The sequence below is a fragment of the Diorhabda carinulata genome, chromosome 1 (genome assembly GCF_026250575.1).
Source record: "Diorhabda carinulata isolate Delta chromosome 1, icDioCari1.1, whole genome shotgun sequence".
Taxonomy (NCBI): domain Eukaryota; kingdom Metazoa; phylum Arthropoda; class Insecta; order Coleoptera; family Chrysomelidae; genus Diorhabda; species Diorhabda carinulata.
The window spans coordinates 34970585-35258942 of NC_079460.1; the positions used below are offsets into that span (position 1 = coordinate 34970585).

General features: G+C 31.3%; 7 protein-coding genes and 1 long non-coding RNA gene across 12 annotated transcripts; 4 read left to right on the top strand and 4 right to left on the bottom strand.

Moving 5' to 3' along the window:
* Positions 1-1038: 1038 nt before the first annotated feature.
* LOC130900928 (uncharacterized) lies at positions 1039-11922 on the bottom strand. Of its 2 annotated transcripts, none has more exons than XM_057811947.1 (5): positions 11881-11922; positions 7653-7947; positions 6431-6796; positions 4521-4782; positions 1039-2385 (listed from the first exon to the last, which is right to left on the bottom strand). In XM_057811947.1, the coding sequence occupies exons 1-5, from the start codon at positions 11898-11900 to the stop codon at positions 1109-1111; spliced, it is 2220 nt and encodes a 739-aa protein (XP_057667930.1). In that variant the 5' UTR covers positions 11901-11922; the 3' UTR covers positions 1039-1108. The 2 variants fall into 2 exon arrangements, with proteins under 2 accessions (XP_057667930.1, XP_057667923.1); XM_057811940.1 differs by lacking the exon at positions 11881-11922 and adding an exon at positions 11432-11713.
* Positions 11923-14603: 2681 nt separating this feature from the next.
* Positions 14604-20115, top strand: LOC130900949 (THO complex subunit 3). 2 transcript variants are annotated; one of them, XM_057811972.1, is made up of 5 exons: positions 14638-14916; positions 15244-15605; positions 15735-15896; positions 16544-16778; positions 19786-20115. In XM_057811972.1, exons 1-5 carry the CDS (start codon positions 14719-14721, stop codon positions 20011-20013), a joined length of 1185 nt encoding a protein of 394 aa, XP_057667955.1. In that variant the 5' UTR covers positions 14638-14718; the 3' UTR covers positions 20014-20115. The 2 variants fall into 2 exon arrangements, with proteins under 2 accessions (XP_057667964.1, XP_057667955.1); XM_057811981.1 differs by lacking the exon at positions 19786-20115 and having other exon boundaries at positions 14604-14916; positions 16544-16868.
* Positions 20116-24329: 4214 nt separating this feature from the next.
* On the top strand, positions 24330-87735 carry LOC130900940 (uncharacterized protein PF3D7_1120600-like). The gene is made up of 10 exons (XM_057811961.1): positions 24330-24673; positions 51674-51711; positions 72345-72434; positions 72598-72791; positions 72931-73144; positions 74741-74979; positions 75218-75529; positions 75930-76206; positions 77810-81418; positions 81518-87735. Exons 3-10 carry the CDS (start codon positions 72351-72353, stop codon positions 81761-81763), a joined length of 5175 nt encoding a protein of 1724 aa, XP_057667944.1. The 5' UTR covers positions 24330-24673; positions 51674-51711; positions 72345-72350; the 3' UTR covers positions 81764-87735.
* A 2927-nt stretch (positions 87736-90662) lies between these two features.
* On the top strand, positions 90663-110955 carry LOC130900962 (gamma-aminobutyric acid type B receptor subunit 2). Of its 2 annotated transcripts, XM_057811994.1 has the most exons (17): positions 90663-91105; positions 93706-93809; positions 97035-97172; positions 97380-97558; positions 99831-99946; positions 101029-101261; positions 101583-101808; positions 103098-103254; positions 105114-105370; positions 105548-105801; positions 105968-106078; positions 106746-106914; positions 107605-107843; positions 108382-108578; positions 108997-109245; positions 109459-109712; positions 109858-110955. In XM_057811994.1, the coding sequence occupies exons 1-17, from the start codon at positions 90961-90963 to the stop codon at positions 110241-110243; spliced, it is 3414 nt and encodes a 1137-aa protein (XP_057667977.1). In that variant the 5' UTR covers positions 90663-90960; the 3' UTR covers positions 110244-110955. The 2 variants fall into 2 exon arrangements, with proteins under 2 accessions (XP_057667977.1, XP_057667985.1); XM_057812002.1 differs by lacking the exons at positions 105968-106078; positions 106746-106914; positions 107605-107843 and having other exon boundaries at positions 90713-91105.
* On the bottom strand, positions 110953-111958 carry LOC130900977 (uncharacterized). The gene is made up of 2 exons (XR_009060234.1): positions 111349-111958; positions 110953-111296 (listed from the first exon to the last, which is right to left on the bottom strand). It is a non-coding gene; the product is annotated as an uncharacterized LOC130900977 (long non-coding RNA).
* A 222-nt stretch (positions 111959-112180) lies between these two features.
* Positions 112181-118538, top strand: LOC130900323 (UV excision repair protein RAD23 homolog A). The gene is made up of 6 exons (XM_057810855.1): positions 112181-112592; positions 112650-112728; positions 112786-112918; positions 113219-113492; positions 114693-114960; positions 117243-118538. Exons 1-6 carry the CDS (start codon positions 112527-112529, stop codon positions 117440-117442), a joined length of 1020 nt encoding a protein of 339 aa, XP_057666838.1. The 5' UTR covers positions 112181-112526; the 3' UTR covers positions 117443-118538.
* Positions 118539-121480: 2942 nt separating this feature from the next.
* On the bottom strand, positions 121481-169590 carry LOC130900309 (ATP-binding cassette sub-family A member 10-like). 2 transcript variants are annotated; one of them, XM_057810833.1, is made up of 28 exons: positions 169169-169590; positions 143243-143382; positions 139282-139455; positions 138094-138272; positions 136356-136569; positions 135869-136095; positions 135196-135382; positions 134302-134445; positions 134002-134152; positions 133601-133677; positions 132931-133065; positions 132651-132826; positions 131444-131708; positions 130888-131023; positions 130334-130618; positions 129851-130066; positions 128617-128826; positions 127765-128068; positions 127036-127216; positions 126653-126974; positions 125544-125818; positions 125219-125362; positions 124791-124997; positions 124387-124522; positions 123377-123609; positions 123141-123232; positions 122526-122773; positions 121481-121936 (listed from the first exon to the last, which is right to left on the bottom strand). In XM_057810833.1, exons 1-28 carry the CDS (start codon positions 169170-169172, stop codon positions 121839-121841), a joined length of 5160 nt encoding a protein of 1719 aa, XP_057666816.1. In that variant the 5' UTR covers positions 169173-169590; the 3' UTR covers positions 121481-121838. The 2 variants fall into 2 exon arrangements, with proteins under 2 accessions (XP_057666816.1, XP_057666825.1); XM_057810842.1 differs by lacking the exon at positions 169169-169590 and adding an exon at positions 150013-150157.
* Positions 159197-161471, bottom strand: LOC130900328 (uncharacterized). Its single transcript, XM_057810868.1, has 3 exons — positions 161236-161471; positions 160763-160991; positions 159197-160676 (listed from the first exon to the last, which is right to left on the bottom strand). Exons 1-3 carry the CDS (start codon positions 161296-161298, stop codon positions 160471-160473), a joined length of 498 nt encoding a protein of 165 aa, XP_057666851.1. The 5' UTR covers positions 161299-161471; the 3' UTR covers positions 159197-160470.
* Positions 169591-288358: the final 118768 nt, after the last annotated feature.

Genomic DNA, 288358 nt, shown 5'->3' on the forward strand with positions numbered 1-288358 from the left:
TTCCTATCAACAGGAAATTCTTTTGTTATTTCAACTTCAAGAGCAACAAGGTTTCACGACAACTCTTGAAATGCTGCAAGTTTCAAAAATATTGAAAGCAATACTGAAGTATCTTATGACTTCTGATATAATAAATAGTGACACTAAATTTGAGAATTGTTGCTTCAAAATAACAATTTAATAATTGTGAAAACACTACTCAAGTTTTGAGGTATGGCAACATTGATATGAAAATGTCAAATCTGACATTGCCATTATAAATTTTGACATTTTTAATGTTGAACGTACTCAGAACGTGTTGTAATACTGGCTTCAGCTTTTGTAACGAAACATCATCTCAAGCCACCGAGTTTCGTCACCGAATTTACTCATGGACGCATTTCACTACAGGATGAAGTTTGCGAAGATGTGTGCGCGCTGGATACCGCATAATCTTACAATCGCCCAAAAAAAGCTCGTGTCGATTAGTGCAAAAAATGCTGAAAAAATTTAATTACGGTATTGCGAAAGATTTCTATAAGACGAATCATGGATCTATGCATATTAACTCGAAGCTAAACAACAATCGACTGTATGGGTCTTTCAAATGAGCCAAAGCCATCAAAAGTTGTTCGCGCACGAAGCATTTCAAAGCAAATAGTCGCCGGTTTTTCTGAAATAAGTGGATATATCGGCACCGTTCCATTAGACCAACGAAGAACGTTCAAGTCTGAATGGTACATCAGCATTTGTTTGCCAGAAGTGTTCATCAGTAAATCAGGGAAACCGTTTGCCGAAGAATCATTTTGAGAACGCACTCTATTTACTATATGAGGCAAAGAACTTATGGACCACATTACGTATATACAAACAGGAAAAATATCAGTAAATTCTCAGGTTTGTGCCTTGAGATAAAATATAATATTTTTTCTTTGTATAATGAATAACTATTGAAATACCGTTCAAATGATACATAAGTTGAAAAAGACGACCTTCAAAGAAAATAAGTCAATTAAGTTACGAATGTCAAAAAGGTTGATGAAATAGTTAACTGTCTTATTTTTATATTTGTTGTATTATGATTTTAATACAAGTACATCTGATGCGTTTGGAAAATTAAGTGAACTTATCAGTTACAAATGTTCAAACTATTAGATGCTCCATTAGGTAGACTTTTCGATCTGCAACATTCGTCAATTGGGGAAATACAAAATCTCTCGAATTTCGAACTATTACATCGTCTCAATGGTGAGGAGGACGAACAAAATTCATCTTCATTATCTAATTTTCTCCACAAAGTTGGATGGTTTAAAGGTAATGGTGGCGGCTCATATGAATGAAATTCAGATACATTATAAACGACGTTGAAGGCTCCTTCAAAATCCCTCTCTGAAATCGTACTTAATTTTCTACTGCTTTTTCTCTTGGTTAAAACACGCTCATAATACTTCGGTGAAAGATATCCATCACTGATAGAATACATTGATGGAGCAGGGGATATATTATTTTCATAAACCGTTTTAGTAGCTCCTATTAATTTCGGATGTCGCTTTATAGTGCAGTACATAACGGTTGCAGTTACTGTTATTAATACCAGGAGAATTACTATGTAAAGTGCTATGATCAATACTTTATCTTTATTGACAATCCACGGTTTATCGTCCCATTGGTGGGATACTAACAAATCCGTACAATCAAATGGCGATACTGTAGTTTCATTTCGTTTTAACAAACATATTATATATGTTTTACCGAATTTCAATCGTCGTAGTTCAACGACTTCTTCAATATTATATTCACAACCAACGTCGTTGTGATCATTTGTATCAAACCAAATCATATAATCCGTTTCTACAGAATTTCGAAGTTTGATTTCATAATATGGGGTATCATCTATTTCATAAAAATCGTAGGTTATGGTACCATTTCTTACCGATACTGTATGACTATACAGTCTATCGTTTTTTGCCGTGAAAGAATTTCTTTTCGAACAATCATTACAGCTAATATTTATTAAATTATTGTTTATTGGTGGTAAAGTAATCTCTGTTGGACTTATAGTACTAGTTGTTGGAAGAAAACTAGTTCTAGGCGATTCTGTTGTTTTTGTAGTACTTGTGAACCGATTCGTTGTGGTTGAGTTAGATTCTGGTGTTATTGTAATTGTAGTAGTTATTGGTGTTGTAGTTGTATTATAATTTGATGTGGTTGTGATTATATCAAATTTTGATGTGGTTGATGAACAGAAATCAACGTCTGTGTAATTTTTTTCTCCTTCATTAGTTGAACAAATAAATGGTATGTTACCACCACCGAAATGTGTGTAATATTCTTTTTCGTAAAATTCTTTGAACCACAACAAATCACAATTGCACAACCACTTATTGCCTGATATGTTGATGAGCCCTAAAAATATATATTGCGGTTAGAATATGAGAATATGAGATTTGATTGAATCTATATATAAGCCCCGTCTTGTTTCAATTAATACACCTCTGAAAAAATTAGTGTAACATTGTTATGTTTTTCCTATTTTTCATTAGGCATTTTGTCAATAATAATATTCTAGCTTACAACTTGTTTTGAAAAAAAGATCAATGATTAAATATAAATAAACGTTAGGCCAACAACTTTTCACAAACATTAACGAAACGTTACCATGCATTGTATTTACAAGTTGTTTTTAATCCATGCGATGTTTCAATTTTCCCATTGATCTTGTAGGAAATCCTCCCACATCCCTTACATTTCATGCCATGGCGATTCTGTGGGCGAAAGATCAGGGCTATTTCAAACTCATTCCAACAATGGAAAATTGTTGCCCTTGAACCATTTTAATGCTGTTTTTGTCGTACCTATAGCACGAATTTCCGTCTCAAAGTTTCTTCTATCGTGGTTAACGAAAAATGACTTGTAGTGCTGCCGTGTCACATGATCGTGTCTAGGGTAGTTTCCTCAATTTTATTTTTTGTTCTTTGCCACCATATGAAAGCTGGATAACTTACGATAGGTCGCACAATGGATTTATATATCTAGTTTATCATTTCGGGTCTTAAGTCCCATGTTTCTCCGACCATTCTACAGCAGTTGTATAAAGCACTTCGTGCCTTATGACTTGCTCGTTGGAGATGTTGTCTTCATGTCAGTCTCTGATCGAAGGTCACCCCGAGATAGTTAATTTCTGACCCAAGGGTTAGCTGAACATTTTTGGAATGTATTGGAACATTGGAAGGTTTATGCTCAGAGCAGATATACGAGGCTGGTCAATAAGTACTTAGCCTACAAATGAAATAAGAAAGTTTTGGAGAAGTGCCGAATTTATTTTTCAATATAGTCTCATTTTAGTTCGATTCATTTGACCTAGCGGTGCTCCGGTGCTCCAGCTTCTATAACCCGTCTATAAAATATGTTTTCTCGAGGTTTGCAAAGTAGGCATCCTTGACGATGATAACCTTACCATTCGACTCAACTTCTACATGGCGAGTAGCTCTTTAAAGTTTTGAAACAAAAAGAAGTCGTATGGTACCAAATCTGGAGAATACGGTAAATGAGACAACAGTGCGTAACCTAATTCGACCAATTTGGTCGTGGCGAGGGTGGAAGTGTGAGCTGAAGCCCTTTTTCTTTGCCAAATGGATCCGTTTTTCAGTTCAATAATTTGGCATAGTACAGTGACCTTTGCCTTTTTTCAGATAGTTGATGTATATTATACGCTATGTGAATCTGAAAAAATGGTGGCCATCACATATCCGGCCGGATAGTCTTCGGTTCTTTTTTGGAGCACTTTCATTGAGTAAAATCCACTGTTTTAACTATTCGTCGGTCTATGATATGTACCAGTGGATCCATGTTTCGCCGACTGTCACGAAACGACACAGAAACTCCTTTGGATTGTACTTAAACGCCATACACTGCTCTGGAGTGATCTCATGGCACTCATCGTGCCGACAGCTTTCTCACGCCCAAAATTTCTTACGAAATATGATCCAAGCGATCTTCTGGAATGTCTATAGTATCTGTCATCTCTCTCAGTTTCAATCGGAAGTCTGTCAATACGATATCGTCGATTTTTGTCATATTATCCTCGGGCGTCGAACAAGAAGACTCACCATACACAGTATCCGAACGCTATTCCAAAAATAGCAATCGAATCATCGACCGATATTGGTCTTTTTCCATTTTTCTCAAATTTTCGGTCACGCCCGCTTCCACATCCGTCAAAGTCCAATAATTTTGGACATATTTACGAGAATGTACTATTCAATAGTAAATTTTTTTTTAGATAGTGACGACATCAGCCTGGGAAGGCTAAGTACTTGTTGGACTGCCCCCTCGTACATGGTATTTTCTTGAAAATAGAGTATATTTACATAGCGAATAGGTTAACGATAGACTCACTCAAAATATATAGTAGATGATTCAATGGCCAAATATGTGAATACTAAAAAGATCTTTAATAGCTAGGACATGAAATATTTTTTGAATTGCCCCTGTGATCTCAATTGACACGTTATGTATAATTAAGATATAAATATGATTACCAGTTGAAACATAATCAAAAATTCCTTCTGGTAATGATTCCAGTTTATTGTTATCTATCGATAAAGAGCTCAGAACAGCTCCTACACCTTCAAACACCTTCGCCTCCATTGCCATGATTTCACTACTAGATAGAAAAATTTGATAGACGTTTGGTATATCTACAAATGAATAGCTTTTCAAGTATAGGATGGAATTAAATCTCAAGTCCATTAATACTAGTGATTTTAGCGTTGAGTTTGTTCCAGTCAAGTTCACTAGACTCTAAAATATATAAGAAAACGATAAGCTATATCAATAAAATATGCCCAGCTTAAGTAATTATCTATTTTAAACAAGAGGTGTAAATGAAAATTAGATTTTCAATACTCTGATTGTCAATCTAACGATTTGCAATGTTCCGCGGGCATTAATTCCGATGACAAGCCTCACAATTTTGATGGATCAACTTGTAATCTTTGATAAATTATCACAAAAAAATTATAAATGCCTTATTTCGATATTATATGTATGCAATTTAGTGTAATGTGGAATTCTCACTACCAATTTTAACAAATACAGAAGTGTTGATCGTCTTCTAAGATAAAACAAACACAAACTAAAAATCTGTCTTTGATAAATGCAGTTTTTCCGTGGTCTGAATCGGCTATATACTTTTCTGTTCGACTCCACGAAGCAAGACAATCCTCATATGATAGATCTTGCAAAAAAATAACAAACAAGAGGTGGGAATGTATCTCCTGCATACTGTTATGGACGATTATAAGGTCGGAACATTAGAGCCTCAACTCCACTTACATTATCATAGAATGCTTATCCGTCTATTAGCAGGATGGTCTTAGGCACATGTAGCAAAATATCCTTTCTAGAGCTCCCATTTATCAAAAATAGGCAGTTTCGAAAGAAATTTATCAGTATTGCCGAATATCAAAAAGTTCTAAAAACTCAATTGAAATTTTTCCAAAATTCAATTAGCTAAGTTTCATTCGCTCATTGCATTGCAAGTTGCCATTACATTATGCCCCAAATATTTAGAAAGAGAGAGAGAGATGCTTTATTTTCAAAACATTGTTACAATTTGTGGACAAACATAAAAATAACTAAATAAACATAGGAATAGAATAAAATTTCAATATACAGAAGAAAACCACAATGACTAACAAAATTATATGTAACAGTAATAGGTAATAATTAGTATATAAGTCAATATCAAAATTAAACCAGTATGCAGTATGCCCGGAATTAAATATTATTATTAGAAGCCGTTTACAGAATAGAAGGCACTTTCCAGTAAATATGCCCTCAAATTATTGCGAAATGCGGGAAAAGATGATATCGATTTGTATTCAATTCGCAAGTGATTGTGCATTTTTTTACATTGTGAAATATTGAGCCCTTAACTAATTCTGAACTTGGAATAGGTAGGTACAGGTCGTGCTCCGCGTTCCTGAGTGGATAGCCGTGCAACGATCAAGAGTCAAAATTTTTAATCTTTTAAAGAAGTCCCTGCAGTGACCCCTTCTGTTTAGTCCGAGTAAATATCTAACAGCTCTCTTGTAGTTTGAAGATTCGCTCAAATTGATTCGCACCACACGTATCCCAGAAGGGAAGGTCATATCGGAGATGTGACTCAATAAGGACGTAATAAACTGTTAAGGATGTGGATAAGTTCAGTTCTTTGGAAACTGATCTCAGCGCAAAACAGGAGGAACTTAATTTTTTGGGTAGGCGGCAATTAGGTCACTAGGTATGGTCCTATGAAGTAGCGTGAGATTAGGGTCGCTCCAAGAGGTATTAGATTTTTATTGCATCATGGCTGCTACTAACTACAACTAACCCTTTTCTCTTTTGTGTGGTCGCTAACCCTCCAAACGTAAAAATTTCTATAGATGATGTTATAAAATACATTTACCTGAGGTTCTAGAATACACCTGTTCAACTGGAATGAACTCAGAGTGTTAGATAATGGTTGTAAAGCACCAAAGGCAAAATCAACCATTATCGGTATGTCTGATCGAAATTCAAAATCAGTTATTTTACTTCCTTGGAAAGTGTTTTTTCGAATATAACTTATATTAGTGTTCTCTAAAACCAATCTAGAGAGATCTTGGAAAGGACTTTCACTGAAAGAGCGATCACCAATGTAACTAATTGTAGATCCTTTTATTTCTAGGATTTTTATGTTGTGTGAAAATCCCTCTAGCCAGTTTGACTGAATTCCTTTGTCGTTATATTCAATATTTTCCAGGATGAGATGAACATAAGTAGATTCGCATATCTGGAATTAAATCGTATTAGGTATATTAAATCGTTTGTACAAAATTCTGTAAAAAAAGAGCAAAAATTATAATGACACACAACACGGAATTAATATTTTCTGCTGATTAATATGTTTAATTAATTAATTTGTTAAAATAGTATATTATTCATCACCCAGTGAATAATAACTCATTATACGCGAGTAGAAAACTATATTTTATCCACGATAACAAAATATTTTTTGTTGTAAAACTTTTTTTTCTTACTTTATTAAAAGTACTATTAACTTATTCTAACACATATTCCATACAATATATTATTTTTCATTCAAACATAGTTATCGTTAATTTATAAATTAATTTCATTCATCAAAACCTATGGTACATTAAGAAACAGATATACGACAATGACATTTATGTCGGTGACATATTAATGCTCTGTACGTCAAACTGGAGGTCATGGGTTCGAATCTGGTCTAGGAAGATTTACTGTTTTAAATTTTTCTATTTGTGCATAACTAAATTGAAAATATTTAGTAGTGTTTTACCAAAACAATATGATGTACCTAAATCAAGGAAGCATCTGACAGCAATGATTAATGAATTTATTAATCACTGTCATTAATGGGTATTATTGAGGTCGAGCAAGCAGACGTATAATGGATACATTATACAACAGTCGTGGATAAAAGGCTTCATTGGCTATAATAATTATGCAAAAAAAATAAAAATAAAACAAAATTGTCTCTTTAAGTTTTTCTGTATCGAACTCTAATATTTACTGACTCTTATCCAATTTATTGATGGAAAAGCCTTTATTTAAATTTATTTGTAAAATGTAGGTACTAACGTACTTTGAAATTGGTATTTACTTACACTAAAATTGTTGCTGTTGACGATTTCTTCCGCTTTTATCCTTGTACACGTAACTTGACAATAAGCCTGATTATTTTGAATAAGACACGATTGTTTTTGTCTTAATTGATTGGGCTTCATTCCGTTTTCAAGTTTTGTTAATGAAGATCGGCCAGAACAATTTGTGGTTCCATTTTCATCCAAATCAAATATTCCCATGGTGTTATCCAGTATTATCAAAGCAATGCAAATACAGAAGAACACGCAGGTGCCTGATATAATTAAAAATCTCCATTTGTCTTGTTGTTTATTTCTTCTGAAATATCAAACATCTTTTATGAAAAAGTCAATATCACTAAATTGAATTTAACTTGGTACTAACGACTTATCAATCGGCAATATAAATAAAACATACAATAGGAACTACTTAGGTACTAGTTATAAAAGAAACTAAATAAAAAGAAATCAAGTGTATGAGAGTTACTTCCATAGTAAGCAACGCTTTCGTCTAACGCCGTCAGCTGCACGTTGATCACGTATAGTTTGATGTCTACGTACCCGGCAACTTCGTCGACGTTCAGGCATTATAATGCTGCTCATTTTTACCAAATTTAGAAGCGAAGGTGAACTTGTCTAGATTTATCGGCAAGAATGTGAAGTGTACGGAAACAAAGTAATGGCCCAGAGCCCATTTTTGGTGTAGCCAAAAGTTACTATTACATCTCTCAATAGTCTGTTCGCAAAACGATCTCTCCGGAGATGGATGGAATCATCTAATATGAAATAAACTAAGGCACACATAGATGGACATTCTGCCTCTCTTGACTGGCCTTTTAACCAGAAATGGTCATCTAAAACGCCATCTCTATATTATGAGCATAATGGACGATCCGGAATGACGCTGGAGAGTGCCCAGAACTCACAATTACAAGGCTAAAACACTTGGGCAAGGTTGCCTTATTTGCTTTTCGAAGTACTTAGGTCTTTGGTAGTTTTAAGTGAGATATTACGGGCCTAACAGAAGGCCTATGCGAGTTACTTTCACTAACCGCCCACTACCCCATTTTAAACTAGGAACGTTCACGGAGCTAGATTTTTAAAAGACTTTGTGACTAGAAATTGTCACACAGAATTTATGCTATCATAAATGTTGAAAATTTGTCATTAAATTACTTAAAAACCAGCGAATGGCGGCAATTTTGACATTCTTGACACCTACACCAGACATGATTATTCATTATTGGATTGAATCGTAGCTAATTTAGAGACGTAATTACAGCCCATGAAGTGGGGGCACACTTTCCCTCCAAAAACCAAGGAAGTGTTTGCAAACTTTGTTACCAAGGAAGACCTATTTATAATGCAAAGTTGGCAATGTTATAATTTTTCGTATTTCCAATACGTCTTGAAAGAAAGATTTTTCAACTTGTTCAAAGTACTGATTTACCACACATATGACTTCATTATTTCAAAAAAATCGTTCACCGCGCGAATTTGGAAACAGTCTGTAATTGCTGAGCACTAAATCTGGAGAATATGGTGGACGTTCAACTAATTGAAAGCTTGATAGCATTATTTGGATTGTTATGGCTGGTTGCGTTATCCCGATGCCAGAGAACATCTTTGCTCACTCCTGGAGTTTTTTTTATCGCTTCACGTAAATTTCTGAGCAAATTGACATAGTAAACATGTGTAATGGTATTCCTTTTGCAGGTTATCTATTTAAATTATAACTTTAGTATGGTTACCAATCTTCCTTACATCTTGAATTTTTTTGGCGAGGGGGAACCTTTATGTTTCCACTCCCTACTCTACCATTTGGTCTCTACATCATCAAGATGGACTCATAACTCATACGCTGCTACTGCTCTTAGAGGAAAATTTTCTTTGTGTTGTCTGTACTTAGTTGAAAGAAGATATCTTTTCTAGTTTGCTTGTGTGTATAGTTCCCTCCATATTCAGTATATTATAGGTTTGTTCCAACTCATCAAAAAACCGTCCTTGGTAGTTTAGATTTTGTATACCAATATTTAATTAACGACTCTAGTCATTTGAAATATACAATTTTCTAACACTGCATACTTCACTCTATCTAAAACAGCTAAGTTCATATGATATTTCGTCCGACAGAAGCGCCATTCTGATCAAATTTTGAATTATAATTTACCGTCTACAAGCGGACAGTTTTTAAGCTAAGCCCCCATATGAGATGGTCCTCCTTACCTCTACCCTCCATAGCTCACGCATTAACTGACTATATGCGCCATATTCTTCGCGTTTTAAAATCCACTCTCGAACCCATACGGACATTTCATTCACAATGGCTGCACATTTCCTTTTTGATATTTCACAGCTTAAGAACCGAGGAAAATACACGTTATGTCAAATATTTGATACAAGTGTCAGATGTAAACGTAAACTCCTGAGTCTATAGTGTCTCAGGAGTAATGATGTCTATTATAATGGCAATTAGTGAAGCACAAGCACAAGAAACATTTCATTGTTTCTCTGCAAATGCCACGAATTTCACCAAATACCTACCATTGTTTCGGAATCCTCAAACGTAACGCTTGGCAAATAGTGGTTCATATATTTCTACCGTTATATAGGGACCACCCATTACATGGAAATTTTGCTGTAGATACTTCTATTTTGTTTAGGAACAAAAGAGTTTTGGGCACATAACGGATTTTGACCACTTCTTGATTTAGAACCATTCTAATGGAATAGATAATAGAAGTACACTCCATTTTGATATGTGTTTTCCGTCAAGAAAACAAAATTCTCAATTTTTATACTATTTAGAAACTACTTGCATTTAGTACAACTGTGAGAATTATTAATTTGAAGTGAAGATGAAGTTATATTACTATTGGTACTTGAATTGACAATATTTAACGAGTTCAAAGAACTAACATCGTCTATAGTTGTATTAGTACTTATTAGATTGTTGGTAGGATCGTGAACATTTACAATGTTGCTTGAAGTCGAACTAGTTGTTCCCGTTAAAATTTTCACTGTGGAATTCATTTTGTTTTTTATTGAGTCGTCTACGTAACCCTCCGCAACTGTGTTGGATTTCCACCCACCGTGCTTCTTTAGTTGAATTATATCACAACCGGAATCCACTAATAGAGACGCCGAAGAGCGTCGGAATGTATGTCCAGTGTAGTTTTTTGGATTAGGTAAATTCAAATATATTGCTATAAGCGAGGGAATATTTGAAAAGGTATTGATACCCACAACTTGTGTTTTGCATCTTCCATTTCTATACTGCAAAAAGAAATGATCTGTTGTGACATTTGTGGGTCTTTGGTTTTTATATTTTTTATAAATGTTTACCAAATTCAATCTGTTGTCAGTTTCACCAATAACAGTAAATCGACGTTGAACGTGAGTTTTTGTATCAAGTACTGTGATAATTGAAACATTTCCGGTATTATTAATATCATTACACTTCGTTTTATATAATTCCTTTCTCCGCAGTACTAAGCTTACATTAAAATTTATTGCTGTCACATCTTATTATTATCAAATGGTTTAGATTTTTTGGGTCTATAGTCAACTGATTTATTTTTCAAATATGCTACGAGTTTCGAGTATTTACTGATGTCTATGTCGTTATTTACCATTAGGGTGCCTTGCAGTTTTGAATAAGTCGACCAAAGTGTTGAAGACTTCCACATTTTGGATTTAGTTTTAAAATAAGCTAGTAGCACTTTTTCTGTGAAGCTGTGCAATGTGCATGCCTTTTTTAGTACGCCACTCTATAAAAGAATTATATTCCTTCGAATACCTACTGTGTGTTATTCATAGTCGCTGCAGTTGCCGATTCAACAACATCTTCTGGTGTGCAGTTTAAACTTTCTTCACTATTACTTTCCATCACTAATAATACTACACTCCTTTTAACTAGACACAAAACGGATTTTCTTGAACGAATATTAAGAAATAAAAATGGGACCGTTTCTCGGAGAAAAGAATTGACATGAGAAAGAAAGCGTTCATAGTCCACTCTTTTGATAAAACATCATAATTGCGTTAAAAAATGAACCGCTACCGTACTTTTTTCACGCTTTTTGACCGATCCAGAAATTACATTCTTTATGAATGCAAATGAATGAAAAAAAAAACGTGAATATTATAACAGACTTAGAAAAATTGTTAATTATTATCTTTATTAAATTACACTAAAAAATTGTCTTTCACCATACAAATTTTATGACTTAAAATACATAAAAAGACTTACTTTAGAATAAGATCATACATATTTGTGAAACTCACAATAATAACATGTGATATTATATCATGTTCAATCTGATAAATGTACACAATCCATAAAATTTAATAATGCAATACTGAAGTGGTATAAAATCTGGGAATAAATAAAGGAAAATCCACATTAATGTTATTGTTATGTTTTTTGCGATATTTTTATGTGATAAAAGGATCAATACGTTTCATAATTGAGTTAATAAATTATGGAATTAATCATGGCAAATTTTTGTAGCGAATATAGTGTTCGTTATTACGTGGTAAATTAAAAACTACGGATTTTGTTTCTCCGCTATGTACACACAGCGGTAGGTTTGTATTAACAGAAATATAAGAAAATATACACAAGTTAAGTGAAAAACATTCTAAAAAGTAAAACGCATAATGATTAATTACGTAAACAACTGTCAGCATTTGATTAGTGTAAATATAAAATTGTACATTGTAACAATACAGTTTTTTTTTTAAAAAGATTTTCAAAAGTAAAATCTTCAACTCACAAGAAATAGACACATGGACAAGTCGCATACTGGTAATAGCAAAATATTATTGGAAAATCTTAGAGGAAAAAGAAAACAATATAGATATAGCAAAATAGCACCAGTAACTGATGAAAATAATAACATTCGAAAAACTAAAACAAGCAAAAAAGAATGAAATAATGGGGGCAGAAAAGGCACAAGGAATGATAACATAGAAGTAAGACATAAAACAAAATACTTTGAAACTAAACCACTACAAGAAAAAGTAGAAAATATTAATTAAAAAAATTAAGTAAAAGAGAATTAAACTGAAAGCTGTGAAAAATTGATAACTCAATTTTAATGAATAGTAAGAAGTTGTGGATGCTAAGAAAAAGTTAATAGAAGGAAATTCCAAAAAAAAAAATGAATAGGAGAATCCAGTGGAGAAGATACAATACTTTAATAGGTATAACTCGTTAGTTGTTGCCCGATTACTTTGAACAAAATTCAAAAAGCATGTAGAAAACATGATGAAAGTAAATTGTGTGGGTTTTCCTCCCAACAAATCTTAAAAAATAAATAAAAATGCTTTGAAGAATTAAATATAATTAAAATAATAGAAAATACGAGCACATAAATACAAGTAAGAGGGAGAATATAATACAACATGATAAAAAATAGTATGAAAAATCAAAAGTGTGAATATCTACACATATTACAAGAATCATAATATAATGGGAAACCAGTTAGGGTAATACAAGTAAACCGGAACTGAGTTCAAAGCTCTGTTAAAATGTGAAGAAATAATGCTACTCATTAAATTTCTTATAATACTTAAATTACTTATGTCTGCAAGACGCCGATTGAGATGGTGATTTTTAATAATAACATTCTCACTCTCTTCCTTATCTATTGGCGAATATGGATTAAACTGGAAAAATCAAATATACTTTAAAGTTTGCAAGGAATTCTGTGAAATTTTGATTTTTTTTCAAGGCCAATAGCAGGCTTTTTTCGAGAGTTGTGGTAAAATTGTGATATATTTGATCACTCCAAATTGTTAAAGGTTTCTGTACTATTGAAAACAATGAGTTGAAGATATATTTTCAAAATAGTCAAAAATACCTCTATAATAAATTCAGTAGTTGATTGTCCGTATGTCATTATGATGGTAACAAAATTTTTTCAGCTCAGTTTCTTCGAAGATATCACTCCTACAAGAATTAGTTTTATAAAATAAGAATATTACTGAAAATTTCTATTTATTCAAATTCATTTCTCAATCTTAATGTTTTTTCCTGGAACAATGGATTAGGAAAAAATAAAATTACTAAATGATTTTTATCCTTTTTTGAATAATGAACTACATATTTACAGTGGAGAACAATAAAGATTTATTTTTACTATTGTCTATTGAATATATGAAAAAAACTATGAAATATGAAACTATGTGAAAAGTTTCTAAACAAACCGGCATTCTAATAAATAATTTTATTTTATGAAACTAAACTTTGTAGAGTGTTTCGGAATAGCACTCCAGCTCTCGGAAAATGATTCTAGAGATAAATATAAGGAAAAAAGTTGATATAACAAATCTTCCAAAAAATAATAGGAAGCCATATTGAAATTGTTATGCAAATTTGTTTGGTCTATACGTATTTTGACCTGAAAAATTGAATAAAATAGATCTTAGATCTGTAACTGTAATAGTCTTCACGTTAACTGACGTAAAATACAAAAAGCTTAACTCCAAAATACCCTTTTTTACATTTAGAATAAAATAACTTCGTTAAATGCCTAATAAATGCATTAAACTTTCAAATAAAACAAGCAAATTCAATCCTGAAGAGAATGATGTGTACAACCTTAATAAAAAGTAAACGCAAGTTGAAAATATCTTTATTTAACTGAATGAAAATAAAAGCAAAATTGAGCAAATTGTGTAAGTGTAAGTAACCTTACATTTAACGATGTTGTTCTATGTTATTCAATTTTTTAGATTAAAATACGTATAGACCAAACAAATTTGCATGACAATTTCAGACCCGAAACATTCAATATGTTTTCCTATTATTGGTGGATCAGGAATCCGGTTGAAATCTATCGCTCACTATAACTCGCTTACCAAGCGTTTTTGAAAGTTTTGTTATACCAACTTGTTTCCTTATATTTACCTATAGAATCATTTCCCGAGAGATTGGAGTGCTTTCCGAAGCACCCTGTATATTTTTAAATTTCAGATATCTCACAGCGTATGTTCTGTGGCAAAAGGTATTGTGAGGTTATGAAAAAATTACGCCTAACTTCAGTTGAGTTTACATTTTTATTGGTTATATTAATCTTTTATAATGGGATACACTTCAAAAAAGTATCAAGAAAAAATAACAGAAATTCAAAACCACTTTAAAACTCATAACAAATACAAAGAACATGTAGGACATTCTTCTAAAGTTCATTCAGTTGGATGGAGTTGTGATGGCAAAAGATTAGCGTCGGGTTCGTTTGATAAATCAGTTTGTGTGTATACTTTAGAGAGAGAAAGATTGGTAAGAAATATTTATTAGTTTTCTGTTTAATTATATTAGAATAATACCTATGCTTCCCTTGAACATTTCAAATTTATAAGCTATTATAATGTGTATCTGAAAATGTAGATTGTATTTGAAGTAGTTTCAAACAACTAAGTGATTATTAAATTGTATGTAACTTGATACAAATTGATGTGGTCTACACTACATCTTCTTCAATAAGCATTTAAAAGAATAATTGCTGTGTGGTATGAGAGATAAGTATAATAGGAAAGCAAAGAAAAATTTCATTCTAAATTTTTGAAGGAAGACATGGATCTAATTCCCATTAATAATATCTTTTAGAATAAAGAACATGTGTTCAAAGGCCATGGAGGTTCAGTGGACCAGTTGTGTTGGCATCAAAGTCATCCAGATTTACTTAGTACAGCAAGTGGAGACAAATCTGTCAGAATTTGGGATACAAGAATGCAAAAATGTGTTACAACAATTAATACAAAAGGTGAAAATATTAACATTACTTGGTCACCAAATGGTAATTCTATAGCAGTTGGAAACAAGGAGGATTTGATTACTTTTATAGATGCTAGGATGCACAAGATTGAAGCTGAAGAACAGTTTCATTTTGAAGTGAATGAAATTTCTTGGAATAATACAAGTGATTTGTTCTTCTTGACAAATGGCCAAGGTTGTGTTCATATATTAAGGTGAGGAGATTATTTATTATATTAAAATCATTTTTAAAAATTTTGGTAACTAATAACATTGAAGTCAAGTTCTTTGATATTGCCTTTAATTTTTATTAATGTTCTAACTAAAAGTTTTTGTTGTTGCAGTTATCCTGATTTAAAACGACAGCATATTTTGAAAGCACATCCAGGGACTTGTATTTGTATTGAATTTGATCCAACTGGAAAGTATTTTGCTACTGGTAGTGCTGATGCATTGGTGTCATTATGGGATATTAATGAATTAGCATGTAAAAGGGTTTTTACAAGGTAAATGCTATGACATTTAACATTTATTTTCATAAATCTAAAATAAAATCATTCAAAACAATGTAAATGGTCAGCATCATATAATGAGAAACAAATTATCAAATTCTGTGTCTTCCCATTGTCAGAACTCAAAATAAAGTTGTAAATTCGAAAATTAATATGTAAACATTATTATACTTGAATTTAGAATGGACAAATAAATCTCCATTCATTTTATTAGAAGCCTCACATAAAGTGTAGAAAGGCAACTCGTAACTAATCAGTCTCTGGGTGTAATATTCAAATAGTTCCTCAATCGTCTACATTTCTCAATTACAATTTCATCATTCATAAGTATAACATCAAAATCAGGTATAAGTATTTCTCTTTGTATGAAAATAATTTTGCAAAACATAATTTTACAATTTTACATGGAAAATTCAAAACATAACATACTAGATGTAGTCTGGTTGTGAGGAACAGGTATTTCCATCAGTGATAATAAAAAATGTGCATCTGGCTATATTAAAGTCACAAAATTTCATTATTAAATGACACAAACCATCAAATAAAATTCCATAATATTTATGAAAACTTTGAGTATAGTTCTTTATCAAATAATAAAATTTTACCATAGTAAACTCAACTTACATTTCTTTTTATTTTAGAATGGATTGGCCAGTGAGGACCATATCTTTTAGCTATGATGGACAGTTAATAGCTTCAGCATCTGAAGATTTATCAATAGATGTTGCTTTTGTAGAAACTGGTGATAAAGTTGCTGATATTTCTGTAGAAGCTGCCACATTTACAGTAGCTTGGCATCCATCTGCTTACTTATTAGCTTATGCTTGTGATGATAAGGATAGTTATGATAGGAAAAGAGATGCAGGAACTTTAAAAGTATGGGGATTCTCCAATGACTAATCAAGTTTTATTTTGTAATATGTAATTTGTAATAAAAAATCATATTTTTACAGTTAAGAACCGAAATTTTCTGAAGTTGAAGACTATATTGTCTGTGTATTATTCTTCTAATTATTTTTAAGTTGGTAAATGAAAATGTTGAGTACTTTATCAACATATGGGCCTAAAAAATTAGTAAATTCACTTTATTACAGGATCAGCTTGGTTTTACAAGAAATATTTATAAACTATCATTATTTTTCAACAGTCAAACTTATTATTTATTTAAGGTAACAAGAGACAATATCACAACCTTGGGTGCACAAGGTCGTGGCAGGGCTATTGAGCAGTCATGAAAATGTGTTGGCCATATTGTTGATGCATTCGAGGAGACAGGACATACTGGAGCATTGCTAGTGATTATTGTTTGATGAAGTTTGGCTTTTTTGAAGGAGTATAGTGAGAAATTGACTCATCAGGACGGTGAGTGCTATCAGAAGAAAGTTCAGAAGTATGGTTGTGAGCCATTTGGGCTGCTGTACAAAGATATGGAGGAAGGTAAGGACTGGTGGCCACGCGTGACCGAATTAGACACACTGGAGTACCTAGTTTTCTGCATGAACTTTACGACCAAAGAAGCTATAACGAATTACAAGAGTTTAGAAGCTCACAATTTCCTCACCTCTAACCTTGTATTTCCTTCTCATGCGAAAGTGCTGCTAGTAGAACGAGTGATAGTGCTTGGCAAGATTTGTATTCAACTTGTTGTGCATGCAGTACCATATTGTTCTTATTTCCTCTTGTTTGTCTGGAATCAGGATTTAACTCTTATCACATTTTGTCTCAATGTCCAAATAACTTTTCTTCTCACTTTAATTGCTTTCAATTAACCTAAATAATTTTATGTGTGTCCCTATATCTTTCCATTTGATGAAACAATATACAACTGAATATTGTTTCTTTCTACTTGATTTCAATTTCCCTGCTGAAATTTATGACGTCCCTAGAAGTAATTGATATTTTTATCAGATATTTATATATCAAACTAATAAATTCAGGTTGTCAGATCATCTTTGATATTTCTATAATTCCAGTATTTTACGGATTCTTGTTCAATCTCATTTCCTGGGCGTAAAACCCAAAATTTTCTCTATTATATTCATGTTTGATGTCAGAAAAGATGTATGGGTAATTAGTCCTTGGTATTATCCTTCACACTTTCCATCAATCTAGATTTTGAGAAGGTCGGGTTGTTGATAGAAATTTCACGCGCCTCTGACTCATTTTTTATTCTGACAAGGTATTTATCTGTCCTATGAATACTGTTCACTACTGCGCAGTCTATCATCTGTCAACAATTCTTCAAAAGAATGGAAAGACAAAGGTATGGTGCTATAATCACCCTGGTTTGTCTACGAAAAAAAGCATCAACAATATGGCCCAGTTGTCTTATCTGATTGCTAGATGGCGCTCGTCCCATAGGAGGCAAAAATGCAACCCGCATGACTCTTGAACCCCAAGAATCAGTTTTAGGTGTAATTTATTTGAACGGATACTTTCAAAAGTGAGATAAATTTGTTTTGATCAGTTTTTTTCTGGGAAAAAAATCTTAATAGTGTGGTGCAGTGAGTTTGAGTTTTCATGTATTATGAATAATAGAAACGGGTATTTCAATGAAAGTCTCCATCAACATCATCGACAGGTATCTAAAATGAGGCTAGACTATTATTCAAGAAACTAATACATATATGGGTAAAATTATCAATTCGGAAAAAATATGACTATCTCAGAACAACTGAAGTAGAAATTTAAAGTTTTTCTTTGTATTAAACAGTTTAAAACATTTTTTATAATTGAGATAAGATTACTCAATTAAACTTTTCAATTTATTTATGCGCCCCATAATACCTATTGACAGTAAGTAAGCAATACTTCTAAACCACTATGTATTTCATATAATAAATATAAAATTGATGGTTACAAAATAGTAGTACCTGTAAAATCTATTTTCAGGTTGATAAATTTTTTTTTCCATGAGTGTTAAAGGAATAAATGTGAATCAGAAATTTTATTTAGACCCTCATCATAATGAATATAAAAAATGTATATGATTTGCCAGGAGTAGGTGTGTTACTCTAAGGTTTATTTTGTCAAAATTTGACAAAATAAAAAGTTTTGACAGTCAAAGCACCAAGCTTAAGATCAGTAAGGCTATAGCTTCACATGTTTTTATTGTATTTTTCTATTATTAATGGAATTCACTTCGAAAAAGTATAAAAAACAAATAACAGAAATTCAGAACCACTTTAGAACCCATAAGGAACATATGAGACACTCGTCTAAAGTTCGTTATGTTGGATGGAGTTGTGATGGCAAGAGGTTAGCAAAAGAAACGACATAACGTTAATATTATAAGTTTATTTACATTAATGGCTGTTCGCATAGTCTGGTTGTGAGGAACAGGTATTTCCATAATTGATAATAAAAAATGTGCATCTGGCTATAATAAAGTCACAAAATTTCATTATTCAATGACACAAACCATCAAACAAAATTACATAATATTTATGAAAACTTTGAGTATAGTTCTTTATCAAATAATAAAATTGTACCATAGTAAACTCAACTTACATTTCTTTTTATTTTAGAATGGATTGGAGTGTTTACAATGTAAGTCCTGTGATACTTTTCATTTGAGTTACATAAATCTAAAATAGATTCAAGACTTGATAATTTACTGAGAACATTAATAAATATAGAAACATTGCAATTCTCAATACCAGACAGAGTTAACAAGAACTCTCTTAATGGAGTAACCCCTTAAAAGACTAATTAACCCTTCTTATAATCAGAAAAACACAGAATCACCTTATTCAAATTCATTCTTCGTCATCTATTTCCGCAAATTAGACTAAACTAAGTTGAAAAAAAGAGTTAGGAACAATTGAAATAATGAATAACTTTTGATATGTAAATGTATTTATTGAGAACTTTTTTGTTTTAGAATGAATCGGTAAGTGAAAATATCTCGATCAGTTATGATGGACAGTTAATAGCTTTTGTATCTGAAGATGTACTAATTGATGTTGCTTTCGTGGAATCGGTTCATAAAATTGCTGATATTTCTGTAAAACCTGTTGCGTTTGTAGTTGCTTGGCATCCATTAACTTACTTATTAGCTTATGCTTGTAATTATATAGATGTATCAACAACATGGATGAAGGAACCTTGAAAATACGGGGATTTTCTAATATTTAATGAATTTCTATTTTGTAAAATTCAATTTGTAATATAAAATCACGTTTTTACTTTAATAAATTTGAGGGTGTTTCCACTCTTCTACTTTCTTCCTGCCAATGCTCTTAATTCACAGAAGCTAAACATGAGCGCTTCCTTAGAATCATTTCATATGTGAAGGAATACAGTTATTTTTAGTTCGTCTCGTATTTAATTCATCTCACGTTGTAATAGATATTTTTAACTAAATTTGCTCCCCTTGAACAAATTTCAGCTGAATCTCTACATTTAAATACTCTTTCCTCCCCTGATGGGTCCTTTTAAAGAAGTTAAGCCGCATTTTTCAGGATCAATTATACCCACCGCTCCCATTATATTAAATTTTGTGTCAATAGAATAATTTTCAAAATCTATACATTATTCAGATATAGATACAGGTAAATTCTGATTTTTGGACAAAAAGAAAACGTTTGCCAGGTGTTGAAAATTGAAGGAAACATAAAAATAAATTGTTTCGGTATTAGAACAACGTCTATTAATAATAAATATATATTAATCTAACACGAATTTCCGTATAAGAATGGACTCCATTTTTAAACGATTTTTGATCATTTTCTGTAGTGGGCTGGTGCCCCCGAATAACAGTTTCATTTTGACAGCCAACTAGACGATGCGTTATCATAGAGATATTACCATATCTCTATGTGCGTTATTCGGTCTTGTGTGAAGGTGGTTTGAGGTTAATCAAATTTTAAGATATTACTTACAATAGATTTTAGAGTTTTTATACAAAGTGAGTGTAGTCATAAATTATGAACAAAACATACAGATTTACAGTGAAGAAGTTTCTTGGAAAGACCTAACCTTAAAATGAATGACTTAAACAAACTTTTAAATTCAAATATTTCCAAAGTCAACTGTCAAACATAAATCAGCTTTACCAACCGACTACCTATGTTACGGTGTAATTTCCCTAATGTATATTTTTCACAATTTTTCTATATAATTGAATAACGTGAATAATATAAAACACTCGTGACAGAAGGCCTTTCCAGCATTCTTTCCTTCGGTCAGTCGCGCTCGTGCCCGAACTTGGAAATTCTGCTGGAATGAAAAGCCTTCTGTTACTTGTATTTTGATATACTATAGAGATGAACCTGATATATCATGAAAAAATTAGCGAACAAAACTAAAGTGCGAAAATTTTTTTGGGTTGTGTTTTAAATTTGAAACTTCCATCGAGCGCGACGTTTGGAAACTGAAATGAAAATCTCGTTCTGTTAGGATTCGCACTCAGTTGATAGGTGATTTATCTGACTCAGGATCATTGTTTCCGAAAAGTTGTAAAGTAAAATATAATATGAAAGGTTTGATAATATGATATTTGACTATATCGGTTTAATGAAAAAAGTAGTCCGCTGATTTATCCGTTGAGGAAGAGTCATAAGTTAATTTATAAAAGAGTCTAAGTGCATTTTAGTTGCTAGATGTTGACTTTTACTTAGCGAAAAAAACAGTTTCTATTAGTAGGTGGGATGCTTTCGTACGCCATGAGGTAGATTCATTCGGGATAGTTGAAAAGCCAATTAAAGTTGTTGAATTTTTATTAATTATTACAAAAATATTTATTCATCAAAGAACTAACTAATATTATGTGACTTGACTCATAGTCGACAAATATTTCTTTAGAAAAATAACAAAAAATAAAATCGTTAGTAGGTAATTATACATTTGGCTGTTACTTTGGAACTTGTTGCACATTATAATTATTTAAATTAACTACAAAAGCAAAAAGTTTTACCATTCTAGCTGTACTGCCCCCCGTCCCGTTCGTGGTTGAGAATCAGGTTGGATTATGTCTTCTATATCAGTGAGAACTTTTCCGACGTGATAAACAACAGAAATCTTTTTTCCAAATTTCACGACACATAACAATTATCTTTAATATCCGCTGGTATTAATTTCTTCGGGTGTATATGTATACGTGTGTCCCACAACGAGTTAAAATTATCTGTATATGGCAAAATACTTATATTGAAATCATGAAAATTTGTAATTTTGGATTTTCGGGTACGATCTTTTTAACTAAAATATTTCCAAAGATGGCCGACTTCCAGTTCTAGGTACTTGAAGTCCATTATAACTTTGTTATTTTAAATAGAACACCATGTATATTAATACATATTTGAAATCTACGTAAAATTTGAGTATACTTTTGTCTAAAAACTTTTTTCGAAAAATGCATACTTCGAGAAACCATCCTCGTAAAAAAATAATTTATTAGGGTCTGCAACGGTCAAATTTTTTACAAAAAAATTAATAACTCAAAAAGTACGCATTTTTCGAAAAAAGTTTTTAGACAAAAGTATACTAAAATTTTACGTAGATTTCAAATATATATTAATATACAGAGTGTTCAATTTAACATAACGGTAGAACCGGAAGTCGGCTATCTTTGAAAATATTTTAGCTAAAAACATCGTATCCGAAAACACAAACGTAAAAATTTTCATGATTTTACTATAAATATTTTGCCATATACAGATAGTTTTAACTCGTCGTTGGACATGGGATTTACCCGGTTTTCTTCCTTTATTAGTTTTTGGATATTAACTATCAGGTTGACTTAATAAAAATATTTCATTTTGTTAGAAGTAGAATTCGTCATAAAAGAAGAAATATATGTTATAGTGCATTTAATTTTATAAAAAAATAGTTTTGATATACTGATATTAATAAGATCTAAGGGGGAACATTCGTACGCCCCTGTTTAACCGCCCGAATGCACCCCTTGCTTTTGCACAAAATTAAAATACAACTATATACAAATTCTAAATTAGTTTAAGAAATATAACAGTTAAAACTCAAAATAAACAAAGTTAATATTAAACAATCAATGGCTTGCTTGTGTACCGTTTTTTTTTAATAAGGTTACATTAGACTCTGAGGATTCCATTTTGAATTTCTTTGTGTCCTCTGTACACGATAAATAAAAATTCAAAAACCTTCTAGAATAGCGCTGTTCTAGACGAAGGGTGTGGTATGAATGTTGCAATTGTAGATAAAATGAAGTAAAATAATTATTATAAAATTAACCATGATGTTAATGTTGCGCTACCCTTGATTAACACATTTCGACGGACACTTTTCCATATAAATTTTGGCATGCTCTCGGTATAGGCTTTTTTCGCCGATGAGTAAACAAAGTAATTCGGGTCACTTAATATTATTTTCCACGCTAAATTTGGTACAGATTTTTTTATCTTCATTGGCAATGGTAAAAAACCGTCAGACGCACCAATCTTTCTGTAAAAAACCACCTATTAATACCAAATATGATAAAGGCATGTGTGCGAACAAGAAGTATGTACCTAGATACAAGAAGTCCGAACGTAATACGGAAAAAAAGTAGTTGTACGCGCAAGTTATTTATGTTTCTAACATATGCGTTAATATTTTTTTAATTAAAAATAAAGATAAAAAAAAGTAAATAAAGATTAAAAAAATCTTTGGCATCGGATGAAAACCGTTGTTGCATCCTGAATACTACGCGGCAAGTGGCAGAAAACAAAACTATAATTCAGGTATTATTGGTGTCCATATGGAGGGTAGATAAAAGGAGGAGTATCTCATATGGGAGGAAAGTTGAAAAAGTATCCAGCTGTATACGATAAATAATGTAGACAAAGTGTTTGGTATGACCGTTGTAATTTTATATGAATTGAATTGATAAATTGAATTATGCCGAGAAAATTCAATATTACAGATCATTACTAAGAATTTTAACAACTTGCACTGTATAAAAGTGTGATAAATTGTCCAGAGTATGAATAATCTTTGACGCTTCCTTTAAAATACATTTATTTAACTTATTTCGATATGGACATTTATATACATAGTATTGCGAAAAATCTTGGACTTCTACGAACATAAATAATTTTGAAATCAAATGTAGACAGTCCGTGAAATCATAAGTCTATTATTAGAACGTATGTATATGATACTAGTCATTTTTTTCTATAGCAATTAAGTTTTTAAATAAAACTTTTATTATACTTTTTTTGGTTAATTAAAAATACAATGTGAAAATTTTCTCGTATTCTTCGAAATCTATAAAACTTGTTCAAAGTAGACCAATTTGAAATATACCACTTGTGTTATTCAAGGAATCAAGAGCGCATTCTTTTTAGTTTTGTAGAGAAATTCATAAACCCAGTAAGTAAGTGTTTAATAGGTATGTCATAAAATTAACGTGAGATTTTATTATATTTATAAGAAAAATGTTATATTGCAACCGCGCGATATTAGTTTTTCCGTTGTCGTAGCATAATCAATCTGTTCCTGTTACTCAACTGACGGTTTTCATGCGAGTCAGATCGTTTCCCGAGTAGTAGTGGTAAAAATTTTGTTAAACGTGATGCGCTCCAGCTACCGTGTTCAGAACTGCCGACCGCTTCTGTTAGATTACAAGGGAATATCGGTCTTAAGTTTCGTTTGAATTACGCTGAGTGATACACCGTTTACCGCATGTGCGATTTCCGTGGCGCATGTCGTTTGTTTGTCACATGACAAGGTTTGTAAACACCGATTGAGTTTAATATTTGACGTTAATTTCCAACATGGCGTGTACTGTTATCAGTGATAAACACTAGAAGGTAAGTTTTTAATTTTCTTTATGTTTATAACGATATTTGAACGAATTAAATACTTCGACATGACTATGCTATACTTTTTCCTTTGTGTTAATGAGCTGTTGTTGGAATCTATCCCATATATTGTTTGAAACAGTCAATAAATCGATTGTTTTACCTGAAATTTGTGCTTAGTTGGCTAGGTAGGCAATTTTACGCATAAATACGTGTAGTTACTGCGAAAATTTATTGAGCTTATTTCTAGTTAGTAGTAGCAATGAAATTTTATAATAGTCATTGAGACAGACCTTGGCGCATATTGTTTAAATTGTCTTTAAATTTTCTGATAAGGCTGTTCTTGTCTGTGATTGTTTTATCAATAAGTAAGTCCCACTGTTTCAAAACAATTTAAGGTACCTTAGAAACAAAATATGTAATTTAAACGGTGTAAGCTAATTTTCCGTGTAGTGGTGACACGCTGGTTGCGCTGTATAAGTAGATTTTTTTTATTTTTTGTGTCGTTTGCAAAAAATATTTATGTTACCGTTTTAATAAATTATTTGTGTTAGCAGTTTTTAATCATACCTTCTTGAATGGTTGTTGGAATGTTTGTTTTATGTAAATATATTAAACAAAATGTTTATTTTTAAATTCATTATGTGTTTGTTTTGAATAGATGTTCTGTAAGGATTTTTTCAGAAAAAAACATTTCATCACTATTTTTACGATAACTTTTGAACATTATTCACCATTATTATGTTTATTATTTTTTCTTAATAGGTGAAGGTCATAAAATCAAATTTCAAGGTTGTTCGTTGATATACAATGAACTTTAACGTATATTCACAGAAAGGGTTTACAAATATATGTAGAATCCGAATAAAAAAAATTCATATTATTATTATAAACTGATTTTTGTTACAAATGAACAGCTTAAGAGAAAGCGCTATTTTGCCAAATTCGTAAAATTATACTTTTCATATAAATTGAAAAATGCACTTTATTATTTTATAAAAACGCATATGAATTAAAAATGCTTAACCAAATGATATCTCAAAAATGAATGTAAGATTTGATTTAAAAAAATATTGTTTTATTTAATCATTATTTTTATTATTGAATGTTAAAATGAATAGAATCTGGTTTGCATGTATAGCACGTACGACAAATGGTCTGCAGATTTTTTAACCCATCTTGTACCTAGATTTTTAGAACTGTTAACTTGCTACTTTTAACATTACACTATCAAAATTATATCACCTGATGCCCGTTTCCATAACCAAGTTATCGTCTTCAGTGATGGAGGGTACAGGTACACTTCCTCCGAAGTCGATAATTTGGTTATAACGCACATCAGGTAATAAAGTGTGTGTGTAATAAATTACTATATTTGATAGTAAACACACTCAGAAATTTTTGACTTGAGAGGATTATTTATCTTTACAATAAGTTTAAAATGTAATAAACTTCCAAAAATTATCGACTTATGATTTGTTTTTGATTCAACGCAATTCAATCTAACTTTTGGCGATTGGGCACTAGCCAAAGTTATGTCCAGCATTGTTAAACGTGACTAATCACGACTTTATAAATATGAGTCAGGAAATACGCAAACACCAATCGCTGATTTCTGTGTTTCAATGTGAGGAAAGAAAACAATAGTTTGTCGTTCTTGAAGTATTATAAACAAATGGTAGTTTGTTTCATCACGAAAACTGGTCATACGGCAACTGTATGTATGAATCACCAAAACATCAGTCGACGATTTTGGTGTTTCAGAGTCAAGAAAGGTCAACGGAGTTTGTAGTTCTCGCAGCATTAAGAAGCAAATGGTGGTGTGTTTCTTCTCGAAAACTGGTTATGCGGCAATTGTGTCTATCAAAAATCCGTTTGTTTACTGTTAATTGAGATGAATTTATAATGCGGGTACTATTAATTTCGCATTACAAAACAAGTAGTGTTTGGACATACAAAAAATCAAAATGGTGGGTCAAGTAATTGTAAGAACGTTTTCGTAGTGGGAAACTGGCGAATTAAACACCAAAGTGTACTAGCTCTAATATATTCCTAGCTTTCGAATACCTATGTATTCATCGTCTGGGAATATTAAGAATCAATAGGATTAATATTTCTATAAAGCGTCGATTCGAATATTGAATTTTGAAGTTAATGAATCTAATGTGTAGATATTATAAAATTGATCACACCGCAACTCCTAACTAATTGATTCTCAGATGATTAATACATAAGTATTCGAAAATTACGAATATATTAGTAGTTAGTACCCTTTGGTGTTTAATTTTACCACATTTCAACTACGAAAACGCTCATAATCTAGCTGGCAATTCTAATTTATATGTAAATGTATATATAAATATTTTTTTTCTCTTTTTATCTTAATACATAAATAACAAATTCAATATAATTATGTGGCCAAAATTCTGGATAATGTTGTTATTAGCCTAGAAATTAGCCGCATTCGATAAAGCCTAATGCCAGCGAATAGCTGAACTGTTACAATTCGTTTCTCAGCTAGCCATCATGATCATATTGGGTGAGCTTATTTACAAAATAGTAAACTGTAAATTCAGAAAGGGCGTGTTTCGATGAAAACTGGCTTCCAGACAGAATACTAGAAATATTGGAGATTCCTCCCCCACAAAATAATATCAATAAATATGAGTGTAACAAATGGAAGAGCTAAAGTCAAATTTCATCTTAATTCAATTGGAGGTTGAACAGAAAGATCCTGTTTTCTACTATATTTGATTTAGTGATGAAATGTATTCTGAAAACGACTAGAAACATGTAATGGTGAATTAGTCACAAGTTATAGGATATGCAGAAGATATGAATAAAATAGCAAAGACAAAAGAAAATTGAAAAGATAATTTTGATTATATATAAATAAAGGAAAAAGAAAATACGAGGATTATATTTATTACGGCGAACCTGTAACGTCTCTAGACCGTTCAAAAAAAATGTTTCTTCTTGCTGTGCAAACCAGACCTCCACAACTTTTATCACCTCGTTGAAAGAAAATTTACGACCTTTTAAACTTTTTTTCAGTTGAGCCAAATCTGGTGAATAAAGGTGGTGCTCTTGTCATTCAAACCCTAAATCACGATTTTTTTGCATGGCAACATGAGATTTGTGTAAAGGGGCGTTGTCCTGCAAAAACAAAACACCTTTGGATAGCTTTCCGCGTATTTTCTCTTTAATTTTTTTCTGTAGAGTGGTCAGTAATGTCGAATAGTAATCTCCAGTTATTGTTCTACCCTTATCCAAAAAATCAATCATGATTACTCCATGGCAATCCCTAAAAACTGAAGCAAGAACTTTTGGACAAGAAACTTCTTAGGCCATAGTAACAATTCGGTTTAAGAAGTCTACATCGTTTTCAAATTGAGCATAGATCGAACGCGATGCTTCTACCCTTGCACGCTTTTGGTCAACATTCAAATATTTGGGGATCCATTTTGCAGCAATTTTTCTCATGTCCAAATTGACGTGAATATATGATGAGCGCGTTCGTATGAAATAATCAGTGTTTCAGATATCCGTTTTAGCCCAATTTGACGGTCTGATAAAATCATGTCATGAACTGCATCGATATTTTCGGGGACTGACACAGCAACTGACCTTCCCGATCGGTCATCATCTTCAATGGAAAATTTACTTCTTTTGAAGCTTGCAGTTCCAATTTTTAACGGTCGCATACGAAGGACATTGATCACCAATGGTATTAAGCATATCTTCGTAAATCTGCTTACCTCTTAACCCTTTTAAATACAGGTTCTTGATGATGGCTCGATACTCCAATTTTTCGATTTTCACAATTTTGCACTGACACTTCTAATAAGTTATTGTTCGTTGCTATGGTAACCAAATATTTTGTTTATGCATGGAAGTGGTCTAGGCTAACTAGATATCAATACATCCTCGTATATGTATACAGGAAAACGATAACGCACACAATAATCTTGAAACACAACGTCAATTATTTAAGAATTATAAGAGGAAAATATAGGAAAGAGTGAATGGGATACAGGGAATTGAAGAACCTCCGATCTATCTGAATTGAGAATATTGATTTAGGAGTTGATATCAATTTGGACTAAACAAAGAGAAAGATTTGGTAAAAGACACAAATAAATCATTAAGAATAACTGGGAATAAATAATAATAATAAACAAAAATGTAAAAAGAGTATGGAGTGGCAATGATAAGATAAGAATAGTCAAGACCCCCAGTAAATTGTGAAAAAAAATGAGAAGAATGATCTACCTCAATAAATGGATCAAAATGCAAGGAATTAGTATCAGCCACAATCCCCATAAAAAAATAATTGATTGATTTTCGTTATTGTTGTCATACAGGTCAAGATACAGAGTGTTACCAAATTCATGCGATAAAGTTCAGGATGTGATTGCTCTTATGACATAAGATGGTTCTTTTCTGTAACAAAATTTCTTCAGCCACCCCTTTCCAAAATATCAACTTTATTAAGTAGTGTCTAAAATTGAGTTTTTATTTTTTTTCTAAAATTTCAGTAGAGCTAGAAACTCGGGTATTTTTTCAATATTCCTATTACGTCATACGCCGCTGTAATTAGCAACCCTTACTTCATTTCCTGTCAAAACTTTTTTACAACAAAATTATAACTTTAAATCCTTGTTTTATTTAAAAATATTCTTTATTCTTAATTTTTTTTCTGCTGCAAATAAAAAAAATAAACGCCCTAATTCATAATTTTTTCAATAAATTGAGTGGAAAATGTAATACACTGTAATAATATTCATGAAAAATGCTGGAAATGACCACCTCCATCTTGTTTTTAATTACAAATCTTCAGAATAGTAGGATGTTGTCTCTTCGACAATTCATTTACAGTGTTCATTAGATGTTTATTCAAATTATAAGGTGTGTTCGAACCCATCAAAAAACCTTCCTTGGTACTTGCCCCAACTGGGCAATTACCGTTATAAGAACAATTCTTATTTTGTGTTCCAACCGACTTAGATATCGTTTGTGAACCGTTTTCAAGACGGTGCTTTCAATACTTGGTTGATACTTGATTGAAGTATTGTTACAAGAAGCGTACATAGCCGGTGATTGCGCAGAAAATATCATTTAAACGCTTCCAATAACCGTTCCATGAACGGTCCAGAGTAGTAGGTTGGAACAAACCTATAGTAGGCTGATGTCAAACACTGTTGTCGATAGTTAACAATCGAAGTTTACTTGTAAGTTTGTAGATTGTTGTTTTGTTAACACATAAATTTTCACAATAATAACGTTTGGGAAGACGAGAATCCCCATGGGAGTACCATTTTCAAAATGTTTTTTCAGTGAACGTATGGATTGGTATTGTAGGAGATAACTTAATTGGGCCACATTTTCTGCCTCAGCCATTGAATGAAATTTCTTACACCAGTTTTCTCGAAAATGATCTTTCTGAGCTACTTGAAGACATCGCACTCTATATCAGGCAAAACATGTGGTTCCTGCACGATGGTGCTCCAGTACAATTCAAACGGACTGCTAGGCAACTTATTTTTAATATAAATGAGGACTCTCACTATCTTCTTTTTGAATATCATTTATTATTTTTTGGAAAATTCTGTATATATAGTACTAAATATGCAAATGAACGCTACGAAGTACTTGATTTATATCAGTTACTTTGTATGCATTATTCAGTTTTGGTATCCAGTATTTTTTTTTCATTTATTACATATACATGAGATTTTTGGTAGATATCGAGTAAAATTATAACGGATACATACAGGGCGAGTCATTAGTTATGAGCCATGGATATTTCAGTTGTAGGTTCAAAACAAAAGTATTTCACTTGATGCTGGATTTAAATAAGGTTTTTTACTCAATTGGCAAGTTATTTAACAACATAAAATATATCCGCCAGTTTTCATGGGAATCATTATGAAAGTTGGCTTAGTTCAATGAGAAGGAGATTTCGGTGAATATTGATAAATATCGAATTGATAGGTTATATTCGGGACGTCACTGTATATATATATTTTTAAAGATTTGATGGAAAAATATGAAAAAAGGCTTTTATACGTCATATAAGAAATAAGGATCAAACTAAGATGAACACAATTGAAATGAAAGACCTAAGAAGAGTAACGAGGAATACGAAGTGTTACAAATGTAGAAATGAAGATAAAAGGCAAATAACAAAAAAAAGCCAATAATAAACAAATAAATATGAAATAACTGAATTAGTATGGACTTATTCTCAGATTGGAGAAATATTTTTAAGAAAAGTTATTAAGAAAGTGAATAGACTTTATAAGAAAATAAGACATAAAAAAGATAGGAAAGAAAGGAAAGGATAGAAAGGAACTGGAATCCTCTATCATCACCTGCACTTTTTTTATTGTATTAAGTATTCTCATGAAATTATTAATAAGATAATTAACAAAAAGATATTAAAAATTTATATTTATAATATAGTTAACTACACTCAACGTCAAAAATATTGAATCCCCCTCGACTTATTAAAGAAACCATTCCTTAAAATACAAAAAAATACAATAAACGTATTTTGTTTATTGAATATGTGCGACTGAATCATCTGCAGTCTGGGCTGGGTTGAAACGATTGTGAAAGGCTCTAGTAATGAAATCCCAAATGTTTTTAGTTGGATTCACATCAGGAGAGTTGGGAATCCCAAAAACATGTAATTTACTTAAGTGAAATAATTAGGTTCGATCGAAACTTTTTATATACGGGGACTTCCAGACTTTTGACGTTGTGTGTATTTTATTTCATTTGTTATAATTTTGTCATACTGGAACTATATGAAGTTTAAACTTTCATAATTCTTGAAACCGATCTTCATTTTTGTTGTCAACACGAGGCGTAATAAAAAATACGTATTGTAGCAGCTACTTAGACTGCATCTATTCCAACACTAGAATGTCTCGGCCCCATGTGTTGAGACAAGTTTGTCCTTCAGGCTACAACAGTGGCTGTAGTGAGATCGTGTTTGCAGGGTGTCAAGAAACACGCATATTAAACAGTGCAATAACATTTTTTGGAATTTTGAAATCTCTATGGTGATAATATAGTAACTTCGAAGACGTAGACTTTGAAATCAGATGAAATAGTACAGAGTGATCAAACTTGTTCATTCAAATCGGCGGTTGACTATTCGAGGGCTCAGTACAGATCTTGAAAACTCCTACTTTGCAAATTAAACAATTGATGTCACATCTCAAATGAATTAGAAGAAAATCGCGGTTCAATTTACGCATGATTGAATGATCTATGCCGGGTTTCGTTTGCTATGACCCTGTGACAAAAATTGTAACTCAACTCGCACTCGTACCCTCATATTCGAATATTTCCTTCGATTATGAGACCATAGTGAGAAATCAGAGAGATTTTAAGGGAAATAACTGTGAACTCCGAATTTTATAAGGGGGTACTGGAACGTTTATGAGGAAAGAAATTTGGAAATGGACCAACGGCTTCATTATTCATCATGACAATGAGCCGTGCCACAATTCAGTTTTCCACGTTTATTCGCCAGCTTTTTGTCATAAGTTAAGACAGCTGCTAGTTTTATTTTCATACATAAGTCACAGTAGATTTTTTTATTACACCTCGTATTTATAGTATAATGTAACGGCAGCGTATGTTTATAAATAAAGATGGTGTAGAAGACATTAACTCACCTTAACACTTAAAAATATATACTGGACAAACAGAAAAACAGCAAGAAGCCTAAGTAAAAACTACATAAATAAAAAAGAACGAAGAGTGAAGTGTTTTGGTTTATTGGCATTTGTAGTTTAGTCGCGTTGAAAACCAGTCAACTAATTGAATTTAACAACGTTTCACGAGCCCAATGTTTGCTTTAAAACAAGATAAATAATATTTTCTCTTTAGCTTTAATGTTTTTAGTATAATCTATTATGGTTTCCAAAAAATTAATGTGATTCACATTAGTGATCTGATATAACGTTTTTTATCAAAACGAATGGAAACATTTTATTTGTTATTGAAAATGAGTAGTTATAAAAGTATTAATAGGAACTTTAGGTCACTATGAAGAAAAGAGCTAAGGCAGAGAAGAAGTAATAGGTGAATGATGACTTTATGAATATACCAATGATAAAATTTAATGTTAATGTTAGAGATGTTCAAATTTCACTGTATCCTTCCTGTCTTCGAAAACGGGCCAAAGAATCGGATTCTACCTCCTCGAAACCAAAATAGAAAATACACTTCAAATAGCTGCAGTAATACAGTGTAATGTTCATGCAAATACATTATTATTATTATACCGCTCCAGCTCAAAAAATGCTTGTTTATTCACAAAAACGGTCAACGGTAAATATTTTTACGTTCCTCAAACACCTCATTGGAGCGTTCTAATTGTTTGATTGATTTTAATACAATAATATACTTAAAAATATATAATTAGATTAAGAAGTGCGATAAATCAAAAAGGACAACATTCCTGCAATGCCGTGGACGACATAGGTGACTGCCCACAGATTATGGTCAAAAAAATTGAAGATTCATGAAGAAGCCAAAGGCACTCAACTATTCAAGATTTGGGGCGCATTAAACGCAATATTATTGTATTTGGAACTGAAACAAATATCGATGTGCGTTGTCCTATCGATGTTAGTTATGCAGATGGCACATTTGAATATTTGCTGAAATATTTCTTTTCACGCTGCACGGATATGTAAACCACTAAACTTGTTCCTTTAGTATTTTGTTTACTAAAAGATAAGTCACAAGGGGCATATACTAATTGTCTCAATGTTGTTTTCACCAAAGAAATTTTTCTTCATTTTGAAATTATCATTTACAATGCTGTTCAAACTATTTGGAATGCTATTGGCGTAATCTACCTGCAATCTGGTCGATTCTACGACCATCCTTTGCAATCTATTGGTATCAATTAATACGTACCTATTCATCTGCCCATCCTGATAATAATAATCGCACAATCGGTTTGCTTTTCTTCGTTTTGTCGCGATAATGCAATTTAAATGTGAACAAAAATTTTATTAATTTTGAAAATTAATATATGACTGTTTTAATATGTTACATAGTATTTTAAATTGTAAAGCATACTACTTATAACCATTGTTCATAACTAAAACATTAATAGTTTTATCTACTGAATTTAATTACCACTCACTAACTCAGTATAATTTTTTATCGGTGTTTAAATACGTAGCTGGACACAATGGAATAGAGATAACGAAAATGCATTAATAACAGTTTCGGATGTCTAATGTACAGTCAACACATAAAATAAAATTTTTGTAGTTTCTTTGGATTAGGAGGATTCCTTATTTCTGTTATTTAAGACATCTTGAATTTTTTATAAATTAGGGTCATGACAGGTCTACACGTTGTTTGTAATAGTAATAATTTTTCTCTCGTAAAACTTCCCATTTATTAACACCCTTATGTATATAACTGACTTTTTGGCCTCGATTTTGTCCTATTGTGAGCAATCGGATTTGATTAAAATTTTCCACAATTCTCAGAGACTGACGACAATGTAATAATTCGATCAAAATATCTGATTATCCTGATTAGATTCGTCATAAAGTTCTCTTTGTACCTTTTGCATGATGTAAGAAAGGTACAGCTTGTGGGTGTATAGTACTTCATAAGCGCGTCCCAGACTTACTTAATCGAGATGTAACCATAAACACATCTGTACATATTAAAGACAAGCTTAAAATAACAAATTGAAATAAAAACTTAACTAAACCATACACTTTTATAGCTTAACATCACTTATCTTGAAAGAGTTATTTTTTAACTTCTCCCTTTATCTGTGCCCATACTTTTTCAATCAAGTTTGGTTCGCAATGATATGGTGGAGATCTAACTACCATTATCCCACGATTTTCTGCAATTTCATCAATCTCATATTTTTTGAATTTTTTCTTATGAAAAAAATACAAAGAATATAGTTTTTATCTTGCAGAAACGTGATGGAACGAGTAGATTCAAAAGTCAATAAGTCACCTTTAAGAAAACCGTAAAAAACAGCCGATGTGTACTATTATCACCTGTCAATCTACGTCCCTTTCCTGTCTTCGACTTGTAACAGTTTCATCTTGTTTTTTGAGAAAGGTTAGCATACATATCTTCTGATAGAGAAGGTAAAACAAGCTTAACTCCAAATTTTTATACAAATCGATGTTGCTCGAAAAAAACGCGAGAAAATACCATACTTTTAGCAATAGTGACTGGACTATAGTTCGTTGAAATAATGATGAAATGCATAACTTACAATATATGGTATATTCCATGTACAGATAAATTCCAATACTGAAAACTATGCAGTTGGTTCAATTCAATTATAATATGAGCATTCAGTTAAACAAAAAAATCCACGTATTTTCAGAAATTCTCTTTATATATTGGTATTTCAAATTTTTACGCAATTTTGCACACGTTTAATATACAGTATTGGAGAAAAATACGGCATGTAGCAATGCCAATAAGATTTTTACCGTAGAAAACCTATCGGCTGATATTGCAGATCCTAACTCAGAATGAAAATTTTGAGAAACAAATAATTTTTAATGTTAAAAAACCAAAGACAAATGAAACATGGTAGAAAGTATCCTATCATATGACTACGACAGATTAACTCGATCAGTTTCCGAACAACTATTAATGTACTCTGGGATAGTTTCCGAACATTCGGAACATCGAGTTGACCCGATCACAATTTTCGAAAAGTCCTAATATTAACACTTTATAGAACGTCATGATAAACTACAAGGAAGTTAAATGTTCCTATGGATTCCCGCTCTATTCTAGGAAGAACATGAATCGAAATAGATCAATATTAAAACAACCGCGAGGAAATGTACGATGAGAATTGCTAGGTATATTTTGAAACGAACTTTTTACTTTTGATCAAATGTAGGGAATCCATTTTTTTATACATTGTAAACAAATATTAGTCTCAGGAAAATAATAACTGAGTACTTCTGTACGCAGTCTATATCGTCTGGACGAAAATACAAACATTCACTCGAACACGAACATTCCAAAAAATGAAATGTTCAAATCTAAGAGTTTAGCTTTAAATTTAAAATATGGTCACGTAATTTGAAACATAGATTCCGAAATTTTGTAGGCACTTGTCATAGCGTGGTCCAAGTTTTGTATACCTTCTTCATAGAAAGCTGCCGTCTGTGTATTCAACCATGTTCTTTCAGCTTGTCATCAGTGTTGGTCACTAAGATTTTAGGTACAAGAAGAGATGAAAGTCACTAGGAGCGAGGTTCGGACTCTGTGGATGATAATCAAACACCCACCAGCTAAATTCCTGCAGGATTTTTTTGTCAGGTTCGCACCGGACATTATGGTGGAAAAAAATAACATGTTTTGCGTGATGCAATTCCTTAATGGTCTCGCAGTAAAAATGTGCATTTATTGTTTGGCTTCGTGGTGAGAAATAATTCAGCAAAATACCTTTTCTGTCCTAAAAAACGAAGTATAGTTCTATTCCATTGATATTCAATTTTAGCGTGTCAAAAACTGAAGTGTACTACCCATTCGTCGTTTTTTGCGTTGTTCACTAGAATTTTGGGTACCCAACGTGAGAGAAGTTTTCTAAATTTCAGATTTTTAGTAATAATCCCATATCAATAGCACTAATTTACGATTTAGCTCAAGCTTCTCTTCAATTGTGAGAACTAGTTCATCAGTAGAAACAGGTGTCCACATCGTTCTTCATAGTCCATTTGATCACGTATTTAATTAAACTTTCTTATCATCTTCTAGTCATGCAATTTTTCGGTAAACCTACCAGTTTGCCGATCAATTTCACTTGGTTTAGATTTTTTCCTGAAAATGACTTACATTTCTTCTCTTTGAGTCATAATAACTGCCAAGTATACTCCAAACTGCGATACCAGCGCTGCCGCTGATAGAAATAGAAACGGAGCTTTCATTGTGGATATATCTTGTATTTTATATTCCAAAACATTACTAATAAAGTTATCTTCAAAAACAGTACAATTTACGTTTGACATGGTTAGATATGTTTCCACAAACATGAACTCTATATCTTTTTCTTTGCTGTCTGAAGCTTTCATCAGAAACTTGCCATTGTTTGCTAGACATGAAATTATATCTTTGTACAAGATTTCAAGATAAATAATATTTCCTGTACCTTGAATATGACTTACTGCACCATCATTATCTTCAATTCCGTCTATTATTTTTGTTTGTGTTCTTGTTTCTATAGTCTCATCGACATCATTTCTTGTATTCAATTGTTTCAATTAAATTAATTCAAATGAACATGCGCTCAGTTAAAATCATAGTAATAAGCAGCTACATCATTCCGACTCTTAGCCTCTAGCAGCAGAAAAACGTGCTAGACTGTGAAAGTATATGGAGATGTATCTTCTTCTAGACTCCACTTTAAAAAGTATCGAATACTCAAATTTTTGTAGACTCCACGTGTAAATCTTGCCGCAGTTTTAATACTCAAAGATGGGTGTAGGAATACAGATGGTATAGATTCTGAATCAGTTCGTAACCAGTGTGGGATCGCTGTAATACGAATGCTTGATTCCGAACGGATTCTGGATTTAATTTTTGTCATTTGTGTGTTAATTTAAAAAAACTTATATAATGAGAGACACTTTTAGGTATTGCGCATAAGTAATTGAACCTAACAAAAATCAAATAACTGCTATAGCCGATTATGAATCAATAACGATTTAAATCGATGTGACGTGCCAACACGAAGTAGTCAAACTACAGTAGCGCAAATTGCGCTGGGAACAAAAAAGATATGACAATGAAATGAGTTTATTTTCAGATTTCATTTTATGTTGACCGTGATAATTAACATTTATTTGATTTAAATTATAAAAATAGTTTCATAGTGGAAACAAAAATTTTATTATTAAAATAAGTTACGAATAAATTATGATTACATAAAGGTATGATTATTGTTCATACGTAATTGATAATGTCTTCCCATTTCTACAGATAGAGTCTAGTTTGGAATAAATTCATATTCTGCGTTTTTACATAACAATAATAATGTATTCATAATGATTTTATTAAATGGCAACAATGTCATATTGATGGCTTTTTCTATAGTGTCCGTAAAGTTGTACTTACGTTAGGTTACTGCTAATTAACACATTTTTATTTATTACCATTCAGCAAAAAATGAAAAGTGACAGATGTATAAGAAACAAGTAATTATTTGCTCATAATGTCGTTCATTGCATATATGATACATATCTTGAACGCTATCGAAATTCGTTTGGTCCTAAAAACTTCGCTTTTCAATTACCCCATGAAAAAGAAATACTTAGAAATAGATCTAGCGGTATAAGGAGGCTCACCACAGGGGCAGCTCGTGCTAAAAAAATTTTAGGTGTTCTGCGATGTTTCCAAAAAAGCTTATCTTGTACAAGATTCGTAAAATTTTCATAGATTTCATCGATTGTTGTAACACAAGAGAAATATGAATCACCAATCACTACTTTACGTTTTACTACTTTACTTATTGTTTCTAAAGAAACTTCCCAATGCTCAAAAATTCCCAAAAAAACAACTTAAACAGATTAACTTAACCATGTTGAGAAATTTAGCCGAAAATTAGAAAGTCGTCCAAGAAAAATATCGGCGACCTTAGAGTCCGTGCAACCTACTCTGTTGACTGTCGATTGAACTCCGGTGTGAAATGGTAGAGCCATGTCCCATCCATTGTCACATCGACGCAAAAATTCGTTTTTATTGTGACCGAAAATCTCCAAACAGAGCTCAGAATCATCAATTCGTTATTATTTTTGGTCGATTGTGAGCTTGCGCGGCACCCACTTTTAACAGAGATTTCGCACACCAAAATATTTATTCACGATATGTCCAACACGTTCTATTGATATTCTTAGGGAATCAACTATCTCAATTACAAAATATTTTATGGACTTTTTGGATGTATTTGTCGGTGATAGCTTCTTTAGGGCGTCCACTGCGTGATCATCCTCGGTGCTCATTTTGCTTCGTTTAAACTTGGCTAACCACATCTGGCTAGGCTAGGCTAGGCTTTAATATTGTTTTTTTTTGCCAAAAAGCAATGCTTTATCAACATAATAGATTCTCTTTTATCCCTTTTTTTTAAATTAACAAAAGTTGCTTCACTCATAATGCCATAACTCAAACTAATAGCTCGACAGCTGTCAAATTTATAAATTCAATGGGTAATATTCAATGCTTTACGTTCTCTTATGGCCACCATAAACTTTAGTATCGCTCAATAGAGTTGAAGAGCTTTGAAAAAAGATCCTGGATTTCAAAGAAATTGTTTTTCGAGAAATCCGTGTTTGCAAATCAGGTTAATATTGGTTGGTTATCGTTTTCCCTTTTTCTAAGGAATTGATGAAGATCACACTTCGAACTCCTACTGTCAAGCCATGACCTTACTGGCCTTGTGAGCAGTCTCTTCGGACGAAGTTCATTTTCAGACTGTGTGTCTGTTTATGGTGTATAATACTTTATCAAGTTCCTTCTATTGTGAGATATCGACGACAAAATTCTTCACTTGATTATACGGCACCCACCCTACAGATAGCTTTTCATGTGAAACCTTTCATACTTTTTTTCGAGGATCGCTAAGTAGCAGACCACGGATTTTATCAACCATTTCTGAAGTTTAAATTGAAATTGACGGTACCGAACGTTCAGCATTATCCGTGATCATGAGGTCATTTTTACAAACAGATTAATACTTACAAATCATTCCATAAGAAGCACTTTCAGGATGATAATTACATTTCCTCAATTGTTTTTCCAAGTAAAAGATAATTATTAATTAATAGACGAAATTCTATATTCTCAACAACAAAAACAGTTGATTTCATATGTATATTGAATCTAATCTATCTATCAATTTATGTGAAATTTGGACAGATGTCATCAGAAACATGGCAGAAACTAACAATATACCCTCTGAACAGGCGCTCGTCCGTGAAACCGCCCTCGTATTTGTTTACAAGTTAAAAAATGCTTATCGTGTAAGATAGATATATTAAAAGCAGTATTTATTCATTGTGTACAAAAGGATTGAAATAATATCTGAAATTCTACATCGTTGCGTGTAGATGTATATTTTAGATTGAGAATTTTAACTACAAGGTAATTTTGACTTCTAATTAATTATATCTGTTAAAATATCAAATAAAGTACACAAACGTTAATATCGTCATAAATTTCGTAAACTACGGTCGATTTTCTTAATTAAATGAAAATTTTGTTGTCATGGATCATTTATTCACCAACAAGTTCTCGCGAATACACTGCAACCTGCCGTTTCCACATTACTTCGTATTAAGGAAGCGATGGTTACACAATAGAATCAAAGGGAAATTATTAGATAAGTTCGTGGAAGACATCCTGTTCTGTTAGATTTCAAATTGTGCATTCCTGGTGCTAATAGAGCACATTCAGGATTAAAAATCCTTTGTTCGAGACGCACAAATTACTAATTCTGAACTTGTTCTGAATACGTCCAATGTATCTTCGGACCTGAGCAAGGATTTTTTAATCTGACGAACGTGTATTCTTTCTACTTGCCATGTTCCTCTGAGTTAAATGTTTTTCCACGAATTTGAAACTAACAGAAATTTTAGGTAGGCCGTAGAACATAAGAATGTCAAACTATAAATTCACAAATAATTCGTGGATGAATGCATGTTAAGAACATGCGCATTTCGAACGTTCAAAAGACATTTAGAATTTATGTGTGCTCAAATTTATTACCGTGACCACCGCCACTATACTTTATAGTTTCAAATGTCTTAATTTTGGGTATTACTTTGCATCGAGCAAAGAGAAGAAAACAATTAAGTGAATAACTTATTTGAAAAATTAGAATTAGAGGATCAGGAATGTTACAAGATTTTTCAGAGTATTCGTAGTAGATTTTTAGTATTCGCTTTATAAAATAGAGCTCCAATAAATGAAAAAAAAACCAGTCACTTAGTCACATTCCCTTCTATTCATTTAATTCAATTTCAAAAATAACCACTACTCAATTTCGCTGTTTGCTAATTACACCAAAATTCACTTGAAGAAAGATTAGCAAAACAATCTAACTTGAAGTTTTCTTAGAGTCAAATTTCTTGCCTTTCAAAAACAAATATTTTTCAATCTAATATCAGACAATACCAACAAAGTTCAGATTCAGATGTACTAAATCAAATGTGGCTTGCCGTACCGTTATTATCTCCATCATTTTCCAAAAATATATCTTGCCAATAACCTCATCCCATTGGATCTGGAGAAGGCATACTTCTTCTATTCTCCTTGATCTGCTAACCAATGACTTGCTATAGCTGACATGGGAAGCCCACTGTATATCCAAAATACGCAGACTCCTCGCAAAGGAGGCTTTTTTTCTGTTATGTGTCCCACTTCCCAAGGTGTTAGTACTACTCCTTCAAATGGGGAGGACATTTGCAGAGTCGATGCTCTGCTGTTTCCGTGGCCTGCTTGTAGAATCTACAGTTGTTGTCCTTTGTCATGCCTATCGTTTTAACGTGGTGTTTGATGGGACAGAGACCTGTCAGAAGACTGACCACCAGTTTGATGTCGTTTCTAGTCATTAGCTAATATGGTTATGAATCTTTTTAATTGTATTAAGCCTGGAGTATTTCTTCAGTGGAACTTCATTTGTTGAGTTTCTTTATTGATGTAGCATCTCATGAGCTCACAGTAGGGCTCTGGTCCTAAGAAGTGGTTAGCTAGTGCTTTAAGAGTTTATTTGCACTCTCACGTTAGTTTGGACCACCCAATAAGGGATGCGTATATGTTCATGGGTTTGAGGAATGTTTGGTATAACCAGTATACCATCTTGCCTGAATTCTCAAGTCTTGCCAACAAGTTTCTGAAAAGTCTATATAGTCGCAGTGGCTTTTGAGAGCTCTCTTCGCAGTCCAGAGAATTATAAACAATCTCCTGTAGCACCACATTTCAAATGAATTAATATATATATATATACGCTTTTGAGCCGCATAAGAAGATTGAGAGAGCCATGTTATGACCAGATTCATTTTAGAGTTTTTGTTTATGTATGAGCTTTCTCATATTTTAGTTATAGCATTACACTTATGGTCTTCTTTTAACTTCGTCCACGCATCCACCCATGCTGGTTATTATTGACCCCAGACATTTAAAGCTGTTTCCAGAGATCGTCAAGCAAATGGGTTCTGTTAGGCTTATCCAATATGCTTAGTTTTGTTTTGGTTTAATGTTATATCAAAGTTTCCACTCTTCCGCTCTATTCCGTTTAGAAGGACCGCCATTTCCTATTCACCTAGAGAATTTCTCATAATAGCTTCGCCATAAATTTTATACAGTGTAGGTGATAAAACACCCCCTTGTCTGACACCTCTTTATAGGTGGAAGTTTGATTAAGTCACCTTGAGTGCTTCCGATAACTTATTTCAGTTGACAAAGTTGAAAGCTTTGTTGTACTGTATAAAGCACATAACCATGGAAAGATGGGAGGTATTAACATTATAAAAATAATTTTTCAAACTGTGGAATAAAAATAGTGTAGGCCAGTGTTATTTAAGCACATATTTGTTAATAATTTTGAAAACGGTTGATCGGTAATTGATTTAAATGAAATTTTATGAGCAAAAGTTATTTTTAATTCATTAATACAGCTTAATACAAATAAATATGCTACTGATAAGATTCCGTAAGTTTCTCTACAGTGTTGCCTTCACAACTTCATGTGTGGTAGAAACGTTGCTAATGGTAGTTCGTTGAATTGATGATTGATAGTTCCTTTATCTAGAATCTTTTGTTGATATTTTTTTTTGTATACAATAAATACCGTTGGCATGAAGTCAATGTATTTAAATACCCGTTTTATGCACTTAGATTCTAATAAACAATTAAATGCTCATCAAGTACTTCATCGCACATTAAACAAATAATTAACCCGATAAAAATATTATCGTTTGAGAAGTGTCTTACAACTAAGAACATTTGAGACACATTAAAATAAAATTGAGAAGATTCAAATTTATTTCTTGCGCTCGAAAAACTCGATTCTCCTAAATTTATACAAAGTTCAACTTAATATAATCGACTTTTCATGGTTAGAGTATGTCATAATAAAAACAAAACTGTGTACGTTATAATTTAATGACGATTGTGGCACTATAAATTTCACAAGTCATTTTTGATAATTTTCTGATCTTTGATTCTAAATTTTATCAATATCAGTTTTTATCGAGATAAGACCTCTTTTTAATTATGCTGCAAAAACTGTGAACGACAAGTAAACGAAAAAAACATCGAGGATTTCAGAATAAGTACATTTACATTGTCTATCGCAAAGTGAAGCAAAATGCCAATTATTTAAGGCCTCGCGCGTATAAAAAATTCAAAAAACTCCATTTATCGTGAATTTCTTAGCGTACTAACTATGGTAACCAGCTAAGCGTAGGAAGTTGATATTGTGTAGAAGTTCGAATAAAAATATAAATGAAAAGGTCTGATAAGAGGTGAATATCGGAAGGCGAATGAGGGCCATTCTGTATATTTTGAAATGTCAAAATGTCAACAAGTGATGGATTATAACACCATTTGATGATATTCTTATCAACCAAATGCATTCACGGAGATTTACTAACACCAACAATGGCAAAAAAGGAAATATTTGCGAAGAGAGTGATGTACGTAATTTTATTTCGTAGTACACATTAGTGAAATGTAAGCAAGTAAGATGGAAGATACACGTGCAGTAACATCAAACTGGTACACCACAAGATGCTAGCTTGCATTATTCTTGAGTTAATTTTGTATTATAAATGAAAGATTGTTCTCATATGCCGAAAAACTCATTGGCGTGTACCAAACGGGATTTAGACCAAGTATATCTACAGACTAAATATTTAACGTCAAAGAAACCTTAAAAGGGGCGTTGGAATATGGCGTAGATATTCACTACACATTCGTGGACAGGTCTACGATTCCATCGACAGAGATAAACGTATAGGTATGTTATCATGAAAGAGTTCGGAATGTCAGAAAAGTGATAGACGCAATCAGGTGGCCAATCGATTCAAGATAACTTGAAGGGTCTTAAATGGGGTGATGGTCGAGCACTCATGTTATTCAATATACTATGGAATACATGAAAATCAATCTCCGAAACATCCTTAGTTATAGATCTGAGATATTAAGGAAAATATGTGGCTCGAAATGTGAGAACGGAACATACAGATCCATATATAATCATGGAATACAAAGACTGTTCTCATATGCAACAAAGGAATTTTTCAGATTGCAAAAAGATGAAAAGAGAGTGTCGAGACAAATATTCTAATAAAATTTTAAAGGGCGTAGATTAATTAGAAGACATCGGAAGAGGTGGCAGAGAGAACTCGCATAATTCAATCAGCTTTCAAAGGTAAGTAGCTGGAAAAGGACATCTTTGGCAATAGCAAATGTGACATATTCACATCAATGTTTCCATATCTCAAAACTTCAGTAGGAACCCTCGTATTATTGTTCCAAAACAGTATCCAATTTCATCTGTTAACTTTTCATTCTTCCACCACCTCAGTTTTTGTTTAAAACAACAAATCATTTTTGAAATGTTACAATATGGTTTCATTAATTTCTTTCTAAGCTCTTTTTGATTTTATAACACAGTTTATTCTCTGTCCAAAAACTGAATTTTACACCCTTATTAGGTTCCATAATTGTATTATAATTTGAGCGTACTCGCTTGTCAGATTAAGATCGATAAATCCAGCTCCGGAACCTTGCTAGACAGACTCTGCTAGATAGAGACAAGTGGCATGAGAAAGCTAAGGCACACATAAAATAAAGGGTTTGAACATTAGTGAGCATTAAAACTATATATTATGTCGTAGAAAACCTTAGCGTAAGTGTGTTTTTAAATAACATAAAATTTGCGTTCGGAGTTCGAACAAGCTTGCATTTACTAGTAGGGTATTTCAAAAATACTGTTTTAATCAGTTTCAATCCATCATTCATTATTTTTAGACTTTTATTAAACAATTATTATGAAATGAAAGTTCAAATTGAACATTAGTTTCACCTGAAAACCCAATGTATTACCTAACTAGCCACGTTCACTGTTCTTAGAAAATCGTGCACACAATTCCTTGTCTTATCTTCCATATACACAAGTAGCGTGTGAAGATATCACTGAAATATATACCACTGTGATAATAAACTCCAAGTAAGCAAATAGTTTTTATTCCACCCAAACAAAGAACATCAAGAATTTGCAATTTATTAAATATCTCTTCTTAATTACTTTATCAGCAAATCGATAAAGAATAGGTTCACATTCGAAACAAATATTTAACGATTTAATGAACTGAACTGAATGAAAAACAATTTTTTCAATCGGATACATTTTTTTGCAACGAAATATCTGTAATGTTAAGAAAAAATTAAATGAAAAAATCGAGTCGCTGAAGGTCGGGCGATTTTGTCATGTCAGGTTTCTTAGCAAAATTACTGAAGGAAAAACTTTTAGTAGAAAAGTAGAAAAAGAAAAAAAAAGAAAGTACCTTTCAATTCTTCATCATTAGTGTATATGCACGAGGTGTGCTTACTAGCTAAAAAAGCAACACGTGTTCATTCTTTTGATTCTGAAAATATACTAAATCGTGAATAAATATGAAGCAGAACACTACAGGCTTACTTTGAATATTTCCTTACAGCTATAAAGCTCGTAATTTTCTATGCACTTCATTTTTGAGGTTGAAAGAGCTGGGAATAGATAGCTTAAGTACTAAATTAGAACTTCTAAGTATATCTTGTTTAAAATTTTCCGTAGAAAAATGAAAAAAAAGATATTTATTACATTATTACACTATTCTTGTATTTTTTGCATAAATTCTATATTTTTCCAATTATTGATCAGAAAAAACTTTTTTGAGGACTCAAAAAATAATTAAATCTCGTTATGTATTTTTAAAATTGATTTCAAAATCGTTCAAAATCATTTGTGATACGCAACTCTTAATCTTTAATGTGACCGAAAATGCATTGAATCAAAATTTTAATTTTTTCTTAAAAAAAGGTAATTAATTCATTTTCTTTATAAATCTGTCAATTTTTAAGAAAAAGTCTTTCATAATAGCTTATTACCTTATATATCTATTTAATATAAGACTTTTTTAACCCCTTTAAAAAAGCTTATACAATTTTTTTTAAATTGACATTTTTCCCGTTGTATGATCTTGAAATGTCTGAAATTTTCATCGGCTAAAAAATACTAACATTATAAAAAATCGGTGTTGCTCGAAAGAATTGCTACCCAAAAACCGTTGGTGACTGAATCATCAATAAAACTTCTTGAATTATCTCCATATCTTCAGTATTTTCAGTATTTTTTGTTATTTATATCAAATATGAACAATACGTAAACTCTAACTGACAAGACAGAAATAATGTACTAACCCAAAGACATTAGTTAGTTTTAAAAACTAGTATGTAGCAATTTACAGAAAGAATTAAGGAGCTGATAGTTGAGATACTGTGATTTTTTTATTCTCTTATCGATAAAAAGAAATATTATCAATTACCATATTTTCCTATCTCATGATAGTTAATTCTATAGCAATTGCGAACAAACAATTAACATACAATCACTGTCTGTAATCTATTTAAAACTGATAAATGATAAAAACTATTCATCATCCCAATTTTGTTAATTCCTACTATATCTACTCAAAATCAAATTAAATAAACCTTGCTATAGATGTGAGTTACTGTAGAAGAATGCAACGTGAACAATCAAATCAGAACGAAAATCTTTTTAAGTGAATTTTATTCAAATAACATTATTCCAATCATTAGTGGTTTGACAGAATAGTGACTTTTGAATTGAACGGAAAAGCTACTTTACATTATGTTATTTTCAATATAATCACCTTTTGACTCCACACAGATGTGGATATGGAGGCAAGGGCTAGGCGCACACATACAACTTTCCATCGACTCAACTATTTAGTTGTGTAGGGTGTACATGCACAATCGAAGACCTGTGGCCCCCGCTCATTTTTTTTTCAATTAACGTCTGAATATTCCTTTAATGACTTAAGATACAGACAGGTCCCGCCATTTCTAGAGCACCCTAATAACTTTAGGTTCGTCTCAAATTCCAAAAATAGTTGGGCGAATAAAAGTTGTATGTGTGCGCCTAGCCTAAGACATTAAATGGTAACGCCGGCGCCGTTGGACACATGAATGGACAGCGCATTGTAGTGATAGAACAAAGCTCTTTTCTCTAACAAACGCGGCTATTTTCACTTAAGCATAACTTTTTGACCGAAAAACGGATATAATGTTTAGAATGAACTTTTTCTCCGTATTTACTTCACAACGAAAACAGTTTTCTTTATAAGAGGCTTGAAATTAATATATCCCTCAGATATATGTATAATTTTGACAGATAACATCAGAAATTTGGTGGAAACGAAGAAAACTTTAACAAATAATAGGATTACTTCTATTAACACCACACAATCCAACTTTGTGAAGTCTCAAATTACAGCAATCCATCCCACGAAAGCCTTCTTGGTTACAGACAAGAATAATGGTATTATTTTCACTTAAGAATTGAGGATAGCTGGTAGCTATTTTTTCTGATTTGATACATCGCGCCGCTTTAATTTTTTGGGGCTGTTTTTCTTGTTGTGCTTAAGTTTTGTTCTAAATTTAAGAAAGCTTGTAAAGTACGGTTGGTAGAATGTCTTATTCTTTGTGGAAAAGTCGTCAACATGTGAAAAGTTACTCTTCCGCTTAACAACCCTGGTACTACATAAAATCGTCCCAAAACAATGAGACTTCGATTTTTCAATAAAATTTAACGTGCAGTTCGGAACTCTCAGTTTTCTGATATTTTTTTTAAATTCGCTTAACGAGCTTATCACAGCTAAGGCAATAAGTACAAGTTACAATACATTATAGTCTATTTTTATGAATAAGAGAGTAATAAAATGATAAAAGCATTTATAATCCATATCATTTCCTTAAGTAGACAGTTAAAATATTTTTTCAAATTATACCTCGACTATTTTCGTATGAAATAACATTTGTATAAATATAATGAATACATAAGGTGTACACTATTTTCACCTAATTAACCTGCTTATAACTAAAGTGCAATTTTTTCTAAAATGTTTCATTTTTCCACAAGGTATGAACATTGCGTTACTGGTTATATAGGTATAAGGGTTTGAACGTTTGTTTGAACGATTTTTAAACATTCTTACGGTCATAAAGAGAAATTCTAATATAAAATCTCACCAGTATAAGTACAGCTACTCCTTACAAATTGTCCAACTTCCACATTTTCTCTTTTTCTTTAATCGTATGAATAATCAAGTTGCCCTTTGAGTTGATACAAACGAAAAATTGTTGGCGTTAATGAGTTGTAGCACCACTATATTTATAAAAAGTTACGTTTTTTCTTATTCCTCACTGTTAAACAAAAGATAAACGGACAGCGATTTGCATCACCTCAAGAAGCCATTGAAAAGTAATAAAACACTTGTTTGTTTCTGATTCACTTCTTGAAAAAACATAAAAGACAATCCTCGTACACGTTTTGTATGGCATCCAAGGGTGGTAAGTTGACTCCCAGCCCATCCTCAAGGGCAATCAATACCTTCTTGGTAATTTTTACTTACGTCCTTCATGTATTCACTTGAGTTATGGAATTTAAAATATATTATATGCCCTAATGGCACCAATGGCGTAGTTGGGCACACAGAAAATATGTTTTATTAGAAGCTTTCGGAAATCGGTATACTATATTATATCTCTATATTTTTGAAAGCTAAGATCAGTGGACATTATTTAAGTCATCAACATACTTATTAGTTACGGAATTAACTGGCTTTCAACACGCATATTTGGGATTGATTCTCTTATATAAAGAAGCAACTTCTAGCCATCAGATAAAGAAAATAATATAACATATGAAACGAATACTTATTGTGTTCGAAAAGCAGGATGCAGATGGTTAGAAAATGTTTAGAAAAAAGGCAGTAGGAAATCCAGAAGGATTAGGATTAGGATAGAAGGATTAAATTTCTCTTTTGCCTCCAAAAATCATTATCTCTTTCCAAGCGTGCAACGTTCATAGTATTTTACAAGAAAAATATGTACGTGCTGAATTTAAGACTTCAATTTTCATGTCATGTCCCCTTTTCTTGCTGCGACACTGAGGATCCCAGTGGTTACAGCTGATCTATGAATCCCACTACTTTGTTTGCCCCTACTTTAGCGACTATGTCAGCTACCTCGTTTACCTCCACTCTGGTGTGTCCCGGAATCCATTGCAGGGTAACTCTTATTTTTTATATGTATATATATGTATGTGAGTGTATCGATTTCGAAACAAATTGAATCTACGTTCAAAATAAACAAACGACTTACGTTTTAAGTCGAGTGTGTCCAATACGTAGTCTGTGAATGACAGTGCTGTTACGTCTGGATAAACCAAAACTGGTAATTTAATTAACTGTTAGTTTAATATCATGGGGATCCAAAGTTACTTATTTCCATTAATTTGGAAATATTGAGGTCAGAAAGGTGGTTTCTTTTACAAGGCTTTTTCGTTACAAATAATCCCAACTTGAGCAGGAACCTTTATAATGGTGAACGAAGTATTTTGAATTTCCAGCAGTTCGTATTTATCAGGTCTGTCTTGGACTGAAGTATGTCTGTAAAAGTATAATTGATAATAAATCTACCCGTATGACTATTTGTAAGTTTGTATGTTGTTGAGCACATTTAAACGCTTGTCACGGAATCTTGGCGGAAGCTTGGATTTCATGATATTGGAGCTTAAATCTCAAATGGCTGCTTGGCTATCGGACAGAATGATGTCCTGTTTGCGATGGTTCTTATCTAGATTGAACTGTACACATTTTTTGTGTATATATTTGTATGTTGTTGAGCAATTTAAACGCTTGTAAAATAGCGAACCGTTATCGGTATAGACACTACACAGAGAGGAGATTTTATAGGATCCGATGTTTTTGTGATTGATCTTCAGTCTTTGAGGCATCCTTGTATGTATGTGTATATGTTTTCTACATAACGAAGAAAAGTTGACCGAATTCGTATGTTTATGGCGAGGATTATAAATATTTTGAACAATTCAAAAGAGAGTATTGTAATATGATTTTCATTGAATTATGAAAAATTATTTGAAATAACTGTTTACAACACACCGATACATGATATCAACAGTTTGAAGAATCGTAATAAAAAAACGTGTAATACTATAAGATATACGCCTCAAATATTTTAACGTGTTCGACACTCGATGAGACAGACATACGAGGGTTGTCTGAAATGTTTCCGATTTAACAAAGAAACAAACCTTTTTATTTTTAAACAGTCTTTTTTTAAAGTTTATTCACTTGGTCCAACAATGCTTTAACCTATTTAACTCTTCAAATACGGTTGTTTTTTTATCCAATTTCTCCCGTTTCTTTATCAAGAAATGATGCGTAATATTCCTTTTTTCATTGTTAAAAATTTTTTAAGTTAGTCCATGGACACAATCCGATGACTGTTCCGATAAACGATAGCCAACACTATTCCGTCTAATGAATGCGTCTATAACCTTTGCAATCCACTGTCTTGACTGCTTTTTCAGGAGTGTAGTGGTGGATTCATCTACAGTTATAGGTCGAGACATTTTGATAAAATCGCGTCAATAAGGCCTGGAAAATTTTCATTCGAATGCGTCAAGAGATAGCAACGCACATTTAATATTTCAGTCAGTATATGACAAATGGGTTTTTTTGGTATGTCGATAGCCTCTCTCGAACCTTAATACGGTCGTCTGTGAATTTTTTCGATGATATCGTTGGTAGTCGCATCTTGTCTTCTGGAACGGCCACGTTTGAATTCAACTACCCAAAATTTGACGATCGTAAATCATGGTGCGGAATTTGTCGAAAAATCTTCACTACGAGTCATTATATGATTGTGAAAATGAAAATGGCTGAAATTCTAGTCAGAATCTTTCAACACATGCGAAAGTTTATATCCTAACTTACATTTATAAGTAGTACTAACATCTTCAGGTTGAAGTCGGAAACTTTTCATGTAATTTATCGATGGCCATTTCCAAAATTTATTTTGAAAGAAGTAAAAATCATGAGATTGTATAGGTATTTTATATTTTTCTCCGAAACTATTCTTGGGAAAGAGTAAAAAACGTTTTCAAATGAACAGGCATTTCTAGTTATAATTACAAAAAACAAACTGAATTTCTAGAGAAGTCACTACAAAGTCTCTTTATAGGAATTATGACTCCGAAAAGGATGAACTGAGGAGATTTTGTAATGGGGAAGATGCATAGTAGAAAGTAAAAGATTCACAAATTGAGCCGTGTGGATAGTTGGGGCTTTTCGACTTTATTAAGGAAAAGGAGGGAGTAAGGTAGTTATTCGTTCATCAATCTTGGAAGTGATTTGGTAGAATTCCAGGGAATAGGAAGATTGAGGATTTAAGCTGCTTCATTGCGTGGTTTTCTATTTTAGTGAACGAATAATCACTATACTCACTTCTCTTGATAATGACATCAAAGTGTAAGCCGAAACACTGAAAAATTTCAATCTATCCTATTAGCCAATCCATTCAATTTTTTTATAGTATTGATGACTTTTAAATCCATTTCATAAATATCGATATGTTTGTCCTATATAAACAGCATCACAATTATTACAAAAAATCCCTTATGTAATATTACTTCTTTTATTTTTTAGAATTTTGGATTTTAGTTTAATGAAATATTTTGATAATATATTACGTACTTAATAATTATTTCATATTTATTAAAATAATTTGATAACTGCTGAGAAAATTTATTTGTGTTTCGTTTTAAATCATTTTCTACCAACGTATTTATTACATGATGATATAAGATTTTTTTATTTTTTCCAGCGTCCTGAAAAAGTGCAGGCTCGCTCTACAAAATATTGGTAAGTTTCTTTATACATTATTATTATGGATAATTTCTACTTACACACTATTCTTTCACGGAGTTAAGACGGGTCTTTCGAAAGTCTCCAGCTCTCGGTGAAGTGGAACCTGACTTGACTTTGTTAATATATGTGTCAATGTGAACATTTTAGTGGGTGAATAGTGGGTATTATATCGATTTATAGATATATAGATTTTTGTTTTTTTTTTAAATCAAATTCATGATGTTCATTTTTTTCGTGTTTATGTAGAGCAGTCGATGCATTTTTGGTGTATTTGTGACCATTTACTCTGTTTTCTAAATATTGCGTAGTCATTCCTATATAATTTTTAGTATGGAATATATAATATTTGATTTATTAGTGTCTTTAGTTTTGTTTTTTAGTGTAGTGAAAAGTGGTGATAATGTGTTGTGGGATCTATATTGATGTAATGTTTCGATAAAATGTATTTCGATTTTTTTGATAGTTGGTATGTATAGGGGAGTGCTATGTATGTATATTTTTCTTTGCTTGTATTTATTTGTGTAGTTGGATTTATATTGTTCTTATTGTGTAATTTATATGTACGTTGTTGGATGATTCTATCAATTTGATTTGCTGGGTATTTATTATTCTTCAAAGTAGTTTTGAGTTTTTTTATTACTTCACGGTGATATTCTGGAGAAGTTAATTTTAATGCTCTATCTGTTAATACTATAACGACGCTGTTTTTTTGTGATTTGGGATGGCATGAGTTATAATTAAGATATGTTCCAGACCATGTTTCTTTTGTATTCTGATTCTATATCGATTTAATATGGAAATTGACGATGATGGTTTGTTCTAGACTTCCAAACTTATTTCTGAATATTCGAAGTGAAGCATTCGCACTTGCACAACTATAGTCTAGTTTTATGAATGAGAGAGTGATAAATTGATGAAGTATTCATAATCCATTTCTTAAAGTAAACAGTTAAAATATTTTTTCAAATTATACTTCGAGTATTTTCGTGTGAAATAATATTTTTATAAATATATTGAATATATCGGGTGTACATTGATATTTTCATCTAATTAACCTGCTTATAACTTGCAGACAGCTGAATGTAAAAAAGTGCTAAAATGTTTTTTTTTCGTAAGGTATGAAGAATATTGTGTCATACTGATTATTTAGATATAAGGGCTTTGATTTTTAAACAATCTTACGATCATAAAGAATAATTATTCATCACTGTTATTCAGTTCGGAGGAAAAACATCTATTCTATCATCAATTTTTAAAAACATCAGAAATTCATGTCTTCATGGTGGTTACCGAAACTATTAGATTCAAAATTCAATAAACCACCTTTAACAAAACCGCTTGAACAGCCGATGTGTACTATTATCAGCTATTATCAATCTGCTCCCCTTTCTTGTTGGTGAATTTAAACCAGTAGATAAATTATTTGAAAAAGCCTGTCTTCGACTTGTAATAGTTTCATCTTGGACCTTCTCACTATATGGAAAAACCTAAAATCGTGTTGCCGGTGAAATTTTTCGGGAAGAGATTCTTGGAATAAAAACAAAATTTCTAACTTTAATTAACAAATAATTAAAACACAGGGCTTTTGACCACTCCAAACCTTTTTCTATTGTTATGTACAGCTTATGATTATAAAAGATCAATAAAAGCAGAAAAACTTGTATTAGCTCTGGTACATTTATGAAAATATCTAAATTATTGTGTAATATTTGAAATGACCGCACTAAGTTTTGTAGGTTTTATTACTCTCTCTTACATAAAAATAGATTATAGCAGTTATTCGACCTAAATTTACAATTATCTTAAACTGTATTTTCTTTTATTGAAACTGAATGAGTGTTTATAATGTTATGGCTATATGGAAACTATTCATACTACTCTCACCTCTAATTTCATTTCGAATTTTTTTAATTATAAAACACAGATAAAAACAACTACTTTCCCAACAAATTCGAAGGAGTAGATTTAATTCATTATTCGTCGCGGTATTAGCCAGACAAATAGTTGCTTTTTCCTTCGAGAAATGGTCAGACCATGTTTCAAACTGTTATAACTTGAAAAAAACTTGAGTTGAGATGAAAATTATTTATATATGAATATATTAAACGCACCTCGTATAAATATCAATTAAATTTTATTTATACCTATAGATAAATGTATAGAATAAGCACGGTGATGTAATTCAGTATGCTTGGTGTTATCAATTGCTCTAATACTTGAATATGCAAATAACGAAATATAAATTCCTTAATATTATCTCTATTTCAAGCACTTCCATATCTCCTCTGCCTTTAGACGGTCAAAGAAGCTCAAGGTAGCCTTCCAATTTCGAAATTTTAGATATTATAAATCATTTTGGTTTTTATTGAACTCAATTGTTTCTTCCTATATCATTTGCATTTTTTATTACAATTTACTTAAAACACTACCATGCGTTTGCGAACAGAATGACAGATTTCTTTCCGTTCTTGTGTGTTTTTAGTGAAATTTATATAGTGTGTGATTGAAATTGTCTTCATTTTAATTATCATGAACCTACAGTTTATATTAATTGTTTTATACAAGCCTCTATGGAAAAAATAGAGATGTGGGCGCATAAAGGATTTTGACCAATTTTGCACACACATTTTGCATATAAAAATTATATGAAATTTGTCGTACGGACTCTCTTCAAGAATTTCTATAGATTAAACAACAGCACGAATACTTAACCCATGGACGTAGAAGGATTATCCCTACAGTAATCAACTAAAACATTTTGCAAACGCTTAAATCACTTACAAACACCATACAGTTTTCTCAATAACTTTCAATTAGTAACTTACAAGGTGAAACAAAGAACAACTCTGATGTGAATGGTTACGTCTATACTGATTTGTTTACGTTAGCGAGAGGTACGGCATTCGTGAACGAATTATCTGTCGGTTGCTGGCATTTGGTGCGTGCAAACGTAATTCGATAGTTATACCACGTATACCTGGAACTTTAAATAGAAGGCATTCTTAGTATATAACTGAGTTCGTTTTATTTTCCATATTTGTAAGTATTTAAAAGTTGTTAAGAAACAAATTTACCTGCGTGTTCACTGTTAACAGAAACTAATAATTATAAACAAATGGTTTAATTATAGAAACCAAGATTAACGTGAGATAAGTAATTATCGACGAAATATTTCCAGATATTGTTTGGGTAACTAAATCTCACGTTTTTGATAACAAAGAAAGAAAAGTATTATAGATATTTTAAAATAATTTGACTTTTTCAACGGGCCGTAAGGTTGAGTGCGACAGCAAGAATGTTATCAAAGTTCGATTATTGGAAATGGTGATAACGTTACATGAGATACAGAAGTTTTTACGTTCTTATCTAAACTTGTACTAAGAATGTTCCCAGTTATATTTTTAATTAAAACAAAAACATAACGAGATATAATGTAGTGGTGGTGGCACACTACAGTAATATTGTCAGTTCCTCCTTTTCCGTATTACATATTAGTTAACATTTTTCGTACCTGGAGAAGAAAAGACATCTCAAATTATTTTACTTTAGTCAATTATTTGTATTGTGTTGTTATGAAAAATTTCCATTGTGCACAGTAAATCAAGAAAACATTAATGTTGAGTCAAAGGCGATGAAATATTTTTTTTTCACAATATTTGATCGTACGAGGCATATTACTCTGCTTTTGGCAATCTCCCTTCCCCAACTTAAGAGGTTTGAACCTCTTAAGTCTTCTTGCTATTCCTGTAGTATCAAAAAAACTGGATTCTGGATTCACGATGTTTTGGCCCCCACTTTGAAGCCATTATCAAGAGAAGGGTGGGGATAGGGTGGTTATTCTTTCATTGGTAAGAAGTTACCCGATTCCGATACGCAATGAACCACCCCTTTTTTTTTTGGTTGATTACAAGGCCTCAATATGCCTACTCCTTGGAATTACACTAAGGAAATGAAAAATAGAAAATCTATTTTACTACATTTCTTTCCCTCTCTCTTGTTAAGGGCTGTTTTCTGCCATTATGTATTAACAATGAAATAATAAAAATTAGTCTATGTTAAGAAACTGAAACTTATGTTTTACTGTTACAATATTAATAAATTCTCATTCTATAAAGCGGTTTCTTTCTGTGTAGTATAATTTTTTTCTCACACACTTTCTTATCAAGGAACTGTGTGCCCACTTTTGGTTATTTTTTGCCTTCCCTTCCTGTACAATCAAATCAAATTTAAAATTAATTAACAATCGTTACTTTAGAAACATTATGGAAGTAAGGCTAGTGTCTGGTTTAGCAATGCTCTCAATCAAAGCAGCTGCAGCTGCAAAAATTAATTAAAAATCGTTACTAGTGAACTTAAAACCGAAAAAAAAACACTTTTGTAAAAAATGAGAAAAACATTTTTTCAAATATATATGCTTTTCAATTTCCTTCCTGAACATATTCTTCCTTATCTAATTACCTGTGTAGTATTTGTTAACAAGTTTATAAATAAGTTTTTCAAATTAAAATGTGCAAACTTGGTGTTTGTTTCATTTACATAAAATGGGCTTAATACGAACAAAGGTCGACATCTGATTTATGCATGGTGAAAAAACCGCAAACAAAGCAGTTTTACAGGGTATAGGATAATGGTTACAATAATCAATAGCCTAATTTCAAGAAAACCATACAGTAACGGAGAGTTAAGGGGATGAAGCAGAAAGTGATATTGATGTATAGTTTTCATAAACATATTTGTTATTTCTTACTTTAGATGGAATGACTAACACTTTCAACATAACAATCGAGCGAGTATTGTTACAATTTCTTTTTTTCGGCTATCTGGTGGCAACCTTAGACTCTGGCTAGCTCACATTGACGGGTCTGGGAGGAAGAGTGAGGTTAGTTGGATTTTTGTGGTTGGGATGAGGATTTTATTCATGTAAAGGAAGAGATCTATTAGGTTTGGCACTGATATAGGCAATTCTCCTCTGCAGCCCTGCAGAATATATATATATATATATATATATATATATATATATATATATACTGCAATAGGATAAAAAAAAGTAATTTAGAATTGAGGAATGGAAATGAAAGAAACACCCGAAACAAAAACTGGTTCCCTGCAGAATGCATTTCCTATCGTCGGTCATTTAGCTGATAAATCGGTTCACCAGGCTACAGGAAAACTGCAGAAAACTTTGAGCAAGGACGATCTGAATACAGATGTCACAAAAAATTATATATTAAAAGGCTTTACTTAGAGGCGCCACCTGATTTCTATCAAAATCCTAAATTTACGGTTATTTTTTCCAGCAAATCAGAAAATATGGAAATAGACACCTACTTGTGTAATTTAATACAAAAATTTAATGTAGAAATGTAATAAAGACTCAAAAAAACTGCTTTATAAATATAAATCGTACAAATGTAGCCAAATAGATATTTAACTTCAAGGAAATGTTGCCGATGATATTATGTCGTGTTTATTTATGTTTTTCAAGTTTAATTATGTAATGTTGGAGCATGTTATTAGCACAAAATACACCGTTTTGAAAGTCTAATCCTAAAACCCATCTCCGCTTAACTTAATATTTATTAAGTGCAATGCACCGTGAACGGATCTTTCTGATTTAGGAAATCACAATGAATATTTCCAACGAAATTAAGTTTTCCAAATTTAAATCATTGGAAAATAAATAATAATGCAAATTTGTATACCTACTGCCCTTGGGGATCCTTTTTTTATCTTATTTAACAATTCATTTCAATAGAACCAAAACGAGGGTTTTTACAAAGAGCAAAACAGAAACTAACAAGTTCTAAACAACGATTGGTTTTCGAAATATTCATTGTTGGGGTCTATACATTTTTGCACACACTCAAACCAATTCTGAAAACATTTTTCCACTCCGAAGCTGATATCGTAGAAACATGGGTTTGAAAGTCTTCCTCCTCTTCCGCCTCTTGAAGTGAAGAGAATTTGGAAAGTTTTGTTAGACATTGGGAAAAAAGAAAAAGTCATAAGGCGATAAATCGGGTGAATAGGGGCAATGAGATATTGATTCGATGTTTTTCTCTTTAATATATTCAGTTCTTTGACATGTTTAATTGCAGGTGACAACTTGAAATTCTCGAAACCTGTTGCTTTCTATTTTCTCTGATAGTGCGCCATTACCAAAAATTGCACGATGTACTTCTAAGCATTGTTGTTGAATAAAGTCTTTTTGAAAATCATGAAAAATTTCTCGCTGGTTTCGCAATAATAAGCGCCAATGTTCTCAAATATAATGGTAATCATATGATAAGACTAATATACTCTCATTTAGGTTTTGTTATCATAAATGTTGTGTGGTAGTAATGTAATCAATTTGTCCAGTTTGAATACCACCAACGGTTTCAGAAATTACAAACGATGATCACCACTGTACTCAGATATGGTTATTAAATTGTACTCTCCTCTTTATGTAGTTAAAAAAGATGCCAACTGATAAATTATCAATGTTGTCGTTATATTTGCCGCACAAGTAATATTACCTAGGTAATCTGTATTTAAATTGAATATTTTGAACATTTTGTCATCTCACGAATGTTCATTTTCATGTGTACTTTTGATGACACCAAAAGACTTGATTAACGTTGACATTTTTGAACTGTTGCCTCATATCTTTACCCTTTTTTTAAACTAAAAGGACCATTTTAAAAAACCCGAAACACACTACCAGAAAAGTTACTAGATTGGAAGCGATGACATGAAATACTAGTCATACTAAAATTATACAGTCTGGAAATAATAAACCACAAACTAAATAATAATTAACCTAATAGACATACAGTAAAAGAGCGAATGCATATTATTGAAAACGTAAAAAAATACAACAAATTATAAAATTAAATCTATAAAGAATTTTAAGGTGGATGACTACGTTTGTAAGTTTGAAATTTGAAAAGTTTTGTATCGATAGGTGAATCAAATTTAAAAACAATGATAAGATCTGAGTCGTTTCTTATCAGATGTAAATAATTCAGAATAAAGGAACAAAATAGGTAAAAATTGCATTATTCCGAGAGCAGAGGATATTTATTTTTCGAAACTTGAGTTATATGAGAAATGAAGTTGAATAAAAAATTGGTTGGGTATGAAATAGAAGAAAATGTTCGATTACAAGTACTTATTTGACTTAAAAATATTACAAATATTTTGTTGTTCTATATAGAAATAAATCGTCAAAAATATCTATATGTGATAGAATAATAGCAGATAGCAGAATAATGTGTTTGTCACCACTTCTTCCATAGATTTTTCATTTGGAACATTTCCTATCACTAGAGAAAGAGACGATTGTCGGTTCTATAAGATCATATACAATCCTATGCTCTCATTAGAGGATTCTTTTAGTTTGAAAGTAGTATTTTTGAGTTAGTTTTTAACTTTAGCCCAAATCCATTCTTTGAGGTTCGATTCACAATGATATGGTGGCAGCATAAGTAAAATTTTATTATTTTGTTGTGTCATTTTATCGGTAACATGAATTATTCAATTGATATAAAAATTATGTAAATTGTGGGTTGCGTAAAATCTATTTCTTCCATAACTTTATGTAATGATGAACGAGAAATTTGTACTATCTGGCATTTTTCTATTTCAGTTAAAATTTTATTCAAAGTTGATATTTCATTAAAAAAAAAACTGTGAACAATGCATCGAATTATATTTATTGTTATATCGTCTACAATTTCTAGACGACCTCCACAATGGTTAGAAAAGACGATTATTTCATTGTTTGTAAATTCTTTAATAATTCGTAACAAAATGGATCTAGCAACTCCTAAAAAATGAAATTTGTAACTGTTAATTTCATATCAAAGTGCTATTTAAACACAAAGGCATTTATCTTTGTCTCTGGTTCATCATCTGAGATTTGTTCATACAAATTCACAATGTTTTGTTTCTCTGTAGACGATAAGTGGCTTAAAATTATAAAGCTCCTTTTTTGGGGAGGGCATGACGTCTGCTAGTACTTGGAGTATTATATTTTCAAATTAGTCCTGACAAAAACTGTTTTCATATTTTAATAAAATAATAACAGGAACGCAAGAAAGAACAAATTGTGCACTATTTGTTTACAATTTAGATAATTATCAATCATAATAATTGTCAAAAGTGCTGCGAAAACCGTCTGCGATTTGACCAATCAGGCATATATAGAATTGCCAACTTTAATTCAAACCATTCCTCCAAGTTTTAAAACGTCTTAAGTGGCGTTTTACTAACGATGCACGATGCATAATCTTTAAGTGAAATTAATCTGCTAAACGCAATTAAAGCCAACGATGCATGTTGTATGTATGTTACATGGATGTAACATTTAATATAAATAATTTTGCATCTATTTTTTATTTAAGACTGACAGGCATGATAACATTTATTTCTTCCTTAAAAAATAACAATATTCAATTCTAAATACCTCCGAGCGTTTTTGGTTTTTGAAATGTATCAACTTTTTTTTTTGGAAAATTATGAAGCCAACGGAGTATAACACAACCTACCTTTTTGTAAAGTTCCACCAAATTATTCTTGATGTTGGAACTAAAAAATAACACGATAATAATCGTATTTGATAACGTGTGTCGTATGTAGGCTATTTAGAATTACAAATTTCCCTTATTGACTACAATGTTCATATTTTTAACATTTAACGGTTTTGTCTTGAAAACAATTAAACCATTAATTACAGTATATATTCAAAAATTATCATGTTTACTTGAGCTTTTACTTAAAACATAAATTAACCTTCTCCATAAGTACTCTTTATCAGTGTGTTATCAGTGTTCAAAGATTAGAAATAAATATATTTCCAACGTGTGTTTCAAGTAGTTTATACAATGGCATTGAGAGAAATTAATGCTACTTCAAATACTATTTTAATGCTTATAAAAATATATATTTTTTGGATCGAACGATTTGAATGTACAAAGTGTTATTTACGAATAAATATGGAATTTGTTTAGATAGCTTTGTGCTATACATAATAATGGTAATGGTTATGGTACGACAGAAATAGAAAGTCACACAAATTGGACTTGAAATGAATAACCAGATATTAAAACTGTGACAGGTATTGGAGATCCATTATTGCTTATAATGGAAGAAAAAAGAACGATATGTACAAGGTGTCTCGGAAAAAGAAAGACCGCGATTTATTAGTACCATCTTATGGAAAGGGTAAGAATTATCTCCTTCTGTCAGAGAATAAACTAGTTATTTTATGTTTAAACTTACATTTTATACAATTCCTGTCTCTGACGAGAAACAGCACGACCAGAATTATGACTACTACAATAAACGGTGTAACTATTTAATCTAGTTTGGATATTTTCAAATTTCGATAGATTGATCAGTAAGGAAACCCAAATATACAAATGAAAAACCCAAAATATGCGCTTAAATATGCAATTCATTTAGTCAAATCTAAATATGCATTTATTACTTAAAGCAAATTGTTATAGTTATGAAAACAGCAAACCAACAAATGTTTTTCGGGGTTCTCAAAAAAATATTGTCTCCTGTCTGAATAGAAAAATGTATAAACGAAGAAACTTCTCACATAAACGTGGGGGTGTTTGTATAATTACCGATTATTGCTTGATACAAATCGATGGATTCAGCAAATCCTCTCTCTAAAATATTAGCTACTTGGCTAAGAAATTGAAACCCATATTTTTGAATTGTTGAACAATTATGCCTCCCGTTTTTCCTATGACGTAGTGAAGAGCGGCCTCAGATTGTTTTATTGGTAATACACTTCGGTTGTATAATTGCAAATTGGATTCCCCAATTTGTGTTATTGTTCTAGAAACAAATCTATAATTTGTTTTTATAAACAAATATAATGTCCTCTAGAATATGAGGTAAAAATGTTTTTAATTTTAACTTTAATTAAATAAAATACTTCAACACCACAAGCCACAAATCAATGATATCTCTTCAAAAGCATAAAACGATTGATTGTGGATTTAAAACTGGAAATACCCATACGTTTTCTCTGAACCGTTTGACTGACCGTCTGCTTTAAGATGAGTTCCTTGAAAATTGCAATGAAAGTAATTGGTTCAGAATAGCAGATTTATAAAATTGTTTTTGTCTTGAAACGCCTGCCAAATCTGTACACCTTTCAAAATTCGTTAAATTTAGAATTTACTAAGGATATGTGCAAATATTGAAAAAATACATTTAATATGCAAAATATGGGTTTCATTATTGATCAGGCTTTCATGTCTTCTTTCATTCGGAGACATCAAAATCTACTTAAAATGAATTGAAAAAAATGTTATTCTGATTCATGTTTCTTGAAAAACTTCCATTTATTTGTTTAGAAAATCTGTTTTAGCCGTGTTAAGATGGAAATGCAGAAATTTTTAAAATACAATTAACAATATTTTGTAAATGCTGAGAGGAACAGATTAGAAGAAAAATAAAATCATAAGTTAGATATGGAGTTGAATAAATACACTCGCAATTTAACAATACTACGAAGGAGTAACTTTCCAGAGTTTGACAACGCTAAGGAGATTATTTTGTTAGTTTCTTATGTCTGATAGGTAGATTCGTTTTAATACGCATATAAAGCCAAATGTTTAAGTTGTTGGGTAAATATGGAGAAAAAAAATAAACAGTATTACTTAAATATTATTTTACGTCCCTTGAAATTATTTATGTTTATTTTCTTTCAAAAATAGCCATATGAATAAGGATGATGTTGAACGTCCTGGACCGTCATTTACGGTAACTACTCCTGAAATTCAGAAATAAGTATTTGAGAATTTCAAAGGTGTAATCTTATTGTACCTGCAAAAGAGCCGATATTATGCCAATATTTAAACTCCATCGATTTCCACATATAAAGCACAGTGCAAGGCATAAGGCATATATTGTTATTAACAACAGAGCAAGTGCAGGCGCAAATGAAAATAGAGATCAATTTCCATCATATTTTTCCTAACTTATTGTGAAGCTTTAAGAACTTTACCTCTCCTAAAAACACAATGTTAAGAAATTGTTAGGTTACCTAATGTTGGAAGACGTAAGTACTAGCTAAGAAATAACCATTAACTGACATATAGGATCTGCGCTTATTCTAGACTCACAGATTCATCATAATCACAAGCAAAACAATGATTCAATCTAAATATAAGTGCATGGTTTCTGTATCCAGAAAACTGACATTAATGAAAATTTGCCTATTGAGAACCAGAAGAAGATGTATGATGAATTAATGATGAAGAAATAAAAACAAAGCTTACCAAAACCCAATTCAGTTCAGTTTGCTTCTACCAAACTATTTTTTCATTCAAAGAACTGTACGAGACGTATGGAGAAGAATGGAAATAAGAATAAAGTAGGATGAACAGAACGTCACTAGAAGAGTCATACATTCGTTCTATTTCAAATAGAAATACCCACCGAGCTACAAATCATGTTTAAGATATAAAAAATGGTCTAATTACACCTATACCATAAAGAATATGAAAAATAAATTCATTACAGAAAATCACTATCACAAAAATCCCATCCAACTGGATTCACAAATTGCGGGAAACAAGCTTGAATGAATGTACTCCAAAAACCTACGGATTCATAGAAAATAGCAATGGTAAGATTCCAAAGACTTTTAAAGAGAAAAGCTTCACAAAATATGTTCAATTATGAAGTTGTAGATGAACCTATTGATTTCGCTAAAAGTAGATTCTAAAGTGATTTTTTTCATTACAATGGTTGATATTAACAGAAGATTTACTGCTCTCACTGAATATTACAACAATTCTGGATTCTTGTACGGCATAAATAAAAAATCTTTGCCACATACGGAAGTTTTGAAGGACTTAGTGATTTAGGTCTAGTACTTCAAGACAGAGAAAGCAAAGACATAGAATATTAAGAGCTCTACAAAGAACTACAACTTTTAGTGCCTAATCTACCAAACTAAGTAAAAATTATTGAAAACTACTTAAGAAACTATATGAAGCAGGACCGACTATCTGGTTTAGCAATACTCTCAATCGAAGCAGATTCTCCCACCACTCATTTATATTTTTTTATTATCATGAGTAGACACGTCGTATCAAAGCATGTTTAGTAAGATAAATTTATTAGTTAGATCTTGGAAACGTCTATATTATTCCACGTTACGTCATTGGCCACACATCATATGTTCGATGATTAGCTGCTGCAGTCTGGCTGCCTAGTGCTAGAAGTTTCCAGGTAGTTCCACACTATCACGATCTCATATATGAAACAGTTTAATGTTCTGGATATATTCTGACTGCGTATCATTCCTCAAAATAAAAATCGTAGGTCTTTTGTCATACCTCAACTGTATATCCATTTTTGTTGACAAGGAAGGTGGAAGAAGAGAAAAGGTATGCTCTGATGATTAGCAAGAGCATATTTTTGCAGTGAATTCGAAAACCTAGTTAAGATGTTAAATTCGTATTGAACTTTTAGAATTCTTTCCACTCCTTTATTTTGGTCATATTTTAGAGAGGAGTCGATTACGGACTATACCCGGACAATCTTTTTTAGTAATAAACACTAGTGATGGTATTATTAGCTTAGCCCATGAACTACCTTGATTTATAATTATGACCCTTGATCACCTACTGGCTCAGTAGCAGTAGTTGTTACTTGATTGAAAATTTTCCGAACATTCTACCACCACGATATGCCAAGCTTAAATTTAAAACCAGATATTTTTTTCTTTCGAAACTGATATGATTTATCAATATGTTTATAAAATGTGTTTGTCCACATAAAATTATCTTATCTGAATGTTATCAAAGTTCAAAGATTACCCACAGATCGTTTCAGTTTACTTGTTGCTACAGCAGCAGTTGTCCGCACGTTATTATTAAATATATCGTTTTCTTGGAAGTAAAACATTTCGTCGTCATTTCAAGCAGTTTCTATAAGGAAAAATATTTTTAAAAGTACTTAGACGGTTGGTGTGTTTGTAAATAATTTTTTAAATAGGATTTTCATTCAAATTTCATTCAGTAACTTGTGGAATTGGTCTGTTTCCCAAGATATTTTTACACATATTATCCAATGTATTATTTAGTCCTACAAAATATCCAATTATTGCAATGTTTATGTATATCGTATTATATCTATAAATTTTTGGTCACCAAAGTAGTCTGCAGTCTCCTCCTATTTTTTGAATATTTATAACGCTATGGAAATTTAAACAAAAGCTATAAATTTTCCTTATCTTTATGGCTCATTTTTTGTTGATAGAATTGTATTTGTCAGGAAAATGAAAATAGAGAACAATGGATTTAAGATTAACTGGGCGTATGTTAAATGTTTAATTTGAAAATTGAATTTATTTGAACTTGGAATATAAAAGTAGATAAAAACTAATTGAGACGGTTTTTACAAAAACAGTTATAATCCAAAATCACTATAAATTATTATTATTCATTAGACGAGGTTGATAAAAAAATCTAATGAAGAAATATTTCTTAAGAATATACAGGAAATACAAAAAGTAATTAGGGAGCACACTTACTCACCTATTTGTACAATCAGATATTTATCGAAACGCGATTTGTTTAACATGTGATAGAAATAAGATCCGATGCCCTGCGTTACTTTAATGGAGCCTGGCATTGTCGTGCAGAAAGATGAGACCTTCACATAAAACGGCTGCGTATTTCGCTGGTGGGCTACAAGTAACCTTGTCGAAGTGACACAACGTAATAATCTGTCCAAGATCCGAATAATTCTATCATATGGTTGCCATACCTTTGCCTGCAGAAAGTGTACCCTTAAATATCATTGTCATTGGCGATTCAGGGCGCTTTCAGACCACAGTTGCTGTTTGCTCAGGGCGATACCGTCAGAAAGGTAACGCTGAAAAATGTGGGAGCGTATATTAATTCCTTTGGCTTTGTACTAATCAGGTAAAGCAAGCACACATTTGATTGTCGCAAAACGTGAGGAAAGATTGTTGCCTGCTCCACAACTTAACTGTAAATGTCAGATGCCACCACTTTTTTTTCCTATGAAAATCTAATTATGACTCGCACGATAGGAAGCCAATTTCTTATTGTCATTTGAATTTTATTCAACCGTAACATTAGGTTACTTCACTAGATGCCACTGTTTCCACTTAAGGAAAGCACAATTTCTCTCTAATGTGTTCAGGGTCGGATTAAGATTTATAAGGCACGGGGCTAAAATAAAGACGGGGCCCCTTGAGGAATTAGGAAATCCGGAAAAATTAAAAAAATAATATCAATACGTCCGGCCCGGAATATGTAACTTCTGATCTGTAATTTTCAAATTCAAATAATCTTCCCATTAAAGTTTTTGAATATACCATGTAATTTTTGATATTATCTTCTAGTGTGTACACACCAAATATTGACCTAACAGCTATCTAATGTTATTTTACTCATCCTTCTAAGTTGAATTATTTAATTTTTCTAGCGTTATTTTCAATTCTTTAACAATGTATCGTCAAACCAAACACAGTATACACCTGCATTGAATTAACTGTATCTTTAACGATAGTAGTAGTATCTGTTGTTTATCTGTTAATTTTCAGATACTTGTCAAGTGATATAATAGAAAAGATCAATTTTATTAAAATAGTGGTAAAAACGGTAGTAAGGCAATGAAATATTTTCATTTACTAATAAACATTAACTGTAACAAGATATACAAGCATTGCAACAATTTACCTACCATTTAGCAAAACAATTATTTAACATAAAATCACATCATAACCTATAATTATGGAGGATGTCTCATATTAGAGAAAAGTTAAAGTGTCCAGCTGTATACGAAGGGAATTTTTTTTATGTAAATAGCAACCACAAGAGGATAAACCATATCTCACAGCAGTAGTTCAAGTGGTGCCTGCCGCTTGTTAAGACAGCTATAGTCAGTGAATCCATTCTTTTATAAAGTAATTTTCAGCTCCAATAAGTGTACTAAGGATTTACTTTGCGGAGACAAATATATTACACGATTACATATCGGCTAAGAAAACCTAATGGGGAAAGTAAATAGTACTACAACGACGAAAGGAAAGGATAACTGTAGGAAGTAGATCAAGGCTCCAAGGCTGGGGTTAGTGAATTTCTTTCCAGAATATTTCGCATCGCAGGAATATTTTCAAATTTCAAAGATGCAGTTGAGGCGGTACCCACAATCCAGAATAATTGATTACGTTTGCAAAAATGTATAAATCTTAATTTCAATGAAGTATTTAAAAGTTTGTGTCGAGACTTTTTATTTCAACTTAATCATAATTTCTAATCTTACATGTACATTTTACAAATTCACTATTTTCATAAGAAATATGTATGATAATATATAATAAAATACTTTAGCTAATGTTCCATTCCGGCAAATTACATGACTTAGGGTCAGGCAATGGTGTATAAAACTTATAAATAATTTTCAAATGGAAAATTGACCGAAAGCAATCGATAAAGTTCTATTTTATCTTCGGAGGTCCGTAATGGACTTGCCCATTAAATTAATTCACCTAGACAATGAAGAGTATGTCAGTTTAGTCGAAAAGAATTGAGGAAAATTAAAACGGAAATTCACGAGAATATCTATTTCCCAAAAGGTACCCTATTAAAAATAATAAGTACATATTATGTAAATCTATGATTAGTTTATTTAACTGTCACTTTGAAAGAAAAAATGTTCAAAATTTTGATTTTTATATGGTGTTTTTATCAATATTGACATTTATATTCATAGCCATTTTGTTTGTTACAGAGGGTGTTTCATAAGTAATGTCGAATCTTGTTAAGACTCTAATTCTATGAAGAATAAAATTGCTTTACTTAATATAATCATTCACTCTATGTTTATTAAAGACACAGTATGTTATTATAATAAATAGTATTAAGTACGATAAATATAAAATTCGTGTATTGTTGAAACATTATTGGAAACAAAATCTAAAGCAGCCGTGGAAGTGAGGAAAATAAAATGGAAAGACACAGTTAGTGAGCGAACAGCACAACGTTGTCATAGTGGAGATTTGATGATTGAAGATTGTTCGCGATCAGGTTGTCCAACTGCGTGGGATATTGAGGTTATAAGTGAAACACTAGAAAACCAACTTAATACCAGTTGTCGCAGATTATTAGACTTCTTGGGACTTTCTAAAGATACCATACATCGCCATTAAAATGATTAGGTGAGATGTATAAAAGTTGTCGGTATGAAAAATGAATTTATCTAAACAACTCGAACATGGAAAATCAGGAAAATTCTCAGAACCCGTCGCAAACAAAAGTCGACGGAGACTATTTAGGAAAACTGTGAAATATTTCAACTCTGTAACTTAATAATAAAATTTTATATAGCAAAATTCCGGTTTATATTTGAATCACCCTCGTAATATGATATGTATTAAGGTTTAATATCAAGCCTCCGTGCAAAAAATATTCATTTTCACGTGAATGGGCAAATTAAACTTCTTATTTTAAATATATACAGTACTACAGGCCCATGACTTATATTTCTTTTCTCTTCGGTCTTCAATTGATTTCACAATTCTTCTCCGCGATTCTGTACTTTTGTACTCCAATTCGGTTTTATCTCACGAATATCTTTCAACACTGCATACAACGATTTTTTTCTTTGACCTCCCTCACCTTCTTGTACCTCCTTCTCATTCTTCTTTTTATTATGCCTCAACCTTCTTAGTATTTGAACTTTCATGTATCTTGTTATTAATGGGTATTTATACAAATCCTTGAGTACTTGGTTAGTTCTTTTTTTTCCAAGACCTTCATTTGTTTTTATTCCCACAAAAATCCTTCTCTAAACTCTCTTCTCCCATATAACCAGTTTTGTTTCTTCTGCTTCTGCAACTACTTAGAGAAAAGAACCCGCACGTGGCTCAACTCAAATTAACCCTCTGAAACATCTGGCAATGTAAAGAATACAATCACAAATCACAAGTTAAAAAATTCTCTGAGGTACCTCAAAATTGTGTCGCAGGATTGCGAATTCACTCACAAATAAACAACAAAGCAAAGATAAGAATACTGTAAAGTAATGAATAAGTAAAATGTCACATATTCGATATTATATTTTTGATTTTTACACTAGTGGTTATAGTGGTTCATATGGTTAAAACTTATGAAGCGGAAATAATTTTTATTACATTATCATAGATAATGTTCACAATATAAATCATGTGTTCCCATTTCTAAATTGTTTCTGATTTTAAATAATATAAAAAAATGTACCCAGAGAGTAATTAAAATCGTACAAATTTCGAATAACTTCCATATAAAAAGCTTTGTTATTGCTATTATACAGGAACATAGGACCGTGTGCTTAAAAAATAAAAAAATTATAATACATGATAGTAGGAAATCGCTATACATTCGCATAAGCATTATTCAAAAAAAAAATATTTCACCAGTTTATAATTAACACATAACTGAAATTAAAATGAAGGTCACTTCACAATTATTATCCATAGAACGATTCAAACAAAAATGATGTTACTAGATAGGACAGAGAATAAAGTATAAATATGTAATTGGTATACGGTTATTGTTAAAGTTAATCGATGTTATATATTATGTATAATACTGAATTGCTTTGTACTATATAGAATGCATATAAATTATATTTGATTATTTTTTTATCCTAGGCATTAGAAAAAATGTAAAAAATAGGTGTCAATGACGAAATGGAATTGAGATAACGATATAAAGGTGCGCGTCTATTTCAGAGCCTTGCGCTAGTGAACTGTCGAGAGTTGTTCTCAACAAGCTGTCCATTTGAGAAAAAATTAATGTAGTTCTCTTGCCAGTATCACGAGAGAACAGTGTCCACTATCTTTTGCTAACAGAAAATGTAAAATGTTGTCTAAAAGAAAACTTGCCACTGCACTAGTGGTTTCGTAGGCTAATTAAGGAACTCGAAATTGAAAATTCTCAACATTTTTTTTTTTTGGAAAAAACAATGCATTTAAATCTACTCTTTTTCGTATCTTCTACAGTTTCACAACAAATAAATGAGCTGAGTTTGTAAATTATGTATTTTTCTTTATATTTCGTTTCCCGAGCATAGCCATTTTTGTATAATTCTTTGAGGATTTGATTTTTTTTATTATGGTCAAGGTATTCAACCAACTTCGTATTTCAATTATTTCATATGACATATCCACTTGAGAGCATGTCTTGACAAGTATAGTCGCCAATAGCCGTGAGAGACTATCAGATATCTACTCTCAAGAAAGAGTCCATTTATTTGAAACAGTCTCGAGAGCAACTCGCGACAGTACTAATCTCAGATGGACCCGCACCTTAAGAGAGGAATTACAAAGAAAAATTTACTAATAAAGGCGATGGTAGGTTGAAAACAGGCAACATAAGATTAAACTATCAAACATCCGCTGATTAAGGATTCTAACCAAGAACGAGATTCAGATCACAGTTTCCGAACGACGCTTAATTTTCGGTGGTGGAACTTTCAAATTAAAAACGTGATATACGAGAAATTTGTATCTCTGAATCTATGGAGGGTAGAAGTAAGGAAAACTCTTTCTGTGTGTAAAAAGTGTCCGTATTACTGTGAAAATTTTGATAAAAATTTAATAAAGCACCAAAAATTGTTTGCTCACTTGCATTATGGTCAACGTTCCTAACCTTTATAATACCTCTTTCCACATATTTATAACATGTTTATAACCATATCTATCTCTCCAATATATGTAATATGTTTTGCGTTTGGCACAAATTCATTCATTATCACTCACAATGGGAAGGTGGTATCCTTAAGACACCATGTCAGCGTGTTTCAAATATATAAAATTCATCAATATTCTATTTTCGGTTCATTTTAGCAATTTTTAATAATTCAGGTTTTGCAAATCTATCACTAAAGTGTGACAAATACTTTGGAATTTTTTTACACATCGATGGAATTGGAGACCAATGAATTTGTGAATTGTACTGCTAAGCATTCATCTCTCTTTTATAATAGTATAGTATAATGATAACCTTTCCATTTATTTTTTCGTAAATAGCCTTGAATCAAAACGTTTTTAGCCACACGCCGTTTATTAATATTTGCCAACAATTTCGCAATCCAGAATACGTAAATATTTATTTTACAAATAGAAAACTCAATATAAATAAGAAATTATAAACAAATATAATATTCATATGTACATACGTAGAAATAAATTTTCAATTTTCCACTAATGCCTCAATATCGACTCTTTATCAACGTTGAATGGTTGTTTTTTTCGAACTTACATTATATTCTGAAAAAAGTTACTTAATTCTTCAGCAATGAAGTGATAGATGGACCTAGTGCTTTAATAAAATATGAGGAGAGTTTTGGTGTCGACAGTATCATTTGACATAGTGCTATATGAAGTCACGATGATTCGTGTTACAAAATCGACGTGTGACTATTAGACAAATACTTAAAGCTATTGGTCTAATACATTGTGGTACATAATGTAATTACTAGTGAACTTAACTGCGGGCATCACAAATATTCACAGATGCACATAATAAAACTCGAAAAGACATTTGCAATTGTCTTTCAACATAGTATAGACAAAACCAAGAAATTTTGTTTACAATATTAGTAAAGAGTTCGTATTAGTAAAAGGAGTTATGGAACCATTTCTACGATATGGAGTCCAAAATGCAGAGTAAGAGTGGAAACATCGAGGCTTACAATCATCGAAAAAATTCAAGATGCTACCTTCAAGGAAAGGTCATGCTAGCCGTAGTTTGGGATACGTAATTTCAATATCCTGCATCCAGTTACAGGTTCGCCATTGGAACAGCTGCAATAGCTCAGACAGGCTTCGAATTAGTTGAGCATCCACCATATTCTACAGATTTGGCCCTCAGCGAATACCGACATCTCCCAAAACTTATAGAACAGTGTGGAGATTGATTTTATTCGGATAATGAAATCATATGTGCGGTAAATCAGCGGTTTGCAGAAACATATCAATCGGACAAATGTATTAATGTATCTTCGTCATTTTTTATTGTAAGTGGGTCAGGGGCTGAGCAAAGGATTCAGCACTTGTATACAGATCTGAAAGGTCAAAAATATACAGATATCTTAAGGAACAATTTCGTAACGAGACATCTACACTTCACAAGTTTTGCTTCTTGTATAGAAAAGCAAAGTTAAATTGTTCGTTGTAATTATTTGTTCGCAATATGTAAACAAAATGCGCTTATCGTCTATAAATTAATATAGTAATTTTTTGTTGTTAAACCTTTAGTTACTGAATTTACAGAAATTTATGTAATTGCATGTCTGAATGTACCTTAAAATTTCAATTGAATTTTATATCTAATTTTTTTATTTTGAGTTTTTGGGTCATGCGAATAAATTTAACACTTGAGTAGTAGACACACTATATATACATAGTTCGGTATTGTTATCTGTATGATCCGCAAGGAGTTATGTTAAGCGAATAGTTATGCTTATTCGATTAGGATAGTTTATATAATTTTGAATCACTACTACTATATTATAAATAGAAGTATCATTATGTCGTTGAAGAAAAGCTGTTATTTTGGAAAACATTTTTAATTTTGACATTTGCTTTATTACAGGGCCTCATGCAGAATGCTGGACAACAGTACGGCCAAGGAGGTGCATCCTTCCACCAAACAGCACCTTTTAGTGGCCACTCAGAGACTACGGTGAGCTTATAACAATTTATTTGGAGAATGATGCTCTAAATTACTTACGTTTTCCTTTTTCTAACTCCAACTTAAATGAATTTGAGAAAAATTGTGGTGCTAAGTGACTCGAATCCCGGATAGCACCTTAATGTTTTTAGTCTAATAGGTTTTATTTTTTTAGACATCTAGTGGGAGTATAACTAGCTCGCTTAGACAATTTAGAAGAAAAAATGAAGATAAACATAACCATACTGATAACAACACTGCATCTGTTACAAATGAAAGCCATGTAGCAAGAGTGGCGCCCCACAGCCATTATCCGCCCAGATCCTCTGTCGAGTGTTACCGATATCCAACACAATATCCAGATTATGGGTAATATTAATTATAAAATTTGAAAATTTTGAATTATAATCTTTTAACTGAAGTATTTCCATACATTTATTTGAACGTGAAATTTCAATCATACCTAATGCCGAAAATATTGTATATTCAATGAATCATTTATTTCCAGCTTACAACAACCTGTTAAATACTCAGAGATATCCGAACCACATCCACAATTACCAGAACAAACTTCGCCGTCGGTGATACAGAAAGCTAAGGGTAAAGAATATATGGAAATGTGTAATATGCAACAACATAGGAAGCCTTCCTATGATCATATGAATGGACAACAAAATTATAGTGAAAGCTTTAATCAACACGATCAGTATGAGAGTATAAATGTAAGTGGTATAAAGTAGAATAGTAGAATTATTAGATTTGAAAGAAGGCTGCAAGATATCTACTCCCAACTCTTTCTCCTAATCACATTAATCACATTAAAATTACTATAAAATTTATTTCTTAATATTGGACAAATTTATTAATTCAAGCATTGTATTAATTTGATTCTAATTCATCTGCTTCGTGACAATCAAGAAGATAATCCAATGGTATAAACCCCCTGCTAACTCTACAGTTATGAACGTTTGCTTATCTCACTTGTTAATTATCAAAAAAAATGCCATGATTATTGAAAGCGGCTTAAACTCAGTTGCTACAGTCCTACCTTCTCCTGAACCAGATCTTGAAAGACATTGTTTGCAGTTCGGCAGCTATAGTTGCTACAATTCTTTCTGCGGAAAAAGAATTTATGGCTAATACAATATACTTACATGATACAAACAATTTGTAATAAGTGATAAAATCATAGAAACAAAATCCATGATAATAATGATCAAGGAGTAAGGAGTGGAAACATCGAAGGTTAACATCATCGAAAAAATGCTACCTTCAATAGTAAAGTTCATGCTAGCCGTAGTTTGGGATACATAATTTTAATAGGTTGGCTGCAAAAGGAAGACCAGTGGCGTAGCTACTGCCGTATCAATGATACGGAGCCCCCGGGCTACAGAAGCCCCTAAAGTATTACAACCGGAGAAACTCCCATCTTCTTCAAACGAAGTGATAAAAAATGCTTCCGGAAAACTGTCGGCTAAATACAGTAAAGACATCTCAGTTAATCTTTATGAACAATTAATTGCTCTGAAAACATGCATCTGGAATTCAAAAAATTCATTCCATTAAGGAACTCATCGAATTATTGCTGATAAAATTCAATAGCCTTGCATCAAGTTTTCCAGAGGTAATAACAGCATGATTTCTATTCTTGACACTTCCAATTACGACCGCAATAGCTGAAAGAAGTTTTTCAAAATTAAAACTGATAAAAAATTACCTAAGGACTTCGATGGGGGTAGAAACGGCTGTTAGACTTGTCACTATTGTCTATAGAGGCAGAAATGTTAGAAAAACTGAAATTGTCTTCAGCTATAGATTATTTAATAAATCAATTTGCCGATAAAAAGGCAAGAAAAGTGTACATTTAATTTGAATTGTTTGGCTAGCTCAATTTCTAGGAGGAAGCGATAACTTATAATCAATAAATATTTATTTTAATTAAATGCAATCATTTTTGTTCCTTTTATGAGAAAATTTTATCCTTCATTTGGGCCCCCAACTAATTTTGATACAGGGCACTTCCAAAACACGCTACGCTACTGAGGAAGACACAATTACAGGTTCTTATGATGTCAATTTAGTTACAAAATCCATGATAATAATTATTCTCAAAACTTTAGTTAAGTGGCCAACATTTTGTCCACCCACAATTTTTTGTTTATTTGAAGTATGTAGCAAGAGGTAATTTTAATTTTTTTATTACATTTGTAAGTTATATAGACAATGCACTTGTATTTTGCTTGGTTTCATAATATGATCTTGCATCTTCATGAAAAATTATATTTTTACGGTTTTTCACAATTTTTTTTTTATTGCAGGTCCATCCCTCTTACAGACGAGATCCTCAGTTCATGCCAAAGGATCCCGAATTCTGCAAACAAAGTATTTATCTGGCTTCTACTCGCAAAAATGATTACTTATCAAGACTACAAAGGATTCATCCAAATATGGCTAGGTCTATAATGAGTGACCATCATTTGCAAGAGACCCAAAACTTACAAAACTTATATCAAGATTTGCAAAAATCTGTAACTATTCGTAAGCCTCAACACCAAATGTAAGTTCGAGTTTTTTTATAAGTATTTAGTTAAATATACTACTATATCCTAAACTAAACTAATGGGTAATTGATAGAGCTCTAATTGGTTCACCACTATTAGATCAACTATGACTAAATGGGAGAATAAACATTTGAGCAAGCCTACTGCTAGTTCTGTATTGTTATTATAAATTATGACACAAAGAATAGAATCCTGACAATATAAATATTTTTATTAAAGATTTATCATTTTCAGATTTGCCAATTATCCAAATAGTATACAAAATAACACATACCCTCATGGATACGTGCCGTATACGAATTACAATTGTAACTATAACAGACCACCTCAGATGACACCTAGATTTCCTCCCGTTAATCCCCACGAACGGAGCATGTCTCCGAGAAGGAGTTACTCTGGCCAAATGAGTTTTCCAACTAACTACGATACAATTGCTGCACAGAAACTCCCACCTGCTTACCCTCAGTACAATGCTCCTGAATATGCTCAACATTATCAACACAGAGGAGCATCAATGGGACAAGATTATTATCAAAGGCATTGCAGGTAAAATAACTTAATTTAATTTCATTTTCACGTTTCAGAATCTATTCATTATACTTTAAATAAAAACTTTTTGCATTTCTTTTAATGCAAAGCAGTTTCATTTAATATTTCTTCACTATCTCAAATTTTTGTGGCTCCACCTATCAGAACCTGTTTCACCTTCCTTGCTATAAATGCTTCCCTGTTTTGTTTTCACACATTCTTAAAATATCCTAAAGCTATGTTAGTTGAGCTCTTGATTTTGTGAATATCTGTGAATGTCTTATTTCTAATCATATCCAGTTTAGTTTCACCTTGAAACTTCCTTAAGGACCAGTAATTCTTCTGAAACTGGTCATGATTAATTTGAAGTCGGTCTGCTGCTGTCCGAGAATAGCATTGATAATTCTCTTATTTTCAGCCCTACCCAATATTTGGCCCCTCACCAAATTCCACCGCCAGATATTACAGAAGGTAGAGTAACAGTTTCAGACAATATAAAACATTATATAGAAAACTGGGCGGATGAAGAAACTGCGACAGAAATGAACCAAATCGAGAATCCAAGGATGTGTAAAGAGAGTATCAGAGGAAGAGATGATCAGTCCACTGAAACTGTGTATATGATAAATGCATCAGAACTACAATATTTAGAAAATGGGTTACTGACATCTGAAAATGGAATGACGGTACCAGTGGTGAGAAAATTTATTTTTATATAGTTACAACTGATTTCATTCTCTTGAACACTTGATAAACATTATCGTTGCGTTAATTTTCATAGTTCCGATTGTTTTATTGCTAACAATTTTAATCTTATTGATTCCGATCTTTTTTTGACACATTATCCATTATTTCTTGGCCTGATATAGTAAATAGAGTGCGCTCGCAAAAATCTTTGCGGACTTGTTTTGAAAAATGTTTTATACTGTTATAAAATGTTTGACTAAATAAGGATCAACAACACTAACACAAATCAAAAACAGAATGAAGGTTGTTTACGGTGACTTGTGTCCATCATTTTCAACTATTAAAAATTGGTCCAAGCTATTTCGCTGAGGACGAGATTCATTGGAAGATTACCCACGTGGGGGAGGTCCTTTGTTGGTGACTACTCCAGAAAACATTAAATTAGTGGATAAAATTGTTTCAAGTGACTGACGACTGAGAATAAAAAAATTGTAGCACAGACAGGCATTCCCAAAACAAGTGTTCTGAGAGTCCTTATGAGCATTTGAATATAACAAAAAATAGTGCAATATGGGTTCCTCGAATTCTCAGCATAGTGTAAGAGCAGCTTCGAGTAGAATGTTGTGAGCGATTTTTAGAGCTTTACTGCAAGGACCAAGAGAGTATAATTCGATCATTTGTAATCATTCATCATGTGATGAAACTATGGTCTTTTACTATGATCCAACACCCTAAAGAGATTCCATATAGTGACATAGAAAAGGACAGCCCGTGCCAAAAAAGCAGAGGTCACGAAAAGTACCAAAAAAGTGATGGATACGATATTTTGGTACTGCTAGGGTATCCTTCAGATTCAAATACAACCGTCAATGCGGCATATTACTCTGACTTCTAAGGTAATGGTGTAAAAAAATTATTGAAAAAAGACGTGGCAAAATCAGCCGAGGTGTGCCCTTGCTTCATAATAATTCTTCAGATTATATGTGTCGTTTACCAAAGCTTGAATATGACTTCACAGGAATTTAACATCCACCATATAACCCTGTTTTGGATCCATCCGACTATTTTCTGTTCGCAAAGCTAAATATCGAGTTGAGAGGTAAAATATTTAACAACTACGATGAAATAAACAGGCGGTGTTAGAACTCTAAAGATACATCATATTCTTATAGAAGCTTTAATCAGACATTGTGAAAAGTGTATGGAAATTTAGGGCAAATATATTGTAATATAATCAAGGTTTTTTTCATTTATGACCTTTCTATATTAGACTAAGAGCTCATGGACTGCACTACATAAATGCTTATCCGTAAGCTGTAAATATTGATAATTATACCCATGTAAGTCACTTTTCTGCATACTAAATTTGAAGTTGTGCTAATCACACTAAAAAATTTTATTTTGCATGTTCATTATATTCTATCATTAATTCTCTTCCAAACTTAGATGTTTTGCTGTTACAGTTGGTTTTCATAACTCAAAGGTGACATTAATAAAATGGGATTACATAATGATGAAACTCTTGCAATAAAATCATATTATTCACAACCTCCACCTGTATCCTAGAATCACTGCAATAACATTAATCACTACAATAACATTTTGTTTCAGATGGCATCTGAATCTGGTCAATATGTTATTAAAAGTGAAGTTTCTTTAGAAGGCGCTTCTGAGATGGTTAGAATAGTGGAAAAAAGTAGTCAACTGGAAGTAGATCCAGCAACTGGAGAAAGAGTGGTTAACCTTCATATCATGGATACAGTAAAACCAGACTGCATGCTGAACAGTAAACTAAATGAGTCCCACCAAAGATCTCTTGAAAATCCATATACAGAATCAGAAAAACCTCGAGTTTTAGTCCACCAAAATACAGTTATAACATCAGGAAATCAAATCACAAATGAAACAAATGAAAGGAGGGATACAACGCGACCTATCGACGAAACTTTGAAACTGGGAAATAGTTTACCATTGATTAGTGATACACTAGAAGAACTTAATAAAACAATTATGAACGAATGCAGAAAAGAAACAGTGGATAAAAATTGCTCACCAATTAATTTAGAAGAAATTGAAAAGTATAGGGAGCAAGAGACGACAGAAAAGATAAAATCCTCAGCGGATTGCTTAGTAGAGGAAATTGCTAGTATTCAAGAAATGTCTAATTCCCCAAAAAATAATTCCTTTGAAGATGCTCACATAAATATGATAAAGACTGACATAATTACGCATCGTGATGATCAGAACTCGCTACTTAAAGATTCACATAAAGATATTGAAGCTTTATTTGATAGTTCTGTCAAAAACACGCAGTCAACCCAACCTGAAATGAAAAACAATTCCTTCAATGAAATAGACGAAGAAGATAAATCTACTACCGAGAATAAAAACAATAACATATCAAAAGAAGAAAAATTAATAACTGAAAAAACAATTAATGAGACTGAACAACAATCAACTAGTAGCGATAACTTTACCGAAGAAATTATTCAAATTCCTGAGAAAAAAGATCATAAAGAAGAAGAATCTAAAATAAACTCTGACAATACAACTCATAATGATCTATCTTTGGCTATTGATACAGATAAAATAGACAAACGAGAAAATGAAGACGCAGCAATTACGTCTTTAGAGGTAAAGAAAACCGAAAAAACTGTAACAAAACGTTCAAGGCGTATTTTCTCTGTAGACGATATTATCAATAATATTGGAAAAAAATTGAGGTCCACGGAAAGTAACAGTACATCTCGAAGGTACAGTCTGAAAACGACTAAAGAATTTCTGGAAATGGAAATCACTAACACCTTCAAATCTATAAAATTACCTACAATTGAAACTCGTAGGGATGAAAAAATTCAGACGTTCAGTACTAAAAATAATGATAATAATGTTCTAGGAGTTGAGGAAAAACAAGTAAACAGCAACGGAAATGTAGAAAAGCTGATTAATTCTATTAATACCTCTGTAGATAACTATGTTATGGAAGTAATGAATGAAGAATCAACTATAATAAGCAAATCAGAAAAAGAATCTGAATTTTCAGAGCCATATGAAATTTCCAAAGAAAATGAACTGGAAAAGCAGGAATGTACCAATTTTTTGTACCTACCAGAAAATGAATTTGAAAACCAACAGTCCACAAATTTGAATCTTCAAAGTTCTAATGATTCCGTATTTCCAGAACCATTAGCTGTAACAGAAGAAATAGTATTAAATGTTAAAGATATTGATTCTCAAGAAACCATTACCAAAGATGAGATTAGTTCAGATCCATCTAATGTCAAATCGCTGAATTTATCAGAGAAACCTTGTGAAGTCACTGAAGAATCATCTCTACAATGTAAACCTGTTAGTACTGTAGCATCTCCAGTCAAAGACACTATTAATACAACTGAAGATTCTTCTCTAGAACCAAAAGTACCTGATCAACAAGAAGTGCAGTACCGTAATGTTATAAGGGTTGAAGAATCTACCGTTCTCCTTGAGATAGCCGGAGAATTAGTTGAAATAAATGTAAATATTGTTAACGGAAAAAATATAATAACTGTAGTGCCTCTTTCAGATACGGCTGTTGTGGATTTCAACGATAATTATGAAACTTCTGAAAATCCTGAAGCTACAGATCCCTTAAAGTTGGACGATGTACCGCCACAACAAGAAACATTGGCCGGAATTGCCCAGGTTAATATAGAAGCTCCAGAGTCTGATATCGTTGAAACTACCAGTGAAATAATCATCGGTATGGATTTAAGTTTAGAAGAAGAAATAAAATTGGACGTAGATCAACCACCAATAATTTTTACCAAAGCTGCCAAAAAGGCTTATGATTGTGATTTACAAATTCCTTCTATAACTACTAGTGGAGACATATTGGATAGCACTCGCGTTAAAACGTACAATTTAAATGATAAAGTTAGCTCAACCAAGGCAAAAACAAAAAAAATTAAGAATGTTGAATCTGATTCATTAAAATCGCTTAAAAGATTATCAGTCAAATCTGATAAGAAATCCTTATTCAGAGATCTCATAGCTGCTAGGAATAGAAAAAAAATTAAATTGGAAATGAATGATAATGAAGACGACGAATTTGTACCATTTAAAGATTTGATTAGGGCTAGAAAACTAAGAAAAATAAAATTGAAAGAAATGAAAAATAGTGAAGAAGCCAAAGTCGATTCAACTATAAAAATTGATGAAAACAATAAAGAAGCTGAAATTGTAGAAGAAGTAACAGATGTACATGAATTAATTGATTCAAAAATAGAAAAATTCCCAGAAGAAAGCAATGAATTCAGAAGTGAAGCTTTCAGCGAAGTATCTGCAAATACTTCTGACAAAAAACAGAAAAGTGTGTATATTGAAAGGAAATGTGAATATACACCAGAAGTGATACCCACCAATGTAAAACAATTGGATGATCCTAAGTTACCTAAACCAAATGAAAATTTACCTAAATCACAAATAAAGAAAAAACTTAGTTTGGAAGAATATAATAAAAGAAAAAGGAAACTACTGAACCCTGAAAAATCAGAATCCACCCATGAAAAGAAATCTAAAATAGAAAGAAAACAGTCTGAAGTGGAAACTAGCAAAACTAATCCCAAAAAAAATAAACCTCAACGGACAAAATCTTTAGACGATTTAAATTTGCTCAAATCCAAAGAGACTCAAAGTAAAAGGAAGCTCAGTCTTGAATATTCTCCAGTAAAACAAAACTATTTTGATTGGGAAGAAACACAATCTCCAAAAGTCAATATAAGTCAGAAGGACCAGGATAGCAAAATATGTGAATTCAAAGGTCTCATTAACAATAATAATAAAAACAAACCAAAAGTACTAATAGACATTAATGATTTCAATTCTAAGCCAAATAATGAAAGTTCCGAAGACGAAATTCTTCAAAACTATAAGGAACAAGTAGAATCCAAATTGAATACTTTGAATTTTCAAATTCCAAAGCCAGCTAAATCGCTAGAACGACAAATAGTTAATCCTTTTTCAAAACCTGAAACAAATAGTTTAATTGAAAGGTTCCTAAAAAATGAGAAGCTTAATGGAGAGGAAATGGAAAAAATAAGAAAGATAATATCATATAAGAGGTTGATGCAGCAACTGAAAAAAATTAAAAATCATGATCTCTCAAGGACGACGTCCTTAAATCCTGCTTATGAAGTTCGAAAAGAACTTTCAGAAAAACAAACTAAGTTGCTGTTAAAAAAAGTAAGTAATAACGGTTTTCATTTTTTCCTTCTAGTAAATCCATTTCAATATATTAAACTGTAATTAACATCAGTATCTAAACAATTTACCAATTTGCAGGTATCAGAAAAGAAAAAGAGCCGTTTTCGAAATTTGCATTCCACTTCAGACAGTGAAACGGAACACGAATGTCGCGAAAAAACGAGGTGCAGTGGTGATTACTCGGTAGTCCAATCAGTATGTTTGGCGGGAGTAGTGCCTAAACTTATTATCAAGAGAAAGACTGAGATGCCTTTACCGTTTGTTAGATTAGAAAGGTTAGATCTCGGTTTATTGGAGGAGAAAAATGGGAGATATGTCGGTTGAATTGAAAGATTTTGATTTGATTATAGTGAGAAAGGGACCAAAAAATACCAAAGTAAATAAGTTGTTGTCTGTTTTAATTTAATGTTTATAAATTTTTTATAAAATTATAGATATAATTTATTTTTTGGTTTTTGGGTTAAGTTCAATTAAATAAAGTTGAAAGGTTGGAATAATAATTAACAAGACCATCCATGCATATTTATAATTTGATTATACATATATATTTTGTAATTGATAATCAGCACATACATTTGAACGCTAATGAACTCGTGAAGATTTTTTCTGGTATAGTCGATATGTCCACACTATCTCTCATTATATCTTTCATTATATTATATATTAATACCTCATAATACCATGAAGTTTTCTGTTAATGAAGATTCCTCAATGTTACTGAAGCCACTCGTAAATATTTTGTAGTTTCGTCTTTAACAACCAAAAGTAATAATTAGTGTATTGACCATATTCATAGTGAACAAAATTATCATTGAAACTAAAGTTCATTATCTGATTATGTTATGAATTTGTCTGCCTTCAAAACTGTTTTGCAGAACTTTAGTAGACGGTGATAATTTAGTTTTTTATCAACACCAACAGTTCTAGCAAATTTCTAACATTAAATACTTTTCAACTTTATTTTTGAACAAATGCAATTATTGATTATTATTTGGTACAGATAATACTAATATTAATCTTTATTTTTTGTTAACTATTCTTTGAATGTTCCTATGATATTAAACTATGTAGTTAAATAAGATGAAACAGAAAAGTGCAAAATAAAAATAACAATATTTTATTTGAGATAGATACGGTTTTCGGAAAAAAATTTTATCCCGCACTTAGGTGTACTTCTAGTACTGATTTTCACATCTCCTGCTGGTGTTACAACTTTTTGGATATCCGTAATATTGAAACCTTAATTAACCTGTATGCTTCTTACATTATTCATTTTCGGACTGCTGATCCATTTTTTCTTAATATTGATTTGATAATATAGTAAAAGATTTTACAGTTCAATTCAATTTAATATTTGAATTGGTTCTTATAGTGTAATTCCTTTTGTTGGTTTGTTTTTTTAAGACCACACCAAGTATAACTCTAAAATCAGGTGTCTTTACTTTTATTTGATTGCACACTTTAGCAAAGGAGATTATAATTGGGAAAATACGTTGGCAAATACATTTGATCCAGAGTAGATAAGTTCATTAAAAAATTTCCTTGAAAGAATTTACTTCTCTGTTCCTAGGTGCTTATAATATATTTTTTCTATTTTCTCTGTTGTCTTTGATAAGCATATTTAGAAAGAGTCGTTTTAGCTTCTAGGATGAATCTACGACTTTTGGATTTGATTTTAATGTTTCATCTAGATGTTTACTGCTGGTTTTTCAAATTGGTACGCTTTACTCCTTCCATGACGATTTTTTATGTATTTATTATGTAGCTGCTTTTTTAATAATGGATATTTTGTTTGATTCTTACGTTCTAGTTTCATTTGATGTCTGTTCCAAGATCTATGCTTTTTTTAACAAGCCTAAATGGCTCAGAACATTTTCAATTTCCAATGTCTCTTGGTCAGTAGGTAGGTAGACATTTAGATTCACAAGCGTGTTTCTTTATTTAACTTTTTTGAAAAATTTCTTATTCGATCAAATTATGTGCTAAATGCTTCCATCACTCTGCTCTGATTGTGATGTCAGTCCCTGTTTAATGAATTTATGTGAATCTGCGAAAACTGTGCATTTCTTAAATAATGATATTGCTACGTATCAAAATATTTTTTAATAAATTGCAGCTTATTCCATAGAAGTGAGTACAATTTATGTTGTAATTATGTAATACAGAGTTTAAAAGCGTTGTTCCACTTTTTGTTACAAAAAATATATTATTTTTGTAAAAGTGTGAAATTGAAAAAATTTAAATTGTTAGTTATATGTACAAAAATCTTTATTATAATTTATGTCTATTTATTGTTTGAATAAATGTTACAACCCGAATATTTGAGAAGATTGAAATATTTTATATAATTAATTTTATTGAAAATAAATTATCAGAGTATAAATATTTTGATTCAAGTATAATTTTTTTATCTAAATGTATTACCACTAATAGAAATAAGTTTTGAAAACCAATGAAACAATACAAGATCATGAACTCATCATCCACATCTACTTCTTCAATTGTTTACTTCTTAGACCTTAATTTTTTTATTTACTAAATGTGCTGTTTTTTGATTTTTGGACTATTTCAAAATACCCTTCTTTTTTATTAATCTACTTATAAATTTCAGAATTTTCACATGGTAGATATAGAATTAAATATCATCATGTCATTTAATATATTTGGTTTTGATATAATTGTCATATTAGATACAGACAAGGACAAAACATAGGATTTGTTGGTATTGACATTGGAGCTGATTTTATGGGTAATAGCTATTGGAGTAGGAAACAAACTCGCAATATTCGCTTGACACCTGTAATCAACCTGAACTGGATTTATAGATACACAATTTCAGGAACACGAGGAATTGCAATTGAGACTACTTGATCCTGATTTATCACTATTTATTTTATTGGTTCTAGTAAATGAAAATAAGTTTGAGTACCAGTGGTAGCTTCTTAGTAGGCTCTTTTTATTAAGCATTGAACTTAAAACTTAGTACAACTACACAGGTGCTCTCATTTTTCCACTAATGATGCTCTAAAGTCTGTAGCTGTGTCTAGTGTTCTCAACAAATTTAAAATTGAATGAACGATAAGGATTGAAAGATAATGACTGTGGAATGGGACTGTATAATGGATGTCTCGTATTTCTGGCTTTCTAATCCTTGGCCATTTGGAGTATCGCCTTCTAGAAAATATGTCCTGAATGTATTTGTATTGTATATCAGTTTATAGTTTCAAAAATATTAATCTTACTAAGTAAATGAATAAATGATTGTGATAATTGATCTATGAATTTATGTATCAGAGTTGTCAATTTCTGGCAATATTTTTAAAAACGATATGAATTACACTATTATGCGGACGGATATTCAATCTTTCATAAAAACAAGATGAAATTCTTCTTTCAACAATGTCAGTCAACAATTTATCATATGCAGTGTGATCTATCTATATTGTACAAACCATAATAAAGGTGAGTTTCGTATCCAAAGGTTAATATTGAAGGTGAAGCTAGAGCTGTGTTGTGAGAAGTCTGAGGTATTTAGGGTCTAATATTTTACCAATTGGTATAAAATAACACAAGAATGATTGAGATATTTGCCAAATGGGGAAAAACCTTCAAAATAATCATTTGTAATTATCGTAATCTGATAAACGCGAAAGTGTTTTTCTTGCAACTTATGATGCAAACATAATCAAAATTCTATTTTAACCCAATTCACATCATTAGATTAGATTAGCCAGTTTTTCGGTTACTTTTCTATCCTATCAAGATCTTTATTTCCAATTTTGTTGGTTCGACATTAATAAAAATTCACACACCAATTTTTGTGGACAGTGGTAATTGGGTTTTGGTGTTCACCTTTACACCCCTTTTAACGATTGGGATTTATATTGTTGTTTTTTTCTTTACAAGATCTTCGTCTAAATATTGCCAAGAAAGCTGTTTGAGTAAGACATCACTTGTCTGCTTGTATTTTATTTTTGTGTGCCTTAATTCGTAACGCCTTGATATACACATACACCAATGTTGTGCCTACATATCACTTTTGTAATTTGCGGGTTTCATGTATAATTGATCTTGTTTGATGTCTATTAGTAGAAAACTTGAATCGAAATTCAATCCTAGATAAAACAATATTAATTAGTTTGTTGAAATCAAATATAATTAATATTTCCTTTTGGGTATTACATTCCTACATTTTTCCATTGTACTTTAATTCTTTCGTAGTTTTAATTATGTTCAAAACCATTCCAATTTATTTTTTTTTTGTATAAAGATGTTCCGAGTGCTGGATGATTTTAGATTCACGTATTAGAAATAATATTCATGCTTCATATGACTTTCAAATAAAAATGTTCTAAGATGCTTCATTTTTTGACTATTTTATATTTATATGTGTTATTTGATAATCAACGTTGAAAAAAATCACTGGATGTATTTGAAAGGAAAAACAGATAGAACAAAACAGACAAAAGTCTTCAAAATTATAGTGTTTTTTTGTTGCCACAAGTATGAATTTTTCTGAACACGTGATATCTTATTTATGTAAATTTTGCGATTTAATTCTAGAAAATGGAAACTTTAAAAAACCAAATTAAGTTGAAACAAATCAAATCAAGTATATATTTCTAATTTAATAAATCTAACACTATGGAACTCTTGCTATTATGTGAGGTTTTGTTTGTTAGAGTCAGAAAATCTTGTAAATATTTATTAATAGTGGGGTGTTTTATTTCTAGTCCGTTTTGTACAGCGGTATAACATTTGTATAAATAAATAAGATTTATTTTTATTTAAAATATGTACAAAATGAAGAAATTATTTAATCGGTATTAAAATGTGGTACAGTTTTTTTTATGGAAATGATTTTCTTCAAATACACTCACGCGCCTATCTTATATACAATTGCTCTCCGTAAAATGCTGCAAAGTCGATTATGTCGCTTACCCAATAATATTTAATCACATGAAGTCGAATTCCAGATTCATAAAATTTATGTAAATCAACATATTTGGTAGAAAAACTCTATTTATTCTAATTATTTGATCCAGTGGTAGTGCATTGTAATGTTTGTAGAGAGTACATTATTTTATATTTTAAAATAAAACTGTGTGTTTGCGAATAATAAAGAATCAATAATTTCATTGATAGTTGGTGGCTACACGATAATAAAATGATGTCATTATATGATTTCGTTCGTATTGTCTCTGATAGTTTCCAAAATTTCTTCTGTTTGCGTAATATTGATATTAATTTTTATTTCAATATTTTGTCTCATACTCAGGATTCTCCAATGATTTCAACACTCATTCAATCGTGATATATGGCAAAAGTTTTCCACAGAAACAATAGAATTGTACTTTTTTTGTCAATAACAATGTACCTTTTTGGGTTAATTACATCAAAATAACAAAAAATTGTTTTCAATAAAAATGAAAACCCAGACGACTTGTTTGTGTTGTTTTTTGTAATTTTTTTTATAGGTCTTCATCTTTTAGAATTCTAAAATATATTTTTCCTGCATATTATTCAATTTTTTACCCTTGTGATAAATTTTTCATTTTCTTCTCATCAGGAATGGAAACAAAGCATAAAATGCTTTTTTATTATTAACTTATTTTCAAAAAACTTGCATTAAGGAAATGCTTTGAAAGCGCTGTCTTAACAAAAGCTATCACTAGAGTGATATTATTAAATTGTTCATTTTTGCAAACTATATGTAGTAGACCTATTTCCACTTACATATTACATAAAGCAATAAAAATGTTCATTAACAGTTTCTTGCTAAGAATTAATAAACCCGCATAATTAACGGAAAACAATTTTATATAGGAGACCATAACTTTACCTGAATAAGAGTTTCAGAATATTCATAAACTTCAGAAATGTGCCTTTCGTCTCAAAAAATATTTCTTGATTATTAATTGGCACAAATCATTCTCAAAAGTTTTAAAATACGAAGTGTGAATAATTGTTCAATTATTCTTTATCGAATTTATTGTTTGTTTGAATCTAGAGGCAATAATTTCTTCAATTATCTGGAATTTAAAATATCAAATTGAAGTTTTTGTCTACTTTTCTTTATAAAAAAATATAGCTTAAAAAATAAGTAGCCTTATCTTTTTAGTATTATTTGTTACCATGCGTACTGAAACGAATATAGATGTCTATTCGTTTTAGTTTGCTTGAAAATATTTTAGATATAATGTGAGTGCCTTAGCACCAATATTGACTGTTATTTTTGTACCAATTTACTGGTATATTGTGTATTTAGCACTGTGTTATTAAAAAGGTTTGAAAAATTCTGTCATTTTATTTTAATATCCCTTCTGTTAAAAAAGTAATCGGTAACATGTTAATACGTAGTGAAGTTAAATGTGTGTGAATCATCGATTTTATAAAGGTTATGGACCTGCTCAAACGATTTTATATGGACGGTAGAGGTAAGGAGTACCATCCATGATGTAAAGTCTTTACTTCTTAGTACCATCTCATATGGGAGCTTAGCTTAAAAACTGTCCTCTTGTAGATGGTAAATTATAATTCAAAATTTGACCATAATGGCGCTCCTGTCGGACGAGATATCATATGATCATATGCCAACTCAGTGCATGAGAGACAACATAAAAAGGATGGAGCTAAGAGGGCAAAATAAAAAGAAAATATATCTGAAGCCTGGAGTTTATTTCTTTTGCTTATGGTTAATTACGATACTTCATCTTAGGGTTCCTAAAGGATCTTTAAGTGCCCTTTGTCCGTTTGTGTATTATCACCAGACACTCATTCTTTTTGGAATATTGATATAGTGACGTTTTAAGTAATCTTTTGAGAAATATTTTGTTTTTTAAGCTCAAGAGATGTAAAATTTCTATAACAAAGAACAGTATAATAATTAATTTTAATTAAACAGCGAAATCTCATTCTAATAATACAAAAAACAATTAAAACAACACCTTCCAGGCTTTTCGTAAACTGTGATCTAAGATAACGTAGATCATCTAATCCAGAACACAATTTAAGGCTTCCGTTTCAGGTAAAAATTTTAAATTTGAAACTAAACCTACAAGTCTTTTATTTACCTTACGAATATTGATAAGTTTTCGAAACGCTCTTTCATTAAAACAATAACGTACTGGAAAATCTCCATGCTATGAGTATCACGAACAATTCTGAATACATGAGAAAAAACATTACGTCATCAGTGAGTGCTCAAAACTCACACGTGCGAGGTTCAAACACATTGGCAATCCTTATAGCTTGCCCAATGACGTTGAAAGGTTCAAGCCAAGATTCCTGATTAGCTTTTCCAAGAACATCGCCCTTTGGTATAGCTCGATGGGATCAGAAATATACCAGATACATACCAGAAAATATACCATCACCTAAAAGAATTTAGTTTAGATAGTATTAAGGAAGTTTTATTTATCAGCATAGATATAAAAAAATATTTGAATTAAATAATCAGTACTCATATTTTGGTTACGTTTATGCCATCCTAGTATGGTTCATAATCTGTATTGTGAAAAACTTTTATTATCTTCACGAATATGTCAATTCCTTGATATATATATATATATATATATATATATATATATATATATATATATATATATATAATGTCGGGCCTCTTTTTCTGAAATCTAATTTAACCGGTGAAATATATCTCGATCTACTAGAAAACACGTTTGAACCGTTAATTCTTCAAATTTTGTAAGATAATCCAGATAAATTTGGCAACTGGAAATGAAGTTCCAACAAGATAGTGCTCCTGCACGCTATTACTTTGCAGTAAGCTGTTATCTAGATGAGGAATATTCTTGTAGTGGATTTGACGAGTCGGTCTAATAGAATGGCCAGCTTGGTCACCGGATCTAACACCTTTAGAATTGTTGAAGAATGTAGGGCAATTTCCGCTGACACATTTTATCCAGTCCGACAAGAGCTTAGTAGTAGGATGTTTTACTGCCAAGAAGTAGATGGAGCACATTATTATAATAACTTGTTCTTAAATATTTATTAATTTAGTCTTCATTTATTTTAATCAACAAAAACTCTGTAAATCCAAAAAATATAGTATGTATGAATAGGTATTCTAAATATCATTCGAACTAGGTGTCACATACCATATAGTGCCATTTAATATTATTTGTTTTCAGTTATCTGGTGGCTTACAGTAGTTCATTTCCACGCTCAAAATGTCATCAGTCTAAGTATTACCGTTCAAAAGCAAATACGGGGGAGGGGTATTTTGAGAAGCACCGTATAAGTAGTATAACAGTAGTACTAGCATGGCTTTCGTCTCACGAAGGAGCAATTGGTGACGATAATCCCGACCACCACTTAAAAGAAGCAACTACACACCCAACACAATCTAAATAAACTTGACCTCCAAACAGTTCCAAATATATTCTTAAGAATCTGAAAATAACGTAGAATTCAATTTAAAAAGATTCCACGTGGTTATCTGATGTGCAAAGATCATGATACTACATTTGAATATTTTCAATGTTAGTGATTGATACTCTTCATTATCTGAAACTACACAGCAACACATTTAACTTCCAGTCTAGAGGAAATAGTAAATAATCCTACCTAGAGTCATAATATTCCTAAATACCTGGAAGAAACTGATTCGGTTGAATACAGTCAGACACACTGCTGTGTCAGAAATATTTCTATCAACGTCACTTTGGATATTAAATTTTGAATCCTATGAATTTGAAAATTTTTAAAAGAATTAATACAATTCAAATACACCGAAAATCTTAATTAATTATTGCCCAGACGATGAATACCTAAGTATTCGAAAGCTCGGAAAATATATTAAAGTTAGTCCACTTTGGTGTTTCATTAAGAAACCGCTATATTTCTTTAGATGTAGTGAGCGGTATTCGTTGATTGAAGTGTAATAAATAATTGACGAAAACAATGGGATAGTTCTTTTGTCGGGTTTTTGTCTTGCCGTGACAGCGATTCCATTTTTACGTATGTTTTATTATTAAGCATTAAATTTTCATTATTTTTACTTTCTAGAAACAGATTCTGTTCTAAATTAATAGTAACAGTATGATATTCATAATTAAATTATTCGTTTGAACATTTTAAACAAATCAACATTAAAAGAGGGAAGTACAGAATAATCCAAAATACGTAAATTTAACAGTTATCCAGGGAGCATGGTTTTTATAAATTAAGAGAACCTCGGAAGCATGCGCCCTTTAAAACAGGCATACATGAAGGATCTTGCGTACAGAAATCAATAAAGCTGTGAAATGTGCCTCGGGAAATCAAGGATAATCATTCTAGAAAACCACAAATTTTCACAGAATGCTCTTAAATTTATAAATCAAAGTATTTTGGTGAATTAAACAGTGAAGTCATCACCGATTCGATAATAGGTATTTGAAAGTTTAAAAAAAATGATAAGGTTTAAAGACTCTTTGATTGTTCCAATAACACAGTTACCGACATTTCAAAATAATAAACAAATTTTCTTGAGAGTGTGACAAAAGTTAGAAACTCACAAAATGATTCGATTCGCAACCATTATCTTATCATTATTTTTCTTAAAGTGTTGTTATTCACAAAAACCCAACATGGACAATAAAAGACATGACGTTTATGTAGCTGGTTTCTTTCCTTACAGAAAAGGTGTAGAAAATTCGGAGACAGGTAGGAATCTTTTGAATGCATGCAATGTTTCTATTTATGCGTTAACATATGAAAATACTGTAGTATACATCAGAAAATTAGATATTTGAATATATAAGATATACTTAAGTATTTTAATAAAATGTGTTGATTTAATAACAATCAGTGTTAATGGCTAGTTATTTATTGTGAAGGAACTAAGAAAACAAATTTATTTCGTTATATAGTAGACATTAAAATTAAATTATATTAAATAATATATTCAATATGACATCTTCTGCAAATATAAATCTATCGTATTGCTTTGTAGTAATCTCATAACAAATAATTAATTGACAAATATTCCTATCAGCAAGATTTAGCGTTTTAAGCCTAATTTTGGAATTAAAGCTACCAACAGTACCAACCGTTAGTGTTAAAGTGCGAAAGGTTAAATGAATATAATTTTAATATTAATTATATCTCATACGTCTGATCTTCTTTGAAAACTTCATATCCTCTTCCCACATCCAATCAGAAATATCTTCTCACCATTATATTTATACATATAGTTAAACAGTTGGTTACTAAGAGTGTTTTATTGTTCAACATATTCTACAAATTTTGCTATCTACACAAAAACTTTTTTTTAGGAGGAAATGCATTTAAGCACGAAGTGCTGTTCTCGGAACTTTATCATTTCCCCTACCAACTAAAACCTCCGCCGAACACCAGCCTGGAACAGCTTAACATATTACTTCGGGTTAGGTTCCCTCTTTCGTGTTCCGGACCCGCTCCTCCCTTACTCTCACTTAAATCTTCATCGTGATAGTGTCCGCTGACAGCTTGCCGAAGTGCAAATCCAATTCCTCTCTATTCACCTTCCATCGTTCACAGCAGAAAACCGTATGCAGAGCATCATCCTGCAATACCCAATTCCAATAGAATTTGTGTGAGGTAATATTCAATTTCACCATGGTACCTTTCTTTCCAAGACTGCACGCTATTAATCGTTTTGTCTACCATCCTCTTTGATCTTGTTCCCAAGAATTTTGCCATTCTTTTATCTTGCGTTAATATTATTTTCTATTCTCAGATACAAATACAAAAATCTACTGATAATATTCAGTTTATATCATATTGATTTTATTTTCTCAACACAGTCGATTTTAACGAACTAGAATCGAATATTATTCCTGGACATTTTCTGAAAATCGAGTATAGGTATACCCTTCACTGTTGAAGTTCTTTTATTTTTGGTTTATAAGATTAAGCCTTCAGTTTTCTATCAAATTGATTTACTTTATTACAGTTTTTTTACTGTTTGTACTCTCTTCATTTCGTTCTTACCTCAGTTGTGTTTTTGCAAACTATTTATTTCGCTCTTGCTCTATTTTTGCGCATTTATATTTTTATGGCTGATATTTTTACATCCTCTTTTCTTATTTTGTTTTTTCTCTTGAGCTTTTTTATAATGCATTGGATCCCTGGTTTTTCTGCTTCGCCATTTGTGGTTTAAAATTCTCGTTTTTAAATTTATTTATGTTCTAATGGTTAGTAGGATTCGAAGTAATTGAATTTACGTTTTTCGATTGATTTCCTTCAATTATAGTTCTTTTATATGTGATTTTTAGTATTTTTCCATTCTATTGTTTTATTTGTTGAGATGTAATTCTATGTTGCTACTATTTATTGTTAAATTCTATTTTCCCATATTTAGTATTTTATTTATTTCACGAGTGCTTGGTATTACAATCGCCAATCAACTACTACTGATCTTGAATCTGTCATCCAATATTTTTTCTTTTATATAATTTAATTTGCATCCTTCACTCTCAAAACATTTGCTTTGCTTTTGATTTTCGTTTTTCCTGGGGATCTTGTCTTGGCTGTGTTATTTTGGCGATTTTCTAATTTCGTTCCAGAATTACCTTCTCTGTTTCTGGTTTCTCTTTCTCTTTGTATTGGTCTTTTTTGAGTGATTTCTAGCGCTTCAAGTACTCATAGTTTCACTACTTTTCGTATTGTATGTAAACCCTATAGCTAATGTATTTTCAGAAGTCATTTGAAAGGTTTTCCACTGAATTGCGAATTTCTGTTCTCTGAAACTATTGAAAATGTTCAAAAAAATCTTCGTGAAATTTTTTTAGTAATTTTCAATATGATAAAAACAGTATAAATATTTTCTAATGCCATCAGAAACAACGAACTTCCCGTGCAAATGATGTTGAATTGCAATCTGTGAATTGATAAAAATTGCAACTGAACTATCCCAGATAATTGGCTAAAAAGTGGCTCACCAAGAATACAGTGTAGATTGTATCTATAAAACTATAGATGGAATAAAAGTATACCAATAAATTCAGTATCTATAGAGATTTTCCTAACGTTCTGCAGCCGTTTTCTTACTTTCATCAAAGCTATCGATTATTATCGGAAATCTTAATTAAGCCTGATCAAAGTTTCAAACCACAATACAAGTTTTAGAAAATGCACGAATTTCGTTCTATTTTTATAAGAGGCTCTCACCATAAGTATAGTCTTTATTTGGTAGCTTTGATGGTCTATAGCTTATTTTTCTACTGAAGTCAGTTAGGTCCAATCAGTATTTGTAGCTCCAGAATATATTGTTTGCCTTCCAGGTCGTGGAGTGATGCCGAGTGTAAAACTAGCCTTGGATCATGTGAATGAGCATTCTTCTGTTCTGAGAAATTATAGACTGCATATGTGGTGGAACGATACGATGGTAAGGTATTTATTTTCACAGTAAATACATTTTTAACAGTAAAATAGATAGTCAAAATTACGGTGTGCAACGTCATAGAAATGTACTGAAAAAGAAATTGGAGGAACAAAAATTAATAAGGTATTGTTACGAACACGTCCACGATATGGGTCCTGGAGCCGGTCCTACTCAATTGTAGTGGAATTCTATTTTATCATTTTGTTTCTTAATTTCCTAGAATTTTTGAGAACTGCTTTTGGATATATAAACGAGTTCGTTTAGCGCAATTGGTTTATAATAAATAGTCATAGTTAACAGAACGAAATAGAAAAGTAACCGAAGGATTTCAATAAATCATATAAGTATTAATTATAAGTTAATTATTATATAAGTGTAGTGTGAAGTGTTTAAATCAATTGAGAACGTGAAACACAGTATTTATAAATTCACCCCACCGATAGTAATAGTGTCAATAAATGAGAAAAACATTACAGTATGAATACGTTCCATAGATTGATGAAATAATAGATTTGGTTTTACTAACAACCCAAAAGACGAACCAAAATTTTTGATAAAAAATGCACTTCACAGAGGATAGAACTGAAAGGATTATTAAAAAACAAAATAAACCTGTTTCTGAAAAAACTACATAATTCAAGAACTCAAGTCAAGAACGTTATATTAATTTTATAGTTATGGCTCCTTTAACTGGAAGAGAAAGGATAGAAATTCTAATGATTGTAGGTAATAGACTCATGAAATGAAATCATGAAGAAGCATGCGTTTTATTGAACGAAACACATTGTGACAGAATTGCTAGAAGCACTGTAAGCAGAATGATTGCAAAATTTAATGAAACGGAAAGCGTAGAGTTGGATCCAGATTTAGAAGACTAGGAATAAGCGACGATGCAAACTTTGATATTTTGCTGTTATTAGACAAGACAACCCTCACGCAATTACAACAGAAATTGCATTACAACAAAATGTTGGTCAGTCGTTTATAGTAAAGTTTTTAAAGGGAAAGACTGCACCTGTACAAAGTTCAACTGTCAGGAAATGATCCAGATTGACGTTTGCAGTTTTGAAAAATTTTCATGAAGCATATTTTAAAAAATCTAAATATCCTTAATAGTGTGGTATTTTCAAGGAGGCAACGTTTTGTTTAAGTCGTACAGTAAATCGACATAATTTTGGCTACTGGACTCGGGATCTTTCGCGGAAATTTAAGAGCTGAGCAATATTTGAAACATCCTCATATAGCAATGCTTCCCGACCTACTTGCAACATTTCCGGGTCCAAATAACAGATAAAACTTAGATTCCGACAATTTAAAAAACTTAATGAAACGAACTAGACATGAATGGGACACAGTTTGAATAATTTCTGTATAAAATAGTTTGGGTTCAACAGACTTTCAAGTTAATTTAAAAGTCATTTTAAAATTAAGTTTTCTTCGATTTCTTTCATTTTTTTATGAAGCAGATTTATTTATCAAATAATAGCCTAACTAGCGTACTATTAAAAAAAATAGTGTTGACTTAATAAATCCGCCAAATTTGACATTTTATTTTTTTGACTTTTTGACGCAACGCAGAATAAAATAAACTGATTGACGAGTTTCCACTTTTTTCTTAAAAATGAACATTGTACTTTTTATGAATTTTGTGCATTACTTTTTCATAACCCTATATAATATCTAGCAATTAATTACCAGGAATAGAGAGCTAGAAGTTTCCACGCAGTAAAAAGCCCGATCTGTGTAAAAAATCCAGCCCCTGACTAAAAAGATTATATTTACACTTCACTAGCTTCTTAATGAAATTTTTTTCACAATATAACTTTACCTGACGGCCGCTTACAGAAGTTCGATTTTGATCCGGTCATAAATGAAACCGGGTCGGAGCTCGGGCGGAACGCTTGATATATCCAGTCAGATAGTAACCCTAACTATATGCGACGTCAAACATTGAAAAGTACACCGCTCTATTTATAAATTGACCCGTCTTTCTTCTCGTTTAGCTTTTCAGTTTTTGAGATATAGAATAATGTACACTAAATACAAATATGATCCTATGAATCCTACACATTGAAATGCACTGTATACAATACACTATTCCAAATGAAGCTTGAGACAATTTTGACTTTCTAGGAACAGTTTATGAGGTCGGGAAGACAGTTGCGGCGGATTTTGAATTTGATTAAGTCCGTTCTCTGTCATCCCATCCTCATGTTTTGTTCAATTCTTCTGTTCAAGAAACCGCCTTTCCATATTCCGTGTTAGAAAGGAAGTTAAAACTCGAAACCTAACCATCTAATTTCAGATGTTGCAGGTGAATGTTTTAGAGTAACTATGAGTATATTGTACGGTTTATGGAAATTAACTTTTATCACAAAGAAAAAGTGGTTAAGCTGGAATTTCTGGACCCATTTACTGTTTACACTACCACTACACCAACACCCACAATTATACTGTCTGACGCGCGTTTCTATATCACATTTATTTTCTTCAGAGACTGAATGTAAACTCAGTTTACCTTCAGCCTCTGAAGACGATAACTTGGTTATCGAAACGTGCGTCAATCAGTGTATTTGTGACTGTTGGTGAAGTGGTAGTGTAAACAGTATGTTCAGTAAGAAAATGTGGGGATTACATAAATATAAAATAAATGTGTTTTGATATTTAAGGTATCACTGTTATATATGAATATAAGGACATTGATATGAAGAATACAATGTTACTTCTAATGTTTAATTTATGTAAAGGCATTAATTTATCAAGAGTATAAACCACAATGATATGGAGTGAAGTGTATAATAATTCAACTCATTAATCCATTTCATGCGCTTCGTGGCTTTTAGCATCATAGACATTCAGTCTTTCATCTCATTAGAGCCGGAGGAAGAGAATCATTATTAAGAAATAAGATGTACTATTTCTTTTTCTCGACTGCCTTGAACAGAGAATAGTTTAGGCGTTGCCATGGTAATTACCTAACGGTTATTGATATTTAAAATTTCATAATCGAAAATGATCATCAAAACCGCGAGGAAAGTAACCGATTCATATATTAGAGCTAGTGGCTTTATTTTGTTAAAATTAAATATTTCACAATTTATAGAGCCAAATCTAGAATTAATCTACCACATCCGATAGAAGTCCAACAACAACCAAAGACTGGTTATCGTTTTTCAGTTTTGTGGAAGAAAATAATTATATAAATACTAACAATATAATTATTTTTAGTGTAATGCAGCGGTAGGTGTGAAAGCCTTCTTCGATATGATGCACAGTGGTCCCCACAAATTAATGTTATTTGGGGCGGCATGTACTCACGTTACAGATCCAATAGCTAAAGCTTCTAAACATTGGCATTTGACTCAGGTGAATATTTTTTTATTTTTCAAAAAATCGCATTTTCAACATTCTCATTGGAGGAGCCAAACGAGTATACTTTATTTATTTTTCTTGTTAGTGTTTTGTCTATGTAATTATAAGCAACATTCCATCAAAAGTCACCCACAATTGAAAGTTACTACCAATAATTTAATTAGGATATTTTAAGGATATATTTGAGATATATGTTTTTAGTTATCTTACGCAGACACCCATCCGATGTTTACCAAAGAAAATTTTCCAAATTTTTTTCGAATAGTGCCGTCTGAAAACGCCTTCAATTCACCAAGACTGTCACTTCTAAAGGAGTTCAATTGGACCAAAGTTGCCACTATATATCAAAATGAGCCGCGGTATTCTTTAGCACACAACAGGTGAGTTGTTATTATTATGTTGTTGGATATATTGCTTTTATGATATGCATTATACATTATCTCTATCAAGCGTTAACGCTTTATACTATAAAATATATAGGTTCATCCAGAAGTAAGAATAATATTTAAATATGGGTTCTCATAACATCCATTGTGTCTCCATAAAAATATGCCTTTTTTGAGAATATTGATTTGAAACAGTCTCATAATTATTATAAACTCACCATAGGTATCAGTAGAAATACATTTCAATTACTTATCTTAAGTCAATGATTATTTGATATGAAGTATGATAAAAAATACGGGGAATTTTTATACTAGCAAGTAATTATGGGGCAGCTTTTTCAACTAGTAGGTCTCATACAATCTTGTGTTGGTATAAGCAGTGGCAAGTTTGAACCTGTTCCGATATGTCTCCCTGCTATTATACCACTTTCGTAAGATCGTGGTCACTCAGTCAGTCTGTCATGAAAGTTGGAGTTTCATCATCACATTAGCATCGTTACAAATAGTTCCCATTATGATCATGAAATGTTGAAAATTGTCTAGATATGGTGATAATATAACTGTGAATACTGTTTACAAGTGGTATGACAAAATTAAAACTGGAAATAAGTCATCTAAGGAAACGGTTCGGACGTTCTTCAGCTTCAAAAATAGATAAAACAAGTGAACAATTTTTTTCTTTCAAACATTCCATAAATTATTCGAAAGCTGCTTTTGATTCGCGAATTTTTTTAATCATTTGAGTCTTTCTTTCCACCACCAGCACCAGGCAACATTTGGCTTTTCCCGTAATAAAAAAATTGGCTAAACGAAGAACTTTAGGGATGGTTTCAAACATTCCCAACACGGAGCAGATAAAAGCCTTTCCAAAAGTAGTCAGAAATAAATCACAACAAAGCGAGTGAGTCTTGAGATTGGCCAGATCCAACTTCATAGAAAATCATGCCAAAGTTATTCATTTATTTTTTATTCAGACATAACGCAGGCATTTGACATGGTTTAGCATCTTAATTATAAATCGCTACCAAATCACTCACTGGTACCCCAAAGATAGCTATTTTCTAGTTAAATACCTTGAAAAACACTTCTATTCAAAATCAACTCCGGAGTTCCACAAGGCAGTGTTCTGGGGCCGCTGCTTTACTTTCTCTTCACGGCTCATCTATCAAATAGTAATGACGTATTATTAGCCACATTAGCAGACGACACCGCCATATTAATATCACACAAAATAAACTATCTAGGCATGTTTCTCAATCAAAATCTGAATTGTCTGGTTCTAATTTACAAAGTAATCCTCAAGCCCATTTGCTAAGAATTGTTGTAAATGCTCCATGATTTGTGGAAAATTTTGTTATAGTCCGTGATCTTCAAGTGGATTCTGTCAAAGCAGAAATTAAAAACTTATCCATAAGTTGTACAATTTGATCATCATCTCATCTCCAAATAGACTACCTCATGGTATAACCAACAGCCCAGCGTAGGCTTTAACGACATGATCCTAATGAATAGATTTTGACTAGTATTTGCGTATTCCCAATAGACAAAACTAGTTATTAATTTTAGCTTTAAGAGATAGTAATCACTGGACTCCTGTCGAGCGTGCCAACTAAATTGTATTATTACACAATTTATCAATTATAATAATTAATACAGATTGCAAATATATAACGTGTAACGTGTCATTTTTTAACGCAATTATAAAATTGTTTTATGAAAATAGTCGGCTGTGAACGCTTTTTTCCCATGTCTATTCATTTCTCCGATAAACTGTCACACTTTTATGGTGGTGATATAATTCAACTAAAGAAGCACGGTGGGTGGAAGCCCAACACAGTTGCGGAGGGTTACGTAGATGACTCAATAAAAAACAAAATGAATTCCGTAGTGAAAATTTTAACGGGAACAACTAGTTCGACTTCAAGCAACATTGTAAATGTTCGCGATCCTACCAACAATCAAATAAGTACTAATACAACTATAGACGATGTTACTTCTATCGTTAAATGTTGCCAATTCAAGTACCAATAAAAATTTTGTCGAATTTTTTAAGCCTACGGACGTATGAAACTGGTGAGTAAAGTAACTTTTTTTCATTCATAGGAATTGCCGCACTCGCCTTTCCCCTACTCGTGAAAAAAAGTATTACTTTACTCACTTATGCATAAGTAACTGTTAATACTGTCTTAACATATTTTCTACTATACTAATAACAGTGCCAAAGTATTTTCCCTACCATGGATATAACTTTTTTTAATTGTTTTAGGTTGGTAGCTGAGCTAGATGCAATGGGTTATCAGGTTTTAGAAACGCAGAGTTTTACCAACGAAGTAAACACAGCCCTAACTAAGCTCAAAGAGAAAGATACTAGGATTATATTAGGTGTAGTATCAATTTCCATACATTAATTAAAAACAAAAAAAAACGATTCGATGGTAATAATCCGCTTTACTTTATAAATAACAGTTTTGTCATGCTAGAAGGTTAATAAACATGTATCTGCAACTGATGTAGATACAAGCTGTCAGACGATAGAAAGATCAATTTAGTTCAAAGAGTACAAGAACCTTGCAAATGATTGCTGATTCTACCGTCACACTACGTTAGGCTGTGTGAAGTTATTGAATTTGAATCAAAACAGAATATGTAATTAGAAATATCGGGAATTTTCTGTCAGTGCAAAAAAAAAATAAATCCTCTGTGATACCAAAAATAAGGAAAATGAATGGAGGCGAGAATTAATCAGATATAAATTTCAAATTCTGATCAAAATCTACACAGAAAGTCGACCGAAAAAACAAAAAAAGCCGTTGTCGGTTTCTATACTTCGAATTCCGCATTTGTTGCGTTTGGTATCTCATAGATAGAAATAATTTTTCCTAAATATTGAGAAGATTGAATAATGAGATAAAAGGATAAAAGTGTTATTAGGAGAGGGGATAGCTCTTATTGACAAAACACTTATCCGCCAATTAACTTAATTATACCCTAAATAACTTCTTAAAAGTACTTCTAGATTTTCAGGATACATTTTTGCATTGAAATATATAATAAATAGAAAAGTAAAACAGGAAATCATGTAAAACAATTAACCTAGATAGGAATCTTAGTAAGAATGGAAAAGCACGACAGAGTCAGAAAAGCAGAGTGAAAGAGGGGTAGATTAATAGAAAGTTAGTTAGAAGAAAAGAAAGTGAACTGAAGCGGTTGAAAGGGTCCGAGTGTAATGGAGGGAAGGAATTCTGTATCTTTTATAGGGGGTATAAAACAAGGGAGAAAATGTTGACGAAATTTAGATAATGACTCGTATTTCCTTACGGTTTCATTTATTGGCTCAATTATCTTCCAGGTACTTGAAATGTATGATGTGCGTATTAAATCACATGTCACCATTTTCCATTCTAAGTTTCTTTTGAAGCCAATTTGTTTACTATATGAAAAACTGAATATTCTCTGTATTTTAGGTAATTTTGACGAAGTATGGGCTAGAAACATATTTTGTGAAGCTTATAAACTGAAAATGTATGGTAAAAAATACCAATGGATTATAATGGGTACTTACAGTTTCGAATGGTGGAAAAAAAATGACCCTGAATTCAATTGCACCCTGGAAGAGCTTGAAGCTGCATTACAACAAACCATTTTGACTGATCTTCTGCCTTTATCAACAAGTGGAGAAATCACTATATCGGGAATAGTAAGTAGAAAAGTAGCTTAATTGTTTTTAAGCAAGAATTAAATATTATTTAGTGAACATAATTGATATTATAGATAATAGCCTATAGCATATCGTCACGCTAGTATTCAGCTTCCATCAAATTCTTGTATTCTTTTATTTTTATTTATTTAATATTAGTATTGTTTACTGTCAATGTTTCAGACCATTATGTTTATACTGGAAGCATTAATTATATTTAAGCAGATTGGAAAACTAGGACACTATAGATATCTTTCCAGAAACTCAACATTAAGTCTAAATACTAAACCATAATTGCATAAATAAAATTTTTTATTATAGACAGCTGATGAGTATAATTCGGAATATGAAACAAGAAGAGGTGAAGAATATTCTCGGTTTCACGGTTACACATACGATGGTATTTGGGCGTTAGCTTTGGCAATTCAAAACGTAGCGCACAAAATAAAATATTTCAGAAGGAATGAGTCTGTTACTGATTTTCGCTACAGAGACCCAATATGGGAAAGACTCTTTTTGGATGCTTTACACAACACTAGTTTTGAAGGTAATGTAGTTTGTAGATTTTTGCATTTCTTCTTTATTTTGTTTTTTGTTTCACATTCTAAGGATAGTTACAAATTCCCGGAGTTTCACACGGTTGTACATTAACACAAAGAATTAATTTCACGGTCACTCATCTATGGAATTACTTAAAACTTTCTGTGTTTCATCATCATTCTTCGATTATGAGAAAAAAATATTTTATGATTGAAAAATGACAAAATTGCACTGCGCTGTGAACTATTTCATTACAAACTTAAATTTGAATTAATCTACTTCAAAATAGCTATCACCTGCTCTGTACTGATTTTCTCAATGTCAGGAATAATTTCTTTAACATTTCTCGTTTAGTATATTTTATTTTATGATAAAGTCAAAATTCGCATGGTACTAAATTTGGTGAGTAAGCCGGATGTGGTCTAACTGGACGACATAAAATTCGGGCAGTGAAAGCGACTTGTGGTACAGCGCATTATTATGGTCGAAAAGAAAGCCGTCAGCTCAATTCTTATGTCTTTTTCTTAGTAAATCATTTCGCAAAGTTTCCATTTGTTCCCTTTTTACATATTTTCATCTATTTTTAAGGTCTCAGCATTTTTATTTATTTCCACTTCTAAATCGCTACACCAATTGTTAATATTTCTCCAAGTTGTGACTACATAATCATCATAGATATATTTTAACATTGCGTGAACTTATCTGGGACTTTTTTTCCAACTCGAAAGAATGTAACATTAATGCAGTGTTCAAGATCTTGGTAAAACATCGGTGCTTGTATCAACACAGGAGGGTATGATACATTCACTGTATACTTTGGCCTCATTATGAAACTTTAGTAAATTACAAATTAATGTTAATACGGCTATAGTTATATGTTTAAATAAATACCTATGAAAGTAAATTAAGTCTGACGCTTGTTTAAATAGATTTGTTATCGTAGTGAGAAAATCATGTCGATATATTTGTGGAGAGATATCAGAAACGTGAAAAATTCAACCAGTACTTTAGATAGATATGTTTACAATTAGCTAAATTGTTTAAGAAAAGTGCGTAATCGTATAATACTTCTTTTCTAAAATCTTGGATTTTGAATTAAGCGTTTCCAATAGAACTTTTAAGTTGTCCACCTATTTAACAAGTTTATTAAAAATTCACATTGTTTCGCTTCTTCATGTTACGAAAGATAGTTTCGTAGATTACTAGTGGCTAGGAAATAATGAAATTAAAATTTTTATGATTATCTAATTCTAAATAATAATTGTAATGTAAGAGTCGATAAAACAAATTTTTTAGGAGTTACTGGTCCTGTAAGATTTTACGATAACGAGAGAAAAGCAAGTATACTTTTGAAACAATTTCAAGATGGACGTGAAGTAAAAGTGGGAGAGTATAGTGCAGCTACTCAGCACTTAGATCTGACCCTTGGAGAACCACTGAAATGGATCGGAAAGTAAGTAAATGTTTTTGCAAAAAAAATTAGCAATTTTATATAAAATCTAGCTAAAACAAAAAACGATTCCTACAAGAGAAATTATTTATGTAGAAACTAGTGATGATATAAAATCTTCATCATAATTTAACGATAAATTTTCAGGTATATAGTCATGCAATAAAAACAAGATTAGATAAACAAAAACTGCTAACATTTTTTGTAGTTAAGTTTTATTTTATTCAACCCTCGTTTTACTAAGCAATCTTTCAAGATACTATCGACATATTTGATACCCTCTTTCACGTTTTTATTAACTAGTTACTTTCAGAGTTAATCAAATCATAGTCTCTTAAAAAATTGGTTATATTTATAGAGTAAATTATCTGTCAACTTAAATTTAATTGTGACAACTTTCTGTAAAAATTGATACCACACCTACAAATTCGCGTAAATTGTAGCACTGACCAAAGCAAGTTTAAGTCAGCTCGTCTAAGTCAGAGGTTTTCATTTAAGTCGATCGGCAGTAAGAGAGTATACCACAGGTTCTTAGAGACTTCAAAGTGAGTCAATAGCGATTTCATAATGTCTGTGATTTGGATGTAAGTGGACTGTACATCCGATACTTGCAAGAACCCTTTAATGATTCAAAAATTACCATCGCATATAGTTATATGCAACTTGTCAGTGTTTATGTTGATTGATTACGCTTACTACTTTCGTATGAGTGCAAAATCAATCTAATTGGAAACAAGATGCTGAAATGTATGCCAAAACAATAAGGATACTGTTGGCAGTGAAAACAACTGATTAAGTTTGTTAGCAATTAGATCACTTTTCTTCAAAATTCATCATTCAAATCCTACTGACTTTGTTTTTCATTTCATTTCATCAAGAAATAAAAAAATATCACTATAAAAGTCATCTTTTCATGGATTTTTCCGTTTCATTTCAACTGTTGGGTCTCTCACTGTGCTAGGCTCTAGTAAGACGTTTACCCAATCAGCAAACGACTTGTTGATGGTTGATCTTGCATCCACGGTTGCTACATACTTAATTGTTCACTAAACTTTTTTTTAAGAATAATTTGACCTATTATACAACGCACACCTGCACAGCTCACAACTAACTACTGATCGAACCGACAACCCTACTAAAAATGTCTATTCATTTAAACTATTTTTCAACGGTGGGGTGGATTTATACATACGTTTATCACTTACTAAACACTTATCTATTATTAATCTATTTAAATACATAGTTTAGTTATCCCGATGTGTTCGGGATGACATCAGATTATTTACTTACTTCCTCGCTGATAAATAAGCCAGTATTGATACCTAAAAGAATTTCTTGAATAATTGTATTCTAGAAAGTAAACAAATAAAAAGTCCTTCCTAGGAATTGCTTATATAAAAAAATAATAAAATAACGAAATCCGCGCCCAACGCGTTCACCAATTTGTCGATTCTATTGAAATATACAAAAAGAACACAGGCTTTACAATCAAAGTTATGGACGAATTCGTAACAGTACCTACCTGATGATTGTAGAAAAAATATTTCGAATTATTTACTACTTTTATTTCTAGGGATTTAGTTTTTCGGTAATGCTGTTCATTTATACTTTAACATAATTCGCTGATTTTAAAAATTAGATTTTATCTCTTTTTGAAAATTTTCTTATTTATTATATATTCTTTTCAATGTATCTGCTTGGTTTTTGGTGGAACTCTTTCATTATAAATATTATGAGAATAATTTTTTTAAAGAAAAATCACATTTACTTATGGCGAAAGAAAATTTTTTTTCTTCTTTACCTAAAGAAGTATTGTGTCTGCCAGCCAAATATCTAATCAGTTTGTTATTGTTTTATTCTAGACATCCACCCAAAGATAGAACTTTAGTAATAATAGAACATACCAGGGTAAATAAGACTGTTTACGCCATTTTAGCAACTTTGGCAGTTTGTGGAATAATAATGGCTATAGTTTTCTTGGCATTTAACATCAAATATCGAAATCAAAGATACATTAAAATGTCCAGCCCCCAGCTCAATAATCTCATTATAATTGGATGTATGTTAACCTACACCAGTATAATTTTTCTAGGATTAGATTCGGGATTATCAAGTATAGGTAATAAAAATTTTTTTACAAATATGTGTGAGGGTGGTTTTGTGATAAATAGCAATTTTAGTTAATTATATAATGTTTTAATATTTTGAATGACTCTCTCCTGGCAATACTGAGGAATTGATTCAATTTCAATTAATCAGTTATACGATCAACCCTACTATTGAATAAACTTTTCAGATGCTTTTCCTTACATTTGTACAGCAAGAGCTTGGACTTTAATGGCAGGCTTTTCCCTGGCATTCGGAGCAATGTTTAGTAAAACGTGGAGGGTTCATTCTATATTTACAGATGTTAAATTGAATAAAAAGGTAATTAAAGATTACCAGCTATTCATGGTAGTTGGAGTACTTCTTGTTATAGATTTGATAATAATGACAACATGGCAATTCGCTGATCCGTTTTATAGAGATACCAAGCAAATGGAGAGATATGTAAGTATAGAGTATAGGGTTCATTATCATTTCAACTTACAATTTATAAGATAGAATCTCAAGAAGCTGCTAAATAACTTTAATACCTTATGTAGAATATTATTCATTTCACAAATACGACTTGTTAATCATAGTTTGAAAGGGGTAATATGAATATATTTTTCAGCTTCATCCTTCTAATGAGGATATTATTATCATCCCCGAAAATGAATATTGCGCTTCGGAATATCAAACTATTTTTGTTGGATCTATCTATGCATATAAGGGGATTTTAATGGTAAATATTTTTTCGAAATTCTTATAAAACAATGATATTATGAGTTATTTTGATGTGGTTAACTTAACTAAACTGAAGTGTTTTGTTATAAAAACAAAAAAATATATTTTTTAACTTCCGTTTAATCGCCACCTCACGTTGAAACAACGTAAAACGTTAGATATACCATTGATATAAATATATCGATATAAACCGATCTATTGGTTTGTGCAACAAAATTAATTGTCTTTGGGTACCACATCAATTGTTTTGAAATCCTTTTGTGTAAAATGAAAAATTTCAAAATAATTATACAGTAGAAATAGTTTGATAAGAATTATAATAATAAGAATAATAATTCTTAATATAATACTGAATTTGTGTAATTTTGGTACTCCAGTTGAATAACTATGCCACTTTGAAATGAAAAGTGATACTAGCCTACTAGCATTTTAATAATACAATGAGAGTCAGATTTTTAAAAATTGAATGCAATAAGCCGTTCAACTGAAATGAATACAGCACTTTAAATTTGACAAAAATAATAAATAAAAACGATTTAAATTTTAGATTCGGTTTAAAAAAATTTCTATTAGAACACCTCGAACTTCCATAACAATACTTGGCCCTTTAGTCTCCTGATATCATTAATTATGTAAATTCTTCGATAATATTGTTTCATTTCTAGATTTTCGGTGCATTTTTGGCATGGGAAACACGGCACGTGTCGATTCCAGCCCTTAATGATAGTCGTCACGTGGGATTATCGGTCTACAACGTTGCCATAATGTGCATATGTGGTGCTGCTGTTGCTTTAGTACTAGTAGATCACCAAGACGCGATGTTTTTGATTATAGGTAATATAGATAATAATTCCCATGATTTCAGAAAATTTACTACATCTCTTAGAAAATAGCATAATATGTAATAATAAAAATCGACAATCTCCATCGGCTATTTCTTTCAAAGATCTACATTTTGATTTCTTCAGGGATATTTTGAACATTAACTTATTGAACTTTAGTGTTCAAAAGTTGAGATGATTCTCTTTAAAAATTTCTTGATATTACTGCCATGTTTTGTATTTTCATACGACATTCTTTGTTTTATCAATAAATTAATACTTTACCTTGCTCAGCTAGTTTTAATTTTGTAACTGCTACACTTATTTCGATAGGTTAGGAATTTTTTTCTTTGTTGAATCACAATCTTGATGTTTTTAGACCCAACGATCAATAAAGTTTTTGTTTTTACTTTTTAGGACTTCCAATTAAACATTTGCATAATCATACTTCCACGATTTGTATGCCGAAATTTATTCATTTTCACAAATTTATAACAATTCAATTGTTTAGTTATTGTCGAATTCATCCGTCAATTTCGACATTTAGAATTTTATTTGTCACAATATTAACCTGTATTAACGAAAAGGTTGTCACTGCAGTCAGCACCTAATGAGGCGATTGCCATGATGAAAATGGAATTGCATTGGTGTTTGAGCTGAACTATACAATTAACCTGAGGTTACTAATATATATTTTTTATAGGAGTATTTGTGATGTTCTGTACGACAGCCACCCTATGGTTAGTATTTGTACCAAAATTACTGGAGTTGAGAAGAAACCCTGCTGGATCAATCGATAAAAGATTTCGTCCTACACTTAGACCGATGTCAAAAACTCGCCGAGATTCTAGTGTTTCTGAGCTAGAGACAAAAATTAAAGATGTAAAAAGTTTAAACTCAAAATACAGGAAAACGCTTCTGGACAAAGAATCAGAATTACAGGTTTGCCAATGAATATAAATAACTACTATTGTAATAGAAATCCATTTCTGGATGGGGTGAATCACATTTAAATAGTGAATTGAACGTCGCAATTAATCCCCATATCTTGGGGGAAATCTCATTAAATTTTTTTTAAATATCCTTTCAATCTTTTACTCGATTGTTTAGCTTAAGTGAAATTTAAATGCCTATGTTTACTTGATATTCTATTCAAATTTATGTTATTTTAGTAATATTATGTGATGATCTTTCAAAAAGTATACATGTCTATCCAGAAACGGACTTGTTTATGCTTCCCCAGTATAATCTTAAAATTGAGCTACTAGAAAATTTTGTTGAATTTCATCTATAGGAAATTATACATTCAACTTTTCCAAGAATTCTAGTAGGCAGCCATATATCAATGCAATGATGCATTTAATGATAAACAAATGCTAGATCGTAGCATAACACCCTTTAATATGAAATGTGATGATGAATAATATTCACAGAATTTCCCTTAACGGCATTTGTTATTAACTGGATTGTTACATTACAGATGCTCATCAGACGATTAGGAAACGAAGCTAAAGACATTTTAGATTCTAGAGCAGATTCAATAAGTGAAACTAATAGATTATCTGTACCCCTATTAAGGAAAGAGCCACCAAGTGCAACTGAAACCAGCGACTTGACCTCACTGTGTAGTCTAAGCTCTCAAGATTATGCTACTCTTCAACGTAGCGATAGTCAAAAGTAAGTTATAAGATGTAAACTAATATTCAGATATGTTTGTAATTATATTATCCTTACCAAATGAGGAAATCCTTATTTAGTTGTACCATAAACAACAATATTTCTACTTTCAAAATATTCCAAATTCTGAGAGACTAATATTAACATTTATAATATTCAAAGCACTCTCAGTTTCTATAGCACAACCAAAAGAAAACTCAGTTTTGGTGTGGTAATTACTTCGCCCATTTAAGAATTTATAAAATATATTTGATATAATGATTGATTATCAAATTATACTAATTTGTATTGAATATATTTACCCTTTAATATATGTAGTATCTTATTAATGGAAACATCAGCTTCTTAAAGCCATATAAAATCAGGATCTCTCTTACTTGAAATTATTTACAGTTAAGATAGTTATATCATTTTACAGAAGAAGAAAACTGGATAACGAATCTCCAAAACGGACAAAATCTCTTCAAGATACTCCTCTGCCTTCAGAACCTCAACTAGAACAACAAAAACAACTAAATGGAACTATAAACCAAAGTAGTGAATCCACTAATAATTTTACTGCAGTTAACGATACTCCAAAACCTGAGACAGATAAACCTTGTAATTATCAACAAGTAGAATCTACGAAGGAAAATGAAAGGATACAGACTCCTACATATGAGAGAAAGTGAGTATAGATATTTACTTCCACAACGTCCGTAGAAATGAAGTAATCATTAGATATTTTCTGAATCTTTGTAGCTTAGCACATAGTACCTTAAAAGAAATTTTCCAAGTTCTGAATCCATTACTATCAAATTTTATCAAAAAGAGGTGTTTTTCTAGATTGAAATAACTGAAAAACATAAAATGTTAAAGATATTATTTGCTCAAATTACAGAGAATCAAAATGTTTCGAGTCTGAAACAACAGTAGTAAGGAGAAGATCAAGTGTAAAACCAGAATATCTGCAAGATCAAGAGGAAAAAAAAAGTTACAAATGTGGAATTCCAAGTATACGAACAACACCAAAGAAAAAAACAGATTATGGAACCCATGTGGTTACCAAAAGTGAACTTTGGGATACTGGTAGCCAACATAGATGCATGAAAAGCCATCAAAAGAGTAGTAGAGTTAGTTTACCTCAAGAAGATGGTAAGTCTTGATATAAAAATTATTGTATGATGGAAACATATATCAACTTCAACAATGGGAAGTCTTTGTTGCCATAAATTTCAATTTAGTTGCTTATTCAACAGCTTCTATTGGTGTGTAGACTATAATAAGTGTTTATTTTCAGATGACAACATGCACATGCACAGAACAGTTTCAGAACGAAATCGCTATTCTTCACCAAAAGAAAAACGAGAAACGTCGCCGATTCCAAAAGATCAACAAGAACAACAGCGGTTACCCACCAATATATATAATCAACAATGTAACAAGTTGGGATATTTCCAGAGTACACCGAATGTACATTCATTAAAGAATACAACTCATACACCTAAAAGGGATAAATCAATGTGTAATGCAAATTCGGAAAGTGAACTTTTAGATCGAGAAATACTACCTATTTTCCAAAAATTACTCACAGAACGAAATAAAAGCCAACAAAATATAGACTATTCATTTGGTAGATCATGTCCAAATATTTCTATTAAGTGTGATATTGTTGAATATTTGTAAAATAAGTAGCCAGAGACCTATTTTTGTCTAGAGTAAGGAGCAAAGAAACAGATTTTCCACTTTTATGTATATCATTCCAGTAATCAAGTTCTAGTTCACAATAGAAAAACATCTTAATGTACTGCTGACAAAAATTTCTCCTTTTACTTAATTCAAAACAATCCAATTAATATCCATGGAACTTTCATTTCCACCTTCTTTTGTTTCTAGCTTCCCACAATATAATCAAAATAGAGAATATATATTCCATGCAAAATTTATTTTAACACAATACAGTTATGTACCTGTCTATACTAGATGAAAAGCATACAGTACAAAAACAAATATTCCTATATATGTATGTATGAAAAAAATCAGCAAGAATATGTCAGGCTAACTCATAATTGATTCATGAATCTATATTTCTAAAATATGGGTCATTTAGTGTCCAGGATAATACACTGAAACATGAAAAATATACTAAAGAATTTTAAATATTTACATAAATGATATCTGAAAGCACCATACCCCAAAGTTCTATATGTTAAGAAAGTAAATTTTTTTTCATTTCAAGAGATTTTAGAACAAAAACAAACTTTTCACAAAAATATTAACTGGTCTCTTTTGAACTGAATCCATTCAAAAATTTCATACAGCACATATGTTAGTTAACAATTATTAAAAACCTTGTAAAGATTATTTAGTTGAATGTATGAATAAAAATAAAAGCCTACTTATACATTTTTATTTCAAACTAAATAACTAATTTCCTGACTCCTATTCCATAATTTCATTCTATGCTGTATGTTACTTACGTTCAAACCAGAAACGATGCTGGCGATATTACAGAAATACCCTCTAGGAATACTCTATTTGTTATTTGCAAATTTATTTTCATCCTATTCATATGCACTGAAATCAACTTGTTCAAATTCCTTTGCACTGAGCACTTCCCCATTCAAATATTTTAACGGATCTAATTATATCTATTTGGAATGACTATTCGTTATATCCATTATATAGTCATTTTCAGAGTTGTTTATCAGCCCACAATTGACCAGAGAAAGACCTATTCTGAAAATTTATATAAATAAATTTATTCTTTATACGCCATTTCTTATTTTACAGAACATTGCACATTCGGTACACATATTATACATCCTCTTCAGTACATCTTCTAATTTTAGAGTTAACATCTTCATATTTTTTTTCGGGCACTACCAAAGGTTTAACTAGACTATTTCCAAAATGCAAAATAAAAGCCGCACCTACTAGGGCACCAACAAGACCAGCTTTACGTGAAAACTGCAAAGCCATTGTAAATAAGATCTATAATTATTGTGTTAAACTTGTTATATAATTTTCACTTTATCCTGATTCTATTATGGAATTTAGGACTCCATTGTGTCATCAAGCTTGTATCCATAGATAAACGCACAGAACATATCCTCGAGTATATAATCTTAGACATATCCTAAGATTGGTTATGGATTGTGGAAAAAAGAGAGTCATAGATGGTGCGTAGAGGTAAAAAGAGCAATTTGTGTGTATAAAAAAGTGTCCATAAAAATTTGTTAAATAAGTATGGCGCTACATTGGCATCAGAGTCAATTTTAAAGGAAGTGCCAAATTTTATTTACGCCCGGAACAACTATTCACACTTTTGTACGGCACAAGTTGTTGAAATTTTCAATAATGAACTATGATATTAAATCTTTAAACTTCACAGAGTTCGATTCACCTACGTTTGCTACATGCTATATTCATACCAAATCTTTTGTCTACACCAGCGTATACAGCTGGACAATTTTTCAATTTTTCTCCCATAAGAGACACTTCTCCATATCCCTATACTCATAAGATAAACATATCAATTTATAAAACTTCTTCGTTTCTACCAATTAGGAAGTTTATCTATGGTTTCTGCATAATAGACTGGTTGGAAGTCATAATTCTTTGGCATTCTGATGCGTACGACCACAGAGAAAGTTAGTGGTGATTGTGAAGTGTTACTTTTTCAAATTGCCATAGAACTAATAATTTGAGTGTAATACGTACGTCATTTCCCTTGTAGTGGCTTAGGTTCTTCATTATTTTTCATCTTTTTTCAAGTGTCAGAAATAAAACGCGTCTCGTTATTAAGTCTTGTTCTGTCATTGTAATATGTCCGCCAAATTTGTCAGTTTTGCTATATCATCTTTAATAAGTATTTAACCGAAAATAGCAAAAAGTGGACAAAGACTAAACTGAATATAGTGTTATTTACTTTATTTAAGACTGTTATATTCATTTCAAAGGAGCAAAATGAAAGTGACACTAAAGAATCTTCAACAGCAAAGCTTTATTGTGGATATAGAGGCGACTAATACGGTAATGTATATCTTTATGTCATGAAGGAATGTTTGTTAATATTTATATATGTTTCAGGTTAAACAACTAAAACAAAAAATTGAATCCGAAAAGGGAAAAGACTATCCTTCTGAAAACCAGAGACTGATTTATGCAGGTCATTATAAATAACTGACATTTTAAAGATATTTGTGACTAAATGTTTCTTTTGCAGGCAAAATACTTACTGATGAAACTGTTCTATCAGAATATAATATTGACGAAAAAAAGTTTGTTGTGATAATGGTAACAAAGCCAAAACAACCTGAGAAAACTGAAAGTGGAGATGGAAATTCTAGTACTACAAGGTTTGCTGAATGCTTAATAAAATATGAGCTATTAAAATATCACATCTTTGTTCATCTAATACTCATGTATCTATTTTAATTGCATGTTATAAATTATAAATGAGACAAAGTTTCAATAACCCCACTATATTCATAGATGATTCTCTAGCATATTTGTTTTGAAACATTCATCCAATCTCGATTGTTTTTTTTTCTAGACAAACCAATAGATATGAATTGGTTTAATTTTTATTTTATTGAAAATTGCTAAGAAAGTAGAACCATGAAAAGTTATAATATTATAAAAGTTACATTTTTCAGTACACCTGCAACTCCAGTCTCCCAACCTACTCAGCCTGCTTCTACTGAAGTTACAATTCCAGTATCTCAACAAACTCCTAGCGTACCATCTTCTGTAAGTAGTGTTGCCGAATCTACATTACTGATGGGTGATGAATATGAAACAATGGTACAAAATATAATTGATATGGGTTATATAAGAGACCAAGTTGAACAAGCATTACGTGCTAGTTTTAATAATCCTGAGAGAGCAGTAGAATACCTCATAAATGGTATACCACCAATGGATGAATCTGTAAGTAGAATAGTATGAATAGTATTAAATTGTTATAATGTAATGAGAATTCTAGTATTAAGCATATAGTATGATGAAGTATCAAAAAAGATAAATTGACACAAATAAAAATAAATACATAGAGATACGAATAACTAGAATTTTTCATTTTACAGAGATTGAGACTGAACTTGATATATATATATATATATATATATATATATATATATATATATATATATATATATATATATATATATATATATATATATATATATATATATATATATATATATTTATATATATATATGTCATAAATAACCAAGGTGATTCAGAATTTCAGAATCACTGATTCTTCAATTTTGCAAAATTTGTTATCCTTCAATAGTATCTACTTGAAAAGTTTATTCAGCTCATGGGTTATTAATTTTGCTTCTACTTTAACATGCAAATTTGTTACTTTAGTTAATTGATGCATATTTTTACACTTTTGACTATAATTTAATTAAAACAAAAATATGAACATGTTTCAGTTTTACATTCAACTCTATTCCTTTTCAACTTGTTTTGAAGTTGTTCCATGCATATTGAATTTTTAAAAATGCTTATTTTCTAAATAAGTGAAATAAGAGACCCATAAACAATAAAAAAATTTGCAGAACTACTAGGTGAATAATATCCTATCAAGCGATAATTATATGTTTTGCCATAGGATGTGAGATACATTCCCTGGAAATTTTAGACCCCTAGATCTAGAACATTCTTAAAGGAATCTATTTGAATTATTTGACCTTTTGTTTTATTTTCAATTTTTGAGAATATTTTCATTTTTTGGTTATATTGGTCTGGATAATTAATAAAATTGTGTCATTTGAATCACTTGATACAAATCAAGTCAATCCTGGAAGGTGTTTAGGATAATTTTCTAGAATTGTTGCATAAATAAAATTACTACATGCTTAGTACTCAAGAATTACTGTTTTTTGTTATGGAAGAAAATTCTTAATTCAAATTCACTTGTAGAAATATGAGACTCATTAAAAACTTTTGTAATTTATTTGATTTGTTGGAGTTCTAATAGCCATCCAAATTCAATATTCAACAAAAAAAATTCTTATTTTGTTAGTGTAAAATCACATTTTCAGTAAACAAATAAGATCATTTACAGTTTAATTTTAAAATTCCCACTTAATTTACTCCAAATTTATGTTTTATTTTCAGGTAAATGAGACTACTGATCTTTCAGGAGTAGATGAAAGACAGTCTGATACAGATGATCCACTAGCATTTTTGAGAACTCAACCACAGTTTCAACAGATGAGACAAGTTATTCAACAAAATCCACAACTTCTTAATGCAGTATTGCAACAAATCGGACAAACTAATCCTGCGTTGTTACAATTGATATCTCAAAATCAAGAATCTTTCGTCAGGATGCTCAACGAACCAACCCCTGGAGCTCTAACAACTGAGACTGGAAATATTACAGGTAATTCTCTAACATATGTAAACTGATCACAAAATAGATTTTCCTTTGTTTGAAAGTGATTATTTTCATACCCTAAAGTTCACATGTTATTTTTCTATGAGTAGGCTACTATGAAAAAAGGAAAAAGGTCTTCCTTGTTATATATGCCAGTTTTGTTTAATATTTTTAAGTATGACAGCTATTAACTATTCACTCCTTTATGTTTTTGATGTTTCCTTGAATGATTGAGAGACTTTTTCCTTTTTCAATATAACCTTGTTAATGCATGTTATTTAGGTACTAACCCTTTCAGTACATTTGATGAATGAGACTGTAATCTGTTTACTTGGGAGAAGTTACAATGGGGTCTGAGTCCTCATTTGAATTTGAGAAGCAGGCGTTTATTTTGGCGTTGATTGCAAACAATTGCTTGTTATTTGTTTTTGATATCTTATAGTTACAAATGAGGTCAATTCCTTCTAGAATTCTTTTATATATAACGCTATATAAGATGTCTTAATTAAAAAATTCATTTTATGACATCAAAAATGATAATTCCAATGAAGTAAAATTAAAGCTATATTATAACAGCGATTACAGTGAATTAGAGAATGAAAATGATGAAAACGATAATAAGTTGGAAAGTGATACTGACGATAGTGAAGTAATAACAGTAAGTCGAAAACGCACGCGACTTTTATCGAGCGATTAATGTTTTTTACCTGTGCAGATTAGGTGATAATCCCACACCATTGAAAGTGTTAGACCAAGTTCTCACTGAATTTTTTTGGTAAATGATAGTAGTTGAAACGAATAGATATGCCAGTCAAATAATTGCGAAAGAAGGTGCAAATAAAGAAAACCAAAAGTGTTTTTAATACTCCAATTTTTGAAGCCACTATGCCACGGGATAGGTTTTTTGATATAACAACATTCCTTCACTTTACAGACAACGAAAAGTTTGTTAAAAATGATATAATTAGAAAGATCAAAAATTTAGTTGATTATCTGAATAATACATTCGAAAATTTTCATACTTCAGAGAGTGCTGTATCACTATATTAATATCATATGAAGTTCTAAGGACGTTGGAGTTAATTCAGTTTAATCCATTGAAACGACCGCGATTTGTCGAGTCTTCCATTCAGTACAGGTTACTGTATTAGTTTTAAAATCTATGTTTGCACAGATAAAATACCAGGAACTGATCTGATATACCGGCGTCGTTATCTTATCAACTAATTTTGTAAAAAAGGCTACACACTATATATGGACAATCAGTATTCGTTTCCACAATTATATTCAAAATTACTGGAACAAGATACAAATGTAGATGGAACTGTGCGACAGAACAGAAAACACACGCTAAAATAGTTTATTTCCCTCAAAATAAAAAAGGTTAAAATTTTATAATCCCACAGTTTATTAGCACTAATAAGGAAAGATAAAAAGATGTATACATGCTTAGTACCAAACATTCAAATATTGATTTATTTGATACAGGAAAGCGAAAAAAGAAAGATGAAAATTTCGACAAAATAATCAAATATAGTCGAATATTGTGAGAAAATGCGTGAAAGGTTACAAAAAATGGCGTTTTATATAATACATGACTATTTTCAATTCACATGCTCTACATAATAAAGTCAATTGTGCAACCATTGTCCAATTTCGTTTAAAAATTGCTGAAGAATTATTGGCACAAGTGGTCCGGTCAAATTAAAATACCTGTGAGCGTCCTTCAAGTGCCACATCGTTTGCAAGAGAAAAATTGGGCACATTTTCTGGAGAAAAGAGAGAGTTGGTTCTTGTTCTTTGTAAATATTTCTATTGTGTTTCGTTTAAATATTTATTTACATTTTTTAATTGAAATATTCTTTCAAAAATATATTTATATCAACACTGTACATTTGTTGGTTTCATAGGGATAGTCTTGGTCTGTATTGTTTGCATGTTTGACTTACTTTCTTTGTGATCATATAAAATATACACAAAGCTCACTTGCTGAGTATAATTGTTTTGGATTATTCAAATATTTTCCAAAATATCTTCATAAATGAGCTTATGGCCAAGCATGTTTTTAATTAAAATTGACCCAACTACTAGAAAAAAATGACAGTAATTTGTCAGTGCTTTTGTTAGAATTGCCAGCACTCTTTGTGAGGTTGAGAATTGATTTAATATATCCTTCTTATCGACGCCACTTTCATTTTCAAGTAAATCTAGTAACAAATTATTTCTAGTTAAATAAAAACGCTTGTTATCAAATAAAAATTATAATTACTTTCTTATTTTATTTTTAGCTGGATCTTTAGGAACCCAGGCAGCAGCAGGAGGTCCTCCACAGGGTGTGATACAAATAACCCCACAAGACAAAGATGCCATTGAAAGGTTAAAAGCATTGGGCTTCCCAGAACATTTGGTAGTACAGGCCTATTTTGCTTGTGAAAAAAATGAAAATTTGGCCGCTAACTTCTTATTATCTCAAAATTTCGACGAATAATTTTGCTTACAGAGTTACTGTTTTTTTTTTGTTTTGTTTTTATATTGCTCTCAGGCACACTAAAACCCATCTGTTGACTTTTGAAAGTTTCCATACACTTTATTTATATTTAAGTGGTTTATCCCTAAGATAACAAAATTGATTGATCCACTTTAACAATTTAGTAGACAATCATAATATAGTGAGGGATTTAAAAAGTATGATCGAGAAAGATACTAGTCATTGTTAAGTTTTATAGTTCCATCAAGATTGAGGTCTGCTTGTACAAGTTCCTTTAACAAACATGAATTAAACTCAAGAAATTATCAATTTGATACTTTCTATCTGCTTCTATAACAATTATATTCGTCAGTTCACCAAATTTACTTGCCCTAATTGGTATTTCAGATGTCTTAGCTTCTATATTGTATTGTTTATGTCTATGCACAAGCCAGACAATTTCATAGAGGAGACTAGATGTAATAACTTTTTAAAGAGAAAATACCACAGATATATTGAAGTAGATTTTGGGATAGTCATTAGTTCTATATTTTTGTTTTATAATCTAAAATTTAGAGTACAACCTTTTATTTTTAGTCTGTGAAATTTAATCAGATGAAAATCTCTTGACATGGTCAAAATAAAATTAAAAATAACACAAATGGAGTTAGAAGTTGTACTAGCCCCTGTTTTCTCTATCACTTTATTTCCTTATTCGATATCTAAAGAAGTAAAAATGTTAACGTAGGACTTTTTTCACTTCTTCATATTGACTTCTAGTTAGCCGTACAAATAATCAATAACATTATTATGGGCAATCACTTATCTCATAATGTGTATGGCTTCAGCTTTCTGGTGGGTATTTAGCGGTATGTTTCTTATTTGTAATATCACATTTTCATTTTTTGTTTCAGTTGGATTGTGTATCTTGCTGTACATAGCCTGAAAAATAAATTGATAAAAACTGCTTGAAATTTTTTCTAAAATTTAATTTGTAATATAACTAGTAATTTTCCAAGGAAAATACTTTTCTGGTTATTTATTGTAATGAATAATTTCTTCAAGTCACAATGTTAAACTTACAATGTCTAGAAAATATATTTAACAGTGCAATGTTTTTTAATGTTTTTATCTTAATATTCCTTCTTTATTATCGTATATTCATTTAATATATGAAGAAATATGTGAAAAAAAAAGAAAAATTCAAGTATTGTAATTAGATAATAAAAAATAAATACAATGAACAAACAGAAAGCAGAAAAACACTTGTAGATACACCACACTGTTTTTATAAAACATTTGAGAACAGAAAAACAAAACCCACATTGAACGTGAAGTGTTAATAGAGGAAAAATATGTCAAAAATGGGACCTCTGTTTCAACTCTACCTAGTTTTCCCAATAAAATTATATTCAATACTCAAATAGTTTAAACAAATCTACTTTTTCTAAATATGAGTGCATGCATGACTCATGAAAGAGGGTGGGGTACTCCATTTCCTAATTATCAGCTTTTAAAGCGATAACATATTCATCACTGGATTGTATTTGTAGCAGTCCAATGTTTTATTTTCCTCTGTAAAATATTTTCTACATTTTTCTATAGTTTAGGGTGTGATACCCAAAAGGTATATTGCATTTTTCTCTACTTTCATCGCGTTAAAAGTAACTGTATGCATGGATATCAGGACAGAATCTAACCTAACAGTTATTCTATGTTAGCTGTTCTGTTCGGATACAGTTGATTCTGATTTTGTTTCTAAATTCTTTGAAGCATCTTTTGTGTAAGATAAACAGTGAAAAACTAAGGCTAAGACTAAAACAAGCATGTCAAGTAGGTAATATTTATTTTCAAATCTATATTTTGCTCTGTTACAGAGAGTATTAGTTTTAAATTTATATTTAAATAACAAGATTTGTTAAGTACGATACTTCATCAAGTAGATTCCTATTTTGCAAAAGAATTTATACAATGCAAGCAAGTTTAAGCAGTTTTAATCGAGGCACTATTTTGTTTTTGTAAAAATTATTAAAGCTAAATATTCAAAACTTAGGGTTTAAACTTATTTAGTAATTAAAACTATGATTTTTGAATGAATTTTATTTATATTACAATTTATACAGGGCACTGCTAATTTTAAGAAGGAAAGTAGGAGAATAATATGAAGTCAACAAAATTTCTTTTACGAGGCTAGAAATGAAATTTTCATACAATTCACATTTGGGTATGAACAATTTCATAATTTGCATAACTTATTGGAGTAAAATCATTTGGATCGACAAATAACGGGAGCACAAATGGAATGTTTAGGAAGAGAATTGATTTTTTCTGCAAATTTTTAATTTAATAAAGAAATCCGCAGTAGTTAGTTAGTAGACTTGTTTTCTTCTGCCAGAATATCCGATGGATGTACACAATAACACACACACACACACACACACACACACACACACACACACACACACACACACATATATATATATATATATATATATATATATATATATATATATATATATATATATATATATATATATATATATATGTATATATATATATAGCTACTTTTATTCTATTTTCTTTTAATTCTGACATAGATAAACAATATAAATACAGAACATCCTGCGAATTTTATTTGCAGCGATGGTTATCAATTATCTACGATATGAAATACAGGTATCTTGCGCATAATCACTAAAACTCCTATTACAACTATACAGTTAAAGCTCAACTGTTCCGACTTGGATCATATTGGTACCCGATGAGATTGCAGAAAAGATTTTGTTTGGTTTGGGACTTGGTAAATTAGAGCGCAAGAAGTTTTTTCATGTTTTGAGTAGGAAATGTAAACGGTGACATTAAATTTGAAAATTGAGAATCAATTAGAAGCTAATGAATGAAGTTAACAATCATAGATATTTGCTAAAAAAGTTATCTCTTGATTGGTCATAAGTATATGATAATAATGTTGAATCAACTCTTAATCATCCCAATGGAAATATCAAAGGTCAAATATATGTTGTGCGCTCTTGGATTGCAATACAATAAAATACTAATTTGTGGCAAAACAATTTAGAGCTCCAGTAATAATGTACCAACTCATGTATCTTTGGTTGTTTGTATTTTTTTAGCCTATAATTACACTGTAATTATTACTCATCTCGTAATCGCCGAACTGTACCTCCTTAGTATCATTTTATTCATCTTGGCAATATTTAACTCTAATAGCGTACCCTGTATAAGTTAATTTGTATATTCGAAAATATATTTTGAAAAATATGCAGACATGTGATGTGTAGATATAAATTCACAAGTTTGATACCAAAATCCACTTTTTCATCGGCAGGAAAATATTTGGACAGTTATAAATTTTTGAGATGTTTTTAAGTTATACGAGATCTATGAAAATTAAAAAATCAACTTATTTAGTTTGAGACTTGGTTGAATTTTATGAAATTAGAGGCCTTCCTCTCTATCACTCAAAATGTACAATTGTCTGAATCTGGAGTGAACAAAATGATAAAATTAACTGCGCAATGCAAAATGAATAAAATATTTGGTTGAGTTAAAAATACAAGAACATTTAATCAGCAAAAAAAGCTGCTTATTGTAAATATAAAGCAAGCTGTCACTGAAAGTTTCAATTTTTTCTCAAAATGTGTTGAAAGTGAGGTTTAATTGCTTTAAATAAACCTCATGCTACAATGTTGTAACTTTGATAGTTTTAATCAATCAATACCGAGGGCTGCCTTTTTGGTTTTGTTCACACAAAAATTAAGATCATTAATCAAATTAGCCATAAATGAAAATTTTATTTAATAATAAAGAAATCACAATCTCAGAAAATTTTTTAGTGGTCCTACGTGCAAATACATTAAAACTTAAGTGAAAAAAATTCGTTTCTTGTTGGATACCATAAAAATTTCCGATAAAATTTTTTGCTGATACATGAATTTGTGAGAAAATATAGTGAGGTAAACACTACCATAACTATTCACACTTAGTTTTTGAAAAAATTGAATTAATAAAAAAATATAGTTTTTCTCGATAGTTCTAATGATTTCCTGTAATCAATAAGTACTAGTTTACTACTTAAGAGATTTGGTAGGCCAATTCATTAATTTTCGAGAAATAATTATTTTTAAACTCTATCTTTAATTTGATTCAAGATCTTTATGTAAGTGTGAAGAGACTGCCCTCATAAACATTTTAATATCTGGTATCTGAGTATTTTTAAATAATAAATTAAATAAATCTATAAATAGAAGCAACAAAAACTTACTAACAGTTCATGTTAGTAGATGAACATAACAAATATTGTAAAATTTTATAAACGACTGTCCCTTATTTATATTTTTACCCTACTATTTATTAAGATCACAATTGAATAAACACTATGCGATTTTTCTTTCCAATTCTATTCGTCGTTTTCGCTTTCATGGGCAAACTTCAAGAACACCTGTTCCAACGTTGTTTGACTAAAACTATATTCTTCAATGTCCAGCTCTACTTTAGCTGAAAAAATATGAATTTCAATTGAATTTAACCATATGATAACAAAAATATATAATGTATATGTACAGTTCTATTTTCTAACTGTTGCATCTTTTCATGAATTTGATTGAATCAATAATTGTTCAGGTGAATTTTTTTATGTTATGTGTTTTTATTTCTACTATACTTATTTTTGTATAAGTTTCGATATAAAGCATTGAATAAAGATTACAACAACTTTATCTTTGCTTGGTAACTTGTTCATTATTTATTTATTTATAACTTTTGAGGTTCAATTTTTTTTATATAACCATTAACCTGCAAATCGGTTTCTAAGCATATACGTTGTTGTTTGTTAAAAACGAATGTCAAAAAGCTCTATATTAATGAATAACGAAAAAAATCATTACAGTGTGGTATGAAATATCACATATTTTTATTTAGAGGTTATTACACCTAGAACATAAAAAATTATATATAATTCTATTTGAGAAGCACAGTCTTAGGTGCATATCAATGACAGTATTTTATATTCAGTTAATTCTAATAAGCAAAAATGAATAACATCGAGCACAGCTTTGTATCTGTTAACAATAAATTTCTCACTTACCCTTCTCTAATTGTTTAAAACAATTCGCTAGCGACGGAACACTTTGTTGGGGGACACTGAATACAAGCCTGTCAGCAAAACTTTCTTGAAGTGTAGCTTCTGGAAAGAGTGAGGAAATGAACTCCCTAAGTTCATCATGCCTATCTCCAGAATCTGATGTTGGAGTCATATCTCCTCCACCTAACTTCATTTCTAAAGTATATCCAGCACCGTAAAGATTTTTTAAATGTTGAGTCGAACCAAGGCACCTAAAATTTCGATTTTGTTATATATCTACCAAATACAGGAAATAAATAATTTTATTACAGAGAAAATAAATGAAATGAATATAAAAAAAATAAAATAGTGAAATGAGAAAGTAGATAGAAACTATGGAGAATAAAAAATAAAGCAATATAAGATTTTAACTAAAGTGACGGTATAAAAGCAAAAGAAAATAGCTGAGAAGAGTTTGGAAGGTGATTAACCAAATAATATAGGCAGTTGATAGATCAATAAAAAAAGAAAAGATATTGAATCAAAAAAATAAAAGTTATATAACAGAAATAACGCAAATAGTTGAAAAGAGCAAATTGGTAAAAATAAATTATAATGAGAACAATTTGAAGTACTAACCTTAATTCTCCTTTGACCATAATTCCTACTCTGGAACACAAAGCGTCTGCCTCTTCCATGGAATGCGTAGTTAGGATTGCTCCTTTTGAACCCTAAAAATTTCACAGCACTGAAAATTGATTCCTCAATTGTTCCACTTATGCTATTATTAACATTTTTCACTGATTTTCATTACTTAATTTTACATTGAAAACAAAATGTTGATACTCGTACAGTAAGTAAAACATAAAACCTACCTGAAAACTCGCCAGCACAGTGTCCCATAAAAATCTTTTACTCTTAGGATCCATACCGGTACTTGGCTCGTCCAAGAGAACTATTTTAGGATTGCCAACCATAGCCATAGCAAAACTAAGTTTTCTCCGAGTACCACCAGAACACTGATGCGTTTGCTTATCTGCATGATCATGAATTTGCAGACCGCTCAGATATAAATTGACTAGACGAGAAATGGACTGATAAGGCACACCTAAACAAAATATTTTCTTCTTAGTACTCTTCATATATTGTCAGAATTGAGAATTTTATGTATCCATCAACAAATAACATTCACATCAGTAGAATAGATGAATTATTACTAATAGCACTAAGTATTGAAAGTAATATATTTTACATTCAGTATGAATCGATTTGTTTGATACTAATTAGGTGCGATGAAAATTGCTTAAAAGACAAAACATTGACGAATGGAGTCATGAAACAACTGGTTTCAAGAATTATCAATAGAGCGAGAGTTGGCTGCAAAAAAACCTGGCCTATAGAGTTACCGGATGAAGAAAAATCATTTAGTGCCAGGGCAAATATGGTGCACAACATTGCTATATTTTTTCTACGGTACATTTTTTGGACATAAACTATACCTATATTTGCCCTGGCACTAAATGATTTTTTCGTTACAGTGAGTAGTATCATTCAAAAAATACTTCATCCAGTAACTCGATAGGCCAGGTTTTTTGCAGCTAGCTCTTGGACTATAATATTTGTTTATGATTTATGATAGATTTACAAATAATGTCTTAAAGAGAAGTTTGTCAAATTTAAAAGATATTTTACTCAGTGAGTTTGAGTAGTAACAATGGAAAACAAAAAATAAACAAGTGAAAAAGTTATACATAAATAAAAATAGAACAGTGTTTTAATAAGAACTTTTCACAAGAAATGTTCACTTTTAACTTTCATAAAATTCACTGAATTGTGTTAAAATGGTATAAATAAATAATAGAATATATTTGAGAAAAATCCTTACCCCGTATGGAAGCATAAACTTCTAAGTGCTCTCGCACTGTTATATTTTTCCATAATGCGTCATGCTGGGGACAGTACCCGAGTAGTTGGAATGCAGAATTCATATTTGATGTTATACTGTTACCGGCTATTTGAACCTGAAATAAAAAAAAATTGAAATTAAAATGGTTCCTTAGAAAATATGACAATAAGAATGACAGTTTTTATGAGAAGGTAGACAGAACGTTCTACTGAAAAAATAGCACATTTAATCTCGGTAGGCTTAGGAAAATTCGTGGAGAAATTTAATTCGAAATGTTTGCAAGGGTAATATTCTAAACTTGTTTGTAAATATTATCAATAAGTGATTTAAATAAATTCACTTTTAATTTCGCGAAGCCGATATTTTCAAAAATAGGTACTTACTCTTCCTCTTGTTGGTGCTTCCTCAGCCGTAATGATTTTCATTGTTGTGGTTTTTCCAGCACCGTTGTGTCCCAGAAGACCGAATACTTCTCCAGCATCAACAGCTAAGGAAAGAGATTTAACAGCGATTTTCGTTGTTTCGACTTCTTCTTCTGATTTGCAACAGTTGCATCTTATTTGACTCTTAACATATTCTTTATGTAAATTCTGTAATTATCAGTAATAATTATTAGTTACGTGTTACTTTTTAGTTGTAAAAATAAAAAACATAAGGTCCTACCTAACTTAAGCAATTACTTTCTATTTCCCTCATATCTTCGTAAACTTGGCTTATCCACTGACATTTATTGATATTGTGAATCTTTTGGATTTTTTTCTGGTCAGCTTAATGCTTTCATGAAATATTTTATATCAAATATTCAACTTACCTCAACCATAACCACAGGAGGGTTTATTATATGATTGTGCATTAAATTTTTCACTTTATGTCTCTCGGCTTTCACATCATGATCTTCATTTTCACCAATATCACTTGCTTCATTAGCATCTTCAGTAAGATCATCAATAACATTCTAAAACCCAAATAATACAAGTTTTTAGTGATAATGTCTTCATGAAAATGATATAAATTATTATTTTATGATTAAAAAATTAATGTTACTATTACATATAACTATTGTTCCCAAATCCAAGAATTACAATTTTTTTATTTACTTTTACAGTTTAGAAATTTTATACGAATTATCAACTCACCTTTTGGAACGTAAAAATATCTTTTATTCGACCTCCGCTCTTCTTAATATCAACGATAAGGAGAATAAAGAACCAAAATGGAATATGAAGTAGTAGACCCACGAATATGATGATGATTTCTTTGGTCATATAGTTCTCTAATGTTAATTCAGTGCAGCCAAAATTGCTCTTACATGCTAGATCTACCCTTTGTACGAAATAAATTATTGCGTAAGGAAGATACATCGTGTTAAGAAGAGAACAGATTATATGTAGTGTTAATGCTACGTTTCCACCTGAAAAATGATATTATGTTCAACATATTTGTTTTGGAGTGTACGGTTCCGATCCACATTACATAATTTAAATTTTTTTGAAAAAATGCATTAAGAGAAAACTAATCAGTTAATTAAGATAGGTAGAGCGCCAACTTTTATAAATGGAATCGGTCAATGAGTTTTGAGGGATTTTTGTCTTAAATTATATTTTTTTGCATTGATGGTTTGAGGAGCATGAAAAAATGTGTTTGGCTTCTCCATTGATCTATTATCGAACTTGAAGGGAGTTTCGTCAAATGACTTAGATTGTGCTATTTGTACTAAATTTGCTGGCATCACTTTCTTTACCACACATTTAAGTTGGTATGATTGTTTTATATTGTATTTTGATTTTCTAAAGCCAAATATCTCATTTTTACGCTTCAGATCGCACATATTTAAACTATCCTTTCCAACAACATTCTATGAATTTGAAGATCTTTTTTGTTACAATTAGTATTTGTTTTAATTTTTAAGAAAAAAATTAAAATCTCTCCCACCTTATTTGATAAGTTACGGAAATTTGCTTGAAAGTAAGAGGCTGTGGTGTGAACTCACGTATTAATGCAAACGGTGTAGCTAACGCCATCTATCAAAAATATTTTAAACTTTTGTATACATAGAAAATTTAAAAACTCTATGAATTAATAACTATCTATGATCACATATTCAACAAACTATACATTTATATTGCTAATTGACCGAGATTTAGATTGAGCGGGGAAAAGTGAAAAGGCTAATATTTATTTGTATCACCTACATTTTTTTTAATATGTACAGTAAATAATTATGTAATAATAAAATCGCACTTACCAAGAATCATTACTAATAAAAATGGTACCCAGCCAAGGAGAGTACATACATTTGACATAATTGATTGTGCAGAATCCGTTTTGTCAAATATGTAGCTAACGCAAGTGCTAAATAGAATTGATGATGGACAATAGAAAAAAATTAAAATTCCTATAGTTGTTAACGCAGGCCACGATGACAGAGATGGTGTTTTAAAAAGTAGTACTAGTAATAATAATATAGCACATATGAAAGCCATAATTGCTGCTAATACAATGAAGTAACTTATAAAATACAATGAAAAAGACAAACCATTGACCCTTAATTGATTTTTTGCTTTAATCTGAAAATAAAATAGTAATTAGTAGTATGTTTGAATTGAGAGCATTCTAATGTGAACGTACCTCACGATCATAGACCATATCTGTAGCCAATGTAACGGGAATAAGAGCAAAAATCATCCCCATGGTAAACGTAGCTGTACCCATACCCAAACTAAAATCACTAGATGTTTGTTGAAACGGTTGAGCTCTTACTTCTATTGGATTCCACTTTCCATTATTTACCACCATACCTGACAATAACCTGAAATTAAGTAAAATACCATAGTAAAGAAGAAGAATATTGAAAAAACATTGGTCCAAACTTTGTTTCTTAAAATGACACAGAAATGAATCATTATTAAACTCTAAAACCCTAAGATTATTAAAAATATACATGAAATATTTCATGGAAAAACAAAATGAGGATGTAAATGAGTATTAGATGTCATTAAATTAGATGACTTTAAAAAACCTTTTATTTCATTTTTCCAAATTGAATATATTAATAAAATGTTTCTCGGAAACATTCAAAAGCATTAGCTATTTTCATTCTAACAACTACCAGAAAGTCACTGATAGTGTCAAATTTTTAAAACAATTTGAGAAGCTTCCCATTTGTGAAATAAAGCCTACACATTGTTTTCTCTTACAGAATGAATCTGCACATTCTTATCTGGGTTTTTCATAAGCTTTCCAATGACAACCACTTGAGATTTAATCTCATAAGGAAGCCCACTGGGTTTTACAGTTTAATGATTTAATACTATATCACATTAGGATACGCCTTACGAGTGTGTGATTTTTTCTTACCTGAAAAGAGCGTTATTTATTAAATTTAGAGCGATAGGTAAACTGTGTTGTTGTGTATCATTATAAAGCACAGTTATACTGTAATCGGGATATTCAAATCGATTTACATTAAATGCCATCATATGTGGTGCTATGCTCAATAAAGATGAAAAATTACCATCGTAATCATCTAAGGCGTAGGCATCTAAGTCTAATAGTTGAATAAAAAAATCATCTAAATTGGCATCTGATCCATTATGCACAGCAATTGGCATTGGGGGATAAATCGACAAATTGAGGGCAAGTGATTTCGTTCTTAATTGACCTAAAAATAAATATACGTTTGTTAACACTTATTACTTTTTTACAAATCGGATGCATTTGGATTCATTTTTACAGCTGTATGTATAATTGAGACGTATATAGGAGAATAGGGTCTTTGAACATTTCAGTCAAGTATTAATTGTTATCAATTTGTTTTTGCCACACATTTAGATAGATCTTTATAATTTTATCTTTATGAATCACGATAAAAATGAATAGGCTACACAAAATTGACTTATCAATATGAGTGAGTCTTTTCATAATTTTCCATTATTTCAATCTAAGTTAAAGAGAATAAAGAAAACTAGCATCATCTGTTAGTAATACTAACCCACTAATTTAACAAAACTACTTACTATCATAAAATAACATAATACATTAATTGTCAAACTGTGTAAATATCAAATTTTGGCTTCTAGCATATACAGTTTGAGATTGCGCATTTATGAATCGCTATGTATACTTTGGAAGTGAAATGAGTTAAATAAGTTTAAAGTTATAAATTAGTAGCTCAAAATCTATTGCAGACTATCATTGTAGATCTCTTACCTGTTTCCCAACTGTTGACAAATAATCCTAGAACAGCTAAGCCTAGAGGTAGAAATATCATGAAGTATAACTTTTTTATATCTCGTCGTAAACGCAAAATTCTTAGTCGTAATAGGGCAACTAAAGTTTGAAACCAATTTGGTTTACAATCTATAGATTCCAAACCAATGCCCTTCGTAGAAGAATCGTTTACATCATAGTCTCCGGCAGCTAAAAGATTATTAAACTTATACATACATCAATCAGTTTTTTTGTAGTGAATTTTAGAAAACAGCAGAATTATATTAGATACAAATTATTTAGTTTGAGCGAAGACAATGATGATTTAAGAGTATGAAAAGACAATAGTATATATCATAGTATCAAAATGATTTAGGTAGTACTACTTTTCTAAAACATTTTGATCCAAAACTGTTTATGAAATACATATTTTCGTTTACGAGTTAAAGATAGGAAGTTATTATCAGAAGTATTTTTTTCTAGCACCATTTACAATCTAATTTTAAAGCTACTTTGCAGCAGATAGTTATTAATCTTTTTTGGTGGCTGCATTTTGGTACAAAAGAAATGAAAATGGTTGAAAATAACGATTTTAAAAATGTTTTAATTGGAAGTGCCATGGTGTTGGGATTTACAGCATACTATACAAAGTATTAAAACTTGTTTGGCCAATGAGAATATGTATGAATTTGTTCCTACAAAGATTTGTCTATACTTATCAGGTTATGGAGGAAATATACATATAATAATGACATAAAACATTTTTTATAATTAAAACTTTTCTTTATTATTTGCGGTTATATTGGAAATTAACAAATGTGCTTAAAAACATTATATCCCGAAATTATGATAAAAATCTATGATTTATTTTTAAGAAATGAGCATTATTTATAATTTTTCAAGTTTCCAATTTATAATAAATGGAACAGATCAAACATTCAAATAAACATCTAAATATTGATTTTTTGGGTACGATTGACTGCACAAAACATAACAGAATAGAAAAATGGAAACCTACAAAAATGTTGATGTTTTTTTTTCAATAGTTTGATTGAATACTCAATTCTCAGTTGAAACAAACAGCAAAAAATTTTGATAATTGTATGAAAAATACAAATATTTATTAATAAATCCTAGGCTTTGAAAAGGAATTTTTTTTCGATTTTAATAATATACTTTTAGATTGATATATTAATAAATTATTGTTTCTATGAGCAAATATATAAATCATTACCTTTGGCATCTTGAATAAGTGCATTATTACTTTCATTTTGTAAAGATTGATAACTCGTACTTTTGTTTTGTAAACTAAGACTTCGGCTTAGTGCCCTATTCCTTACAATCTTTTTTGATAGATTGTCGACTGTATCCTCTTCAGTTTCTTCATCTCGCTCTAAATGAAGAAAAACTTCTTCTAAAGTGGTCATGGAAACACCGTAGCTAGATATTCCTGAAATTATTTCAATAAACAAAAGTTTAACTTGTATTAGAACACTCTGCAATACATGTAGGCTGGTTATTCTCAAACATGTATACTGAACATACGACTACACCAACACTCACAATTACCCTGTCTGACGCGCGTTTTGATAATTGAGTTATTGTTTTTAGAAACTGACAGTGTAACTGTGAGTGTTGGTGTAGAGTTAGTGTAAACAGTGTGTTTAGTATGAATATCACAAACGGTTCCAGAAATGTTAACCGAATAATAACTCACCTAATTTACTACTTTTATTATTAATTTCTTGTTCTATAGCAGAAAATAAAGACGCAAAATTGGATACAGCATTATGAGGTAGTATAAAACTCAATTCCCTTCCATGTCTTCGAGCTTTTTCAGCTTTCGGTACATGCGTAGTGACGAGTTTGTTTATTGCATGTTCTTTAGAATGTCCTTCTAATACTAATGTAAGATGATATCCAATTCCAAATTTATTTTTGAGAAACAATGAGCTACCACAACATCTAATGCTTCCTTTAGATACTACCGCCTTTCTGTCAGCTGCAAAATTGAAAAAATAGGAGTTTAGGAGTAAATAAGTAAACAGAGACATTTTATTCAATGACTATATAGATAGTTTAAGATTAGAATGGATAAAAATGCTATACGTGAATAATGATAAAACAAAAAATTGAATAAAAAATATTATAATTAAAGAAGTGGAGTAAGAGTTTATGAATAATAGGCAATTGGAATAGCAGGAACATGAGGGAAACTAGGTTATGTTGAGTAGAATACTATATAACTGGATCTCTTTTGTCTATACTCACCTAAAATATCCGCTTCGTCCATAAAATGTGTCGTTAATAGAATTACTCTTCCATGACGTTTATTCTGCAAGACTGACCACATATGTCTTCGTGAATAAGGGTCAACACCAGCAGTAGGTTCATCTAATATTACTATCTACAAGCAAAAGTATTGGATAAAAATTCCAACGATTTTATACTCATAATGAAAACACACACACACACACAGACATATACATATATATATATATATATATATATATATATATATATATATATATATATATATATATATATATATATATATATATATATATATATATATATATATATATATATATATATACTTTGCATTAATCAAATTTACCCTTTTGCAACCCACCAAATTTATATCAGCAGCTAGTATTCTGAAACTAAATAAGTTCGAGTACTTCGTTTTTAATTTTCTCAAATATTTTATTCAGCTTCTGCAATTATTGTCAATTTGGATTGTCTTCACATTTTAAAAAAAACTTTTTTTTGTTGCTTTGGTGCATTTGTTATTTTATCAATAGTATTTATCAACTAACATATTTACCTTTGGATCTCCAATTATGGCTATGCCAATGGATAATTTCCTCTTTTGGCCCCCACTTAAGTGCTTACTTGATGAATTGGCTTTATCAGTTAAATCAATATCTCTTAGTGTTTTCATGACTTCAAATTCTATTAAAGATGGATGGATACCTTTAACCGCTGCAAAAAATTCGAGATGTTCGCGAGGTGTTAGATTATCAAATAAAATGTCATGTTGTGGACAAACACCAGTCATTCTTCGAATTGCATCCATATCATTTGGATCTCTGTAAGAAATTATTAATTATACAACATATAATTATTCAAATAAAATTTTCGGTATAATTTATCTTTCAACTTTCTAGCTAAACAAATTAGATCCGTTATAAAGGAATAGTAGGTTTCAGATCAAGATAAGTATTTAATATGTTGAATATGTAGTGTCAAACTAAATATCAGATATGAGGTTGGTTTTAAGAAGCAAAAATGTCCATTGAAAAATCAAGTAAATTGTTGATGACGGAGTGGGCAAGAGAGATGGAGAAATGGCTGTCACATTAATAAGAGATATATTTGAAGTGTGGGATATCACTTCGCAGGATTGATTGGATGTTTTGCTTCTATAGATCGATTTAGATGGGGCTAAAGGTTCCTCGAATATATGCCAATGATCAGGACAATGGCCGTGACCGTTTATAGAATGATAACAATGAGGAGAGTAAAAAAACTATGGAATTGTTAAGTGGTCATGACATCTTCATGAAGAGCAGCAAGTATGAAGGCAATGGATTCATTGTGCTCAGCGGAAGGCGTAGGTCATTAGAGACAGTGGTTTCAGGGAGATTAGCTATCACGATGACAGTTTTTTGAATTACAATAGCGATGACAGTTTCAAGAGGATCGGTTGTGATAACATTTCTTTCAAAGGCACAAGAAGAATCGGCAAAGATACTATTAATAGAAAAATGAAAGAAAAAATACCAAGATTGGTATAAAAATGTATGAAGTAAATCATTTTAACAGTACTTCATTGGGAGATTTTGATTGTCCAGCAGTACAGATTAAACAAGGGAGTAGAAGCACTTGCTACTGCAGGGTGGATTCGTTTACAAATACTGTATAAATTTGTACTGAGGTCTAAATTATTCATGTGGGTATTTGAATTACATAGAGCTATATTTTGCTTGCCTGTTAAAGAATTATATGTAACATCAGAATAATATAATTACCTTACATCATGTCCAAAAATATATGCTGTACCAGCAGTAGGAGCTGTTAATCCAGTGAGAATATTGAATAAAGTAGTTTTTCCAGCGCCATTGTGACCTAAAATGGCGGTGATGTGTCCTTCGTAGATTGTAAGATTTATTCCATTCACAGCTTTAACTTCGGGTTTTTGACAATGCTAGAAAAAAACAAAACAATAAGTTTCGGAAAAATCTTCCAAATTGTGATAGTTTAGGATTTATTTTTTGATTAAATGAATTATACATATAAATAAATCAGTACCTGAAATGTTTTATACAGATCGACAATTTTAATTGCTTCTCTTCCTCGCATTTCTCTTGGAACAGGCTCAACATCTAATGTATAGTCAGTATTGTTTAAAGATTGTTCTGAGCTTTCACCGTTTGCAAGAGGAAGCTGTAACACAAATATAACAATAAATGGTTTCAGTATTCATCGAAATACAAAATAAATCTTCAAAAACTTCCCCACTATAAATTTTAGAACTGATTTCCAATAATTCAAACAACTATAGAAATTCACTTGTTCTGTAAACAACTTCAGAAAATTATACATCAATTTTTTTCTTTATATTCAACAACAATATGAATACTTCTACTCTAAAATTAAAAATTTCTATTCATTTTTTTAATTATAATTTATGGAAAGTAATCATAAGCAGTATTAAAAAGTATAACACATAAATAAGAACTACCGTTTTTTTGCTCACTAGCTGACGCCATCAGCAGATGATATCTTAAAGTATATCTGTCAAATTTTTTTGAGATGGGCGTGAAAACAGAATTTAAGTATATTTCATTTTTTAGTAACAATATTGTTTAATGAAGAAAATAACAACCTGGATACTGCAATGTTAGGCAGTTTTATTCAAAAAAGGAGGATATTAATTTCTGAAAAATAGAGAGCAGTAGCCCTTTTCGAGTCTTCCTACCTTTTGATGTTTTTTTTTAGGAAACCAAAATGACCACTTGAAACAGAAAAATGGCGGCCGTTTCACTCCATGTTCACCTGAAATGAAAATTCTGTATTAATAAAGCTGCACTGTTAAAAAATTGTTTTTCTCAATGTGTTCCATGCTGCACGAAAAGTACAACTTCGTTGTTACCAAAACTACAGTGAGAATTATGTTGTGGTTGCTTTAATTACTTCAGTATCTATTGTGTATAAAATAAGACATCTTGAATGAATCTGAATAAGAATTAGGAGTTAAAACAAACATTTTTTCAAATTAATATTAAATACCAGTCAATTGTTAGGGGAGAGAAGATATGTTATCATTTGTGAACCTTGAACTGTGTAATTTTGATGCAAAGATTCTAACAACTTACTTACTGGGCACAATGCTGTCTAAATAATAGGCTAATAATCCATATAAAACTGTATCAACTGCCATCATTATTAGACTGCCCCCAAAAGGAACACCAGGACCAGACCAAATATTACTAATATTCACTCCTTCACCCGATAAATCCATAACAATTGCCTAAAATAGTTTAAATGTTACTTAATTTGAATTGAAGTTAATCATTTCTTTACTAAATTAAATTTAAACTAAAAGGTACATTATATTATGTTGTTACATGCAGTTGAATATATAGTCAAATTATAGAAGAATTAATTGTATGTACTTACATTATCGATAGCAAGAGCAAATCCAGAAGGACTTATCACTGATAAACACCATAGAGCTATCGGATTTGAATTTTTCAAAAATACTTGTACAAAATAAAACATGCTCATTATAATTACTATGAAATTACTCAATATCCCGGCAGTCTGAAATATAAAAAGTTTCAATATAATTAGAGACCAGAAAATGAACGAAAAAATTTAGTGAGTCTATGAATTATTTCAGATACATAAGTTTGAAATATAATGTTCATTAATAGAATAGAAATGTATGATTAATGTGCACATTTCAATTTAAAGGAACAAATACAATCCATAATGCTAAAAAGCATAATAAAAGGAATATAGATATAGAGAACATTAAAATCGTATTTAAATATATAAAAAACAATTTTTTTACATTAGAGTATATCAGATTTCTTAAAAGTTCCTGAATATAATATATTAAAAATAAGCACATTGATTATATATAATGCAGTTAATAAAAAAAGTGGACAAAAAAGGTCTTGAAAAGTTGGAAGCTATTTTAAAGTCATTTCTGTGAAAAATCTGAATCCGGTCTCACAATTGCTCTAACCCTTCTAATTTTTGAGTGATCCTAAGCCGGATTCTACGCACAAAACTGTATCGTGAATGACTGTTCACTTTACAAGAACCAACATAATTTTGAATGATCCTCAATGCACCAATTCGACTCTTGAAACCATCAGCAATGAAAGAATACGAAAAAAAATTGTTCTATGTTTCAAATAACTGTGCCGCAGTCTACAGACACATCTTTATTGATTCAAAGTTTCCCGTATTTTCAAACTTCAGCTTTTATATTATTTATAATAATAGATTAAATGAAGTAGGGATTGAATAAATTACTATTATTCATAATTCTTTATAACTTACCCTCGATTTATCGAAGAATGGTGTAATCATGAATCCAAACATAATTATAGAAAAACAGTATAGTACAATCAAAATAAATATCATTAAGAAATTCGTATTTGTAAATACTTTCAAGCTATACAGCAGTACTACACAAATAACAGATAGAAATAGTACAAACACTCCATATATGATGAACCATGACAACCTAAAAACCAAAAACAGTTTTTATAAAATTGTTTAAAATGATAAAAATTATTATTGTAAATCATACAATCAAATGAAACTGAAACAGTAAAGATCACTCGAAAGGGTATAATCATTTTCTAATAATAGAGTATCATCCACGAATTTTTTTGTAAAAATTGATAGACAAAAAATTATATGTGCTGAGAGATTACTTTATGATGGAGAAAAATACAGTTTAATGTGACCTCGGCATTATGAATGGTATCTGGACTCCGGATCACAAAAATTGGCTATTATCGATTTGTTTGCTCAACTTGAATATGTTCGTTTAAAAGGTTTCAGAACATATTTTTAAAGAGCACATCGGTTTTATGTTGCATAAAAAGAGTATTTGAGAATACTGATTTACGGTTCGATAACTTCAATTTTAATCTTTTTCCAAATACAATGGATTTTGTAACTTTATTGTTCCAACCGTAAAATTCAATAGAATAACTGTACTCACCAAAAAACAGAATCTTTTAAACCCATTATTTTCATTCCTTCTTTAATTTTCTTCTCTTTTTCACCAACTATTAATATCAACAAGTATGCAATGAACTGAGATAAAGCCATAACCATATAAATAGGAATTATTATACGAATTAAAAACATCCAATTTCCAGTATGTGCTGGCTTGGGAAACATTTCCAAAAGTAGTTGAGGCACTTTAAGGTCTGTATTTGTGTCGATCTGAAATATATTAATGGATAAAATATACATATTATTTAAAAAAAGATATAATTTATTAAAATATATTGCTAAAAAGTTGATACACGTGGCAAGATATGAATAATTATAGTAGTACCATTGAAATTTTGTCATTTTTGATACTAGAATTGACACATCCATGAAAAATATTCTAGTAGTAGTCTTTTGACTACTAAAACTTTTGACAATAACCGTTTCATAGAATATATTTCTCAAATAATTTGAAATAAATTATATTTTACCTTAATCCTGGTATAATCAATAAGAGCTTGAAGGGCTAAAAATCCCGAGAAATAATATTGATTAACAGGACAACTATCGCCACCTTCCATTGCTGGAATAACTCTGGCATAACTGTACCATTTATTATTAGTAACACGACATGCCAAAGGAGAACTATACAAAATCGAAGTCGGTGGTGTACCGATGATAGACGGGTTTGTTCGGATCTCATATCTGGAAAAGAGATGGATTATCTTTGCTATCATCAATACATATTATTATTTAAAAAAATTGGTAAACTGACTTATTCCCAATCTTAACTGGGCTGTTTTCAGGCTTTTGTAACAAATTTCTGGTATGTGAGTAAAATTTTACTGTATCGAAGTGGCATCTGAGTTTAATTTAATCATAAATTCTTGTTGACGTTTTATTTTGGTTATTTTTATTCACTGAGGAATAAAACCTTTTAATTCAGAAATCTTTATATCCAGAGATTGCAATCCGACATCATCTTTAGTTCAACCATAGTTTATAAAATCCAATTTTGAGATTAGACAACAAGCAAACAATTAAAATCGACTAACGAATAGCTTAGTCTTTCTAGATTTCACTTTCACAGATAGATCAATTATTTTAGTAAGTGATATTAAAAAATCTAATATAATTAAACTCACGTAATTTAATGAGGTTAGATAACAATATTTATTTAAAGTAAAAGATTTGAGAACGCTAACAAACAAGTCTTATATTTATGAGAGACACCATCATGATTTAATGAATCTATTTAACGAGTAGTATAATTATAACAGTAATGGCTGAGGGGTTGTTAAAAGCCTTCAAACACAAAAATAGTACCACGAATTCGGTAAAATTTACTCAGTAACATTTTTAACGCCTCATGGTTCGTGAGCAATAACACTCTACAATGACTTAAAAATACACTCTGAGTACAAGCTATTATCGATAAGTACCCAGCCATCAAAATGAAAAAGTCGAACAATTTAACCGAACCAGTACGCAAAATACTAAAGAGGAAACGACCGTCTTATTTATTAGACCTATAAACATTAAAACAAAAAATACGGAGAGTTGTCAGTGGACAATATATTAAAATTAGTCTACTTTGGTGTTTCATTGCCACGTTCCCAATATGAAAACCCCCAATGGCTTGCGATCTTCGCTAGTCAACTTCTAATATAGCTGCAAATGTAGCGTGCAACTGAAAAGGCTCTGTCAGCTTCTAGGCTTGTCATCTTTTATTTATTGTCAGCAAATAATCATTAATAGCAAACAAGTGTTCTTCTCGAACTCCGTTACTTTCAAATATAGTCATTTCCCTTTTAAGTAGTTTATTAAAATCTTTCTCTTTTTTTAGCTTGTTTTAGTTTGCTGTAACACATGGTTTCTCATAAAATCTTTCCATCATAGACAGAAGACTATTCTAACGTGTGCGGCAATCCAAATTAAGGCCTAATTCTTAGCTTTAACTCTTTTTGAGGAATATCATTATATCTAGGAATTACTTTAGCCTCAATAGTCTTCATCTTATCTATCTGATTCATTAGATGTTGTTGCCAGATGGTGCGGTTGCGGGGAAACTCGGTTTCGAACGGTTAAAATGCATGAACCGTGCAAAGCATTTAAAGTACTTTTCCGGATTGCAATCCCTATTTATATCAAACTCAAGTTTAAGGAAGGATATATTAGAAATTTATATTTATGAGTGACAATTTTATAATGATAAAAACTTTAACTTACCTCAGAGGACCATTCAACGGATCCTGGTTATCAAATAATAGTGCTATAGGTATGGACTTGGGCCTGTGCCAATATTCTGCCATCAAATCTTTCTCGGATGCATACAAATTCCAATTTATTCTTGAAGTGTTCAATTGTTTAACAGATCCCCACAAGGCGTCAACTTGTTCAAGAAACAACTATAACAAATAATTATATCAGTATTACTAGTTATGTTGTGCGACTGTCATAAATAAATTATAACTTTCTAATGCAGTTTATGCATAAATGCGATAGAGGTAAGGAGAAGAATCTCATATGGGAAGAGGTGTTCAGCTGTATACAATACAGTTCAAAAACCTTCAGAATGGCGCTTATGTAGACAAAGGGTATGGTATGAGTGTAGATGAATTGAAGTGTTGACCAAATTCCTAATGCGTACTTAAATATGAGTTTAAGTTTAATAATGAAACTTTGAAAATGTGTTCCTTATGAAAATATATGTATGTTTGGTCAAGATATTATTACCTATGAATGTTTGGTTATGAAACGAAATTTCAAATTGCAATTTGGCTCAAAGAAATGTTAGATCTTATAGTCTAGACTCTATAGTAATACTAATACGGATAGACAAAAAACTAAAAACTTCCTTAAACTACCGGGTCAGTATTATGACCGGTGATGTTTCTGGACCAGTAATTTATTCAATTGCGAATATGCACAAAACCAGATATAAAGTGTATGTTTTGGACAAAATGGCAACTTTAAGTGACTTGAGTTCTTCGACTGCCCTAATACCAATGTGAACCAAATTGCATCTAATTAAAATGGCCGCAATTGCGTCAGATAATATATCAATTGAATTAAATGACATGAAACAATTTTTTGATTTGCTCAATATAAATTCAATTTCAATTATAATTACTTTTAAATTATACAATTCCAATTTCTTCAAAACTTTAAAAGCATTTATTTCAATTTCAAACCACGTTACTAATAACTACCCTAATAACTTAATTTTCAACATGTTCATAATAGAAAACAGTTCAAACTAGTTCTCGATATAGCAATAGCAATAATATTACTGAGATGGTTTCATCCTTTAGCTGTTTTGCAATGGTAATAAACTTTAATTACTGTGCGGCTTTATGAACAAACTAAGTTAAAACGTGACATGTTACATATGATGTTGAGTAGTATTCAACTTACCACCACTTCTGATGAATTTGGTACTACAGCTATAGTATGGGATTCTACTTTTCCAAAATAATGTAACAGTTCTTCTTCTCCTCTAGGAGTATCCATTTCTGGTAAATTGGGATTTGGCATTGTTACCTTGATAACGATCAATATGGCTAAAGAATATAATGGTAATAACACTTCCTAAAAAATAAATGAAAATTTAAATATCTTCCTTAATTACTCATAGCATTACATGCTCAGTTGGTTTTTTGTTTTAATGAAAAGATCCATTGTGATTTGAAATAAGCACATAGACTTTTTTTTATAAAATAGATGAAGTAGGCACATAAGGTGTTTTGGTTTTGAAGGTAAAAAAAGAAATAAAATGATATAGAGGATAATTCATTTTATATAACAAACATCATCAAGTTCAAAGAAAAACCAAGTATCTGCCTTATGTCATAAGATCAACCTTCAAGTTTTGTTAACCAATTCGGGCTCCAAAAAATAAAAAATTCAACATTTGAACAACTAGAGACAAAAGTATCTCTTGTTACAGAATAATAATAATAATAATTTCCATATACCGAAAGCTTCATTATGGCTATCTAGGATCAAGTTAATAATACTAATAGTAACAATAAAAACGTTATTATAGATCCGAACACTAAATCCGACAAATGAAGAAAGTTTCAACAATCATATAACATCTAGTTGTAGTATGTTAACTAATCAAGTGTTCAACATCGTCCACCAAAAACTGGCCAACAAATTCGGTCTTCTCAATACTTATACACCGTATTACGAGTACCAGCCGCAGAAGGTGCTCAAAAATCACAATTTTAGACTCTACGATAGATCTATTATCACCGATAACAGACCTGGCATTGTGGTGGTGTAGACGAATCAATTCAGTCCTTCTCGTCGACGTAGCAATACCGAACACGCACAACATTCTCAACAAACATCAGGGGAAACTGGCCAAATAAGCTGATCTCGCAATTGATATTAAACAGATGTGGCACAGCAAAAATATGAAAATATATAATCCCAGTTATTATATCAGCAACCAACCCCTTCGCCGGCATCCAGAAGGCTGTGATATTGAATACTTGCCACACAATGCGCAGATTTATTATATGAACTGAGCCTAATCCTTTTGGTACTTTGTATCCGGAATAGGAAAATGATAACGGCTCTAAGCTGGGTAGTACATAAGTCTTTCGCATAATAATAAAAAATCATTTTTACCATTAATAACAAAATAATATATTATAAAGGAAGGTAAATAGAAGGTTTGTCTTAGGTGGATTGACCAATATCTCCACACTAACCACCTCAAGCTATTTTGAAATAAAACATAAAGCATAAAGCACTATAATAGGTTTGTTCCAACTTGCTAATTTGGACCGTTCATAGAACGGTTATTGGAAGCGTTTAAATGATATTTTCTGTGCAATTTCCGTCAGTGCACGGTTCTTGTAACAGTACTTGCTATCAACCAAGTATCGAAAAGACCGTCTCGGAAATGGATACCTAAGTTGGTTGGAACACAAAAAAGAATCGTTCGTATAACGGTAACTACGGTAATTGTCTGGTTGGACACGTAATCTCTATTGCGCAAAATCGTTACCGTACCAAGGATGGTTTTTTTATGGGTTGGAACGAACCTAATTTTGTCCCTTCACTGTTGAAGGTTGTGGATGTTTCCAGACATTTGGGAAGTAATGTTGATGAATACATTCTTTAAATATGTGTGTCAAGTATTTTATAATGTATGGACACTACTGTATGCTTTTATTTTAATGTTTTTAACTATGTCTAAAACTTTCTTATCATTTATTGAAGAAAACAATAATAAATAATTTACAGATGGATCAACGTTTTTATTATAAAATATAAAAGATTAAAATACCATATCCTGGTTGTAAATCACTTTCAAGTTCATACAAAGAAGTTATTGATTTCATCAACCTTGCGTTCATGATCTGTCAATTTTTTCAATATATTGTCTTGTCCTTCTTCTGACAAATCTGTGTCTGCAGTAATGGCAGAGAGCTACATTTCATTGAAATCTTATGTTATGTAGATTAGGGTGTTTGTTAAAAATTAAATTTTTTGCGAGGCCCCCCAAAAACCTTCTTTTTACTGATGAAACTTTTTTAATTCAAAACAACACTTGCGAGGATATATTAAGAAAATCTTAGCCTATTAAAGAACCAAACCAAAATTTCAATGTCAAAATATTTTATTATTCAACGTATTCTCCTCTAAATTGGATACATTTATTACAGCGAACCTGCAACGTCTCTAGACCTTTCAAAAATATGTTTCTTCTTGCTCTGCAAACCAGACCTCCACAGCTTTTATTACCTCCTCGTTGGAAGAAAATTTACGACCTTTTAAACCTTTTTTCAGTTGAGGAAAGAGATGATAGTCGGACGGAGCAAAATCTGGCGAATAAAGGGGGTATTCTAGTAATTCAAACCCTAAAACAAAACACCTTTGGATGGCTTTCCGCGTCTTTTCTCTTCAATTTTTTTCTGTAGAGTGGTCAGTAATGTCGAATAGTAATCTCCAGTTATTGTTCTACCCTTATCCAAAAAATCAATCATGATTACTCCATGCCAATCCCAAAAAACTGAAACAAGAACTTTTTCAGCAGATTTTTGGACACGAAAGTTCTTAGGTTTTGGAGAACCAGAGTGTCGCCATTCCATCGATTATTGCTTTGTTTCTGGATCGTAGAAATGTAACCAATTCTCATCCATAGTAACAATTCGGTTTAAGAAGTCTACATCGTTTTCAAATCGAGCACAGATCGAACGCGATCCTTCTTTTTTCTTTTAATTTATTGCGTTACTTTGGTTTTCTTTTTTGACGTCAAACTTTACACTGACACTTCTGATAAGTTATTGTTAGTTGCTATGGTAACGTAATATTTTGTTTATGCATGGAACTGGTCTAGGTTAACTAGATATCAATACATTCTTGTAAGTTAAGTTTTTGGCACAATTATCTTTTTTGGTAAAAAAGATAATGTTCGACCGCACAAGGCAAGAATGGTAACGGAGTACCTTGAGGAGGTTGGCATTGCAAAAATAGACTGGCCCACTTTAAGCCTCGATCCTATTGAGCATATTTGGAACCAGCTCAAAATACGTGTAAGACGTCGCATGCCTGCTCCATTAACACGTGAAGAGCTCCGATTGGCCCTGGTTGAGAAAAGGACCAATTTTCCTCAAGTAAACGTTCAGAATGTCTTGCGTTCTATGCCCATGAAAATAAAATTGTCAGCCAGTATCGAGGTGGCGATACGCCTTTTTGAATAATAAACCCCATCATTTTTGGTGTGTGCTATCAATTAATTATTGTAGCGCCAACTGAAAGTGTTGTATCTTAATAAATTTATAAATTCCCGAATTGTTGCTTACTTTATAATTGTAATTTATTACAACAAAAATAAACTACATGTAAAAATTTGAATAATTTCGCAAATTTTTGGGGTGGTCCGTTTACGCTAACGCAATATATATATAGAAGTCGTTGTTCTGGCTATTTTTTTCTCATCAGTCATCTACGTGGTTAACCTAGTTGAGGAATTTTTTAGTATTGTAAATTGTTATTACTTTTTTGATGAAGCTATTATAATACAAAACAGTGTAAATTCTTTCAAATCATTTTAATGTCTACTTAAATATATATTTAGATTTAACCGCATCTTTCACATTTACACGATCCGATACAACAATCCCATTCCAAAATGAAATTTTTTTTTCTAGGTGAAATATATTGTTACTAGTACTATGTGAACAATTTACTCATAAACAATATATCACAAATAATTACCAAAGTAACTAGGTTGTCAGTATCTAATTCTATTAAAAGTGAAAATATATATTTTGGATGATGGATGGAAGAAAATGATGAATGAGATTGAAAATTTTTTTGCGGTGGCGCAAAAATTTAAAAATTACTTATAACTTACCGCTGTGGTTTTCCGTTTTTCTCTCTTTTTTAACAGAATATTTCTCTTCAACATAGCTTTCAGCTGAGAAAAATACAGCGAGTGTTTTGTTTCAGCCATGTTTTTCGAGTGAATGCGGGTCTTTTCAGTTGCCGCCTTTCCTGAGAATAAAAATTTCATTTAGTTAGCAATTACTACAAAATTTATATGAAAACCTCAGTGATAACTCCTTGGAGTAGTACGACTAGGGGGTACTCAGATTGAGGTCATAAAATTAGAGCGGCATGATTAAAATATGAAAATTTGGTGTATGACGTTTTCAGATAAGATCATCTAAAATAACACTAGTTTAAACGGTTATTAATAGTTATTAAATATCGTTTATTTAGATAATAGTTAGCCAGAATGAATAATAAAAATGTTTTGTCACGTGTTAGAAATATTTGATTACTTATAAAACAAATTTTGGCTTTCTCTTTAAAGCTTTATGAGTTAGTTTCTTTTACTTTAGAACAACGGCAAGGTAATTCAATTCCGTGTTCAAGCAAAATATTAATCTACATATTGAAAAAAAAACTCTCACCAAGTTTTAGCTCTCAATATAAATTTTAAGTACTTACAATTTAAATATAAAGTTTGACCATTTATAATGCATGTAAAAAAGTTTCTATTTCACTTACTTACTTTTTACAATAATGCAATCAGTTTGATGTGTGCTCGAATTTTATCCTCGTGAACCAGTGCGAGTTACACAAAAAAACTCTAAAGCGATTTCGAAGAGCAAGAATTCCTCAGAAGGTCCATCAAACTGACTTATATTATTGTAGAAAGTGAGTATTAGAAATTTGAAAAAACAATTTTTTACATGCATTTTAAATGGTAAAACTGCATATTTAAATTGTAATTTCTTGAAATTGATATTAAGATCTCAAACTTGGTTACAATTTTTTCTCTGTATGTAAATTAATATTTTGCATGAGCACCGAAAAAATAAATTTCCGGAAATGAATCACCCCAATCCAACAGTGATCACCTAATATATTTTCATCTAAAAATCCTTAATGATTTTCTTCAAAAAATTTTAAATTTTGATTAAAACGGGCAGGGAAAATTTCGAATGTATTGGAAATGAATCTTCCATATTTACTTATTGAACATTTTTCAATAAGTCAGTCACAACATCTTGATAATTTTAATTTTTTTCTTTCCCAAAAACTTTTCACGACAATTGGGGATATTTTCTGAATTAACGGCTATGCGGTTTACCAAGTATTTCAAGTTTTAGTTTTCCTTTTGTAATATTTGGAAATATTGAAATGCATCACTATTCTTGTTGTTAAGGGGTAGAATAATGTTTGTTGGATATACCAAGCATTATATATGATGTTGATTTTGTCCGGGATATAGTCGTTTTGAATAGGTCATTCTTTTCTCATATAATAATGCTCTTTGGTCCTGCTGTTTTACAGACAAAGCAAACAAGAGTATATGGTGAATCCAACAGCAAACCGAAGACTTTGAGGTCGCTACACATTTTCCATTGGTGACATTCAAACTTCATCAATTTCATTACCGTACACATTGATTCATAGTTTTTTGAAAAATTTACTGCGTGTGCTATTGGTACAGACGTTTTCTCATTCCCGTTGTACAATAAAATAACTCAATATTTTGAAGAATCCACGAATAAGCACGTTTTATTATAGTTTTGATTCCTTGCTCCAAAAATTCCCGGGATATTAGGATAATAACAGTATTCAACTTCTTTTTAGAAAAATTCGCTTAATTTTGTTTCTGGACAAGGTAACTTTCATATCTGCTGTAAATAATATGAAAAATCTTTCTAATGTAAAATTAGTTTAGTAATAGACGGAATAATGGCATATACAATAGTTTGTATTGTGCCCCTTGTCTTCGTAATACAAAAGAAACAGTCATTTTCATGATTGCTAGGTTCCCTCCTTGGTAAGCCAAAATGAATGTATACATATCTCAGGCTGACCATTCAAGTGAAACAAATCTACAGCTTTCACAAAAACGTAAATGGTACCCACTTTCAACCTTGGTCCGCAATAGTAAATTTATAATAATTTACGAGGTGTGGTTATCAAATAACGAGACTTGTGATAAATAATATTTTAGTTTGATATTATGTATATTTATTTATTGTCACCTTCAATCACTTCTCTCCCTACATAGCTCTATACAAATCTTTCATTGTTCGGAGGAAGTGTTTTTCTGTTAGCGCGCCGCTTTTTCTTTCGCAGCTTCAACAGATTCAAATCTTGTTCCTTTTAATGCAGATTTAACCTTAGGAAAAAGGTAGAAGTCGCACTGCGGAAGAAACCTCTTGCGAAATAAGGCACCAATTTTGCAAACACTTTTAGCATGTTGAAATTTTCATATAAAATTTGCCGCCAAATCCTTTGTCAATTCCTATAGATAGACTTTTTCGATATAGCCATCCGTTTTTGACGTGGAAAAGCGACCGAAGCGTGAATCATCTTCAACTATTATAAGTTTCAGTTGCAGTTTTTTCAAGTTTCATGTGAGATTTCGACAAAACAGAAAAACAACCCCTATAAAAACGAATGTCATGGCTTCACTGGTTTGTCTACAGACACGGTAGACATCGCATTCGAAAGAGTAGATTTCAGGCTAAACAGCTGACAGTAGCTAACCTTTGGCGCATGCGTACTTCTTCTGTAGCAGCGCTAGTCGTGTTAGTAATAGCTACACCTCTTAAACTGTCCATAAACATAACAAAAAAGAGCTTTCTTTGCACATTCTACTCAACCTATTCAGTAAGAAATGGAGAATATTTAACTTAAATCACCCTGTAGTATAGTATAATAGTGGTTAAAGAGCAAAAATTGTAACACTTTTAGGTTTAAAGGGGATAAGTTTACATATTTATAAACGTTCAATTCGAAGTATATAAAAAAAGTTAAAATACGTAAATTAGTATAATTAGGGTCACTAAGTGTTGAAATAATTGAACGCCACATAAATTATAGACTAAAATAAAACTTTTTTTGGGTACCTGTAACATGGACAAAGTGCATTTATTCATAGTTATATATAGAAATAGTCGTTTCGGCATTATTCTGGCATGAACAGAAATATGTATGATATAACGATATCCTATCTATGAAGTTTGACAATGACATTAATATGTCTATAAATATGTGCAAATAACTCGCTAATTGTAAAACCTTGAAAACGAGATTACATGAATTTAGATGAGCCTTATAACTTATTAACAAACATGATTATCATGTCAATAAAGATAACTAGTCTACTAAAACAGATATAAAAAACTAAATAAATACTATGAACTATAAAATTAGATTTATATTTAATATGAAGATATATAATTTAGAGTTAATATGCACTATCTTCATTAGAAATATTTTAGAGATAAACCTAACCAGTAAAATGAAACATTCTAATAATTTTGAGAAGAAAGTCACATAAGATATACACCAAACTATAATCATAATTTTTTATATTGAAAGCATTATTTTAGTCATTGATTCACTAATCGAAACTCAAAAAATTATATGAAAAAGGGTAAATCACCCACTCTGACTTTGGGTTTAGATGTAAATTTGAAGCATTTATTTTTATATTAATAATATAACAAATCACACTGGCACTGATAGTGCCGTTTCCAATATCAAATGCGCCTAATAATGAACAGATTTCAAATGAATCAGAAAAACTATGAAGAGGAAGAGAAAGAGGAATTTTCACTTTCAAGTACCATGTTTACTACGTTTTATCAGTAAATTAGAAGCTATATTTATTTAAGTTAAAGTCTGAACTAGTGAGATTCCGACTAGCAAGAGAATATTTCTTCAGTCGGGTCAAAGCAAAGATCATATACAAGGGTTTTATGAAAAGTTTCTGACCTACAAAGTAACAATCCATTTCATTCTTGAATACAGTTTCATTTTAAGTCTATACACTTAGTCCAGAGATGCTCTAACCTTTCAAAGCCATAAATATGCGATAACGTCCTCTTCTGAGGAAAATCTCTCTTGTAAGTAAAAGTTTAAGGTTAAGAAATAGGGAAAAAGACGTTAGTGGCCCGATCTAGTGAATGCGGTGGGTGGTCAACCAATTCGAAGCGCAATTCGTGAATTTTAACGTAATACTCTCCTGTTATTGTTTTACCTTTTTAAAGGTAGTCGGTGATGATATCCCGTGAATCTCCCAAAAAATGGTTACCACCACTTTTTTCACCGATGAAATTGTCTTTTTCGGAGGAGGACTCATTTTGCTTAAATCGCGTCAATAATGCCTGGGAAATATTCATTCGAATGCGTTTGTGATCCAACGTGGTACCCAACGTGCTGATAGCTTATGGCTATCAGGTGTTTTTTTTATATACCCATAGCGTCTCCCATCTCTCTAACTTTAATCCGACATTCGTCCAGTACCATACGTTGAACTTTTTCGATGATATCGCTGATTTTCGCAGTTTTTGGCCGCCTCGAACGCTCGTCGTTACTTAAGCTGATACGATCACGTATAAATTCAAATTCTCCATATACAGTGCCTAACTCTTCTTTAATTTCCCTAGGCGTATTTCCCTTCAAAAACACTATGATTGTCAACTTATATTCATAAGGGCTGACATCTTTAGGTTCAGGTACGAAACTTTTCAGACAACCCCTTAATGACTATTATAGTCGTTAGAATAGGACAGTACGCCGTTCGTTATACCATGATTGATGTTATTTTCAAAAAGCAGCTCCTTTAGGTGGCGTTGCCACCAGTACGGATGTTGTTCTCAGGTTGATAAATAATGAGCTCGAATAACCAACAATAGTAGAAGAAAATAACCGAAAATTTCATTATTCAGTGTTCCTTCAAATATTATTGAAAGAAAGAAATGGGAAAAAGTCAATTCGAAATCAGATAGGCCGCTTATGTATTGGAATATGTGTAGTATGCTTAGTAACTATTAAAAACATTTCATCCAAAAAAATCCAAAAAAAGCACACCATTGATGAGAAAGAGGTGATTACGTAAAAAAATTGAATAGGAATCCGAAAACTTACCGTACGAAAACTAAATGTCTAAAATATGTTCAATATTCTTATATATTTGTTGATTTAAAATAGATACTTTTAATTGGTGAAAAAATCCATAGATGTCATAATTTATTTCTCTCAAAGTGCTGCGTTATGTGTCATGTATCATAATTACCAAACATTGGTTACATAAACTCAATAAAAAAAGTTTAAAAAGAAATACTTTGTGTATAATTGAGTATCATTTACAAACTTTTTCTTATTTAAAAAAAAATTATAAATATATCCTATAATTTGCATAAATGTACCTGTTTTCGGTCTTTTATACACATAAGCTGTACAGAGCAATAGAAAAAGGTTTGGACAGGCCAAAAACACTATGTATTAAATATTATATATCCGTATTATAAGATCTTTGCCGATAAAGGTTAGACGGCAGTTCAAACGGTTTTTTTGGAAGTTGGTTCATTGATTTTTTAATCTACTCGTTCTAGTGAATATGAGGACATGAATGCTGATTTTTCTCAGAACTGTATAATAGTAATGGATAATGCAAATTATCACTCAACACTTTTAGAAAAACTGCCACAACCAATATTAAGTTCCATCTCGGTTCTGTGAGAAAACAACTGTATTCTTTGTGTTCCCGTCATAAAGAGAAAAAGAAAAAATATGCAATTGGTGAAACTGCAGAAAATCGTAGAATGACGATGATTAGATTACCATCATATCGCGAACTAAACCCGATTGAAACGGTGTTGAATAGTTGTTTTTGGAGGTTGTAAATAATGTGAAGGCTGAAAAGCTGGAAAAAGCAGTAAATCATACGATTGAAGGAGAAGAGAAAATGTAGAAGTTGGACAATATTACTGATTGAGGCAATCATTGTAAATATTGGTGGCGACGTTTCACCTTCCGATTCCGACTAAGAAGTAGCTCTACTTATACTGATCAGTTTTTGTACTATAATTATTATTTATGAACGTAACGTTCTTTACAAGTTAAAGTTTAAACCCTTATGCATATATAACCAGTATGACCAGTATCTTGTGGAAAGATGAAACATTTTAGAAAAATATTTCACTTTTTTACCTTCAGTTGTTTAGAAGTTGAAAGCAGGTTAATTAGGTAGAAATATAAGTGTATTTGATACGAAAATACTATAGGTATAACTTGATAAAATATTTTAACTGTCTTCTAAACGAAGTGATGTGCTTATGGATTACAAATGCTCCATCATTTTATTACTCTCTTATTCATAAAAATGGATTATAGTATGAGACCTATTTGAAAGTAAATATTCAGTTTTTATGTAAAAATTTATTTGATTATCAAATTTTGAAACTATTGTATAAAAATAAGTATTGGAAAATATCACAAGTAGAAAAAAATGTATATTGTCTGAAATATTAAAACATTAAGACTAAAATTACCAATGAACTAGGAGTATTTGAGGGGAGGTCGGAAAAAAATACTCAGAAGATTTATAGTTAAGAAAAATTCAAATTTTAATTGGAGTAACTCATTGATTTAATTTTTTTCTTATGGAGTTTTCATAAGAATTAAGAAATCAAGTTTTTCTAGTACAAAATACATGAATTCTACTTTTATAACACTTATAAACATTGTATATAATAAACTTGTGTCGTGATAGGGAAGTTTCATTTTACTTCTAATGCTAATATAGTATATAGAATCAGGAGAAATAATTTTTGATTAAAAAAAATCTTTTTAATCGTCTATTCTTACCTTAGAAGCTTTAGAAGTTCACGTTGCAGGTGTTCAATTCATTACATGAGTTTAATTTGTTCATAGCTTACTCACACACTAACAATAATATAAAATGTTAAATATATCATATGGTAATCTATAAAATCTGGTTGTGATACATAACACGATTATTGAAATACAACAATAGGAAAGGAAATGGTTTTGTGTGATGAATTATTTACAATGATTTTTTCCCATATTTATTCCCCAACGCGTAGTTATTTTGTGGATAGAAGATACGAGACAGTTTTTAACATAAAATTCACAATCATATAGTAGTAGGCGAATGGCGGTACTTTCAACACTTTTTTATATTAGTATTTATGGAATTATTGGGGGCAGGCTTTTTAAAACAAATATTTAATAGTTTCGAAGTAGATTGAACATCTTAAAGATAAATTGATTTACATATGAATCAAATTAAAAAAAAATGAAAAAAATATAATTTGTTTCACAAAAGTATTTTGATGATAAAGACAGGAATAATAGTTTCTGGTCACAGAAGAATCAAAGGATATAAAAAGACCAATACTATGACGAAGAAAAAAGAACGAATGTCGTTTATTGGCTCATTTCTGTGGTACAAGAAACGGCTCCTATAAGAGAAGTTTTTCGATCCTTCGTTAGATTCAAAGAGTATTTGGATCTCAGTAGAAGCCAGTAAAACCTAATTAGCTCTAGCAAAAACTAACGAGTGTGGATTCTTTTGAGAGGGGGAAGAAACTCTAGTTCACTTACGAGGATATATTGAAAAATTCTTAGCCTAGTATAGAACCAAACAAAATTTCAATGTCAAAATATTTCATTACTCAACGTATTCTCCTCTTAATTGGATACATTTATTACAGCAAACCTGCAACGTCTCTAGACCTTTCAAAAAAAATGTTTCTTCTTGCTCTGCAAACCAGACCTCCACAACTTTTATTAGCTCCTCGTTGGAAGCAAATTTACGACCTCTTAAACTTTTTTTCAGTTGAGGAAAGAGATTATAGTCGGACGGAGCCAAATCTGGTGAATAAGGAGGGTGTTCTAGTAATTCAAACCCTAAATCACGAATGTAATCTCCAGTTATTGTTTTACCCTTATCCAGAAAATCAATCATGATTACTCCAAGGCAATCCCAAAAAACTGAAGCAAGAACTTTTGCAGCGGATTTTTTGGATACGAAACTTCTTAGGTCTTGGAGAACCAGATTATCGCCATTCCATCGATTGTTGCTTTATTTCTGGATCGTAGAAATGTACCTAAGTCTCATCCAAAGTAACCCATTCGGTTCGAGAAGTCTACATCGATTTCAAATCGAGCATAGATGGAACGCGATGCTTCTACCCTTGCACGATTCTGGTCAACATTCAAACATTTGGGGATCCATTTTGCAGCAATTTTTCTCATGTCCAAATTGACGTGAACTATATGATGAACGCGTTCGTATGAAATATTCAGTGCTTCAGACCAGATCCGTTTTAGCCCAATTCGACGGTCTGTTAAAATCATGTCATGAACTGCATCGATATTTTCGGGGACTCCCGCTCGGTCATCATCTTCAATGGAGAATTTACTTTTTTTGAAGCTTGCAGTCCAATTTTTCACGGTCGCATATGAAGAACATTGATCACCAATGGTATTAAGCATATCTTCGTAAATCTGCTTACCTCTTAACCCTTTTAAATACAGGTACTTGATGATGGCTTGATACTCCAAGTTTTTGATTTTCACAATTTCGGTGGAAATCTTTTTTCTTTTAATTTATTGCGTAACTCTGGTTTTCTTTTTTGGAGTTAAAATTTACACTGACAGTAATAAGTTATTGTTCGTTGCTTTCGTAACGCAATATTTTGTTTATGCATGGAACTAACTAAGATATCAATATATCCTCGTAGTTCGTCATTGCAAGCATACGCAAAAAATCCTTTGGATAGGAAACCTGTAAGAGAATCTAACCTCCTTTGCTGAACAATATTTCAACACAAATGCAAGTCTGGTGGTTAGAAAAAGTAATAAAGAAATACGAGTATTGGTGTAAACAAAATCTGGATGAGAGAAGCTCGTACTCAGTATCCTATTGGAGTGAACGTTCCGAGATGGCACAGTTTCTAACAGAATTATTCAATACCTGATTTAAGACAAATTGTCTCATTCCTATGATTTTAACCATATTTTTTTAGCGGAAATAAACTAATAATAACTAACTAATAATAATTATTCACTACTTTGAATAAGATATGAAATTGATCAGATCGGTCTGTAAATCTTGAAAAAAGTTTTGGTAGAATTTGACCATTCGCTATTTTTTGTCGAGAAATAAACAGAACACATTTTTGTGTTTCATTTATACTATTTTCAGTTATCAACTATATAAATCCAATAAGTAATTGATTTTATTACGGTCCTAAAACAAAAGTAGATTGTTGAACAGAGAATTTAAAACCCTATTAAAGGCGGTATCATGCGCTATACATTTTCCATATAAAGTTTCAAACGGGTTATTATTACCTCTAGTGAGTTGAAGAAGCAGGTGAAAAATTCTTTAAAAAATTGACCTACGTTTCTTTGCATTTTATAGGAAAAGAAATATATCATACATATAATAAATTTAAAAAACATTTAATACATAATCCGTTTATCTAAGTTACTGGTGGAAATATTGTTTTATAATACTAATAAATGTAAAAACCTACCCTAACAACGTCTATACAACCACTAGATTCACGTCGTCGCCATATTGAAACGTCAGAGGGAGAAAATTTCCAGACCGGATAATAAAATACTTAGTGATAAATCGCACTTAATTTTTACTAGCTGACCATATCGAAATCGAAAAAGTAGAAAGTTGTTAATTTAGCACACTGTACACGTCATATCGATGAAATGAACAATATCAGAAACGAAACGTCCGTTTTCGAGGGGAGGATGACATGAAGCAGGGTTGATAAGGTTGAAAAGGGGTTGGGAATACGACGCTGGCGCGGTGGTGGAAAAAGACAAGCGTTCGTGGAAAACTGTGGCAATGGTAAAGTGATTTATTCAAAATTCGTTGAAGCTCTTCAAAGTACATTGAAATAAAATACTAAATGGTCAGCAATATATTTTATATATACATACGCATGGCAAACGAAATAAGATATCAAAATAACGATTTATTCAACAAAATAGTAATAACATACGTTCCGCATCAATCTCATTCATTTCATACTCCTTACTTTATCGTAGATATAGGGTGGTCAGTTAATAGAGAAGACAGGAATTTCAACTATATTGTTGATAGAGTAAAATATCTATAGAACAAATATGTGTCTGCGGAAGATCTACTATCGCAAAGAGAACTTGTAGAATGTCGAAATCTCTTATTCCTTAACACAGTAGAACCTCGATAAGAAAAAGACCAAGGGAAATGTTAAATAACTTGAGTTATAGAGGTTTTTACTTACTAACTTACTATTCACACTTTCATTATTAAATAAGGAAGGGAAAATGTCACCCTTTGCATTACTGCTTTCAGTTTTCGTTTTGAATTCAGTTTCATGTGCAAAGAAATGCTCCCGGAACGAAGGCTAAAATCTACTGATACATACATACAAATAAGTTACTGTATTTAGACTTTAGTCTATTGTTTTCATTTGTAGCCATTAAGTAAATACGCGTTATGGACCATAACAATGGTCTACAGGCAACTTTTTTTGTTTGTACATTCATTCAAAATCATTCATTGATAGATGATTCAATTTACAAAGATGGTCGTCGTTACAACTTTAAGTTACCGAGGTGGGACTCCGAGGGAGGGAAGGAACACAACATTTTATGAATTTATAGAAGAATTACGTTAGAGAGGTTCAAGTTATCACTGTATTAGAATTTCGTACAGATAGGCAATACCGCCTTTTTAATAAAGTTAATGGTCTCGAAAAAGAAGCATAGAGATAATAATTAAGATAGAGAGAGCGATGTATGGACCTTGTTCAAGTGCGTCTGAACTGCTGATAGAGGTGTCGAAGTTTCTAGTGGTAAAAATGGCAAATACGGGAGGAATAACAAGTTTTGATGTTAATAGTAAACCGATGCTCTTTTCTTCTTTCCTAATAGTACAATTACACTTACATGCCGCTCCCTCTATCTCCAATATTAACTAAATGGAAAGAAGTCCAACACTCTCTCTATAGTTTTGGTGGTTTTCCTTGCATTATTACTATATGGCATTTGCAAATTTCACATTCCATCGCTTGAACACGTTTAATATGAAATCTTTTCTCTTGTTCGTCGTATTACTTTCGAAAAGACACAGCTAAAGCGGGTTCCTATTAATTCGGAATGTTTGGTTTTTGGTCCATATACAAATATATAGGATATAATGGAAAATTCTTAGCCTACTGAAGAACCAAACAAAAAATTCAATGTGAAAATATTTTGTTACTCAACATATTCTCCTCTTAATTGGATACATTTATTACAGCGAACCTGCAACGTCTCTAGACCTTTCATAAAAAGTATTTCTTCTTGCTCTGCAAACCAGACCTCCACAGCTTTTATTACCTCCTCGTTGGAAGAAAATTTACGACCTTTTAAACCTTTTTTCAGATGAGAAAAGAGATGATAGTCGGACGGAGCCAAATCTGGTGAATAATAAATCACGAATTTTTTGCACGTCAACATGAGATTTGTGTGCAGGGGCGTTGTCCTGCAAAAACAAATCACCTTCAGATAGATTTCCGCGTCTTTTCCCGTAGAATGGTCAGTAATGTCGAATAGTAATCTCCAGTTATTGTTCTACCCTCATCCAAAAAATCAATCATGATTACTCCATGGCAATCCCAAAAAACTGAAGCAAGAACTTTTCCCGATCGGTCATCATCTTCAATGGAAAATTTACCTCTTTTGAAGCTTGTAGTTCAATTTTTCACGGTCGCATACGAAGGACATTGATCACCAAGGATATTAAGCATATCTTCGTAAATCTCCCGGTTCGTTTTGCAGAATCCATTAAGTTTATGAACTATAAATATATATCATATGGAATCTAACAAATACCGAAACGTGTCAAACAATGATTGTTGGCAAAAACATAGATTACCATTCAACAATTACTCTGAAGACTAAAAAACGATTACTAACACAAATTTGGATATGGATTATTTGTTTTTGACCCAACACTAGAATATATTTCTAAACCTAGAGAGTTTTCTAAATCTGAAAAGGAACAGTGACCTAAAACTTAATTACATTGTTCTCAGTGAATATTCGGTGTTGGTAGAAGACCTATATGGTTACTCACAAAATTGTATATCGATTCTATAATCATATAAAAGTAAACGGTTAGTTTACAATAAAAAGTATATTATTCCAAGCAAAATGATATGGGTGTATGAAATATAGAAAACCTATGATTGTCTCCCTCGTCAATACAACCCTAACATATTTACAAAATACCAGTTTGCAGTTTTAATGATATTTTCAATATTTTATAATTTCTGTTTATCGTCGACCCTTCGGCGTCACATTCCCCCTTATATTCTGGAACGGACTCACATATTTATTATACACAAACAGTCTCCAAAAAGAATGAAGATACAACAAAATGATGATTTTTGTATTTTTCGCCTTTTACTGCTTTAAAAATTGCATTCATACAATTCGATTTACAGCGGGAGGATACTATTTCGTATTTCAAATTTAGTTTTAGTTGGCTTCCTCCTTTACATGATTGTTGTTTAAGATCCTACAGTAATCTGTCTCTATACTGAAGTATCATTTTTTCATGCCGCAAATATCTTGGTGACCACTGATAACCCTTAAAATGTGAAAAATGAATATAACAATGAAGTTCTTTATAGACTTCTAGTAACCAATTTACGAGGTAGTCATCACACCAATAGGTTCGTTCTTATTTTCGCAATATTATAATGATGTGAAGCTTGTTTATAGCCGACTTATCCTTATTTTGACTGAATTATATAAAAATTTCACGTGAACAAGTTATAAAAACACTGCAAGTGAAAATAATTTCAATGAAAATTTTGAAATAAACGAAAAATTTGAATTGGCGACAACGGTTTTTAGGGAAATAAATAAATTAGTTTACACAAGTATATATCTATTTTTCAAAGTGGTAATTTGTTAGGAATAGATTAAAATGAACAGTTTTATTTCCCTGAGAACTTATATCGACCCCCAACCTCTGAACTTGAGTTAAATGAGACTAGCGGTAAACTAACAAATTTGTCAAGGACGATACGTACCTGTGAACAAGGTATTGATTCTTAATCTAATTGTGGAAAAAGTTCTTTCATTTATCACTCCCTAGATTTTATTACATAGCAAGAATGAAAGTATAGGATATAGAGATCTACAGGTGTTAAAATTTTTTTACTGAATTTGTCGTATTCCATGAACGTCGGAGGTAAAGTCAATATCAAAAAATAGCTAAGGATAAAAGCTCTAAGACATTATAAATGTAGTATAGTTCATTACTTATATATGTTCCCAAAAAAAAACTAGTAAAATCTGATGATTCAATGCACAATACAATTAACCAATTGAGGCTGAACACAAAAGACTGTTGTTTACGTTTCGGGTTCATATGCTTAGACCCATGATTCGTCGTCTGCAACGATCTTTTGAAGCACCGCGATTGATTTTCTTGAGCATTTCTTTGCACCCATTGAAAAAAGTTTTTTTTTGAGCGGTTGTCAAATTCAAACATCTTTTTGACATCCAAATGTTCATGCAGTATTGAAAGTGGAACTTATGCCCAAGTATGCTTCAATCTTACATGTCTTGCAATATCAGTTTACACAGAGCATCCATGTTTTCTGGCACAACAGCCGATTTAAATTATAACAGCCCTCATGGATAATATTGTCTATAAGCAGCTCACAGTTATCACCAATTATTTTCGCCAAGTCACCTTTCGAAGTTAGTTGATAGCTGTACGTGTAAAATATCACGCAAATGTGTTAATTCTTCCGACTTCTTTTGTTATATTTACGGTGCGAATAAACACCTAAAAGCAAAAAAAGGCTCTCACACCTTCAATTAGGAAGTGCTATCGAGCATATTTCAACGTGGGTATTCGTAACCCGGATACATATTGGGCGCCACACATCTGCTGTATCTCATGTCACAGAAATTTGACTGGTTTGTTTAATAGACAATATTTTTTAGCAATGCCTTTTGTTAAACCAGTGATATGGCGCGAATCTATCAATCTATCAATCACATCCGGACATACGTAATTCTGTAACAAAAACAATCCCTCATTCGGAAGAAGTTTTTGTACCTTCTCCAGTTTATGTTAAAGAAAGTTCAAGCAGTTCTGAAAACGAAGTAATTGAAACAGAATTTACAGCTCCTGCCTGCACCGCATTTGTCTAACTAATTGGAGCTTAATGATTTCATGAAAGATTTGGATTTGCCTAGAGAATAAAGCTGGAATGTTAAGTTCAAGAATGAAACAGTGAAATCTGCTGATGGGAGTTACGTATACCGTAAACGTCACAGTTCATTTATCGATTTGTTTTCTACGACTTAGTGTACTGTAATGACATTGAGGGTTTGATATTAAAGCTGGTTTAAGAACAGAAGTCAGAGGAACGGAAAAATCTCGGAGACCATTGATTCCTCCAAGTCTAAAGGCTGTACGTACTGCTCCGTAACGGAAATAAATTATCATCACTACATTTAGCTTACGAAGCTCACTCAAAAGAAACATAGAATACAGCGAATACTACTACTACAAACTAGCTACAAGAAATACTGTTGATTTTTATGCAAGTGGAACACCTGTGAGTGAAATGAACATTATGTAAGAGCAATATGGCCACCAAAAACTGTTTATGCTCCTGGGCAAAAAATTGTGAAAAATGAATCTTTAGTTAACCCCATAAAGATAATATTACCACCTATGAAAATATAATTAGGGCTAATAAAAAATTTTGTGAAAGTCACGGACAAAGATGGAACTGGTTTCAAATTTTTTCTGGTAATACATACAGGTAAATTAATAAACGAAATTTGTTGACATTTCTAGCATTGTACGAACAAAGTTTTGATCAATGTACTAAATTGGTAAAAATGTGATCAACAGGTATAAAAGATTTCATGGATTAATTAAAAAAATGCAAACAAACAGAAAGAAATGAGTAGGAGATAAATAGAGGGAGATGAGAAATCCGGAATGTGAGTATAAAGAAGAATGGAGTGCATACACTGGACCAAATATTGTGAATAAAATTAAGTGTCAATATCATTTGGATAACACTTTTGTAAATCATTAGATTCTAAAAAGTTTTAACACCATTCATTGTAGTGCGTTGGGTATCAAGATATCTTGTCTATGCACGTCCCAAAACACGTTTCCGTTGCTATTATAGTTTTTGTGCAGTAGCGGTTTGAAACAAATGTGTTTTTTTTTCGTGCCGAAAACCATGTGTGACGAATAACTGGAGCAACGTATCAATCTCAAATTTCTCGTTAAATTGAAAAAAACTCGACTGAGTGCTATAAATTGTTGCAAGAGGCATAAGGGGACAATTCTCTATCTCGTGCGCGTGTTTTTAATTGTTGTAAGCGCTTTAGTGAGGGACGTGAGACCAAATCAAAATTCAAGGCAATTTTGATCGTTTTTTTCGACATAAACGGTATCTTGATGGCTGAATGGGTTCCAGAAGGTCAAACTGTCAACCAGACTTACTATTTGTGAGTTTTGGCAACACTTGCAAGAACGAGTTCGTAAAAAACGGCCCGAGTTGTGGAAGAATACAAAAATTCAATCAAAATTTTTATTGATTCATCAAATAGCCCAATAGGACAAAAAATTATAAACATAACATTATGTATTGATAAATGAATCTTAAATAAATTTCAATGAATTTTTTTAAACTCCATATTTTTTGTTGGGCCATTTTATAGAATACGAAATTTTTATGATTTCACTCAGGATAAGAAAGGGGTTTGACAGGAAGCGTATAGCCAGTTCCCACCATTGTACAACGAGGTCATTTAAAAAGTCGCGCTCTGTATCGTGGTATAAATTGGCGAAGAGAATTAGGCGAAAATAAAGGACAATTCCTACCACAATCCAGCGCTTTCCTCGGAAGCACGGTATGTGTAAATAAGGGGTTAATAAGTCTAGGTAAGTTTAGGGAGGTTATAATGATTAATAAGGCTATGGTAAGTTTATGTTATTTATTGTATTATAACACATATTACATACATAGTCCTAAATATTTAAATAAGTTAAAAATGGAGTTATAACAAAATACAATAAAAACTAAACTAGTGCTGTGAACCATGTGACTTTGCATTTGGTTGTTCGTTAAAAATATTAAGGGCAAGATTTCTTTTTATTTTGTTTGGTCTTCCTAATTCATTGGACGACCAGCCTGAATCCGTTTCGCCTGTGAATGCAAACCTGGTCTAACTTTGTGCTGTGATACATCTTCAGTTATCCTCAAAAAATGTTGCGAAAGGTTTTGCACAACTTCTTGATGAATCATTTTAAAATCATCATTTTCAGTAGACCGTTTTTGTGTATTAATATCGTTGTCTATTTCATCAAATTTTTCGATCATTCTAGGTTCAGCTAACATATTCTGAGAATCATCGTGAATATCATCCATATTTTTAAAAAACTCTGCGGGAATGTTTTCTCCTAAAGCAAGTTTAGCTAAATCTTGTTTATCATCTTTTGTTAACAATGGTGCCGTGTGTATTCTAATGCCGTACTTTTCCTGAACTGCGCACAAGTGTTTACAAAAACGACCACGTTGACCAAACGGACAATCACAATTTTGCAATATCAGTGTATACTTTATACAGTTGTTCATTGTCCGATTGTGATGTCATCAAGTAAACGTTTTTTTCAATTTTATTTACACGCATACCTTCAATGTTTATATAAAATTTTAAGTATGCAAGTTTGTCTGAAGTGTGCCGCGAATTAGCGTATTCTGAAAGCCGTCTTTTATGGTAATTTTCGAAAACCTTAACTATAAAGTCAATTAAAGCACGAGAATTAAAAGATCGACAGCGTTCTAATGCAATGTCTTTAAATATGCGGATTGATGACTCCACATAATTATTCGTGTTGTTTCCTTGAGTAATTAAGTTATTGTGGTAATGCAAGCACCACTCTTGACGACGGCTCCAATATGCCTCAAGATAAATTCTTGAGGCATATTCTTGAATTAAGTTTTGAAAATATTCCGTACATTCTTCATCGGTATTCGCAAAAATCACTAATCTAAACGCTAACATAATTTTTTTTCTATCTGTTTTTCCTATGGAATTATGGGAGTCCCACAACCACCGCCCAAAGGCTTGACAAACGTGGAATGTGACTGTGGAAAAACCGCTTTTAAGGCATTCCTTTTAGAAGTGCTATCATCAGTTAAAAAAATTCCAGGAAAACCTTGCACTCCAAAACTGTTTGGTCCTAATGCTTCTTTAACCGTCGAAAATGCTAATGTATAGTTGCTTTCGCTCTGTGCTGTATGCAAAGTCTACAAAAACCACTTCCTGAGCGCAACGACATTCATGGGCCCTTTTCATTATGGGCGTGAAAACTGCTATAATTATAGGATGTTCACGAACAAGGACAGTGCTTTTCCTAAAGGACACTTTTTTCATCGCGATCCCCATAGTTTGTACGCCTGAAAAAGAAAATCATTTACAAACTATATTTATCATTAATTATTAACCACTAATATCTAAATATTTAATAATTTTTTCAACTGACCTCCATTTATCATATAAATATTTAATTTTTCTCTCCCGTGGGCAAGTAAAATCGGCAGTTTTGTGTCTTCTATGGTTTCTATAAGGCTTATTTCTTGAAATGCTCTGGATGCACTAGCGGTTATTCCACCTTCAAAATATTTTAAAAATATATCTTCTGTATTTTTATCCATCCTTAAGTAGCTAAAAGCTTCAGCTACTTGAACATTATGTGTGTGCTCAAAATTTATCTGTAATAATAGGAATAGGATTATTTTAGTTTTTCATAAAAAAATATCATTTGAAGTTTATAAAAAAAATTTTAGGATATAAAGACTTTTCAAATAAGGAGAAAAGCTTTACATAGGTGCATACTTTTCGTTGGACTACTCTGTTTGTAAGCCTATTTAAAGTTAGTGGCTTTTATTCAAATGAAAATGAATACAAATTGGTAAGAGAAGTAAAAAAAAATAATAGTAGACAAGTAAAACTTACAGTAATTACCATATTAAGCCCTCTCTTGAGTAAAGGATCATTCCTTATGGTGTTCCGATTCATTTTCTTCAAAACAATTTACTGTAGCACCACATGTATCACGGACACATTCACTTCTTTTTTTATTTCTAAGTTTATTAAAAGCGCTATGTTGACAATCATATGATATACGATAGTCGTGCTTCTGTGGGTTGGGGCATGTACGACGAATAAAATAGTTCAATATCATTATAACACTGTAAAGTACAAACACTAAGTAAAACAATAAAATGAGACGTTTTTTTTTATTTATGTAAACCACACAACGTAGCGCAGTGTTGCATCGTGGTAGGAATTGTCCTTTATTTACGCCTAATTCTCTTGGGCAATTTATACCACGATACAGCGCGACTTTTTAAATGACCGCGTTGTACAATGGTAGGAAATAGCTATACGCTGACGGGAAGACCGTAATTTTTGATATTTGAAACGTCCCTACGGTGATTATATTGTTGGTTCATTTCATATTGTATGTCATATGTCAAAATTTTACGTAAAACTAACAGAAAGAGTTGTTTTAATATCCATATGAAGAAAACTGTTTTCATTATTGAGTAAATATTAATTGAAAAAATTACAAGTATTAATTGATGATTATTTCTTATTTTTTACAGTGGTAGAGATAAACCTCCCTCGTATATATGCCATAAATACTACAAAGGCATGAAATACAGAAAGATCCACCCAAAAACGTCAACATAAATAAAAAGTAATTTATGACAACCAGGAAACCTATAAAAAGGGGAGAGTTGAGTGGATTGAATATAAAGGAATTTCCCTGACAGAAAATATATTTATCCATGATGTTCGTTACTGTTAAATCCATGCGCTTGACCCTACTCTCGAAGCAGTATTTAACTCCAATTTGGTGTTATCAAAATTACAATCTGGGATGCATCACCTTTTATTGGGAACTGAAAGTTTTCATAGTTTCCAATTAAAAAACAAAAACATCTATACGAAGAATGATATTTTTGGAGTTCGGTCATGAGTTGCAGAAGGGATATTTTTTTTCAACTTTATAACTTTCTATTAGAACAAAGTAGAACTCAAGCATTAGTCAATCAATTCAGAGTGATTCAACCTGTGCTCACAGAGTATGGATGTGTTGACAGGAGTTAAGAATTGCAAACTATGACTAACAGTGACTAAGGTAATAATGGTGTGCAATAAATAGGTTCATTATATTAATTTTTTGTAATCGGGTATTTATAAATAACGATTTTATAAAAACAGCTCCGTTTGAAAGGTCTAATACACTTTTAGACCCAATATAGTGCAGAAAAACTCGAAAGATTGTTATTCGCATACATTGCTGTATATAACATAACATCAGTACTTTCAAATTAATTGGTATGGTATGATATTATTACTTACTCACGAGTGGGTAACGGAGGTTATTATTTACGAGGTTTACAGCATAAATTTCATACGATATAATATTGTTCATTTGAACATAGTTATCGAAAATTATAATAATCGTATAATATCTCCATAATAATCAACACAAAAATTTTTGTACGAGTTTAACAAATATTGTAACTAATGTTACAAGAAGATGGTATTGATTTATAGTTATCAATAGTCCTCTTGTTGCCTGTTCAAAATTCATTTGCCATATTTTATAGTTACTTTCACTTTTTCCGTAACAAATTTGATAAGGTAACATTTTCTATATCTTTTTTAAGTTGGTTTTTTAATTTAATTCAACTAAAATATGAAAACATTGAGAAATTTAAATAAACGATAAGGTTTGAGACAAATTCATTTTGATTCAAAAGCTATTTCAATTAATAAATTGTTGCTACAACCATGGTTAGGTTTAACATGATGCAAGACAATATACAAGGAATTGCATGCAATTTATTGCAAGGTCAATATATTGCTTAGATGAATACTGCATGTCGCTTGATAGTATGCAAGTCTCTTGCCACAACATCATGGTTGCCACTAGTCAAAATTCCATAAGTAAACAATTTCCTAACCTCAAATTTTATTTAGTATTTGTGTGCGGTTTGGAAATGAAAATAACAATGCTAGGTGAAATAAACAAGAAAACATGAGTCAGTGCATCACTAGCAATAATTATCTCTTGTCTACCTTGTTTCTAGAGTCTGATAGACATAAAAAAGCACCCAGACGATGGTGGGCCAGATATGTTTAGCTATAGATTAAGAAGAGAAAACATACAAAAATTAGTTGAAAATTGATGAAGAAACAGTTAAAAACATAAAAAGTAAGATACGAGGATGTATTGATATCTAGTTAGCCTAGACCAGTTCCAGGCATAAACAAAATATTACGTTACCATAGCAACGAACAATAACTTATTAGAAGTGTCAGTGTAAAGTTTGACTCCAAAAAAGTAAACCAGAGTTATGCAATAAATTAAAAGAAAAAAATGTCCACCGAAATTATGAAAATCGAAAAATTGGAGTATCGAGCTACCATCAAGTACCTGTATTTAAGAGGTAAGCAGATATAGGAAGATATGCTTAATACCCTTGGTGATCAAGGCCAGTTTCTGTGTCATTCCTCGAAAATATCGATTCAGTTCATGACATGATTTTATCAGACCGTCGAATTGAGATAAAATGGATATCTGAAGCACTGAATATTTCATACGAACGCGTTCATCATATACTTCACATTAATTTAGACATGAGAAAAATTTGTTGCATAATGGATCTCCAAATGTTTGAATGTTGAACAAAAGCGTGCAAGTGTAGAAGCATCGATCTGTGCTCGATTTGAAAACTATGTAGACTTGGGTACATTTCTACGATCCAGAAACAAAGCAGCAATCGATGGAATGGCGACACTCTGGTTCTCCAAGACCTAAGAAGTTTCGTGTCCAAAAATCTACTGGAAAAGTTCTTGCTTCAGTTTTTTGGGATTGCCATGGAGTAATCATGATTGATTTTTTGGATAAGGGTATAACAATAACTGGAGATTACTATTCGACATTTCTGACCACTCTACAGAAAAAAATTAAAGAGAAAAGACGCGGAAATCTATCTAAAGGTGTTTTGTTTTAGCAGATCTCAAGTTGCCATGCAAAAAATTCGTGATTTCGGCTTTATAAAACAAAACCTGCCAATATTCAGGAATTAAAAGATAGGATTACCACAGAGATAAGAAGAATTGAGCAGTCAGGGATATTGCAAAATGTATTGCAAAGTTTAAATATCGCATGGCTTGTTGTATTGAAGTAAATGGACAACCTTTTGTGCATCTGCTGTAATCGCCTTTACTGTTTAATGTTTTCTAAAATCCCTTATTTTTCTACTTCACAAATGTGGATCTACTTCTAACATGACACAAACATTTAGAGATTTATCTTCAGTTGTAGGTTTTCTGCGCCATGATTTGGATAAATATTTTACTGCACCAGTTTCGTTAAAATGTTTACTAACTTACTGACACTAGATCTTGTTAATAGATTTGTATTAGCACATAAATTATTAAAGAATATTCAAATTGAACGAGTTTATTCAATCGTAGCCGTCTAAATGTACAATACTTATTGTACTTTGGTGAAGATACTGTAAATGTACCTATAACTCCGAAATTATGGCATTTAGGTATAGAGAATATTACATGAAAAATAATCAGTATTTCTTAAGGATTTCTAAAAACACAAAATATATAGGGTGATCCATTTGAAATAACAAAGAAAAATATGACAACAATGTAGATACCGCCATAATACCGGTCGTATCACAAGATCCTTGCGCACAAATATGTATAAAAATCGTACAAGCTGTTTCCGATATAATTTAGGCGTTCCATACATAAAACTCTCTCTGTATGGTAAAAGTGTGTAAAGTTTCTCACGACTCTTCTTGTATAATGCAAATTAAACTTCACTTACATAATACAAGTTAAAGAAATACAAAGAACTACATGAATTACAAAATGGCCGTCAGTGAGAAGAGATTTTTGCTGCTACACAATTGGGTTCCGTTTTTAAATTCGAATATTTATGTCACTTGTTATGAGATTCATAAAATAGTTTGAGAAGTGCTTGGGACCGATGGTATTTAACAATAAGAAAATATATAACGCAGGAAACACTCTCTGTCAGAGTTGGTATCAATATCAGGCCAAAATATACTTTATTTGTTGTCATTCACAAAAATTATGTATAATTTGGTTTAGAAAATATGTTTTTGTAGATTATTATCGGAAATCACAATTTGTAGTATATTTTCAACGTTGGCAAACAGCCTTAATGCACTAAATTCTATTTAATTCTATTGTTTTAGTTGATATTGAGAAAAATCGACAAATTTATTCTGTTGTATTTTTAACAATAACATAATTTTCAATAAGTCACATCTTTTTTGTTGTAATGGGTTACAAAATTATTTACTATGTTTTAACTTTGACAAAAACTTGGAACTATGCCAAGCGTAAACAAGTAGAAGAGAAATGTTATATTATTATGGACCCTCTGTCGTTATCTCAAAAAAAAATAGTTCGTAAACTGGCGCCTTATACTGTTCGACCTTGGCACATTGGCATTATAATTTTAATGCTTCCAAAAAAAACTCCACAAGCTGCAGGAAGATTCCCCAAACACATCCTAAATAATAAAAAAAATTTAGTCGAGTAGATATATACCAGGGGTATATATGTGGCTCGTTCCGTAAAAAAAATATCGTTCCGTATGTGTTTCAAAATGTTTTAAATTACTGACATCAAATAGAAATGACTAAGTGGAACGATGTAACAAATTTCATTTCCGTCGAAGTTAAGAATATGACTCAACGAAAACGCGCGAACGAATATAAACAGTGGCGTAAACGACCGACTCCAGATCAGTGAAGGCGCTGCTGAACACTAGATGGCGCTGCAGTCGTTCAATGGAGTTCTTGAAATCAGCAGAAAACACGGACTTTTAAGGTTCAAAACAGGTGAAAGTTGATCAAGAACACTGGCAACCCTGCTCCAGACCGTATTTGAATTTGTAAACTTTCATTGCAACGAACAATTGACATCGTACCCGCCTACCTGTACGCTTGTCCGCCGTGGTTTTCTCTGAATTCGGACTGGATTCTTTAAGGTAACGCGGAACAGTAGATTGTAATATCTGACCTCTAACAGTGTATATTTAGTTTTCAAACTAAATTACGACTTTTTCAAAAGGACAACAAAAATAAAACATTTTGCCACTTTCCTCGAATTAAAAAAACTGTTCCAATATTAAACAAGAAATACTCAACGAGTATATAAAACAGCTAGAAGGAATATTGACGGAATTCCAAAACAGATTTCAAGACTTGAAAATTTTGAAATCGCCTCTTGATTTTTTTCTGAATCCATTTGAAATTAACATAATTCAAGATGAGTTGTCCATTTCCAATATAATTATGACCCAAAAAGAAAAATAAAAAAAATATAAAAATCTACCTGAAGAAAACAAGTTGCAGAGGTCCTGGTGGCAATATCATAAATGATATTCAGAAAAAGGAGAGACAACTCATTGAATATAAACACAGTCTTCAACTATCTAAGTGCTTATCAAACCAAGAAATAATAATCATACAAACATTATATTGGAAAACCACAATAGAAAAAATATATTTATAGATATGCAAATATAAATTTCTTATTACTTAGACCTTTTATATATGTTTATGTTTTTAAATCGTCTTGATTTTAGGTCTCTTATGTTATAAAAGTAGTTTTTTTTCAATAATTTTTGAAAGATACATAAAAATTTTGACGTTTCGGCTTTTATTTAAGTTTTTATCAAAATATGATTTGACACTAACAATTTGCATATTTATATTAATCAATATATCACCTACATCATGAATATTTGAATAAAAAAATAAAAATTTATTTCTTCCTTAATTTTTCATCCCAAAAATATGTAGCAGTCATCAAAATATGTAAACAGCTTCACAATTAGTACAAGGCACTTGATATATTATATTACTTCATTGTTTTTTGGTGTTATATTTTAGTTAAGTGAAATATTAGAATAATGTATTATGTCCTTGTACTAATTGTGAGGCTGTCTACATAGAGCAGACATCTCAGTATTTATAAAATAATCTAAAAGGTTATCAATATGATAAAAAAATAAAACTGCATTAAAAAACCACGAAATATCAAAAAAACATAAATTCAATTATAAAGATTCAAAAATTCTTGAAACGGAATCTAATACACGAAAAAAAGAGAATTTTTAGATGGTTCACATTTATGAGAACAAAAAAGATATAAATGATAAAAAATACCAAAATAAGTTAAGTAAAATTTTTAGCTTTATTTTGTAAATTCTAATACAACTGAATAATTTAATTGATGCCTGCTACATATTTTTGAGATGAGATACTAACTATCTTCTAAAAATTATTTAAAGAACAACTAATTTTATAACAGAAGAGAATCCAAACAATCAATTGTTATATAATATATAATAATTTTACAGAAAACTAAGTGAACTAAAGTTTTGCTTAATGGATAAAAAATGCAGGGTGAAAGAAAAACATCGGATAAATTATTGTCAATAGCTTGGCAATAGGCAGTTTGACTGAAAATATGAAAAAAATTAATGCCAGGTGTTGATCATGGCCAAAACTGCTAATACAAGAAAATTGTTTTCTTGCATTAAAAAATATTTTTACATATATTTTTTGATATCTAGAACCTACTACCTTAATTTCTTACGGTTTCAAATTATCTCATGATTCTACTCAATACAGACCAATCTTATGCCTACCAACTACTACAAAATATTAACATCCCATTTAAGACATGATATCACAGAGGATACAAAGAGAACTTATGATTTAGTTGATCTTCATATAAACAAGTTTCACATAAAGGCAGCCAAATTGAAGAGTAGGATTTATGATATAACATATCATACAGGAAAAAGCGATCACAACTAATAACACAAAAAAAGCGATTATCAAGCACTCAAATATTGTTTCTGACAAATGTAGGGGCACATATCATCAGATGTCTATCCATAAGCTGGCGGATTAATTTATATCCATTTTTCTTATTACATATGCATACAGTTATTATTAATAGGAGGTGACTAACCAGAATAACTGATAAGTCAGGTGTAAGAACTGTGGGTTTCTATATCAAAGTCTATAGGTTAGCATAGATAGCAAAGCAAATATTGATTCATAGAAAGTGATAATGTATCACAATTTTACAATAAATATAGAATCAATTGTTAAAGTACACATTTCATCGATATAAGTTAACAAAATATTTTCAACTGATGTAGAACAAGTGAAATTTCTTATTTCTTAGACCTTTTGATATGTTTATATTTCTAAATTGTCTTGATTTCAGGTCTCTTTTGATAAAGACTGAAAGTAGTCGAAACGTCAAAATTTTTACTTGTCTTCAAAAGAATTAAAAAAAACTAATTTCAAATCAATTGATACCTAAAATCGAGATAATTTAGAAACATGAACAAGTGAAATTTTGATGCAGTAACTCAAAATAAGTTGAGTAGGTATAAACTTACTTTTATGCAATATACTATCAAAGGACAGCATATTCTTGATAAAATGTTTATTTTCCAGTTATATCCATGAACCATCGATGAAAAAATATTACAATATCAGATCTGAATGATACGATTGATAATACTTTTGTTGTTCAATAAAAAATATTAATATACCAAGTAACCTTCACTATTGTTATGGAATACATATAAATCAATTTAATAAAATAATCGAAAACATTTTTGGCTCATCCATCTATTTTGATAAATATAATAATAAAATAAAAATAAAATGATAATAATAAATTGAATATTGTGTACTCTTAAACAGGGGTATAATCAGTTATCCCGTAAATTATCGAATTTTTCTGTGTAAAATCAATAGTGAATTTTCCTAAAGTTAACACTTACCCATTTTGATATTATGAACACAGCGAGTGAATGTATCCAAATCACTTCATAATTTAATTAAGTAACCATTTCAAATACACAAAACTAGAAAACATCGCAACTTTTCCGGAATGAAATTATATAAATTAGGTTAAGTATGTTTACATTGATTTTTTCTTCTTTTTTTGGGTAACCTTTGACCCGACCCGACTGGCTAGAGTGAACGCAACAATTAATTTTTCAAGTACAGGTTCACATTTTCCTACTTGAAGCTATAATTTGATATAAACATTTCCATTCGGAATTATTTATAATGATATTATTTATCGAAATGGTTATTTCATTTCTCCTACCGAATAATTAATTAGCCGACATCGACCGTGATAGGACTCGAACCTGCAATCTTCGGATACGAAGTTCGAGACCTTATCCATTAGGCCACACTGTTTAATTAATAAAATAATTAATCTTTGATGGAACACCAGTATTTCAATTAGTTTATCGGCTCAACTACGCGCATTTTGTGAAAACCTCACGGACGTCATATTATTAATTATTATTAAATGCAAGGCAAACGCTGGATCATAAAAAACGGCAAAAATGAGGTAAAGTTACGCATTGAGATTTTGTGATTTGAAGAATCCTTACAGTTACAACGCAACAGAATATTGAACTTTATTTGAGCTAAAATCTTAAGTGCCGTTAATTATGGTACAATTCTATTATTTTGCCAACAATATATTTTGGATAAAAATTATAGATATAGAATTTTTTTTAATTTAAACTTGGATCTTCTGATACCTCATTTGAAAAGTCCTTTCGATTTATAGAGGGTGTTTCAATATCGGTTTCCAATGTTCACTTTGTTTATTGAATAATCATACAAAAACAAAGCCTTAATTTTCAAAGTATAGCCAATCGTATTCTATGGTTTCACCCAACGTTCAGCAAGCTATATGAGACCTTGTTAGAACCATTCTTTGAGCATTGATGCAAAAAATTGTCGCACTATATTTTCAACATCTCCTTTGGATTTAAATTTTCCCATGCATGAATTTCACCATGGATCAAAATCAATAGTAATCTGATGGTACAAGATCCAGACTAAATGCTGGATTTGGTAGGAGTTCAATACTACCAAATTTTTCAATCTTATTCCGTGTAACATTCGCAGTATCTATGTGGTTTAGCTTTGTCTTATCTGAAACCCGTTTTTGCTTAACTAAATCTAGATATTTCTCCGATGAAACCTCATACATTCGCATCAACTGTCCACTATATACCTCGACATTGTTAGCTCGACCAACTGTACTGATTTAGAACTTTATAATTCCACCAGATGCAATAAGAATTTCTGCTCGAATCGATCTCTTTTTGTGAGGGATTCTAGTAATTATACTTTGTCTGGTTTGTCATGTTCTGGCTGGTTAGATAAATATATTTTCCGTCACAACTAACACTACGTTTTGAATCTCAGTTAATTCATGTGGCACTGTTCCACAACTTTTATAGATTCTATCTAATGATTTCAAATGCCGATGTATAGTACCTTTAGAAGGTCCAAGGTTTATAGGTAGTGAGTTAAAATGAAATCTTAAACTATATATTTTGATGGAGGTGTGATGAGTCCATTATGTTTGTACATTTCAAACTAAAATATTGCTTTCAATTGTGCTACTAAAGATAAATAAACATTCTTGCTCTTGCGAATGGGATTTTCTTTTTACCATTATTGTTACATGTTTATATCTTCTCATACATATAATACTAACAAAAGCTTTAACGGAATGAGTTGCTTTGAAATTAATGGAAAATACCTCCCTGTAATTGATTTTGAAATATAAAGCGTCATCTAGTAGGGAATTGAAATATTGCAAACAAACTTACATCGGAAACTGTCATTTAGTTGAATAGCGAAAAGTAATAGAATCGTATAGTGCTTGTGCAATTTAGGGAAATGATGTTTAAATGAAAACTTCGTTTCAGAATAGGTTAAACTGAAGTCTACAAGAAGTTAAACTCAAATGATCGCGAATTTCTGGGAGTTTTTTTCAACAAAATACTGATTTTAATGGATGGATTCACCATTCTATTGTTGCGGCTTTTCTCTTACAGATGGCGCTAGGCATGAATAAATGTGCAAATTAGAATTAATTTTCAATATCTATAAAATAGAAATCAATTTAGAAGTGAAAACAAATCATTGGCTTTGGAATAATAAGTTTCGAACATATAAAGGATATTCTAGATGGAAGAGTGGAAAAAAGATCATAAATGCACAGCAACCATATTAGGTAATGGCTATTATAACGATATTTATAAAGAAACAATAGATCTTAGATTATGTAGAAACAAATTTAGAGAAAATCACAAACCAGCAAAAAAGCATAGCATGCAAACAATTATATAACTTCTCTAATTCATTTTTTCCTTTTTGGTATAAGACCAAAATACATTTTCATTTTTGATTTTTGTTCTCTTGCAGACTATTTGAATATTTATCTTATTTCATCTGTTTTTCTATTCACCTAATAATTTTCTACCTTCTAAATCTTTTTTTTGAATTTAAAGATACTTTTCGAAGCAACAGAAAGTTTCAATTTGCTATCGACAATTCCATTCTCATTTGTGAGGAATTTAACTAAAGCCATTTTTTATAATTTTTGTTATTTGATTATTTTAAAACTGCTTGGAAGATTTTATTTTGGATATCATTATATAATTCTGATTTATTTGAATCAAGGAAATCTGATGAAGAATTTAGAAAAGTCACGTCGTGCATTTCTGCGATTTCATCTGATAAAAATAGGCGAATTTGCAGAAGATGAAGCAAATATGGTTAAGCATATAAAGGTAACCTGGAAAAAAAACAGAAAGAAAAAACATTCGAAGAATGCAATAATAAAAGGTGAAGATAAACGGAGAAACATAGAAAAATTTAAGTGATAGATGGATGGAAGGATCTGGAATGAAAATTGATTACATGAAGCTAGAAAATGATTGAACAGAGTATATTTGCAGTTTCTGTATATATTTAAAAACAGCAACGCGTGCACCAAGTGTAGCAATAAGCATCATATTTTAATTTGTATGCCACTTATATACGTTAATTTGTGCCCACGAGGGTGTTTCGTTGGTCATCTGCTCGTAAATGTGCAGTTGTGCAAAAGTTTTTTGTCTCAACCCATTGATGTACACACACACACACACACACACAATTTATTCACTGAAATATACATTTCAAATTATACTACATTATTATATTAACTAAATTAGATATACAATCCATAAAATCAAGTTATCAGCCGGTGTCACCCATTTCTTCACAGTGAACTCCACTTATCACTGTTCCGAGCTTTCATACTTTCTCTTAATATGTACACCAGGTCTAAAGGTTTTGCTATCTTTCTGTTTCGTTAATCGAGTAGCTGGAGTATCTCGATGTTAACATCATTGTGTCACCATTTTGCTTCTGGGCGTATCACTTAACTGTTGCTACGTTGAAGTCCGCAAGCAGATTTGCACTTCGAATATAGTATGAAACATCCACAATAGTACGGAGTGAACGCATTTTTCTGTATTTTGCATCTAGTTCTTTCCTTTTTTTCCTAAGTTCCTTTCATCTCAGTTTAGCGTCTAGAGTAATTTCAAGATATTAACTATGTTTCTATATAGTATATCAATTTCGTTTGCTGATATTACTACAGAGTAGGCATATTGAGTTCTCTATAAATTGATTCCAAGGAAGCCAAAAGTTCGACTTCTTTTTGACGTTTTCGCATGACTTTGGCTTCTGTGAAGATACTTTAATATAGTCCAGATATTCAATTTTCTAGTGATAGAGGCTGACGAACCTAGAGATGGAAATGGGTCTCATCAATGAAGAATATAAGAACGATCAGAACACCCAAGATCAGCAGCATGTTTTCGAGGAGATCGCTCATGGCATACGTATCCATACAGTTAGTGAATTTCCCGAATTTTTTTTCATGTAACCAAATACCTTGGAGTTGTCCACCCATAACACACTCGACAGTTGACCTGGAACATGGGTTAGAACATATTCTACATTGCATTGTGATGTTTTTATAATATTCATACAGCGAACTTGTGCAGCGCTTTCGTTAACGGCAGCGGCATAAAATTTCACAACCACTACTCCTCCCTACTGCATCTGTTAACTCCGAGAAGCAGTTTTTTCAGGGCGCCAAATTTAGACCAGTTGATTACGTTACCTCATCTTGCATATTTGCAATATAATCCTATAGATTTAAAAATTTTTTATCATTAAGAATCACCTCATGTCTACATATGCAGCATATAGAGTGATTTCATAAAATACTTTTATTCATTTAATTTTATTAATTTCAGCCTTACTTAATAAATGGATGAACATAGGATTTATGTTTTTTTACATAATTAATTTCTTATTATAGAAACAAGATACGAATTCTATTTCTAATTTCGTGTTAACCAGATAATATTTTCTTCAGAAATTTCCATGTAGTATTTCGAATGACCTATTAAAAATTAAACTTATTCATCGAAAATGTGAATAAAGGACTATTGGCGAAGTTGCTTCTTCATCTGTCCACTATGCCTACATAAACGTCTATTACCAATTACTTACGTAATAAACGTCCATAAATTTTCGTCATTATTAAGTTAATTTAAAGAGTAGTAGGCGATAAGGAAAGCAGGTGAAGTACTTCAATGACGTGTTGAGTTTGTAATAAGACAGGTGGCGTTACTATTGATATTAACTACAATGTAGTAGGTACAAGATGAAATTAAGTAGATAATATATATAAATTGATATTGCTTGCAAAAATTAAGTATATGCCGTATAAGAAATATCGTAGGTTGAAGTACATTGAATAAATTACATTCTAAACAACTGACATACGAAGCAAATAATTTGAAAACACATTACGCACCACAGAAAAATAATAGCCCCGTAAACCAGTGACAGTAATGATAATAATAATCGCAATATAATATGCGAACTAATCAAACATTCTTATTCTGCTGTGTTTCAAGTTGAAAGAGATACTTTTCGGGAGATTCAGTATTCACTTCCTCATTTGGCAGATATAACAGCCTGCAAACGGTAAAGTACGTACTGCGGTCCATCTTAGCCTAGCATAGACTGAAAGGTCATAAAAGCATCTAGATAAAGCTTCTATGCCACTAGAAAAATATAATGCATCTTTAGAGTCAAAGTGTTCGTACACCACCAGTTTAATTTCATCTATCAGGGCTATATGGTGGGTGTTCAATTTCTGTGAAGCCACATTCGTGTACAATAGCCTTGGAAAGCGAAGTAGTGTGGACTGGAGCATTGTCGTGAAGCAAGCGCACACCTCGCCTGATTTTGCCGCACCTTGTCAAATTCAGAGTAATATGCCACTTTTTTGGAGCTTTTCGTGTCCTATAATTTTTTGGCATTATCTCTCCTTTCCGATACAACTCCATGGAATCTCTATTGGATATCTGATCATAGTGAAAGACTATCGTTTCATCACCCGTTACAATTGATCGGATTATACTTTTTTGGTTCTCGCGAAAAAGCGAGAATTCGAGGCACCCTCCTTATACTAGTTTTTGTGATATTTAAATATCATGTAGGATCCAGTGTGTGCTACAATCACTTTCGTTTTCAGGCGCCGCGCCGGTCACTTAGAATAATTTCTTCCACTTCAGAGGACCTCCCGCACGTGGGTCATCTAATGATTCTCGTCCTCAGCGAAACAACTTAGACCAATTTTTAATTGTGGAAAATGATGGACATAAGTCACTGTAAACTGCCTCTATTTTGTTTTTCATTTGTGTTGGTGTTAATTTTTCTTCAGTCAAAAGTTTTATAACAGCGCGAAACTCAATTTCATACATTTTTTAAAACAACTTTACTGCGTGGTCGTTGGAAGTCTACTATAATAAAATGGATTGAAGCAGCAAGTTGAGACTTTTGTTAATGTAATGAGACTTGCCACTGATGCGTGTATAAAGACTTTTGCGTATGTTTTGGATTAGATACTAACAAATATTGTCCCATTCCTGCACCAATATGAACAAATCAAAAAGATATTGTCAACGTACTGTCATTTCTAGTTATATTTCTGCTTTCTCCAGACCCAGTCTCCTAGTCAAGAAACTTCAAATACGTTTCTAATAATTTTTCAGCCACCAGGATTCATACTTCGACAAACAACAGTATTGTGTTCATTGTAATAAGCCTGAAATTTTGAGATGCCTCGAAACTAGAGCTGGAGATGGCAACACGGCATTTTTAAATACCCCCATCCTTGATATTGAGTTCTGATTGCAGTTAAGTCACTGCTATCATAGAGTATATAATAGTACATACGACTTGCTATTTGTCAAGAGAACATGTGCGCACTGATCTAATATAATTTTAATGTCGGTTTGAGTAGATAACAAAGTCTTGAACGCGCATTTCTCAATGAATTGGGTGCCAAACAAGGACTGGTGGAAAAAACATTTGTTTGAACTGATGTGTGAAAGCGCGCCTTGTCGTGTTGGAGAATGATTCGCCTTCGGTTAGTTTCACTAATGAACACTTCTGGCGAACAAATGCTGGTGTACCATTCAGAATTCTTCGTCTTACGTTGCTCTAATAGAATGGTGGCGATATGTCCAGGAAAGATCCACACAGTCGATTGTTGTTTAGTTTCGTATCTTTTTGACAGCAAAATGTTTAATATTGAATGTATTCGAGTGGAATTTATACCCAATTTCACGGTATGTCACATGTCGATCTTAAAATATCAGTTTACGCACAGCATCGATGTTTTCTGAAACAACAGCCGATTTTAGACAAACTTTCCTAAATTCATAGCTAAGAAGACCATGGTTGAGTTAGAAAAAACAGCGAAACTCGGTGGCTCTAGATGGTGCGTCTTTCACCACCAAAAGTCGAAGCGAGTTCCATTTTTTGTTCAAGATGAATGTTTGAAATATCTGTAAACAACTCAAATAGCACTTGTATGACAACACGTTCTCACTATGTTCACCATTAAAAATTTCAAACTGTCTTCACATCAGTATTGCCATATCTTAAAGGAGCCACCCTCGTAACTCAGTTTCTGATAATACCTATATTGAACTAATACTTTTGGTGTAATGACTAGATTTTGACAATGGTGAAATAGTCATATTGTATACTCCTATAGATAAAAATACATATAAAGGTAATGTATACAGTATATTTAGTTTGGTTTGTTTTTTATGTTTAACTTTCGCCAAACAACTGTTTTTAATACTATCTTATAAATATGGAGTGATCAACAGTGTTCATTACCTCAAACCAATTGAAAATATGTTTTTTTCCTCTTTAATCTTTCCTCTATCTTTTGTATTTATTGTTATATAAATGCTATCCATACCATCAACTAACTCGAAAAGTTAAATGATCCTTTTTATTGTGAAATTAGTTGAGATATCAGTGTTTTTATCAACTTTAGATCGTTATGTCTATACGACGACATATGTTAGGACGTTAAAAATAATAAACGGCTCTCTATTAGCATTGCGGAAATGTTATGTCTTATCTAATAGGTAATAAGGTGACACACTGGAGTTCTTTTAACGATGTCTATTTCATAGAGAGGATATGTAATATTCTCAACTGTAAAAATTGGTTGTTTATCGTAGTAAAATTGATATCATAGGTCGAACACCATATTAAAAATATTCTTGACCCGTAGTCGGAAATATAGAAACATTTCACAAATAAATGTAATATTATTAGGTTTAAGGAGAGAAGGTTGACACATTTATAAAAATTTTTTTCTGAGTCGGGGTATGTATAATCGACCAAATTGATTACCTACGATTTCACAAAAGTCATTTTAAAATCACTGGTGAATTCGGCCAGAAAGTGTCACAGGTACAATACAAGAATATACTTACACTTAAACATCCCTAAATTATAATTTTATGTATTAGACAAACGACTGGGAATACCTAAGTATAGTCGGAAAATCTAAATTACTTAATACTTTTGGGGTAAACTCGAATACATTTTTGTTTCTTCAGTCACTGAAATGTTTTCTGCTGGTACCATGGAAGTGGAGTTGAAAGAATTGTTAGTGAACGCGGTAAAACTTTATTGTAGTATAAACAATGTAAGTATTGCTGGTGGCAGTGCACAAAAAAAACATTTGCAGTGCATCAATAAATACCATTGGTCAATCCTTGAGAAGAGCTGTGATGAATCAAAAAGGACAATATCAGCATGAACCTGATTCTAATGTCAATGGACAAATAATTTTCCATTCTTGCAAACGAAAGACCGAGGACGACATAGGTGAACGTCTACACAAAATTGTGCAAGAGAATTGAACAATCATGAATAAGCTAAGCTACTAAAAATTTGGCACGCATCAAATGCAATATGTACAACTGCAGAAGAAAGATGGTAACGGCTACCTCGGTCAATTATAGAAATGCATGCAAGTTTGGAAAATCTTCAATCCAAGATATCAATGAATAAAAATTTTTTGCTTGCAATTGATAGTAGAAAATATTATTGTATTTCGATGTGCTTCGTCCTATAGATGTTATTTATGCAGATGGCACATTTGAATATTTTCCGAAATATATCTTACCAACTTCTCACGCTACACGGATATGTATATAATAACAATATTCCTTCAGTATTTTGTTTACTAAAAGATTAGTTACAAGAGACATATATTGTTAGGGATATCTGCAGTAATAGTAATACATTACATTTTCATCCAAAAGAAATTGTTCATAATTCTAAAATTAATATTTACAATGCTTTTCAAACTATTTGGAATGCTATTAAAATAACAGGATCTATGGAGAAAAATACAGAATTTTGAATTGAGCATTGATTATAATGATAAAAATTCCGAAATCGGAATGTGGCTTCATTATTGTTTTGGTATGAGGTTGTTAGAAATTGAGCAAATTGGAGACTGTTTTGTTTTCAATTTAATAAATATTTAGTCAAATAATGATAAATTGACAAAGTTTTCTAACTATTTAGTCGAAACGTTTCAGAAGATTTATTATTATTATTTATATTTATTTACCATACCAAAAGGTAATCTACCTGTTATCTAGCCGAATTTTCTGCGCAAAATTACTTCTAAAACTTATCAAAGTATTTCCTTTAACACCACCTATTCTTCTTCTATCACAGTAGTCCAAGAAGACTAGATTAAATTGGTCACAACGGTATACAGCAGAGAATCATTATCAAAGTTTCCTTTAATTTCAGTCATTAAACAGATTCATATATTAGATAATAATAAAACTACCACTAAGAGATATTAAATTAACTTTGAATAGAATTATATAAATAGGAAGTAGTGATTGTCGTTTAAACATAAACATGAAAGTAAGAAATTTATAGTTTGGAAAAGTAAGCTCGCCAGAAAAGTTTTGTAACGAACTTAGTCGCCTTTATTCATACATTTGTTTGTTATATAATTATTAATAATTCATCCCAAACTAACCAATAATTTTTTTAATATTGAACATTTTCATAAAATTAAATCTATTGTATATCTAATTCCACTTTGTACCATCTAATAAGTGATTGAAATGGTAATAATTTAAACTCGAAATCAACAATAAACATGCATACTTTGTGAAAGATATTAAAAGTCTTTGGAGCTGAAAACAAAGTTCAAATATAATAAAAATTGCTACTGCACTGAAAAAAATGCGCGTTTTTTGTATAACCGTTGAAATGATTACTGTATAGAGAAATTGTGAAAAAAATTTAATTTACAATTGAATTTTTTTAATACTTTTTATAGTGTATAAAACTGTATATCGTATTCGGTTAAATAAAGATTTTTCATTTTCCGTGAAGACTTGTAGAGCACAGGTATTCGATTTGAAGGATTCTTTATGCATAGAAAGCGAATATTAAAATTCGCTTTGTTTCAAAACTCAATCTCACAGTACAGCTTCAATGTAAATATTGGAGACAGGGATGGGGCATATGGAAATAACTTCAGGGATTTAAAAACAAATATTTCTATACTCAGAAAAAGTGGTGATTCCAAATTAGATAACACTGTTTTCCAATGATAATTGGAAAACTTTGAAACGGTATAATGACAAAGCTTTGGAATAAAAGAAGATATTTTGACTTAGGCTACTATTATACTAGGATGCTAGCATCCGGGAGGTTAGCGAGAGCTGAAATGCGAGCAGCCGGTCGCTTTTTGCATCCCGGGATGCACAAAATCGGTTGTGGGGCATTGGTTCAAATGCGGCGCATTATACTAGGCTGCTAGCATCTATTTGACATATGCGCGCGCGCAGTTTGATCACGTAAGAGCCTAAGACTGCTGTCTGCACTGCACGTGTGTCTCGAGTCGAGTGATTACTGTGTCTAGTACAGTATATCTTTAGTGTGTTTTGCGATGGAAAGTGAAATGTTTATTGACGTGAGTGAAAGTGTTGTGGGTGACATAGGAAATGCTCCTTCGGAAGGCTCGTCTCTGGAAGAACCGGAACCTGAGCTTACGGAAAACAAAAGTAGACCTAAAACCAAACAAAAAGAACTAGAATTGAAGAAGAGAAAGAAAGAGGAAGAGTTGAAACGTATTGAAAAATATGTTGATAACAAATTGGACATAAAAAATTTAATATGTGAAGTGGAAAAACATCTTTGTATTTGGGATAGTAGGTTAGAAAGCTACGTCAACAAGATTGACAAACTGGATGCATGGAAATCTGTCGTCACTTCAATCTTTGAGGATTTTGAAGAGTTGATACAGTTTGAAAAAGATGAAATCGGTAAGTAATTCTTTTCAATAGTATCTCCGCTAAGTTTACCTACATTCTACTTCTAGAATTTAGTTTATTTACATATACTGCATAGTCATGCAATCTATGTGTGTCAAATAAGAGTGTGTCTGTATATTATACTTTTAAAAAGAAAACATGTAAACATCAAGAAAACAAAAACAAAAACAAGTATTTTGTTAACGAATTTCCCCTATAGGAAAGAGCTATAACCCTTAGGTCTCATGATAAGATATTTAAACATATGCTTATGCAAACATTTAACTATTTATTTTTTTCAAATGCAACTTGACGCATTCATAAATAGTAAACTCAATGGTATTGGTTTTCTTATCAGATACGGTTCCACTGCCATAGAACGGCTCCCTCTTCAGAAACAAAGTAGTCAGCGAATTTGTCCCTCAGCTTTGTTGCTTTTCTAGATTGCTCACAATGTTCTAGATCAATATCATACAAACCATCAATATTTAGGCAATCTTCAACTCTACATCCATCTCTGTCCCGAATAAAGTTGTGCAGCACACAACACACTTTCACAGTGTTCTCACATAAAGAGATGTCAACATCCATCGGGCGGTGAAAAATACGCCACTTGTTAGCTAATATACCAAAAGAGCATTCAATGTTTCATCTTGTACGACAGAGACGGTAATTGAAAATTATTTCTTTTCCGAAAGTGATTTTCCTGCATACGGCCTTAGGATGTTGTTAAACAGCCCAAATCCTTCATTAGCTACAAACACAAATGGCATTGCATCCCTCAACCCCGTAAAAGAGGTTTTTGGTGGCGGTATATTCAGCGATGCTTCCTGAAGCAGTTTATACAATGTGCTTTCTTTCTACACTGTAGAATCTGCAGACTTTCCGTATGCACCTACGTCAATATAGGTAAATTTGTAAGAAGCATCACACATTGCAATTAAAACTAAGGAGAAATAGTTCTTATAGTTATAATACAATGAACCACTGTCTTTTGGTTTTTTGACTCTAACATGTTTGCCACCAATAGCCCCAAGGCAATGAGGGAAATTAGTTTTCTCATAAAATTCTTTTGCCGTTTTTAAACAAAACTTTTCACAAAACTCTGGAAAGCATATAGGTTTAAGGTTTTTCCAAATTGCGTCGGTAACTTCCCGCACAATCCCAGATATAGAAGGCTGACTCACTCGATACTGATATCCTAAGTCAGCCATTGAGTTTTCACTAGCGAGATACCTGTAAAGAAATAAACAATTCAAGCATATTTTATGTTAATGTAAATTTCTATTTAAAGCTCCGTCACGCTTAAAAACTATTACAAAAATGCGCTGTTTCTAATATATTACTGTTTTAATGCTTATTTTTTTATTTCAGGCAAAATTGTCATGAAAAAATGGAAACATGTCCGACGTAGCTATGTGGATTCAATTGTTTATTCCAATGAGAATGCCTCCGAAACAGAATTAGAAACTATAGAATTGTTGGAAGATGAAACAATGCTGAAAAAAATGACAAACAGAAAAAAAAACAAAGCGTACAAACAAAGATGATGAGTTATTTGAAGTATTAAAAAAGAGAGTCATTAGTGGTGAGGTGCAAGAGAAAAGTGAAGAAACTGATGGGGACAAATTGTTTTTACTGTCTTTGTTACCAGAGATGAAGCTTATACCACAGGAAAGGAAGTTAGAAGTTCGATAAGATATTCTCTCGGTGATAGTTAATGCACAGGCTCCATCAGCGCCATATATCCCCCCTCACTCATTGGCTCCCTCAACAGTCAAATCCCAACCAGCCTCCGTTCGGTTTTCCGACCATGCATTTTCAATCACACAATCCTGCTCATTTGTTAACACCCAAAGGCTAATGCCTCGTTTAACCAACAACACCAGTTTCCTACTTTTGATCCTCAAAATATGATTAGCACAACCTAACCAAAACAATCAAATTCGCGCTCCACTAGCACCTTTTCTAGCTCCACAGACTCGTTATTGAATTTCCCTATGATTCATCCAATTCCAGTAATTTAACTTATTTGGGGAACTGCATTAAAACCAAGTTTTCAAAACAACTTATGACACAATTAATTTACATTTAACTTGAGTATTGTATGATGTCAAAGTATTCTACCAAATGATTTGAACTTTGAGTGGTGTAGTTGTTAATTACGTTAAGTTGTAAACTTTAAGTTAAACTGGAACTTGATAAAACGTCACACACCTACGAATTAAAGCAATTTTTCAACTATTCCTTCATGTGCTTTTTCTTTTAGTTCAGAAACTGCATGTAGTCTACGCAACTGTAAAAAGAATCATTGTGGTGTATCTTACCTCAGAGTTATGACTAGTTTCTCTTCGGGTGAAATTGGTCTGAGGAATCTTGTATCTTGTTTAGAGATGTCTCTTTGGATGTAGCCTAGAAGCTCTTTAAAAAATCTTGTTTCACTATTGCACAGTTCATCAAACAATGTAAAATACAGGCTTATAACACGACGGACAGCTAAAAAGGGATCCAAACTAAACTTTCTTTTTGCACGACGCCTGTTTTCTTAATTAGTAACATCAGCAACAACAAAGTGACCTCGAGAAAAACCTGAAAATTATTTACAGAGTTGTAGGTCCACCGCCAGAGGGCGTAATTACATAACAAAAATTATAAAATGAATAATTTACAAATTTTGCCTAATTAAGATGCATTTAAACTATGATTATCCTATTCTTCAAGAACTTTTATAACTTTATAACTAACCTAACCAATGTAAGAGTTATAATTTCTAAACAACCTAATAAGTAACGTATACGCTAGAGGGCGCGTATTTATTATTTTAAATCTAGCTATCCTTGAAAAATGTTGAATGGAAACATGCAGTTTTAATTAAGGAATATAAAAGTAGACCAAATTAGCAACAGAATAGTGAAAACCGCTTGTCGATATCTTATTCGTATTACGAGATATCTTAAGAAATTTTAACATTTTTTGACTCCTCAAAATTGTCTTTCCTTGTTCTATTAATAATAGTTCCAATTATTATGTCAAGATTACTTATACTGTCACCGGGAAACTGCGTTATTACAGTACAGCGACTTGTCATCAAGACAAACATAAACATTCAAATCAGCGAAATATTTAGAGCTTTTTCTGTGAGATTGTAATACATTCCAAAGAATTGCGGATTTTATTTTATTATCAATCATATTTATCATGTACTGTATTAAGAAATTACTGGAAAATGCATTTGTTTCTAAAATGCCATATAATTACAATTTATAAACACAAACGTAAATGCCTGCAACTCTAGAAATGTCAGCCAGAAATACATTTTTTTTCATGAACGTAGAAAAAATATTGTATGCAACTCGTGCACAAAGTGTTTATTGCACTATTGCATAAATGACTAATAATCGAACACAATATATTAATTTTATTGTAGATTACCGGAATGTGCACCTCATGCTCTAATACAACCTCATTGCTCTAATATATTGTTAAATACGTTTGGAAAAGCTAAGAGTATTTTTAATATTACTTATATATGATAGTATTTTGAAAATCTACTTCATATGGTTATAAGTATCTCTGCCCTATTCAATGGTTTGGAAAAAGGTTATTCGAAAATATCCATACAATCACTATAAAAGAATGACATACAGCTTTATAATGATTTATAATTATGAAAAGAACATGTTTGAACAACTGTCTCACTGCTAAATCGTTGGAGAATAGTTCTCTACAAATACTCGTCAATAATACTCCAAAGAGTGTATGTATATATTTTTTTCACCATAGAAATATTCTCTCGGTTTTACTTTTAGTTATGCAAAGACTCTAATTTCAAGAAGGTTTCGCTCTTCCTTTTCTTAGTAATATGGCTCTAATAATGGATATTTCAAAAGATAAAATTTGAGTATTGTTATTATATTTCTAGATATCGTTTGAATATCAATTCTGGACTTCTTTATCATGAGAAGTATGCTGGAAACGGCATGGCTTATCTGTTAATAACTAGATCCATATTGATTTCGGATTTTACAAATCTTACCTGTCAGCTATTTGTAAGAAGACTTCGATTTAGGGTATTCTATTTGAAATTCCATTTTGAAAACTCCGAAGCAGACGAGAATTTGTTAGAAATTATGTAAAATTGGAATTATATTTCATGGTGTGAAGTACGAAGTTCGTAGTCTACAAAATAAACACTTCGACTAACAACTTCAACTAACAAAAATTAAACACGAATGTACAAATAAAATGCAATCTTCAAACGGCTCTACAGGTAACAAACGAACTGAAAGTTAGCGAAAATGGACTTCAAAGGTTGTATAAAGTTAACTGGTACAATCACGCCACGGAAATGGTCGTTTTAAAGAAAAAAGAAACGTTCACAAATTTCCAGTACAATATTTAGAAATAGAGAAGTTCCCATCCAACTGTAATTGAATCTAACTTGGAATAAAATGATTAGAAAAAGCTATGAAATATCGGTGTACAAATTTTCTTTATTGTACTAAATGATCCATGAACAGAATGAAAGAATTATCTTGAAAATTATTTTTTATTCTGTTCTGGAACACATTTAGCAAAAAGTAGCTCTAATAAACGAAATCAAGCTTAAAAAGAATTTATTATTTAATTAGAATCGTTCTCGGAGACAATAAATTGAGAATATAGATCGAACAAAATAACTAACAGAAAAAGAGAGGAAAAATTAATGACATGGAAAACAGAATTGGAAATTGTTATGGTGTACAAAAAAATGAAACACATCGAAAGACAATAAGCGGAGGAATATTAGGAGAAATATCTAAAAAAGCATGAAGGCTAAGCTAAATATATTAGAGGATAGAATATCGATAGAATTTGAAATAGAGATACAACACATATTTTAATCGATTTCGGTGATTTATGATAAAATAAAGAGGAAACCAATTGATCTGTAGGTATCTGCCATTTTGTAGATGCATTTTATAGTAGACTTTTATGGAGTTGTTTGGGCAGTACAGATGATCTATTTCGCTAGATGCTCTCATCACAGGTTTTGAAGTAAATATTTTATTTGATGCAAGAAAATGTCTAAAATAATTTCGCCTTTCTATATATATATATGTTTGTTGGTGGATTAGTCAAAATATTTTAGAATTTATTACTAACCTATTACTCGAATCCGTGGATGTAGGAAACTTACGGTAATAAACATAACAGTCTTATAATAGAGCAATAAACAAGAATATTTGTATCTACGACTCTGTTAATACCATCGGGATGTGGTAGCCTATTTTCCGACCCTCCTTGACAGCATTTTCTTGCGGAGATTGATTTTAATAAGAACGCAACAACCGGGAAATGTGGACGACAGCTATGAGATTTACCGATATTTCGAACGAGCCGGGAAATTCCTATAAACCGACGAGAAAAACAAAGACGTAGGAGGAGGAGGGAATATGAAAACTTTTTTTCAAAGTTCCGATGGTTTCTTTAACAAGAATCACATAAAAAACTTTCTCTTTCCTTATTTTAGGAGAAATAATAATACATAACAATTATTTCAGGCACATACAAGATCAGAATTTGAGCGTTATCAGTTGAATAGTCCTTTTATTTGCTAAGAAAAATTCAGAGTGCGAAAAAATGCCAATGATCGGCAGTTGAGTTCGAGAGAGTTTAAATTGCTGGTCTTCGGAAAGCTGCCATGCCATTCCGAGATATTGCTGGTATAATAAAGAGGAATCTGGATACTATTTTCCGAATTTATCAAGAATGTCACTAATAAGGCATATGAATAGCGAGAAGCAGTACAACAAAGAGTATAGAGGTAGAGAGGAAATGTTTCTCATTGACAAGAGCTAGAATAACTTTGTGATTTACAGAACATGAAGAGGATCTTGAAATTCTTGGAATGCTTTCTTCTTCTTCTTCCTGCAGTGTATAGGCATCATTGCCTGTTTTTCTTCACGTCATTGCCTCTGCTCAGTCACCTGGGAGGTTGTCACTCCATCTTTTCCTAGATCTTCCAAGGCTTCTTTGTCCTGCTGGTGATTTGTCCCTTGACATTTTCACAATTGGAATGCTTTGTAATCATTATAATAAGATACTTCGTAAGTAGTAAGTGTGAAGAAAAAAATGATAAAATGTATTTTAGAAAACATCACAGTACATTCATTCTAAACGGTTATTGGCCACTTGTTTCTATTGATTTAGATTAGGGTCAGAATACTATCTTGTTTTGGGGTGGTTCTATTACAAAAAAAGCTGTTTCTTCAAAAAATTTATGTCATGTACAAAAGAGGGTTTCTTCTAGCCTTCCTACTAATTTCATTTATTGTAACTCACTGTTTGCGTATTGTGAACGAAATGCTGTTTTTACGGATGTTAGTTTCATTATAAAATATCTGCCATTAATCTTTATTTCAAATCTTTTTGCACATTTGCATCAGTTGAAACGCGGTGTCGTTAGTTTGATTGGATGTTGAAGAAAAACGTTTCTGTTCCCCAAAGTTCAATGAAATACGATTTATAAATATTGAATATATACTTACAACAATTGATGAACCCAATGTGTTTGTTGGAAATAGTAACAAAAGTTCACGAGCCGTGTGACGACATCTATGTTCATTTATTGTAACCTAATGTCCCTTTTACAAGTAGTTAATAAACACATTTAATAGCGTCAACACGTTGTTTGTTCTTCAGTACCTTTTTGAACGTTTTACCCAAAGCTAAATTAGTCATCTGCTTAAATAAATTAGTAATTACAACAGTTTTGGCTTCCTTTTTCAAGTTATTTCAAGGCGTTATGTAACAAAAGTTTAGATTCTACTTTATGATTTGGTGCAGTGTACTCATACCCTATTCGGGCCGATGTTACGGTTACTTTTTTTTATTGTGCCATCAGATTTGGTTGGAGACATATTCATTTTATTTAAGAGCTTATTTGACAATAAGGAGAGATGTTTGTTCTGATGATCAACAAGGTTGATCTCGACGCCGGTGAATTAACTACAGAATCGAGTTGGGAGGTTAGTTATATGAATTTGGTGGGAATATCGGTGGGTTTTCCATACACAATACGTAGTGTGGTCCATTTTTCAATATATTCTCTTCGTATTTCCACACAGTTTTCAAAACGTCTAACTAAAGCTTCTATGCCACTAGAAAAATATTATGTATCAAGTCAAAATGTTCGTACACTGCCTGTTTAATTTCATCATTGCTGTTAAATCTTTTATCCCTTACGTTTTACGGGCTTCAGCTGTGTGAACAGAAAATATGGTGGGTGTTCAATTTCTGTGAAGCCACATTCGTGTACAATAGCCTTGGAAAGCGAAGTAGTGTGGACTGGAGCATTTTCGTGAAGCAAAGGCATACATCGGCATACCATAAAAAGAATGATATCCTCGTATTTCCAAAATATTATGGCCATCACTTTTTTGGTGCTTTTCGTGACATTTGATTTTTTAGCTGTTATTAGCCGCCAGAACCATTTCCTTCATTTATTTAATGTTTTGTGGAGTAGTCACCGTCACAGGACCTCCAGCACATGGTTCATTTTCTAATGATTCTCGTTCCCAGCGGAACAACTTAGATCAATTTATAATTGTTGAAATGGATGGAGGCAAGAAACTTTGTGTGAAGCTCTATACTATTTGAGGTCAAGAGCTCATGGAACTTAAGTTTTTAGGGGTTTGTACGCCTAGAAATGGAAGAGTTGAATTATTCTCTATCTCCAACGTGAAACAAATATTGTACTATTCAAATGGAAGATGATGTATATGTATATTTAATCATCTCTTTTGATCTATCAATCAACAGTCTGTTCAATATCCATGACTAGAATGACGTGATTATTTTATAATATGTAACTATTATTACCATAGTGTACGTATATTATATTAGTTTACTGACTCCTTCAGCAAGTGCCGTAGAGACGACTCTGAATGAGATTAGGTTGTAAGTTCTTTCATATATCCAGAAATGGAATGAAAATTTTAACGAACGCTGAAGAGAAAATTTGGAAAATGGATATACGGGAATAATATAAACTTCATATTGAAATGAAGCTTAAGATATAACGGTGGATGTAACAAATGTAAATGTCGGTTTTAAGAGATAATTAAATTCAAAATAATGAGATTTGTAGGCATAAAAACAAGGCCAAATATTGGATTTCAGTGGCATATGAAATAATATATCATTTAAAAAAATAGGATCATATTCATTATTAGCAATATGGAGACTAATTTGATTTAGGGGACTTTTTATAAATAACAGGAAAGGATAAATAGATAGCCCAAATCTTTTAATCGAAGTGTCGAACAGAAAGTTTCCGTCTCCATTATGTAAATGGAAAATATGTGAAATATCTTATTTATTTCTTACAATGACAAATTGAAAGCGTTTCTCATAAAAAAATAGTTTCAAAGGTGTCAAATACCAAATCACATATTTTCGAAAAGAATTGGAAAATATTCTAATATTAATTAAATATAGATAGATTCGATAGTAAGAAATGATCCAAAGTGAGGAAAGGAAGGAAGGAAGGAGGCAAAATGTGAATAGGAAAACCAAACTTCAAAGTGATTAAAATCAATTACCAATACAGTGCAACCTCGTTATAACAAATCGGAAGGGAACAAGTAAATATTCGTTATATCAAGTAATTCGTTGAACTTGGGTTTGTTATGTTGAGGTTATAAAGAGGTTGTTCGCAAAAAATGATCGTAATATAAAGGTTTATTTTATATTGAGTCTTATGGACAATTCAAGGGGATTACGAAGAATTTGTTAAATCGAGGAAGTCGTTATATTGAGGTACGTTATATTAAGGTTGCACTGTATATATAATTATTTAGTCATAATTGAGCTCTTATTATTAATGAACTAAAATCTTAATTTGTTGCGCTGGAAGAAACAATCCTGCACCCTTAAATTAACTTATAACACAAAAAATTTTCCGAAGTTAAGTCGGATGGCCTCGGTCGTACTTTCTTTTAGTTTTTTCTATCAATAAAAAATAAAATGAGTTCATTATAATTTCACATGTTTTCTTCATATTTATATTTCTAATATTCTTCTTCTTTTGTTTCCTCCTGCATTTTCAGGTGTCGGAGGAGGATTCTTTTTCCTCTTTCTTGTCTTCTATTAATTATTCTCTCTTTTTTTGTTTTATTTATCTTCTATAGTTTCCCTGAAGTCATCCTTTCAATTTTCTTTTTCATTCCTATTTCTAGTATGTCTATTATTATGATATCATGTCTTTCAAAAGAGAAAAATGCATATGTTGATACAGAATTAATCCCAAGATTGGAGCATTTCAAGTTTCAAGTGAAATAAAACTCAAACATAATCTATTATTTGTAAAGGAAGACATGGAGAACTTCTATTAGAGGAATGATATTTTCCCATACATTCTCTTTAAACTTGTATTTTATTTTATTTTGAAACAATTTTCTTTTACTGTTTCAAAATTTCAATCTACGTAGGTACCTTATAAATTAGGTGTTACAATTGATAAGAGAGTTTGTAAAATATAAAATATCTCGACCAGAATAAAATTCTAATCCATTATGAAGGAGATAATCTAATTTTTTGAGGAATGTTGTGTTGGAAGACCTGCATCCTTACAGTCCAAATAGCTTTAATCAACGAAAACTCAGTTCTCCTTTCTTTCAGTATTTTAAACTATTTTATTGCATTTTCTAATACATCATTCATGTTTGTTCATGTTAAACACCACAATTCAGTTTTATCAATAAAAAACTGCTTGCTTGAACTCCTTTCACCATTAAAACTCACCTCAACTCACTAATTCTTGAGTCGTTTTCCACATAAAATTTTCCTCCTTTAACAGCAGCAGCATCATTCGTAATCGAAGACAAATGAGGCAGATGTCATTAACCTCTCGAACAGTGAACTTTCTCTTAACTTTCATTAGCGGGAGTTGTACAACCCTGATCTCGTCCAACTTTCCGACTGCCGGCCGACCGAGTAACCGAGTTCCATTTACCAATTAAATATAATTGAGAAACGTGGTTCCTTCGCGGCGTTGCCAATTTATACAATAAAAACTCTTTTTGAGTACAGTGGCGTGTGAGGGTCAGTTCCATTTATAGTAATTTCATTTTTATTTTGGTGCAAAGTACTGCATATACTATAATTAGTATTTTAGATAATAGAAAGAGTTATACGGTATACCTGATAAGAGAACAAAAATGGTGTTTGTAATAGGACGGCACATAATATATTATGTAGTACGAGGATGGTGCCAGAAGTATCTGGCCTGACCTAGATATGACGGTAGTTGCTTGATATATACCATTGTATTAGAAAGTACACAATCTATACAGCATATGTTTCAAGTTGGAAGACGCCACGTTGTTCAGTATTTGTTTGGCAGTCAACAACAATGAACGTTTTCAGTGAATTTGTAAATATTGAAAAAATTAGCTCAACCAATCTAAAAGCTAAACTAGATTCTACTCTGGGTGAGACTGCTCCTTCCTTATCAACAGTAAAATACTGAGTAGCAGAGTTTAAACGATGCCTTATTACCTGCGAAGACCAGCATCGCAGTGGTCGACCAAATAAGGTGAACGACTCAAAAAATGTTGAAGAAAATCCACAAAACGGTACTGGATGATTGTCGACTGAAAGTGCGCGAGCTAGTAGACATACTAGGCATTTAAAAAAATGTCAAATATCGCATATTAATTGAAAATTGAGATTAGGTTCACTTCGAGTTGTACTTTATAGTAATTTATATTTTATAATAGCTCGATAGCACTAATCATATCACACTAAATATCGATCTCAAATTTTTTTTATCAATGTGACTCTCAGAGTAAAACACGTCTGTTGATGTTGAGTTTTTTAATGGTGAATATTGCCTTATCAGTGAAAAAAATAGTGGAAAAGAATTTGAATTACCATATTCTTTATCTAATGATATTGATATAGAGATCTGCGTTCTACCAAATACAAATACGACTTTTGAAACATGAAAACCTCATTCTGCTATATATAGATATATATTTAACATACGAGTAAATCAAATATATTAGTCTTGTTAATGGAACTAATGATAGACTGCCTAAGAGCTGATGAATGAAATACTGAGAACTGGCATAATTGTTCCAATATACAAGAGCGGAGACACAAAAATTATAGAGACATTACACTACTAAAACTATAAATATTAAAATAGAAGCTAAGATGGTTTGGTCATGGGGTAAGACGGAAAGTCATGAATAGAAACGTATGGAGAATACTTTGGGGAAGTAATATTACATCGTAGCTTGACTACACACACGCCCTACATCTGCAAGGGTAGAAAGCCTTAGGATTGAATAAGGGAGTATTTAGTGAATGTATGAGGGAAACTTGACCAAAAAATTAAAATATAACTTTTTGAGAGTTTCAAAAAGAGAACAAGAAGAACAACCAGCTCTCCAAAATAGTTATGTGAAGTTTCAAGCATTTATTTCAAATTCCACACCTTCTCATCACCTCATTAGTATTAGAATGAGTTTGGAAGTGTTCCCTCTAATTCCCTCTTATATCAATAATTCAAATTAATACAGATTATTGAATCTATTTCTATTTTTATTTTATTATTTACAATGTTCTTCCAACAATCAGTTATCCCCAGTGCAGAGAGGAACGTTCTAAAACAAACTAAAAATTCTACAGAAATTTTGCATTTTCATTCCTCCTTAAATATTCATGAATATTTTCTCCTGTTTTTATCGGAAAAAGTTTATCGATGCTTAATTAGTCCCTACCTTGTTATTTGTGCTTTCTAAACAATAAAATAAATGATTTTCTTGACAACCTTCCCTTACTTGAACGTCTGCAGATATGGTTCCAGCAGGATGGTGCCCCATGTCACAGCAGATTAGATGTACGTCGATACATTGAAAATATTTTGAATGGAAGGGTTTTTCATCGTTTTTCGGAAATTCCTCAGCCTCCGCGGTCTACAAATATAACCCCACTCGATTTTTTCTTGTGGGATTACTTAAAGCAAAAAGTTTACCTGGAAAAGCCATTTGAAGATGTTGACCATTTAGAGAGAATAATTGCAGAAACGGTTCGTAATATAACTCCCCATATGGTTAGCAATGTCTTATGAGAATTTTGTAATAGAACTGTTACATGTAGAAACAGAAATGGAGGATATGTGGAGGTATTGATAAAATGAAGATAGTGATTATTCATTAGTAGAGAGTAAAGAGTTTATTTTGAAACAAGCCCATTAAGAGCTAGTGACAAATTATCACTTTTAATTAATAATATACCAAAGAGATTGTTGTGTAAGGTGAAGCTTGTGGACAACATCCTGTGAGAATTTGGTTTTATAAAATACAATGTTTCTTGCATATTTTCATTCTCAAAAATGCATAATGGTTTTGGTACAGTTTAATTGAATTTAAAAGAGAGTTTTTAAGTGGCTTTATTACAAAGTAAAAGACTGAAATAGTTATTTGTATGCTTAGGCCGCGAAATACCTTTTTAACGCACCGAAAGAACAGTTATCGCAGAGACCGTTGGCGGCCGAGGCAAGATAATCTTGAGGTCGTTAAAAAGTTTCGCGGCTATGGCATACACACTATTTTTCGTACAATCGTTAAAATAATCAAATAATATGATAATCAATTTAACGATTGAAAAATTTATTTTCTGAATAATTATTCCAACAGAATTCAATATCAGAATCTTACTTCCAAATATCTTCTGTAGGTTCATTATTTGATTTGTTTCTATTGGGAATCAAACCATAATGTCTTCTGTATGTTCCTAGTGGTATACTCGCTCTTTATCTTGTTTTTTGTAGGAATCAAACCACAATCGTTCTGTTGAAGCTTTATTTCCGATTTTCGAATAATCGAAAACTGGTTATATTCGATTAATCGATTATTTTGGATTGATTGATTATTTTCGATAAATCATACAAATCATACAAACTTCATTTAAAAGCATCGTTAGAATGTTACAAACTAGTGATTAAGTAACTTAAAGGTTATCAGTGTTCCATGAAAATTGGGAGATAATTGTTTTTAAAAGTTTATGTAGAATTGTTTAATCAAATTTATGATTAATAAATGCAATGCAAACTTAAATTTCCAACGTAATCACAGAGAAAATGTAAAAAAATATTTTTTTAATGTTAATAAATAATGTTTAATATTTGAAAGCTATTTTTAATTCTAAACATCTTTTCTTTATAACAATTTTGGATATTGTTTTTTTGGATATTTTACTCTAGAGCAAAAATCAAATTTTTTGACAAACCTCGTATACGACTGAAAAAAATTTAACATCTTATGATTGAATTTTAGGTTTTGAACCATGCAGAACTTTTTATAAAGAATAACTTTTTTTCGTAAATTTCATAATAAAAAAGTTTCCCATATGCCGCCAACTTACGTATATTATATAATTTATTCCATCATTTTGGAAGTACCTAAAATATTTTTTCAATGTTTCACATATATACTGACGAATTATAAGTGTACTGCAAATATGATTAGGTCCATCAAAAAATCGAAATTTTCTCTCTTGAAATTCTTTTTAAGAACTTTATATTTTTTATATTTTCTCCATTATATCTCAAGTACCTTCCAAGAAAATTGAAAATATAGTATATATAGAAAATACTGGATTCTACTCAAATCAACATAAATGGTATAAATTGAAGCTTAAAATCCACCGAACACAAGTAAACTTCCATAGCTTATTTCTGGACAAGCTTTTTGAACTCTTTTATATTAGGCAAGTTTAATTATTTTGATTTTAATTAATATTTTGAAGAAAGGCATAAGAAGAATGAAAATATTGAATGAAATGTCAACAAAACAGAAACTAGAAACTAATAAAATAAACTGTCCACTAGTCATTAGATAGAAAATTGAAAGCAGAGCAGACGAGCGGCGATTTGCGATCATGTTAGTCAAACGAAGGTTCTATACTTTTCCGAGCTGATATTAATAGAGTAGACACAAAATTCCTTCCTTATTATTAAAATGCGGTACATTCATCTAAAAAGGATTTATATTACTCAACTTCCCCAATATATATTATTTAATATTTTTGTTTGTCCATAGTTACATAATTCACCTTTCAAAATTATAAAATATCCCTCTGTATAGTCTCCGCGTTCAAATGCGAATGAGATTTAATTTTGTTTTCACTTATTCACACTTTTTTATTATGAGTAAGTAAAATGTTAAAACCCATTCGATAAAAGAGAAATTCCATTTCCTTTCCAATCAAATTACACCCGACACCAATGCACATATTCTTTATTTCTGTGAATTTTCTGAAAAGCTTGGCTCCAGGATCCCAGCTAGCTGTGATTGATTTCCAAGCAGAATATATAGTGTGATTAGAAGGTCGCGGGGGTATGGGCGGCTCACTCATTTTCGCCGCCCCTCGAACCTCTTACCGTTTCCCCTGAAACCCTTGCCGTCCCCCAAAGAGACTCGCATACCTTTGTCACCAAGCGGACGGATTTTATTGCATTTTCTTCTATTTCTGTACATACAAGGCAGGCGCGTACTATAGTCACTCTTTTTGGGAAACTGAAGAACACCAATCTTCAAATATTAATGCACCAAAGGAAACACTTGAATCCTTTTCCCAAAACGAAAACTTATCAATATATGAATAAAGGTTTTAACTTTGATTAAAGTTCCTGATTTCTAAAATAACTTTTGATATTAGGAAAAATAATATATTTCGATGTTTGCAAAGTAGAAATAGAAGGAGCTTGGGAAAACCAACGTTTCAAACTAAAAAAAGAATTGTTGGAGTCGCTGGGTACGAATTAGCATTAGAATTAATTAACTATTAGGCACCTGTGGCAATATCGAACATACAGCGTGATCAATGGGAAATTAACCATCATTTTGATCCAAATTCCCAGTTTTCCAAGAACTGCCACATTCTGTTTCATCGCAGACCGATATTATCCATTCCTTTTCTTTATACCATCACCTTCTCTTGTGTAGATTACAATAGGGGACTGGCGCTGCTGCAAAACATACGACAATTGATGTTTTCTGTGAAACATTCTCTCTTGACTGCAGTGTTTTACGAATTCGTAAACAGTCGAAACTGTGAAGAAGAAAGTGGCACGTGCTTTGAAAGAGAGTATATAGATGAGGAGGGTATATTGACGGTGAGGATAAATAAATGTGGTACTAATCAGAATAAAAAGTTTTATATTATCGCTCTCGTTATTTAAAGTAACATTGTAGAATTTAATCAAAGTCTATGTCATATTGAACACACTGTTCATACTACCACTACACCAACACTTACAATTACACTGTCTGACGCGCGTTTCGATAACCAAGTTATCGTCTTCAGAGACTGAGTTTGTACAGTATGAATATCACCAACGATTTCTAAAATTCTAATTTAAAGTCTATGTCAATTCATAATGTGACTGAAAATTGAGAAGATTAAGGAAGATAACTTAAATTGAGGGCAACCTAAAATATAATAATCAGAAAGTGGATTATCATTGATAATTTTGTGTACTAAATATTACGTAAATCATCCAAAGACTAGCGCTAATTATCAAAAAATTCAAATCTAGTTTTTCTAAAATTGGAACCCATTCAGTTGAATAATTAGGCATTTCTACAGTTTTTTTCTTTCTGTAAAAAATACATCCTCTTTGAGTTAACTGATTTGAGCTCGATTTCCGGCTAATTATTTTTGACTGTGCCACTGGTAGGAGAAATGGAAAAGTCGATGTAGAAAGAACGTTTAACAATAAATATTTCTAGATCCCGACTGAAGCCTGTTAGATTGAAAATCTGTGAAAGAATTTATTCTAGTGACGACTCTAATTTAATTTTTGGCGAGTTGCATGAAAATCTTTAGAATAAAACAAGTTCTGAACAAAAGTTCATGGGAGTATAGAAAAGGTAAATAATCACATACAGTTATGTATATTGAAAAAAAAATAGCATACATTTATTTCTACTGTGTATGATATATTTTATGATTTTTGTAGATACATTTATATTAGAAGAAGTAAAGTTCCCTATTAGTAAATAGATAAAAAATTGACGTCCTATTTGCAGATAAATCTAAAGCACTGAAAAAACCTATTCAATGATACTAATCTTATTTGTAATTATTCATACTGAATGGAATTTTAATTTAAATGTTTGAAGTGCGCTTCATTACTCCCTGACAGTGATACATACTATTTTGATACTCTCTTGTCGTATTTTTTCTCTTCTCTGCGAGAATATCCTGTAATTTTAAAATAACACGGGGTGGGGTGTTGAAATGTCAATATTGTCAGATTCAGTTGCGTGAACCTTAGATTTGAGATACTTCCAACGAAAAAAATCCAAAACTGTGAGGTCCGGTGATTGAGCTTGCCATACCATTGAATCTCGTCATCTTCGATATTCCTCATAGAAATACCGCCTTACTGCATCATAACAGTGTTGAGAAGCAGCATCCTGTTGAAATGTTATTTTTAAATTACTGAATGAATTCTACAATACCTCCAGATAAACCTCACCATAAGAATTAGAATTTAGAAAAACAGATAAAACGATAGGAGTTACCATGACACCTGCCTAAAGATTCATCTTCTCGGGAAACTTAATATATGATTCGTACTTCAATTTATACATAGTAATCCTCTAAAATTAATGTAAATCATTTTCAATTTGTAGGGGTGATTTTTTTTGTACAATACTTTGTCTGACTTGGCAGGTAGATTGTTTTGTTGAAAAAGAAGGATTTAATACACTTCTGATAGGATATTAATTACCTTCTCATCAGAAATTTGGGGTTAATCAGATCTTTTTACATAATTATTGCTAACTGAATGCCTCGAACCTCCAAATTTTGTTATGTATTACCAGTATTACAATGGCGGCCACTTTATTACTTGAAACTTCTTGAAAGCTCGGTTTAAGATAGAAAAACAAATTATTAAATGTACAAAAATTTTTAAAATAATGGAAGATAATAAAAAAGTTAAGCATTAAATGAACAATACAATTACTAAAAAGTCAAAATGGAGAGTCTTAACACACATTATAATATTTGCTAACTATCTAGAAGCGGAGGTTGAGCTTCCAATTAAGTTCTAATTAACTTAATTCATCATAATTTTGTCTTTTTAATGTAATTTGCCAAAATCGTCATAATTACAAAGATTAGTATCGTTGATCATGACCTTGTGAAATCATCTTTGACGAATACGTCCTCTGTCATCATTTTATAACTTTTAATTTTCAGTTTCCAAATTTTACTAGTTTATGTATATCTTCCAAAGATACACATGCTAAAGAATAATTTGCTGGCGTCTCTACTTGGTAGGGCTACATTCATTGACATTTTCCTCTTGAGTAAACATGACTTGAATAGTTGAATAGACCGCAGTGTCATACTCTAACGCCTGATAAGATGACATGAACTATTTATATGAAAAATATTTTCTTTTAAAAATTATTAATTTTATGCCATGCAAAAATCAATATTCAAATTGACACGTGACATATGTGGTTTTGGTTATAACATTGAATTATATCGTAGTGTCCAGAATCAACTATACCACTTCAATATTACTTAAAAATTAGACATGTATGACAGGTGGTCTATTATCTGGAAGTATAACTATTTTATATCACGAAAAATATACATAAAAGAAGCAGTTTCTGCTAGATTTCCATATTTTCGATGATTTTGGAAATGGTTGTAAAAATCTTCATTTGAAATTTGTATATCGTATACTCCATCCCCTCAAATTAATTGTTTTAACGATCTTCAACGAATTTTTATATTAGTAATAGTATAATATAATGACATTTTTGAGTTGAAGAAATCAAATAAGACAAACATTTGACTGAAATTAAAATTTTTTGTCCATTCATCCTAAATTTTGAATTAGAAAAGGAATCTTTTGATGTATACGACAACACTACTTACAAAACTAAAGAAAACTATGATCGTGTTAACCCGATCATGATCTGAAAGTTTGGAAATTAACCTGGATCACGTTCATTGTTATTCGGAAACTCACCGAGTTATCAGTAGTAGTCATAGGATAGGATGTTTTCTACCCTAGTAGGCCTGTGTGTAAAATCGATCAGCTGGTGGGTTGTTTCACTTGTCTATGGTGTTTTGAACATTAAAAATTATTTATTTCCTTTAAATGGCTGTCTACTATTAATTCTCATGAGCATCGTCTTGGGAACATAACAGATGCTTGCAGTTTTTATTCTTTTCGGAATTTCAAAGATTATTAATATTAAACTTCAGTGCAAAATCCGTGTAACGGGGTAAATCATTGATAACTGCCCAATAATTATTAAATATCTAGAGTCTATTATAGAACTAAATAAATATCATGGAATCAAAATCATATAATATTATAGACCATGTTTCAAATTTGAAATTTTCACTGGAAATTGAATGCGACGTCGAAAATTGTGATCTGAATCTCGTTCTGGGCTAGAATCCGCATTCGGCTGATGGATCTACCTGAATCCGGGTTAGAGTTCCCGAAAAGTCCTTGAGACTAACAAGAGCTTACAAGTCTGAGCTATAAGTTCCAAATTCTACATGAAATGAATAGCATAAATACCGCCTGACTTGTGTAGGAATTCGATTGATATTTTCAATAAGTGGTGTAATCGCCATCAATAAAAAATTTATGGCGAATATTCTCGGTGTTTCCTCTTTGTGCGAATCTTCAAAAACTTTATCCGCCTCTTTCACTCCGCTTAAGTAAATGGTAATTAGAAAAAGACAATGCACTCCTATGCACTCCTTTTTATAAAAAATTAGTAGGCTAACTTGAGATTTCTTGTCTTGTCTAGATTGAATCATTTATAATTTGAATCAATACTTTTGCTGCTGGGACCACTGAAACTCATCATATTTCCGTACTTTTTATTATTTTTCAAACAATTTTGTTACACTAAATTCACACAGTCTGCTTTATATATTTCATATTGAAGTCGGTCCTGGCACATCGAAAGTCGCTAACATCCTGAAAGGAATACTCGGCTTATTTTCCGACAAGATCTCTTTCCAAAAAAGCGATACTTGAAAATCGGATGAACAAGACTTTTCCGATTCGATGGAGATACTCGAGAAGACAAAGGTCGCTAATCGTTCTCTATAAGAGCATCTCCAAAATTTAATGATAGGTCGTGGTGATTACGGTCTTTTATTCCAAAGGTTGGTAGTATCCTTGCGTGTCTCCAGAATAAAAAGGTCTTACACAAAGGATAAAGTGGCTCACAGTGTTGTACTCTACTAAATAATAAGTATAGTTTATGTAAGTTCTATTAATATTAGGTTTAAGTAGGATGGAATACATATAAATTGCATCAAAAGTATGATTGAGACAAAAAATCTTTTAAATTTGAAAAAACAATGCAGATGCAAGACATTTGAAAAAACTAAAAATAATCCCACAAGCCATGTCTATCACTAAAAAGTAATTTATTAAGACCGAATATCTGATATGTATATTATAGGATGCAAAATACATAATTTAGCCTAACATTTCTAGTTTTTGAGATATCGGGTGTTTTAGTTCTAAATGTGGAAGTTAGTAAAACTTTTCATATATTCGCAACTTCTTTCTGAACATGTGACATTTTACGTTCTTTTAGTTTGAAAATTGCAAATTTGGACTGGAATTGAGTATCACCAATACTTACCAATTGGTATAATGGTTCTTGAAGAACTTTGGTCTCTAGGACAACTGTCCTCCATTCTTTTCGTTGTAGCATTTTTCCCACCAATTGCAACCCCTAGCTGTTTTAGGTCCTGTTCTACGCCATCCTGCCATCTTATGTGTGGTCGTCTGTGAATTTCCGGCTTTTGCCGGTATGCAAAATTGACTCCTCGTCCCTCCGGCACCCGTTGTAGTGGGTCATAGATGCGCCCAAGTACTTTTCTCTTCTACAAGTTGAGTCTCAGTTCGTCTCTAGCAGTCATCGCCCAGGTTTCAGAAGCATACATGACAATTGACCTGGTACTATACGGTAGATCCTCTCTTTTGTACTCCTGCTGAGTAGGCAGGATTTCAGCATCTTCTCGGCACTATAATACGCCTTGTTTTTAACTTTTATTTTCTCCTGTATCTCCAATGCACTCCCATTGGTTTCAGTTATGAAAGTGAACAAGGTTTTGAAGTTGTCAACAGGCTCGAAAGTGTAGTTATCTACCGTAAGCGCTGCCGTGACGAAATCTCGGCTGCGCGACATGACAATGCACTTCGTTTTAGTTTCGTTCATACTGTGCTCAGCTCTATTGGATTGAATGTCCGGAAGTATGCTCTAAACTCTATTTCCCTTCTGATTAGCTGGTCAACATCGTCTGCGTAGGCCACCTTCTGTATTAATCGGTGGAGAAGGGTTTCTCCCGTGCTGGTCTGCAGCCTTCTAAGTATTATGTATAAATAATAGCAAAATATTGAAGTGCTAGATGTTACAAAAAAAGTTAGTCTTGCAAATCAGTCAGTTATTTCCTCATAATTTCCGTAAATTTCAATGTTTTATAAACATTAATTCTATAAATGTGTAATAGAACCCAATATTTCAAACAGAGTGTGTTTACAGTTTGGTCAATTTTACTGATGAGGCAACATTTAGGGTGGGGAATATTTAACTGAATAAATAATCATTTGTGGAATTTTGAAAATCCAAATGCTACAAGAGAAATACATTTTACTAATATAAATAGACCCTTTAATTTAGATTTCATTCAAGAACATTCACACGGAATACTAGAGGATAGATTTCTCTGCTTAAGACAGAAAAGTGGTTTTTGCACGATATGTAACTCCGTCAATACTTATAGTCTAGAATCCCACCGCTTGATCTTGCAGGTATCTGTTTTTTTGATGAAATTCATTTTAAAGGAATCTTGAGGATGTATGGAATGGATTAAAGATAGGTTGCTTTGTAAAAAGTAGCCACAATTAGCTGTTATTAATTTTAATGTCATTAATATACTAATATGAATTGCAGCTATATGTTTTTTCAGTCAATCTTACAGCATTTGAAAGAAAAAAATCAAAATAAAAATGGTTGCCAGCTCTCAGTCGGCCGCAGCATTAGGGTTGCCAGGTGTAAATAGATATATTATTGTTAATTAACTGCACTCACCGTTTTTTTTTTAAATTTTATGCAAAATTAAAGTTTTATATACATTGAACATGAAAATCCATGGTTGCCAGTTACACAATGGCCGCAAACAGAAGTTGCCATGATTTTTGTGAACGACACTCGCTCCAGGTAAGTTGAAGCGCCAGAGAGAAGATGCACGCATTGTTACGAAAGAAAAAACTTTAATAACATAATCGAAATTACAGAATACAACTTTTTATAAGCAAATGAATAAAACAAGAGTAATTTTTTTTAAAGAATTTGAAACTATTCAATATTTTTTCGTTATTTTACTGATAATTCAGACAAAATATTTCGAAATACGAAAAATCAATTCCTGCAACTGTTAATGATCGAAGGTCGAAGAGGAATCGGAAGAAGGAAAATGTCTTGGCTGCGAAATATCAGACAATGGACAGACCTACACGATATACAGTCGTTAATACACGCCGCAGGAAATAATGGAAAATGTTGTAATGAAATAAGATGGAGGCACACGTCTCCCGAATGAATAATTAAAAAATACCGAAGAAGATATTATGAGCAGAGGAAAAAGGTGACAGAAAAAAAAGGAAGACTAAGAAAGAAATGGATGGAATAGGTGAAAATAGATATAATGAAGCTGCTTTTAGCAAAATTTAAAGAACATTCACGGGACAGAATGAAAAGGAGAAATTTATTGAAGAAGATTGAGCTAACAATATAAAGAACGAAGCGTTTATTTATTACTACTTAAGATAATAATGACGTACGTGACGCTCTCATCGATTTGAACCTTCCTCTAATTGACTCAACGATCTCTAGTATAAAGAAAAACAGGTACAAAATGATATACTCTATGCTACCGATAATAGTATACACTGAAAACCGCTAAAGGGTGATCATCAGCATGCAAATATCATTATCTACTCGAATAGTCATTCAATCGTCGAAAGATGAATACCGATGTCGGTCGACACCGAGGAAAGGGGGGAAAAGGCCCAAATGGCCACAAACCCACGTTGCCGTGGAAACAGGCCACTCACTCACATACACCACTACACACCGGGAAAGGGTGTGAGACTACAACCCCGATCAATCTTTGAGCTTTTGTGGAGTTTTCTATTGTGAAACACGTAGCATTATACAGTGTGTCCTTCGAAATTATCAGTAGATTATTTCGTATCACAAAATAACACATATAAAATACATTATCATAATTTTAGACATATAAGATAGAATTACTATTTCAATCGGATTAGAAAATTTAAAACAAGTATATTCTTTTTCATCGAAGATAAATACGACTTAATTTTACAAGAATAATGGTTTTCATTTCAAGTCGATAGGATTAGTATTAAGAGAGCTTAGAAGTCTGGATATATTTTATACCGCCCGAGATCCGTTCCAAATAGGTACGACGTCATCAGCGCCGGACTGTTATGACAAAATGCTACTGGTTTTGACGACAAAGAGTTGATTTGTTGATAAAAATGCGCGACATAAACCAGTTAGACAGACAGATCGATAGAATGACATATTCATGGGGCTAAAACAAGAAGATTTTATATGCAACCTCTTTTGATATAGCAAGTGTTAAAGTTTAAACAAATATATTATATTTAATCTGCACCAAAATCGACTTCGCAAGCGATTGATGCGTTGCAAGAAGAAATGTGTGAAAGTGAAAATATTCCACTCCATTCCAGACCATTCTAGATAAATAGCATCAGCAATTTTAGATTCAATAAGCATCTTAGACAACAACAACTAAGCAATTATTTTAGAGATACTGTGTGGGCCTGCAAAAGATAGATTATTTGTTATAGGTTGAATAGGTATGCCAAAATATAGGATGTTGCAGTTTTTAAAGTTTTTTACCAGGAAAATATTCTGCATTGGATCCAAAAACAGTCCTAGAGTTCCTGTTTCGCAACAAGATTCTGAGAAATCTTAAACTAAAGTCTTTTCTCAGCAAGCAAATAGTGCACTTCTATGTTTTTGAGTCCATGAGTTTTAATTGAAATTCCGAATCAGTTCCTAAGCTTGAGGTTTATGAGCTTAAGGTTTGTGATCTGAGGTTCGAATATTGGTAATGCAAATTATAATTCTCCAATTTCATATTCGCACTTAGCAGCCTTCAAAATCTTTGAATACAAAGAGAAAATACCCAGTAAGGGAGTGTTTGTTCCATATAGAGAAATACACGATGTTTATAATATCAACTGATTTTTTAAATGAAAGTGGCGCTGCATGAAGTATTCAGAGAAATATTGAGAAACATCGTGCTATTTTGTGTAATAACTACCACTAAAATATCCTCGGATTGGGACTCTACACTCACTTCATAACAGAACACTTACCAATAATTTAACGATTCTATTTTACTGAACTGAATGTTTTTGGGATTAAAGCTGGATTTATAAACATTTACGTTCGCGCCCGCGCTGGCGCTCTCGTTCGCTTTTTGTTCGAGTCAGAGTTCTTCTAAAGACCATTTGTAAAGTTTTTGACTTTCTTTTGTCGTTGGGACTTTAATTGGCTGGTCATATTTGGACCAATTAGAAATGTCATTTCACAAAACCACAAAAAATTTTTTGTATTTAGATATATATTTAGATAGCTTGTTGCAAATCTCAATACATATGATGGGACCAAAATTCAATTTGGTATTTCATTTTCTTTACTTTTAAGCCAGAATGTTAGTTGTTTTTACCGCTTAATTATTTTCTTTCGTCGTTTAGGTATCATTAATTATACCTTCTTTGTTTTCTCTTAAGTTATTCCAAGATATATAATCCTCGATGAACATCCTTCGGAGCACGATTCATCTTGATAAGCTATATAATAGAAAACTGTGAAAGATCTTCTTAGGTCTTATCAAATTACAAACCGATCGGTTTTTTCTTCCTTACCTGTCTCCTAACAAAGGTGAAGTTCGTTATCTTCAATTCCTACCAGAGATAATATTTTACATCAAGTCATGTCATCAATGAATTATTATTGCTATGGAGACCACTTGTTTTTCACTGATTGAATCTCTTCACAGCTCGTTTTGTTTGTAGAAAATAGTGATATAAGCATAGTATTTTGGCAAACACATATATAAATTGTTATAACCTAAATATAGAATTTTTTTAATTACATGTACACATGTGAATCTCACATTACATAAATTTAATATTTTATGAATTATATCATTGTGGTGACCGTACATTGGACAATAAACAATCAACGACACACTGTATACCCTAAGAACTCATGTTGTGCCGTAGAGGGTCGAGCAGTGAATAAAACAAAAAGAAAGGGAGAACGATATATTTTGGATTGGCACATGCAAAACAATTGAACATTAGGAGTTTTTGTTCTATGATTAACTGCTTGTCGAATTTACGATTCAACCAGTCGATGAAAGGATATGAAAAGCTCAAATAAAAGAGAAATCCTTTCTGACAAGTTTTGTTTCAGTTTAATTTAGCGGGTTTACTCTCTTTGATGTGTCTGGGTAAAACAGTTCTGTTCAAATTATTCTTCATTAAAAAGTATGTACATGATATAATTTTATCCCTTCCATATAATGAAATTGATAATTTACTATTTTATTTCAATAGTTTCGATCCCCATATACAATTCACTATATAAAAGGAGAATACTAAAAAAAATTACCTTTTCTTGATACTACGTTCATAACAAACGAAGATAATAAAATTTAATTAACAATAAGTTCCGGAAGATATATCAATTATCATTCATATCACCCACGTAACACTAAAATTAATTTTATCAAACAGATGAAAAATTTTCTGATTATTTCATAAAAAGAATATTAAAATACAAACTTTTTTATGAAAACTCATATCCTCTATATCTTTTGAAACGAATTTTATATAACACATTTGACACTGACTAAAACATTGAATCATCATTTTCAATGGTCAATTTTGACATTTCTATTTCACCTATTTATACACATTTATCTTATATAAAATCAGTTATTCCTAAACTTCCTGGGATCTTTAAACAACACAATATAAAAATAGGGTACAGTCAAATGCTTAATATTCAATCTATTTTTACTAAAGTAGAAGATAAAACATCAATCAATAAATTGCCTAACATAGTATATGAAATACCTTGTATAAATTGTAACAATAAGTACATTCGTCAATCGAAAAGGTCATTGGTTGGTCGTATAACTTCCCACAAGAATTATAGCAGATTATATCCTGATAGATGTTCATTAGTGACTCCTGTCTATCAAGAAGGACACAATATGAATTACGAATCTGCCAAAGTTTTGAAAACTGAAAAAAACTATAAAAAACGTCTATTTTTAGAAACAACGTATATTGTCCAAAACGATCAATTCATCAATAAGAAAACTGATATAAATAACCTTAGTGTAATTTATAGATATCTTTTAGATTTTGAAAAAACAAATTCTATAAAAAATTCAACGCCATTAACAACCAACTAACCTCACTTAAACTATAAAGTTCAACTTTATTTATAACGACCTAGCCTTTAAAATTAATTGTCATTTATATTCGAACCAATAAATATTCAGCTATCTTCAGCCATAAATTTACCAATCAATATTAAACATCATTCGCTACAACTTATTCTTATCTAACCTATAAAAATTCAACGTCATTCATAATCTAACCAATTAAAAATTGAGAAAGATTCCTATAGTAACCAGAATCAATATTTCTATCATACGTTATTTTGAATATTGAATTTTGAATCCCATGAGAAGTTTTTACAAGAATTGATACAATTGAGCTACTGCAAATCTTAATTCATTATTTTAAGTCATTTTTATTATTGTTATAAATTTATCCATATTTCTTATATTGTCCTTGACCATAATTTCAGTCCCAGACGATGAATACTAAGTATTCGAAAGCTCGGAAAATATATTAAATTTAGTCTACTTTGGTGTTTCATTGCTACGTTCCCAATAAGAAAACGATTATACTCTAGTGAAAATATCGAAATTATTTTTGCCAGACAACGTTACTCATTGAAACTTTATTATACAGTATGTTCATAAAGTATATTGACTATAAGATTTCGATTTATGTTAGTTATACAAAAAACTGAGATAATACACACACAAATACACAAACAGAATATGAAAACAGTTGATATATTAATTTAATGTTTTTTTAAAAAGAATATTTCATAGCAAAATAATTCTTGATCAATTTATTCCCTGACAATGAATATACAAGTATTCGAAAGTTCGGAATACATATTAAATAGAATACACTTCGGTGTTTTATTTGCCACAATCTCAAAAATTAAAACCCTCTTGAGCTAGTTGGTAAAGACTTCGTTCAAATTTGCATTATCAGTGAAGCATCTCCCTGATACTTATTTCTAACAAACTTATACGAGGGTTTTGACATAGACAAATAAAAACAAATATTTGTAATTAGATATTAGACCAATATACTTTTGGATGCGTTAGAACCAATTGTCGAAGGTTTCTTTTCATTCTGATTGAGGTACCTCTAAAACATTGATTTGAACGTATCACCTGCCTCACCTTCAGGTGTAGGAAAACGTTGACCTCGCAATTTATTTTGATATGCGGGATATCATTGGCTGCCAAACATGACTGTAAGGCAGATGAGATCCATCAATTCCATGTACTGACTATTCAAAAATTTTTGCGAGAGTTTGCATTATCGTGGTGGAAAATGATTGGTTTCCCGGTTTTCTCGAGCACTTCTGGAGACAAATGCTGGTGTACCATTTAGAATTGACCGTTTTCTTTAATTTCTTCTCTTGATTTGGCTCATCTTGTCCTTATTGACGTCTGAATTTTTTCAGTATTTCTTTGCACCAATCTATACGAACTTTTTTTGGGCGATTGTAAAATTATACATTGTGTATGAACTATGAAAAAGAATTTTTATATTTATTTCCAAAAGTTTGGAAAATATATTTGGTATCACAAATTGAGTTAACATATCTTACCTTTTCCGCGTACTGATCTTAATCGTTGTCGTTTCGAAAGAGTCTCCTATTGTTTGCGTGGACATTATGTCCAAGAGATTTCCATTCTATGATTGATTAATCAATCTCTTCTAAGTTCTTAAATTGGAATGTCGGGTAATTCGAAATTTTCTGAATGTTTTTATATTCAATCTTCATAAACATTTTGTTTAGAAATTTTAGTTAGATGCATACAATACTTGTAAAGTATTGATTAAGGTATGTCGGAACGAATCCAATTTTAAAAAATATGGCCTGACAATATACCTAAATGAAATTTACATATATACCTATACCTAACCATTTGTATTCTTAACAACTTCAATAACCACCTTAGTCGAATGCATTAGAATTTATTCAATGAATCTATTCTTAATAAGTTATAAAGGTACCCTTTACATAATTATTTGTATTCTTTGTGCATATTGTAAAACAACTTCAACAATGATGTATGCAAATCTTAAAGTAAATCGCCATAAATCCATCGTGAGATACGTTTCCCATGTCACATGGAGCGGGTATAACTCTGAACTAAACTTTCATTTAAGTTTCTGAAATTTACATACAAGAAAGCATTTACATAACAATTTTGATCCTTCGCAAGCGGCTGGTAAAAGTTTGGACAAGTTTTAGATTGATTTTCGGTTTGAACGTTTAAAAACGGTTCAGCTCACACGTGGGTATAGTATCATTTTTAATTATTCGAGAAGTGCAGTTAGTAGTAGAATAATTCAAAAAATTAACTAATAATATTTGCATCTTCGCTATATATGGAGTGTTCAAAATTTAAATTTCAGTATTTTATACATTGTAAGTATTAGATTATGGCATTCTATAGTGGCAGCTTGGTATCAAAGTGTTTTATTTTCTCTTAAAATGATCTTAAATTTGAATTTGTGATGATAAATAAATTAGGTACAATACATAAAGGTGGTGTTGTTCAATTATCGACTTTGGTATAGTGAAGAAAAAACAGTTTTTCATCAAAAATAATTTGAGTGACTGAATATCTGACAGAGAAGCAGGTTAGCTGATAAAATAAATAGAAACTAATAGTGTTAACCGGACCAACCTTGATTTAATATTTTCGAAGTTGTTGGATTGTGTGAAAAATACAAATTTTAAATACTAGATAATAGCGAGGTGATATACGCTTCTTATGCTAGTAAAAAATAATAAACTTGAAAAGGAAATGGAGAAAAACATTGAGAAAGTACAAAGTATGCTCGTAATTCTTACAAATGATGGGTACGGAACTGGAACAAATAATTAATGAGTTGGAAGAAACAAAACAAGAAAATACAGAAGTAAAGAAAAAAGTCTAAAATCATCACGTTAAAATTGCGTCTCTCGATCGAGAAATTAAGAAAAAAAAAATAAAAGGAATACAGGATAGGGGAAATGAGAGAAACGAAGAAATAGTAGAGAAAGTTACAGTCATTCATTACTTGTGTAACTTTCTCTACTGTACGGTAGATATTAGATTCAGACAATCCGATATTAGTAAAATTAGGGAAAAGCAGAAAGAATGTAGATACTTAAACAAAGTAAAAAACTAAGTGGCACAAATATATGAATCGTCGAAGATTAACCGAAAGAAATAGTCGAAGAAAAGAAATTACTGTGTCCAAAATTAAAGATCGCAGGAAATAATGGTCACAAAGCATATATCGAATATAATAAATTGATTATAACGAGGAAGAATCAGAGGCTTACAACAAGACAGACAAAAAGGAAAAGATGAAAATAGGAAAAGAAAAGTACAAAAAGAATCTCCGGAAGCAAGCACACTGAAAGAACAATTAAGAAAAATTACAGGAACAACAAAAAACTAATGAGTCAAATGAATAACAACCTTATTTTTGATATCAGAAACCACTGAATAGTTATGTCGTATCTTTTCGGAAAAAAATTTTCAAAACTTCAAGCACAGTTGTCCAACAACTGACTGGAACATGCTCTCTGGTGATGTAGATTTCAAATTTTCTAGATTCATGAAAATACTAACTCGTCTGGCATCCAATTCTTTTCCCCTCAGGTATATGAGAAATAAGCAAGATAATCTCTGCTCCACTAAAGGCTTACATATATCTGCAAAGAACATACGATCTTTATCGCACCTGAGGAAATTCTCGGATAGTGTCTACGACGTGAAACTATACAGAAAAATTTATCATAAGACAATCAAAGCTGCCAAAGATATTTATTATAATAGGAAACTCTCCAGTTCTCGTCATGTTTCTAAAGAAACATGGTCCATTGTTAATGATCTAAGAAATAAGGCTTCTTCATCGAGGATAATCCCTGCTTCACCTGATAACCTCAATAATTACTTTGTAAATGTAGCCAAAAATTTATCAAATTCTATAACTCCTTCTCATTATCCGCTTTCATATCTACATATCTAAAGCGCATCTATTTGGTTCATGTAGTTAAAAATTCTCCAGATAGCACTATTTGGTACCATCCTCACTTTCTACTTCGAACCAACCCCGTTGGGGATGTTGATATCTACAAAAAGGTCGATGAAAATCACGCTATTATGTAATATTCGTCGAGGAATAGGAGCAAAGTAGTTGTTTTCTCCTTTGAAGGACGGCAGACCACATTTTCGAATTATTAAATTTCGAAATAGTGTTCACAGGTGAATAGTAGAAATCATTTATTTTGATATATTTGATACCCCTTCATATATCATCGAATTAAAAGTTAAAACTATCTGTATATGGCAAAATACTTATAGTAAAATCATGAAAATTTCTATGATTGGGTTTTCGAATACGATCTTTTTAACTAAAATATTTTCAAAGATGGCCGACTTTTGGTTCTACCGGAAGTCGACTGTAACTTTGTTATTTTAAATGGAATACCCTGTATATTAATACATTTTTGAAATTTTAGTATACTTTTGTCTAAAACCTTTTTTCGAAAAATGCATAGCAGCAAATAAAGTATATGGTTTTGTAACAACTTTGTCACATTCACCATGTATTAAAAGTAAATTTATATAATCTCTATTAAATTGAAAACGAGCCATTTTAACGATTTTCGAAAGTATCAACAATTGACTAATAACAGTTAAATGTCATTTATTACAAAGCCTACAAAAAGTATACATAAACAATTAATTTGTTAAAAAATACAATAATAATTTGAAACCTTAAATATCTCGGAAACAACTAAAAGTTGGAATAGGATTAGTAAATACAATTTGATTTAATTTTTTTTAGAAACCTTGATAAGATAAAAAAAATACTTTTTTATTTCTTATTGCTTGTATCAACGGGTCAAAATAAAATTTATACCACACATGCATCTCTAAAAATTTACAGAAAACGTTTAATATCTGGATAACGGTCAGGTATAGGTATAGGAAGTTATATATGAATTGCCTTATTTTTTACCTTTGATTGCATTAAAATAGAAAAAAATCGGGTGGTTCTATTTAAAAAAATTAAAACATTTGATATTTATGAAGTTAAACGTTGAACACTTTTTATACACACCCTGTATGAAACGAAAAATTTTTCAACATAGATTCAAATACGTCTGACCTTGTTAAAAGCAATCGAACAGAAACCATTTTCATATCTTTGAGGGTATCCGCGTAAAAAATTAATTTATAAGGGTCCGCAATGATCAAATTTTTTACAAAAAAATTTAATAACTCAAAAAGTATGCATTTTTCGAAAAAAGTTTTTAGACAAAAGTATACTAAAATTTTACGTATATTTCAAAAATGTATTAATATACAGGGTATTCTATTTAAAATAACATAAATAAGTTACAGTCGACCTCCGGTAAAACCGGATGAAAAACGTCGACATGTTCTTTCCAATTTTCCGTTCAGTCCTTGCCTCTTGTTTCTGGCAAGAAACGTTCGTATCGCGCTTAAGTTTTTTGTACTTGTTTCTGTAGTGTCTCATTTTGGCATGTATTCTCGACAGCCATCTTGAATGTACTCGAGCAGTTCTCGTTTCTTATGCTTTTTTGCTTCAACTTCTTTATAATGTCGACTATACATTTATGAAGTGTGTACTTTGTAATGTGTACTGTCATTATTCCATCGCGATATACCCGTTTCAGACGGTTTCAAGTTGACGGGCACAAACGAATACAGTTTCTTTGCCAACTTTGAATTGTCTGGATAAGTCTATATGAATGCAGGTTGAATTTCAGAATTTATTTTTCAATACTATCACAAATTTCACGCGCTTATAATACCTACATAATAATAAACCTGAAGATACTTTTGAATTTATATAGATACTATATAAACTCAAAAGTTATTGCAATGGAATCAAATACATTAAAACAATGGTTGGTTAATCTTAAGGATAAAATACCAAATTTGGAAAGAAATATGAAATTAGCTGTGGTGATAATGATAAGAAGTATATTGGACAGACTAAGAGATTCATTACTGTCCGGTTTAAAGAGCACATAGCCCATTTAAAATATGGACGGACCAAAAAATCGAGTATTTTCGATCACGCTGCCAGTTACAATCATATTCATAATTCATAAATATTAATAACGTGAAAATGTTAAGCAATTGTTGGATGCATTTGAAATTGCTAAATGTGAAAACAGCTAAAATAGGGACAAAGGGCTAATTCCTTTAAGCCCACTCTATAGTTTATTAGTCAAGGAATAAATGTGAAGATTCCCACCAAGGAGGTTTTTCCGCTGGAACCAATTTTTGCTGGAAAAGATTTATTGTTGTAAACAATAGTGTAAACAGTCTGTTCAGTTTGAGTTTTCTATGTCCTCAACAAGAAACTCACATCAGATGGAAATTTTTTATTATACTGAAAAGTGTATTCAGTATATCACCAATAGTTCGGGAAATGCTAACTTAGTATCCAACATATCGTTACGAAGTCGTCCACTACATGGACCGTGAGGCCGATTTGCTTATATTGTTTTTTCGAACCAAGGCTTTTTTATTTGTTTCTTTCTTTGTTCACTTTCTAGAATTATTCGAGAATTTCTTTTTGGTATAGATACCAGCCAAAGATACGGCCAAAAAGTCAGTCAACAATGTTATTTCGAACACGATGTGGGATAGGCAAGTAAACGGTAAATTGATATTTTATGGATTAGATAGAAGTATTTAGTAATAAGTCTTAGTACATAATTTAGTGTACTTATATTATGAACAGATTAAGTAAGTGAAATAAACAGTGTGTATAAATCCATCCCACCATTAAAAACTGTTTTGTGTTATAAATGACATAAAGTCATCGATCTGAAGCGACCAGAAGAGAACAAAATAAACAATTCAAGTTTAGTCAAATGTGGAAGTTCTATACACTGTTCTTCTACATAGGTTGAGTGAGGTCAAGAAGCATGAAAATTAGGAGCCACTTACAAGAAGCAATATGAAGAAAACACACTACTTTGCTCATTTTAAATGGTTTAGCTGTATACAGCACTATATTAATGTTCCAAAAACACTATTTAGTAGCAATATATGACGATTGCAGCTTTTTTGTCAAACAAACCAAAAAATTCTTCAGAAGCTGCGGTTTGAAAAGAATGAAGCGGTAATAACAGCATCGCTGGACAAATTTGAGGACATATCGATGAAAATTCTCCAAATATTATAAAAAGTACTTGCACAAGTACCTTTGACGGCTCAAGGGATAAAATAATATTTTTCGACAAAAATTTCATGTTAATTTTGGGAGTAAGTCGGTGGTATAATTTGAATAATTGAAAAGCTTCGACAAATTGTTGATTTCTATCCAATCCAATTGTGACAATCAATAGGAGTGTATTTGTGGAGACGAATTTCAAATAGTAAACTCGGATTTGTGGAACAACCAATAAAAATTCGAACATTGGACCCCATTTTCTACTTTTATAGTTATCGCTCTGATTTTTCCCACTTCCTGAAACTTTCCCTCTCACATATACGTAGCAGGTAATTTATTATTCTTGGTTGCGAACCGCGCTATTGGAGAAGGAAAATATTCAAGATGGCTTCTTATTAAATAAATTTCTTCACATTCGTTCCCATACGCACACATGTGGAACGCGCACACGCTATGAGTCGAAAGAACGGAAACGAATAACTTTAAGAAACTCCACCCTCTCACATACGATTTCTTATAATGGCAAACTTTCTTGAATCGATGAATTTTACGAGGACGGTGATAACGCCCTGTTTTAACGCAGGGATTGGAATGAGGTAACTTTGAATCGGGGGTTTAGCCAACTCACATTTTTCGCAGGTTATATTTAAATTACAACATATTGTTAAGTACAGTCGAGGTAACTCAAATATAAAAGCCATTTGACTATCATGATTTTTATATCTTTCGACAGAAGAAAGTATATTGTTATTGAAAAGATCATTTTTATTAGACGAAATAGACAGACAAATAAATCATAATCAAGAAGAGTGACAAAATAATCATAATAAAATACACCTAAAAAATGATAGAACGAAACATATCAAATTGCTAAACTGAAAATAAAAGAGTGAAGGGACTATATATAAATTTGATTTATTATGAATTAGTGAACTAAAACACCTACTATTTTGTGATGTCTGAGAGAAAATTGGTAATGAAACACATATTAAAAATTTCAACATCATTTTGGATCTTTAAAGAAAAAGTATGGAAAGAACGAAGAAATCAGCGATCCAATATTCTCCTTCCAAGAAAGCCAAAGTGAGTCAGAGGTAACCATGAAAAAGCAGATTTATTTGCTTATCATATAGAGAATAGCAAACACTAATTAGATGAAATAACGAGACTAGACTAAACTTTTTCCCAATTTCACCTGCAACTCAATACTCCGATACCATATCTAAAAGTCTAAAAATGCAATTTCGCAGACAATTTTTTGAACGTTTCCCAACGTTTGAGCAGATCTTCTGTGAGCATCCATGTTTCTGCGTCGTATAAGAGGACAGGAAAGCCATAACGTACCATCGTACCATCCTCATATGTAGATCAATGTTAAGATCATGGTTGCGAAGGATTTTTTTGAGTTTTATACATCTTAATCTTGCTTTGTCTATTCTTGCTCTATCTTCACGCTAGGATCCTATTTATTGTTTTTTACGTTTCCCAGGTACATTAATTTTTCAACTTGATCTTCTCTTTCTGTCAGTCAGTAATTTTGGCAGACTATAACAAGACGGTCCATAAGCTTCTGCAGTTCTTCAAACCTGCTAGCTATTAAGAGAGTAACAGCCTCGTAACATATATTGTTGACAAGTTTTCCATTAACCAAGACACCTTCATCAGCATTCTCTAGAACTTCATTCAATATTTCGATAGAGTAGAAATTAAAGAGCAATGTATCCTTGTCTTAATCTTTTTATTTCAATCTTATGGAATCTTTGGTGATCTACGCGAACACTAGCGGTTGGATGCCAATAGTGATTAGCAATAATGCGTATATTTTCATAATCTACAGGTTACTTTTTTAGAATTTTCATGAGAACGTTCAAATTCTCATCCCGACTTTATGGTCAGCAGAACAGTCCGGAAATCGGTGTAGGTATGTATCTTTACTGACATTGTTTGATATAATGAACGCGTATTCTCAACTAGAGTATCTAATTGTAACTTCCCTCATATCTCAAGAAATCAGTAATCACCCTGCGCAAGGATGACACGCAAAATCGTGAAGCGTTCCACATATTTCCTAATCATGTCATACTCACAGACTCTCTTAGCTCAATCCAAAGTCTTCAAAAAATTCACACCACAAATCCATTAGTAATCAAAATCAAGCAACAACTGCAATATATACAAGACAACAACAAAAAAATAGTATTCTGTTGGATCCCCTCACACATTGGAATAAAAGGAAACGAAGAGGCAGACCTGACGGCTAAGGAAGCTGTAATTAGTGATAGTGCGGAGTGCGTGAACTTTTTAACTACTACCGATATTAAAACAATCTTAAAACGTAAAGTGTTTAATGAATGGGAGATCAAATGGTCAACATCCACACACAAACTTTCTTGAAGTGAAAGACTCAATAAAACCATGGTCAATACTAGCGAAAAATCGCAGAGATGAAGTTCTTCTAACACGTCTGCGTCTAGGCCATACGCGACTGAGGCACAGCTACTTACTTGATGCGAAACCCGAACCAAAATGTAGCAACTGCAATTGCAAATTAACTATAAAACACATAATCGCAGAATGTCCATCTCTTAACTCAGAAAGATCATCATCAAATCTACCACTCGGAACAATACGTGAAATTTTAGGACCAAAATACAATATTACTTCCCTTAAAATTACCTTAAACAGATCTCTATCATAAAATTAATTTAACAATTATTCATAGATAAAATACTTAATATTTACTAAATCGCTAATAACCAGTATACGGTTGATGCGAATTTTGTAATAATAATAATAGTAATCACCGATATATACATATATTCCAATATTTTTTCTCAGCATTTGATAAGATTGTTACTCTTCGGACCAACATTTTTTTTAGTTATTACAGCAGAATATTTACAATATTCCTTTTTACTATGCTCCCTTATATACATTACCATTAAAGACCAAATTTTCTTGTATTCCATTACTCTGTATGTGCATTATTTCAGATTTAGGAACAAAGAATTTATATCTTAAAATTATTCATAGAGTATACAACATTAACTTTTAGGATTTTCTTATCTCTTCGTTCGACTCGGCATTTTCCATAAAACCTGCTACATTTGGGAATATCTCAGAGGAAAATCAATTTAGTCGGAGAAAATAATATTTTTTTAAAGTTCAGTGAGAATTATATATATTTCTGCTGTCCAACGATTCAAGAAAAATTATTAGAGATTCGATTAAAGGCGTATTTTAAAGTAAATGTTCCATTGTCTTCCAAAAACAAGCGAGCAATTTTAAAACTAGCGTTTGTTATAATATTAAGAAAAGTCGACTTGAAATACAATTAATGAACGTTTAGTAAATTAAATTGAAAAATATACTATGAAATGGAAATGGTCTTCGATATCTTTTGTCGTGAGTTAATCTCCTACGGTAATCTCTTAAGGTATTAATCCTAGTCAACAGTTGAGTCACTGGGAATTTTCTTTTTTTTTCAAAAAGAAATTCTTCAATTTCTTACAGTCAGCTACTAGCGAATCGAGTAAGGTATAGAATAATTTTAAAAATATATTATAGGGAGCAATATTAAAGCAAGAGGAAAATATTTGTGACCAAAAAAATTGGAAATAACTATTTTTTCATTCATCAGAATTTCCTAGTATAATTAAGGAGTAAAAGAGAAAAAAAAGCCGTGAGCAGCAGAGCTCCATCACGAAAGTCGAATTTTTCGTCGAATGAAGAATTTAACTAATACACAAACAAATCTTTCCATAAAATGAATTTCTTAGAAATGATATCAATTCTCAATCTTATTTCTTTATATGGAAAATTTCCTATTCCTCAATAACTTTTCATTTCACAAGTTAACTCTCTCTCTCTCTCTCGAATGAAAATTCATAATTTCAATAGATTCAGTGATCTCGCGAACCCTCTTGCTCAATTCCAATTGACAACAAAGAAAAAATTGTCATAATGACAAGAAATTTCGAAAATGGGAAGTAAAAAAAATCACCCTAGCAACGATCATACTCGTATTATTCATTAAATAGGAGGCGGTCCAGTTCAACAATTACAACGATCAAAATGATTTCGGGCGTTTTGTGCTAGAAGAACTGAAGAAGAAAACTTTGAACTTGAGAAAGACAATTCTTCAACATCACCCCTACTTGCATGCGAAGTTCGAACCCTCTAGTTAAACTTTTTCTGGCCAAAAAATAAGAAAATATAACAAAAATGACCATAAAATGGAGAGTGGTGGGGATGGAAAGTTTCGACCTTAGACAGGAAATAATCTCGCAACTAATTGAACCTACATGTGAAATTTCATTTTTCAGTCGCTTTTCGTTTCACCTGCAGAGGTGAGCAAAGGTCAAAAACCACTTTTTTGCACTGCGACACCTCGAAATATTCATTTGTTTTCAACCAAACTCTAATAACATCAATCCGCCGCCAAAAAAGCCATGTATGCTAATTTTGAACCAAATCGGATCCATAGCAATTGCTCGAGAGACGAAAACAAGAATTGTAGCCTAAACAGATATATAGATTTATATATATATAAACTACAGACATTCGAAAAACCATCATAATCGTGTTCAGGAGGTCTCAAAACATGGGAAAAATGATGTGTCCCCCATTTTTCTTCTAGTAATGCCTACCGTAATAGTCGAATTTTTCATTGAAAAATTCGACTAAAAAGACACTGCGATGCAGCTTACTTTAAGGATTTAGGAGAAAATTGGAGTAGTTGTTATAAAAAGGCACATTAATGGGTTAAAGAACGAGGTCGAGAGATATTTTGCAGTTATTAACAAATAAATAGTTTCAATATGGAAATAATTCTCGTCATAGGTTGGACTAACATGGAATTTAAATGATATTCCATGAACTTGTTAAATCAATAGATATGTAGATGTGTACATCCAAAATTATGGTAAAAAAATATACCTGAATTACTTTGAAATATCATGTTAGATAAGATAGCACTCAAATACTGGTATATGAGAACTTCAAGTCACATATTGTCCAAGTAGTTGATATTCACAAAAAATATGACAAATTCTTCACTGTGAAATACAAATACGATATTCTCAAATAATTTTTTGTTGTTTGAGGAAGAGATGCAATGAATGTCTCATCAATCTTCAACACAAATTTTGTTCGCAAAAAATCTCTCTTCAAAACAATGTACTACTCAACAGTATTTACTAAAATTTTACTGGACTATTAACGAGATTGAGTGAGACTGAGAGACACGGGTACAATTCTACATTATCTAGTGTATCTGATACAATATCCAAGGAAAGCGCGCATTGGAAAATGGAAGCTCTAGATGAAAAATGTAAATGTTGGAAAAGTCGAAAAATAAAATAAAACGATGAGCATATCCAATAAGGTTTTAACCTGCAGAGAACGGTGTTGCCTTGGTAACCAACTCTCGAAGGCAACTTCATTTACTTCACATGAGTTCAGAGGTTTCAACTTCTTCTTTCAACTATTTCACGTCACACGTTTATATATATATATATATATATATATATATATATATATATATATATATATATATATACAGATTACTCACCCCTTTGCAGGTAGGAAGAATTCAACCCCTTTTTTATAATGATGCTATTAAAGGAAGTGAAAATAGCACTCCGGGTATTCTACGTTTAAATTAATGAGATGAAATCTTATATGGATGAAGGCGCTTTCAAAGAAATTAAATTTTATTTGGTAAAACTTTTTGAATGTTTTCAGTGTGTTAGAATTTAATAACGAAACGAATTAAATTTAAAGTAAAAGATATTTTTAAGTTTGGATTATCAATTTATCGTTTGTATTAGTAATGTACAAAACACATGTTTTTAGAATTGTGAAAAATGCAAACCTGAATAAAACATTCCCAATAAATCGGATCTAATTAATTATAAGTATTGATTATAATGTACTCCCAACTTATATGAATTTTCAACTACATCATTTAAAAATTTTAATTTGAGAAGAAATTTAAGAATCAATCCAGGTTTCATTCCACATTTACAAAAATATTTCATAGAAAATCAATCAAAAAAAACTCAGTTTGGCAAAATGTGACTATATTTGAGCAATTTTTCTCTATATAATACTTTTATTGAGAAGCAAAGAAAGTCATGGAGGAAATAAAAGGAAGTGATATTTAGGACACTGAATTGTTACCATGAAAACTAATGAAGAATGAGTTAGGTGTGAGATCAACTTGACTTCCGATTCTATATTATAGGCGTAATTTAAAAATTTAGGGGTGAAACTGAGGATTAAACTAAAGTTCAAACTATAGATTAAGCCTATTGGAAATATAAAAATGATGAAAAATTTTGCCAAGTTTTAGTTGTACATGGGTAAAGGGTGGAGCAAAGGGATCGTATAAAAATGAAACTGAAGATAAACTCATATATTACACTAGAGATATTGGAAAACTCCTTTGAAAATATGGTATTAGATTCATTGATGGACTAAAAAGTTAGCGCAATGTTTTAAATTTATTATACATTATAAATAAGAGATATTGATCTTCCAAACTCGAACCTCGATATATATATATATATGTATCACAAAGTAACTAAGCTTTTGTGACATCTTTTATATGTTCCCTAGACCATAAGGAATCTGTTTTTCCTTTATTGCCTTCTAGGCTCTTCTCGAATTTCTCGTATCTAGCATATGTTTAATATGCTTGTGAAAGTTGTTTCTGTTTAATTATTCGAAATTAATGATCAAATGATTTTGTTGTGACAAAAAGTCTATAGTTAGCAATTTTAAATAGAGTATATTGATAAATGTTTCGAATATTGAATTAAATAAGAAAAAGGCATTATAAGTAAAACGTTTCTACAAGAAGCTTAAAAGTACTAGGTCCGCATAATAGTAGGTATAAAAATCCGGAGATACTAATTAAGTAAATATCCTTGGAATATGATATCAAGGAAATTTGTAGTATTTTAAAACATTAATGCAAAGAAAGGAAAGCTCTAAAAAAATCTTAAAGATGATTTTAAATCAACATTTTACTATATATTTTATTATTAAAATTAAGTAACTGAATCAGATTTTCACGAAAGACATTGATAGTTATCACTAACTTGGATGTTTTACTGCATATTCCAATACACGAGTTATATCAAATCAATGGAATTAAACGAAACTCTTGATTTTTTCTTATCGATAGATCGGAAAATCTAGCTAATTTCTTTGGCCACACCATTAACCCGATACAACTGCCATAGACCTTTTTTTTACTACTTGAAAATAGCAAGTTTGATGACATAATTCAAATATTTTCTAATGATTCTAGATCATTTCGAATACTTCAAACTCCATTTAAATTCATGGCATAATTAACAAACTAAAGAATTTATTTATAGAGAATTAAGAACCTTCAAAATTGTGCCACTAGGAGCTGAAGAAGCATATGAATAATTCTATTTGATGACTGTTAATTCATATAACAAAAATGAACTGCCTCAGGATTTTTATTTTGTTTTCAAAATTATTGTGGAAATTGAGCGATTATTCCTTATAAAAAAATTAAAGGCTCGTTCCCCAATTCAGTTCAGAGCGTAAGAATATGAATTTACAACCCCTGGTAATATTTTACTTCTATGCACACACTCCTCTATCTGCGCTCATAATTTTAAAGAAAAAGTCCCAAAGAGAGACTTTATATAACGAGTCCATTAACGATATTCAACCAAGTATAAAAAGTATCAAGTTTATAATGCAGCAATTCGGGAAGTAGGTAAGTGAGAGCTTCATTGAGAGATAAAGAAAAGAGTGAACACTTTGAGACTGCAGACGAACAACTTTGATACAGTAAAGCCATTGACTACTTGGAGCACTTGCAAATTATAATAATAAAAGAGGGAAAACTTTTGAGTTATTCTTTGTTTTACTATTTTGTCTAAATCAATGTTAGTTTTGAATATTTTGGATTCAGATTAAAGTTTTGCAAGTCAGTAAACGTCGAAATTTACATAATCTATTTTATCAGTTTAATATAAGCGATTTTAAATAACAAGAGCAGTAGCTGTAACTTAGTATAATACAATAAATAATTGTGTATTTCTGTATTAAACTAAGTAGTTTGAAACGTGCACAATATACAAATAGGTGCCTTAAATTCAAGACAAAAAATGCATATTTCTCTGTTCCTTAAGAAATCCATAATTACAAATTGTGGTTAGAAGGTGGATATCAAACGTCAGCTAAATGATAAAACATACAATGACTAAAATCATGGAAGTTTTCGATCTAAATAAAGAATCAACAAGTCACCGCCCGCTCTACGTTCCACGGTTATCTGTTACTGGTTATAATTTGAACGGATATTTTAAAGTTTCCGTATAAAATGACTATTTTTCCTGCTTGTTCTCAGCAACTTATTTCTTAGTTTTCCAGTAGCTAGTATAATTGATACATAATAGATATAGATATAGATAATATTTGTGTTTTCGATTTGTACATCTAAGAAGGAGTATTAGAAGTAACTAGGCTCTTGTGAGATTAAAATGTTATGTTAATGTAAATCAGATATTTTTATATATTGAGATATTTTTTGACTAGAAATATAGCAGTGGAAAATATATATCTTTGTGTTAACTGACATTCGCTGCTACACGTTAAAAACATGTAAAGAGTCAAAAATTTAGCATCAAATATTTTTGGAATTATTGGAAAATATGAATTTTTTTCCTCCATATTTTTACCAACTCATTTATAAAATTTTCTCCAAATAATGGAAACCAAGTATAAGTATCAAAAATACATGTAAATTATGGAAAGGGTCTAGAAAATATTTACTGTCTCATGTTGTATAAATACTCTTATATTCGGAAATAAAATTTACCATACTGTAAAATAAGTATGCATTGTGTGTGAATCACAAACTAGTTTGCAGTCACTTGATTTGTTCTACGGGTATTTTTCAAATAACGCTGTTTTAACGTTTCAGCATTCCTTTTGTCGTCAAAGGCACAAACTCTTCACCTTTCTGTTCACATGAATAAGTCGACATTCACCATTAGCATTCTTTAATTACTTGTCTTTTCAGTGTCTCTTCTTCCTTCTTTCACTCTCCTCTCGTATACGAAGGGATCCTACTACTTTTAAGGTTAAATCCATCATTATATCGGCGCTAAGGGCAAAGATCCGGCATACTCTGGTACACGCTTCCGAACAATAGACGTCAAGAGGCACGTACGCCAAAGAAGGGCTCAAGGGATGCAAAGTCCTTAGCCCTCTCTTTCTGTTCCAGAATTTACAATTTCATATTTTTTTACTGAAATTTATAACAAGGGAGGCCTCAGAACGCAAACACTTGTAGGGTACGTTCGAACTTTGAGCAGGGATAAAAAAAGGTAATTATTTTTGTGAGTAAAAAATTGTGTGACATCGATATATATGGTTTGTTTAAATTGGGTTTCTCAACAGTTTGAATTAAGTGGCTGGAATCGTAGCGGTGTTGACGTGAATTTTATTTATAAAGTAGGGCTACATTATATCGAATGAAAAGTATCGCTTACATTTTAGGCATACAGGAAGGGTAATACGTAACATTGAAAACGATCTCCTTTATCGATAGCAACCAAAAATTGATTCATTAAAAATCTCCAAACTGTAAACTGTGGATTGTAGATTCACAAATATTAGGCAATTTGTTTAAGAAAACGTCGTAATGTACATCATGCATGATAAGTTTGAATTTAAGAGAATTTTTTTTACAGTCCATCATAATTATTAAATCTTTATAAGACGGCGTTAGTTATATTTTATTGCCTAGGTGCGAAACTTCACATATTATTGAATGAAAAAAATTGTCTTGTATTGCATTACCAACTTCTCTTTCGTAATCCATTTTTCTCGACGCAAGCATTTTGCCATAGATCCGGACTAAATGCTGGATGTGGTAAGAGTACTTTACCACCAAGTTATCCGGTTTTATTCCAGGTAACTTTCTCAGTACTTGGTATAGTTGACTGGTCGGAAGAGAACCCAGTTTTATTAAAGTAAACCTGAGTATTCCTCCGATAAAACCTCGCATCAGGTGTCCACTATATACCTCGGTATTGTTAGCTCAACTATGTCGATTGATTTTGGAGTAAAGTAAACGTTCAGAAGTCCACAACACATACAACAAGGCTTTTTTCTCGAATCGATCTCTCCTTTCGAGAAACTCTGGTAATTGTCTATTATCTAATTATCTAACCACCGATTGCCAATGGTCAGGTTGCTTACATAAAACCATGTTTCGTTGCAATTAAGGCATCTAATGGAACGATTAACCTTCAGCATGGCAAGGAGTTTCTCACACATCCCTACCTCACTTCTATTCACAAAATTTGAGACTTGCACCTGGTGGGAAACCTCCCATCCATCATTTATGAATTGTTATCAGAAATTCTATTACGTGTCTGTCAAAAGCACATAAATCGGCTCGCAAAGTTATGATCTCTATTTTAAGATACACACGGTATATTTTTCATCCATTTTTTGGCAAGGTAGAAGTGACTATAACTGTACATTATTAGACTGATTGGAAAAGGAAATAAAAGAGGATCGGTATCAGTTGATAAAAACGATGGTCAAATTCTGCATCACAATATTCTCCAGATCTGGTCTCCAGCAACTAATCGTGTCTCTTAGACCTGAAATAATGCCCCAAACGAAGAATTTTCAGTGAAATGAGAAAACCAGACTAGATTCCAGCTGAAGAAAAATGGTCTATACAATTGGCATAGGTTTTAACTGATTGTATCAATCAAAACGTATATATGACTGATACTTAATTTTAATAAACCAGATCGTTAAAGTACAATAGTGTGAACTAATACTCTTCGAAAAATATTCCTCGTGTTTTGGACCAGATGTAACAAAATCGGCAAGTCGAATTTAAAACACTGAACTCCTAATAATAGCACTTAATTCAATTGTAATACCACTCATTCCACCTGTCATATACTCACCTCGAGTTGTTATAATCTTGATTTCTTTATATCCCTCAATGTAATAGTTAATCATAAAACATCTGATAATATGTTATAATATTCGAAGTAGGATTATAATTTCTAATGAAGGGTTCAGTCAAGAATTAGTGGTTATTCGGAATTAAATGGTTTTTCGGCTGGAACAAAACAATTCGATTAATATCATAGATACGCATCTTAGTTGAATTTTAATCAGTTAACCATTTAGTTTTTTTAGTATTAATGAATTATTAATTCAGGTTATTGCATTAGATATAAGATTAGATATGTTATATTGAATTGTTAATATATGGTTTAGAATTCAAATTTGTAATGATAAAATATTGAATAAGTGTGACTGAGCTCATATCATGGAACTTCCACAGTTCCCGTCAAATTGAGATTCAACATAAAACTTTGTCCCACAGTCAAAGGTTTCCATAGAATCTCAGAACGCGGATATAATTTCTGATTAAATGAAAATATTCTAGTAAAAATTGAGAAAACTTCAAAACTGACAATAATCTGTTTGGAAAAAACATATGAGATACTGCTTTAATGAATAGTATCCTAATTTTTGGGGAACACTGTTTACAGGTACTTACCATGTGGTTCAGGTAGTTTGGGAATAAGATCTCTAAGAAGATCATAGAAAATATTCACTAGAGGGTGTGTACATCTAGACAGACCAAGTCTCCTTGGTTGAATTTTCTGCCCTTTCTTAACTTTTTGCCCCACTGAATTTTTTCAGGATTGTGTCATAGCTACGACTAGCTGTTTTTCCAGCTTCTCAAGGTGGTCTTAATCAATTTTAACTTTGAGAAGCCTCTCTCAGAGGAAGCTATACTGACTGGAACTGTGAGCATTGCTATGTAAACATGTTTCTATTAATTGGAGGATTATGGGGTAGTCAAAAACTTTTGACCGGTACGTGTATATATTTCTTTAATTTTGATTTTTAAACCTTTACATGTTTTTGTTAATAATTGGTCTTGATTTTAGGTTTTTTAAAATTAGTTATGGATTTTCTAATATTATTAATAAAGTTGATCATCATCATTTTGATGTTTTAACTTAATTTCGTTCTTCATCAAAATATAATTTTTTCACTGCATGAATATCAAAATAAAATAAATTTGAATAATAACTTTATTTTTCAATTATTCAAGTATACAATATTGTCTTCTTCAAAATTCTCTCCATGAGACCACTAATGACAACATTGCTGCAAATCTTCAGTTGTGATACTGTTCAGTTGCCGTGTCGTTTTTGCCCATATATATATATTCCACATCTCTCGTCCTTGAGGCACCATTTTGGAAACAAGAAGAAGTCACAAGGGGCTCATTTCTCACGGTTATTGAGCTTTGAGCCAAAGCACGAACGAGAGAGCAGGCGCATTGTCGTGATAAAGGATCCAACTACACGCTTGCGCCAAATCAAGTCTAACTCAGACCGCACGAGCTCTGAGAGGTCTCAAAGCTTCAATGTAAAAATTTCCGTTCACTCTCTAACCGGGATGTTATGAACAATGGCCCTAGAATCAAAGAAAACAATGAACATTGTCGTAACATTGGACATTGAATCTCTTGATTTTCTGTTTTCGATTCACCTGCTAGTTTCCATTTATTACTTTGAGATTTGAGCTCCACATCGAATTTGTATAACCAGGACCCGTCTCCAGTGATAACTCGGTTGAGAAAGTCCCCCCATTTTTTCTGCTTGCCACTAATTCCCACAGCACTCAGCCCTCTTTGATTTCTGGAGTCAAGAGCTTCGGTATGATTTGCACACATAATTTCTTAATTTCAAGTTTTTGTGTTAGAATTTCGTGAAATATTGTTTTGGGGATTGACAGCTAGCCAGCTATCATTCTGATTATCAATTATGGTCTTTAAGAATATAAGCCTGAATTCGTTGAACCTTTTCATCAGAACTCGATGTCGATCGGGGTCCTGGGCGAGAATCTCCTTTTACTTCTTCTAGGCCTTCCCAAAATATTTTTAACCACTTGTTCACGGTTGGTTCCTTCAGAGAATGGTCTGCGTAAAATTGTATTAGACACTCAAAAATCACACGGTCATTCTTGCCCAGCTTTCAAAGACACTTGATGTTGATGCGCTGCTCCTCACTCAAAGAGAGATCCATGCCACCGACAGGGGGAAAAGGGAACTTTCAACAAGTACACTCTGACTCGATCTGAGCATTGATGGAATTAACTTCAGCAGCAGTGCAGCCTGTAAAATAAAGTTGAATAACAACTTTTATATGTATTTTAGGGACAAACGTCGTAATTACGCAAGATGTCAATTTTAAATTAAATTTGGATAAAGATCAAAATTATTTCTTGGCACCCAAGAGGTCTGGGAGTTTTGTATCTGTCCTCAAATCTCGACACTTCTTCCTATTTAAATTTTGGGAATCTTTTTTACCTAGTATTTATTATTTTGTTTACAATCATTTCTGCTTTTATTATTTTGATCATGCCACTTTTTTATATAACATGAAGAAAAGTCAACAAGTTGTTGAATAAAAATAATTTTCTATCAATTCTTTTACAATTTTTGTGTTTTTTATTTTCTGGAATAGACCATACACACGGTTTAATAAAAATTTTTAATGAGCAGAATTGATATCGTACGCATTAAAAATCATCAGCGTCAGAGCGACACGATATGACGTATTCCTTGACCCGAGTTAAAATTAACAATACGCCGTTACTTTACCCTTTCCCCTAACCTGGTCCCCGTCGCTGCCCCATCCACCCGTTGCCAAGCAAGGAGCGGTAGCAGGAGCAATCTTGAGATGCTATGATAAATGGTAGCGATGCGAGGTGATTTCTTTGTGCGGACGTGAGGTGAAAACGTAATATGCAACTCTAGCCGATCGATCTGGGTGGGGGACCGATGGGGAGCCATGGGGATCGTGTTCCGGCTCCACCCGGATGAAAAATAGCGTCGTCGTCGTTCTGGGATGTAGGAAAAAGTACAAAAGTACACACGCTCGTCTTCTCTTCCCCTTTCTCTCCCTACCCTCTAGCGCCGGTCATGTGGAGAATGGGACACGCACGCGCGTTCTCTTTCGTCAATACTCTTCACATTCGAACACCTACTTACAACTTACTGGATTGGATGGTCCCAGCTACGGGATTACTAGAATGTGGAAGCTTTTTTCCTTTTTACTTCCACCTATGTAGGGGGGAGTGAAGGGGATGAACGCCGGTAATGAGATTTTGATCGCTTCTCGAATTAGATGTAGAATTTCTCTTTTCTCGATATTTTCATCAGACTGTTTTCCTTCCGTCGATAATGGGAAAATACTTTTAGTATGGAAGTGTCTCGACATTGAATTTGAAAGCTCTGAATGGTTAACAGAAAACATTTTTATTACTCGTAACATAAAACAACGATTTGTTTCTAATCAAATTAGATTGTGTGAACCTAAGATGGCGATATATTATAATCAATATTTTAAAATAATTGAAAAATTTCCACATTTATACACAAATACAAGAAAAATTAATAACTTTTCTATGAAAATTAGACAAAATATTAGACAAAGTTTGCATGTAGGCTGTTCTGATTAGTGTATGTAGATATTACCATTTGAAAATAAAAACAAACTGTTGTTTAATTTATGTTTCAAGTTGTTTTTCAGAAACTTGATTAACAATGATTAAAAAATTGATTCAGAACATCAGTGATGTTTTGCTTTACAAAAGTGTTTCCAGATGTTAATTACTCTTATATCGATAATATAATTATTAATTGTTCTTGGTATCGGTTTTATACTATAGGATTTGAGTAAGACAAAGGCCCCTGCGTTAGTCTCTTTTCGTATTATGTTCCTCAATTGTTGCTTGGGAATAAATGGTCAGCATTTAAAGAGTTTTATCCATACTAGATGAGAAGAAATTTTTAAGGGACTAATTTATCTATTTAGGATAATGCACTCCCGTCTCAGTTATTACTAGAGACTGTTTCTAAAAATCATTATTGAACAAACTTATAAGCAATAGATTTCCATACGAAAGTTAAGTCAAATTCTAATTCATAATAACATTTTATTTTTACTAGGGCTGTTTAGATTGCACACCAGAATTAATGTGGTAGCGGATTTCCAAGTTTTCGTCGCTGTGCCGATGCGTCCGGTTTCTAGAGTGAGGAAAAAGATAAAAAGCCTGGCATGATGGCACCTTCTAGAACAAAATATTCCGGAGTTAAACTAGCCTCCCGTTCAGATTTTCAGGTGAACGCTGGGCTACCAGTAGGCAAAACAAATTTGAAGGTAGATATCTGCAATATATGTGGTCTTAACTCTCATCAGATTTAGGTATAACTTTGAACTCGCCGTCTTCGTTAGGAATGAAATATCTTGCCAGCAGGAACAGAATCTTGAGTCTTCAGAATTCGATTAAATGTTGTTTAAAACAACGACTCGAAGAACAACAAAATTATTTTGCTTCCTATACAGGCCTCCTAGTGATACCCGCTATAGATAATTATTCTCAAACCTTGCCCATAAAATCAATTACCTGCAATCAAACCATCCAAACGCAGATGTTGTTATCGTTGGTTACTTCAATGTTCATCGCATCAGCTGGTTGAATTTTCCCATCAGAACTGGCGATTAGGGGCAAGAAACTGCAACAGTCACGGACTAACCCAGCTTATCAAAGAAGCAACTAGAATCCCCGATCGAGATGGTGACTTTGCTAGCCTATTAGACCTTTTTCTAACATAATACACTCATCTATACAAAGTGACCTTACATGCATCACTTGGAATATTAGAGAAACTAATTAGAGCAACGTACGAATTGGAAATCCAAACTCAGGATCCACTTAGACCATGCAAAGTTTGACATTATAGATCGGTCAAAATGAAGCATCTAAAGGGTTTGAGCGTATTTAGTTGGAAAAACTTTTCGTGATTAGTTTCCGAATCGATTCTCTTAAAAGCTGATGATTATAAATTTTGAGTCAAGATTATTTGGGTTGTATATAGAATAATTTTGGTATCATTATATGATATTTATTTTTATCTTATCCTAAACTATAAAATTAATCTCAATTTGACATACTTCTTACTAAAATGGATTTGTTTGGAACTCAGACACTTTCAACATCACAGCATTATATTAAAATATTTACAAGACTTTTCTACATGGAGAATAGTGAAAGTATGTATATAGAAACACCAGTCTTATTATTCAACAACCACACTCTGAATTGTACACCTTTCGTATATCTACATTTTAGTCAACCTGCAAATACATGGACTTTTTAAACATCTGTAATCATTCATATTACCATATGTTATTATTATTGAATAGTAAATTCATATTAATTTAGATTTCTATGGCTATATAATGGTATTATTATAGTAACTAATAAATTATTCACAAACGTTAAAAACATTCTTATCTGGCAGTAACTTTTCCGTACAAGTTTACGATTTATGTTAATGTTTTCAAAGTTTGTGCAATAAAGTAAACCTAGAACAGAACGGAAATAATTTAAATGCTAAATAACACACAGGACAAAATATATTTATTTTTTATTTTTGGAATCTTGTAACCAATGACTGAATGCGATATCTTATTAGTTGTTGTTTGTAGCATGCAAAATATTTTCAATATTTTTTGTAGAGATAGAAAAACCCATTTCAGGTCTTATACTACATTTTATAGACATGAGCTTATCAGTTTATATAACAGTTATCCTTTTTATGGAGTAATTTAATTCATTACACAATTGTCCATAGTTATGATCTATTACTAAAGTGACGTCTCGTCTCGTGAGTGAAAGTATTAATCTATGTGATTAGTAAATCACCATCAATCAAAAAAAAAAACAGAGGTTTTTAGCGTAATCTATAGATACACGAAGTTTGAGTCATTGTCGATCTCATTGATTAGTTTTGAAAAAATTAAAATAGTAATTCTCTGGAATGTTCCATCTTTCAATAGTATGGAACAACATAAATGGGATATATCATATATAGTTTAGTTGAGAACCCAAAAAATGCAATAATATATTAGCTGTAACAATATAGATGGGTTTGTTGAAATATTGGGGAGTTTGTGCGAACTAGAACGACTTTTGGCTAAAGTAGAATATTTAAAAATGTTATTTAAACTTTTTGACGACATCTAAACGTAAATATATAAGAACACATACACGGCTTTTGAAACCACGACATTTCCTTGTTGGAAATATGGCGTGACTTCTAATCAACCGTTTGATTTTTGGAATGAAGCAAGTCGGATATGTGAGGGTCATTTTTGAACTAAGAACCGATTGCGCGAGATATCTTCGTATCCCTATTCGTATCGTATCCCACATCCCTATTGATATTGATTGTGTGGTTAAATTACTCCATTTGCTACTAAGTCAATTAGTAATTGTGACTGTGAAGTTGTGAGTTTTTAAATGCAAAACAAATTCATATTTAGATTGTTGAAATTTCTGGTGACAGTATGAAGAATGATGAAACTATGGTGCAGGTTTCTTGTTAAGGGAAGAACAAATTTTTATAATGAAGAGCGATGTGGACGACAAAAAATAGAAGAGGAAATTTGCATAAAGCCCTGTCAAAGAAAGTTGAGGAAAAACTTCTTACACAACTATGACTTTTAAAAACTTAATGAATTCTTCGGAAAGCGCTTGGAAAGTGATGGGGAAATAGATGTTACTAATTGATGTGACAGTCACCAGGTAGAGTTCACTGATGACTTGAAATATTTTCAAATATTAGTGGTGATGATAAAAAAATGTTCATACTTTAGTTTATTATACAATTCACGTTGATAAAAATGAGTTTTCAGTTCAAAATATTTTTTGAAAAAGTATTTCAAGCAACTATTTCGCAAATCAAATTTTTTCAGTTTTCACTTTACTGGCTTTATGCCGCGGAAAATATTGAATTAAATTTTTCCCAAAAACGTAACACTGATCGGCTCGTTAGTCAATTCGAACTAAACTATCTCTTACCATTCACCTTTCTTCTCCTGTAATTCAAAATGGAGCAATATTGGTTATTGGTAAGTGAAATCACTATGAAATTATGCATCAAACGAATGATTATGGGCACATACAAAAGAAGAAAATTTAAGAAAAAATTATTCTTTTAAAATGAGTTAAGTTATACAGTTGTTTTTGGAGGCTGTATATAATGTGAAGTCTCTAAACGGATTTAATCATACGATTAAAGATGAAGAGAAAATGTGGAATTTGGAAAATATTCATGAAATGATCGATCTAATAATTGTAAATATTGGTTGTAAAAGTTAATCTCCTGATTTCGATTCCGACTTGCATTTGTATATATTTGTATATTAAATTTATTATTTATGAACGTAGGTTGCTTAAAAAGTAAAGTTTAAGCCCTTATACCTTTTTAACCAGTATGACACAATGCTCTTCATACCTTGTGGAAAAATGAAGCAAATTCGAAAAGATTGCATATTTTCACTTTCAGCTGTTTGGAAGTTATAAGCAGGTGAATTAGGTGGAACTTTGAGTGTACATCCGATATATCCTTTATATTTATACAAATGTTATTTCATACAAAAATACGCGAAGTATAATTTAAAAAAATACTAACTGTTTACTAAGAGAAGTGATACGCCTATGGATTACGATTTTATTACTCTGTAATCCATCAAAATAGATTATAGTGAATTATTAAATGAATTTGTTTTTCAAAATTTTTTACTTATTTTCATACAAACCATTGAAATATAAAGCCACGGTTACACAGTAGTATATACATTATTTTCTTGTTAAAATTAAAGTGAATCCTTAAGTTCAAAAGTACTTTAAATATAAAATCAATAGTTCAAAAGTTGGAAACAAGGGTATAAAGTTCGAGATCTCCTTTAATGAATGGTCAGAAAGAAAAGAAATCTTGGCCTACCCCAATTTCGTTTAATTTCACTCTTGAAAAGTACTTTCCCTTGACTTTCATTTTATCGGCGGCGCTCATTATTTTTCCCTTCGTGACCCAGTGCGTCTCTTTAATCAACATTTGGGACGCAAGCGCCTCGTCTTCAATTAGCGACGCTCGTCTCGGTGCCTAATTATCAACGGGAGCGTCCTCGGCCGCCAAGTAAACGGACGGGTATTTATTTCCAGGTTCAAGGCCGTACTTTACTGACCTAATATTTGCGAACGTCTTAAGGATATGCGAATGATTCTTTATATTGGACGTATTGTTGATTTAAATAATGATATTGAATGATAAGAGGATAACTTTACAAGTGAATAAACGATTAATTTACCTGGAATACTGATTTCTTTTTTTGAGCAAATAAGATCTTGTTTGTCTTTTTTAGTTGCAGTAAGTTAAAAAGTTATAGCAATTTTTGACATTCAAAAATGATTTTTCCTTCGTAAAATGTATGTAATAATTCGTGTTATAGTTTCAAAGTTATTGAGAACATTACAATGAACAAAGTTAGGTCCGGCTATTTCTAGCACAACAATACATAATTCAAATCATAACATACCTTTTTATAACAGCCTATATACAGTGACGTGTGTAGATAAACATAGAATCTTCAGTGAAATTCAGAAGCACTATCGTGCAGCTAGTAAATTCATCCTAAGCTAAGGGACACGATCCCTGCAGCGGCTTTATGTTGTTGTAATGGTAATTTTGAGAAATTCTCATACTACCAAAATTCTAAAGCGCCCGTTAGTATCCTGGCCAAAATTAACATTTGAATTGCTAAGTAAAAAAGTGGAAATGTCAAGTGTATTTATTACTGAATATAATTCACTGATCAACCTTTACGATGTCATACATGGAATCTTATTTTATTACTTTTATAATGTTACCATCCCTGTAACTAACCGTTGATGATTGAAAGGAAAGTATATACCCTTACCATGTTTTGGTTTTTTCAAAACCATAGAATTCACACACATCCGCAATCTAGTTTTTATAAGATTAGATAAAAAAGGAAACGTTTTTGCGGGTTGATTATGAATTCCAAAAACACGCTTTTATTTGCTCTATCTGTAAGTATGTATTTCATAAATTCATACCATCACTAGATGGCATCAATTAATAGGAAAATTTAAGGCTTGTTATTCTGAGTTGGGTATAGACTTTCCACGAGAAGCAAAGCTACACGTTTAATTTTGGCGTCGGTTAACAAAGTTCTTGGCTGTTTGCTGTTAGGTAAACTTATTTAAGAGCACTTAGCCGGTAGAGACGTATATTCCGATAGAAAATTGGTTAGTTTTAGAATTGGCTGTGCATAAATAAATAAAACTAGTCGAAAATTATAACGATTAATATTAAGCACTCTTAGCTCTCTTTTTCCAACCAAAATTTATAAATCTTGTAATATCGAGCCCTTTTTCCATATTCTTATTCAGCACATTATTCAGGGTTATGTTGGATCTCTAATTTCTGAGTGCCTCATCTCTTCCAACTGCCACTTATATTTGTTTCACTTTCTTCATTCTTATGTCTTTCATTTTTTTGTCTCTATTTTTATTTACTGATATTTGATTTGAGTATTTCATTTTCTATTAGTAGATCATTTCATTTAAGAGAGTCCAGCTTACTCTTTGAATTTTTGTTTCTTATTATCTCAATATATTTCCCAAACTATAGGCTACTTCAATTGCTGACTGGTATTTTGGTCCTGTGACTCCTGTCACTCAAATATTTAACTGTACCATTCATGAAATTGTATGTTTGTATCGCAAAGTTAATATTATAAATCAGTTTCGTGGTATAATTATGTAATATCAATTGCGTTAATTAATGATAAATAAGATACCCAATTGGACTCTTTATTCCGTCCCTTACACTAATCATGTGAGTAGTTTCATTCACAATTTCAATCCTGTGGAAATAAACTAACAACAAACGTGGTCATATGTCAATAAAATTGATAGTTCTTTGAAATTTCGAGCTGTATCAAAAAATCAAATAACGTAATAATCATATACCTTGTAATGATCAACACTACAGTTTTTCATTCCTTTTCATTATCAAAAGAGTCAGTTATAAGACAGACCTCTTGAATCAATATACAAAGCTATTTCACCCTCGTCGTAGTAACATTACGCTTAACTTACCCCTAACCCAGTAGCAAACTTTATGACTTTAAAATTAATAAGATCTAAAATTAGCACAGGCAGTTCCCCGCTGCTTATAAAAAGAGGTCACTAAGTATTATATTTGCAAGAGGCTTGATAAAAATCGATTTAAATAATTTTAAGTGGTTTGGAAAATGTTTAGTTATTTTGTATTGACACTGCAAAAGATTACTGCAGATACAATCGACATTTTTACGTATAGGTTTTTTTTCTCTTTTACAAATACGATACCCTTTGCTTTGTATTTGATTATTTCAACTGAACAATGATAAATAGTTGGAGATCATCATTAGATTTCTGAATTCTCATGTTTTGATGCCATGAATAATGGTCTAAAAACCAAGTCAATAGAATATTCTGTACAGATATATAACAGAAAGAAAAAGTTGATTTACTCACAACGTATTGATGTCTTAAATACGATTTTTGTCATATTTGACACTAAATATCAATTCCTGTAAAGATCTATCCAGTTTAAGTAGTTTTGTTATATAAGAGTCAACGTGCACTGTTTATTTACTTTGTCATTAAAACAATAATCACACGGAGATGTTCAAATTAATATATAAGAGCAATAAACCAAGTAACGGTTGAATCATTTAAATGTAGTGACCATTCAGTTCCTCGTAGACCAAACCAAAGGATTGTTAAAACAGGTTTAAAGATATTACTGATATTCACAATATAAGGGTGACAAGAGCTTGGGGGCTCATAACTACAGTTTTAAAATGTCTCACAAAATCATACAATTTGAAAAAATTATGAATTCAAACTTCAAAGAAACTTATTTTAATTGTTTATTATATACTTATAACAATTTGAAATTAAAAAAAAATTTACACTTTCACTTAATATGAAATTTTTTTTCAAGTGTTTGTGAGAATTGTATTGCATAGTTATAACTTTTTTAAAATCAAATGAAAAAAATTCTCTGATATTCATAATTTTCATCCCCTAAGATCTAGCCATTACAACTCTGGGTACATCTAGATTTCGATAAACTTCAAAGACTATGTGAAGAGTTTAATTTTTTGCGGAACAAATGTTTTTAATAGTAAAACTCGAAAATTTCTACATTTATGATACACTATAAACATGTCGTTCTCAGTTTAATATTTAAGATACAACGATTAAAAGATATTTTAATGCAAAAATATGTGAGTCAAAAGTCATTGATTCCATTAATTACGACATTGACAAATTAGTTTCTATAAATATATTTATTTTTCGTTTTCATTGGTTCGTTAACTTCTCAAGTTTTAGTAGCCGATTTTTTTTTATATTTGTGGTAAATAATTTTATAAGTTCATTAACTTTTGAACTTTTAATATACTTACAGAGGAGAATTATAATAACAATGACGACAGGTTACGGTAATCGAAAAATGATCTACGAAAAAATTGGTTAATTTATTTAGTGATGGTTTTCCAGTACCCAACTCAATTATGAAAATATAGGCTTGTTTACATCTTGTGTTCTTTTATTTCTACCATAATTTCACAGTTTCTTCTACTTAACAAAATAATTATTAGTAAAACTTTTTGAAATGCCCTCTAAATCAAAATAAACTAATAAATCAAATCAACAATCATCTTTTTATAAATGACCTCATTCGTTTTTTTTCAAAAACTAGTCAGATACGACTTTTCTTATAAATACCCATCATAATCAGACTTCTGAAGAGTTATTTTTGTAATGTATTAATAGTATTGAATAATATGTTATATTTGGGGCTACTTCTTCTGTTAAATATAATGATTCAATTCTTTTATATCAAATGAATACCAGATACTTATCAATGCAGCCATTTCATTGTTAAAACATTATTGTTAGAATTCGATATTTATTACAAATTTAGTTATAATTTTGTCGATTAATTATCGTTTTCAACTTCTTTTCATGGTTCAACGGACATTTTCTGCGAAGCCGCTTTTTTATTGCCTATTTTCAACAATACAAAATTTTTACATCACCGTTTTTCATTACTGCTTTCGCTTCATGTTTTCTTATATAAGAAAATCAACATAAGAGGAAATTCCTTCGAAACGAAAGTCACTCCCAACTGCTATTTTGGCGAAAATTCCCCACCCACATACAATTTCCATGCGAAAATTCGGTCTGCGTCTCCGAGAGTCGCACAAAAAAACCTAATCTAAAATTCCCGTCGTCTTTTCAGTTTTCTCAGTGCTCATAATACGTCTTAGGGTCTCCTTTCCCATCTGTCATGCTGTCCGCCTCCCTGGAAGCCCTCCACATATCCACATACGATACGCCGAGCGTCGAGGGTGGTCTCAAACCCGCCCTACGGGCCTCTAGCCGCTGCCTCACTCAATTTATCTATCCGGGCCTCACATTAGATATATCTATTCGATTGGAATCAATACAAAAATGGAGTTTCTTATATTGCTCGATCGTAGATGGAGGGTGGATGCGAGCATCACGGATTTCTATAAAAAGGGATAGAAAGTTAGTTGCATGTTCGATTTGGATTGGTCGAAACATTCTGTAGCATGAGAATTGTTAGTTAATACCGGCAAACAATTTTGTTTAACTTTGAAAAGTTTAAATCAGAGTCAACGTTCGTGAAGTTAGAGTGTGTCGACCTAACTTGAACAACAAAACGAATGCTTTGAATCCATAAGTTTGAAAATTAAGTTCAAATTCATGAAATTACAGCATGGCTATACAATTAGTTTGCTTGTATCTGCTTTTCGACCTTTATGTAAATATTTAACACTAAGTTGAAATGTCATTGAATTTAATGAACCACAAAAATCTTCTTGAAAGACAAAAAATGATGTTTTCATAGAATCATTAATTGAAAAATAGGTACCTAAATTTTTTAACATTCGAAATGTGTGGTCTCTATCTACCATACTGAGAATCATTACAAAAATGATAATAGTTATTAATATTATATCTATACACATTTGACTCGAAAGAATTAATGAGCAGTTTTTAACCTAAAATAATGTTATAATGAGAACGTTTGAAAAGTTTGGGCAAATATATTGCGGAAAAACAATAAAAATTGAGTTAAATAAGCTTTTTCCTCTCTTGCGGTGTCTATACTCTATATTATCAGCGCTTCCGTCACTTATCTAGGTTTTTTTGTACAATTTTTTTACACCATCATACATTTCACTAAAACTCTTTCCAACGTTTTTGTATGATAACATTATACATAGTAAATTCGTGTAAGTTGAAGACATTATTGAAAACAGAAGTTTGAAGCAGACGTGGCAGCAAGGAGAATTGAAGTGGAAGACATAGTTAATAAGTGAACGGCACGGCGTTGGTTTAATTGTTTTAATAGAGATGTTACGACTGAAGATTGTTCCCAATCAAGTCGTCCACCATGGGATATTGAGGTTACAAGGGAAGCAGTAGAAAACCAATCTAGTGTCAGTACTCCCTTGGACCTTCTTAAGATACCATACTTCGCCATTTAAAATCATTAGGTGAGTTTCATAAAACTTATCGAATAGTACCACAGGAATTAACCGAGATTCAAGCGAAACGTCGAATAGAGTTATGTGTCGATTTATTTTGATCAGAAATTTCATGGTGGTGAAGCTAAAACCAATTTCTCGATTCTCTCTACCTACAATGTGTTTAAAATTTTAGCGTATAGTGTTTTGCTATTAATATTTCTTGATAAATTAAAATCTTTTGGCCGTCAGCCATTGCACAATTCGAGTAGATTTTTTCAAGATAGTAAATTAATTTGACGGCTTATAGCTTACGGGTGGTAAAATAATTTTTTTAATGGTTAGGCATTAAAGATATTACCATAAATTATCTTCCAAAGTGCAAGTACTACAGAAAGAAAAGATCATTTTCGATATGGGCAGGAATAAATTGTCACATGTGTCTCAAATATCGGTCAGTTGGTACACCTGCTGGCCTCTTTTTGTGTCAGCTGCTCGAACCCACTGAAATATCCTCGACCGTTTGTAAGACGAACGAAGATATTTATATTTATCAATTTAACATTTTAACTAGTTGATAGTGGGACATTTTCAGCTTGGTTTGGTCGTTTCGTTCTAACTTGACGAGTCTAAGTGGTGAAGACAATTTAAAAACAAGGTTAATCTATAATTATATCTTGTTTTTAATTTTATTGTCGTTATGAAGTATTTTAATTAATTATGTTTTCGATGTTATCGGTGAAATTTTAGGATGGAGGAAACTTAAACCGGAAGGGATGTTTGAAACTAAATTATCAGATTGGCAATTTATCATGAGTTAAAATTTTACAAACATTTATGATTATTTTCACAAAATTTTTATTCTGACGCCATAGAGGAAACAACATTTTTTGGGAATAATAACAACTACATTACATCGAATATTAAAACAAAAAATCATTTTGCTGTCATATATTATAAAAATAGGATAACAAGTATCACTTAAAATTATGTTGAGCTCAAAAGAGGAGACATTAAATACTTTCAAATGTTTTTTCCATGATCACACTACTACCAAATGGTTAATCGCAAATTGCTTATTGTAGAAAACCCAAGGTATACTTAAAAAATAGGGTGACAAGTCAGTACTGCTTTGATAGACGCCTAGAAGTTTCCGTCACTGCGGATAATTCATTCTCCGAGCAACAGGGGAGGAATACAGCAAAAAATAGGAAATTACATCCTCAATTTTTGAGAGAAATCCATACGTTGGGATTAGGTTGAGGAAATAAACTAATTAGTAGACATACAGTACTATGAATTTTTGTTTTTTGTTTGAATGCTCCTTATACTAGCAAAAATATTTCAATATCATTAATAGGAGTGAATAATCAAATACCACATAATCTAGAGAGGTTGATGACGACTTCATGGTACCAGTTGCGTTTGTGCGCGGACCCTGACAACTATACCAGTAAGTAAGTCTATTAAATATGTAAGAATTTAAATATCTATCTATTAGAACACTCAATAAAACTGATAAAATAAAATATTGTTATGTATAATTTCTAATATCACTAATCTTATAACAAATATAATAAAAACCTCAAGAACATAGCAAAAAAAATCACTCTTGTTGATTGAGCGTTATCTATTTATAATTAAAGCGTAACTATATTCATACTGACAACACTGTTCATACTACCACTACACCAACACTCACAATTATACTGTCTGATGCGCGTTTCGATAACCAAGTTATCGTCTTCAGAGGCTGGAGGTAAATAGTTTACAATGTTCAGTACTATTAACTTAGTGTCGTTAAATTAATGTTACGGTTATTATTAACTGGCACTATTAAATAAGAATTAGTTTTCGAAAAATGGTTGATTCTTATTTGGACCCTGTCTCAACATGTTCAAGAAAATTAATTCCAAATTAGTACCGTAACAAAAAAAAGACATTATCAAGGATCTGTAAAAATAGGTAAAAACCATTTCCCGTCTATTTTTTTTCATTCTGGCTTTGACCTCATTAACCTTATACTACGGATTCTATCTGAATTTTATTTATTTTTTATATTAGGTGTACACAATTCTAATTCAATCCAATTCAATTTTTATGCTTGCAGAGGTAAATTATAATGTTTTAGAGTTAATTGCTCGTACCACATTGGGTAAAGAAGTTTCTGATAGAAAATGGGAAGAGGTCCATTTGTAATCTTATCAAAATTACTTGTTTTTTGTTTTGTTTTAAACTCGTATTAATACGATTAAAATCATTTTGCCCCTATTCAATAAAACCTTTTCCCATACAGTACTAAGTATTTCTTAAGCTGCTCTCGATTCTCTACTTCAACAGATGTAGCATTTTCTTTGCCTGTCATATCAGCTGTTACGTTACCTTCTATAAATAATGGTAAGTAATGGTAACTGGTTCTTGATTATTGTACTATAGCTTTTCCATTGTTGCAGTGAACTTCGGTACAAATTGCTACGAGTCTGAAAGCTTTGTTTTTTACATATGTCAGTTTTGCTCTATTAACCCCTCGTTTCTGAAATATAGGCCTTTAAAGCTGTGCTAACATAAATTTAAGTATATTTTCTAAATTTTACATTCGAATATTAATAATTTCTAATATAAGATTACATATGTCCAAGTAGGGTGTTTGACGTAATGAATAATTCTACGCTATTGTCTGAAGGCCAATCCTTAACATTTATAAGGTATAACCTGTACAATCTAAAGATAGTAAAAATTAATTTTTCAATCGATTTTTTAACTAAAAGGTACTCTTAGTTTAATTGGATAAAATGTATGAACTAATAGCTGAACAGCCCCACGATAAATCTTAATCCGGTTGCTTGTTATATTTTTCAGAAATATATCTCTCATCGGATTTTAACAATAATGTATAAATTATATTTTTATAATATCAAGTCATCATAGAAATAGTACTGGTAAATTTACATGTATTCTCTCTTTCTTAGTCATTTTCATGAAATATCCTTATGTATTTATTTATGAATATTGCAGAATATATATTGAATTATACGTCTACTCGATTCAGTGTGACACACGTTTTATACTTTGGACAGTACAAGTAGTTCTTCCACTGATTCGGAATTGTTTTAGAAGAAGAAGAATGCTTTATTGTTTTATTTATATTAGTAGACTTGTGAATAAAATAGCACAAATAAAAATAAAATAAAAATATTATAGCCTTATTATACGTCAAATAGGAAAGGAATAATTCGAGTTGAGAAGTGATGGAGAAATATTAAGCGGGCTTTAGAACTAATAGGACTACAACAGATTTAATATTTGCTATTAAGGGACCGAGATTCCCCAACTATGAATGTAAAGGAGAGCCTTATGTATTATTTATTGATTTCAAACAAGCATTCTATAACATTAAGAAGAAAATATGTTTAAAGTTATCATTCCACTAGAAATTACAATGAAAAATTTCAATACATGAAAGGGAAGCAATTATCAATTCAATCTATTTATGGTACATCGAGATTTATAAAATAGCCCTCAATAAATTTTATGTACATGAACTAGTTCAAAAAATCCTCTTTTTCTGGATTCAATTCTATCTTGGAGATTTTCAAATTTTTATAATTAAATGTATGTTTTTTCTTCATGGTTTGTTTATTATTGTATTGATGACTTCTTAATCTATTTTCCAAATATTGAGATGCTCCTCCTATGGAAACAATATGACAATTATTATTGAAATATTTTTGTTTTTATTAATGTTTGATTCTAGCTTTAAGGCTACTAAAATATTTAGATAGTGTATAGAATCTTATATAATTTCATATTCTGAATTGATTTTCCTTTTTTCAAATATTTTATTTATCGTTTTTTCAGTAAGATATGATAGTTAGATATATTTATCGGCGAAACTTGATATGAATTGAAGTTGATATTCTGTTTTATGACCATTTTGTTTTGATCCTAATATAATTAGAAGTTTTGCAAAAATTGGCAAGGTGTTTGTTGATATTTCCATTTCCAACAATTCTTTTCTTATATTTGATTTCGTTACAATAATTATTGAAGCACAAAAAAATAATGGCTTAGATGAAGAGGAAATATCTATCAATAATAAAAAGAGCTAAGCATTTTGAGCAAAATTTATAATTCTCTCTTCTCAGTTTCAATATTTCTATGAATAGTGCAAATAATCTTTTTTCATATCTTAATATTTGCCAGTCAGGTTAAATTGTCACAAAGATACCGAAATACGATCGAAAGGTTAAGATATTCTATCGGTTATAGGTTACTCCAGTATTTGCCTGCCCAAAAAGAAATAATTGTGCTACACTTTCAATGGAAGAAATTTGAGAAGTTTTATGAATTTTATGTAGCTATTTCAAATATAAGTTGAAAGTAGTTCTTGTGTCTAGTAAGAAGATAATTCTCATAACACATCCTAATTGTAGGTTGAATAGACCACTTTGTAATAACGCAAATACAACGTAATCTTTATATTATTTGGAAAAAATTTGATACCTTTAATTTTAACAGCTTGTTTTCGTGAAATACTGTGTTTTATGTAAATCCATTAATATACCCTTTTGTTCAAATCCCACAAAAACATAGATGTTTTTTTATCCTACTAATCCCCATAAAACGCTCATTAACTCACTGTTTTCCCTCGAACCGTTGAATTTTTTTCTGCCTTATTTATTTTAATGCGGAATAGAGGCGAATATGTTATAAAAAGATGTCACTTTAGATCGATAATATACGCGAGGGAAATGATAATAGAAGGGAGAGATGCGCGACGGAGAGAAATATGAAAATGAAGACAGCATCAAATATAACAATAGCTCGGCCCGAGGATGCTGGGAGTCCGTAGGGCTTCTTTGATGGATTTCAATTTACTCTGCATGATTTTTTTTTCACTTCGAAGTGTCGTAAAAGCGAATGGAATGTATGAGTTCTATACAAACGAGGGTTTATTTTGTACGAGGAAAATATTAGAAAACATTTATAAGTACTTATGCAGAATTGAAATTAAATAAAAATCACAACGTATTTTTCGTTTAATATTAATGTTGACTAGTGTTATAATGCTAATGTAGATAATTGACTGAACATTTTGGTTAGAAGAAATTGTCTGTAATTAGTTTTCAACTGTTGAAGAACCAATAGAGTCAAGTAGGGCAGTATAAAAATATTAGAGCAGCTAGAAACTAGAAGAAAGAACATATCAAGAAACAAGCTCCGAATTTGATCGAGAAGATTATCATAGATAAAGATGAATAATGAAATTACAGCTGAAGAAACAAAAAAATTGAAATGAGAGACATTTTAAGGGAAATATAAGCACTGCAGTGCATTGAATTCTGGTCAATATGTGGTTTTCGTTGCTCTGACCGGCCATCAATGTTTTCAGTGGCATTTTATTCCAACTAAGTTGTGTGTGGGTGTCACATGAATCAACTATATCAAACCATTGTTCGGCCTAGAATGAGTTACAAAGTACTACATGAAGATCTAAATTCTCTACATAAATCTCAAACTATAATTTCAATATTATTAAAATTCGTTCAGCTTTTATATTTGTGAGTCAATAGTTTTGAAAACAACATGAAAATTTCAACTGCTTGTGAATCACAATGATTGTACGGTTTTATCCAAACACTACGAACTTACCAACACAACAAAGCAAAGATCCTGATCAATTCGCATTAAAACAGGGACTATTAGGGTAAAAGGGAGAAGTCGACGTTTCTGATGAGTGGATGCCAAACAATCTCCTAAAAACCGCTGAATGAATGTCAGAACAATAATATACGCAAACCGAAGGGGACAACAAAGAAATTAATCGCAGGAAGATACCCCTCGTATTCCTTAAAAGATGTAATATTTGTTAAAATTACTGTGCAATTTGAAATATTGAGAATTTCATTTTTCATCAAATAATTGAATATTCTATTAACATAAGTATAAATTTGCAACACGGAAATAAAAAATTCTTATAAAAACTATCCAAAATTTCAATAGAAAACATTGCTGATTTGGAATGAGTCACAGACAGAGAAGTGTTTTAACTTCTTTACAGAAAAAAGAAATAATATATCGATGTATTATTCTATCTACTATGAAAAACTATTAAATATAAATAAAAGTCTATGTAGTACGAACCCACCACAACCAGCATTCTCTAAATACTACCAGAAAGATAACATCATCAAGATATTCATAATAGTATAGTTTCGTATCAGCCCAAACTGGTAGAGGTTATAGGTTATACAAACAAAAAATTAGCTATTCTCTCAATCTGCGAATCTGTTAGAACATATATTGAAATCAATATAACATCAGTTTCCTGATCCATGATTAAGAATATAGTAACAAATACCTGTGTTTTACATACAGAATATCCAGAAATTCCCCTGTTAAATGCAAACTGATATACACAAGATGTAATCTTACATGGAACCTCAAAAGATGAATTTTTAACTTTGAACCGCGTTTTCTATTGCTGTCACAAGTGTTCAGCCTGGAAAGGGCCAACCCGTTGTCGTTGAACGCTTGTGCCGACATTGAAAAATGTTTCTTTGAGATATGCATAAAAACCCAACTACTGCGTCATCTTCAAGATCCAGTTCTCTTAGAAACTTTTGGGATAAAGGTATGATAACATCTAGTATGTGTAGTTTGCGTTTCTCAGGAGGGTTTCTGGACATCTCTCATTTCAATTCGTAAGACAGATTTTTTTTTAATCCAAGGATTCAACCAAGGATTCAAGTATATATATGTAAATTTCTTAGACCTTTTAATATGTTTATGTTTTTAGAAACATATCATTTAGAAACATTCAAATTCAATATTTAAAATGACGTGTGATAAAAATATTGATCAATTGAAATAGAGAACAAAATATCGTTGACTTCAAAGAAAGGATACGTATTTCAATTGATCAATATTTCTTTCAGCTCGGAAAATATGTTAGTCTACTTTGGTGTTTTATTGCCACGTTCCCAATAAGAAAACGCTCATACTCCAGCTGGTAAAGACTTCGTCGTTACATATATACGAGGAGTATCGAGCCATCATCAAGTACCTGTATTTAAAAGGGTTAAGAGGTAAGCAGATTTACGAAGATATGCTTAATGCCCTTGGTGATCAAAGCCAGTTTCTGTGCCAATCCCCGAAAATATCGATGCAGTTCGTGACATGATTTTATTAGAACGTCGAATTGGGCTAAAACGGATATCTGAAGCACTGAATATTTCATACGAACGCGTTCATCATATAGTTCACGTCAATTTGGACATGAGAAAAATTGCTGCAAAATGGATCCCCAAATGTTTCCATGTTGTCCAAAAACGTGCAAGGGTAGAAGCATCGCGTTCGATCTGTGCTCTATTTGAAAACGATGATGAAAACTTCTCAAACCGAATTGTTATTATGGATGAGGCTGGGGTACATTTCTTCCATCCAGAAAGAAAGCGACAATCGATGGAATGGTGACACTCTGGTTCTCCCAGACCTAAGACGTTTGGTCCAAAAATCTGCTGGAAAAGTTCTTGCTTCAGTTTTTTGGGACTGCCATGGAATAATCATGATTAGGGGTGAGCATAATTATCAATTAATCGGATTATCGATATATATTAAACTGTATTTCTCACATCTATTTTACGTTAAGGAGTTCTTGTTAAATTAATTCATCAGTACTACGTTCTTTATTAATTTATCATACAATCTCAGCGACATTTGAAATTTGAAAATTACTCAGACCCAAATTTAATTAAGAAAACACGTGTGATAGAAACGTTCAATTTGTTATTGGATACGAAGTGTAACTCAATCCTATTAATACTAAAAACTAATGTTTTCATGTACAACATGTAATTTTTGTCATAATGCTTAGGGCCATGTAATCGATACAAAAATCCTCACGTGCCGTAGAATTATCCTTGATAGGATTAGAATTGTCCCGGAAAGCAAATATAAATATAGCAATCGTTCCCTAAATATACCCAAATATATGAATGAAAAGCAAATGCTTAACTTTTCCGGTTTCTGTAGAGTTCGTACGTGCAGATATGAAGAGTACCTCTCGAAAATACTTGTTATCTCGATGCGTAATACAGTATTCCCATATGAAAGATATCAATACACATTTATTTTTAAAATGATTTTTGTTTATTGTTATACTATAAGGATTCCATTCCATTTTATTTTCCTACGAACTTTGTGCTTCGTCGTAAGTTCTACATAGTATAACTAACTTTCCCAGTATCATTTAACAAAAGTGGTATCAGTCTATTTTTTTCTCTGATTTTTTGCAGATTACATAAATTACTTGTTCAAGTTCCATTACCATTTCAATACCATCTCCCTTGAATGGCAGAAATAGTAATTAAAACCACTGAACCTCCAAGCATTAAACGATCATAGGAATTTCTAAAATAATCATATTTTGATTTTGGTTATCCACTTTGTATAAATATTAGATCCAGTTATAAATATTCCACAAACATGTTAAGTTAATCTGTATTTATTGATATTGTTAATAAAGAATTCGTTTTGTTTGAGTGTTAAATAGTTAAGATCATTGGAATAGATCCATAAATATGTCCAATTTATTGCTCACAACAGAGCGAATACGTATAATACACATAGTATGTGCAATTTTAAATGTCACACTAATTTTACATAAACCTTACTGCATAAGATCATGCAATGCCATTAGTAGATTGAAATCCACTAGTCAACGACTAATATGTTCACTGAATATCCATATCAGTAAATTATTCACATTAATTATTATTTTCGTCGATTTATTCAAAATGAGAAAAAGGAAATACGTTTTAAACAAGTGTTATCTTCATGGTTCTTTATATCATCATCATTTTTTTATTTAATCAACATATTGATAGCGAGGGGCTAACAGAAAGTGGTTTCCAGAAACCGTCTTGATATAAAAATGCGTCAATTAAAGACATACTCTTTTCTAGAATTTCTGACGCCGTCACTTCCACGAGCAATATTATTTTAATGGCATTGGCGTCGACCAAGATGTTTTAAAGCAGAAACAATTCTCTTTACAATGTATATCAGCCAAATGAAATTTGCTAGGAAATAAATGGGGCGTGCTTTAAAAACAGAGGGAGTGGATAAAACTGTATGTTGTAATTTGAATACAACTATTTCAGCATTATTCGGTTTTCAATTCTTTAAAAAAGTTCATAATACTTTCTTTTAAGATTTCGTGATATTTGGGGTCATAACCAAAAATACTGGGTTTTGTTTATATTTGTTTTTACTACAATATTTTGAGGATTTTTCTGCTTGGTGTTTGTTAGTGTCTTGAGAATATTTAGAATTTATACCTCAAGAATTTTCCGGGTCATACAAATTTAGAAAACTAGGATTTGGATTTTCAGTATGACGGATCCCAATCAGAAAATTTTTTAAATACAATCTCACCGAAGCTAAAACAGTCACGACAAGCCACCTCTATTTAGAAACGGAAAATTAATCTCTAAAATGGTTTGATTCAGATTATTTAAAATAATTTGACAAAAGGAGGTGAGAGGCAAAATAAACTAAAATAATAAAAATGGATAGACATAGAGAGAGATAAAAAAGTAGAAAAGATTATAGAAAAAAGATTGTAGCAATGGACAATTTTTTGTAATTGTAGATAAAATTTATGAAATATAATTTTCAGTAATCACGAAAAGTTGAGTCAACATTATCTTTTTGTTGCATTCGAATTTGGTTCAAAATGATGGAGCATCTTCTTAAAGATAATAACGAGCACAAAAATTAAACTTACATTCAACCAACTTCATTCATGTGGTCTAAATGATTTGATTCAATCACTTCCCTTTAATACTGTCTTACAGGTACAGAAAATAATTGCATCAGTTTTGCAACCGTAAAAGAAACGTCAAAAGTTAACATTTCATTTATAAAAATTACAATAATAATAAAAGCAACCACAAATCACTTACCACCCGTCGATTTCACCCCGCTGGTATTTTGGTACAGATCCGATACTGATTAATACCTATCAATACATCAATAGGCGATCGGCTCTGTAATCCCTCGACAATAGGGCCAGCCCTTCAGCGACGTCACAACACCTCTTAAGGGAACAATACCTAAGGAGAACCCTTACATACTCCACTAACCGCTGATGTTTCACCAAATCCTGTTTAATACGTATACGGGACGTCCTTATTCAATCACGTTTTATCATTTTGTTAAAATAAAAAAATTGATAATGTGAAACTAGTGAAAGCATGGAACTTTATCAAAAAGTATTTTCGAAAACATTGAGGCAGCGTAAAAAATTTTTTGCAGCTGTTCATGAAAAAGAAAACGCAAGTTATCAATTTTTTTATTTTTCTGAATTGTATAGGGTAAAATTAAACATATATGGAATGTAATACAAATATTTTGTCTCACTTTCTTTCAATCCATTTGGGTCTGAAATAATTTTTCGTCATCGTCAGCGCTGGATAGAAATTTGCGCCAATAAATTCTCTAAAATTGCTCCATTAAATTGAATATATAAAGTCAATGAATTTCATTATTTTTGCGCAGGTTTTGATGCATAAAACATTGGAATATTATGCCTATCGTATATTTAAAACAATTATTTCAAAACTGTCTAGATACTCAATTTCCACTTTATTCTTTGCTCTATTTTTCTGATGATTTTCAGTTCAAACAATTGTGATTATGTTAAGAGAGTAATCAATAAATATAAATAAAATTCGAGACAGTCGGTATATATATGTACATGTACGAATAATATGCATTTTAAGAGATTTATGTGACTTATGAAATTAATCTTAGTTGTATGAGCAAGGGAGCATCTTTGTCCCACATTAAAAGGTATGAGAACAAGGGTAAACAGTCTAAAAGGGTAGCAAAATTTATGGACCAACCTAATAAAGATGAAGACTTTATTATCTGCATGACAATGCAATTTATACACATATACGTGTATTGATTGATAATTATTCACAGAGGCGTACTTTAAATATTTTAATAAAGACTTAAAATTAGTCGAAACGTCATTTTATCTATCTTTCAAAAATTATTAAAAAAACTAAGAACATTTAGGAACAGGGAAATTCAATATTTGAATTTTGAATTCTATGAGTTTAAAAATTTTTAAAAGCTTCAATAATATCAAAAATCGCCGGAAATCTTAATTAATTATTTCATATATGTATGTATATATATATATATATATATATATATATATATATATATATATATATATATATATATATATATATATATATATATGTGTGTGTGTGTGTGTTTGTGTGTGTACGAGAAGAAAATAAGTCTAAAAGAATTCAAATTATTTTGAAAGCATTGGTTTTCTTCTAGTGCATTTTCTTCGTCTACTTATTCCTGTTCCCTAATTTCTGGGTTCGTATTTTTCTATATTCTTTTCTAATTTTTTAATTTTTAATTATTTAATATAATGCATTCCAAACTGTTGTTTCAAATAATCATTTAAATAGTTCAATAAATTAACAAAATATATATTTTCTATTCTCTGCATATACATTAATGAAGTATACAAAACAATTTTATTTAATTATGAGTAATTATTTCATTAATAGTACTAATTATTATAATCATTGTGTTATTTATAATAGTTATTATCATACTGTGGTTAGATAAAATGATAATGTGATTATAACTTCTACTTGGTTTGATCAGATATTATGTATAATCGGTAGAGTGATTAATTTAGCATAATTCGTCACTTTCACTAATTTTCGTGTTATAATGGATGGATATTATTCATAATATCTTAATCAGTCTAGTCAGTGACACACCTACAGTATATACCTATGATTATTCGCACCTACACCTCACACACCGAAACCAATCACAGAATCACGTCTTATTAGGATTAGGTGTAATATCCCTATATAGTAATGTCCACTTAATATAAGTCTTACAGCTCTACTACATAAATGGAGTATTTGTATATGAGTATAGAATCAATAACATTCATTTTTCTCTTATAATAATAAAAATTACCAACAAATTTTGGGATCAGTAATGGGATCTTCAATATCCCCTATGTTAGCAAATTATGTAATGGATTATATTTTGGACTTGATGATATCTGTTTTACCCTTCAAAATATTCTTCATTAAAAAGTATGTATATATATAGCTATAATTTTATCCCTTCCACATAATGAAATTGATAAAGTCACTATAGAGAAGGAGAATATTGAAAAATAATTACTTTTTCTTGATACTAAATTTATTAGAAACTAAGATAATAAAATTTCAATCGACTGGTATTGGAATTCTATAAGTTCTGGAACATATATCTATAAATCTATAAAAATACTTTTAATTTATGAAATTGATGGTTGTCGGTCTATGTACTCTATTCACTATTTGTTAATTAATTCCCAGATGATGAGTTAATAAACATTCGAAAGCAGGGATGTATAAATTCTTGAATTATTAAAAAATTATTAAAAAACAATGTGGAATTTTTGGTTATTACATTCTGTTAATAATGTGGCAGGTATAAAGAGGTACTGAACTTTATCTCACTAATCAATCACCCTGTATATACGAATATAGATAGGAGAGCTATTATTATTATTAGATACAGTATTAGTATGTTGCGCAAGCTCCGTTTCATGTCAAGGTCAATGTAAGCAGTATTATATAGAATGCATTTTAAAAGATATGAAGAGTATGATTTTTCATCAAAAAGTTTGTTTTTTCATTTTAGGTTATTTTCATGAAAAATTGGAAAAAAAAGTCTCTATTTTCCATCTGTTTGATGAAATTGATCTAAATATTACTTGCATACTATGAAAGATAATTAATATCTCGTCCATAACTTATTGGTGCCTCATACCACTCGATTGAAATGTTATTATCTTTGTATGTAAATTGTAAAGTATCAAGAAAAAGTGAGGATTTATCCACATTTTCTTTTCCTGTAGTAAACTGTATGTGAGGATCATCAACATATTTCCAAAGGTTTTTGCGGTACTAAAATGATGAGAAATGAACTATCTCCACAGACTTAATAGCATTTGAAATTTGGAATTTCTCTTCTTCTCAGTTTTAATTATCACAACAGAGTAAGTAAGGATAGTTATTTATTGATTAATATTAGAAGTGCTCTGATGTTGTAGTATGAATCTTCGTAATCCACTTAAGATGAAGTGGCATCTGTAAGCGACGGAAGAAAAAGATATTTTTGCCTCATTGCATCCTTTCTTCATCCCTTTATTGCCAGCATTCCGGACACTCATTACTATTTATACTAATTAATTGATAGATATTTTGATAACAAATAAAAGAAAGAAGTGGAAGACAACTCTGCCATTTCTTGACACCGAAGAAATAAAAATTCTTTCATATTGTTTCTCTCATTCCATCTGTCGCAAAGCCACTCACACCAGGCGTCTCAATGCCTAGTCCCATCATCATTGCATCCAATTTAACATTAATACGCCCGTATCACGATCTATTTCTCTGTTTCGTGAATCTAGTCAACTATTAGAGGTCAAAAACAGTTCTCAAACCACCAGAAGTATCCGTAAATGTTCACCTTCAAACTCACTACCCTTTTCCACTAATTTAGATAATGAATATAAGGTGTGACAGACGGAATATGAAGAATCTTGAAACCTCACGGTATTCGTAGCATGAAGTGTATGCCCTTGCTAAGATTGCCTTGTTCCTACATAACTCAAACCCCCCGTTCCGTTAGAGCAAAGTAACACACACTCCTTCAAGTCCTGAATAATTCAAGAAGCACTATAGAAAAACGTCCAAATATTTAAATTGTTCTTAAGAACCGATAAAAAATTAGATATTACACGTTACAAAATGTTAACTTTGAACTTATGTTGGTAATATTTTTTATAGAATATGATTTTTTGAAATCCATTGTTTTTACAATAGAAATCCTGAAATCCTTAATTGTTTGATCCTTCGGTGAAAAGGAGTGTACTGAGAAAGTTACAACCGATAAAAATTTGAACAACTATTCAAAAATGAGGAGTTCATTCATCCTTGTGAGAACAAAAAAATATTTTCCAATTCTTATAAATATAACGAACATTGGAAAAAAAAGATAATTAATCATTTCGAATGATGCACAATTTTATTATAAATAACATATTCAATGCTAATTAATTTGATTATAAATTAAAATTATACAATTTACAATTATAATAAAATAGTTTAAATATTTATAATAATTGTTGTGGGTAGATTTTCCACGTGAAGTTAATAAACATGCATGGAAATTTGAACGCAAGATAGGATTTCAAAGCAGTCTAAAAATAAATAGTAAAGGAAATCATAACGTATTGGAAAATTCTGTAATGAATAAATATGATATCATTAAAAATAATGTTTTCCCGTTGTTAAGAATAAATAAGAGAGAATAGATACAGTCTGTTGAAAAAATTACTTCACAAATGAAAAACTGACTTTTTTTTTCCTTTTCTACGGGGCTCGTTATAATCAATCCACTGATGATTAATCGTTTAACTTTTAACTATCCATGATATTTTTCATATTGAGATTCTTCTAATATCGTAAATTTCAAAAATATCTTCCACTGTAAATTAATTGTTTGAGAGTTATATACAGTCGATTTATCAACAGAAATGTTAAGTTAATCGTCTATTAATATTAATCAAACAAAAGTTGTTTAGTGATTTTTATGTGGGCTAGATTCTCAAACGACTACTTTAACACACGTGTTACGAAGGTATATAAAAATATTCTATTATAATGAATTGCTTCAACAAATAACAGTAAAACGTAAGTATGAAAATAAATGTGCTTGCAATAAAATTATTACCTACAAAAATAATTATTGTTTCCTGTAAAATTTATTAGAATGGCGATTTTTGCTAAATAGTGAAATTTCAATTTATTTTGAATTTTCAGTCTAATTTCGTCTGTAGCAGATTTGTTTTCTCTTAAAATTGTTGTTGATCTGACTGCCTAGACTTGCGTGAAAATTCTATTCTGTTAGTTGCTCTTCGTCTTCACTGACGTTATAGAGGATGTCTCATGAATAATTTAGGTTTCCGATGTTCATTTTGTTTATTAAATAATCATAAAAAAGAAAGGCATAGTATCATCTTCGTATTCTATGGTTTTAACCCAACGCTCAGCAAGCCTTTTGAGACCTTGGTAAAATCATTATTTGGGCTAAGATGTAGAAAATTGTTGGATTGCACTTTTAACATCTCCTGTGGATTCAAATTTTCCTACGCAAGAATTTCGCCATGTATCTTATACTTTTGTATCAGTTGTCCACTATATAGCTCGGCATTGACAGCTCAATAATCTGGATTGAGTTTGAAGTACACTAATCCTTCATGATTCCCCCAGACACTCGAATCGACCTCTCTTTTGTGACGGGTTCTAGTAATTGGCTAATCACTCCATGTTCAGGTTGTTTATATAAGTCCATTGTTCATCGCAAGTAACAAAACGATCATCTTTCGGTAAAGAAAGGTGCACACACACCTCCATTCGACGTTGCGCTTGAATCTGAGTTGATTCGTGGGCACAATTTGACAACTTCTATAAATCTTATCTAATGATTCTAAATAGTGATGTATGGTATCTTCAAAAGGCTCAAGATCTAAATTGATTTACTATTGCTTTTCTTGCAACCTCAATATCCCACGTTGCTGGACAACTTGACCGCCTACTTTCTCTTCCCTTTCAATTTCACATATTTTTCCTGCTGCTACGGTCACCTTTACGAATTTCATATTTATCGCACTCCATACTATTTATTATAAAAACGTACTTCATCGTCAATAAACATGGAGAGATTGATTAAAATATAGCAAAGCAATTCATATAATTAGAGACTAGTCTTAAAAAGTCACGATAAGCTTAAATTGAGGACTGATCGAGTAATCGATTAATAATATAATTTTATATTGTTTCCATGTTTTTATAGAGACAAGTATTCATTGAAATATAATGAATATTTAGTAATCCTATATATCGACTGCTTGATTAGTATATATATTGTGTTTCATATATCAATAATGCGGGTATTGGAATGATAATTTTTTTCTTCCGTTACCAATATATTTATAACATGTTGTACAAGGAAAAGAATTCTATGTCATAGGTATTCAAATTGAGGACAGCAAATTCAATGGTAAATTTACCTGTGCAATGTATGTGGGATAATTGAAATTGTTGCACATTTGTTAGAGTGTTTTTTTATGCAAGCCGTTGCATGAGAAAGTTAAAAGGCATTAGTAAATAAAATGTATGTACATACCTAATACCGGTACGGTAAGTAGTTTTTAAGGGGAACAGGAATTTGAAAAAACATTGATTGGGTTGTGAGAATATAATTATTGTAAAGTAATGTACAGTTTCTCAATAGAAAATAGGCTGCGGTTGGTATCGTAATTTATTCTCGTAATTAAATAATTGTTTATGTTCAATGCATCAGGAAGCTTCTCGTGTGGATTCAAAAAATATAGATTTTGTTAATTTAAATATAGAAAATTGTTAATTATTATTATCAACCATGATAAAATAAGTGAAGGCGACCATATCGAACAACAACAAAATTAAGAAAAATACCCAAAAAAAAAGAAATTTGATGTCAAAAATTGCTTCAGTCATCTTGATTTTTGATAATTTAATTATATGAGGTGTTGAAAAAGAAAATTTTACCTACATCCTTTACGATTATGTCAAACTACTGGTACAACAGTGATAAAATTTTGTGCATATATGATACAGAGTCTGAGACACTATACACGAATATGTTTTTATATTTGTATTTTATAGAGGGCGTTAATTATATTGTTCACTTTAATACCTTTAATACATCACTTACATGGCTTACGGCAATGTTATTTTCTCGCCGAATTGACGCTATCTGATTCATACCACTAACTAATAGTTTAGGAATTTGATAATTTTTCATATTCATCTTTTTTGCTTAAAAAATACCTCAAACTGCATATTTTTGAGGTATATTATCACAAAGCTGGAATTTTGAGAAGAAAATGCATAAAATATAAATGAACAAACTTGAAACAGCACTTGTTTCCTTATTTAAATGGAACTTAGTTCCAATAGGTTTTTAACACTGATATGATAATTATTCGATTAATTTTTGACAAAACATATTACTATTAATCAAAAAGGCGAAAATAGAACTTGTATTATTACAAATATTTATATCCAAATATAAGATTCCATACATAAATTTTCCAATGAATTCTTACGATGAAAATGTTCAGTCCTTAATTTAGTATTGTTGATATACAGCTGTCACCTTCCACAATGTTTGAAATATTTGCAAAATGATGGGAATAAATGCGTTGCAGCGATAGACTTGCATAGTAAAATTTTTCGAACTTCCCCCCACAAATTATCACTATAATAACCTTCATATGCTCATTGATAATGAATTAATAACCAGAAGTAATCGAGAATCACTATTATATAACCTTTATAAAATTATATACTTTTGTGTCATTTTTTATGTCTATTTACTCTGGTAGACTTATCTAGAATCCTATTCTGCAAATAAGCAATTATTTTTACGTAGTGTCATTTGCATTGCAGTCTATAAAATAAGTGTGTCCAGCACCTAGAAGTTATTCTTGGTGAGGCTGCTTTTATTTGCAACTGATGCTGCTCTAAAATATTTTTAAAGAACTACTTGGTTAATTATATTATATAGGTATTAAAGAAATTTAAACCTAAAGAGGTTGTTTGTGATACCACGTTTACTATTTCCATTCCAAATATAAACCTTTTTATTCATCGACTATCAAAACATTCTGTGGTCTATAAGAGATTTTGGTATCAAGAAAATAGACTAACAAACACTAACATATTCTGAGGTATGCTGCATATTTATTGAATAGTATCTTAATCGCCATAATTTATAGTCTCCAATAAGTATAGCATTAATTTGTTAAATATTTTATGAAAACTGATCAACAAATAGACTTACAACATATTGAAAATAACTGGTATAATTTTTACAAATATATAAAACTAAACTGGTATTAATGATGAACGAGACTGGTCTTTGTTTTGCGGTTTTGGTCTTGGTGTTGCTTTTTGTATGATCAAGTGGTGCAAGTCTTACCCGAGACCTAGACTCTTGTGCAATAGCGTTCCTTAATTGTTGCCTGAAATTTAAAAGTATGTATATAACCTTGGTCTCGCAAACCTTGGAAATCGATATATGGAGTATGCCTTTAAAATATGTAAATTGATAAATCTCCGTTTATGCTGTTCAGGCGATGATGTTACCGACAAAAGTTTCTCAGTTGTAAAAGGATAATAAACCTTGAAATATATTTTCCAAATAAACGCTCATATGTTAATTTTACCCAATAGACCTAATGAGATTTGCAAATAAAGAGTATTTGGCATTTGTATAAATACTAATAGTGACAGAGTCGTCACCATATACGAGATAAGCCAAATGTTTTACCCTATAATATGAAGACCTCAAACACCCGTCCCAATCAAAGCAACATTCAGATTTTTCAAGTCAAAACCAAACCAGTTACAAATTCGTACAGTAACTAAATTATGTTGTTCCTGATTGTCAATAAGAGATTTGTGATATGTCACATATCATTCTAAATGAATTTTCAAATACACCTATCTTCAAATCATACATTTTAAGGTTCTTGTCATGAGAAAATACACCTAATTAATAGCATCGGAAAATTCAAAACCGTTAAAGAAAAAAAGATATGAACAAACACACAAATCAAGAAAAAACTCGGCATGAGAAACACTACTTTTTAAACCTTTGATATCTACATACCATGCCTTAAGTACCTAGCTCTCTCTGCATAAAAGGAAAAATCAAAAACCCACATAATGTAGGCAGCAGAAATGATTAGAAATTTGATAAATGGAAACCAACTAATTAAAAAAGGACAAATTTGTCATATAAGGATTGAATAATTATTCATACGAAAGCGATAGGTGCGACGTTTGCTAACTTTGGACCAAAAGCGCATTCCAATCAACATTTTCAACGCCTTATTGACGCAGTATTATTTTTGCATCAGCTCAAAATTGCTTTCCCATCAAGACAAGTCACCTTCTTACATTTCGGTGATCGCCATGGCTAAAATTGTTTTGGAATTGATTGACCCCCACCGTATTGACAAGATCTGGACCCCAGCGACTTATTCCTGTTTCTTTACCTAGTTTCATTTGACGAAGAAAGATTCTTATCATACGAAGACGTTGTTGCTTAGGTAAAGGCCTAATTTGAGGAGAAAGACGGCAACTATTATTTAGAAGGGTTAAAAAGGTTAGCACATCGCCAGACTAGGCTTAGAATGAGATTGTTGAAACATAAAAATGATTATATGAAAAAATGTCTTGTTTTTATGTTAGCGCGGAAACTTTTCAGATGGATCTCGTCTACTAGTAAAACTCATGGATCTGATTCCAACGTTTTTGGTTGAAACAAAGAATTTATTTGACCTAAAAACTTATTTTGAATACCCGCTACCTCTCATTCTAGAGAGACGAAACAATAATTTGATATTCCATTGTCATAAGAGAAAAAATTTAGTTTAATTAAACAGAGAGGAAAATGGGAAAAACCTTTTTTGTTTCCAGGGGCACTCTCCGAATTCTGATAAGATAGGATCCTGGCATTGAAAGTGGTGTATTGAGTTACATCCGGAGTATAATTTTAATCTTGCTAAAGGCATTAAAAAAGGTATTTTCATGCCTAAAGACTAATACTTGAGCACGTTTATTCGTAAGAGGCATATTGTGTTACTGAAACAGTATTCAATACCCGAAAGACTACACTTTATTTGCATATTTTTTTCTTTAATGCTGCAATTGGGTACAATGCAATCTATTTTAGTGAGTGTCCATATCGATACATTTTATGTAAGTTTATTTAAAGGACTAGGGCATGTGGATTTAAGAACGGTTTATATTGTATCTGAAATTTTATTACTAATATCCTTAAGAATATCGAACCAATAACAATCTTTATAAATGAGAAAATAACACCATATAAAACTGAACTTTTAACATTCTTGCATAACGTCGGTTAAGTAAATTAAATTCACCTTAAAGTAGAATCAATCCTAAGCATGTGATATATATTAAGTGTCAAATGTAAAAGGCCTAATATGCCTCAAAAGTACATTTGCAGAAAATATTCATTTTCACGTGGAAATTATGGGGCTATTCTAACTAATTATTGTTGTTAGAGTGAGATTTTTTAATCAAAACAGAATATTAGGATAAAAAGTAATCCATTTCAACTAAATTTGAGGAGGATTTGAGCATTTAGAAACATCAAATTCGAAATTAAATTGTACCGGCAGATTGTGGATTCACTCACAAATAAAAAAACTAACAAGAGTTACATACGCGGCTTATAAAGAAAACTTAAAAGCGCAGCAGAAACATTATATATTCTCAGAAATTCTTACTTAGCAACATATGTAGATAAATCTTACTTTCTTGTAAATTCATTTTATATAATTCATTCTTTGTTCAGATCTCTAACAATAAACTTGTAATTACTTTAATAAATATATTTTTTAAAAACGAATTTTTCGTTAAGAAAAATGAAATTCAAGAATGTAAATACTAATACTATTCATTGTGTGAAAAAGTGGTTAAATTTCAATTTGCAATTAGTATTATTGTTCAAAAATTTCCCTGTATTTCAGTTAATTGAGACCTATGAACATCGAATCGACCATATTCGGGCCAGACTAAACTTTATACAAAAATAAGACAAGTCTTGTGATAAGAAGTAATGTTATAGCGGCATCTACTTACTACAGAGAAAATAATGGAAATGATATTCGGAATAATAGAATATTATGAAGAAATATATAAAAGTAAGAGTAATATAGGAATCTACTTTTTATATAACATTCCAGATTTATACTTTTCTCATCATGTTTCTAGTTATCCGATGAATTTTTGTTGTAAAATATATATCTACCATATCGCTAGTTCAATAAGTAACTGTGAACTACAAAAAATACTGAGATTGACCAAAAATGGGAAGTATCGACAGATTCATGAGATATTTGTTGAGTGTAGTGCTGCATACAAGGCGAGACGAGGCGATACTTCGAAAATAACGCTTTGTCTCGCAAAGAAGTCGAAAGTTTTGTCTCGAGTCTCGCCTCGCAGTAAAAGTCTCGTCTTATGTCTCGCAGGGATCTCGCAGAAGTCTTGGAAATTTTATATGTTTCCTATCTTGATAAAATTGAAAGGTTTATTTTAGTGAACAAAAACGTAGTAATTTAACAAAATAAATGAAGAAAAAATGCTCATAGATACACCTAACCTAAATTTAAACCAACAAAAACGAAATACCGAGGAAGAAAAACAAAATATATTATGGTAGAATAGACTCTATCTTTCCTCAGTTATTAATAATACTTAACACAGGCTGCTCGCGACATAAAAAATAGGTTTCAATAACATTTGCGATAATTAGAATAGTTGTATCTGTGATACCTCGAGACTTTTACGAGACTCTCGTATGAGATTTAAGACGAGATTTTCTTGCTCGAGACTATAGATTGACCAATCGCCCACAGGATTCCAGGTTAGTTTGGTAAACACCTGTAAATTTATTCGCAATGAGTTCTCATCCCAACAAACTCAAATGTTTGCCAAGGCACTTCTCTTTTTAGAAATATATGTTTTTTATCAATGCTCTCATAAAAATCAGAGACTTTTCATATTTCTTTATCTATACTTTTTTATTTTTAATATGAATATAAAAAAATTGATGCAATGAATGGTTATTCATGATTATTATTATCATTGATTGAACTATAAGAAAGAAAACAATTTTTTTTCTATTGAAACTTGGAGCAAAAATAGTAAATCACGCCTCACAATTTAAGTGAAACATAAACATTTTTATACCATTGGAGTGTGAATAAGATGTAATGTTGTTTGTAAATGACGGTGGCTTTATCATTTTTTATGTTAAACTGGTATGTGGTATGAATATGAATAGCTGTAGAAGTTAATTAACTAGTTTATGCTAGGCTGAATACTTTGTCACTATTACAACAGCTCATATCCATATTATATATCATTTTATATCGAAAGGTTATAATAAAGAATATTACCGGCACCTATACAGTGAGCACGCAAAGTACGAAAGCGTAGAGATATCTTGACAGCAAATATTTTATGTTGTCCTTAATATTTAAAATCAGGTTCAATTGCTGATGAAATTATATTTTACCAGAGTATTTATAATGTAATGTTAAGTTAAATTTGAATGTTGAGATTACTATGATTTGAGAATTGCTATAAATCTCGATTAATTCGTATCCCAAGAAAAGTCTTGCAGCAATTAGAGAATTTTAGAAAACACAAAGTAAACGCAGTCAGCGCAGATGCTCAAATTATCAATAGAAGTTGTTTAATTTTTGAATCTTTGTTATACATTTTACAACATGACTGACTTATCAATTCTTTCCGTATCTGAGGAAGAGCCTCCGGGGAATTTCTTGAGGCGATCAATTATTATTCAATCATAATTATCAACATAAAGTTATAAAGTTCTTTTGCCTTTTTGAAACAACGTAGAAGATGCCTCAGGAGTAATGAAGATTCATCATTTTTCTTTATACATATAGGTACATAATTATATCTAAATTCCTGAAATATTTTATTAAGATGTAAGATGGCACAGTTTTTGATAAGTAGAACCCATAATCATAAATATCGTTTTCCGTCGCCGTTATCACAAACTAGTCTGAATCAGGCATTTCGCAAAAGTAAATATACGATGAAAGATTCTTAAAAAAATAGTACCATTTCAATTCAGTTAGTGTCCTCATTCCATAGAATCAGCTTTGTTGTGGTTTTATGAAACTATACTTCTCTGGGACTCTGGTCCTTTAACCAATCTGACCTTATGCCTATTGTTCCAAAAAGCTCTGTAAAATCGTCATTCTATTTATTTATTTGGGAATATTGATGTATTCTTAATTTGTTAATGTTCTCATGGGAACAGCTTTTAAAGTATCAGCACCAATAGTGGAATGTACAAGTATATCCTTGATTAAATTCTATTTCAGTATGATCTTAATTTCTTGAATTTGTTTATTTAGTTTATTGATTTCATCTATTGTCTGTCCGTACTACATAGTTTTTGAATCATTTATGTAGAATCCAATTTGAGCTGAGCATCATCTTCAATCTAAAATTATTGAGATATTCACATGGGAATATCTACTTTCATATTGTCTCCAAGGAATTTCTCACTAATATTTTGAGATTTATTCTAAATCGTGATCTTTATAATAATTGTAAGAACTATTTTGTTTATTTATTTTATGTGGTTCTGATCTATCTTTGCGTTTCTAATTTAAATAATTATTATTCAGATATTTATTATTTCAAATTTTTCCCAAAAATTTATAAATTGTATAACTATTTTATTTTATCTACAAAATATTTTACATTATCCATATGTTGGTTTATGTTGGTAATTTTAAATTTATTTTGTTGGTATATACCACAAGGTTTCGTTAATATATGGTTATACTGATAAATTGTTTGGGCAGCTTATATGGTTAGCTAATCAGCTTCTATTTTTGTGGATTCACCAGGCGACTATTCTTGTAAATTTTAGCATCCATTATATTTTCTTCGTCAGTATTCTTGGTTATAAACGGTCTTTCTCAGTATCGTTAACATTTTTAATTTGGAATAGCTTCAACGAGTTAATGTATTAGAGCAGGCAGGCAATTTGATTGTTTAGGGAGGCAATTCGAGGTAAAAGCTCGTTGATTAAATAAATATTATGTAGATATTGGTAAGAATGGTGAGTATTTGATTTTAATGACTAAGTTTTTAATGACTATCAATTAAATTTCTCAAATGAATACTTCAGTTTTTTGATATTTAAAATTATGTATGTTACATAGGGGGAATAGGAATTTTAGAAAAACTAAAGTGGGGTATGGCACAAAAAAGGCTGGGAAACACCTTATTAGGGTATATGTATCTAATTATTGTTATAGAAGTTGTAGAGTTGAATAAATTTTTTGTTTATTTGCATAATGTAACTTGTAAATATTTAACAACTTTTGTTATGTTTTACATAGTCTCGCCCCTTTGTTTAGAGATTGGGATTACGCCTACCTGATTTTATTGAGATTTAAAAGTGTTTTATTCGTTGAAAATAATCTTGCCATCGGTTACGGTGACTGATTACATTTTTTGAAACACAGTTTGAGTTTTGATAAACTCATTGCGTGTCGGATACCATGATGGCGTTTATTTTGTATGTTAATGAAAAATATATTTACAATGCATTTCAATGAAAGCCTTCATGGAAAAATGTAAGAATCGTTTGAAGGGAAACGGGAAACGCTCACTACCTCCTACGCGTCGTAATAGAATACATGAAAAATTGCTGATGTTTTAACATGATAAGACACTTCTATTTTGAGCTTTTGATGTACGACAATTTCTAAACGTGATATTTCCCGTTCCTTAGATTCACCATTTAAGTACTTGAGATCGAAACAAGTTACTCAGAATCTGCAGTTACATTGTGCTAGCGAATTATTCATAGATTCAAAAATCCTTATTGATATTTTCATTTCATTTATTGTCAATATTTAAATTATTTTTGTTTCTACTTACTGTTTATAAGTAAATAGATATTCGAGAGCATTGACAAAGATACAATATTATACACTCATAAAACAAGACAGGACAGAAAATAAGAACCATTGTTGCATAAGTAATATACAATTTATAGCAATTAATTGATTCTCTTTGAATTGATTTATTGCAGGAAAACTAAAATCATTAAATATACAACTCTACTTGTTACGCTTTTTTTAATATTTCTCCTATTTTGTTAATTCATTATTGTGAACTAGTAGTTACTTCTCTTAAAGAAGAGATATCGCGTACATGTCATTTGTGAAGTTATACTATAAGGATTATCTAAAAAGTTCCCGAGGGAACAAAGAAACAAGACATTTTTTCACATAATCATTTTTATTTCTCAACACTCTTCTATTAAGTTGCTCTTAAAGCTATGGGATCAACGGACAGATCCTCGGATGCTAAAAACACCTTAACACTTGTGGATGTATGAACTTCAAAAAATACAGACGTTGGTTGGTCATGTGGATAGATGAGGAATAGCTTGAGATAACGATAAAATAGCCGGTTCTCTTAGTCTAGACATAATAAAAATTATTTGTTTGTCAGATGAGATGGATATTATATATATTAGCTTTACAGGCTCCAGAGTATCCACCGTTGCTGGAGGTCTTGGGACAATGAAGTTCAACAGACTATTTCAATGAAACTCGAGATGGCCACATATCACCGTCAAACAATTTGCCAGTAGAAACTTTTGGAAACCAATTTTAAATGATGTTGTTTTTGATTCATTGCCTCCATTGAATAAAGGAGAACACCAAATAAACTTTGTAAAACCCAACTTAACATGATGTACAATATGATTTGTTATGAAGCCTGCATGGAGATTGCTGACTATTAATTAATACCACCTTTGATTACTGCTAGGGGATAAGGTGTATGAAATATCTGGAAAACTGGATATCTCAGTTTGTGTGGGAGATGGGTCGTTACTTTTGGTCACTGTCATTAATTTGGACGTACACCTCTTCCACTAGACTGGATAAATGAGTTAAATTATTTTTCAAATTACGCATATCTTGTTTTATCTCTTCGGGTGAAGAATCGTGGATGTGAATTTCTTCGGAATCGCTGAAAAGCATTGAAGATATTATTGAAAAAATTGTGTTCCATATCCCGTACTCATTTAAGCAACAAATCTGGCTTGAAGACAGTAAATACGTCGGATATTTTGTTGATACCATCTATCTTTTTTTTTATAAGATTCCGTTTAGATTCGTTTTTTAATAACATATCATATATCTCGGTAATAGTTGGTACGCTGTTGGTTAACTGCTTCATACGACCTACTAGCTATTCAAAGATTTCCTGGGGAATTTGATTCGTGATTTAATTAGAGATTTTATCATTGATGTATCTTAAATTAGAAGAATCGCAAAGTGTACAAAAAAGCGCAAGTTGTTAAACTTCTGGGAAAGTAGAATTTTTGTAGTAGCGTTGTAAGTCCTGTGCATCCCATACAGAAAAAGCGTTGACATTCGTGCATCGAAGTTAATTATAATTATCATTTTCTAAAAATTCTTTATAGCAATTGCCACATTTGTATCCGGCCATATCCAGATCAAAGTAATTGCCAATACCTAACAAGAACTAGCTGCAAACGTATTGAGTTATAGTAGGACCGCAAAAAAATACAAAACAAACAGAACCCAACGGTACGACTAACTTTGAATAGTTTACGTATGCGATAACTTCCTCTCTAATAAAAATCTCTCGCTTGCGAGTGAAACTTTGAGGTTAGGAAACAGGAAAATATCGGTAGAGGCCAAAACTATTGAATGCAGTGAGGGGTCGAAGTGCAATTCGTAAATTCTAGCTATAGCAATCATAGCAAGTGTTTGAAGGTGCGTTATCCTGAAGGAAAAGGAAATTATTTTTCTTCAAATGTGGTCGCTTCGCTACAGCTTTTCCCTTCACCTTATTAAGCAATGACGGCTAATACTGCCCTTTTAATGCTTTATCTTGTTGAAGACAGAATCCCATGAATATCCGAAAAAAACTGTCGCCATCACTTTTCGGGCCAATAAGATCAAGGCTACAGTATTTTAGGATACTAAAGGTATAATGCAAATTTTCTGACACGTTTAGATGCTTAATTTTATAACAAATGGCCATATTTGTTAATGAGAAGAGTTTGATTTCATTAAGGCAATGCGCCTACCCATTCGTACGTTATTTTTGCAGAAAAATTAGCCAAACTTGCTTAAAATGAATTGGTGGAAAGCGATTTTAGACAAACGAAAAGTGATGACAGAGACAAACGAACTTCCAAAAGATTATTTTTTGAATGGTTCCAGTACTAGAGGTTTAGACTTTAAAAGAGGTAACAATGGCAAATGAAATAATGTTTTTACAGTGAAGTAACTTTTTCACTGGCCGTTATTTTTCCGTCAAACTGCTCTCAAATGAGGTGTATTGGACGAGATCAGATCAATGACACATACACAATTTCACTCCTATAAATTAATGATAAAGTAACTAATACTAAGCAAAAATATATTCACATATTTTCACAGAGTGTCCTATTTATTTTTGAATAAATGAAGCATTTCATATTGAAATACATTCACAAGACATACTATATCAATTTCACAATATCGCAGATAATATATTTAATTTAATCAATCGGTGAGGTCATTAGAAGTTCAGTTAACATTATTATCTTCCCGTCAGCATAAATCCAAACCAATTTTCTGTATATAACCTTGTAACAAATGATTTATATTCTTATTTTACTCCTCCCATAAAATGTGTGATGTATGGTGATGACTTAGTTAGAAATTGTCAGTGGCTGTTAAAACCGCCTCTTCACTTATTCCATCTGCATTCAATACTTTGTATAGTAATACTAGCATATTATTTTGTTAACAACTTCTTCATTCTCCAGTGCTTCAATAATAGCAAAATAATTATATTAGACTAATCTTCCACCACAAAATTAAGCTTTTAGCTTATCTGAGAAAATTTAAGTGAGTCCATTGACAAATATTCAATGTAAAGGCGATAAAGTTAATGAATGTGTAGCATGTTTTCAGTGAAAAACTTGCTCAACTATGAAATGAGTTCATTCTAAGACATTTTTTCACTTCTTTACTACTATTACGCAGGCCCGTTAATTCTCTAGTATATTCCAAACTAATCTTGGCATGCCTCCCTCTTTTCTTTCCGGTACCTATCCAAATACAAGGCCACTCTATATAAGATGAGATGCCGCAGAACTGGAGGAATTAGAGCGGCAATATTGAACTTTTAAATACCACCATTCTTAAGTAGTGAGATCTAGTTGCAGTTGCGTGGGTGCTATCTCACTGAATATTGCTATAGAATAACAAGGTCTTAAACGTTTGCATCGTGCATTCGGTGATGAAAGTCCTTTCTTACGGTGCTATAGCAAATTTAGAAGAGGCCGGATATCGCTTGGTGATTAGGCTCGTGCTAGGAGATTCTGTTCTTCAGTTAGTGTTGGAAATATTGAATAAGTGTGAAGTATAATCGAAGGCATTTCTTTGTTTTGAATCCGCCACAGTAGATTCAATTTTACATGATCATCTTCATGTGAAAACAATTGTTACTCATTGATTTCATATAAAATTATTCCTTCTCTGGTTTCTCACTTTCTTTACAGTCCCTGGGTAATTTCTTAATATAGACTCTCTGGCATGCTACTTCCAGTAAAAATCTATTTCTTTAAGTTTTCGTTTTCCTGGAGCTTTACGTACCGCTTAAAACTCGTCACATTTCTTTTCGTTAATAACTCTAGCATTCATGGGATAATAGGTACTTACTGAAAAATCTTATGATACGGTTATGTAATCTTCAATACAAAGGGGCTTCGGCCTCCCCAAACCTTTGTTCTGTATAGCTTATGGTTGTAAAAGACCAATAAAAGAACGAGAACTTGTATTAGGTACGTTTTAGGTAATATTTAGATTATTCTGTAAAGATATTTAAAATGGCCTTACAAATTTTGATGGGTGATGTAATTGGGTTTAATACTCTCCTGTTTGTGATTATTTTATGTCTCATCAAGACATACACACTCCTATAGACAACAAGTAAATAGACATTATCGAATAAAATGTTAAGCACTGTCAATTGTGCTGTAAAAAATGAAAAAAAAATGAAGATATAGGACATTTATATACACAGCAAACAGAGAAAATTAGTGCTGTTGTTTTTTATTTCATAATATGGGAATAGGATTTATGCCTGAAAAACGTTGTTCCTACACGATATTTCCGCTACTACTTATTACACTAAACCAGAGAGCGAATGCTAAAACGCATTATATCGACCGCATGCAGTATGCAAATTTGGAATTCCTATTCTCCTCATGAAATTGCGCTGAACTATTAATATACTGGCGTATTATATTCGTACGATTATGCGACAAGTGGACATGCCATCTGTATTTAACTTGAAAGGTGGTCGCTTGAAACTAAATGAATATTCATTCTTATTCTACAATATGCTTTCTAAGCGGATATGTTTATGCGACAGCCTTTTTTTATCATTTATTTTTATATATTTATTAATTCTGATCGTCTATACTGGTTACCCATACAAGTCAACTAAGAATTATTATTTTTACTTTGTAATTTCATGTTTTATTGATGGTCTGGATTACGACACATCTCTTTCCTTGGTTTCTATACAGAAAAAATCTTGAAATTTATTCTTGTATAATAATTCAGATTGGTATATGAAAAAACATTCTCACTTTCTTGAAGGCTACTGTTATTGAAGGTTTGAGAAGCTTTCTCTTGAGACAGATGTGGATATATAAATAGTTTTAAATAGATATTATCTTTACAGCGTGAGCCAGAAAATAAATCTTAGAGACAGTATCGAAAATAGAAAATACTTTAGGAGGAACGTACGTTGGGAGTATCCTAATAAATGACTAAGTTTTGTTATAAACATTGAAATCAATATTTTTGATGATATACATAAACATACATAAACGAATATTACACGTCGCTTGAAATTACGCAATTCTCTGGCCATCTTGCATCTTGGTTGTCATAAACCATAAGGAAAAGTAAACAATTTCCTAACCTCAAATTTTATTTTATGTTTTGTGGGCGGTTCAAAAATGGAAACAATAAAGCTAGGTAAAATAAACAAGAAAAAGTGGTTAGCTGCTGCATTGCTTTTGTAGTCTGATGGGCAGAAAAGAGCTCCCAGGTGATGGCGGGTCAGGCCCTGGCTAGATAGACAAAGGGGAAACATGAGTTAAGCTATAGAATTAGACAAGAAAACATACAAAATTATGTTTAAGAATGGATGAAGAAACATTTGAAAACTCCTAAGGAAAATAGAACATAAGATAACTAATAAATCCTTGGAAAGAGACGTAATATAAACAGATCAGAATCTCATTTCTCCCTATAATATAATGTTGCAGGTGCGAGATCTTGCATAAAATAATTATCTGAATTTCATCAGCGCATACTTTTGATCAAGAAATATTGCGTCTTGCATGGCCTTTAGATATAAATAAGGGTTCAGGGTTCTAATCAACTCCAGTATCTGTGCTAGCTTCTAGCATGTTGGATCTTCACTCTTATGGATTTCTTGACCCAGACCTCTCTTGCGTAAGCTTCAATAACCATTCTTATTTTGGAAATAAATGAGTCTCATCCTTCTCCCCACAGAATCTGTACTGGTTATTCATTACTAGACTTAATCTCATGTAGTTCGGAGGCGGTACTACTCCTTAAGAAAACTAGTTAGATTCAAATACTTCTGGATCTACTGAAACATTAGATACAATTTCTCATAGGAATATTTTTCTACAATGGAGAAATACTCCTAGCTAACAATAGATGATCTTTTTATAGCGACTATATTGACCTCTACGTTACATGCCCTTTTGATTCCGTAATTAAAACAATGTAGCAAATTTTTTTTATTGGAAACCACTTTGATTTGACCAGCTTCGCTTCATGTGATCAAAGAAAGACTTCGGAATATGGAAACATGGAAATACATCCATATTAGTCTTCAGTGTGACGTCTTTTTATAAGACTGTCATAAGTTACTTTTGAAAACAGATATTTCACGGATTAGCCAAAATTCTCAAATCCTCTGATTCTTCGGCACCATTGAGATTAATCCTTTAACTAACAGGATATGAGAAGAATCATGCGAGGTTTGACAATTGAGTATTGAGAATGATTATTGCAAAGTATCAAAAATGTACATGCCCAAGTGTTCGAATAATAACAGACAGACTCTATATCAACAGCGAAATCGTAAAACATCTAAACTCAACATTTTGGGATGAGGAAGCTTTCCCGAAAAACCTACCAGATGAACCCAAACAATATGAAATGTCAATAGTAGAAGAGTCTCTTGAATGAATAGGAAGGGCTCGAGCGCATTATCACGGATGATGAAATGAGCGTCAGTGTCAATAGTAAGTGTGTCCAAATGATCCAAGACCAAAAAAAAACTCGCACGATCAAGTAGTTAAGGAACACGATGGTCCTCTGCTTCTTTGGCAGCCGTGCGGTAGTCCATAAGAAGTTCATTCCACCAGGGCAGATTGTGCAACAGTATAAATGGTACAGGAGAAATGATTTTTTGCGGCGATGTATTTTCTCTAGATTTAATTAATTTTTCATTACATTCATATTCAAATAATTTCATTAACCTAGTATTGATTATTGAGTATTACTGTAAAGATGACCGGAAATTTGAAAGTTTTAATTTTCTCTGTTTACATTAGATCTTTGTAAAAAGCTAAACACTGTATCGTTGAAATATTCACATATGTATTAAAGTTGATGAATTAGTTAATTATCTCTTATCATTATAATTCATCAAAATTATTAGATGTGTCGGACATATACGCATACATTAAACTACTAAATTAAATGATAGTGACGTCATTCATAATTACTAGTTGAATTAATTATGTCAATTTCCGGTAACATCTAACGCGATGCTATTTAAATTCGTCAATTTAATTTGTACAATAGCTTTGGGGGTTCTTTTTATCCAGTTTATGTCGATTATCTATCGCAATAGAATATTATACTTTTTTACTTCTATATGAAATTGGATGATATATTTTTGTTGTGAATACTAATTACTCTAATTAAAAAGTTGTTAAACACATTATTGCGCCTAATATTTGCATTAATATATAATAGAGTTTGGTAGCAGAAATAAATCGATCATATTCCTATTACTCTAGTGAACAACTTGTAAATAGAGATAAATAAAATGAGCAATTGCTCAATCGATCCGGAATCACTTCTGGAAAAACGTTTTTTGGAGCAGGTATAAAACTGCAATTGTTATTAACAAAATAAGATGAAAAAAAGGGTAATTAGTTTTTCGTTATTAACTCGAAAAATAATCATATTTATATAATTTTGTAAAAAGCTCTTCATTATTAATAATTTTAATTTGGCGTTGAAAATAGGGGTCCGCATCCTTGTTACGGTATACGCGCTCAAGGAAGTTCACCAAAAAAAATTAAATATATACTTTTTTATAACATAAAATGTCATTTCAAAATTTGAAAAAAGTTATTCAATTGTTGACTAACATTTTTTTTTCCTAATCTCCATTAGTATAAATAATGGATGAAAGGTATAAATTATTGGCCTAAATATTTTACTCTTCGGATGGGCCTTTTGATATATATAAGATCCTGTGATAAATGTTCATAAAAGTTTTATTTTCTTAATTATGATTTTTTATAATAATCGCAAAATTGAATTCACATTAAACAATGGCAGTAATTGACATAGATTATGAATTTTTCTCGTAATTTGTTTATAAAATTGTTTTAAACAAATAGAGAAACTCAATATTTTTAAAAAACTTTTTTGCTATTCTGTTGTCCAAAGAAAATTATGATTTTCTCAGAAAAAAATGTTGAGATTATTTTATAGTTCGATTGTTTAAATAATTACTTAGTTAAGAAATAATTTTGCTTTCAAAAATCATAATTCACACTTTAAATAGTTTGGCAAAAACAATTGTTTAACAATTGTAAAAACAGTTATATACGAAAAAGTGCAGGAATTTTTATTATTTATTATAATATATAGGCTGTTGCAGTTACATACAGTAACTTGGAAATTGGAAAACTGGAAGGGGGTTAGGAAGAAGAAACAGACATAAATAAGGAAATTAAATGTTTACAGAATATTGATTGATTGATTGAAGGTGGAAAAAATGAGGGTATAAACTAAAAATACAATTGAGTAGTGAATTATAAATAGATAAAAGCTGACAGTAGTATGGAACAAGAACAAAACTGAGGTAGGAAAAAGCTTAGTTTAAAATGCAGTGAGCATTTCAAAGCAGAAATCATATTGAATTAGAACCACAACGAAAATTATTAGAAACAAAGAATGAATTTTAGAGTATTATAAGCACAGTAAAAAGGAAACTGTAGGAGGAACAAAGAATACATATGAGTTGAGAAAGTAAACCCTCATTGAATGGGTAGTTCCAAGTATATTTATGTTTATTATGTTTACCAAGTTATAGATAATTAGAGAATTATGATAAAAACATTGTGGATATTGTGTAATTAGAATTATGTAACTTTTTGTCAAAAAATTAGAGCAAGGCAAAATATAATAACCATTTCTGATTGTACCATCGGCAAAAGAAATGATTTTGAGGTGACTTTAAAAAATCAGAGAAAACCATTTCAAAATATGCATCCAGAAAAGAAAACTGCATGTTAGGGGCTAATATTCTATCAATTGATACTTTTTTCTTTTTCTATCCTTCTCATTTTATATAGGATGCCTCTACTTTATTAAGCCTGTACCCAGTTTCTTGTTGTGTGCTAACTCCTTTTCCACTCCACCTTTCTTTTATTTCTTCGGTCTTTATTCATTCCATCTTACTTTTCACTTATCTGCCCATTTCCTTCACAACTACAGTCCTCGCTTCTGGTATTCTCTTTATTATAAAGCCTTTCCCAATTTTCTGTGCCTAACTTAAACTTTTCACTTGATTGCTAGCACAATTGCATTATTAGTATTCTGCGGGATGTCTTTTTATTTATCTAAATTCTTATAGCAAATATTTATCGATTTCCTTCTCTACATTTCTCCATTGGGTTTTATTCTAATTTAGTTCCATGGTATGATTTGATTATTTCTGTTTATATTGTGTATTTCTTCTGGGATCAATTTGTTCTTGGTTTTTATGGTTTTTAATCTATACCACCCGTTCGACCGCTTATTTTTTTAATAATAACCTGTTTTGAATTTCTGTATATAGGATATTTCGTGATCAAAATCTCATTATTTTTCATTTAATACCCCTATTCGATATGAAGTTATCTTTCCTTGTTATAATAAATGTCTCCTCCTTGTATGCAAATGAATTTTCGTCTCATATAGCTACGATCAAACAAAAGTCATATATATAAAAATTAATTGCAATTATTTTGAGTGAAGACGTAAGAAAACGTTGTCTATTATTTAATCCTTCAAACAAATTCATTCCAACTTGTTGAAGGAATTTAACGCAACCTGCTGTAAAAGAACTAGAATAAATTGCTCCACCTCAATGACAAATACCTTTAGGGTAAAATTATTTTACATGTTTTCTTGTTCTCTGGCCTCAACTTCTTATTAATCTTCATACAAACTGGTATTGTATTAATTATATTTCAAGCAACTTTCGACAAAACGAAATACCATTCTCACCAAGAAATTTTCTGTTTCTCACAATTTTTTCAACATATATATGATGTGCAATTACATTGGGGCTATGGCAGTGGCACGCTTAGATATCTATTAAAGGGGTTGATAATAGTATTATAATCATATGAAGAACACAAATTTAGTAATTTATTTTTATTTTTATAACTGAGTACCTTATAAGTTCTGTGTATAGCAAGATATTTTATTTGATATAATAGTTACATTAATTTTAGGTGAAAACTGAAACTTAAGTGAAGCAAGTTTCATGATTGAAAAATTAAGTCAACAGATTGGAAATACAACTATAAAATTATTTAGAGTAGTAGATACAAATATCGCAAAAAAACTTGTAAGACTTGTAAGCAAGCTATTAAATTACGAATTTCGAGATGATGACAAAGTTTTATGAAGGTTTTAAGAGAAAAGCTAACATAAAGGAGCACGTAAAATAGAAATAGGAAAAAGGAGCCCATAAAATAGAGTAGTTGCTGGATAAAAGAGATATGAATTTGAAGTCGAATGAATTGAACGACAAACAAAAAATAAATCACTGTAAACGATGGTTTAACAGAAGAGGAAAAATGAATAATGGATAAAATTGAGCTGAGACAACCTAAAAGAAAGAAGAGAACCTAAGATTAGAAATGAATATAAAAAATAATTTTCCACAGATCGACAACAGTGGAGATGTAATAAATTTACATAGATTTCATGAGTATTTAGTTTCCTTGTATAATCTGAAACACCATATGTATCAGTAGCCACTTAAACATGCTATAAAATATACAACCTTTTACAATTGGCAAATAGTAATGTCACACAATATATTTTGCGAAAGCTTTGAAAATCCTTGAAAGAAAGCGTTATTAATAGTGTAGGTAATTATTTAGTTGGATACTTCTTCTAAAAATCATGGCTTCTCAATAGATGTAACTCTTTTATAGAAAAAAGGTGGTCGTTAAAATTACTCTTTTTCCTCTTTCAAACCTCTGTACGCATGCAAGTATAATAAAAATAATAATTCTGACAGTTCATTTATTTCTAATAATCTGAGTCCTAAATTGCACCAAAAATATAAATCTAAACAAATCTTTGAAGCTTTCAGATATTTAGATAAGGTAAACGACGAAATCTTTACTCAATTACTTCCATACACTGAAGATTGTATGTTATTGAGAGGCTTCTGCTTAGCAAGATTTTCAGCCATTTTTGAAGCTGTGTTGAAATTTCATAACAAAAAATGCAAATTTTTAGAACAATATTTACAATTATAAACAATTTAATTTGTAGCTACAGACTAATGATTTCAATTTAATTTAAAACAAATTCATTAATATCGGTCTTTATGGGTAAACTGATATTTAAAAAATAAAATTTAAGCAGATTACTATACTCCGCCGAAAAATATCGCATCACTATAATTTCTTTTCAATGGAATGAGATAGAATAGGGAACTAGTATTATTTACATGAAAGTATTTCAATTAATAATAGACAGAAAGTGATATAAGAGTAATTTATTGTATGATTTTGTAATCAATATTGAATTTTATGGGTGCAAATTGGAGCATGATTTTCGTTTTGTTGATCAATCAGAAGACTTGGACCAAAATTGCACTCACTTTGATTTGCAGCTAAACTATTTAAATGCTTTGCAGATCTGTAAGAGATTTTAAGTTCTTCGATACATTTTTACCTGTTTTTGAGCTCAAAGAACGTCCAGTTAATCGAGTAAGTGACTGATTTCCACGTTTCAATTGTAAACAACCTTCAGAGTATACATATAAAATATTACCGTCCACAGATTTCATCATTTCGTTCTATTAAACTGATTCTCAACGTGAAATAAAACTGTTGACACGTTCTTCGAGATCCAAGACTTTGTAGATTCTACTGTGTCTATTTCATCTACCTGAGCTATTTTTTTCAAGTACAATATTAATTGTCCAAATTTACATTTCAGTTCGCAGACACTGTCACATTTTCAATTGAAAATTCAATCATCTTGCTAGAGAAAATTTCCAGGTTTATAGTCTAATTTTATGAATGAGAGAGTATTAAAATAATAGCATTTGTGATTTTTTGGTAGACAGTTAAAATCTTTTTTGTTATACCTCCATTATTTTCCTATGAAAAAGCATTCGTATGAATATTTTTCTTAAAACGTCTTATTTTTTCATAAGGTATCTCAAGAACATTATGGCACACTGGTTATATGGGCACCAGGGTTTAAACTTTGACTGGTAAACAACTCTAAGTTTTTCAATAATGATTTTAATACAAAACTCATTAGTAGTGCTAATTATACTAGTTTAGACTTGTGGATGTACACTTATATTTTCACCTATTCAACCTGCTTATAACAGCTGAAGGTAAAAAAGTTTTTTTATGTATGTTTAATGATTCAAACTTTGTCTTTCCAACAACGTTACGTTCATCAATAATAATTTTAAAATAAAAACTCAACAGTATAAGTACAACTACTTCTTAAAAATCCGAATTAGAATCGGAATCAAATATTTACAATGACTGGCGCATTTCGTTAGTAATATTGTCCAACTTCCACATTTTCTATTCTTTTTTAATCGTACTATTTACTGCTTCTTCCCAGTTTTCAGGCTTCACATTATTTACAGCCTCCAAAACAACACTAATTTTAAAAGAATTATTTTTTTTTGAAACTTATCCCTTTATCTGTGCCCATACTGTTTCAATAGGGTTTAGTTCGCAATGATATGATGGTGGTCATTCCAGGTTTTTTTCCTATTTTGTCAAATATGTATTTATTGTATTCTGTAATAATATTTGAAATGACCGCACTAAGTTTTGCATTGGTGTTATTATTCTCTTATATATAAAAACAAACTGTTATTGTTGTTAGCTAATATTTAGTAAAAAGAGACACAAATATTGATTTTAAAATCGTCTAAAAAATCTTACAATTGCTTCATAACATTCATAAGTGTCAGAAAAATGCTTGAAGATGGATCGTTCGCACATAAACACAGTTTATAATTCTCAGAGAACTCTGGGGAGGATGTGAATTCGAGCATAATTTTCGACATGTTTACTGAACAAAAATTAATATTACTTAACAAATAAAAGTTTATTAACGTACGTGTTCACCGCAGTCTCTTGAGAATATCCTGATATAAAATAGGTGGACATGCAATGCAATATGAAATACAACGAACGTATTGTCATTTGTCGAGTATGAACTGAGGGACATAGAAGTATCCCTGATGATTTACTGTTGTACCACACCTACGTAACGTGACTCACCGTAATTCGGGAACACCTTAGCTTATCATATTAGCATGCCATGCAAGTATTTTTATTAATCAGATGATACTTTATATGACATGCCTGCATTGCTAACTCGAATTATATCTGTAAATTGTCGTTTGTAATCCTAAATTAACTGGCAGCAATTGTTTTAAATTTATTCAGGTCCTATGATATTATCCAATTAACAATTAGAATATTCAGCATTGTATTTTGTATGTAAATTGGTTCCTAAAATGGCACTTTATTTTTGATTCTCCAGAGCATTAACCTTTTAATGCATATTGTTTATGGGGGATATATTATACTTATCCCACAAATATTTTCCAAAAATCAATAAAAGAGTGAAATCTATGCTAACGTACTTAGTAAAATTGTGGTTTCTAGTTATAAAGGACGAATAAGTGACGTCTATAGTTCGATACTACTAATTAAGAAAGATAAAGTTATAAATTTAATCCCGTCTTATCATTAGAATATATTTTTTCTGACCAGAATGGAAACTAAGTGTTATAATATAATATTTTCATTTGTTAACTAGAATCAAGGTGCCCCATGAATATACTAACTAAAATCATTGAAAGTTAATTTTTCATTCACCCATGCTTCATATTTGTTGAGCATGTTTAGATAACTGATAACTGATAAAGAATTTTTAGATTATTTACCTTGTTGAGATGCGATGAGATGAGACACCAATTATTTAAAATGAAATGAAGCTCCAATATTATTACTGCGAATGTTTGCGTATTTTGTCAAATGAATAAATAAAATTGCTTTCATAAGAAAGTGAAAATTCGCTTCTGGTAAAGTGCATTTTCCCTCCGTTACCTCAACTCTTCTCCAATAAGCATTACCAAAATATCATTAGTTTAATACGTTTCAACTGAAGCAATTTGAGTTAATCATTGCATACACTGCATGCACACTTCGTCATTATAGAGATGCGAATCAGTACTCTGTACTCAATTTATTTCAAGCCATGCGTTAAAGTTAGCTCCGTTTGCAAAAGAAATTTGATGTGCGCTAGCGTTGAAAATATTATATAAGGCTCATTCAATCGAATTCATAAAAAATACACGTATGATACAGTGTATTCAACAGCGATAGAAATGTGATGGTTTTACCCCGCTCTTGTCGGCTACCAACGGTTTTAGCAGATCTTACGAGGCTTATCTGAAAAATTTCCGACCTAACCCAAGACATTTTTTTCCATCATCATTTTTATTTTTCTTTGCTCTGAACTTTCTAACCCTTCCAAAGAATAATTGCCATTTTTTTTCTCAAAATAGGAGTTTACGTATGCAATAACGTTCTCATCTGAAGAAAATCTCGGCTATATAAGTCAAACATTAAGATTAGAAAACAGAAGTCGCTGGGGTCTAGAACAGGTGAATACGGTAGGTAATCAACGTCAACATTAAAGTGTGAGAAGGTCGTTGTCCTGATGGAAAATCAGGATGCATATTACTCTCTTGTTGTGGATATTCAATGAACACAATCCAACGATTATCCCAAAAACGGTCACCATTACTTTTCCAGCCATTGAATCTTTACCATTGCTCAAAATTCTTATAAATGTGTATGTATCCAACAAACAAAGACATATTAAGTCTGTTAAAGAAGAAATATCTCACTTCTCCCAGAAGTATCCTTAGCGCATTGAAACTCATCCCAACGCGTAGCATATTCCACCAAAGCAAGATGGAAAATGAAGTCATCCTTTAGTTTGGATGTTTTAATAGTAAACCTAAAAATTTTTTTACGTGAAGTAATAGCATGTCATTATTAATTGTAATCCAAATTTGCTCAACTACTACGTATTTACCACACCTAAAATTTATTTACCTTCGAGGAATTCGGTCGAGTTTACCTAGGTCCTCGAGTTCTTAACACTTCTTTTATTTTAACTCGTCAGATGATATGCGGCGGTGTTCATGGTTCAGTGCGAATGCCAGTGTTCGCTCTCCACGGGGGTGAATGTTTTCTTCGTTTTTACGAGTCGGAAGTCATTTATAATAAATTTAATTAGCTTCCATTTAACATTTTTTATGTCGGTTCATAAATTCTGAAATAGATGTTTAAACTCGATAGTTCAGTTATTGAATTTCTTTCACGTGTGCCTTTGACTGCTTACCTTTATCTATACGTGTAAAAATAGCGAAAATAAGAAAAATTTAAACTAATTACTCGCTCATTATGAAATTATGACAAGTACATTGCATAATCTTCTTTGAACCTGCCAGTCCATTAAAAAAATTTGGATTTTTAACTCAATATCAAATATTAGAATACTATGAGACGAAACCGTAATGATCAGCGAATAATCTTTGTTGGTGTGACACATATCGCTGGTCCTATAGTCACTAAAAAATATTCGAGTTTGTTTGGGGAGTAGGCAGCTAAAGCGCCATACTTCACCCTAGTAGATTTATTGTGTCACTTATATGGGAACCAAAGTATATGTTTCATAAACCACTAGTATTTTACACCTCAAGGACAGGATTACACTTTGAATTTGTGAAACATATGTCTATTATAGTTACGACATTTAATCAGTGTGCAAGATCTAATTTGGATTATGTCCTTTCCTCGTTGTTTAGTTTAGTTTAGTATGCCAGTACGTACGAATCTTTCCACTACTATTTCACTTTGCCTGGAAATAATTTATTGTTCTTTCTTCTTTGTTCCTTCTAGATTCCAAGTACCTACTATAATCTGTTTTTTGATTTCATTTTTTATCTCTAGCTGTTTACTTATATTTGTATTTATCGCCAAAATTTCGTTTTTATCTCTGCATTTTGTCATTTTTTGGTTTTCATTTCACTTTACCACTTTTCTATAGACCATTCTCATCGTCTATCTTGAATTGTTTTTCGTATATCGAAAGTTCCCGTTTTATTTGTCAGTTACCCAGTTCTATAGTACTGGGGTGTATCTACATCAATATCCAAATTGTAAAAACCATTTTTATGTGGGATCGTCGCTCTCAAATATTTCGGAGACAACTGCTGATTATAAGCTAAGGTAATATTGGAAAACAACTTAGTTTCAGGGATAAGAGGGTGTTTGGATTGTTTTAATGAGCTGTTCTTTTATATTTTATCTTGTTTTTTGGCAAAGTATGCAATTCACATTCTAAAAATTTATTTTTCACATATCGTTTTGTTTGACACTTCCGCTATAAAGCCGATTTTTTAAATACGTATTTTCTACAAAAATACCTAATTAGGCCTAATTAGGCCTAATTAGGCCTAATTAGGCACAAATCAATGAACAGATATATTATCCAATGGACTTATTATCAATTGGGGACTTGTTTCATTACATTCATCAATAAAGCCACATGCTATTTTGGAATGTAGTGTGGATGAACAAATGCATGTCAGTCAAAAGTTTAATAATATAAAATATGCTCCATAGTAATATTATCATGTGCCAATAAGACATGAAGAAAACAACAAAAAGAATTCTTCAATAATCAAGAAATGTTCTACGGAGCGATATCATAAGGGAAAAACTTACAGCAAAACAAACAAGCCCACAATGAGTTGAGCATCGTTATCCCAGGAGGCTAGATTGAACAGGGCATAGTCCTGGAGGAACACTTTTTGTTGAGGACTAGCGGAAGTATTCATTACTATCTCAAGGTAGTTAATAGTTGCTGAACAAGTTCAGAATTCTAGGTTTTTAGTTTGTCAATAGAATATTCCTCCTTCAATTATGTCGATTTCTTTATCACGATCATGTGATTAATTCATTTATCCAGTCATTAACAACTAATTTTGCAATGATATTTTTATATTAATATCAATTTTTGTAATTTGCTCCTTAATAATCGCAATAATAATAAAAGTTTGAATGATGAAATAGAATCTAAAAATTCAAACAATGAATTTTACTGGGACAATCAGTATAAAAGGCTGTCTCTTGGTTGATTCATAACTCTTTCAAAAACATGCTGTTCTAAATTGGAACTAATAGGTTAATAAATTCAACAAAAATAATATGGTGTGTAGTTGTGATGATGAACTAATTTGAAATTTAAATTGAAACAGTTTTTAAAGCGAGAATTATGAAGAGCATTTATTAATTTTTTAAGGCGTGTTAATTGAAAAATCTGAATACTTTTTTGAATAAATATAATAAATTATGAGTAATAATTTTGAAATAATGAGCTACACTACTACGTCAAAAAATTATCGGGGAAATAAAATCATGAAATATTTATTATTCATCCAAATTAATTATATCACCTTTAAAGTACACCTTTTACGAAATAACATTTGCACTAATAGATTGATTTAAATAATTGTCGCAAATGCTCTCATGTCCACTAAAAATAAATATTTCCTGAAATTTGGAAAAAATATATCGCTTTCTGCATAATGTGTTTTTGATCTTTTTTTCCATTATTAATTCACAAATTATCTTAAAAAACAAACGACAGATTCAGCTCAATCTCCTATGAATATTTGATATAAAATTTATAATTGATATAACTCAATTTTCTTTCTTTTGTCCACGTTTCGATCATCTGAGCTCATGGTAAAAATTAACATAACAATTGAATTAATCTTTGTCAATGTGCTAAATTAGGAATACAAAGCTGATAACCGAGAATTATTTCTGGAAGATTTCTTTAGGGATCTGCTCCATCGTGGCCTTCTGGAATAGTGTCAAAACATTTTTCAAGTCTCTTTCCTCGTACATCGTTTCGCAAAGCAAGTTTGTCCAGTTTTTGCTTATTTTCATATGTTTCTAAGATGGAAGTACATGTTAAGGCATATTTCAAGATCCACCTTAGACACTGCAAGCATGATCTCACTGAAGTGTTAATAATAACAAATTCAAAAGTCGGAATTACTTCAAACTAATCACTGCTTGTCCTAAAACATAAGATACATACAAGACATACTATTTAAAACTGACGCAACGTAAGTAATTGCTGTCAAACAATATATTCATCGTATTTTTATCGAGAAAAATAGTATATTATTTCAAACTAAATAGAATTCTAACTCAACATTAAGAACACTCGTATATTAAACAAGAATCAAATTGGTCAGATTTTTGTGGCCTTTGTTACGTTATACGGTACATCAACACTCTATAGCTTAGTGACTGTCAAAGAAAAGAAATTTATTTAATCCATCGGACTTTCTTCATATAATTCAATATCTCCGTATTCGATTAAATTATAATTATTCTATCTACTTCACACAAGGTGGACAGAAACTCAAAGCTTTTATTTTATTCCTTCTTTCAAGTGGAACACTCCGTATTTTATAGCACAAGTAGAATATTCGGTCATAACACCCCTAAAAGTTTATAAAGACAGACTTATTTTTTAATATTTATTATAAATTATTATTTGATACATTTTCCAATATGCGTTGACATAATTTGTCATATTCAGTGTCTATTTTCTTTCTTAAAAATTTCAGTAATTGTCACCTTCCTATCTTATAGAGGATATTCTAAAGCCGTGTTTCCCGATATGGGACCCACGCCTCCAGGGGGGCAATGTGATTGTAAAGGGGGGCAATTTGAAAATAACCTCGACACGAGCTAAACCCTTTTGCTCTGGGCCATTTAAATGCTAGATTTCGGTGCCAAAATTGAGAGAAAAAAGCAAATTATCAAATAATTTCGGTCAATAAATATTATAATTTCATTTGACTAGACCAAAATATCAACTGGGTTTTTGGCGTCGTTAAGTTAACTTCCCTGCGGCAGACAGCAGACTCCGAGTGGACCCCTGGACGCTTTAAAATCTCGCTAAACAACGCAGTTGTTCGCATCTGAACCAAAGAACTTCACTTAATGAAGAAGGTAAGATGATGCATAGCAAAAAAAGCTCGCTTGTGCTATAAATAATTTACTGGTAAAAAAAGAAATCTTCTGGTTATAACAGATCAGGAGGACTTGACACTGAAGCTAACCAAATTGAAACCAATATATAATCTCTGTGCACCAAGCATAAAGCGCAAGGATCTCACTAAATTTAAAATATTAAATTATTATAGAAAACATCTTTAATAAAATTATTGCGAATTTGAATTTGAATTTTTTATTATACGAGTTCTTTATTTGTTAGTGGAGGAATATTTTTGATATCAAGTGAAAAGCTAGTGATTAGTCATCCAGTGCGGACTTGTTTCGTGATAATGGTATACAATAGATGCCGCAAAACATTTATTTAAAGATTCTGAATGTAATGGAAATCGTAGTGTCCTGGACTTATTTTAAGTAATTCAATTCAATTTTTATGGAAAACTACTTAATACTTCAAATGGTGTCAAGTCACTAGTAAAAAATCATAAACTGACGTTACTTACCAAATGTTGGCCAGTTTGCTTATAAATGTTTGGTAGAGTGATAGTCAAATAAGAAATTTCAAAATAAAGGAATATTTTGTAGTGAAAATGGGCATATAAATTAGTTATTTCTTTTTAAATGTCGACTTATTTACTTATCCTTCACACGTTTCTAAACAGACCGATATAAAAAAATTTACATAGTACCTACGTCTCACACAATATTGACATATTCCGATTTATTAAAATATATTGTATTTTTACACCCAATGTCTAAAACTCTAGTTTCTAATGTAATCATAGTCAAAAAATTTATTTGCTCAGTTTGAACGATTCAAATGGAAGAATTTTCCCCTACGATTAAAATACTACACACTATGTATCTTAACAACCTACCATCTACCTTTGAATTAGAAATTAAAAAGATTCCAATACAGATATCTAGAAATGAACACTTATTTTAATTTTTTATCCAACAGATGGCGCAGTCAAGTCTACTTTTGATTGATTTTGTTTTGCTTTCCCTACGTTACCATACACGATTTCCCCCTTCTGAAAGAATCTAACCCTTTTAACACCCTTTTGTAGTTATGTACAGGGACGGCAAGTTTATATGAAAATGATGAAAAAAATTGAATTATAATATTACCATATGTTTACCATACAAATAAAACAAATAGTATTATATATTTGAAAATTCCACAATATTATTAAGGATGATATTAACATTGTTAAGTCTATAATGTTGTTTGTAATTTCGTATAAAATATATCACAGCTTTATAAACTCCTTTTTAGTGATTTCCATGCTCGAAATTTAATTTATATTAATTTCAAAAAATATAATTCTATTTCAATGTATGATCCTGAAAAGTAAACTTTACAAATGGAAATTTACTTTTGCATTATAATTGACATTTGTGTATTTAAAAAGTACATCGTCGACCTTTATAACGCATAGCAAAAACATTGCAATATATACAATACTTACTTTCGTATCATTATAAACCAGAAAATGATCTACAAATCAGTCAGTACTTACATTTATTACAAAATGATGATTTTACCCATACGAGACAGATACAAAAATCATGAATAGAAAAGGTGAGTTTGGTTTCAAGACTATGGCTTTTCCAAATTGTTTTGAATACATACAGCAAGAAAATGATGAAATATACCGAGCTTTCCATTGAATAGGGACACAGTGCACAAAGAGCGTCCTGCAGATTATATCCCGCAAAATTATTGATTGCCTAGAGAATTTTTTAAATTTCTCATTAAAGACGTTGAGCTTATTTTTCAGAATTGCAGTGGTACTGAAGTCACCTTCAATTGTTTGAGATTTATTGAGAGATCGTTGATGATTAATTCAAAAATTTACCACGATTATCTGTTAACAGGTGCAGTGCATCTACTTTTAAAAGAATTAATTTATTTAGTTGACCTTATTGATTCCACCTAAAATAGAAATTCTTATTAATACTGAGCTATGTGTATTTTATAATAATTTATATTATTTTATGCAACTGAAACTCAGAAAAGGATAGTATGAAACGTAATGACAACCTTAAGCATTCAAGTATTTTTAGACTACGAAGCTATAGATGCTTAAATTTTTACCACACTCAAATAATCAAAATATTACCAGCGAATTTATATTCGATATCCATCACGTATTTAGATGAGCCATGAGGAAGGTCAACTTATTCATTTCTATGTTATTGAAATACGATCCACCATAACGTCTTCTAAATTACCCTGGAGTCAGCTTTAATAATATTATCCGAATTTCACAATATACAATAGTACATATATTGCGTACATTTTTCAAAACCTTATTGCTTTTTCCTGAAATAACCTTAATTTGGATCGAATTTATTCGTACAATGGGCGGTTCACTGATATTTACCAGAACTCTTCATTAAATGGGAAAAACAAATAATTATATTTTTTGTTGCCAATGTGTTCACAGTGGTTTTTTTATGAACTATAATACAATACCCAACAAGTTTTTATTCTGAAATTTTAATTGATAGAAGGCGAGAGGATTCGTGGTTGAAAACAAGTTAGATATAAAATAAAAACAAGACTTATGTCTTCACTTTCACCAGTATTAATGGGAAAAATTATTAAGGATCACCAGGATTTCCAACTACTTTGTTCTGACCTTCCTCCAATACTTATCAATAATGGTTTGATACACGTTTTATCTATAACATCATAACAAATAGCACGAATATCAGTGTTTTCACTACCACCACTCGTACACATTATAATCTGACGCACGTTTCGATAATAAAGCTATCGTTTTCAGAGACGCGCGTCAGACAGTGTTATTGTGAGTGTTGGTGTAGTGGTAGCAAAAATACTGTGTTCATATGTATATAACAACGGTTCCAGAAATTCCACCTAATATCAGCATTATAATAATACTCCTCTTAATAAAATGATAATTTCTCAAAAAATTGTGTTTCAAAATTTTCTGTATTCACATTTCCGTATCAAAATGATAGAGAATGCTCTCGAAAATGAGAATTCATTTAGATTCGGCTTACTTTTCCACAACCAATGTTCTAGAAAGTGACAACAAATTACAATAATCGGTATTCTTGTTTTACAACCCATCTTATACCCCTCCTTAGTTCCATCTATAAGTAAAACTTATTGTGATTTAACAGATCAAAATATTGAATATTTGCTAAACCTGAATTTCAGTTGAATGTGTGAGTAACGACATTTCCTGTAGCTAACTATTTAATCACTTCAAAATTTGCTAACACATTGAATCTACTCTAGTATCTAGTTCACGTTACAAATCGTGAGAATATCTGATGAAAAAGCGAATTACACTGCAATAAATAAATTCAAAAGTATACAACGTGGCCTAAATATTCTAGATTAGCATAATTCTGTAACTAACTAAAAATAAAATTCTAATTGTTTCTCAAAACTATCGTAACAGATCAGAACAAAATTCATACATCTATAAATATAATATTTACCAACTTCAATTTTATTTATAACTAATATTTCAATTGCATCCATTAAATTAAGCGATATAATACATCCCTTTATTGTCAAATCTTAATTTCGAATCGTCGATTAAGAAGTTTTTTATATACAGTTAGTTGGAATATTTTATTATTTATTAGTCTTATGTTTCGCTCAATCCCAAATAAGAAATTTCTTCAGAAGATATAAATACGCAACAATAAACATTACATTCGTATAGTTTTTAGTGGAATAATTGCGGTTTAAGTAAACATGCGTGGTCACATGAGTATAAACTCGCAAATGCGTGAGCGATGTTGAGTAGGTCGAAGCTAAAAGCCGATGGTCAGAGGTCAAATAGGATTATACTCGGTGTATGTAATATTGAGTAGTACGGAAAAAATTTAGATAAGATTACTGTTAATCTACGGTATAATGATTTTTCAACATCTGGGGAGATAATTAGATTACTCCGTTCAGGTTAAATGAGTGGTCAAGTTACTGATAGTGGTAGCCATTAAGTTTCTTAAGTATGTGAATAAATAAAGTAATTTTGTGGAATGATGCATTGAAATATTTCCTGCTCAATTAGGCACTCCTTCAATTCAGTCTTCACTTGATAATTTTGTCAGAAGTATCTTAATACAACTGGAAACATATGGAAAACTCTGCATAATAAAAAATATAAAATGTCTCATAGATCGCATTTTCAACATTTATAACTACTTATTATTAGACGTAGTACTATATTTTTTATGATATTTCTGTCATATATTGGGATATAAATTATTGTGAAAATTATTCTATTATATCCATCATTCTGTTTTATTTCAATGACCAAAGTAAATAATATGCGGAGTGATTGATGTGAAATATTAGATTTCATCATTTTAAATAGATCTGTCAATAAACTACCACTCTGCTTTTGCATTTTAATAGTAAGCGTGTACTGAGCTGACGCTAATTAATTTCTTTCTCTTGAGTTTAAAATGATATAAATAGGCCTTTGGAATACCAATGAGCATTAACGATGCTCCTTAGTACTCTGTTTTCGAAACGCTAGATGATCTATCTGTATGTTGCATGATACGACAGTTTCAGACAATTTTCTTGTATAAAAGTAAACCATAGTATGAGGTTTGACTATTAAATAAAAATACTGACGCTGTAAAATAGTTCATTTTAAATTAATTCATTTTAACTTATTGTAATTTTCAATAAATATTGTGCTTTAACTTCAACAACCTCAACGGATTACTCTCAGGATTATAATTGAAAATCAAAATCCGTAAAACGTTATTATCCTTCCTAATTCTAAGTTTATTCAAGTGGCATGGGAAGTATAGACATTTTCTGCAAGCTTCTTGTTGTTCCAAGTCATAATGTTAAAATTGCAATGTAAATTCGTTGATGTACTCTGACGCACATGAAGGACAGAAAAATTGATTTGTTCACAATAGTGTGAGGTACTGTATTCCACAGAAGTTTTCACAGCTGTCGGTTACTGGAGATTGAAGCATATTTCCTTATTTTGAAGTACCGTCAGTCTATTTATTTGATTTCCATTACCTTGTATGAAAACTAAGTACAATTTTGTCTAGCATACATTTAATTTCATTCCTTTATATAGTATAATATCCAGATATTTCATAGTAGTATGGTATTGAAACATTATGAATTTTATATGCACTAATTTTCTCTAGATCAATTTGATTCCTTCTCCTCTGTTTCATGTATATTATTATATTTTAAATTCGGATTTGTCAATAGTTTATATATGGAAGTTATTCTATAAACCCGGCTCTATATAGGAATTCAGTTTGATGCTTAGGTATCATTTTCATTTGGAAGCTCTTCTTCTATTGGAATAAACTTTTGTTGTACTTCTGTAATATATGAAATTTTATTCATTCGAGCATATCTTAGTTAAGGGTTTGGTGTAATAAACGAAATGGAAATGAATCTATTTAGCATAAAAAACGTTAAAGGAGTACATTTTTTGTTGAAACAGAACTAACAAAAGACACCCCTGACTGTGACCCTTATGAGTATAAGAAAAGGGCTTATTTGAATATCGAGTACTGTGCGTATGCAAAGCGATTTCATATTATTTGTACGGGAAACTATGATCGATTTAACCCTTTTTAGATTTTTTTAGTTATTACAAATGCCCGCAGTTCTTTAGAGGTCCGTGGGAAGACTTATAGTAAATGGATAAGAATAGAATGTACTGTTTAGGAACAAGTTTCTTCTTTTTGATAATTAAGTTAAGTGTATTTTGTTTTATCCAGTACAATAAGATTAGAAATCATCAGGAGAAAATACAAGTTCTTCTCTTTGTTGCTTTTAATTGGAATTTTAGCATGGAAATGTAATACAGGATACTCGAAACTTAATGCAAACATCGGGAAGAGTGGTCAATAAAGTTCAAAAATCCCTCTCCGGTGAATTGAGTTTTTCAAACTAAAACTCACATTCAGTCATAAATCTTTCTATTTTAAGTTAATTTGTACTTAAGAAGAAATTTTTGAGTGAGAAATGACCACTTTTATCTTATTATATATGAACAGAATTTTTGAATAAAACTGTCATGGGATTTTCTGCTTGTAACCATAATATTCAAGATAATATCGAAGTGTATGCACCCGAATTGAGTAGACTAAGCTGTTAACGTAACCTCATCAACATCCATGCAAATAAATTCTTTAGAATGAGCTTTTCATGGAACTGAATCCCAATCCATCTTTTGGTGGAAATGTTACTTAGATGATTCCGTATATCAATACGAAAGTGGGTAGCGAGTCCATCCTACATGAGCAACTTGAATTTGTGGAGAGACATTATCAAAAAATGTTGGAAAATTGCTTCGTGAAATTATTCATGAATTGATGAAGTATTACCATTGAAATATGTTACTAGTATAGTCAGACTGAAAGCTTAGTTGACAACCAAAATGAATCAATTACAATTGTCTTCAGACTATCTTTTTTAGTACAAATTGAAGAATGCGCGTCTATAGATACACTCTGTATTCAAAACGCAAATTCCTTCCAAACAGTTCAACTCATTTCGTTAAAGCTACCATAATTGTTCATTAGTCGTTTGTAGAATTTAGATATTATATAGGTTATCCCTATTATTATTGTGAACCAATGAGCACAATAGGTCTCTGGATTACTATGTGTTATGAAGATTCATTTATACCATCAATATGAATGGATTACTAGAATTTCGATTATTGTGGTACATAGTTTTTAGGTTTTCTTTCGGAAGCTGAGAGACATAAAACCCCGAAACTAAGGCTCGCACGACAAAAACTTCAGATATTTTAGTATCAAGTTTCTAGACAACCTGTATTCGATTATTATTATTCATTCAATAAAGTGAAATATTTCGAAAAAAATTTCATTTCAAATATTATTCGAATTTATTTTGAGAAAAATCTGTATACACTTTAATCCAGCGTAACCCTGTAATTTTATTTATCAATACCAAAAGAACGAACGCAATTAAAGCAATTATATACAAGAATATGTAATTTACATTTGATTCAGAAGTTCACTTAATTCGTTTTAGATTTGCTATCACGAAATAATAGTCAAGAATGGAGAGCTTCTTATTTAGGTTCTGTCGCTAAAAACTTCACGTGCGAAAAGGTTTTATGTTTGGAAATATGATTACTCCAAACTTATCCGTTTATTTTGAAATGTTTTAAAGGATACCGCTTTGTCCTATCTTACCGACAAGATTTTTATCGCCAGAAGGAAGCCAAAAGGAACTAGTATTTCTATTATTGAAAGCGATAATTAGCTAGGAGTGGCGAGTGTACAAGGTGTTCAAATAATACATGACCATCTGTTTATTAACTCATTTCTTTTGGTGTGGGCGTCCAGGTGAATTCTATCAACTTCACCACATACCTACGCACACTAACACCATTTTCACTCCAACGTGACATTTGTCTTGTGAAATTATAATTTTAAATTTCAAAATTACCCTTTTGAATTAACTGTTTACATTTGAGTGTATAAAACTTACTTTGAAGATAGCGCATTAGAGATAAGAAACAAGTCTGAATTTATATTCACTTACATATTTATATATACAGAGGAGTTTCAGTGTGTTGAATTAAATTGTTG

Bases quoted from the DNA above. Each gene is read 5' to 3' on its own strand.
- LOC130900928 (XM_057811940.1), bottom strand. From the start codon at position 11,517: ATGGAAAGTAATAGTGAAGAAAGTTTAAACTGCACACCAGAAGATGTT. The intron at 6,797-7,652 runs GTAAGTAAATAC...ATTTAATTCCAG, and splicing joins TCAACAGCAACAATTTTAGT to ATATGCGAATCTACTTATGT. The intron at 4,783-6,430 runs GTAAATGTATTT...TATATATTTTAG, and splicing joins GGTGTATTCTAGAACCTCAG to AGTCTAGTGAACTTGACTGG.
- LOC130900949 (XM_057811972.1), top strand. From the start codon at position 14,719: ATGGGATACACTTCAAAAAAGTATCAAGAAAAAATAACAGAAATTCAA. The intron at 15,606-15,734 runs GTGAGGAGATTA...TTGTTGTTGCAG, and splicing joins GGTTGTGTTCATATATTAAG to TTATCCTGATTTAAAACGAC. The intron at 16,779-19,785 runs GTATGGGGATTC...TTTTTGTTTTAG, and splicing joins GAGATGCAGGAACTTTAAAA to AATGAATCGGTAAGTGAAAA.
- LOC130900940 (XM_057811961.1), top strand. From the start codon at position 72,351: ATGCAGAATGCTGGACAACAGTACGGCCAAGGAGGTGCATCCTTCCAC. The intron at 72,435-72,597 runs GTGAGCTTATAA...TTATTTTTTTAG, and splicing joins GTGGCCACTCAGAGACTACG to ACATCTAGTGGGAGTATAAC. The intron at 74,980-75,217 runs GTAAGTTCGAGT...TATCATTTTCAG, and splicing joins CGTAAGCCTCAACACCAAAT to ATTTGCCAATTATCCAAATA.
- LOC130900962 (XM_057811994.1), top strand. From the start codon at position 90,961: ATGATTCGATTCGCAACCATTATCTTATCATTATTTTTCTTAAAGTGT. The intron at 106,079-106,745 runs GTAAATATTTTT...TTTCATTTCTAG, and splicing joins CATATAAGGGGATTTTAATG to ATTTTCGGTGCATTTTTGGC. The intron at 107,844-108,381 runs GTTTGCCAATGA...GTTACATTACAG, and splicing joins ACAAAGAATCAGAATTACAG to ATGCTCATCAGACGATTAGG.
- LOC130900323 (XM_057810855.1), top strand. From the start codon at position 112,527: ATGAAAGTGACACTAAAGAATCTTCAACAGCAAAGCTTTATTGTGGAT. The intron at 112,729-112,785 runs GTCATTATAAAT...TTTCTTTTGCAG, and splicing joins CCAGAGACTGATTTATGCAG to GCAAAATACTTACTGATGAA. The intron at 114,961-117,242 runs GTAATTCTCTAA...TTTTATTTTTAG, and splicing joins TGAGACTGGAAATATTACAG to CTGGATCTTTAGGAACCCAG.
- LOC130900328 (XM_057810868.1), bottom strand. From the start codon at position 161,298: ATGAATCGGAACACCATAAGGAATGATCCTTTACTCAAGAGAGGGCTT. The intron at 160,992-161,235 runs GTAAGTTTTACT...CTATTATTACAG, and splicing joins GGCTTAATATGGTAATTACT to ATAAATTTTGAGCACACACA. The intron at 160,677-160,762 runs GTCAGTTGAAAA...TTTCTTTTTCAG, and splicing joins TATTTATATGATAAATGGAG to GCGTACAAACTATGGGGATC.
- LOC130900309 (XM_057810833.1), bottom strand. The intron at 127,217-127,764 runs GTAAGAAAAAAT...ACTTAATTTCAG, and splicing joins ATAAATAACGCTCTTTTCAG to GTTATTGTCAGGTATGGTGG. The intron at 124,998-125,218 runs GTAAGTTGAATA...TGATAATTACAG, and splicing joins CTCCTGTGGTTATGGTTGAG to AATTTACATAAAGAATATGT.